The 288,358-nt window shown below is 46.1% G+C and overlaps 1 protein-coding gene across 1 annotated transcript; it reads left to right on the top strand.

The window, feature by feature from the left end:
* Positions 1-113,107: 113,107 nt before the first annotated feature.
* Positions 113,108-278,818, top strand: LOC138504828 (maestro heat-like repeat-containing protein family member 1). The gene is made up of 9 exons (XM_069625276.1): positions 113,108-113,374; positions 122,047-122,104; positions 156,744-156,871; positions 157,039-157,161; positions 180,839-181,004; positions 214,989-215,087; positions 217,396-217,526; positions 217,718-217,868; positions 278,675-278,818. The coding sequence occupies exons 2-9, from the start codon at positions 122,068-122,070 to the stop codon at positions 278,695-278,697; spliced, it is 858 nt and encodes a 285-aa protein (XP_069481377.1). The 5' UTR covers positions 113,108-113,374; positions 122,047-122,067; the 3' UTR covers positions 278,698-278,818.
* Positions 278,819-288,358: the final 9,540 nt, after the last annotated feature.

The raw sequence follows: 288,358 nt of genomic DNA, 5'->3' as shown, positions 1-288,358 counted from the left end.
TGAAATTCAGATTAAAGAGGAAGTCACCATCCCAGAAAGGACCCGACAATTCTCCCTGGAAGTGAAAGTTAAAAGAGGACAACATTTGAAAAACCCTGATGCTTACATACATCTAAATGCTTCTCTCCAACAGCAAGGGTTGGGGGTAAACCCAACTCCATTAGTCAACATAGAACATGGCACCATTCCAATAGAGGTGGATAACAGCGACTTAAAGAGTATTACTCTAGCCGCAGACACCATTATTGGAATGGCGGTTGATGACCGACATTTTTCCATCGATTTAGGAAATTAGCTGTTAGGACCAAACCCCAAGGACTGTTTTGACAGTGACAGTGAGGACAATACAACAACAGGCAGGATTTTTACCTGCCATGGGGGGAACTTCCTGGTGTAAACTTCTTGCCCTTATGGTAAGGAAGATGTGACTTGTGACTTCAGGAGGGATGAGGTGATTTTCCAGGTCCATGAGGGCTGCCTTTCCCACCTGAAGCCTCCAGTCCAAATCAGCACTCTGACCAGGGACTTCTCCACCCAGCTGGAGGAGGCCGCTGAGATAGCCAAACCAGAGGTATTTCCAGGCTTCAGGCAGATGGTGGAAGAGAGAGTCAACCTAGCTGATGCCTGTGTGACTCTGGAACAGAAGCAAAAGTTGAAACAAGTCTTCTTGGATTCCCAAGATCTCTTTGCGGTAGACTCATATGACTGTGGTCGCACCGACATCCACACAACAACAATCCCCACGGACCTTGGCATGACTCCAGAGTTTGTGAAGCAATATCGCTTGCCTCTCGCATCAATGGAGTCCCTTACTGAAATAATTAAGAACCTTGAGTCCAGGGGAACAATCCGTCCCGTCCACAGCACCTTCAATAATCCGGTGCTGGGAATATTAAAGCCAAACGGCCAGTGGAGACTCTGCGCTGACCTTAGGGAGCTCAACAAACGGGTCCATACTTCCCGATGGCCTCTTCCCTACATTGACCAAGGGCTGGCCCAGATTCAGGGGTCACAGGTATTCACTGCAATAGACCTGACCAATGGATACTGGACCGTGCCGGTCAGTAGGGAGGACCAATACAAGCTGGCTTTTACCTTTGGGGGCCAGCAGTATACATGGACCCGGACTCCCTTCGGATACCTCAACTCCGGCAATGAATTCAACATTTTCCTACATAAGGCCATGCCCGACCTGGGTGCGAGGGGTAACCTGGCTTATGTAGATGATATCCTCATCAAAAGTTCATCTGTGGAGGAACACATAGCGGAGATCCGTTATGTTCTGACCCAGTTGAGGGCCGCCAGAGCAAAACTTTCCTTTCAGAAAGCACAGTGGTGTAGAACCCGTGTTAATTTCTTGGGGCATGAGATTACTCCTCAGGGTCTCTGTCCCCAGGAAAAGAAAGTGGAAGCACTTCAGAAACTGAAAGACCCTGCAACTCTGCGGGAACTAAGGAGCCTCCTTGGACTGACTAATTACAGCAGAAAGTTCATTGAGGGCTACGCAGAGATCACCAGACCCCTGATTCATCTCCTGAAGGGGGGGTCAAGTGGGAATGGGGTCCAGAACAAGCCGAGGCGGTAAAACAACTCAAGAGAAGCCTCTCACAAGCGCCTTGCCTAGCTTACCCTGTCAGAAACAAGGAGTTCTTCCTGGAGACGGGGTTCTCTAATACGTGCTTGACGGCGATATTATACCAAAAGCATGACAGGGTCAATAAAGTAATCTCCTATGCGAGCAAAACTTTATCCTCTGTGGAGGAAAAATTCAACGATTGTGAGAAGGCACTCCTGGCAACGGTGTGGGCATTGAAGAATTACCGCCCGTTTATCCAGGGGGAACACATCATAGTGGAGACTCCACACCAGCCTCTGCAATATCTCCAAAGTGACAGAATCCGGGCCGGAAATGTGAGTAATTCCTGAATTACTTCCTGGATTCTGTCAATGCAAGGCTTTCCTGTGGAGGTCCGATATGGCCAAAACAAGAAGAGTCCCCTCGCGCAAGGTCTGGCTGATTTGCATGATTGTGCCAGAGAAAACTGTCTCGAGGACGAAAGTCTAAAAATCAAGGACAACATGGAGGCATACCTTAATTCCCCACACAAAGTCTTTGAAGAGGACAAGTGTGAGGGAATGCCCACTGTCTATGTGTATGGATGCTCTTACCATGTTGACAACAACGGGGAGAAAGAACTGGTGGCCGGCGTAGGGAATGCATGGGTGAATGAGTTCCCAGAACCCTCCGCTGGATACAAAATTGGTCCCCGAAGTAGTCAGGTGGCAGAATTGATGGCTGTGCATCAAGCCATCCTCACTGCTGTCCAACATCAACTCCACGAACTGGTCATAATCACAGATTCGGATTATGTCCAGAACGGGTTCGTGGAGTACCTGGTTAATTGGAAAACCAGAGGCATGTTATGTGCTAATAACAAACCCTTGAAGCATGGGAAGTTGATCCAAAACATTGATGATCTGGTCACCTCGAATGAGATGACCATCTATTGGAAAAAGATCAATGGTCATTCCAAAGTAGAGGGACCAGACAAAACTGGAAATGACTTAGCTGATCAGCTGGCCAAAACCGGGGCCATCCAAGGGGATCTAATTGAGATTGAGTCCCTGTTGGGGGAAATCCAGGTCACTGCTATCACTAGGTCCCAGACAAATGCTCACAATGACCTTTCAATTGCACAATGGAGCAAGGAGACCCCTGATGCTGATTTGATTACCGCTCAGAAGGGGGATCCAATAATTGGTACATTTTACCAACACATTGAGGACCCTGAGAACTTTCCCCTGACGGATACCGATTACAACTGGAAAGAGGACCTTAGAGTGTTGATGAAATGTCCAAAAATGTTTCGGATCCAAGACGGTTTGTTGGTAAGGAAATCCAAAGCTGGCCACGATCAGTGGGTGGTTCCTACCTCATTCCGAAGCCTGATGTTAAGTCACGCCCATGATGCGGCCACCGCCGGTCATAGGGGGTTTCACACAACACTGGAAATCTTAAGAGAGGTTGCATACTGGCCACACATGGGCCAGGACCTCAACCAATACTTGAAGGGTTGTCTTGTGTGTGCACAATTTCAGCCAACATCCCTCACACACCGGGCGCCTCTCCAAAAGAGGGGGATGACACTGCCATGGTCAGATTTACAAATCGACTTTGTAGGCCCTGTGATTCGCTCGACTAGAGGAAACAAGTACATGTTGACCGTTACATGCTTGTTTACCAAGTGGGTGGAATGTCTCCCAGCCCCAAATTGCAAGGCAGAAACAGCAGCTGCCCTGATGATTAACCACATCTTTTCCCGTTTTGGTCTACCTCAAAGGATTGAGTCAGACAGAGGTAGCCACTTCACCAGTGAAGTAATGACAAAGATGTGGGAGATACTGGGGGTCAAGAGAAAGCTACACATTGCTTACAGGCCAGCTTCTTCTGGGGCAGTAGAGAGATATAACCGAACCATTGTGAGCATGTTAAAGAAGTTTGTGGCAGATTCTGGGCCAAGTTGGGATATCCGATTACCTCTGGTCCTAATGGCCATCAGATCTACCCCTTCATCTGCAACCAAAATGTCACCATTTGAGTTGATGACTGGACGCAAGATGGTGCTTCCTCAGCATTTGCTCTACAGAACCCAAGAGCAAACATTGATAAATGCCTCCACAACTCATGAGTATGTGAAGAATTTAAGGAAACACCTTCAGCATGCTTTTGCCTATGCTCAGCGGAATCTAGAAAGATCAGCTGAGAGTATGAAGACCCACTATGACCTGAAAACTTCCAGGAAGGAATATCAGGTGGGGGACCGGGTCTATCTATACAATTTCCAAAGGAACCAGGCCAAGCAGCGAAAATTTTTGCCTACATGGAAGGGATCCTATGAGATTATAGACAAGATCTCCCCTGTGGCCTACAAGATCCGCATCCCCAAAGGCGGTTTGGCAGAGGGGGAAGACAAGTGGGTACATATAAATCAGCTAAAGTGTTGCCATCCCAGGCACACTCTGCAACAACTGGAGGAATCCTCTGGAATCCTAGAGGGTACTGTCTCAGATTAATTCAGTTCTAACTTAAAATATCCTACATATCGCCTATCAAATTCTGAGTTTCTCAATGTGGGTGTTTTCGTTTTTGAATGCAAAAAGAAATGTGCATGTTCATATGTTTTAACTATAAATTTATATGCCACCCCACTATATCAATGGTGGGGGAAAAATGTCTATGAATAGGTATTGCCGCTCTTCCTTTGTCGTCCTAGGAGAAAGAAAACCTTGAGACTGGCCAGGGAGGACGATCCGGAGACCGGGAGCAGAGACGCGAGGGGCCCAAGGTACCACCCAATATTCCCATCAGGACCGGCGAGGAGAAGCGATCGATCAGTACCGGATGGAGGAAAAGATGCTGAACTGTGCCATTTGCAGAATTGGAAGAAGATTATGCGGACAGACTAGTGCGTGGGTCAAAACCCTTGTGCACCCGACTCCCCATCAACTCAAATTCAAAGGGCAGTCACGTGGGGGTATTTGCTGGGTGTCCTGACCCACGTTTGAGCTATCATGCTGCAACATTTGCTGCTGTGGGCTTAGAAAATCCAAGATGGCCAAAAAGCCCACAAGTGCGCCAGAATCCAGGAGAACCACACAGTTTGTGCGCACACCAAAATGGTTACCTCACTTGCCACCCACCAGTGTAAAGAAAGATCTTTGTTAACAAAATCCACTGTTACTGATGTCAAAAAGTTGCTGAAATCGTGGCTCACCGGACCACTTTAAAGATTGAACCCTTTTGTGGGGTTCCACATAACCATTTTACTGTAAGGAGCCCCATCAAAACAATGTTAAGAAAGGATTATTTACTACCATGTAAGAACCATACCTGTTTGGAATGCATTAATCCAAGAAAGATCCCAAAAATGGATGCAGTACCAACAAAATCCTCAAGGCGGCGCTAGCGGTCTAAACTCTGACAGGAGAACTAAGTGCAGCTGCTGACAAAGGGATTTGACTCAGCTGACTTCAAAGGCTGCATTTTAATTAGAAATTAGCCACCTGTTGTTCCCAGAGGCCAGAAGCCTGGGAAACCCTCTCACCTCAAGAGATTCACACCACAGCCCAGGATATCACATGGTCATAATAACCAAATGCAAAGTGACCCCCTGGTCTGCTGACCTTAACCTCATGGAGACCACACAATAGGCTATTGCACTTGAATAGAATATGTTGATTTTGACTGTTTCCTGTCAACAAAGGCCTGCCTGCCAGAAGACACGTGATCACTGACCCACCCAAGTCTTGGAGGCGGACTCCAACACTCTGAGAACTGAATTGAAAGCAAAATATATATTTTACAGAAACAATGATAACTCTTTGTAATCAAATGACAGGAATGTATAACTTTGAGAGCCTTCATTTAAAAAATGTACCTTCGATTGAAGCCCAAACTCCAATTTGTGTGATGTTCTGGGGCAAAACCCTGCTATTTATGTATACTACAGACTCTGTGTTTAAGCTAGAGACATGGTAATTTACTGGAGTATGTATGGACAGGCCGTGTACATGTGTATAAATCTGGAGAAAAATCCGATGTTGCAAAACCCACTAAAAAGCACCAAAGGTTGCCATTTCTGAATGCAAGCCCCCAGGAAGAGCAGAGTTTGAACAGGGTATATCTCATGTGATATGTGATGGGTGCATGTAATTTCAAACCACTGTCTATCTATGAAATATGTCTTTTTGATCAAATATAGATTTGTGTGCAATTTCACAGGGGAGTGTCCTTTCTACAGGCCATATAATGACATCGCTCTGACACTCCACTTCTTTTCCCCAATCAAGAGAGAAAGGAAAGCTTGACCAATGGGCAGTTGAGAGAGGGGCTGGCTAGTGATGCTGCACACACACCCACTTTCAAAACACATAAAAGCGGATAGTCAGGATAGATAGGGACATTCTATTCCACCTGCTGCGGGACGCTCTGCCGGGAAAATCCATACTTTACCTCCATCAACCTCCAGAGTGCCAACATAGAGACCTCAATCTATCCACCTTCAGAGACCAAGACTTTACTTCAGAATTTGTAGCAGAGAGGTCAACTACAAGCTAAATCCCTCTTTAGCAGGCCTCAAATCATTGCCACTATTCACAGCCAGGCGAGCTGTTTGAATTCTTTGCAAGAACTCTTGCCATTTGCCCGAGAGCAGTGTTGTATCCAGAGAGAGACCAGCTGAACCGGAGACCGCTGTATCCAGACCCACAGACCTGATCAGAACCAGAGACCCAGACCAGACCAGCAGAGTAGAGCTGACCCAGACGCTGTGCGCAGAAACCGTCCATGGCGAGTGAAGAAAACCTGTTGACCAGATCCATGGCGAGGCCTATTTCTAAATATATTGTGAGTACCTAGCAGAACTGTGCAGAACCAATCTCTTAGTTAAAATAATATAATTCAATCTATTTTAATCTAACCGTATACTTTTGCCGTAATCACGATTCTCGCACTCGCAAATTTTACCGCGATTTGCGATTTGGTTAAAAATCCAGCCACGTGTGAAAACAGCAGCTTCATTGCTTTCCTTTGGCAAAAATTAGTTTAACCTGCTAGTTACTCCTAGATCCTTGATAAAGTGAGCCTGAACTCATCCCAAGTATATTTCACTCACCCTGAACCTCCTAAAGGGAATTAAAACCATTTTCAGCATATTTCTCACTGCATTGTCACCATATTCAAAGCATTTTGCCTGTGTTTCAAAACACCTATCTGTTGTATAAGCTGCTGGGGGGGAATTGAACTGAATTCTATTTGATTGCATTCCTAAGAACTGTGTCATCTTCATTTCCTTACAGTGCATAAAAGGGGGGGGTGAATTGTCCAAGAAAGTGATTACATTGTCTTTTGCTGAAATCCTATCAAGTTAATTTCTGTACTGCATTTCATTCCACATTGCATCCATTTGAAACCATAAAAGTATTGTTGCTATCGTATCCATCCTATAACCACTCATCATTGATTATAAAGAAGTGTGCTAGTGCCGGACTATCCATTATTGATTACTGCTCAGATTAAGTGTGATATTCAATTATTAATTTATTTTAAAGTGTGGTATATATATATATTGTTTAAATTATCAAATAAACCGTTTAAACTTGCAAAACAGAACTACTTCGTGGCTCAGTGGGGTCAGGGGGATTCCAAGAGAGGGGTGTTATATAGGGGTAGTCATCCAGAATGCATGAACTGGACGTAAAGATATATCAATAAGGGTTTCCATTCAGTATCCCAGACTAGGCATTGACTTAGCTGTAGTGTTGAATTGAATCCTCTTACAGAACTCACCGGCCTTTGCAGCATCTTAACATTCCACTGCATCCTCCTGCATGTTCCTGCCGCACTCCGGCACCTAAGGGGAAGACAAGAACAGCAAGGTGAGCCAGGGGAATACACAGATGAATATTAGTTACCCCCCATAGACTTACCTGATTTTACCACCGGGGGTATTGTTCCTCTTCACGGGTCGGCGCAGCTTCCACTGCATCTTTGCCGAACCCCGGCCCCTAAGGGGGAACAAAAGGACAGCAAGGTGAAACAAAGGGACTAACAAGGGGAACCCTCCTCACCACAATAGACGTACCTGATTTTACCGCCGGAGGTATTATTCCCCGAGACTTCATACTTTCTCTCAGCGCCTGAATAAGGGAGAAAGCAACCGGTTACATATTGACATTATTTTATCGAACTGTGTTGGAAAATACAAATCCTTATCAGAATACTACCAGTTTCCACGAGGAACTCTTCTCTAGGGTCAAGCTGCAACCTGCAAGGAATTGGACAAGAGTGAAAGTCAGGCATTTGAACTCTTACGAACTTCATACTTACGGCGTCTTGCCGGGAATCTCGGAGTCAATATTGTTCTGGAACTCACCAATTCCTTCGAGCCAGTGAAGCAATTGGTTATCAACGCTCCCCTGCGCTCAATGTAGGATGGAGAGCTCATCTTTTCAAACCATCAGGTGAGACTATAAGAGGGGACATCAAAGGTGATCTGTGCAGAGAACAGCGGCGGTGGGGGAATTTATGTTCAACTCCACGGGTGGTTAATTCCCGTTCTCCATTTGCAGAAGAATATTCCTACGGGCCAAGCAAACAAAGTTAGGTGGGCCAGTCCAGTCTGTCATCTCGGCCCTATGCGTCACATTGGTGGAGACCACAGCTGTCCAGTTCAGATCGACGCCTCTGTGGGAGCCAGGTGAGCGTAACAGAAACCTACCAGAAATCCTACAAAATAACTATGACCATGAAGTGGAGCAAAGTCCATGAACTCCAAAATAAAAAAAAACAAACGAAACCTAACACTAAAGAAATATGTACAAAGGCGGCGGGGAAGACCAACCGCTCACTCGTTGATGTTCCGGGCCAGGGCATCATCAAACTCCTTTTTAAAGTCATGGAGGCGGGCCTCTTCCCTGGCTTCGAGGTATCGCAGGGATGCAGTCATGGCGGCCTCCAACTCCCTGCGAGTTGCCTCAAGGCACTCAGCCCGCCTCAACGCCCTGTGCATGGAGTTCTCCGCCCTGACCATAGTGAGCCGTGCCTCCTACGCCTGCCGCCGTTCCGCCTCTATTTGCTGGCCCAAATGCTGCCACAAGGAAGACACTCCCAATTCAGGGTCTTCCTGCCCTGCGGCCGATGCCTGCCCCTCTGATGTAGATGGCCTGAGCCATGATGCCTCCCGCCCTGAGCCTGCTGCTGCCGTGCATGTGCCCTGCTGGTCGATGCCTGCACGTCCACCTCTTGCTGGGGTCCAGTTGTGGGGGTGGCCACCCCTGCTGGATCTCCGACTCCTGACTGTGGCAGGGATGTTTCTTCCATCAGCCTGGCCGCTGGTTCAGTGGCAGCTCCACAGGGTGCCCTGGTGATACTTGGGCAGGAAGATGGCACAGAAGATGACTGGCGCATAGGGGGTTCAGTTGAGGAGGGGGTCGCTAGAAGACCCAGCACATGGAGAACCCAGCCTGGGTGACCTGTCCTAGTAGGCTGACGCGGTCAATGAGGTATTCGAAATGACGTGCATTGTCCTCACAAGAACCCTGCACGTCATCCTGAATACCACGTTGACGCAACGCCACCCCAGCTAGGACAGGCGCAACCCGGTCCCGGATAGCCACGTCTGCAGGGAGAGGAAGGCCAGTTGTTGTTCACGCATCCCCTGCCTGAAAACAAGTCTGGACGAAGGCATCCCTGCTGGTGCGGGATGATGCAGTCATAGGATCGGGGACAGGATTACACAAAGGCACCTCCGCGGCGGCCTGTGCTGCCTCCTGTCCCTGGACTGCACCACTAGAACCAGTGGAATGCTTCCCTCCAGGCCCCATGCATGGGCCTTCCATGGCCTCCTCCTCAACCAAACCTACCACCAACCTGGATGACTCTGTGCCATCTTCCTACATAGGCCCCTGTGGGTGCTCAGCTGCCCCTTCTGCTGCCGAGGAGTCCGCCTCTGACCTCCTCCTCTTGGACCTACTCTCGGCAGCTGCGGCCACGGACACGGCACCAGGCTCCCCACTTCCCGAAGAAATGACAACCTAGGAAGGGAGCTGTGCCTTGCGTCTCCAGCGGGCGGTGGGATCCCTGCCGCTGTGCTCCACAGCACCATCTCCGCCCTCTTCATCAGTTGATGCTGCAGACATGGAGAGACAGAACACAGGCATCATGGCACTGTACAATGGTCTGATACACACATGACAGTTGCACATGAGTGGCAGTGTCAAACTTCACAGATGGCATCACACTCCCGAACACACATAGCATTTGAACCCACACACATGCGCAAATTAACAGGAATGTTGCAGCAAGCAGCAACATCCATACACATACAACAGCATGAGCATCCGAAGGTTATCCTGACGTCACATGCAACACGGGGAGTGCCGAACCCATGCACACACGCCACCAGACATTCATGCATCTGTACATCTCCACCACCTGTCACAGTGAAATCATCGGCAACTATGTCACATCTGCCAATCAGCCCGAATGTCTGTGTCACATGCATCCATGGCGTATCACATTCGCACACATGTCAAACACACACACGCACATGTATGCCGTGCACGTACATGAAGGTGGAACAAGCATCCATGTGTCACACCACAACCATGCCACAGTACATACACATGTGTGCATCCCCACATGCATCCGTGCATCATGCATTTGAACACATACACCATTGATGTGACGCACACATGACTGGACTCACATGCGGCAGGCTCATGTCCCTGCACATACACATCCATACACGGGGCTTTCCAGACATATATCCAAGCTGCACACTCCTGGCACACCTCAACATGCACTGCGTCCAATCAGACCCATGGACACTTACTGCTCGACTCCAGACGGGTCTGCCTCTGAAGGACCTGGAGGTGGAGCGCTGGGCGTATACGTTCCAGGACCCTCATCTGGTTGTTGGTAAGGCGTACCCGGCACCCCTCTGCATGCACTGCCTCCAAGAGGCGCCGGGCCTTGCTAAGGGTCCTGGACCTGAAGTCCTCCCAGCGCTTCCGTACATGTGCCATGTCGCAGGCTGCCATCCCCTCCACGTTGATGGCAGCCACAATGTCCTTCCAGATCCTCTTCTGTCCTTCATTGTCGGCACGCAGTCTTCTGAAGAGGGCATCATTATGCACCAGGACTTGCTCCACCAGGATACCAACTTCTGCGGCACTGAAGCTGGTAGCCCTCTGCCTCTCTGTCTGGGGGTTGCCAGTGGTCTCCGATGTTGTTTCCCCTGACATGGCAACCCACGAGGCAGGTGTGGGTGGGAAACTGGGTCCTGGTGCTGGGCTGTGGAGCGATGGAACTTCAGTCGGGAGTCTTCTGTTCCAGCAGGGGTGGTCACGGCAACTGGACCCCTGCAGATGGCTGACTTGTAGGCACCAAATAGCAGGACACGTGGCCAGCAGGCACGCAGGCAGCACCAGATGGCAGGTTGGAGTTTGCTCAGGGTTCTGGGGGGCAGTAATTTGGCCTTCTGGGCAGGAGTGTGGTCTTCCGTGTGTTGTCACGTGGCCAGCTTGATATGGAGTGATTTGGCACGTGAAAAACAGCATGTCAGCGTGTAATTCGAGGAAAGGCCCTTAGTGTGTAAGTGCATATGTGACGTGGTACGCGCGGGCAGTTCCCTCAGCACGGGTACATCCGCATGTGCAAAAAATCACTCCGCATGTGAATGCGTGTGATTTGAGGAAAGGGCCTTAGCGTGTAAGCGCGTATGTGACGTTATGCGCGAGGGTGTAGCTTTCAGCACGGGTTAAAGGTGAGCGTGGGCCAGCAAAACTCTGTATGTGCTGTTCGTGGAGACCGATGCGTGTGTTTACTCTGCTGGAATCACACACGATAACTTCACAGCATCTGAAGTCCGTACCTCTTCTTTTGGTGGGGTGTTGCCTACGTGCACAAGTGCCTGTGTTTTTTTTTTCCATGCAAGGCAGAGGGTGAGTCGCATATGCTTTTCTCCCACTGTGGTTCCCCCTGTGCATGCGTACGTTTAGAGGTTATAGTAGCCCGCGTGTTCCCCATGTATGTTTTTTTTGTGTTCCCGGGTGCCACACCATACTGCTGGAGGTAATATTCACGCACGTGGGCTACTGGGGTCGCGTGCACAATGATTTCTTTTTCCAATTTCCTGTGCTTATATTTTTATTATTTTTGGATTTTTATTTTTTTGGATTTTTTTCTTTTCCTTTTGGGGGTGCCTGAGCGTTGCGTGACCCATCATTTCTCCCCAGGGGTCACAGACAGCCTTGCAGGGGCACTGGGGTACCTATTCCATTAAGTACCCTGCCCCCTTCTAGCCAATTGTCCAGGGCAATTGTTGAATGAACCTCCCATAGCCTATTTTCCATCGGTGCCATGGTTGGGAGGACACCAAAGGCTAAGGGCAGCAAAACTGGGCGTCCTTACACGGCTGGACATGGTCAGGCATGTGGGCGCAGAGTCCAGGGAGGACAGGGAGTCCAGGGTGGCCAGGGTGGCTACAGGGGTGGAAGAGGCATGGGTGCCCCTCTGGGACGGGATGCCCAGCCACGTGCTGGTGCAGACATGCCACCACCCCTTGTGGTTCCTGGTGATGCAGCTGTTGCATCACAACCTGCCACCCATATCACCCAACAGCAATTTACATCTGCTGCCACAGGCCCACCTGTGGTGGTAGCTGCAGACAACTCCACCCGGGCTCTGGGTCAGGCAGCGCATGTTGCGTTGTGCGACGAGGGGTTTATAGTGATAATATCGAAAACCAAAATCTCGAAAACCAAAATCTCGAATACAAAAGGCCGAAAAATAAAATATCGAATTTTTTTTTCAATGTGTTTTTTTTTTAAATGGGGGGGTTCCCCCCCAACCCCCCTTTTTTCATTTTTTTTTTATTTTACCCCTTTTTTTTACTTACCTGACCCCATAAACATATATAAATAAATAAATAAAAAATTCAATATTTTTTTTTTCGATATTTTTTTTTTCGGTCTTTTTGTATTCGATATTTTGGTTTCGAGATTTTGACTGACTACCGCGACGAGGACTCCCAGGATGATTGCCATCTTGTCTGGAGGGTGGGCTCAAGTGCGTCCACTGTGACTGTGGCAGTTATGACATCTGCTGCCCCAAGCAGCTGGGTGGTGGTAACTGCATGTGCAGATGCAGCCAACACTACCGCGGCAGTGACTCAGACCCAAGCCAGACCTTCTGTCCTCATAACAACACCCACTGCCTTGGTCCAGTCCACCAGCGCCACTGCCCCCACTGATCAGGGCCACATTGGACCCTCATGGTCAGTACCACCGTCCAAAAAGAGGAAACGTGCTCTTGCACAAGAGGCTGGGACCCCAGACACGGTTCCGGCCTCTGGCTCATCAAGGAAGAAGCCTTTCTGCAATCAGGAACTGGACTTCCGTGTGGACTACGTTTCAGAAGACCAACGCGATATGCTTGTGGGCCCACAGTGCCATACAACGCATCACCAGCATTGGGTCCACTGGCAGCATGTTGCGGATGGTGTGACATCCATGGGATTCCAGGTGCGCACAGCTCAGGACTGCTACAAGCGCTGGAATGACCTCAGACGCAGTGCTAAGCAAAAGCGTGTCTCCAATTACACCATGTCTCTGGTGACTAGTGGTGGGCCACCACCAGAGGAGGGTGAACTCACTCAGCATGAGGAGATCGCTTCAGAGTTCATCCTAGAAGAACAAATCCGTGGATTGGGAGAGAGGATGGATTATGATGCATCATCTGGTGAGTATTGATGCGTGTAACTCAATGACATGTGTGTTTGGCATGTGTGACCCTCCCAACTACAAGTAGGCTCTTTCCTGTCTTCAATCTCCCTCACCACCTGTGTTGTTCACCAGGGGTCTGACCTCTCGGCCCCAATTCATGGAGAGCAAGTGGCAGCTCTTGACTACTGCATTATCATTATTTTGTAAAATTTCCAGTGCTATGCTCATGACAACCAACTCATTTCCTGGCTGACCTTGGCCACCTCTTGTTCCTCCCTTATTTCTGATAGCCTCATTGCCATTTGCTTTTGGTGTACTACCAATGGTCTCTGTCTGAATGCCAGCAAGACTGGCATTCTCCTCATTGATGCACCTTTGCCATCTTTTGCCATCAATCTCTGGCCAGCCCCACTTGGCCCTCCTCCTGCCTCCACCTGAAAGGCCAAGAACCTCAGGGTCACCTTTGACTCAACACATCCCTTTTACAGACACATTTGTGACATATCTTGGAATGGTTTAACTTCTTGCTCAGCCAACTCAGGGGTACTGTGCCCTCCCTAACATTCTCCTACATGCTCACAGTCTATTAACCTCTGGTTCATTCAAGTTTGGGGTACTGTGACAGTCTCTTTCAATATTCAACCTGCCTCCACCCTCCACCACTAATCCACTACAGGACTGCAAGACGTGTCCTTGGCCTCAATCCCTGGTATCCTATCTTTCCAGCTCTGTGACCCCTTCATTGGCTACCAGTGGATGCAAGGATGTTACTTCAGACCCTCTGCATTGTGCACAAGGTTTATTTGGGACTGGGTAGAAAGTACCTTCAACAATCCCTTTACCAATTCCACCCCTCTTGAGTCCTTTGCTCCTCTACCCCACACTCCCTCAAGGTCAGTCATTAATTGAATAAATAAGGTAGGAGCAGATGGGTGTATACAGCTGGGAGCTCACTTTTGAACAGCCAACTAGCCACGTTGAATCTTGAGGAGAGAAATATCTGCTTCTGGAAGCACCTCAACCCCTTCCTACTTGCTCCTGCATTAGCCCCTCTTCTACCCAGCTGAACAGTTTCTTATGTTGGCACTCTGCCCCTGCACACCCTCTGTCCATTGACTCAGGTAACTGCTCACCCTGCTTCCTTGCTGCACTCCCTACAGGCCTCCCACGTCAATGGGTCCGGTGTGTGTCCCCACACAATCCAGCACTCTTTGTCTGCACTCATCAGATTTGCCCTGTCAAAAACATCTTGCCACTTGCTGGCTGCACTCCCACTTTTTGAAAGGACATTCTATCATTGGACTTCATTTTCCTTCTTTGGCACGTTCCCCTTCTCCCCCTTCCTGGGTCTTCAACCCTTTATCCCTTCTCCATGCAGTAGCATGTTCTCTAGGTCTCTCTGCCCAGTATGATAGTTGTTTTGAATTCCTTTTCTCCCTTGTTCCCCTTCCTTTGTTTGTTTGTGCTCTGAACCACTTGTGTACGAGTGCCATCTTGATGAGATGTCACATCATGTCATATGCATCCTTTGTCCTTGGTGCAGTGTGGCTCACTCTGAGTGTGCTGATGGCAGTGGCTGTTACATGTGTATTCCATGTATGCCCGTAGGTGTCACTGACAACGTGCTCATTGTTGTATTTGTCCAGGATGATCCAAGTGTCATCTCATTTGGACAGCCATGTCAGGCTCACTGTAGGTCTGTGTGTCATCACGCACAACTTTAGGCTGTGCACATCAGTATCATGGCCATGGCTTCCCCAGTTACAGGCCCATGACCACTTTTCAACTGGTGTTGTCTTCTACATGCATGGATGTACTATTGATGGTTCCTCACCTCTCCTCCATCATGTCCACTTCTCATCGGCTGTAGTGACATTTGACTGACAAAATCCAATAAACGCATGCCTACACTGTCTGGCAATGCACAGTTCGGTGTGGAACATGTCATTGCCATGCAGTGCCTTCCTGCTATTGGACAGAGGGTGGGTGTTTCACGGAAAACATGCTACCTGGTGCATGCAATTTGCACACGATGGCTGCAATTGCCATTACACTGCCATAATGTTTGAATATTGTCATCACTACGTACGGCTTGATGTTGTAAGTTGAGGGGCTATACATGCACTACAATGCACACATCCACTCCTGTGCAAGTTAAGCCCTTCAACATGCAATCATGATGGTGCTGTGTGATGTTGACCTGACATGTATGTAACCATGTCCCTCCTATCACAGTATGGACATGCACTACTGTAGGTGCCTCCTATAACACATGTACTGTGCATAGTTGATTGCAGTTGAGTGCTGCACATGAACATGCATGTTACATGGATCATGGTGTGTTTTATTACATTTCTAGCGGTGTCTATTTGTGTGTTAACACATGCTTATGCTAGGTGCTGACTATTTGAAACCTTCTCTCATTTTGGCATTGGATGTATGCCCTCTAGAGGTTGTGTGTGATACAGGTGATGTGCAACATGCAATACATGTGTTGCATTCACATTTTGCACACATCCTTTACTGCTTTTGGCATGGCCCTGCACTGCAATGCCACTGGATGCATGTTGGGGTTTGAGGTGCCTTTGACATGGCTGTTTTATTATTTGTCTGTCTATTTTGTGAACTGTATGTGTGTGGTATGTGCTACTGACATGCATGTTCTTGTTTCTCTTTTTTATGTTGCAGGTGATGACGCACTGGTGGCAGACGATGAAGATGTCACCCCAGACACGGTGGTCAGTTCACATGATCAACCAGGCACCCGTGGTGGTCGTGGGGTGGCAGCCCACGAGAACCCACAGGTGCTCCAGGCCATCGTGTCCAGAGCTGACTCTGAGTCAGGCTCTGATGTATCCTCTGACCACTATGTTGAGCCGGATCTGCATCCTGATGTGTGTGTTGGAATGTCCGCCTGTGGTGGTTATGGGTGCACGGTCACACTCAACACCAGTTGGCCATGTTCCTGGGGCATCAGGTCGACGGAGGGATGCAGTCCTGCAGCCCCGGGTGGCACCAACCCAGGAAGGACCACAGCTCCTTCGGCCCAGCACGTGTGGTGTCCGGCAACGTGGTGGCCGTGTGCCACCGGGGTCAACTGAGTGGGAGCGTTCCATGATTGCCATAGCACAGCAACAGGGGGGAGCAGTTGAGATGATTGCTCAAGGTATGGAAAGTATGGCCCATTCCATCCTCCCCTCTGTAAGGCAAATGGTGCTCCAGCAGGGGGCTACGCAGTCCATGTGCCACTCACTCAGGCTGGGCATGACGGTATATGACAGGGCGCGCCGGGCTGAAATGGTGGCTCTGCGTGAAACACTTAATGCTCAAGCAGAGGCACACCATGAGGCCCTGAGGGTGAAACAACAAGCCCTCCGATCTACTCTATCTGACCTCATGATGGATCAGAGTAGGCGGACAGACGACAGGTTGGAATAGCTTGAAAGAACCATCTCGGCTGAACTCCATGCAAGCCGCGAGTCACTCCTTTTGTCATGTGAGGCCATGCAAGCAGAACTCCGCCTCACATGTCAGTCCCTGCAGGACGAAGCACGTGTGACACGTGAGGTAATGCATACTGACCTCAGTCTCATTGCCCGCCAGGACCTGGCTTACCAGACCCGCATACTTGCTGCCATTGAGGGGCAGGGCATGGCTAGGCGTAGTGAGTCAACTGCACCACGTCAACCTTCTGTTTCAGATCCAGAGGGTGACGATGACAACCTATCTCCCACATAGGTTGGGCCCTGCAGGTGCTGAGCCCAGTGAGGGTTTTTGTTTACCTCAACATATACACATGTGGATGTTGAGGTGCACCCTGTACATCCCCCATCCTGGGTTCCCCTGACTCGCTGGGTCATATATGGGCATTTTTGATTTTTTTTTCCTGCAATTTTTTTTTTCCAGCAGTTTTTATTCTGAAAATACTTTTGATTTGTCACTCTAATTGTATGGTTTTTGGTAAGTATGTTATTTTATTTTCATTTTTCATCTTATTTGATTCTTCCGTTATTTTGTTTTCTTTTTCAATGATTTTACTTTGCTTTTTATTTGTTATGTTTTTTTCTGGTTTTCTTCTATTTTATTGATTTTGCTTTTATTTCTTTCATTACTCTTTTCATTTTTTTTATTTCAATTGATTATTTGATTTAATTTGTATTTTCTTTAGAATTTATTTTTTCAAATTTATTTAGTCCATTGTGAATACATGTGACAGTGTGGTGCTTTGTGGCATCGGAAGGCATCCACTGTGTGTCCCTGCTGGGCCCATTCAGGCTTGTCATGTGTATGTGTTTTGCTTGGGGTCCTGACACATATGCTACTTCTGCTTCCCTTTTCCATGGGCTCGCAAGGATGGCTGGGTGTAACAGCCTATCACACATGGGCATTGGGCTTCCGTCATATCTGTGGCCAGCCTGCAGTTCTACTTGTCTGTACACCCCTAGTGGGTATTCCAGATGGGCTTTCCAATGCATGTCTGCACTTTACTTTGGTGAGTATTAAGCTGACTGTGCATTTCATCATGTTTCTTGAGATGTTTGATATGTATTGACTGTCTATGTTTATGCACTTCCTGCTGTAGCTGGTACCATGCACCCTTTGGCTACATACAACACACTGATGGTGGGAGGGGTCCATGTGCTGAGAATGTTGAATTGGGACAGTTTTCCCACAGTGATTTCGATATGCCAGATGAAAGCTGCACGCTGAGTTACCCCTGTCACTACACATTTCAACAACCACCCATTCCTTGCTAGCACCACTTTGGACATTGCCCAGCCCTGGCTGGTGTTTGGATGTGGCATCTGAGTTATGACTACATTGTTTGTCATTTAAATTTTCAGTTTGTGTCCTGGACCTGCTCCACCCCTCCCACTGTTTGCACTTGGCCCTTGTGACAATCCGGACAACCAGGATGCTTGAGCCTGCCACCACTATCAAAAGCCCACTAAGGTGGCACTGTCTAGACCTGCCCACATGCCTTCTCAGTCACTTGAATACCCCCTGTTTCTCCTGCCCCTGTCAGTGTCCCTCTGTCTCCCCCCTTTCATCCTCACATCCCCTACTCCCCTGCACTGTCAGGATTCCCTCTGCCCCCTGTGTGTGCTTTCTTTTACCATCTTCCCCGTTAGTAATTTTGAGCTTGGCCCCCTCCTCCCTACTTTCCTCCCTCTCCCTCTCCACCACCCTTTGGCCTCCTCCTTGTACTCTGGTTGTCATGTTCAACCACTACCCCAATTGCCATTGGCCATGGTGATACATAGGCGCTTGTTCTCTGCAGACATTTGCCCTTCTGCCTCCGTCCTACCACACCCCACCTTCACCATTTTAAGTATTATTTTGACAGTTAATTTGATCATTAGTCCCTCCACCATTGATTACAGGTCATCTCTTCCCCCTTTCCCTTCTGTCTTTCTTCTCCACCTCCCCAGCACTATGTTGATTCTTTGTAGACCTACCACAGGTTTTCACTTGTTTTGTTACTCTCCTCAACTCTTCCCTCCTCTTCCATCACTCCCCTCCTTATGTGACTCCTGTGCTGTGACTATTCCCGTCGGGCATAGGAATAGTTGATGCTAATTATGTCATCCTACATTCCCTCCCTAGACTCTCCCTTATTGGTCCAGGCAATAGTAATATGTACTTTGCTTTTCCAGTTCATTATCACACTGTGGACCATTTGAAGGACATGTAGGAATGTTCTGTTCTTCTCTCGTATTCACTCCCTCATTGATGCGCTTTGATGAAGTTTGTGTGTTGGTCATATTATGGATCTCTATGAATCAGTAATGGGTCACTGTCTGCCATTGCCGATCTGGTGTACTCTGTACATGATATGTTCTGCTGGTCAATGGCTGATGCAATGTACTGATTTCTTTTGAGGTGTCAGGGGATGGGTGTGGTTTGAGAAACAGGGGGGTCCTTGGTGCTGTGTTCATATGTGCTGTGTACGGGACACTGGCATTCACTTTATTTCACATGCATGTATTCTAGGCATGTCCATATGGACAAATACACTTAGGCAACACCCCCCCCACCTACATTGACACCATGCAAACACGTGCACCCAGATTGCCTTCTCATTCATGCTGTGTCACGACAATCGATGTTCACTTCAGAGAATTGATCGTGCACATGCATGACAGGGTAATATTTGGTTGAATGCCCTTTTTTGAAATGATGCAGAAGGGTTTTTAACAATGCAATGCACACTCAGTGTACTGTGCAGTGTGCAGTTTTTGATATGATCATTTGCAATTGTCCAATGTGCATGGCAACAGGTTTTCTGACTTTTGTTGGTTGCACCACTGGTGGCATGCATTTGTGGCACCGTTTTCAGGGTGTGAAGTTTTGGTCACTCTTTTCTTCCGATTCCATGTGAGGTATAATTGTCTGGTGCCTATTTACATTTATCACGTGGCACTTCATGACTATTGTGTCATGTGTTGTGCATATGGTTGGATGTTTTGCTGTTGCATGCCAGGGTATGGTGTGGCAGTCAGGGTTCAGGAGTGTTGGGAGGGTTTGGGTGGCATACCAGTCCTTTCATGCCCTGATTAGCAAGAGGGGGGGTGGGGAATGCCTTGCATGTGTTCCCTTTGGTCACATGGGATTGGTTGTGTTTAAGTAGCTAGGGATGCACACAATGTGGCACTTCTGTGGACACATTCTCAGGGTGGTAAGGTAGTGACAGTTGACTGTCCCTTTGTCATTATCGATGGTGACCTGGTATGTGCCAGGCCTGTGTGCACTCCACAGGGGTTGGAGATTAGGTGAAAAATGTGGCCACAAGCTGGGTACGGGCTGTCTCGCCACATGCCCTTTCCCCTCCCATGCGCAGCAGCCGTGCGTGTGGTTGGGGATGTGGGGGCACCACCATGTCCACCGGTACACCATGCCATGTTGCAACGTTGTGCAGGATACATGCTGCCACAATGATCCTGCACACTACTGGGGGTGCATATAGTAGCTGTCCACCAGAGCGGTCAAGGGAGCGGAAATGTGACTTGAGCACTCCGACTGTGCACTCCACTATGGCCCTGGTTGCAATATGGGCTACGTTGTATCTTACCTGGGGTGGTGTGGTGGGGTTCCGTATGGGCGCCATCATGTAGGTGCTCAGAGGGTAGGCACTGTCCCCTGGTAAGGTGATAATAATTGTCATTAGTTGGGCTTGTGTATTTGTCTGTGTGTGACATGTATGCATGTGCACAGGCATTTATACTCACCTTGGAGTCATGTGCGCCATGCTTCCCAGCTTCCAGGGCCCGGCTCAGGGCAGACATTCTGAATATGAAACTATCATGGGTTGACCCGGGATAGTTTGCATAGACAGACACCTGCACATTGATGGAATGCCAGTGCTTGCGGTTTCGATAGATGTGCTCAGTGGGCCTAGGTGGACGTAGGGCCACATGGTGCAATCTATGGCACCGAGCACTTTGGGGAAGTGTACCACCCTGTAGAAGTCCAAGCCCACGGCCTGCCTTTCTGCAGGTGTTCTGGGCATGTATATGTGCCTGCGGACTGAGGGGCGTGCAGTGATGATTGCCAACACCTGGTGTAGGCAGTGTGACTGCGTGGCCTGTGAGACACCCCCACTATGGCAGTTGTCCGCTGAAATGACCCAGTGGCCAGAAAATGCAGTACATTGAGCACCTTCTCCAAGGGGCTCAATGCTTCGAAGCACAGGGTGGGTGATGTGAGTTCATACTCCCACTCCCTGACCAGCTCTAGGATTATATGAGGTGGAAACCTATACCTACCATAGACCTGGTCATCAGGCATCCCAAAAAGGCTGGTCCTGGGTAAAAAAATGCGGGGCCTGGCTATTCTCCTCCTGCGGTGTCCCACAATCACTGCTGCGAGGAACGGGACATTCATCGTAGCTGTATATGCTTGTTTGTTGTTTGCGCGCATTTTTATGCTGCGCGGGGGTGCTTCCGCCTGCTTTCGTGTGGCGGACGTAATTGTGCGTGTGTTTTGACGTGTGCGGGTTTTCCCTATTCTATTCCATTAATAGGTGTAGTTCGCGTGCGTGTGGTCGTTCCGTGTACATCCCAGCGGTACTTCCCCAGTTACGCCCTTATTTTCACGCGTTGTTCCCCATTCCATGTGTTCAGCCCCCTTTTTGATGTGTGCGCTGACGTGTGCTTTCGCTGTGTGCCTCTCGTACGGCGTTTGTGATGTCGAAATGACACCTGCGCCAGTGTGCGCCACGCGCAGAGTTGGCACACATCCCGGAAAATACATGCGCTGGGCCTTCCATGAATCACACGTGTGTGATTCACAGGCGTGCGCTGTTTTTTTCACGCTTGCGCCACTGATTTCGGCGCACATTTATTCCATGAATTACCCCCTTAGTGTTTGAATACCAAGGCGCAATTTTGTCATCAGTGTTTTGGTCGCCTTGGGGAATGGGATGTCCAGGTCCTTTGCAAAATTAGGAATAGAGTTTAGGCTAAGGAATTTGATATGGTTGGGAAGCCCACAGATCCCTAAGGGACCAAGCTCCAAATGCCTCTGGTAGCACAGATTTGTATTGCATGCCATATATGCAAGGATTACCCCACAGATCGGGTAGGCCCATTTTCCCCAGCATTGCTTTTACGTAGAAAAACCATGGGAGTTTCAGAATTCCCTGCAGTATTAACACCTAGCAGAGTGGTTCCAGATATAGTTTTGGCTCAGGCAGGGTCGGACTAGGGCATACATTTGGCTCGGGCACCAATGCAAAAGTGGCCCACAGTTGCAAATGGCTATTTATTCCTTTTGTAACAGACTGTTTGAATAGTACGCAAGGGCAGTTTTTGGAGAAAGTGTAATGCACATTGTGCAATTCAAAGAATATTTATTCAGCAACAATGTTTAAAACTATCAGCCTCATAACGAAGTAACTCACATGGGCCACATTTTCCAAACAAGTGGCCCACTTTGACCCAAAAAACTGGCCCACACTAGCATTTTGCGCTTTTGGTTCAGGCATTGCCCTATAGGCCAGTTCGATCCTGCTCAGAGACATTGCAGGGCATTAACCGCTATAGAACTGGTTTCAGTTTTGCTAAGATATGGTTCTGCTGCTACTCACTCGATGCACCATGGGTAGCACCTCACACTATTATAGTCGAGGTGAGTGTGGTGCAGAGGTGCAGAGAAGCTGTATGTCTTCTTAAGCAGGATACCCAGTATTTGACTTCCAAAAGAAAAGTCTTCAATATATATATATATATATATATATATATATATATATATATATATATATATATATATATATATATATATCTGGGTAGTAGTTTGTCATCAATGTACTGCTAGGGTGCTGATATGATGATCACTGGCCTTTGCACTTTTTTTTTCTGTGCATTCTAGGGCTGCAGGCATCTCACAGATTTGTCATATATACAAAAGAGTTTGTTCTTATGTTCACAAAATGCTCTTTGATTTTATGCAAACCATCAAGAAGTTTGGATTGGTGGTATTTTCCCCCGATCCTTTCACATGGGTGGTCTCCTGGAAGATTTCAGGCTTGGCTGAAGATGTCAGGGGCTTGTTTTAGACCCTAAAAAGCACAGTTCAAGTAAAACGGCCTTTAGTTTGAGGAGACTGGTGTCCCTATAGCTTATATCTGAATGCTGTTAGCCCTTCCTTAGAGGTGGCTTATCACTTGAAGACTGAGAGCAGGGGAGCGGAGACCATTAATGAGCACGTAACAGCTTTCAGGGAGAATATGCCTCTTTTCTCTCTGGCCCTGTTCATGTTGTGGGTTTTGTTATAATCAGGGGCAGGGGAAAGTGAGCTTACGGCCTGATTGAAGGATAAGCCCTGGATCCTCTCTTTTTTTCTGGCCCTGTTGATGCTGTGGATTTTGTTATAATCAGTGCCAGGTAATGGTGGGCCCGAGGTTTGGGTGCAGGCCAGGCCTTGGGCCCTCTTTTCTATGGCACTGTGCTGCTGCCAGTCTGGCCCGGGGCCATATTTTCCCCAGCCCTGTTGATGAAATGCGTGCTATGAATGAACATTTGAAAAGTAGGCCTGGAGCCTGATAGAGCCAAACCATGAGTCTACTCTTCCTTGGTAATGAAGATGCATTGTTTGGCATCCCTGTACATTTTGAATATCCTTGGTCCTGTACATTTAATATCTGCTGTTCAGTAGAGGCTAATAATTGGGCTACTCATATTTGGGAATGGCCATGCACAGATGGGTGTATTTTGTGCAATTTAAATCTCTCGGCCCAGTTGCCAAACGAGAAATCGTTTTCATATATTGACATTATTTACACTTCAAAGTTGCATTTCCAATATTTGCAAATAATAAAACATAGGTCTAAACCTATGCAAAAAGCGTATCCCAGTCCTATCTCTGTTTGAATTCTGCAAGAGAATAGTAAGAATAACATTTCAAACTTGTTGCTGCCACCCATACAAAGAAATTGGGAGAGTGAAACAGTCATGCTTAGCTCATCCCATTACATCTGTTGTCATAAGGAGCGCAGCATCTATATTGTTCATGTACATTACAAAGTGCATCTCTTTTGTATGTTTAACTTGTGCAGTTTGATATGCAGAAATGCCCCCTAAAATTGAAGGACCCAAAAAGTAGAGTTTAAAAAGGCATCTGAAAGTACGATTCTATTATACATTTGTTATAATATTCAGAAAATGAATAACACATGAACTGGTATTCACAGAAATCAGAATAACCATGTGATGGTTCTTCATAAAGAAGATTTTCAGCATTTTGTAGACTTGGCTTCATTTCTCTTGATTCCTGACAAACTTTTTGTTGTGTTTCTTTCTATTTTTGAGTCTTTGGTTACAGTCCTTTTCTGCTGATTATGCTGCGTCCATTTTCTTGTTTGGTTCATGTTTTGTTTCTTTACATTGTGAGGTACAAAATATATTTATAAGGTTATTTTTTCTTTTTAAACGGGAAGACAACCGTATGTCATCCTAAAATACACAATTACTTTCCATTTGTATTTTCTTCTTTTTGAGTCATGTCTTGTTTGGGAAAGTCAAAATATTCAAAGGTTTGGCATATTACCTAGTGCTTAGGTTATTTAATCGATAGCCAAGCAATGAGCTGCTCACGGATAATCAATTTTCAGAAACATTGGCCATGCTGCTATGCCTGGTTTCCTGTAGGAGAGTGTTGGTTGTGAGAGGTTTGGAAGTGAACAGGAAACAGCTTTTCCTAGAGGGAGCGCGTTTACTGTAGCACAGAGAACTAATGGCAACACCTTGGTCATATCTTATCCATACTTCCCAGAGAACTCGAAGCTGTGCTTTGCGCAATGTAACAAACATTATGAGGACAGGACAGCAGACGCGAGACCTAGGGTTGTTTCATAGCTTTTGATTGCACGTAGGAAACCTTTTCATGCAGTGGCTTCTGCCACCATTGCTAGATGGGTTAGAGAAGTAATGTCTTTAGCAGGAGTTGACATCACAATGTTTGGAGCACATTCAGGGGCCGATTCTGAACACAGTGTTAAGTACCGAAAATGTTGTAGAAAGATTTTCCTACATTTTCAGTACTAGGTGGCGTATTGATCTGAAGTCAGAATTAATGCACCACTTTTGGAATATGTGCACCAGTTGCTAGAATGGGCGGTAAACGATCCTAGCAACGGGCACTTTCGTCATCATTGAATTACCATGGCGATTCTCGTGGCACTCCTCCACTATAGCGAATGACAAAAACTGGCAGCCAAACTCGGTACCTCTTTGGTGGCGTCCGTTTCGCCGTAGCAGAGGAGTGCCATGGATAGCACCAGGTAAATATGCCTCATGCACATATTTGTGCATACTACAGAAAAACATAATGCTAGATGTATGTATATATATCAGAATATATTGTGATAGTACTATGTATGGAAAAATGTGTATTACTTCTATAATTAATAAATATTGTACTCCAATATTTGAGATTTGAAGGGTTTACTGAAAATCAGTTAGGTTTGTGTTGTGTCTGTTGTTTAAAAGTAAAGTTGATAAGTTTCGGTAGAAAGTACAGTGCCGGCGTGTTCTCGGCAGCACTTTGGTTAAATTGCGATTATCTCGCTATCTAACAAAAATGCTGCCGACATATGCAATCCACTAGTTATCTATGACAACAGGTGGATTGCAAACAGTGCACTGTTGTGCACTGCGCTGACGCCCAGGCCCGCTTCAGAATAATCCTGGTGCCTGGGCATCAGGAAAAGGTGCAGTGAAGCATGCTGTTTAGCATGCTCACTGCGCCTCGATGAGAATCGGGCCCTCAGTGAGCGGTGCAATGGCTTCCAAAGAATTTAATGCAGGGGTGTCTTTCCAGGACATTCTTAAGTCAGGAGATTGGCTGAGTGGTTCTACTTTTAAGGCATTTTATTTTAAGCCAATATCCGATATGGCGGAGACAATTATGGCGAGCTTTGAACAAGCATAATGCTTGCCTCCAGTCTTGACACAGAATCATGAATATCCAGGCTTCCAGCTTAGGGACTTTTGATTCTATTAAAGACACGCAGGTGAGCGAGCATTATCCCTCCCTGAAAATACGTCACAGTTTATAACGGTTGTATCTGTAATGCTGTGGTGCAAGGAGCATATTCCCTACCCTAATTGTCATTTTTACTATCACTGCAGGTGACGGGCAGAAGAAAGGATGAGCATCAGTAGTTGTTCAGGAGAAGGTTCGAGTTGATGCATGAAGTGTGTTTTTGCAGTGAAGTTCTACAAAGGAATTCGTGCCCAGTTGGTGTGGAAGCTGCAGTGGTTTAGAGACAGCTTCTATGTTCAAGGAATGCGTTTTGCAGGGGGCAGTGTCCGTTTCAGGACACCCAAAAGAAAGAGCCAGGGACCCAGGCAGGAAGTGAATTGTGGTGGATGAGAAGGTCCTCATTGGTTGAATTTACAAACAGGAAAACTACCATAAAGAAGAGACTTTTGGGAAATCGTACTCTTTTATTGAAGTTTTCTGGTTAAAGGAAAAAAAAGGAAGTTTAAATTTTGAGGGGCTGTTGGAGAGTAGTAATAAAGGAAGATAAAGCATGATGTTCCCCTCCGGTCTTGACATAGAATCATACTCATCAGTTGCCATGACAAAAAAATCTATATATCCAGTTCAGATTTCTACATTACAAAACTATTTCATTCATTACATTAGTCAAGCCGTTCCATAACCAGCGCTGCAGAGGAGGGTGTCAGGGCGTTTCGCTGATGATCTCAAGGTATATTATTATGCTATAATACCCTGTTCTAAGGGCTGTATAGGTAGGTAACATCCCAGGGGCCGCAATCAATAGGCCCAAATACTTCAAACCATGGGGGTGCTAAGAACACATAAAAAGAATAAAAAGACACATGCCACAGCTACTGCGCGGCCCATAGAACCAGTGTGTGAAAGAAAAACAACATGGCCCACCATGCAGATGGGACACGGGGCTCTGAGAGGAGCCTCTATTCCTTTCCATAGTTACTCCAGTGGGCAGCCCAATTTGCAGAGTTGTGGGCCAGGCTTGATGATGAGGGCTGATAATGACAGTGTTGACTCTGGAAAGGTAATGTGGAGGGAGGGATGGAGCGGAGAAGTAGAATGGGGGAGCCTGGGCAAGGCTGAACAGAAGAAAGACTTGGGGCCATGGCCAGCTAGCAGCTTAGAAATCTAGCTTTTGTTCTGTGCAGTGTTTGGCTGGCTGTCATGCCATGTGCTCTAATTCCATATTTCCACCACCTGAAGCTTTAAAAGGAACTGTGGATATTAAACCATGGAATCATACAGAGAGGCATAGGTAATTACTGACCAAAGCTGGACATTCCAGACAGCGGTTTTGGTGCGGCACCTTGGGCGCAGGCCCTTATAGGCACTTCGAGTTTGCCGCGACCAGCAGGAAGCAGGGACCTATGTGCCTGGATATTGATGTTTGCTTAAATATGTTGTCAACCAAAGCACCAACAAATGCAGTGCTTTGGCTGACAGCATATTTAAGCCAACGCTAGCCACTCAGTACATGGAGCTCTACTGTTAGTGAACGCACCATAATTAGTTTGCTGTGTCTGGGCCCAAAAACAGTGTAGAGTTCCTGATGATTTGAAACTTTCAGGAAAACGGTGACACTCATGTTGGTGGAGAATACTGCGTTGAGAATCTTGGCTGTAGCACCATGCATGGTACATTGCATAGTCTACACCTTATGAATGAGACAAAACTGCATCTATTATTTGGAGTCTTGAGGAAAAGTCATATTATACTGTGACTGAAGGTAATAACTCTTCTGACTACTAAAATAATCACTATGATAAATGTAGTCAAACAGCACCCCAGGCCTGCAGACTTGTGGGCTATGAATAGGATGTCTTGCTTTGCATAGCCCTTCACCAACTTCAGCTGACCCTGGCCAGGCAGTGACTTTGGTTGCCTCATCTTGGCTTACCGCTTGATTTAGCCAAAGCCTTTCCATAAATCAGCCTACACCTAAGTGCCATAGCAGAGCTTCCAGAGAGACACCCATTGGACCTCATGCTCATACTGCATTGCCAGTTAAAGCAGATGGTATCCACTAGGGGCACCAGACACAGTGGGCACAGCAACCTTAGAGGGGGGGGGGGTGGAACATGTCAACTACAGTGGGGGGAAGAGACGGTAGCTTTCTGATACTATTTATTTATATGCTTATGTGTTTTTCAAAAGCAAGGACCAGGCACTATAAGTCACCCGAGTGATGTACAACAAATGAAGGAGGAAGGGGTAGAGGACAACTAATTAAGATTTAGTATTAAAAGGCACTCCGGCAACAGGAATAGAAAGAGAGAAAGATACAGATAACCAGCAAAAAGTGCCCTCATCTCCAGAAAGGAATATCGAAACATTAGAAGCAAAGAGGTCAATACATTGTTACTGAATCCAAGTTGGAAGAAGTAACTTAAGGTACCAATGTGTATAGAACGCAAGGTCTTGCAGGCATTCCATACCTTCCAAAACGAGTTAATGCCTAACTCCTGCAGTGCCTCTACAGGGCTGAGGGAGGTTCCAGAATGCCAGGGCATGGTGTATTTATCCTGAACTCAAACTGTGGTAGAATGGTAGAGAACACAGGTTAGGTTGGGCACAGAACTGGCACTGAAGGAAAGCATGCAGCCATACCTTACAAATGTGGGGGTTCCTCTTACTTTATCCACCCAGGAACATTTCCTAAGTTGGTGCACATTTTTGGAAATGAATGCATTTTGGGCACCATATCCAAGCGTCTTGTTGGTTTAAGGTCACCAGTGGTTAGTTCCCAATGACTTTGAAGTCATCTGACTTTGACTTCATCTTCTCAATCTTCCCAATCGGGCTCCTGTCCTAGGGATGGAGAGCGTCTTTGGCTGTCCCTAATTATTAACTCGATGTAGGTATTTGTTGTTATTTTGTTCCTTACTACAGGACAACTACTTCAAAATGCATTCTGGGAAGGGGGAGGGGAAGGACGGATAAAGAGATAGGTGAAGGTCAGGGCAATAACTATCCCAATACAGCAGTTGTACATTCCTGGCTTATTAAACACAGCAAATGCTGCAGTCGTTAATATCCCATCTTGTAAACATAGGCTGTAGGAATGATTCCTCATGAGACTGCGGGTGAGTAACAATATAATCATTTGGCATTGTCAAAGAGTCTGCTTAAAATGTTAGGATGTTATGCTTCTGGTAGGTCTGCAGGGTTTTGGTTCAAATCATCTATTGGGAAATCACTTCAAAAGGGAATATTTCTGAAAGAGCAAGATTGTGCTATCCTCTTTATCCACTAAAGGCCTGTGATCTAAGAATCTACTACTAGACACAGAAGGTCAGATGACTGATGCATGCTAGTGTTGATTTTATATCAATATTGAAGGGAATGCTAATTGTGCAATGTCATTACTTTGCTTCATTTCAGTACTGCCACGCCACATACATAGCTTGCAGTGAATAATGTGCCCATGCTTGAGCAAGACTCTGAGGCAGGAGCTTTGCAGTGAATACAGCTCCAGGCGCTTGTATCTTGATCCCCCTTAATGCCTACCAACACACACACAGAAAGCAGACTTTAAGATGAAGGGGCACTCTGGGTATGTAGACAGGAGTACCCAGGTGCAGAATCTGGTAGCACAATGTCAAAGTTATTGGCGTTGTCTTCCAAAAAGGTAGAGATGGAGCTTAAGATAGGGGGGCATTACACTTCAAATACCTTTAGTTCTTTTCTTTCAAAGCTCAACAGCGTGAGGCCGGGTTTTTGGCATTGAGCCAGAAGTCTGGGTGCTTTCGGTGCTGATTTCGGGATCAGCAGTGACAGGTTTCAACAAAGCGATGCTGTACCGCAGCAATGATGGCTTTAAGATCAAAGACACTGGGAATGGGAGGAGGTGTCGGGCCAATGGCAATGGAAGGCTCAGCGTCCTCCGTGTGGCGAAGCAGAGTTGACTTCTGAGGCGAGGGCAGTGCTGACATTGGGCTGAATTTTCCCAGATGTAGGACCATTAAAAAATGTCTCAAACCGATCTGGAAAAAAACATTTTCATTTGGTTTAGTGCATTCAGACTGCTTGAGACAGTACTGGAGCCAGGATATGAACCCAGGTTGTTCGGACCATGGCAAGACACTAACCAACAAGATCACTCAAATATCTCATCAGGTTGCCTGCTAAATCTTTTCCTGGAGTTGTTCCCTGCAGGAAAAACTTTAATAACAGTTATTGGAACATGAAGGATGTCCACAGATTAAGAATGTCCCATTTTTTCTTCTGGAATATACATGCATTAACATTATTAAACTTTAAGATCCAAAATAGATCATAAAAGTTATAGCAATAATTTACAACAAATGATACAACCTTATGCAATATTAACATTTAAATGATCACAGCTTGTCTTTCCAAAGAATAAAAAAAAAAATATTCTCATCAGAAATGTACAATATATTTTTCACTTAATTTTCTCTAAGATTGTTGACACGTATTGGCATCAGAGAAAAACAGTGAATTCAAATATACATTTCTTATTGTAGTGGTGATTTGACTCTAGATATAAGGTGTTAGTAGCATCATATTTGGACACAAATGTAAAATACAGGGTTTGGTAGATTTGGCTACTCTGTCTACAGGTTTGAGTTTCAAATAGAAGCTTTTAGTTTTGGAAAGCACACACTCTTGATTAATTTAACAGGTCACACAAGCATGAGAAGGCACATTTGAGATGCAAAAGGAATCAACACTTCATTCTAATTGGCACTGGAAGTTCACTTAAGGTGGAATCCTTTTTTTTTTGCAATGTTATTTAGAACAATTACACTGCTTATTTTCATTGACATTAGTTTCTTGGGAATAAATGAGATTAACTGACAACCCTCCTATTCAATTTTAAGGTGTATAAAACTATATTAAGGATTTCTCTTTTTGTATGAACTATAGTTTTCACAGGCCAAGAAGTCTATCAATTGCTGTAAATATATGAAAGATGGTCATAATGACACAAGTCTAGATATAAATTGACCCCATGAAAAATATGTCCGGCGCAATCAGAACTTCTGGGGCACACCGTTTTAAATATACCTCCACACAATTTCCCTTACTGCCCACTCCTCATTTAGTGGCATAGCTTATAAATGATTCCTCTTAAATACTTTCAATTGCAATCAGGGATTTAACAAATGCTTGGGAATATATATGAATGCACAGGGGTTATTGTGCTCCCTTTTAGTTTGTCTTTTATAGGAATAGAAGAGGTAGGAACATTGACAGCTCCACCAAGTAAGCTCTGCTCCCAATCTATCCCCTGCTTCCAAAACCCCTATAGGGCAAGGCTTCAGCATCAGGCTCATTCTGGAAAAGGCCTTCTTGCAGGGGATTCCATCAGCTACATCCAGGTGGAACCCCATTCAGCACTACTCCTGTTGGACAAGCTACCTTCTCTAGAAGATTTTGAAGGAGATCTCCCTATTTCCTGTGTTTGACCTTTATAAACTTCACCCATGCCACACCGTTTGATGCAGCATTTTCTAATTGACTGAGGCCTATGATGGGTTCTCTTCGGATGTTGACACCCCCAATTAACCTCCCCTTTATTTTGATTGGTCCAATGTATTTTAGCATTTGACAAGGGGAGGATTTCTCATAATTTCTGTTATGAACCTATATCACTATTGAATCCTATATATTCGAGTTAGCAAGAAAAGTCTGAAACAATAGACATCCTTCATGTTCCCGTAACTGCTAATATAATAAAAAACTATTGAAATCAGTAAATGTATCAAGATTGTGCACATATCCTATTATCTTTATACGTGTACGATGTGGAGCGCTTTGCTGAATTCAAAACTCTTTTCACTTTTTAAATTAAGCAACGTTTTCAGAAGTTATGACCAATAATATGATTTGTACTTTTTTTCCCAAAAGCTTTGCAGTGCATTTTTATGGTAGTTTATCAATAACCAGAATATGCTGAACTCAGGCCTATAAAATGCCAGGCCATGAAGCGGATACAATAACTAATGGGTTACTTTTCTGCTTCATATAAAAAAAGGTTGGTATGGAAATGTGGTCTTTTGAAGCATTGTTTCACTAGAGGAGTGGACGCAGGACCTTTGACCCGGTTTTTCTCAAAAACCGACTAGCTCCACAAAACTGGAGATTTTCTCAATATGGACCTTCATTTCTTATATTTATAAGATGTACCATATGTTCTGAATACCCGCGGTGTATCTGTTAATCACAGCAAATTGACTGCTTACTGATTTATAGTGAGTCTTGTTTTATTAGAGAGCTGATCTTTGGCCTTTTTTTCTTGGAACTGAGCTGAATACGCACAGGATAGATTTTACAGTACCTCAGCTATATTTAACCATTTTCAGATGACATGCAAATAGAAATCAATGGTAAGTTGTCATTTTACATAATCCGAAGTTGGTAATGTAGGCATCATAAACACATTGAATTCAATCAGTATAATATTTTTTTAAATTGTATTGATGATGATCATCATAATCATCAAAATAGCTTTATTCCGGCTGTAGGCCATAAAAGCACACCACATCATCATAAAATATATTTCTTTGGTAATTGGGATAAAATACATAACATATAATTTTAAAAATAGATAGATTACCAATTAACAAGACTTATAAAAATCACCCAAATTAAAAAATACAAATTTATAAAGTAAAATTGAAGATAGGCCATTCATTTAGCAACCATAACTTTTATAGTATATACAAAAACCTATACTTATCACTTTACATTTTAAAACAAACTTTAAGGTATTAAAAACCACAATCTAAAAATAAGGAGAATTAATTTGCAGCCCCATAATCCAAGAGAAAAGATTAGTTTCAAACTAATAGAAACTTTAAACTTTACCACTAATTCAAGGATCATCTACAATATCTGGACAGAGCTTCCTTCTACGTGACCATGCTAGATAAATATAGCGTGCAATACATGTCACAGAATCCGCACTACTCGTACTTCTACAAAATGTTAATTAATCTGCAACTGTGCGAACGCCCTCCCTAATGGTTTCAAAAGCCAAACTCTCAGGGGTCGATTCATGGAGCAAACGTGCGCCGAAAATCCCAGCGCAAGCAGGCGCAAGGTGGCGCAAGCGTGAGAAACCCAGTGCACGCGCACGCGTGCGATTCAAGGAAGACGCTGTGCTTGTTTCCCGCTGTCCGTGCGCCAAATCCTGCCATGGCGCACGCGGGCACCCACGGCGTGCGCTACCGCACAGCAAAAGCGCACATAGCGCGGCGCACACAACCAAAGTGGGCGGAACAGTGGCGTAACACAGGGAATGGGGAATAACGCGTGAAAAAGAAGGCGTAACTGGGGAAGTACTGCAGGGAACTACACAGAACGCCCACACGCACGCGAACAACCCATATTCATGGATTTGAATACGGGAAACCCGCGCACGGCAAAAGACGCACACAGGCGTCAACGCGTCCGCCACATGAAGGCAGGCGGAAGCGTCCCTGCGCACAGTATAAAAGTGCGCGCAAACAAGAAACACATATATACAGCTACGATGAATGCCCCATTTGTCGCAGCACTGATCGTGGGACACCGCAGGAGGAGGAGAATAGCCAGGGCACGCATTTTCGCACCACGGACAAGCCTTTTTGGGATGCCTGATAACCAGGTCTATGGCAGGTATAGGTTTCTACCCCATATCATCCTAGACCTGGTCAGGGAGTGAGAAGATGACCTTACATCCCCCACCCTTTGCTCCCAAGCATTGAGCCCCTTGGAGAAGGTGCTCAATGTCCTGCATTTCTTGGCCACTGGGTCATTTCAGCAGACTACTGCCATAGTGGGTGGGGTCTCACAGGCCACGCAGTCACGCTGCTTACCAATCATGACATCGCGCCCCTCAGTCCGCAGGCACATATACATGCCCAGAACACCCGCAGAAAGGCAGGCCGTTGTCCTGGATTTTTACAGGGTGGCACACTTCCCCAAAGTGCTCGGTGCCATAGATTGCACCCATGTGGCCCTACGTCCACCTAGGGCCACTGAGCACATCTACCGAAACCGCAAGCACTGGCATTCCATCAATGTACAGGTGGTATGCGATGCAAAGGGAATCATCACCTCTGTCTATGCAAACTACCCTGGCTCCACCCATGACAGTTTCATATACAGAATGTCTGCCCTGAGCCGGGCCCTGGAAGCTGGGCAGCATGGCGACACATGGCTCCTAGGTGAGTACAAATGCCCTTGCACATGCATGCATGTCACACACACACACACAAATACACAAACCCCAATAATCACAACCATTTACACCTCCCCAGGGAACAGTGCCTACCCTCTGAGCAACCACATGATGATGCCGATCCGGAACCCCACCACACCACCCCAGGTAAGATACTACGCCGCCCATATTGCAACCAGGGCCATAGTGGAGCGCACATTCGGAGTGCTCAAGTCACGTTTCCGCTCCCTTGACCGCTCTGGCGGGCAGCTACTCTATGCACCCCCAGTAGTGTGCAGGATCATTGTGGCAGCATGTGTCCTGCAAATGTTGCAACACGGCAGGGCGTACCGGTGGACATGGTGGTGCCCCCACATCCCCAACCACAGGCACAGGCGCTGCCCATGGTAGGGGACAGGGCACGTGGCGAGGAAGCCCGGACCCAGCTTGTGGCCACATTTTTCACCTAAACTCCCACCCCTGCGGAGTGCACACAGGCCTGGCACATACCAGGTGACAATCGATGATGACAAAGAGACAGTCAACTGTCACAACCTTACCACCCTGAGATTGTTGCCATGGAAGTGCCACATTGTCTGCATCCCTAGCTACTTAAACACAAGCTATCCTGTGTGACCAAAAGGCACACATATGACATATGACATGACATGATATGGCATTTGTAACATGCCTATACACAAGTGTTTCAAGGTGCAACGAGGCAGGGAGGGGGGAACAAGGGAAGACAGACAACGATACTACTAGGCCAGGTGTCATTTAGATTGCGCAAGTGCAGGGGTAGGGGGAAGGGAAAAGTGCAAGGCGAAGGGGAGGGGGGAGTGCAGTACAGGGTAAGTAGAATAAAAAACAGATAAATAGGCCAGCTGGTGGCAACTGCAAAGGTAAGTGCAGACAAGTGCTGGGAAGGGGGGGCTGTAGGGATAGAGAGACAGTCCCACAGTGCAGGGGTTGCCAGGGAGGCAGTGCAAGTGGAGAGTGGCTGGGCCAGGGACCGAGGTCGGTGAGAGTGGCCCAGTTGCATATCCGGTGCAGTTTCAGTGAAGAATATAGCAAGGGAGAGGGAGAGAGAAAGCAGAAGCAAAGAGGAAGGTTTTGAGGTGCTTCCGGAACCGGAGATGGTTCTCCTCAAGTTCCAGGGAGGCAGGAAGGCTGTTCCAGAGGGAGGCCCCTGCCGCGGAGAGAGATCTAACCCCAGCTCGTTGCCTCGAGAAGCGGCTGACCCTGACATGCAAGGTGCGAATCACACACACCTCCAAAACAGGCCATGACCATCACTGTTATGTCACTCAAACCCTCCCAAACCACAACATGACATGGCAAGCAATAGCCATACACCAACACAGTACCAATAATGTACACATTGCCATGTTAAAAATGTACATTGGCATCAGACAATGATGCCTGACATGGAATTAGATGAAATGACTGACCAACAACCTCCCACCCAAAATAAGTAATTTCCAAATGCATTACAAAAGTTGTAGACGTAACATAACAATGAATGCCTGTCTACATGCACATTGTGCATTGCAAAATCAACAATGCAGCTTCTGTGTGCTGTGTCCAACTCCTGCAACACGCTGCTCAGCGCACAGCACAGTGAACAGCTATTGTGTGTGATGCACACCCTGAGCATCACATCTAAGCGACAAACCACATCAAAAAGCAAATTAGGCATGTACAGGATCCATAATTGGTCACAGAACATGTGCTGCAGGGACACAGTGGGCACCAGAGGGCAAACAGAGTGTACACGTGGATATCCAAGGGTGGTTGTACATGTAGTGCATCATAGTGCGATTGTGTGGGTCAGTAAGGACATGCACTCAACATATGCATGTGCAATCAAGTGACCATCTGTGTCCTCTACACATCACATGTGAATATTCACCATGTGTACACACCAGCATGTCAAACCACAACTATCCCCTCACACCTGAAAGGTAAACACAACACATGAACAGGCATTGATCAGCAGAACACAACATGTACATAGGATACCACAATTACAATGTCAGGGTTCCCATCACACTGCAGGGCAAGGCAACTATCAACAACAAAACACCCCCCCCCTCCCTCACAAATGACCATGACCCACTGAACAACTGCACCTGGGTCATGGAGCCTTCAACCCTCAATTTCACCTGGCCATAGGATCACCCTTCCCCTTCGTCACCATCTCCCACCTTGTGTGTAAAAAGGTGCATGCACCCTCAGAGTCCACCTTCATTTGCAAAAACACAAAATCCAAGGCAGAAAAACAAACCAGAACAGCCTCCAGTAGATGACTTGAAGTAGCAGTACCTCACAAAGGCCAAGTACTACCACAATGATGTAACAACCAAGGTAGCACAGTAAAACAATGTCACAACAGGATGTGAACCATGTGTGGTACATAACATAGAATGATGCACCACGAACGGATGTGTACTGTCACAGGTCCCGTTTAGAGGCGCAGGAGTGGCACGAACCAACCACCCCCACCGTGGCCCGGGTGCCTGCAAGGTCAAACTCACACAGGCCTCTGAGACCCTAGTGGGGAAGGAGGGTCAGGGATATGCAGTCGGGACAGGCGTTGGCACACTGGATAACTGGAATGAGTGGCAGGAGAGGGGAGGAGGAATGACACATGAAAGTAGGGAATGCACGAAAATGTACTACCTGCATGAACACATACACAATCAGAACAAACTTGTACATCATTGTCAGAGCCTTCTGCAGTCCAGGCTTAGGAGTGGCACGAACCAACCACCCCCTCTAGGGTTTCGGCGCGTGCAAGCTTGGGGCTTACACAGGCATCCGCAACCCCAGCGGGGAAAGAGGGTTAGGGAACGTTGGTTGGATAGGTACGGGAAGCAGGAACACCGGGTAGAGGGTACAGGGTTTAGAATTGGATAGGACTCCGGGTGATTAGGGGAAAAAAACATACCAAATTGAATTACACATTCATCCATGCATTAGTGCACCCCCCAACAAGCCTATGCAGAGCAGTTTGAAAGAAAAACAACAAGACACTTAGCTCTGGTTTTGAGTGCTGGCCTCCTGCCTGTGCACTCTCAGGTCCGGTTACAGGAGCACTTCAATGCTGCAAAGCGAGCCACAGTTAATAATCTGTGCGTGCCCATAACACAAAAACACACCACCAAATATGCCCCATAGCATCAAACTACTCTACAAACAGACAATCTGGTGTGGATGCTTCGTACCCGTATGTAACATTACCCCTGTGATGGGTCATACACAGTCAATGCAGTAAGTCAGCCGCTGGTGGGTGCATGGCAAATGGAACACCAATGTGTCACAATTCACACAACATGCAATGTTCCCTGGGTAAGCAGACAGACCCATATAGCAAGGCATGACTTCAGAACAAGTCGTGTTCCACCATGACCGAAACAAAGTAGGCAGTGCATGTTTCAAAATGTACATGGAAATGAAATGCACTGCACCCGAGTATGTCCCTTGCTGTATGTCCCTATGAGCTGCTCCTTTCCATGTCACGGAAGGCTACATGGGTGATACAAGTGCCGCAATGGACCTTGGTGTACCGGAGGGTATGTGCCACTGCCCCTGCAGGTGCCCCAGACAACCTTACAATCAACAGCCATCAGTCCACCAACACATCTGAGCTGTATTGTGTGCTTCAACACCAATATTCGTCCAAGCTCACCCTCAGTGCTGCTACTAAGCCTGCATGTGCAACTGGCCTGGTGGAAGCTTTGCTGTGTTGTGGCCCCCCTCTGCTGCTCACCTTGCCTGGAGTTCCTTGGAACATGTCAGCAGTTCTAGGATGTATGTCTGCAATCCCTGTGCCTCTGCTTGCGCACACATGTACATGTGGGCACCAACAAACATGTCCAGAATCCAGACGTCCAATGGGCCATGTCTGCTGGCAAAGGTGGTCTGGAGGCTCATCCCCCTGCAGAAAGGGCATGAAACACATGATTAATGCTTTAAAGTCATCTGTGTGTGTCTCTTCAGGCATCTCATTACTGGACCATGTCAGAGACGTAAATCAGAAATCACACCATCAGTCCGTCTTTCACATCCAAAGTGTGGAACACACTATCTACGGCATGAATTGCAACAAGCACGTGTACAGTAAAGATAAGAAACATACTACACAATGCATAGCAATGAATGTACACATTAATCATGAAACACCCCATCTAGCAAAAGCCGAACAGTGGCCAATAACACTGCAATCATCCCCACTAGGGGTGTTAATACAAGTTACACAGCACCAGACATGCCACAGATATGACAGTCCAAAGCCCTTGTGTAATAGGCTGTCACACCGAACCATCCTTGCGAGCCAATGGATAAGGGAGGCAGGAGTGGCATATGTGAGTCAAGGACCCCAAGCAGCAAACACATACACAAGACAAGCCTGAAGGGCCCAGCTGGAACAGACAGTGGATGCTTTCAAAAGCCACAAAGCACCGCACCGTCACATGAAAGCACAAAAGACAAGCAATTTTAAACTATATTAACTAATTACACTAACTATGAAAAACCTACATTACCTAATTAAACTAACTATCAAACAGAAACTTAACTAACTAAACTAAAAGAAAAATCAAAAATGGCCACATACGACCCGGGGGGGAGGGGAGGCACCCAGGAGGGGGGAGGTACAGGGTGCTGTTAAACACCCACATGCGATGATGCTGAGCCAAAAAAAAAACCTCCATGGGCTCAACGCCTGCACAGCCCGACCTATGTGGGAGAAAGATGGTCGTCCGAGTCTGGCTCATCCTGGAAAGGAGGACATGGCACAGTAGCCTGGCCACGCCTAGCCGCAGCTTGCCCCTCGTCGGCAGCAAGTCTGCCGGACGGGTGAGCCTGGTTCTGTGTGGCGATGTGACGTAGGTCTGCATGCAGAACCTCACGTGATACACGTGCTTCCTCTTGCAAGGTAGCACGTGTAACACGGAGTTCCTCCTGCAAGGCCTGGCTGGACAACCGCTACACCTCCCAGCAAGCCTGTAGCTCAGCCGAGATGGTACGCTCAAGCTGTGCAAACCTCTCCTCTGCCCGCTGCCTCTGGAACATCATAAGGACACCCAGAGTGGATTTGAGGGAAGCATACTCCTCCCTCAGGGCATCCATGTGCACCTCTGCGTGAGCAGCAATTGCTTTACGCAGAGACGACATTTCAGCCTGGTGTGCCCTGTCTGAGGCCGCCATGTCCAGCCTGAGCGAGCGGGCCGTGGACCGTGCGGCCTGCTGCTGGAGAAGCACCTGCCTAGCAGGGGGGAGCACATATCGGGCCACACGCTCCATGCTCTCAACAATGTTCTCCATTGCTTCCCCCTGCCGTTCTGAATTGGCAGTCATGTCTTGCTCCCATTCAGTATACTGCGGTTGCGCCCGGCGACCGCGTTGCTGGGCTTGACCCCTGCGGGACCCAAGGACTGGGTGTCCTCGCTGTGTTGGCACCGCCCGTGGCTGCACGACTACATGCCCCCATCGATGTGATATCCCAGGCACATCAGTGACTGGTGTGGAGGGTGACCCTGCGTCCCGATCCACCATGGGCAGAGGAACCAAGACTGTCTGATCCGTCAGTGCAGATGTAGCGGACAGAGGAGTGTCCACATCAGAATCACTCACCCCTGACACATGGACTTGATGCTCATCCAACTCGATATGGACGTCAGAGTCGTCATCAGGGCTGGACTCATAGGCAGCCAGAGACAAGGTGGACTGTAGCACTTGGGGGTTTTCGTGGCCTACCACCCCACGACCCCCACTTGTGCCGGGTTGATGTAGTGGTAACAACCCTGTGTCTGGAATGACAACACCATCCTCCGCCTCCATTGCGTCATCACCTGAAAAATAGATATAAAAAAGGTCACTACACATGTCAGAAGCACACAACACACACACCAACAACAAACACATCAGGCAGACATGCGACACACAACATAGAACCTGGCATGCATGCTGGGTCAACTTTGAATTGCTTCTGTTATCAGACCTGTTGAAAGGTGGCAGTTTGAATGGAAGTGGGTCTCTGCAGTGCAGAAAATGTGTATGTCACTCACTACCTACATGTACAAGGACTCCATGGTGTGTGTCAGGAAATGTGAAGGCAGTGCAAGGTCACATTCAGGCATCATGTGCACTGTGCATTCAATGGGTAGCATATCTACAAGCAAAGCACCCCTCCACCCAAGTACAAAAGCAGGGATGCCTAGCATGGTATCAAAAGTCTGACCATAGACCTGTGTATTGACAGGCAGTGTTGACTGGCATCAACAGCTTAATGTGATTCAAGTGACAACACTGCAAATGATGATGGGACAGTAAGCAGGACACATGATGAAAACTCTGGAGGCTGCCCACGTGTGAAGAAGACACTAAAACAGTCGGACAGAGTCATTGGCCATTAAACAGGCTGAGGCCTGTGAGCCACACAGATTGTCAGACCCTAAACATGTGTGCAACCCAGTACTGAGCCACAGTTGACATGGGAAGGCTGATGAGATGCCATGCAATGTATGTCACCCAGGACTTGTATTACAGTGATCATCCAGTCAAGGACACATAGGGGCATGCGTGCAATGCACATGGAGCATGAATGGGCACTCATGTCCCTGCGGGACATCTGACCTATGCACAGTACAAGTGAGATACCCTGCATCAAGTACTAAGGCTGTACCACACGGCATATGTCTGGCAGATTGTACGCTGGAAGTTAGCATTTACACAGGACGCATGAACAGGAAAGTACACAATGGCAAGATTGAAGCAGACCAGTGCAAAGGTGGAACTGGGGTGCAGAGTGGCAGCGGAGGGGCAAGGGAGCATGCCTACATGGAGTACCCGCATGCAGGCAGAGGACACATGCACGTCAGTCATGCAATGACATTGTGCCTGGGCTGAGAGGAAGGTCACCAATGGTTAGTTCCCAATGACTTTGAAGTCATCTGACTTTGACTTCATCTTCTCAATCGGGCTCCTGTCCTAGTGATGGAGAGCGTCTTTGGCTGTCCCTAATTATTAACTCGATGTATGTATTTGTTGTTATTTTGTTCCTTACTACAGGACAACTACTTCAAAATGCATTCTGGGAAGGGGGAGGGGAAGGACGGATAAAGAGATAGGTGAAGGTCAGGGCAATAACTATCCCAATACAGCAGTTGTACATTCCTGGCTTATTAAACACAGCAAATGTGCAGTCGTTAATATCCCATCTTGTAAACATAGGCTGTAGGAATGATTCCTCATGGGACTGCGGGTGAGTAACAATACAATCATTTGGCATCGTCAAAGAGTCTGCTTAAAATGTTAGGATGTTATGCTTCTGGTAGGTCTGCAGGGTTTTGGTTCAAATCATCTATTGGGAAATCACTTCAAAAGGGAATATTTCTGAAAGAGCAAGATTGTGCTATCCTCTTTATCCACTAAAGGCCTGTGATCTAAGAATCTACTACTAGACACAGAAGGTCAGATGACTGATGCATGCTAGTGTTGATTTTATATCAATATTGAAGGGAATGCTAATTGTGCAATGTCATTACTTTGCTTCATTTCAGTACTGCCACGCCACATACATAGCTTGCAGTGAATAATGTGCCCATGCTTGAGCAAGACTCTGAGGCAGGAGCTTTGCAGTGAATACAGCTCCAGGCGCTTGTATCTTGATCCCCCTTAATGCCTACCAACACACACACAGAAAGCAGACTTTAAGATGAAGGGGCACTCTGGGTATGTAGACAGGAGTACCCAGGCGCAGAATCTGGTAGCACAATGTCAAAGTTATTGGCGTTGTCTTCCAAAAAGGTAGAGATGGAGCTTAAGATAGGGGGGCATTACACTTCAAATACCTTTAGTTCTTTTCTTTCAAAGCTCAACAGCGTGAGGCCGGGTTTTTGGCATTGAGCCAGAAGTCTGGGTGCTTTCGGTGCTGATTTCGGGATCAGCAGTGACAGGTTTCAACAAAGCGATGCTGTACCGCAGCAATGATGGCTTTAAGATCAAAGACACTGGGAATGGGAGGAGGTGTCGGGCCAATGGCAATGGAAGGCTCAGCGTCCTCCGTGTGGCGAAGCAGAGTTGACTTCTGAGGCGAGGGCAGTGCTGACATTGGGCTGAATTTTCCCAGATGTAGGACCATTAAAAAATGTCTCAAACCGATCTGGAAAAAAACATTTTCATTTGGTTTAGTGCATTCAGACTGCTTGAGACAGTACTGGAGCCAGGATATGAACCCAGGTTGTTCGGACCATGGCAAGACACTAACCAACAAGATCACTCAAATATCTCATCAGGTTGCCTGCTAAATCTTTTCCTGGAGTTGTTCCCTGCAGGAAAAACTTTAATAACAGTTATTGGAACATGAAGGATGTCCACAGATTAAGAATGTCCCATTTTTTCTTCTGGAATATACATGCATTAACATTATTAAACTTTAAGATCCAAAATAGATCATAAAAGTTATAGCAATAATTTACAACAAATGATACAACCTTATGCAATATTAACATTTAAATGATCACAGCTTGTCTTTCCAAAGAATAAAAAAAAAAATATTCTCATCAGAAATGTACAATATATTTTTCACTTAATTTTCTCTAAGATTGTTGACACGTATTGGCATCAGAGAAAAACAGTGAATTCAAATATACATTTCTTATTGTAGTGGTGATTTGACTCTAGATATAAGGTGTTAGTAGCATCATATTTGGACACAAATGTAAAATACAGGGTTTGGTAGATTTGGCTACTCTGTCTACAGGTTTGAGTTTCAAATAGAAGCTTTTAGTTTTGGAAAGCACACACTCTTGATTAATTTAACAGGTCACACAAGCATGAGAATGCACATTTGAGATGCAAAAGGAATCAACACTTCATTCTAATTGGCACTGGAAGTTCACTTAAGGTGGAATCCTTTTTTTTTGCAATGTTATTTAGAACAATTACACTGCTTATTTTCATTGACATTAGTTTCTTGGGAATACATGAGATTAACTGACAACCCTCCTATTCAATTTTAAGGTGTATAAAACTATATTAAGGATTTCTCTTTTTGTATGAACTATAGTTTTCACAGGCCAAGAAGTCTATCAATTGCTGTAAATATATGAAAGATGGTCATAATGACACAAGTCTAGATATAAATTGACCCCATGAAAAATATGTCCGGCGCAATCAGAACTTCTGGGGCACACCGTTTTAAATATACCTCCACACAATTTCCCTTACTGCCCACTCCTCATTTAGTGGCATAGCTTATAAATGATTCCTCTTAAATACTTTCAATTGCAATCAGGGATTTAACAAATGCTTGGGAATATATATGAATGCACAGGGGTTATTGTGCTCCCTTTTAGTTTGTCTTTTATAGGAATAGAAGAGGTAGGAACATTGACAGCTCCACCAAGTAAGCTCTGCTCCCAATCTATCCCCTGCTTCCAAAACCCCTATAGGGCAAGGCTTCAGCATCAGGCTCATTCTGGAAAAGGCCTTCTTGCAGGGGATTCCATCAGCTACATCCAGGTGGAACCCCATTCAGCACTACTCCTGTTGGACAAGCTACCTTCTCAATAAGATTTTGAAGGAGATCTCCCTATTTCCTGTGTTTGACCTTTATAAACTTCACCCATGCCACACCGTTTGATGCAGCATTTTCTAATTGACTGAGGCCTATGATGGGTTCTCTTCGGATGTTGACACCCCAATTAACCTCCCCTTTATTTTGATTGGTCCAATGTATTTTAGCATTTGACAAGGGGAGGATTTCTCATAATTTCTGTTATGAACCTATATCACTATTGAATCCTATATATTCGAGTTAGCAAGAAAAGTCTGAAACAATAGACATCCTTCATGTTCCCGTAACTGCTAATATAATAAAAAACTATTGAAATCAGTAAATGTATCAAGATTGTGCACATATCCTATTATCTTTATACGTGTACGATGTGGAGCGCTTTGCTGAATTCAAAACTCTTTTCACTTTTTAAATTAAGCAACGTTTTCAGAAGTTATGACCAATAATATGATTTGTACTTTTTTTCCCAAAAGCTTTGCAGTGCATTTTTATGGTAGTTTATCAATAACCAGAATATGCTGAACTCAGGCCTATAAAATGCCAGGCCATGAAGCGGATACAATAACTAATGGGTTACTTTTCTGCTTCATATAAAAAAAGGTTGGTATGGAAATGTGGTCTTTTGAAGCATTGTTTCACTAGAGGAGTGGACGCAGGACCTTTGACCCGGTTTTTCTCAAAAACCGACTAGCTCCACAAAACTGGAGATTTTCTCAATATGGACCTTCATTTCTTATATTTATAAGATGTACCATATGTTCTGAATACCCGCGGTGTATCTGTTAATCACAGCAAATTGATGCTTACTGATTTATGGTGAGTCTTGTTTTATTAGAGAGCTGATCTTTGGCCTTTTTTTCTTGGAACTGAGCTCAATACGCACAGGATAGATTTTACAGTACCTCAGCTATATTTAACCATTTTCAGATGACATGCAAATAGAAATCAATGGTAAGTTGTCATTTTACATAATCCGAAGTTGGTAATGTAGGCATCATAAACACATTGAATTCAATCAGTATAATATTTTTTTAAATTGTATTGATGATGATCATCATAATCATCAAAATAGCTTTATTCCGGCTGTAGGCCATAAAAGCACACCACATCATCATAAAATATATTTCTTTGGTAATTGGGATAAAATACATAACATATAATTTTAAAAATACATAGATTACCAATTAACAAGACTTATAAAAATCACCCAAATTAAAAAATACAAATTTATAAAGTAAAATTGAAGATAGGCCATTCATTTAGCAACCATAACTTTTATAGTATATACAAAAACCTATACTTATCACTTTACATTTTAAAACAAACTTTAAGGTATTAAAAACCACAATCTAAAAATAAGGAGAATTAATTTGCAGCCCCATAATCCAAGAGAAAAGATTAGTTTCAAACTAATAGAAACTTTAAACTTTACCACTAATTCAAGGATCATCTACAATATCTGGACAGAGCTTCCTTCTACGTGACCATGCTAGATAAATATAGCGTGCAATACATGTCACAGAATCCGCACTACTCGTACTTCTACAAAATGTTAATTAATCTGCAACTGTGCGAACGCCCTCCCTAATGGTTTCAAAAGCCAAACTCTCAGGGGTCGATTCATGGAGCAAACGTGCGCCGAAAATCCCAGCGCAAGCAGGCGCAAGGTGGCGCAAGCGTGAGAAACCCAGTGCACGCGCACGCGTGCGATTCAAGGAAGACGCTGTGCTTGTTTCCCGCTGTCCGTGCGCCAAATCCTGCCATGGCGCACGCGGGCACCCACGGCGTGCGCTACCGCACAGCAAAAGCGCACATAGCGCGGCGCACACAACCAAAGTGGGCGGAACAGTGGCGTAACACAGGGAATGGGGAATAACGCGTGAAAAAGAAGGCGTAACTGGGGAAGTACTGCAGGGAACTACACAGAACGCCCACACGCACGCGAACAACCCATATTCATGGATTTGAATACGGGAAACCCGCGCACGGCAAAAGACGCACACAGGCGTCAACGCGTCCGCCACATGAAGGCAGGCGGAAGCGTCCCTGCGCACAGTATAAAAGTGCGCGCAAACAAGAAACACATATATACAGCTACGATGAATGCCCCATTTGTCGCAGCACTGATCGTGGGACACCGCAGGAGGAGGAGAATAGCCAGGGCACGCATTTTCGCACCACGGACAAGCCTTTTTGGGATGCCTGATAACCAGGTCTATGGCAGGTATAGGTTTCTACCCCATATCATCCTAGACCTGGTCAGGGAGTGAGAAGATGACCTTACATCCCCCACCCTTTGCTCCCAAGCATTGAGCCCCTTGGAGAAGGTGCTCAATGTCCTGCATTTCTTGGCCACTGGGTCATTTCAGCAGACTACTGCCATAGTGGGTGGGGTCTCACAGGCCACGCAGTCACGCTGCTTACCAATCATGACATCGCGCCCCTCAGTCCGCAGGCACATATACATGCCCAGAACACCCGCAGAAAGGCAGGCCGTTGTCCTGGATTTTTACAGGGTGGCACACTTCCCCAAAGTGCTCGGTGCCATAGATTGCACCCATGTGGCCCTACGTCCACCTAGGGCCACTGAGCACATCTACCGAAACCGCAAGCACTGGCATTCCATCAATGTACAGGTGGTATGCGATGCAAAGGGAATCATCACCTCTGTCTATGCAAACTACCCTGGCTCCACCCATGACAGTTTCATATACAGAATGTCTGCCCTGAGCCGGGCCCTGGAAGCTGGGCAGCATGGCGACACATGGCTCCTAGGTGAGTACAAATGCCCTTGCACATGCATGCATGTCACACACACACACACAAATACACAAACCCCAATAATCACAACCATTTACACCTCCCCAGGGAACAGTGCCTACCCTCTGAGCAACCACATGATGATGCCGATCCGGAACCCCACCACACCACCCCAGGTAAGATACTACGCCGCCCATATTGCAACCAGGGCCATAGTGGAGCGCACATTCGGAGTGCTCAAGTCACGTTTCCGCTCCCTTGACCGCTCTGGCGGGCAGCTACTCTATGCACCCCCAGTAGTGTGCAGGATCATTGTGGCAGCATGTGTCCTGCAAATGTTGCAACACGGCAGGGCGTACCGGTGGACATGGTGGTGCCCCCACATCCCCAACCACAGGCACAGGCGCTGCCCATGGTAGGGGACAGGGCACGTGGCGAGGAAGCCCGGACCCAGCTTGTGGCCACATTTTTCACCTAAACTCCCACCCCTGCGGAGTGCACACAGGCCTGGCACATACCAGGTGACAATCGATGATGACAAAGAGACAGTCAACTGTCACAACCTTACCACCCTGAGATTGTTGCCATGGAAGTGCCACATTGTCTGCATCCCTAGCTACTTAAACACAAGCTATCCTGTGTGACCAAAAGGCACACATATGACATATGACATGACATGATATGGCATTTGTAACATGCCTATACACAAGTGTTTCAAGGTGCAACGAGGCAGGGAGGGGGGAACAAGGGAAGACAGACAACGATACTACTAGGCCAGGTGTCATTTAGATTGCGCAAGTGCAGGGGTAGGGGGAAGGGAAAAGTGCAAGGCGAAGGGGAGGGGGGAGTGCAGTACAGGGTAAGTAGAATAAAAAACAGATAAATAGGCCAGCTGGTGGCAACTGCAAAGGTAAGTGCAGACAAGTGCTGGGAAGGGGGGGCTGTAGGGATAGAGAGACAGTCCCACAGTGCAGGGGTTGCCAGGGAGGCAGTGCAAGTGGAGAGTGGCTGGGCCAGGGACCGAGGTCGGTGAGAGTGGCCCAGTTGCATATCCGGTGCAGTTTCAGTGAAGAATATAGCAAGGGAGAGGGAGAGAGAAAGCAGAAGCAAAGAGGAAGGTTTTGAGGTGCTTCCGGAACCGGAGATGGTTCTCCTCAAGTTCCAGGGAGGCAGGAAGGCTGTTCCAGAGGGAGGCCCCTGCCGCGGAGAGAGATCTAACCCCAGCTCGTTGCCTCGAGAAGCGGCTGACCCTGACATGCAAGGTGCGAATCACACACACCTCCAAAACAGGCCATGACCATCACTGTTATGTCACTCAAACCCTCCCAAACCACAACATGACATGGCAAGCAATAGCCATACACCAACACAGTACCAATAATGTACACATTGCCATGTTAAAAATGTACATTGGCATCAGACAATGATGCCTGACATGGAATTAGATGAAATGACTGACCAACAACCTCCCACCCAAAATAAGTAATTTCCAAATGCATTACAAAAGTTGTAGACGTAACATAACAATGAATGCCTGTCTACATGCACATTGTGCATTGCAAAATCAACAATGCAGCTTCTGTGTGCTGTGTCCAACTCCTGCAACACGCTGCTCAGCGCACAGCACAGTGAACAGCTATTGTGTGTGATGCACACCCTGAGCATCACATCTAAGCGACAAACCACATCAAAAAGCAAATTAGGCATGTACAGGATCCATAATTGGTCACAGAACATGTGCTGCAGGGACACAGTGGGCACCAGAGGGCAAACAGAGTGTACACGTGGATATCCAAGGGTGGTTGTACATGTAGTGCATCATAGTGCGATTGTGTGGGTCAGTAAGGACATGCACTCAACATATGCATGTGCAATCAAGTGACCATCTGTGTCCTCTACACATCACATGTGAATATTCACCATGTGTACACACCAGCATGTCAAACCACAACTATCCCCTCACACCTGAAAGGTAAACACAACACATGAACAGGCATTGATCAGCAGAACACAACATGTACATAGGATACCACAATTACAATGTCAGGGTTCCCATCACACTGCAGGGCAAGGCAACTATCAACAACAAAACACCCCCCCCCCTCCCTCACAAATGACCATGACCCACTGAACAACTGCACCTGGGTCATGGAGCCTTCAACCCTCAATTTCACCTGGCCATAGGATCACCCTTCCCCTTCGTCACCATCTCCCACCTTGTGTGTAAAAAGGTGCATGCACCCTCAGAGTCCACCTTCATTTGCAAAAACACAAAATCCAAGGCAGAAAAACAAACCAGAACAGCCTCCAGTAGATGACTTGAAGTAGCAGTACCTCACAAAGGCCAAGTACTACCACAATGATGTAACAACCAAGGTAGCACAGTAAAACAATGTCACAACAGGATGTGAACCATGTGTGGTACATAACATAGAATGATGCACCACGAACGGATGTGTACTGTCACAGGTCCCGTTTAGAGGCGCAGGAGTGGCACGAACCAACCACCCCCACCGTGGCCCGGGTGCCTGCAAGGTCAAACTCACACAGGCCTCTGAGACCCTAGTGGGGAAGGAGGGTCAGGGATATGCAGTCGGGACAGGCGTTGGCACACTGGATAACTGGAATGAGTGGCAGGAGAGGGGAGGAGGAATGACACATGAAAGTAGGGAATGCACGAAAATGTACTACCTGCATGAACACATACACAATCAGAACAAACTTGTACATCATTGTCAGAGCCTTCTGCAGTCCAGGCTTAGGAGTGGCACGAACCAACCACCCCCTCTAGGGTTTCGGCGCGTGCAAGCTTGGGGCTTACACAGGCATCCGCAACCCCAGCGGGGAAAGAGGGTTAGGGAACGTTGGTTGGATAGGTACGGGAAGCAGGAACACCGGGTAGAGGGTACAGGGTTTAGAATTGGATAGGACTCCGGGTGATTAGGGGAAAAAAACATACCAAATTGAATTACACATTCATCCATGCATTAGTGCACCCCCCAACAAGCCTATGCAGAGCAGTTTGAAAGAAAAACAACAAGACACTTAGCTCTGGTTTTGAGTGCTGGCCTCCTGCCTGTGCACTCTCAGGTCCGGTTACAGGAGCACTTCAATGCTGCAAAGCGAGCCACAGTTAATAATCTGTGCGTGCCCATAACACAAAAACACACCACCAAATATGCCCCATAGCAACAAACTACTCTACAAACAGACAATCTGGTGTGGATGCTTCGTACCCGTATGTAACATTACCCCTGTGATGGGTCATACACAGTCAATGCAGTAAGTCAGCCGCTGGTGGGTGCATGGCAAATGGAACACCAATGTGTCACAATTCACACAACATGCAATGTTCCCTGGGTAAGCAGACAGACCCATATAGCAAGGCATGACTTCAGAACAAGTCGTGTTCCACCATGACCGAAACAAAGTAGGCAGTGCATGTTTCAAAATGTACATGGAAATGAAATGCACTGCACCCGAGTATGTCCCTTGCTGTATGTCCCTATGAGCTGCTCCTTTCCATGTCACGGAAGGCTACATGGGTGATACAAGTGCCGCAATGGACCTTGGTGTACCGGAGGGTATGTGCCACTGCCCCTGCAGGTGCCCCAGACAACCTTACAATCAACAGCCATCAGTCCACCAACACATCTGAGCTGTATTGTGTGCTTCAACACCAATATTCGTCCAAGCTCACCCTCAGTGCTGCTACTAAGCCTGCATGTGCAACTGGCCTGGTGGAAGCTTTGCTGTGTTGTGGCCCCCCTCTGCTGCTCACCTTGCCTGGAGTTCCTTGGAACATGTCAGCAGTTCTAGGATGTATGTCTGCAATCCCTGTGCCTCTGCTTGCGCACACATGTACATGTGGGCACCAACAAACATGTCCAGAATCCAGACGTCCAATGGGCCATGTCTGCTGGCAAAGGTGGTCTGGAGGCTCATCCCCCTGCAGAAAGGGCATGAAACACATGATTAATGCTTTAAAGTCATCTGTGTGTGTCTCTTCAGGCATCTCATTACTGGACCATGTCAGAGACGTAAATCAGAAATCACACCATCAGTCCGTCTTTCACATCCAAAGTGTGGAACACACTATCTACGGCATGAATTGCAACAAGCACGTGTACAGTAAAGATAAGAAACATACTACACAATGCATAGCAATGAATGTACACATTAATCATGAAACACCCCATCTAGCAAAAGCCGAACAGTGGCCAATAACACTGCAATCATCCCCACTAGGGGTGTTAATACAAGTTACACAGCACCAGACATGCCACAGATATGACAGTCCAAAGCCCTTGTGTAATAGGCTGTCACACCGAACCATCCTTGCGAGCCAATGGATAAGGGAGGCAGGAGTGGCATATGTGAGTCAAGGACCCCAAGCAGCAAACACATACACAAGACAAGCCTGAAGGGCCCAGCTGGAACAGACAGTGGATGCTTTCAAAAGCCACAAAGCACCGCACCGTCACATGAAAGCACAAAAGACAAGCAATTTTAAACTATATTAACTAATTACACTAACTATGAAAAACCTACATTACCTAATTAAACTAACTATCAAACAGAAACTTAACTAACTAAACTAAAAGAAAAATCAAAAATGGCCACATACGACCCGGGGGGGAGGGGAGGCACCCAGGAGGGGGGAGGTACAGGGTGCTGTTAAACACCCACATGCGATGATGCTGAGCCAAAAAAAAAACCTCCATGGGCTCAACGCCTGCACAGCCCGACCTATGTGGGAGAAAGATGGTCGTCCGAGTCTGGCTCATCCTGGAAAGGAGGACATGGCACAGTAGCCTGGCCACGCCTAGCCGCAGCTTGCCCCTCGTCGGCAGCAAGTCTGCCGGACGGGTGAGCCTGGTTCTGTGTGGCGATGTGACGTAGGTCTGCATGCAGAACCTCACGTGATACACGTGCTTCCTCTTGCAAGGTAGCACGTGTAACACGGAGTTCCTCCTGCAAGGCCTGGCTGGACAACCGCTACACCTCCCAGAAAGCCTGTAGCTCAGCCGAGATGGTACGCTCAAGCTGTGCAAACCTCTCCTCTGCCCGCTGCCTCTGGAACATCATAAGGACACCCAGAGTGGATTTGAGGGAAGCATACTCCTCCCTCAGGGCATCCATGTGCACCTCTGCGTGAGCAGCAATTGCTTTACGCAGAGACGACATTTCAGCCTGGTGTGCCCTGTCTGAGGCCGCCATGTCCAGCCTGAGCGAGCGGGCCGTGGACCGTGCAGCCTGCTGCTGGAGAAGCACCTGCCTAGCAGGGGGGAGCACATATCGGGCCACACGCTCCATGCTCTCAACAATGTTCTCCATTGCTTCCCCCTGCCGTTCTGAATTGGCAGTCATGTCTTGCTCCCATTCAGTATACTGCGGTTGCGCCCGGCGACCGCGTTGCTGGGCTTGACCCCTGCGGGACCCAAGGACTGGGTGTCCTCGCTGTGTTGGCACCGCCCGTGGCTGCACGACTACATGCCCCCATCGATGTGATATCCCAGGCACATCAGTGACTGGTGTGGAGGGTGACCCTGCGTCCCGATCCACCATGGGCAGAGGAACCAAGACTGTCTGATCCGTCAGTGCAGGTGTAGCGGACAGAGGAGTGTCCACATCAGAATCACTCACCCCTGACACATGGACTTGATGCTCATCCAACTCGACATGGACGTCAGAGTCGTCATCAGGGCTGGACTCATAGGCAGCCAGAGACAAGGTGGACTGTAGCACTTGGGGGTTTTCGTGGCCTACCACCCCACGACCCCCACTTGTGCCGGGTTGATGTAGTGGTAACAACCCTGTGTCTGGAATGACAACACCATCCTCCGCCTCCATTGCGTCATCACCTGAAAAATAGATATAAAAAAGGTCACTACACATGTCAGAAGCACACAACACACACACCAACAACAAACACATCAGGCAGACATGCGACACACAACATAGAACCTGGCATGCATGCTGGGTCAACTTTGAATTGCTTCTGTTATCAGACCTGTTGAAAGGTGGCAGTTTGAATGGAAGTGGGTCTCTGCAGTGCAGAAAATGTGTATGTCACTCACTACCTACATGTACAAGGACTCCATGGTGTGTGTCAGGAAATGTGAAGGCAGTGCAAGGTCACATTCAGGCATCATGTGCACTGTGCATTCAATGGGTAGCATATCTACAAGCAAAGCACCCCTCCACCCAAGTACAAAAGCAGGGATGCCTAGCATGGTATCAAAAGTCTGACCATAGACCTGTGTATTGACAGGCAGTGTTGACTGGCATCAACAGCTTAATGTGATTCAAGTGACAACACTGCAAATGATGATGGGACAGTAAGCAGGACACATGATGAAAACTCTGGAGGCTGCCCACGTGTGAAGAAGACACTAAAACAGTCGGACAGAGTCATTGGCCATTAAACAGGCTGAGGCCTGTGAGCCACACAGATTGTCAGACCCTAAACATGTGTGCAACCCAGTACTGAGCCACAGTTGACATGGGAAGGCTGATGAGATGCCATGCAATGTATGTCACCCAGGACTTGTATTACAGTGATCATCCAGTCAAGGACACATAGGGGCATGCGTGCAATGCACATGGAGCATGAATGGGCACTCATGTCCCTGCGGGACATCTGACCTATGCACAGTACAAGTGAGATACCCTGCATCAAGTACTAAGGCTGTACCACACGGCATATGTCTGGCAGATTGTACGCTGGAAGTTAGCATTTACACAGGACGCATGAACAGGAAAGTACACAATGGCAAGATTGAAGCAGACCAGTGCAAAGGTGGAACTGGGGTGCAGAGTGGCAGCGGAGGGGCAAGGGAGCATGCCTACATGGAGTACCCGCATGCAGGCAGAGGACACATGCACGTCAGTCATGCAATGACATTGTGCCTGGGCTGAGAGGAAGGTCACCAATGGTTAGTTCCCAATGACTTTGAAGTCATCTGACTTTGACTTCATCTTCTCAATCGGGCTCCTGTCCTAGTGATGGAGAGCGTCTTTGGCTGTCCCTAATTATTAACTCGATGTATGTATTTGTTGTTATTTTGTTCCTTACTACAGGACAACTACTTCAAAATGCATTCTGGGAAGGGGGAGGGGAAGGACGGATAAAGAGATAGGTGAAGGTCAGGGCAATAACTATCCCAATACAGCAGTTGTACATTCCTGGCTTATTAAACACAGCAAATGTGCAGTCGTTAATATCCCATCTTGTAAACATAGGCTGTAGGAATGATTCCTCATGGGACTGCGGGTGAGTAACAATACAATCATTTGGCATCGTCAAAGAGTCTGCTTAAAATGTTAGGATGTTATGCTTCTGGTAGGTCTGCAGGGTTTTGGTTCAAATCATCTATTGGGAAATCACTTCAAAAGGGAATATTTCTGAAAGAGCAAGATTGTGCTATCCTCTTTATCGACTAAAGGCCTGTGATCTAAGAATCTACTACTAGACACAGAAGGTCAGATGACTGATGCATGCTAGTGTTGATTTTATATCAATATTGAAGGGAATGCTAATTGTGCAATGTCATTACTTTGCTTCATTTCAGTACTGCCACGCCACATACATAGCTTGCAGTGAATAATGTGCCCATGCTTGAGCAAGACTCTGAGGCAGGAGCTTTGCAGTGAATACAGCTCCAGGCACTTGTATCTTGATCCCCCTTAATGCCTACCAACACACACACAGAAAGCAGACTTTAAGATGAAGGGGCACTCTGGGTATGTAGACAGGAGTACCCAGGCGCAGAATCTGGTAGCACAATGTCAAAGTTATTGGCGTTGTCTTCCAAAAAGGTAGAGATGGAGCTTAAGATAGGGGGGCATTACACTTCAAATACCTTTAGTTCTTTTCTTTCAAAGCTCAACAGCGTGAGGCCGGGTTTTTGGCATTGAGCCAGAAGTCTGGGTGCTTTCGGTGCTGATTTCGGGATCAGCAGTGACAGGTTTCAACAAAGCGATGCTGTACCGCAGCAATGATGGCTTTAAGATCAAAGACACTGGGAATGGGAGGAGGTGTCGGGCCAATGGCAATGGAAGGCTCAGCGTCCTCCGTGTGGCGAAGCAGAGTTGACTTCTGAGGCGAGGGCAGTGCTGACATTGGGCTGAATTTTCCCAGATGTAGGACCATTAAAAAATGTCTCAAACCGATCTGGAAAAAAACATTTTCATTTGGTTTAGTGCATTCAGACTGCTTGAGACAGTACTGGAGCCAGGATATGAACCCAGGTTGTTCGGACCATGGCAAGACACTAACCAACAAGATCACTCAAATATCTCATCAGGTTGCCTGCTAAATCTTTTCCTGGAGTTGTTCCCTGCAGGAAAAACTTTAATAACAGTTATTGGAACATGAAGGATGTCCACAGATTAAGAATGTCCCATTTTTTCTTCTGGAATATACATGCATTAACATTATTAAACTTTAAGATCCAAAATAGATCATAAAAGTTATAGCAATAATTTACAACAAATGATACAACCTTATGCAATATTAACATTTAAATGATCACAGCTTGTCTTTCCAAAGAATAAAAAAAAAAATATTCTCATCAGAAATGTACAATATATTTTTCACTTAATTTTCTCTAAGATTGTTGACACGTATTGGCATCAGAGAAAAACAGTGAATTCAAATATACATTTCTTATTGTAGTGGTGATTTGACTCTAGATATAAGGTGTTAGTAGCATCATATTTGGACACAAATGTAAAATACAGGGTTTGGTAGATTTGGCTACTCTGTCTACAGGTTTGAGTTTCAAATAGAAGCTTTTAGTTTTGGAAAGCACACACTCTTGATTAATTTAACAGGTCACACAAGCATGAGAATGCACATTTGAGATGCAAAAGGAATCAACACTTCATTCTAATTGGCACTGGAAGTTCACTTAAGGTGGAATCCTTTTTTTTTGCAATGTTATTTAGAACAATTACACTGCTTATTTTCATTGACATTAGTTTCTTGGGAATACATGAGATTAACTGACAACCCTCCTATTCAATTTTAAGGTGTATAAAACTATATTAAGGATTTCTCTTTTTGTATGAACTATAGTTTTCACAGGCCAAGAAGTCTATCAATTGCTGTAAATATATGAAAGATGGTCATAATGACACAAGTCTAGATATAAATTGACCCCATGAAAAATATGTCCGGCGCAATCAGAACTTCTGGGGCACACCGTTTTAAATATACCTCCACACAATTTCCCTTACTGCCCACTCCTCATTTAGTGGCATAGCTTATAAATGATTCCTCTTAAATACTTTCAATTGCAATCAGGGATTTAACAAATGCTTGGGAATATATATGAATGCACAGGGGTTATTGTGCTCCCTTTTAGTTTGTCTTTTATAGGAATAGAAGAGGTAGGAACATTGACAGCTCCACCAAGTAAGCTCTGCTCCCAATCTATCCCCTGCTTCCAAAACCCCTATAGGGCAAGGCTTCAGCATCAGGCTCATTCTGGAAAAGGCCTTCTTGCAGGGGATTCCATCAGCTACATCCAGGTGGAACCCCATTCAGCACTACTCCTGTTGGACAAGCTACCTTCTCAATAAGATTTTGAAGGAGATCTCCCTATTTCCTGTGTTTGACCTTTATAAACTTCACCCATGCCACACCGTTTGATGCAGCATTTTCTAATTGACTGAGGCCTATGATGGGTTCTCTTCGGATGTTGACACCCCAATTAACCTCCCCTTTATTTTGATTGGTCCAATGTATTTTAGCATTTGACAAGGGGAGGATTTCTCATAATTTCTGTTATGAACCTATATCACTATTGAATCCTATATATTCGAGTTAGCAAGAAAAGTCTGAAACAATAGACATCCTTCATGTTCCCGTAACTGCTAATATAATAAAAAACTATTGAAATCAGTAAATGTATCAAGATTGTGCACATATCCTATTATCTTTATACGTGTACGATGTGGAGCGCTTTGCTGAATTCAAAACTCTTTTCACTTTTTAAATTAAGCAACGTTTTCAGAAGTTATGACCAATAATATGATTTGTACTTTTTTTCCCAAAAGCTTTGCAGTGCATTTTTATGGTAGTTTATCAATAACCAGAATATGCTGAACTCAGGCCTATAAAATGCCAGGCCATGAAGCGGATACAATAACTAATGGGTTACTTTTCTGCTTCATATAAAAAAAGGTTGGTATGGAAATGTGGTCTTTTGAAGCATTGTTTCACTAGAGGAGTGGACGCAGGACCTTTGACCCGGTTTTTCTCAAAAACCGACTAGCTCCACAAAACTGGAGATTTTCTCAATATGGACCTTCATTTCTTATATTTATAAGATGTACCATATGTTCTGAATACCCGCGGTGTATCTGTTAATCACAGCAAATTGATGCTTACTGATTTATGGTGAGTCTTGTTTTATTAGAGAGCTGATCTTTGGCCTTTTTTTCTTGGAACTGAGCTCAATACGCACAGGATAGATTTTACAGTACCTCAGCTATATTTAACCATTTTCAGATGACATGCAAATAGAAATCAATGGTAAGTTGTCATTTTACATAATCCGAAGTTGGTAATGTAGGCATCATAAACACATTGAATTCAATCAGTATAATATTTTTTTAAATTGTATTGATGATGATCATCATAATCATCAAAATAGCTTTATTCCGGCTGTCGGCCATAAAAGCACACCACATCATCATAAAATATATTTCTTTGGCAACTGGGATAAAATACATAACATATAATTTTAAAAATAGATAGATTACCAATTAACAAGACTTATAAAAATCACCCAAATTAAAAAATACAAATTTATAAAGTAAAATTGAAGATAGGCCATTCATTTAGCAACCATAACTTTTATAGTATATACAAAAACCTATACTTATCACTTTACATTTTAAAACAAACTTTAAGGTATTAAAAACCACAATCTAAAAATAAGGAGAATTAATTTGCAGCCCCATAATCCAAGAGAAAAGATTAGTTTCAAACTAATAGAAACTTTAAACTTTACCACTAATTCAAGGATCATCTACAATATCTGGACAGAGCTTCCTTCTACGTGACCATGCTAGATAAATATAGCGTGCAATACATGTCACAGAATCCGCACTACTCGTACTTCTACAAAATGTTAATTAATCTGCAACTGTGCGAACGCCCTCCCTAATGGTTTCAAAAGCCAAACTCTCAGGGGTCGATTCATGGAGCAAACGTGCGCCGAAAATCCCAGCGCAAGCAGGCGCAAGGTGGCGCAAGCGTGAGAAACCCAGTGCACGCGCACGCGTGCGATTCAAGGAAGACGCTGTGCTTGTTTCCCGCTGTCCGTGCGCCAAATCCTGCCATGGCGCACGCGGGCACCCACGGCGTGCGCTACCGCACAGCAAAAGCGCACATAGCGCGGCGCACACAACCAAAGTGGGCGGAACAGTGGCGTAACACACGGAATGGGGAATAACGCGTGAAAAAGAAGGCGTAACTGGGGAAGTACTGCAGGGAACTACACAGAACGCCCACACGCATGCGAACAACCCATATTCATGGATTTGAATACGGGAAACCCGCGCACGGCAAAAGACGCACACAGGCGTCAACGCGTCAACCACATGAAGGCAGGCGGAAGCGTCCCTGCGCACAGTATAAAAGTGCGCGCAAACAAGAAACACATATATACAGCTACGATGAATGCCCCATTTGTCGCAGCACTGATCGTGGGACACCGCAGAAGGAGGAGAATAGCCAGGGCACGCATTTTCGCACCACGGACAAGCCTTTTTGGGATGCCTGATAACCAGGTCTATGGCAGGTATAGGTTTCTACCCCATATCATCCTAGACCTGGTCAGGGAGTGAGAAGATGACCTTACATCCCCCACCCTTTGCTCCCAAGCATTGAGCCCCTTGGAGAAGGTGCTCAATGTCCTGCATTTCTTGGCCACTGGGTCATTTCAGCAGACTACTGCCATAGTGGGTGGGGTCTCACAGGCCACGCAGTCACGCTGCTTACCAATCATGACATCGCGCCCCTCAGTCCGCAGGCACATATACATGCCCAGAACACCCGCAGAAAGGCAGGCCGTTGTCCTGGATTTTTACAGGGTGGCACACTTCCCCAAAGTGCTCGGTGCCATAGATTGCACCCATGTGGCCCTACGTCCACCTAGGGCCACTGAGCACATCTACCGAAACCGCAAGCACTGGCATTCCATCAATGTACAGGTGGTATGCGATGCAAAGGGAATCATCACCTCTGTCTATGCAAACTACCCTGGCTCCACCCATGACAGTTTCATATACAGAATGTCTGCCCTGAGCCGGGCCCTGGAAGCTGGGCAGCATGGCGACACATGGCTCCTAGGTGAGTACAAATGCCCTTGCACATGCATGCATGTCACACACACACACACAAATACACAAACCCCAATAATCACAACCATTTACACCTCCCCAGGGAACAGTGCCTACCCTCTGAGCAACCACATGATGATGCCGATCCGGAACCCCACCACACCACCCCAGGTAAGATACTACGCCGCCCATATTGCAACCAGGGCCATAGTGGAGCGCACATTCGGAGTGCTCAAGTCACGTTTCCGCTCCCTTGACTGCTCTGGCGGGCAGCTACTCTATGCACCCCCAGTAGTGTGCAGGATCATTGTGGCAGCATGTGTCCTGCAAATGTTGCAACACGGCAGGGCGTACCGGTGGACATGGTGGTGCCCCCACATCCCCAACCACAGGCACAGGCGCTGCCCATGGGAGGGGACAGGGCACGTGGCGAGGAAGCCCGGACCCAGCTTGTGGCCACATTTTTCACCTAAACTCCCACCCCTGCGGAGTGCACACAGGCCTGGCACATACCAGGTGACAATCGATGATGACAAAGAGACAGTCAACTGTCACAACCTTACCACCCTGAGATTGTTGCCATGGAAGTGCCACATTGTCTGCATCCCTAGCTACTTAAACACAAGCTATCCTGTGTGACCAAAAGGCACACATATGACATATGACATGACATGATATGGCATTTGTAACATGCCTATACACAAGTGTTTCAAGGTGCAACGAGGCAGGGAGGGGGGAACAAGGGAAGACAGACAACGATACTACTAGGCCAGGTGTCATTTAGATTGCGCAAGTGCAGGGGTAGGGGGAAGGGAAAAGTGCAAGGCGAAGGGGAGGGGGGAGTGCAGTACAGGGTAAGTAGAATAAAAAACAAATAAATAGGCCAGCTGGTGGCAACTGCAAAGGTAAGTGCAGACAAGTGCTGGGAAGGGGGGGCTGTAGGGATAGAGAGACAGTCCCACAGTGCAGGGGTTGCCAGGGAGGCAGTGCAAGTGGAGAGTGGCTGGGCCAGGGACCGAGGTCGGTGAGAGTGGCCCACTTGCATATCCGGTGCAGTTTCAGTGAAGAATATAGCAAGGGAGAGGGAGAGAGAAAGCAGAAGCAAAGAGGAAGGTTTTGAGGTGCTTCCGGAACCGGAGATGGTTCTCCTCAAGTTCCAGGGAGGCAGGAAGGCTGTTCCAGAGGGAGGCCCCTGCCGCGGAGAGAGATCTACCCCCAGCTCGTTGCCTCGAGAAGTGGCTGACCCTGACATGCAAGGTGTGAATCACACACACCTGCAAAACAGGCCATGACCATCACTGTTATGTCACTCAAACCCTCCCAAACCACAACATGACATGGCAAGCAATAGCCATACACCAACACAGTACCAATAATGTACACATTGCCATGTTAAAAATGTACATTGGCATCAGACAATGATGCCTGACATGGAATTAGATGAAATGACTGACCAACAACCTCCCACCCAAAATAAGTAATTTCCAAATGCATTACAAAAGTTGTAGACGTAACATAACAATGAATGCCTGTCTACATGCACATTGTGCATTGCAAAATCAACACTGCAGCTTCTGTGTGCTGTGTCCAACTCCTGCAACACGCTGCTCAGCGCACAGCACAGTGAACAGCTATTGTGTGTGATGCACACCCTGAGCATCACATCTAAGCGACAAACCACATCAAAAAGCAAATTAGGCATGTACAGGATCCATAATTGGTCACAGAACATGTGCTGCAGGGACACAGTGGGCACCAGAGGGCAAACAGAGTGTACACGTGGATATCCAAGGGTGGTTGTACATGTAGTGCATCATAGTGCGATTGTGTGGGTCAGTAAGGACATGCACTCAACATATGCATGTGCAATCAAGTGACCATCTGTGTCCTCTACACATCACATATGAACATTCACCATGTGTACACACCAGCATGTCAAACCACAACTATCCCCTCACACCTGAAAGGTAAACACAACACATGAACAGGCATTGATCAGCAGAACACAACATGTACATAGGATACCACAATTACAATGTCAGGGTTCCCATCACACTGCAGGGCAAGGCAACTATCAACAACAAAACACCCCCCCCCCTCCCTCACAAATGACCATGACCCACTGAACAACTGCACCTGGGTCATGGAGCCTTCAACCCTCAATTTCACCTGGCCATAGGATCACCCTTCCCCTTCGTCACCATCTCCCACCTTGTGTGTAAAAAGGTGCATGCACCCTCAGAGTCCACCTTCATTTGCAAAAACACAAAATCCAAGGCAGAAAAACAAACCAGAACAGCCTCCAGTAGATGACTTGAAGTAGCAGTACCTCACAAAGGCCAAGTACTACCACAATGATGTAACAACCAAGGTAGCACAGTAAAACAATGTCACAACAGGATGTGAACCATGTGTGGTACATAACATAGAATGATGCACCACGAACGGATGTGTACTGTCACAGGTCCCGTTTAGAGGCGCAGGAGTGGCACGAACCAACCACCCCCACCGTGGCCCGGGTGCCTGCAAGGTCAAACTCACACAGGCCTCTGAGACCCTAGTGGGGAAGGAGGGTCAGGGATATGCAGTCGGGACAGGCGTTGGCACACTGGATAACTGGAATGAGTGGCAGGAGAGGGGAGGAGGAATGACACATGAAAGTAGGGAATGCACGAAAATGTACTACCTGCATGAACACATACACAATCAGAACAAACTTGTACATCATTGTCAGAGCCTTCTGCAGTCCAGGCTTAGGAGTGGCACGAACCAACCACCCCCTCTAGGGTTTCGGCGCGTGCAAGCTTGGGGCTTACACAGGCATCCGCAACCCCAGCGGGGGAATGAGGGTTAGGGAACGTTGGTTGGATAGGTACGGGAAGCAGGAACACCGGGTAGAGGGTACAGGGTTTAGAATTGGATAGGACTCCGGGTGATTAGGGGAAAAAAACATACCAAATTGAATTACACATTCATCCATGCATTAGTGCACCCCCCAACAAGCCTATGCAGAGCAGTTTGAAAGAAAAACAACAAGACACTTAGCTCTGGTTTTGAGTGCTGGCCTCCTGCCTGTGCACTCTCAGGTCCGGTTACAGGAGCACTTCAATGCTGCAAAGCGAGCCACAGTTAATAATATGTGCGTGCCCATAACACAAAAACACACCACCAAATATGCCCCATAGCAACAAACTACTCTACAAACAGACAATCTGGTGTGGATGCTTCGTACCCGTATGTAACATTACCCCTGTGATGGGTCATACACAGTCAATGCAGTAAGTCAGCCGCTGGTGGGTGCATGGCAAATGGAGCACCAATGTGTCACAATTCACACAACATGCAATGTTCCCTGGGTAAGCAGACAGACCCATATAGCAAGGCATGACTTCAGAACAAGTCGTGTTCCACCATGACCGAAACAAAGTAGGCAGTGCATGTTTCAAAATGTACATGGAAATGAAATGCACTGCACCCGAGTATGTCCCTTGCTGTATGTCCCTATGAGCTGCTCCTTTCCATGTCTCGGAAGGCTACATGGGTGATACAAGTGCCGCAATGGACCTTGGTGTACCGGAGGGTATGTGCCACTGCCCCTGCAGGTGCCCCAGACAACCTTACAATCAACAGCCATCAGTCCACCAACACATCTGAGCTGTATTGTGTGCTTCAACACCAATATTCGTCCAAGCTCACCCTCAGTGCTGCTACTAAGCCTGCATGTGCAACTGGCCTGGTGGAAGCTTTGCTGTGTTGTGGCCCCCCTCTGCTGCTCACCTTGCCTGGAGTTCCTTGGAACATGTCAGCAGTTCTAGGATGTATGTCTGCAATCCCTGTGCCTCTGCTTGCGCACACATGTGCATGTGGGCACCAACAAACATGTCCAGAATCCAGACGTCCAATGGGCCATGTCTGCTGGCAAAGGTGGTCTGGAGGCTCATCCCCCTGCAGAAAGGGCATGAAACACATGATTAATGCTTTAAAGTCATCTGTGTGTGTCTCTTCAGGCATCTCATTACTGGACCATGTCAGAGACGTAAATCAGAAATCACACCATCAGTCCGTCTTTCACATCCAAAGTGTGGAACACACTATCTACGGCATGAATTGCAACAAGCACGTGTACAGTAAAGATAAGAAACATACTACACAATGCATAGCAATGAATGTACACATTAATCATGAAACACCCCATCTAGCAAAAGTCGAACAGTGGCCAATAACACTGCAATCATCCCCACTAGAGGTGTTAATACAAGTTACACAGCACCAGACATGCCACAGATATGACAGTCCAAAGCCCTTGTGTAATAGGCTGTCACACCGAACCATCCTTGCGAGCCAATGGATAAGGGAGGCAGAAGTGGCATATGTGAGTCAAGGACCCCAAGCAGCAAACACATACACAAGACAAGCCTGAAGGGCCCAGCTGGAACAGACAGTGGATGCTTTCAAAAGCCACAAAGCACCGCACTGTCACATGAAAGCACAACAGACAAGCAATTTTAAACTATATTAACTAATTACACTAACTATGAAAAACCTACATTACCTAATTAAACTAACTATCAAACAGAAACTTAACTAACTAAACTAAAAGAAAAATCAAAAATGGCCACATACGACCCGGGGGGGAGGGGAGGCACCCAGGAGGGGGGAGGTACAGGGTGCTGTTAAACACCCACATGCGATGATGCTGAGCCAAAAAAAAAACCTCCATGGGCTCAACGCCTGCACAGCCCGACCTATGTGGGAGAAAGATGGTCGTCCGAGTCTGGCTCATCCTGGAAAGGAGGACGTTGCACAGTAGCCTTGCCACGCCTAGCCGCAGCTTGCCCCTCGTCGGCAGCAAGTCTGCCGGACGGGTGAGCCTGGTTCTGTGTGGCGATGTGACGTAGGTCTGCACGCAGAACCTCACGTGATACACGTGCTTCCTCTTGCAAGGTAGCACGTGTAACACGGAGTTCCTCCTGCAAGGCCTGGCTGGACAACCGCTACACCTCCCAGCAAGCCTGTAGCTCAGCCGAGATGGTACGCTCAAGCTGTGCAAACCTCTCCTCTGCCCGCTGCCTCTGGAACATCATAAGGACACCCAGAGTGGATTTGAGGGAAGCATACTCCTCCCTCAGGGCATCCATGTGCACCTCTGCGTGAGCAGCAATTGCTTTACGCAGAGACGACATTTCAGCCTGGTGTGCCCTGTCTGAGGCCGCCATGTCCAGCCTGAGCGAGCGGGCCGTGGACCGTGCGGCCTGCTGCTGGAGAAGCACCTGCCTAGCAGGGGGGAGCACATATCGGGCCACACGCTCCATGCTCTCAGCAATGTTCTCCATTGCTTCCCCCTGCCGTTCTGAATTGGCAGTCATGTCTTGCTCCCATTCAGTATACTGCGGTTGCGCCCGGCGACCGCGTTGCTGGGCTTGACCCCTGCGGGACCCAAGGACTGGGTGTCCTCGCTGTGTTGGCACCGCCCGTGGCTGCACGACTACATGCCCCCGTCGATGTGATATCCCAGGCACATCAGTGACTGGTGTGGAGGGTGACCCTGCGTCCCGATCCACCATGGGCAGAGGAACCAAGACTGTCTGATCCGTCAGTGCAGGTGTAGCGGACAGAGGAGTGTCCACATCAGAATCACTCACCCCTGACACATGGACTTGATGCTCATCCAACTCGACATGGACGTCAGAGTCGTCATCAGGGCTGGACTCATAGGCAGCCAGAGACAAGGTGGACTGTAGCACTTGGGGGTTTTCGTGGCCTACCACCCCACGACCCCCACTTGTGCCGGGTTGATGTAGTGGTAACAACCCTGTGTCTGGAATGACAACACCATCCTCCGCCTCCATTGCGTCATCACCTGAAAAATAGATATAAAAAAGGTCACTACACATGTCAGAAGCACACAACACACACACCAACAACAAACACATCAGGCAGACATGTGACACACAACATAGAACCTGGCATGCATGCTGGGTCAACTTTGAATTGCTTCTGTTATCAGACCTGTTGAAAGGTGGCAGTTTGAATGGAAGTGGGTCTCTGCAGTGCAGAAAATGTGTATGTCACTCACTACCTACATGTACAAGGACTCCATGGTGTGTGTCAGGAAATGTGAAGGCAGTGCAAGGTCACATTCAGGCATCATGTGCACTGTGCATTCAATGGGTAGCATATCTACAAGCAAAGCACCCCTCCACCCAAGTACAAAAGCAGGGATGCCTAGCATGGTATCAAAAGTCTGACCATAGACCTGTGTATTGACAGGCAGTGTTGACTGGCATCAACAGCTTAATGTGATTCAAGTGACAACACTGCAAATGATGATGGGACAGTAAGCAGGACACATGATGAAAACTCTGGAGGCTGCCCACGTGTGAAGAAGACACTAAAACAGTCGGACAGAGTCATTGGCCATTAAACAGGCTGAGGCCTGTGAGCCACACAGATTGTCAGACCCTAAACATGTGTGCAACCCAGTACTGAGCCACAGTTGACATGGGAAGGCTGATGAGATGCCATGCAATGTATGTCACCCAGGACTTGTATTACAGTGATCATCCAGTCAAGGACACATAGGGGCATGCGTGCAATGCACATGGAGCATGAATGGGCACTCATGTCCCTGCGGGACATCTGACCTATGCACAGTACAAGTGAGATACCCTGCATCAAGTACTAAGGCTGTACCACACGGCATATGTCTGGCAGATTGTACGCTGGAAGTTAGCATGTACACAGGACGCATGAACAGGAAAGTACACAATGGCAAGATTGAAGCAGACCAGTGCAAAGGTGGAACTGGGGTGCAGAGTGGCAGCGGAGGGGCAAGGGAGCATGCCTACATGGAGTACCCGCATGCAGGCAGAGGACACATGCACGTCAGTCATGCAATGACATTGTGCCTGGGCTGAGAGGAAGGTCACCCCACTCCACATGCAGAAGGGCCAGTGAGCTGGAACATGGACCGGAGGGGCATACTTGTAACCAGCATGTGAGTAGGGTGCAATAGTGGTGATGCGAACAGTCCCGTCTGCTCCACATGTCCAGCATCCAGCAGAGCAGACATGCATCACTGAAGCATTGCATTACTTACACATCAGAACCATGTACATGTCACATGTAGTGGCAATCATGCACAACACATCCCACAAGTGAAACGCACACGTCCTCAACAGACACGCATCAACACTCACTGGACGGGGGGCGTGGCTTGGCGCCGATGGCGAGCGGTAGCTGATCCGCCGAGCTCCGGCCGAGACGCCGTTTCCTGATCCTTTTTCTCCGGCTCGCGTGCGACCCCGACTTCTGAGAAGGAACGAGCGGTTGGGCGAAGCAGCCCTGCACCTGAATAGTTGTTGGGCCCACCAAATTGGACCCCCCTGAGACTCCGGTGGCCCTGAATCGGTTCTCCCCCCCTCCCGTTCTTACTGGATCCAAGATGGCGCCCCGCACAGCATAGCGGTGCCTGCGAGGGGTACCCCCTCCCCCAACGGATTCCAGGGCCCGGCGGGGAGAGGCAGCAGCAAAAGAGAGGCTCCGCTCTTCTAGAGACCACCTCTACGGACCACACCATCACACACGGGGGCAGACCACAGCTCACGGCCCGATATTTGGCCAGGTGAAGGGCCCCACCAGTGATCTCACAAGTGAACTAACTTTTGAGGCCTAAAAACACCCGCAACCATCGCTCCAAGATGGCCGCCAAGAACAAGACCAGAGCCGCCACCATGGACTCCTTTGTTTCCACCAGGGCGAAGACCCCCACTCAATCCAAGGCCAGCTCCTCTGAAGTTGCCCAGTCGAGCGAAGAGGTGGCGGCCGATAACCACTCTCAGATACTTGATGCTATAGCCTCGCTAAAGACGCATATAGACTCCAAGATCGACGAATTCAAAGTCGATATTCAACTGATCCGCCAGGACGCTCGCAACTTAACGGAGAGGGTCGCGACCGTTGAACAGTCGGCAGAGGAAGCCTCCACGGCCATCACAGCCATAAAGTCCGAAGTTGTCCTCCTGAAGAGGAAAGTCACCTTTTTGGAGGAAAAGGCGGAGGAGGCCGAAGGTCGGGCCAGACGGAGCAATATCAGGATCCTGGGGGTCCCGGAGGGGAACGAGGGAGTAAATACCACATCCTTCGTCGAAACCCTTCTGCTACAAGAAATAGGGGCCGGCAAATTGACCCAGGGATTCTCTGTCGAAAGGGCCCACAGATCCCTTCAGAGGCGCCCTCCCCCCGGATCGCACCCCAGACCCATAATCGCTAAGATACTGAACTTTCAGGACAGAGAAACTATCTTACGGCGATCCAGGGAGGGGGGCCCCATCGAGCGAGGAGACTCCAAAATCTCCATTTATCCGGACTACACGCAGAAGGTACAAAGAGAGCGGAACTCATTTGTCCCGATAAAAGCCCGGCTCCGACAACTGAACCTAAAATATAGACTACTTTATCCATCGCGCCTAAGGGTTGTCTACAAGGAGAGAGTGGTATTTCTCGAGAACCCAGATGCGGCCAACATGTGGCTTGAGGATAATAACCTGGCGGATGGCAAGGACAACTCACAGACTGAGACCTAACCCCCCAGCGACCCCCATGTAAGAAACATCGCACGTGAGACCGGAATACAGAAGGTAATCCAACTACAGTTTTTTCATTTGGAAACGGCCTCGTTCGGCTCTGCCGCCAGGCCCTTGCCCCACCCCCAGCGTAGTATTTACCCGGTCTGGGCACCCGCCTGACCCAGCTCGCGCCCGACTCCCGGATGGGCTCCGACGGCTCGAGAGCGCCTGAGCACCGCGACAATGTTGTAGTTGCTGGGCGCACCAGTTTAAGTTTTGTTGTTAGTTTTATTAGTTGTACAGTCTTCATGCCTCTTTTGCCAACGCAGACCGAGATGGGTCTGGGACATGACACCGATGAACGAAATGCAGTGGTATCCCCCCTGCAGCCCACCCGAACAAGACTAAAGTGGAGTCGGACCCCAGAGTCCCACACCAAATCTGAAACTCGAACCGGATGGCGGCACAGCTTACTGTAATGACCTGGAATGTGCGGGGCATGGGCTCATACCTCAGGCGCAATCGTATACAGTCCTACCTCAGGAGGAAGAAAATCTCCATTGCACTCCTTCAAGAGACTCACCTCACGACGGAGGCCATGTCTAAAATTGCAGACCGATGGGCTGGGACTGTTAGAGGGTCCCCCTACTCTAAATACGCCAGAGGGGTGCTAATATGGATAAGCCCGGACGTCCCCTTCCAGATGGAGGGAAGTGAACAAGATAAAGAAGGGAGATTCACAGCGATTTGGGGCACATTGGAACAAACCCCAGTCTGCTTCATCAACTCTTACTTCCCTCATCACGGGATATCGGCGTACCTCGCCACATTGATAACGAAGCTGACTCGGTACCGGGACCGCACCTTCATATGGGGAGGGGACTTCAACTGTGTTGCTGACACGAGTGCAGACAGATCGCTGCCCCCCCCACGCCCGAGCAGCCTCACATCCGGTGCCTTGAGGGAAACTCTGGAGCAACTCAACTTAGTGGACATCTGGAGGGAACACCATCCGACCGACAGGTCCTACTCCCACTACTCAGCTCCACACGGAGTTCACACAAGAATTGACTATCTGTTCATCAATAAGGAACTTACCCCACACATAGCAACCACAGAATACCTGGGGCGGACGATCTCCGACCACTCCCCACTGACCATGTTATGGCAAATGAGAGGCCCCAGACCCCCGATCCCCATGTGGAGGATGCCGACCGCGGCACTTGCGGACCTCGAGTTCAGGGAAACCCTTGCCGAAAAATTGGAAGAATACTTGGAGAACAACATCGGTTCGGTCCCCTCCTGGGGCACATTATGGGAAGCAATGAAGGTGGTGACCAGAGGCGAAATCATATCGAGAGCCGGCGGAACTCGCAGGCAGTTGCGGAGAACCCTGGAAGCACAGGAAGCTGAGATCTCCCGACTGGAGTCCACATGCGACAACTCTATGGAGACAGAGACCAAGCTGAAGGAAGCCCGCACAGAATGTCAGCAGGCATGGGAAAGACTGGAAAAATTTGATTTCGCCACGCACACCGCCAGATCTCATAAAGAATCGGACAAACCGGGAAGACTACTAGCATGGCTCTGCAAACGGGAACACCCCAAACATCTCCCAGTGGAGATACGGGACGCTAATGGGTCATCCCACTCGACTCAGCTAGGGATCAATGAAGCCTTTGCTAAATTCTACACAGAACTGCATACCCACAAGACCCAGATTCCTGCTGCAGACATCATAGACACACTCGAGGAGATAGAACTTCCCCACATTTCGCTCGAGCAGAGAGAGGAGCTGGAAACCGAGATCACTCTTGAGGACGTTCAAGGGGCAATCAGGTCCCTCTCCAACAACAAAGCCCCTGGCAGTGACGGCCTCCCACCTGAGTTCTATAAAGCGTATGAGTCCATCCTTGCCCCAGTTCTCCACGAGGTCTACCAGGAGGCACACACGGATGGGATTCTCCCCAACACCATGAAGGAAACCATAATAGTCCCCATGCTCAAGCCACACAAATCGCCCACCGACTGTGAGTCCTATCGCCCTCTGGCTATGCTAAACTACGATGCCAAGATCCTCACATCCATATTGGCCCGCAAGCTAGCCAGGGTGGTGGGTTCCATCGTTCACGAAGATCAGAACGGATTCGTTCCTGGGCGCAACACCACTGCTAACCTCCGGAGGTTGCAGCATGTAATGGCCGAAACATATGACAGGGACGAGGACCTGGCGGTGTTGTCGCTCGACGCCATCAAGGCCTTCGACTCCATATACTGGGAGTGGATCAGGGAGGTCCTGAGAAGATTTGGCTTTGGAGGGGGCTTCATCAGGTGGGTTGAGGTCCTCTACAATTCCCCGACGGCGAGAGTAAGAACGGGAAGAGTGGTTTCAGCGGCTTGGGATATACAAAGGGGAACAAGGCAGGGCTGCCCGTTATCACCCATGCTGTACATACTGGGCCTGGAACCGATTGCATTATACTTCAGGCAGCAGCTTTTCGATGCTGGCATTAAGGTGGGCAATGCACACCACATAATATCCTTGTATGCAGACGACGTCCTTCTTTACCTAAGCTCCCCCGAAGTTAACGCGCCAACCGCGTTGGAGATACTGGACAACTATGCGAAGTACTCAGGGATCCGCTTTAGTAGGAATAAGTCCTCTGCCTTCCCCTTGGCGGGCTTACGCAACATTCCGGAAAACAATCTTCCAGAGATAGGAATAAGCTGGCAACTGGTCCAGTTCCGTTATTTGGGGATCAACATAAGCCACACCCCGCTACTCATGCATGAACACAACACCGAGGCCGCCATCACGAGTCTCCGAAGTTCTATAAAGTTTTGGTCCAAGCTCCCATTGGCCATGGTGGGCAGGGCAGCGATTGTCAAGATGATCGTACTCCCCCGATTCCTGTATTTCTTCGTAAACATTTGCCATTACATTAGACCGTCCTTCTTCAAGAAGCTGGAGGCCATCATCAGGGACTTCCTTTGGGGCCCACACAGGCATAAACTGTCGCTGTCCGTCCTCTCTCTTCCACACAAAGAAGGCGGAATAAAGTTACCGGATCTCCAGTTGTACTACCTGGCTGCCCAGCTGAGTCACATAACGAGATGGCTCTCGGATGAGCCTTCAGCAGAGACCGAACTGCTGAGGCAACCCTCGGACAATGTGATCCCCAAGGAGATCCTATGGCACCCTACATGGCAACCCCCGGTCCCCTCCATGGTGATTGACCTGGGAAGAAAGATATGGGCCAGGTCCTGCTGCATCAGGCGAATACGACACCCATACTCTCCGGACAATCCCATCCTAGCAGACACCTGTCGAACGGCTGCAGACATCTCTACGGCAAGGAGGTGGGAAGAGGCCGGCATTTACACATGGAGCGACATGTATGAGGAGGGAGAATTCAGGGATTTCGAATCTCTTAAGGCTGCCGATGGAATTCCCCCGGGCCAGTTCCTCTGGTACCATCGCCTCAAACAAACTGCCAAGAAACAATGGACCGGATGGCCGGAGGAGCCCTCCCCTGACCCTCTGCTACAAGAGATGCATGACCTCTCGGACGGCTGGAGACCTGTCTCCAGGCTTTACAGCAGACTATGTGATAAAACCAACCCTAAATGCGAAGATCTGAGGACAAAATGGGAGGCGGACCTCGAGACCCCGATTTCAGATAAAGAATGGGAAAGAGCGCTGATATTTCCCAAAAAAGTATCCAGGAACACCAGGTTTGGCCAGATCCAATTGAACGTTCTTTACAGGACATACATGACCCCACATAGGGTTGCCTCCTTCAATAAGACATCCTCCCCTGCATGCCCCTGGTGCGGGAATGATAAAGCAGATGTGATTCACATGTTCTGGACCTGCACCAAGGCGATGGCACTGTGGTCCAAGGCCAAACAGACCTGCATGGACGCCGGAATGACAAGATACGAATGGACTCCTGGCGAGTGCCTCCTGGGGACCTACCCCAGACCTAGCAAATCCAAGCACGCTGTTAAATTAATGGACATCTCATGTATCCTGGCTAAAAGAACAATAGCGATGGCCTGGAAGACGCCGTCGGGCCCCAGGCAAGAGAGATGGCTCAAAGAACTCGAGAGATGGACAACAGCTGAAACCAGGGCCTGGCAGGAAGGAATCACGAACAGTGGCGAAACCGAAGGTGGCACTTTGGAATCATGGAAGGCCCTCCTCAGAGACATACGCTTCAGCGCTGACTACAAACCCCCCTGAAGTCCCACACCACTGCATTGACACTGCTCGGATGCCGGCATTGGTGGAACCACCCCTGTGTTTGACCCCTCTTGCTTCCTGAAACTTTGGGTCATTGCCCCTAACCCACCCGTCCACTGTAAGTTTGCTACAACATGAAGACTGTTGTTGATTTGTTTGTTCCCCCCCCCTTGTTTCCCCCTCACCGTCTCCTCCCCAGTTCAAACCAATGTTGATTTCTTGTTGCATTGCACGTTTTCTTTTTCTTTTTTCTATCAAAACCAATAAAATACGTTTTAAAAAAAAATCAACACTCACTGGACTGGGCATCAAAGTCCAGCATCTCTCCCACTCCTTCGACCAATTCAGGTGGTATGAACTCCGCAACGAGTGACTCATGCGGAATGAGCTCTTCCTTCTCTGGTGCAGGCCCACCGCCAGTCACCAGAGTCAAGTTGTAATTTGTGGCACGCTTAGCCTTAGCGCTGCGTTTCAGGTCATTCCAACGCTTTTTGCACTCTTGCGCCGTGCGCACCTCATGGCCGAATGAACTGACATGTTCCGCAACATGCTTCGAGTGGGTGTCACGGTGGGAAGCCGTAGTCTGACTATTGGCACCCACTACCATGTCACGGCTGTGGCCCCGCACGTAGTCCACGAGGAAGTCCAGTTCCTGCTTGCAGAAAGGCTTCTTCCTCGACGGGCAGGAGGTTGTGGCTGTGTGTGGGGTCCCAGCCTGTGCAGCAGGTGCAACCTTCCTCCTCTTGTACTGTGGCGCAGACCCTGGCTGGCTAATGCCGCCCTGACCAGTATGGCTAGTGGGTTCGGTGGATTGAGCCAAGGGAGTGGCAGGTGGAGGGACGACCAAAGAGCTGACTTGTGTCAGTGGCATCTGGGTGCCCTCTAATGGACCCTGCGCAGCAACATCCGCTGTGGCAGGGTCATTGACCGCAACGGTCCTGGTTGGCAGACTCACAACCGGGGTGTTGTTGGGTGCATCTGCCCCTGCACTTGCCAACACCCGGCTGTTCGGGGCAGCAGATGACATAACTTCCCCAGGGACACGTGTCTTGGTCAGAGCAGCCCTGTGTGCCCCTATGGTTTCCCTCCTGGCCTGTTGGAAATCTACCAAGGGCTCCTCAAGTGCCAACGCAGCCTGCGCTGGCAGACCCTGAGCCTGGGTGGTGGTGTCCACAGCTGCACCTGCAGCTACCACTACCCTTGGGCCCGTGGCAGTCGATGGAACGGACTGCCGGGTCACACGGGCACCAGTGCCAGATGCAGAAGCTGCATCCCCCGGAACCACAGGGGGTGGTGGCATGACTGCACCAACACATGGCACAACATTGTGCTCAAGTGGCGCACCCCTGCCTCTTCCCCCTCTGTGGCCGCCCTGGACACCCTGGAGTCCCCCTACTCCCTGGTCACCACGGTCACGTACGCCCAGCTGAGGCGCCCTTCACCTTTGGTGTCCTCCCAACCATGGCACAGATGTAGTAGTGCCGGCACAGATGGAATAGTGCCAATGGGAGGATAACACCACAATTGACCTGGGCAATTGGGGTGAAGGGGGTGGGATGCAAGATGTTACAGCCCCCCTGCACCTGCAAGGCTTTATGTGACCCCGGTGATGTAGTGACGGGTCACGCAACGCTCAGGCACCCCAAAACTGCAGTAAAACCGTGCACGCAACCCTGCAGGCTACGTGCGTCGAATCAACCTCCCGCAGTGGCACCCAGTAACACGAATAACACGTGGGACATGCAGGCTACTATGACCTCAAAAATGGGTGCGATACACAGGGACACCCGCAGTGGGAAAAAAAGCGTGTGCGACTCACCGTCTGACTAGCGCGATGCAGAAAAACACGCGTAGCCAATACCCCCGCCAAAAGAAGAGATACGTCCTTGATAGCTGTGAAGTTGTGATGGGGCACGAAACAACAGGAAGCAGCAACACACGTCGGTCTCCACGAAAGGCACGTACAGCGAACTGCTGCCCCGCTCACCTTTAACCCGTGCTGAGGGAAACGCCCGTGCGCGTCACGTCACTTACGCGCATGGACCCTTTCCTCGGATTACACGCATTCCCACGCGGACGTGCAGTTTTTCACGCGCACTGAAACGCCCGTGCATGCCCGCACGCGTCAAGTCACAGAGGCGCTTATGCTTGAAGGGCCTTCGGTCCAATGAAATTGCGTATGCGTGCAGACGCGCTTACGCGCTAAGGGCCTTTCCTCGAATTACACGCTGACGTGCAGAATTTTCACGTGCCAAATCACTCCGTATCAAGCTGGCCACGCGTAAGCACACGGAAGACCACGCTCCTGCCCAAAAGGCCGAATTACTGCCCCCCAGAGCCCCGAGCAGCCTCCCACAAGCCATCTGCTGCTGCCTGCCTGCCTGCTGCCACCGTGCCCTGCCATTTGGTGCCTGCACATCAGCCATCTGCAGGGGTCCAGTTGCGGTGCCCACCCGTGCCGGAACAGAAGACTCCCGACTGGGATACCATCGCTCCACAGCCCAGCCCCAGGACCCAGTTGCCCACCCACGCCTGCCTTGGGGGTCGCCATGTCGGGGCAAACACCATCTGAGACCACTGGTGACCCCCAGCCAGAGGGGCAGAGGGCCACCACCTTCAGTCAGAAGGAAGTTGGTGTCCTGGTGGAGCTTGTCCTGGGGCATTATGATGCCCTCTTCGGATCATCACGCGCCGAGAAGGAAGGACGGGACAGGATCTGGGATGACTTTGTGGTTGCCATCAACGCAGAGGGGGTGGCAACCCACAACATCAAGCAAGTCAAGAAGCGCTGGGAGGACTTGAGGTCCAGGACCCTCATAAAGGCCCGGCGCCTCGTGGAGGGGGGCTCAAAAACAACATTGTATGTTTCAAGAGTCCCTTGGACATGTTTGCTAATGTCCATAGCATGCGCCATGCCTGTTACTGCATGTGTTTTGCCTGCACTGACCCATGTGTTGTGAAGGGACATGATGGAAGTGATCTTTGATAGTGCCACTCATCTGCTATTGCTTCCTGTCTAGGGGACCATTGTACAGTACCCTGATGCTTGTGTTTTATGTCTCCCTCTACACAGCGCAAAGTGAAGAAGAGGGCGGAGATGGCGCTGTGGAGCAAAGTGTCGGGGATGCCCCCACGGCTGCAGCGGAAGGGGTGGGTGAGTCCCCACAGGGGCTTGCAACGGCGGAAGACGGGGTGGAGCCATCCAGGTTGGTGGTTTCCACAGAGGAGGAGGAGGCCGCTACTGAGACGCACATGGGACCTGGTGGGGGCATCCCTGCTGGTGCAAGTGGTGCAGTCCAGGGGCAGGGGCAGGAGGCAGCACAGGTCACCGTGGAGGTGCCTGTGCATGTCACTGTCCCTGACACTGTGACTGCACCACCGTGCACCAACAGGGATGCCCCATCCCAGGCCCGTCTGCAGGTAGGGGGGATGTCCATGTCATCTGACTCCCCTCCACCTGTGGATGAGGGGACCCCTGGCCGTATGGAGAAGGTCCTGATTGGTGTCGCGTTGCGCACGGGTGTCATTCGTGTTGAGGTGCATGCTTCTCGGGGGGAGCACGCACATCATCACGAAGAGCACCGTGCCAACATGGCCCAGTTGGGAGCGACCATGGTCGGGGGTTTCGTACATGTGTCGGGCACTCTGGCGACCCTCTCCTCCTCTGTGGAGGCTATGCGCCAGTCGTTCTCCATGCCGTCTTCCGGCCCAGATGCCACCAGGGCCCCCTGTGGACCTCCCCCGACCAACGCAGCCAACTCGGTGGGCATCCCATCCCTGCCACAGTCGGGAGTCGGAGGTCCAGCAGGGGTGGACACACCAGCAACTGGACCCCAGCAGATGGAGGATGTGACGGCATCATCGGGCAGGGCACGTGCACGACGGCGTCGGTGGATTCCATCAGCCTGGATGCCGTCGTGCTGGCACAGGCAGTTGCGTCGGAGGCAGCGGCAGGCTCGACGTGGGAGGCATCATGGCTCGGGGCCATCAACATCAGGGGGGCAGGCATCGGCCGGAGGGCAGGAGAACCCTGGAATGGGAGTGTCTTCCGTGTGGGAGCGGTTGGGCCAGCAGATAGGTGCGGAGCGGCAGCGGGCAGAGGAGGAATGGCTCACAATGGTCAGGGCGGAGAACTCCATGCAGAGGGCGCTGAGGCGGGCTGAGTGCCTCGAGGGTATTCGCAGGGAGTTGGAGCTGGACACTGCATTATCCCTGCGAGACCTCGGGGCCAGGGAACATGCCCGCCTCCAAGCCATTGAACAGGAGTTTGATGATGCCCTGGCCCATGACAACAACCAGTGAGCCGTATTTTGGACCTTTTGGACAATGGACCACATTTTTGTATATAGTTTTATTCTTAGGTAGTATTTTTTAGATAGGTTTCATTTCTTCAGTTGGGATCATGGACCCTGGATTGTTTATCTGTATATAGTTAACTGTTGGATTATAGTTTTTTTTTGGATTTACCCATGGAGCAATGGTTTTCGTTTTTGTTTTTCCCTTGGATGTACTTTTTTGAACTGTGACTTTGGACACCTTTCCTTTGGATTATGATTTGTGGTTTTTCATTATTTTACGGACATGCTGCTTTTGGTTTTTAATTCCCATTGTCGTTTGTTTATTTTTAATTCCATTTATGTTGCTTTTAATACATTTTTTTCATCAAACTTCAATGTGTAGTATCATCTCATTGGTTTCATGCATATCATGATATGGGTTTTGACATTCACTTACACCCATTGTGTGTATGTGAGGGACATGTGTTCATTTACATACTTGCCATTGGGGTTGTATCATGTAATTGGCATTTCTAAGTGGGTGGATGCAATACTTGGGTGGGTGTTTGGCATGTGGAGGCTGCCCATAAGGGCCAGGGATCTAGATTGTGATGACGTGTTGGCTGGGGGACATGTGTCAGGGCCTGCTGGCTGGTGCCCCACAATGCTGGGGGGTGGGGGTGCAGGGGGACATGAGTGGGACATGAGTGGGGGCCTGCTGGCAGGTGCCCCGCAATGCTGGGGGGTGGGGGTGCAGGGGGACATGAGTGGGACATGAGTGGGGGCCTGCTGGCAGGTGCCCCACAATGCTGGGGGGTGGGGGTGCAGGGGGACATGAGTGGGACATGAATGGGGGGCTGCTGGCAGGTGCCTCGCAATGCTGGGGGGTGGGGGTGCAGGGGGACATGAGTGAGGGCCTGCTGGCAGGTGCCCCACAATGCTGGGGGTTGGGGGTGAAGGGGGACATGAGTGGGACATGAATGGGGGCCTGCTGGCAGGTACCCCGCAATGCTGGGGGGTGGGGGTGCATGGGGACATGAGTGGGACATGAGTGGGGGCCTGCTGGCAGGTGCCCCGCAATGCTGGGGGATGGGGGTGCAGGGGGACATGAGTGGGACATGAGTGGGGGCCTGCTGGCAGGTGCCCCACAATGCTGGGGGGTGGGGGTGCAGGGGGACATGAGTGGGACATGAATGGGGGCCTGCTGGCAGGTACTCCGCAATGCTGGGGGGTGGGGGTGCATGGGGACATGAGTGGGACATGAGTGGGGGCCTGCTGGCAGGTGCCCCGCAATGCTGGGGGATGGGGGTGCAGGGGGACATGAGTGGGACATGAGTGGGGGCCTGCTGGCAGGTGCCCCACAATGCTGGGGGGTGGGGGTGCAGGGGGACATGAGTGGGACATGAATGGGGGGCTGCTGGCAGGTGCCCCGCAATGCTGGGGGGTGGAGGTGCAGGGGGACATGAGTCGGACATGAATGGGGGCCTGCTGGCAGGTGCCCCGCAATGCTGGGGGGTGGTGGTGCAGGGGGACATGAGTGGGGGCCTGCTGGCAGGTACCCCACAATGCTGGGGGTGCAGGGGGACATGAGTGGGACATGAGTGGGGGCCTGCTGGCAGGTGCCCTGCAATGCTGGGGGGCGGGGGTGCAAGGGGACATGAGTTGGTGATCAGTAGTGCAAGGAGACATGTGCCTTTGCTGGGGGGCATGCCCATGTTGGGTGGGCTGCCTGCGTGACATGACCAGGGATGCAGGGTAGTCCCCTGTGGTGTGGGCTGCCTGCAGGGGCCGTGGAGGGTGTACAGGGAACACCTGGGAGGACCCACACTGCCAAATCACGTGTGGGACTCCCCGGCACCCCCGAAATACACGTACCCTGCTGAAATCGCGTGTGAAACTTCCCGCGCACCCCAGTAATACACATACCCCGCTCGCACAGGGCCAATAGCGTGTGAAACTTCCCGCCCACCCCAGTAATGCACGTACCCCGCTCGCACAGGGCCAATCGCGTGTGAAACTTCCTGCGCACCCCAGTAATACACGTACCCCGCTCGCACAGGGCCAATCGCGTGTGAAACTTCCCGCGCACCCCAGTAATACACGTATCCCACTCGCACAGGTCCAATCACGTGTGAAACTTCCCGCGCACCCCAGTAATACACGTACCCCGCTCGCACAGGGCCAATCGCGTGTGAAACTTCCCGCGCACCCCAGTAATACACGTACCCCGCTCGCACAGGGCCAATCGCATGTGAAACTTCCCGCGCACCCCAGTAATACACGTACCCCGCTTGCACAGGGCCAATCACGTGTGAAACTTCCCACGCACCCCTGTAATACACGTACCCTGCTCGCACAGAGCCAATCGCGTGTGAAACTTCCCGCGCACCCCAGTAATACACGTACCCTGCTGAAATCGTGTGTGAAACTTCCCGCGCACCCCAGTAATACACGTACCCAGCTGAAATCGCGTGTGAAACTTCCCGCGCACCCCAGTAATACACGTACCCCGTTCGCACAGGGCCAATCGCGTGTGAAACTTCCCACGCACCCCAGTAATACACGTACCCCACTCGCACAGGGGTTAATCGCGTGTGAAACTTCCCGCGGTCCCCAGTGATACACGTTCCCCGCTTGCTGTGCTGGTACAGGGTTAGCGCAGCCCTTTGCGCTGGATTGGGGATTTTGATGGCTTTTCCCTGCACGAGGGGCGTTCTTGGGGGCGTAACTGGCGCTGCTGCAGGGTCGCTGCGCCACTGTGCGCAAAGGCTGGTTTTGGTAGCTGGAATCCATGAATACGCTGTGCGTGGAAATGGATTTTAGCGCACGCGGCTGGCGCAGTGATTCGCACGCACACACTGTGCGCCAGCCGCGTGCGCCACTTGTGCGCTAAATTGTATGAATTACCCCCTCATTGTTTTCAATGATTCGCACATAAGTAAGATAAGCTTAATAGTTTCCTCTTCCAATTTACATAATGGACAGAGACCATCCCCTCCACTTTTCCATGATTTAGTAAAAACTGCAATTTTTTATGTCCCCATCCTAAAATTGACAAATAAAGCACGCACATACGATGGGCGCAAGTAATTCAGATAATCTTCTTGTCCAAATTCTATTTTACAGGCTAAGTAGTTAGCGCCCAGTTTTAACATGCCTGCTACTTCCACTAGATTATTCCTATTTAGGATAGTAGTTATATTCTTTATCCTGGTGAACATAAGTACTTAATCCGTAACATGTCATGCAAAGGATGGGAGGCAGAGTAACTCTTACACCAAATAATCAGACCGACTCAGGAAGTTGCCAAAGTCCCATTCGACTGTTTTAATATCAATTGTCTAAAACAGGCAGTTACAATGGACATCAACAGACGTTTGCTCGAGCTCTCAATACATTTTGCATAAAAACAAACTTATATACTAAACATTTGTCATAAGTGATGTCATACTACGTGGCAAATAAGAAAAACCTATGAGAATAGTGGTTGGCTCAAGGGAAATATCTATATATACTTTCTATGGGGACTGGGATTGCTATGTTATGTTATGTAATCTTATAAAGCGCACGTATGCCCGAACGGGGGAGCAGGTGAGGCAGACCAAATTTAAAAGAGAAGAGTCTTCAAGGCACGCCAGATGGCCAGGTGGTTTGGGGTTGCACAGAGGGACCATGGCAGTTGGTTCCATGCTTTTGCGGCTGCCATAGAGAAAGCACGACTGCCGGTCCAAGTCCGTCTAACACAGGCGACCAAAGGTAATAAGGCAACCTGCGAGCGAAGGGGGCGAGCAGGAACATAGTGAACAAATTTCACCTGAAGATACTCCGCTCCCACCTCATAGAAGGCTCGGTGCCCCAGGCACATAGAAACAAAATTCATTGTTCAATCACCAGTGCAGTTGTTTCAGGAGTGGTGACATGTGAGTGCAGGCCGGAGGACGTAGTACTGCTCGAGCTGCAGCATTCTGGAGCATTTGAATGTGGTTTAACAAATAGCGTGGTTGGCCGTAGTATAGCGAGTTACAATAATCGGCCGTTCTAAGAACCAGCGCTCCTACCACTGGGCCATGAAGATGACCAGGAATGAAGGTGAGAGCCTTCCGCAGGGTGCACAATTTAAAATGACCGGCTTTGCAGACTGGACCAATCTACTCAGTCATAGTCAATGAAGATGAAAACTTTACCCCCAGATTTCTCACTGTAAGGGAAGGAGAAAGAAACCTGCCGAGAGTAGCAGGCCAGAAGTCAGGGGTCCAGTAATTGAGAGCACTAGTTGTCCCGACCATGAGAGCCTCTGTTTTACTGCCATTAAGTTTAAGGGAGTTGTTTGCCATCCAGGCACCCAAGTCCTTGAGACAGCTCCTGAGCCGGGCCGCAGTTTCAGGACGAGAGAGATTCATACGCACCAGGATCTGCGTATCATCTGCATAGGAATAGAAGCGGAAACCATGTGACATAATAAGAAGGAGTAGAGGTAAATGTTAAAGAGGATAGGTGATAGAGCAGATCCTTTCAGAACTCCGCAGAACAATGCGATAGACTCAGAGCAGAAAGGGGGTAAAAAGACAGACTGGGACCTGTCAGTCAGAAAGTCTGCAAACCAGTTCAGTACCTGGCCTCCCAGGCCTGCATTCGACAACCGGGAGATCAGAGTAGAATGATCCACTGTGTCGAACGCGGCCGACAGGTTGAGCAAGAGCAAAGCTCCCACACCGCCCTGATCGACTAGGCGGGTCAGATCGTCAAATACAGAGTGGAAAACTGATTTGGTGCCTCTCCCAGGGTGGAAGCCGGACTGAAATATGTAAAAAAAAAACAGAGGATTCCATAAAAGATTGGATAGGATGTCTACTGTCAGGTGGACAACTTAAGCCTGCCTCTAGTGCAAGTCATCCTCAACACTTATTAAGTACACAGAATAATATTGGTTCTTAAACTATAAGGCCTTTCGTTGTATAGCCCTCTACAATTGGTTGGCATGCTCGTGCCATGTCTGGAACATTCAGCTCACTAGCAGCACATAAGCTCAGAGCCAGGTGCCAGGGGGTGAACTTCACTTCACCTCCCCTCCCAATTAGCCCCACATCTCTCATCATCCATGCCTTATGCCATGCAGACTGTCTTTGAACTTGGCCTTTGAGTAGATTCTCTTCTCTGGGAATATAAGGGAGTACAGGTACATGCTTATCACAGTTCTAGTCTGCATGCCCAACTCCTATTTCCATCCTCGGCTCACGTGACAGGATACTGCAATTTGGCCCATTTTATAGCATTTAATGGTCTTGAATTAATAAACTTGGCACTCATGGTGTTCCTTCCTTGCACCTTATGAGGGATAATTCAGTTGCTCACGTTCACGGTTCTTTGATAATAGATAACCAGTTCTTGGCTGCCTTCAGCCTTAACACCAGACCAGACAGCCCTTCTCGCTTCTTCCATGCTCCCAGCTAATTCTTTGCTGCGACACAGTTTTCGATCCTTCTTTCTCCATGGGTATGAGTTAACTAAAATTGTGACACTGATGTCCAGTTTCTATATATATAATGGCGGATTCGCCTGCAGTCTATTCATTACGTATAGCCAGCTTCTATGATCACTTAGTCTACTTGCATTGCTGCATCTATACACTCATTGAACGGTTTGCATATTCTGCATTGCGTCACAATCACACATGCAATCTTCTTTTCAGCATAGGAACGTTTCACTCGATTCCTTATTTCGTCGTCAGTTTCTATAAGGTCCATACATCTTCTTCTTCTTATCTTCTTAGTGTGTCACTCTCACTTCTTGTGACATCACTCGCTTCTCTTTCTCTCGTTTTCACATTCGTTCGGGGACTTCTTCCAAGACATTGGCATTTTTCAGTGCATACATCTGGTATGGCTTTCTTAATGAATACCTTTTCTCGAACACTGGTCGTGGTATGGTCAAAACTACTGGTGTCAAGCATGGTGCAGTTTCAGGCTTCCAACATACCGGCAGTAGGGGGGCGGGACATCCTTCAGAGGGATTTGGCTGCTCCTCTACACTTACTCCTTTGGTCGAGTCATCGACCACACCTTCATTAGTTTCCACATCTTGGTACCTTCTTTTGAGGAAGTGCTTCTTCAGAGTCCGGATCTTTATTACTCTCTTCAGGGACCCAGCTGATTTGACATGTTCATCCACACTCCAGGTCATGTAACTACACTGTCCATTTGGGTTACAATCGACCCATTGTCCCACGTACTTCTTGTGATTCTTTGGATACAGGTACTTCGTTTCCTCAGGTGCTATGATGCTGGCCTTTATATATCCTCTGATTTCATCATCAGTCAATTCCTTGGGTTCAAATACTGATTCAATATCAATCATGATCTTCATTCTTACTGCTTTCTTCGCTATCTTCTTGCACTGTGCAATCATAATTCTAATCACACAGAATCCAAACATCACCATCACCAAGATTGCTCCAAGAAACTTGTAGAGGTTTACCACGCACTGTGGAACCCATAAGAAGATAGATGCAAACCAACTGTCATCTGCAACATCCTCTGTCTCGTCTTCCATCTTATTATGCAGGTCCGTCAGCAACATTATGGCCTTGGTCAAGGTCCCATTCTCGTCATTGTGAGAAGGTTTGAATGTGCAACATGATGGCCCGATTTTGGCGCACACTCATCCTTCCATTGCTGTGATCATATCTAGGACATATCTGTTCTGGAGGGTCATTAGTTGTATGGCCCTCAATTCTTCTTTGATAGCATTGAATCCGTTTATGGTAGTGTTGATTGTCTGCAGAAGCTCTGAGCAAGTGATTTGTAACCACTTCGCATTCGCCATCGTCTGGATCACAGGCATAAAGATAGTTGTGAAGATTGAAGAAGTTTTGCTGAACAGCCTATGCTGATATGGGATGACCTCATATGCATCTATCGATTTTGCTGAGAAGTAATTCTCTCTCTTGGTTTGATTGAGGAATTTGAGCGATCTTCTCCTTCTCAAATGGGCATCTGCATTCGGAAATTCTCCAATGTTCAAATCACTGTGAGGAATCACTAATGCTGGAACATGGATGAGCACTAACGTACACGTCCCCCCCAATATTTGGGGTGCTTCATGTAGGCTCTGGACCCACAAGCCCAGTATCGATCCATCAGGATGGCTGTCCCTGCTCCCATCCTGGAGACATCGACTATAGTCTTGCAACCTATGTTATCACCTACATGCTTCTTTCCTTCTCTTCAAAGGCACATTGTCACATTTGCCAGTGGAATTACAGCCATTGGACCTGATTCATCTTCTACCCACGTCAGCAGCTTGACAGGTTCAGCCCGCAACTTCAAACACCCATAATTAACTCTTTGTACTTCACGCACGTATTCTGGCTTCAATAGATGAGCTGCACAGAACATCAATCCTTCTTCCCACCTTTCTTGGACGTCACTCGTCCATAGATAAGCAGCTGAGATTATTCCCAGCATCCAGGCATCCAAGCTATTTCTGCTCTATCAGGACAATCCATTCTCTTCATTTCTTTTATGACCACTTCATCCTGTCCTGCCCTAGGATATGTGAGCATCTTGCTCTTACATGCAGGCTCCTTTTCCATCTGTGTAGTCTTGATATACTCATCCTGGAATGGAAATGACCATTTTGATCTCCATTGTAGAGTGGTCCAATTTCCTTAGAAATGTGCTGGAGTCATGCATGCAGCAAGGTGAACAAGACATCTGGCATCGTGTTCTGGAACTTCTCTGGAAATGAAAATTCGGGCAGCATTCATGGCATAGGGTGTGAGAGCGCAAACGTAGAAACTCTCTTTAGGCGTCCTTTCCCCGACACTTCTCATGTGTTGATACCACATGTTGTGACCCAAATGTGCTGCATTATCCATCATGTATTTATCCTCTCATTATCCTCCTCCACGCTTCTCTTGTGTCTCCCCAACATAATGGTTGCAGCCCATGGAAACAACTTTAAAGCAGCTCTGCTAGGGGGAGATAACACAACCGGTTTTGGCTCATCAGTAATGGGCAAATCAACAATAGTTCCTGGAGTGGGGAGGATCAAAGGGACATCTGCCTTATTTGGACCAAACAGAAGAAACAGAAAGACACAAAGCATAATTGTACATATGTATATCATAAACCAACATATTAATCCCCACCATGTGTGGCATTCTGGAATTGGTTAGGCGTGTTAATTCCCTTAAATCATATTTTTCTCATCATTTCTCATTTGTACTGTAATCAATTAAGGAAAATAATTACTTTTACTCCTACAGTAGTAATACTTGTTCAATAATTGCAAATAGCAATCTTTTGATCACCTGCCCATTTTTAGGATCCTGTAAAAAAGTGAGACCATCAACGTCTCTTCTGACAAGAGCAGGATAAGCTTGAAGGATGAATACAAAAACAGCAACCACAAGCCGATGCACAGCTCTGTCGATCAGAACCATAGGTCTAACCAAATAGAAACTTATTGAGAAGCGATTCGGGTATTGCTCTCATTTCCAATCTTCAAACTCGAAATCAAGATCAGGCATATTTGTGATGCATCAATATTTTTCAAACATTCATTTTTATAATTCCTTTGACTATGAACAAAGAACTGCACGCCTGCCATAATATCTATATGAGTGTCCAAAATGAGTCACAGTCCAAATGCAAATCTCCATTGATCAGCTAGTAGCTTTATCGTCCTTCTTCTTCGTCATCGATCGAGTCTGCACACGTTGAAATTCTTCTTCTTGTCTTGCTTCTGGATTGGCAACGGTGGGAGGTACGGTCTCGCCTCTGTACGGTTTAGTGTCACTCAAATGAAGCCAAGCTCGCCTGCCTTGAACTTTTACTGCTGATGGGGTAATGTTTTTAACGATAAAAGGGCCATGGAAACGTGGCTCATGCAATTTATGGGTAACATTTCTAATTAACACGGCTTCACGAATAAACAGTTTAGGTGTTGATAATAGTTCAGTTGATCCGGTTGCTGAATGGTTTTCATCTGTGTTCTGAGACTGACCCCCTTGGCGCTTGAATTGATCGCAAATGAGAGCGATGCTGGACGTCATACATGTCAAAAATTAATTTAATTAATTTCCTAAAATATTTGCTGTGCTCTGGGCATCACTTCTATTCCTCGATGGAGTTGTAAGAGGCATTCTCATTCACCTCCCTGTTACTAGTTCATGGGGGGTGAGGTGATGGTCCTGAACAGGGGGATCTCTTCCCATCAAACGTTCTGGCATCTGTGACTTCATCTTGAGGCAAAGACAGGAGCAAAAGAAACAGGCTCCCGGGTAGTTCTCACAGCAGTCTTTATTAGAGGTTACAAGACACTTCTGGAAAAGCACACACAATCATTCTGCTGTTCCCCTGCTTATATAGGCTATTTTGGATGATGATATGTTATGACATTTTATTTGTATCGCGCTCAACACACGTGTTTCAGAGCGCGACAAGGCCAGGGAGGGGAACAAGGGAGGACAAAACAATCTAGGCCCAGTTACATTGAGAATGCACAAGTGCAGTGGAGAGGGAAGGGGGAAAGTACAAGGGAGAGGGGAGAGGAGGAAAGTGCTGAGCAAGGGATAAAAACAACAACTGGTAGTACAGCCAGCAAGGTGGCAGTGCAAGGTTTAAGTCACAGATAAGGGGTGTCTGGGTGGGCAGGGAGTTGGGCCCGAAATCAGAGGGTAGCCAGGTGCATAGAGCCAAAGCAGACAGTTCAGTAGGGGAGAGGAAGAGCGAAGGCGGAGGCAAAAAGGAAGGTCTTGAGGTGCTTCCGGAACCAGAGATGGTTCTCCTCTAGATTTTGAGTGGCAGAGAGGTTGTTCCAGAGGGAGACCCCAGCTGAGGAAAGAGATCCACCCCCAAGTTGTTGCTTGGAGAGGCGGCTTACACTGAGGGAGTTGTAGGTGGAGGACTGAAGAGCTTGAGTGGGAAGGTATTTACGGGGGGAGAGCTGAAGGTATTTTGGACCCAGGCCCCGGAAAGCCTTGTGGACAATGCAGAGGGTCTTGAATTTACCCTTTGCAGCCACTGGGAGCCAATGAAGAGATTTCAGGGCTGGAGAGATACAATCCCAGGGCCTGAGGCCAAGGACAAGTCTTGCAGTCCTGTTCTGGATGAGTTGCAGTGGGCGGAGAGTAGAAGCATGCAGATTAAGCAAGAGGCTGTTGCAGTAATCTAGCCTAAAGCGAACCAGAGCTCTAGAGACAGTAAGCTTCTGGGAGAAGGAGAGGACAGGAAGAATACCTTTGAGGAGGCGCAGTTGGTAGTTTGACTTCTTAGAGACGTCAGAGATGTGAAGAGAGAAGGAGAGTGTGGAGTTGAAAATCACTCCGAGGTGCTTAGCCTCACAGGAGAGAGCAGGAAGAGGGCCATGGAAGGCCAGCGAGAGAGTGGCAGGAAAGGAGGGTGCAGGTGTGCCGATGAGGAGAATCTCTGTCTTACTGGCATTAAGTCAGAGATAATTGGCGGCACACCACTCCTGGATGGCAGACAAGCTATCAGAGATGAGGGAGGGAGAAGAGGTGGCAGAGGGAAGCCTGAAAACAAGCTGAGTGTCATCCGCATAGCACTGAAAGTTGGAGCAGAGAGAACCAATGCAGTGGGCAAGGGGTGCCAGGTCTTGGTTGAACAGCCAGGGAGAGAGGATAGACCCCTGGGGAACACCACAAGTAGAGAGTGAGATGGAGGAAAGGAAGGACCCAAGATGGACCAGTAAGGGTTGATAAGAGAGGAAAGAGGTCAGCAAGGCCAGGGCCTGATCGGTGATACCCAGGTTATCACAGAGATGGTTGAGCAGGATGGGATGATTGATCGTGTCAAAGGCAGAAGCGAGATTGAGTAGGATGTGCACAGAAGGGATGTTTGGGTCAGGGTTGGAGAGCAGGTCTTCACGGATGTTCAGGAGAGCAGTTTCCATGCTTCTGGCAGCTCTGAAGCCAGACTGATGGTCATGGGGACAACCAACAGAGTCAGAGTGAAGATTAAGCTAGGAGATGGCCAGCTTTTCCAAGAGTTTGCCAGGAAAGGAGTGATAGAAATTGGGCGATAGTTAGCCAGGCAAGAGGGATCGGCTGTGGATTTTTTGAGAAGAGGGTGCACAAGAGAGTAGTGCTTCACATGGGAGGTGAAAGCTCCAAAGGCAGGTGAATGCAACATCCTCATACAAATGACTACTTTGTTAGAGCATGTATCTGATAGGTTCTCTAAGCCAGAGGGAAAAACTCACTTGTCTGTGATAGGGTGACTTATCCGGTCCACCCCAAACCCACAATAGCATACTTGGCATTAACACTTGCTGTCTGACGCATAGACTGATAGGCTATTTTAAACCCAGCTGAACACAATTACAACATTCTTCATCTTCTGGCAAAAAACAATTTCATCACATCACTGTTATCCCTTATCTGCTTCTCAAGGCCTTGTCAGGTTTAGTTAGCCCTTATACCATGGAGAAATAAATATAAGCTCAATTATGATGCCAAGTAATGCAGCTGTTCTGTTAAAATTGGTAATTTACCTTGCCTTTATCAGACTCCATCATCAATCTTGTCTGCTTGTCCTGCCAAGTTGCAAGATTAAGCTTCCAGACTCCATTATTTCACTGTGAGATGCTGCCAAAGACTCTGTTGCTTATCAGCACAAGCCAGGGCTTTCACACTAGACACCATTTTGCTCGAGGTATCCATTTTGTAATATATCCCAGTCTGCCACTGTGCTAGCCTTCAGGGAGCCATTATTTAATTATTTAAGCATGTCTCACTTTGTATCTCTTTTTCAGAATATATTTATATATATTCATGATATATGTGTGATACTTAAAGCACTCTTCACTTCCTGGGTCATTTTAACCCAGATATTGCAGCGCTATGTGCACTTTTTACCTTTTTAAAAAAAAGCATTATAACCTTTGATTTCAATAATGAAACAATTGATCTGCCTATCATGTTATCTGTACTCAGTTGAAGGGAAGGGTTTCATACCCCTCTATACACACCCCTCTGGTCGATATGCGGCCATTGTTTAATATACAACCACTACACCGTGTGTCCACCCTCCCCATGTACAGTATACCTATGCATCCCTAGCTCAATCGCCCCCTCAACGTAATGCTCTATTTCAACATGAGTAAAGAATCTACAGTGTTTTCAATCATATTGTATTCTCCTGATCTAAGACATACATATACCGTTTTTTCTGTTAAAACATCATTGAATATGTTTCGCCCTCTTACAACCTTTGTATGTGTGTATCCTCAAAAAATAACTTTGTTTTGATCCTGTTTGGATCCCACCCAATTAAATATAAACATAACATGCACAACAAGTGATTTCAGGCACCACGAGAATCGGGAGAGATCATTCCTTGAGGGAACCCACCAGCCCATTTTCTCCTGTTCCGTCCACATGCAACATTTCACTGTTCATATACACTTTTTCCTTCCTTCCACCCCACAACAATTCCTTGTTTCCTGCCCTTTCCCATGCACATTTTAATTTCGTCCTCGTTTTGTCTGTCTACCATTGACACATCCACCACCCAATTCATCTTATTTTCCTTTTTCTGCATCCAAGGACCTTCTTCATTCTTAGTCCATTTGTTTTATTTGTCCTGTCCTGGAGCATGTTCAAGGGCTCCTTAATTCATAGGCCAGTCTTTTTGGATTCAATTTTGTGTGTGACCACGGAGGACTCGAACTTTCAATCTTCTTTATTCACATAGAATAGTCAAAAAGGTGGGGCATTCCATTGTTTCTGGGGAACACAAGGATGGGGGAATCTTATGAAGAAATCTTCACGGTTGGTTGCAACTGGGCATCTGGCTGGGTCTCTCAAAACCCCTTTCACAATGGTTTTTTTCTCCGTGCTTGCAGGATCGGTTGCCGTCAATCACCTGATGTGCAGGTATCTCCCGTCCATCTGTAATATAAAACTGAATGAGTTTTTTGAAGAGTAAGTGTATTCTCATCATCAGTACTGCCTCCTAAAGCCTAAACCTTAAAATAACCATGTCCTTCCTTTAAGCATTCCTCCCTCCTAAAAACAATTTTCTACTGAATTTTATTATTTTTCTAGAAAAATAAAATGACTGCTTCTTTCTCCCTTTTTTGCATATCTTGGTGTCACTAATACTTCATACATACTGGCTGATACCGGGGTGTGGTAAGCCATGAGACCATAAAGCATATACATCTTTGCCTTTTACTGGCATTGCCATATTTTTTCATGGGCTTTTTTTTCCAACAATGTTACAGCATACTTATATTCTAAATTTTTCAAAGGAAACATTTTCTCTGTGGATGTGTCATTCTTCACATCAACATACTTATAAAGTCTCCTGCTTTATAATAAAAATAATAAAAGAGCACTCAAGCTGCCCCCAGGTTTGGGTCCCAGGTTACTGGAGCATGAGTTATCTATCCCGTTGGTAATGTTTATAGGGGAGTCTAATAATCCAATGTTATAGTTTTATTCTACAATTCTGACCTCTTCCATGCCACTTAAGGTATCATATATATTTCTCCAAAAACTTTTGATGCTCAAACAAAGATATTACAAAGACTATACACATGTCCTCAAGTTGAACAAGTTACTATTTTTTTTGCCAGTCACATTATTAACATTTTCACTAATAAAAAATGGAAACCTTGATAAGCGTTCCATTCCCTGCTACAGGTGAAAAAGATTCCCATAACCCTTTTATTAAATCTGGCAATAGTATTTAAAGACCAGGAAATTCAATGTTTCTCACTATTAAGCTTTGAATTAGTAGGACCACCTCCTACGGTAATCATCAAAGGAGAGAGTGATCTTTGCGCACAGCATGTTATGATCGCACAGATCTGAGTCAATAATCATAAATTGGAAACATTTCTCTGAGAACTGAAGATGTGTAGACATCAATAAATAAGTGAGTGACGCCTCCATGCCATGTACTTCTGCTTGGCACATCTCCTTGAACATTGTCATTCAGTCTCTTTGTCCACAAACTTTGGCCATGGAACATTCCATTCCATTGAACATCAGAATATTCAAACATTGGCCCAGTATTGGCCATAGCACCTAAGATTTTGTTTAATCCCATTCATCCTGTCTGGATGGACGCTTGTGCATCCAGATAAATGATGTTTAAATCTCCATTTCGACTGATGTCTCCATGTGAATATATTATATACCATTATCTTAGATAATGTAATAATGAGCCTAGTTTACAATGGGAATTATTTTAATAGATATTGACACAAAGCATATCCTTCATTGTCATTCTTGAAGGCACAAAAAGGTTTACAGCTAAAATACCAAAACACTGCGGAAATCAACTCCGCCTCATATCCCAAGTTGTTGTGGAGAACAGTTAATAAACTGCTGCAAGGGCGACCTTGTTTGCCTTGAGAAGCTGATTATGAAAAAACAGTGAATCCATCAAACATGGGGGAATCTAAAAACCACATTTCTTGAAGCATTATATTTTTAAAAAACTCAGAAAATCACATGAAACCTCATTGTTCAAAAGGTTTTGATGACCTCTTGAATTCCACGATATGAAATCATATGAACATTTATCACTATGGAGAATTATTTTTACAATGCAGAACAAAGAAGCCCTGTTTCAGAAAATGTGGGGGGCTTTTCGGAGCTTGGATGTGGACTGAGATCCTGCCATAAAATGATGCTGACAGATAAGATAAGTACATTTCTGTAATTCTATTTATTTGTCGAAATACACTCCCACAGTTTGATAAGTTGCTTGTATGTATAATATGTATGATTTATTTATTTAGTTATTTTCTCCCTTCTTCTCAGTATTTTTACTCAAGTTTGTAGGTTTGGGCTCTGAATTTAAGGTTTGGTGGTTGGGAAGGGTGGAGGGGGATTAAGGTTGTTAAATTAGGATAATTTTAAGATTGTTTTGGTTGTTTGTGTAGAAATGTTTGAAATTTGAATAAATTAGTTTAAAAAGAATTCATCACTAAGTCAAGGTTGCACAATCAAAGTATTTTTCAGTGGTTGAAGTACCACCGGCAACCAAGACCAATCTATGGGGTCAGTACACATTGAATTAACTGTACCTAAAACTTAGACAACACACCTCATCAGGTTTCTGCATCACACTGAACCTTTAGGTCCGCACCATTACAGAATTTTAGATTTTTAACAAATTTAGTATTGCTTCTGAAAATTATTTTTTTTAATTATAAGGGAACAGATCATAACCCATCTGATGTAGTATTTTTGATTCACTTATTAATAAGTCATACAATTCTAGAAGGTATGTCAATTGCAACAATGTCAGATATTTTCTGATCAATACATTCTACTTATCTTGTGACAAGACCAATTTTGGTCGGGGAATCTCAAGGAACAGAGCCAATATGTTTGCTCATTTACCAGGACCTCTCAACCTAACTTTTAAGACTACGCAAGAGGTGTAGGCACCCGGGGCGCCAAGTCCCAAAACACAATGCTTTTTTTTGTGCCACTTTCTTGTTTTTGACTCTTCACTTCATTGCGTCTGAGAGACAGTTGCTTAGATAGTCGATAATTCAGTGAGTTTGTAGGTAGAGGGACATTCAATGCTGCTACTGGAGTCATTGCGTTACTGGGAGTACCCTCCTGATTGTCCCATATAACATCAGGTGGAACCCGAAAAACCATACTGATTTTAGCATCTACTCTGGCAAAAGCTGCCTGTTGTGGAGGAACAGAGAATGTCTCCATCAAGCCCACGAGGAACAGAGAATGTCTCCATCAAGCCCACTGTGAGGTTAATGCTCTTGACTGCAGTTGTTTTCTTTTCACCAGAGGCCAAGGTGAAAAATGTCCTGATGAATATTCCAGAAGAATTTTCTTGCAGACCCTCGGTTTATGCCTTTATTCTTTTTATTTCTTTTATTTCTGGTTGCGATCACCAAATATTTTAACAACCTTAGTGGAATCTGGGATGGCCTGGGCCGAATCTTTTACCTGTTCAGAGGCCCCTTGTTTAAGGAGCTGTTGTGGATCTCCTAGATCAATTCCCATCAAGATTGTTCTGCAAGACTTAACAAGCTTTTTCCAGCTCCCACTCTGCCTGGTTTATCGTCTTCCCAACCTTAGGTTGGAACCCATAAAACAAGTTTTCCATTTATTTGTTATTAATGATGAATGAGCTTTTACTTCAAACCTAATGTTGTCATACAGTTTAGCCTAGAGATTAACACTAAGCTCAGTGCAGATAGAGATGATGGCCACAGTTCCCTAATTCCACGTAGTTCAATAGACATTGGGCCTCATTACGAGTCCGCCGGACCGGAATGCGGTGATTCCGTGACGACGGTGATACAGTTTCTGCGTCTGCAAGGTTGCGGAATGAGCGGCCGATTACGGCCTGACGGTCGCGCGCACCACACCAACGAGGAAACGGTGTCACTGTTGCCACGTAAACACCCACGGAAATGGACATTCCGCCTCAAAAAGCAGTGTAAAAACCGTGACCGCCACTGCCATCACGGATACGGAAACACAGGAAGTGGAAATACCATGATCGCAAAAACCGGAAAAAGAGGCGGCCATTATATAAACCACAATCCACTGCCATCCACAGTCAGCACAGGCAAGATCACCACTCTGAGAAGGCAAAAACAACAACCACCATGGCATCCAGGATCCCAGCACAAAGACAGCGGAAACAGTGCTTCAGTGAGGCACAGCTCAAAGTACTTGTGGACCACATTGTGCAGCATGCTGAAATGATTTTCAGTGCTGACCAGCGCCGTGCAGCCCAGCAGCGTCGAAAGGACGTGTGGGCTGAAGCAGCATCCAAGTGCACAGCAGTCGGTGTAACAACACGCAGCATGAAGGACTGCCACAAGAGGTGCGACGACCTCAGACTCAGAGTGCGCAACCTCATTGCTGCACACCAGCAGCAGAGCAGTGGCACAGGTGGAGGGCCTGCATCACCACTAAAACTGCAGTCATGGGAGGAGCTCTGCAGCAGTGTCCTCCACCTTGAGGGCATACATGGCATTGGCGATGCAGAGGCAGGAGGGCGCCCACCTGTAGAAGCCGGTAAGTGCGCAGATTACAAAGCCATGAGTGCAATTTGAGCCCAGGAGTGACCCAAAGGACCCACTCATAGCCCCCCACCCCCAGTCAGGGCAGGAGGGACCCAAAGCACCCACTCATAACCCCCCCCCAGTCAGGGCAGGAGTGACCCAAAGGACCCACTCATAATCCCTCCCCCCCCCAGTCAGGGCAGGAGTGACCCAAAGGACCCACTCATAACCCCCCCACCAGTCAGGGCAGGAGTGACCCAAAGGAACCACTCATAATCCCCCCGCCCCCAGTCAGGGCAGGAGTGACCCAAAGGACCCATTCATAACCCCCCCACCCCAGTCAGGGCAGAAGTGACCCAAAAGACCCACTCATAACCCCCCATGCCCACAGTTAGGGCAGGAGTGACCCAAAGGACTCACTCATAATAAAGATGAGAAGCAACACCCCCCCAATACATGGCCCTTGGACATGCACACAGTGCGTGACTGAGTACAAGCAGAGACACATACACCTGAGTGCATCAATAGTCATATGCATGTGATGGACCCATCAAGTACCAGCACATAACTAACAGCATGCCCTCTGTGTCCCCACAGCCATATCAAGTGACAGCGACAATGCCCATCAGGCGAGGCAACATGCACCTGCACGTGGACAACACAGCACCCCTGCCCAGGACGACAATGCAAGCTGCTCTGCAACACAGCCACCAGCTGCATCTGGCACAGATGCAGCAGCTGACGCCACCATGCCCATGCTGCCTGCTGCCACACAAGTGCCACGCCCACCCACCATGGCCACAGATCCCATCCTTGAGGCCATCTGCACTGCGGACGAGGCTCCATGCAGTGATAACAGTGCCACAGCCATGCAGGCTGAAATAGGGCCACAGGGGGAGGGGGACAACTTGGATGACCTATCTTCCCTCCAGGACCTACAGTTCAGCCGCCCTTCCATGCATAGTCCCATGAGGTCACCGACCCCCTCCATGGCAGAGCTCAATGCCCGCATGCAGCGGATGAAGGATCAGCAGGCCACCCTTACGCAGCTTGTTGAAAGGCAGCAGGAGGAGGCCAGCCTGCAGAGGGAGAGCTATTCCACATCTGTGCGTCGGCTCTCCAGGGCCATTGGATGTTTTGCCACCACCATCGTGACCCTAGCACGCCATGTCCGGGAAGGCAACAGTGTCACATCCTCCATGGCAGAGTCCATGTTGCTTGCCCAGCAGGCGTATCTAGGACGTGTGCCAACAGTGACTCCAACAGTGCCGTCCACCAGCACCACCTCTTCTAGCTCCACCACTGCCAGCCCACAGAGGCGCTCAAGTCTGACAGGGCCCTCTGGCAAGGACACTCATGCGCACAAGCGCACACGCAAATAACGCCATGTGTGTTTGGCTGTGCAGGAGACATTCAGGGATACAATGGGTGTATGGGAGTGGGTATGTTTGGGTGGTGGGGGAGGTCCATGATGGGTGTAGTGTTTAGGGGCCTGATTGGGGGTGGGTACGTTTGGGTGGTGGGGGAGGTCCATGATGGGTGCAGCGTTTAGGGGCCTGGTTGGGGGTGGGTACGTTTGGGTGGTGGGGGAGGTCCATGATGGGTGTAGTGTATAGGGGCTTGGTTGGGGGTGGGTACGTTTTGGTGGTGGGTGGCCACAGGTGTACAGCTATCCCATCAATACGCCTTCAATCCTGCTTTGTTTTGAATTAATCACCCTTGAAAACATTTTCACGAGTGGACATCCGTTATTTCATTTGCAATCAATCCATTTATTTACCTGCATCTTCATTTACATGCAATGCTGTTCATGTGCTGTCTCTCAAAAGTAAATGCAAATGAGTATATCCTGTGCATGTTGTCCATCGTGTGCCCCCCCGTGAGGGGGTGCAGCCATCCCATCCCCATCCCCATCTTCATCATCAACTCCATCATCATCCTCTGTGCTGGGGGTAGCGATATGTTCCTGCGCATGCACAGATTGTGCAGCATGGCACACACGAACACTATTTTGCCCGTCCTCACTGGGTTGTACAGCAGTGATCCCCCAGATCTGCTCAAGCAGCACAACCTGGCCTTCAGTAGGCCAAATGTCCTCTCGAACATGCCACGTGTCCGGACGTGTGCCCTGTTGTACGCCTCCTCATGCTTGTTCCTTGGCCTCCGTACGGGCGTTATCAGCCACAGCATGAGTGCATATCCTGCATCACCTACACGGGATGTAAATGGAGGGGACATGTCATTGTTAGTGGTATACATGTCTTCATCAGATGCAGTGCATGCATGTGTCATTAGTCAATCATCATAATGGGCCAGGCGGTGGTCTGACCACTGGGCGATGAACAATCTTGGTTCATTGATGTCGACATTGGCTCTTGGACATTACCAACAACTTGCAGTGCATATGGGGTTGCCCTTGCGCCCAGTAGTGGGTGGCGAGTATGCCATTGCGCTGTGATGTACACACATGAAGGAGTCACTCAATGGACTGTGATGGAGTGTTACATGCAGTATGTGTCCTGTGTACACATCATGTGCATTGGCGGGCAGTGGTGCATAGTGTGGGTGGCTTAATCAAGTGCCTCAAGTTGTATGACTTGTAATAGTCTTGGTTCTGCATCCCCTTTGGCAAGGTGTGTATTGTCAGACTGTGGCCACCTGTCATGTCTAGCTTTGTGACTTGTGGGTCGAGGTTACTGTCCATTACATGGGACAGGGGTTGATGCATTTGCAGTTATGGCAGGCCTCTCACACACCTCATTGCCCTGGGCACCCCCCCTTTCACATGGCCTGTGCATTGGCAGTTGTACTCACCCAATAGCCATGTGCTCTGTCCAGCATAGCGTTCCATGTTGAATTCCGCAGGACCATTGAGTCATGTGTTGACCCAGGGAAACGTGCGCAGCAATGTGTTATCACTTGGCCAGCGTCACATACCATCTGTACATTCAGTGAGTGGTACAGTTTCGTATTGAGGTACACCATCTCCATTGCATATGGTACTGTGAGCTCTATGTGGGTGCAGTCTACTGCACCAATGCAATTTGGCATGGCGGCGATGGCATGGAAGGCCAACTTGGTGGAAATGACCTGGGCAAGTGTACGGGGTAGGGCGCTGTGTTCCGACACATGGCGCAGCAAGGCATCCAGTACCTGGCCCAGTATTCTTGAAAAGCATGGTTGTGAGAGCCCATGCAGCTCACCAACTGTGTGCTGATACATTCCAGTGCCAAGAAAATGCAGTAACGACACAACCTTCAGGAGGGGGGATTGCGGTCGGAATGCCAATGCGGCTGCTGATGTCGTCCTCAATCATGGTGGTAGTGTACATCATTGTTGGACGGTCCAGCCAGTATAATGTGTGGATCTGTCCTGGAGTGAGGTTCCACGGTGAGGCCCTGATGCAGGGTATTGCAGGCTGCCTGCGGGGTTGTGCCACCCGCACAATTGGGTTAGGCATGGGTGCAGGGTTTGCCAATTGCCGTCCGCGCCTCCTCAGCCTCCGCCTCCGCCTCCTCCTCCTCCGCACCATTACTGCCACCTTGCGCAGTGCTGCCTGTAGGTTAAATAGCCCCAGTCCCAATGCTGCTACTGCAGCTGCCTGCATTGTTGTGTTCGGAGCTGGCCTGGGTGTGGGTGTGGCCCTTTTGTAGGCTCCCAGTGGCCTGCTGTGTCCAGCTGGGCTCATTTGGCGCACCTGTGGACTGATTCAACTCACCATGCACTGTTTAACGTCATGTCTGCAGTGGCGTGTATACGGATTTACCGCCATTTTTATGGCAGTGTTTCCGTGTCCATGCTAGTTGTAATGTGCCCGGTGTTACGTATTGCCGGTAACCGGGGGGTTTCTGTGCCGACGCAGTTTGCGGATGGGTAGAGTCCGCAGTGGCGGTTTCTGGTGGTGGTATTTACGGTTGCGATGGTTGGAATTCGCCGATCCAGTAAATGGTGCCGGTATGGTTATACCGGCAACGTTAAGTCCGGACTGGCAGACTCGTAATGAGGCCCATAGTATTGATAAAAGAATCATCCCCTGCAGAAGTGGATAAGCAGGGGCTGTTTAAGGAGAAAGGGGGTGTTCAGAGAAAATGGAGGGGGAATGCGAATGTGAACCAAGAGTGAGTGACACGAGCTCCAATATTGTCCGCACTTCCATTTCTTTGTCACAGGTAGATGTCTCCAATGAATCTGTCACCTAAACGTTGTCCATTGACGACGGGCTCTGACACCCCCGCGCGGCCAGCAAAGCTAGGTGAAATTACAGCAAGGTCCCCTTCGATCGCACATTTTTTCCAAAAGAAATCAGTAATTTTAGGTCCAATTAGAATCGCTGGAGCCCGGGCAACACAGTGAATTGGAAGGGAATAAGAGGCGGCCATAGAGTCAACGGCAATTTTCCTGTTAAAGTAAACAAACTTACAATATCAGTTATGGCAACTACACTCAAAGAGCTATTCTGGACAAACATTTTGCTGCAATGGTCATACATGTACACCGCAGTGCGGCATCGGCAAACAGGGCACAAGAGAACATCGCAAGCATATCACCTACTTGACATCTTCCAAGGGTTGAAAGCCTTTATTTGAAGAAAAAAACAGACCCCAATTTTAGAAGCCACATGCACCTTTTGTAGATTTGAAATCTGTAGTACAATAGCAAGGGGAGAGAACACAATCATGATTGTAGTTTTTTAAAATATACCATATTCGTTTTTGTAAAGGAAATCAGCATTATTCAAATATAAAATAAAGTAAGGCTGAAAATTACATTTCGCTGAATTATATAACATACATTGTTTGATCATGGAGCAATGAAAAGCTGACCTGATTCTGTCAAAATTGGGTCCAGTGACTGGCCATCTGCTCATATTTTAACATATGAATTAACCAACTTGGCCCATCTTATCAGGTGAATAAATGACACTGATCATTTAATTTGTGATAATGTTATTCGTTGTAAAAACAGCTGTAAAACCATCCTACAAGCTTTATTTTAAGCTTTGAATGCTAGTGAATCCTTGGAATAGCTCAGTAAGTTAAGAACCTGCAGCACATATCTAGTTGCAGTGTTTCACATAAATCCCTGTAGCAGCAGGCACATTAACCCATCAAGTGAACCTTCCAAAATAAAGTCACATGGCTAAAAGGTGAGAGCGATTCTAGGACCATCTTATAACGTGCACAGCAATAACAGAATGGTCTTTGGAATTTTTAGAGGCGTAGCTGGTTATAATGACTTGTGACTGATTTCTTTCCCATTCCTCCTAGCCTTTTGCAGAAACTGGTCTGTTATTAATTAGGCCATGAACACTGGTAAGATAGCTCAGCAAGTTGAACACTCGCTGCTGAGATCTGTGTTTGATCTGTAGGTCACAGGTTTGAATACCTGCAAGGCGAACTCAGCCTTTCATGCTTCAGAGGTTGATAACTTAATCCCAACTTCAGTTGGCTGATATTGTAAGTAAATATGTTCTAAGTAAAGCGCTTTGGTGAAAGTGTGATATAAATAACCTGTTTCCTACATGGCAATGAAAAACTGTGAATAATAATGGTGTAACTCTCACTTGAAGTTCATTAGCTTTATAGATCTGCAGAGAGGGGTCTGCATTCGAAGGAAGCCTAAAGCATTGAGAAGTGGTCCCATAATGAGTCTAACACCTCTAATCAAGCACTGGCTGTTCATTCAGTAACGGTTTGCATGCTGGGACTTGTTTACCTTTTCTTAAATGTTTGTACCACAAATCAAATGCAAATTGGCATTAACTTAAAAGCAAACACTGACCACTTGTCAGCTGCTTTAACTCCCCTGCCTCCTTATTCTATAAGGTGGTTATGAAGCAGAGATGTAAATTAATAAACAGTGCTTGCTTTTTGAATAATTGAAAACAAGCATCCAGCATATTGATTTGATTTGATGTGTTTATTCATATAGCGCACCTAACCCTCAGTTATATGGGCGCGTTTCATAAAAGTTACACAATGAGAAGTATACAGAGACAATGATATACATTATGAGTTATATACATGCAAGAAGCAGTATAGAAGTTGGAAACAACATAAATATTGATAGCAATATAGGAATTAGATACAAAATATTTACAAGTACATCAGTTAATTAGTCACAATGCAGATTAGCAGATTAACATACATTTATGGAGTCTCCTGGTGAGAAGCCAATTTTTGTTTACAATTTTGGCTACATGGCACAGTTTAGGACTATCTTGCCCACCTTCACAAGGCTGTGCATAAGTGCCCCGTCCGATCTGCTCAGGCAGCAGAACTCTGCCTTTAAAAGGCCAAATGTCTGCTCAATCGTACAGCGAGACCTGATGTGAGAACGGTTGTATCCCTGCTCGTGCTAGCTCTGTTGTTGCCTCACGGGGGTCATCAGCCATGGCATCAAGGGGCATCCAGCATCACCTGCATGGGAGGGACATAAAGGGGCAAAAGTCATTGTGGGGCCTGTATCAAGTAGGTACAGTCTGTATTTTGTTCAATAACCAATTGTACATGCAAATTGCTGAAGACGTAGCATATGTCATAGTTGAGCATGTTTACATGCGCATTGTCATTTGGAATGGATGTACTTGCATTGTATGGACATTATTGCGTGGAATCAGGGTGATCTTACGGATTCTGCAGTCATCAATATCCATGTAATGACACGTGCACATTGAAAATGTGGCTTGTCCGGGTGTAAGTGTGCCGGTGCCATTACCAGGTTTCATGTTTCTGGGCCTGCAAAATAGTAATCTGCCTTACACAGCCAGTGTGCCTGACACGGCAGACCCTGCTGGGGGCCGCATACCTGGTAGGCAGAGCTGACACAGGTAATGACGTTTTTGTACGTTAAAAGAAGAATTCATATTTATTTGGGATTCAGTACATGCCTGAAGGCGTACTTGCATTTTGATGTACTGGATGTGCTGCATGGGAGTGGTTGCACAGCATCAATGAATCTGGGTTGATGATGGATGTGTATGTATACAAAGAGGGGGCTACCATACGAGTAATTGAATGAATGGGAAATGCGATGACAGCCTGATGATTACCAACCAGCCAATACGCGTTGTCAATATGCGTGGTGGATGTGTGGTTTGCAGTCGCTTTTCCCATGGCCCATTCACACACACTTTGACCTCTGACCCTTTCACTACAACACACACAAATTCGATTGGTGTGTGTTCTTATTTAGTTCAAATTTTCAAGTCCTATGATGGGCATATCACTCATCCATTGACATGTCAGGCTATTTTATTGACCTTCTGGTCACACGTGTATGTGTATGTGCACTTGAAACAGGCAGGGGACCTGGCTACTTGGTGTGTGGTTCGCTAGTGGTTTGGAGGTGGGGTGTTGTGATACATGAGAATGATTAGTCTGTGCTGCAGGTGGTGTGGGTTGTGCTGAGTGTGTTTTGGCAGGGATTTGGGACATTGGTGTGATGCATTCTGGTACCTGTAGTGCATTAGATGTTTCAGTACAGCTTTGATGTTGTTATGCATGCACTTGCTCTGTCTGGCCATTTGACACATGCCAGTCAAGGCCTTCTACTCAGGCATGCTATTTGTGTATCGGATGTTGCATTGCGAACATGCACTGCACATAGTTGTGGACCCCCCCATTCAACAGCGCTCATGCTTTGGTAATTACACTCACCCAACAGCCAAGTACGCTATGGTGTATTATGCCGCCCCCAATTCAACAGTGCACATGCTTTGGTAATTCCACTCACCCAACAGCCAGGTACGCCCACCGCTGTGACATGCCATGTACACTGGCAGCATGGAGTGCCTCAGCACCATGGAATCGTGGGTTGAACTCGGGAATCTGGAACAGCAATGGGTTTTGAGGTGGCGTGCATTACGTACCATCTGCACATTGAGTGAGTGGTATAGTTTTCGGTTCCTGCACACTGCCTCAAAGGCATGCCTAGCCACCAGCTCCACATGTGTGCAGTCCAATGCACCTATCACATTGGGCATGCCTACAAGGCCATATTTTCATGGCATTGACCGGGTCAGGTGTTCTGGGTAGGGCTATGTGATCTGACACGTGCCGCATGAGTGCATCAATAACCTGAAAGAGGACCCGCGAATAACAGAGTTGCGATAGCCCATGCAGTTCCCCCACAGTGTGTTGGCAGGTGCCTGTGGCAAGGACGTGTGGTACAGACACTACCTTGAGCACGGGCGGGATGGCTGTATGGATCTCTATAAGGTTGATGAGGTCATCATGGATCAGGTCCACTACTGATGTGATGGTGTCCATGTCTAGCCGGTACAGGGTGTGGATTTGTGTTTGGCTCAGGTTGAAGGGTGTTGCCTTTATGCATGGTATGGGTGGCTGCCTGCAGGCTGCAACCTGCTGGACATTGATGTTTTGCATGGCAATGTTGGCCCTCCTTCTCCTCCAGCGCCACCGCCGCATCCTCTGCCTCCCTGCCTCCCAGCCTCTTGAAGTTGTATCCCTGCATGCAGGGCCTCCAGCTCCATTACTGCTACTGCTGTTGCAAGCATGGTAGTGTTGGAAGGAGTGTGGGGTGTGGGATTGGTCCTTGTGTGCTTTTGCAGTGCTCATGGTGGACACCTTTGGCCTGTTTCTGCACACCTGACTCTAGTTAACGCCTGGTCCGCGATGCTGGTGTTTCCGGCACGTTAATTCACAGTGCTACCGGCACGTTCATGCCAGTGTTTCCGTGTACGTGGTGCTCGGAATATGCACATACTAACGCCATGCTGGTGTCTCAGGCACGGCCGATGCAATTTGCTGCAGATTCCGTTCACTGTGTTGTCGGATATGGTAGGTGACTTGCAGTGACGTTGTTAGCGGCATCGCAACTCAGAGTATGCCGGTCTGGATAAAGGTGCTGGTACGGAGCGAGCGGCACCATCATTTCCGGACCAGCATATTGTAATGATGCCCTATGTGTCCCCATTGTTGCTAATGGTATAACCATTTTGTCTTAGAGAGTGCCTGCAGGGTTGCAATGTTGTAAAACAACACATGTATCAGTTCTTGTCTGCTTCGCTGGGAACTAAAGTCCTTAGCATGATCTCTCCATCCATTTGCCAGATTTTTATTTTGTGCTATTTATGCCAATTTCAATAACCCTTCTTCAGGGCCTTGGCTCTGGCCCCTTTCCCTGTATCATGACCATTTTTCCTTATTCCCCGGAGCTGCCATCTTAGCTCTTTTTTTCTTGTCATGCACTTGTTTATCATAACCAGGTGCATGAACCCCACAACTCAAAGGCCTACTTTCGAGGCTCTGCCTTCCACTTCCCCAGCACCGGAGACTGTCGAGGAGGATACATCCCTGCAGACCTGCCTGTGCTGAAGCCGGATGTCTGCACACAACGCCTGCGCCACTCCTCCTTACCCCATCCCAACACGAGGTAGGAGGATTAAGAGAGAAGGATGCAGTAAGGAAAATATGCTGTTCGATTTTTAATTTGGAAAGTTTATTGGGAAAGTGAAACCTTTTACTTTATATTCGCTTGCATTGTTGCTGTATACTCAAGCTGTGTGCACAGTTGCTGCTGTGAGTTCCACGCTAAAAGCTTCTCATTGCCGAATTTGCAGCAATTTTAAAGATTGACGCTGCTTTTACTTTCTGGCTCGAGGTTTCTTCCTGGAACCCATTTCTGCTCTCCCATTGGTCAGTGGCCATACTAAATTGGCCTCTTGTGGGCCGGCAGGCTTTAGCCGACCCACAACTCAAAGGCCCACATTCAAAGCCCTGCCTTCCACTTCCCCAGCACCAGAGCGCATCGAGGAGGATACACCCCTGCAGACCTGCCTGTGCTGAAGCTGGATGCCTGCACACAATGCCTGCACCTCTCCTCCTTACCCCATCCCAACACCAGGTAGGAGGATTGAGAGAGAAGGATGCAGAAGGGAAAATATGCTGTTCGATTTTTAATTTGGAAAGTTTGTTCGGGAAATGAAACCTTTTACTTTATATTCGCTTTCATTGTTGCTGTACACCCGGGCTGTGTGCACAGTTGCAGCTGTGAGTTCCATGCTAAAAGCTTCTCATTGCTGAATTTGCTGCAATTTTAGAGATGGCTGCCACTTTTACCTTCTGGCTAGAGGCTTCTTCCTGCAACCCCTTCTGCTCTCCATTTGGCCAGTGGCCATACTAAGTTGGCCTATTGTGGGCCGGCAGGCTTTAGCCGGCCCACAACTCAAAGGCCCACTTTCTAAGGCCCTGTCTGTTCCCTGCTTACTGCCTGGTCGGGTCTAGGGCACATTCCCTCACACACTAGCTGCAATCCTGCAAAAAGCTTACTACTTGCTCCTGCACCCATCACCAATGGAACAGACCACTTCCCTTGGTAAGGTAGCTCCTCTTACTCACTACTCTCTCCCCTCCTCATTGTACTGGATCTCTTACCTACCTGTAACCACCAAATGTGACACCCTTTCTACCCCACCTGTAATTACATCTCCTGATCCATCCTTATTCTATCAGGTCAGGCTCCCCATCAGTGTCCCTACACCTTGATCAACAGTGCTTACCTATAACCACATGTTCTGATGCAGCTGCCTTACAATAGAAGACTTGGCTTTCAAATGTGTGTACCTACTCTGTACTCTTCCATATGTAACTGCATGCTTTGATGTAGCTGCCTTGCAACATGAGGCTAGGCATTCCAAATCGTGTACCTGGACTCTTCCATATGTAACTCCATACTTTGATGTAGCTGCCTTCCAACATGAGGTTAGGCTTCCCAATTTGTATACCAGGACAGTACTGCACTTTGTGTTTTCTGGAACCACTTTCTTAAGCCTAAAGCGCCTAGATGCCTCCGGGTTCAGTGCGCTATGTAAATATAAAACTAAATAAATTAAACCTACCACTCCACCCATATACTTGATTACTTCTTTCATAGAAGAATCCAGCAACGCTGGGTGGGGTGAAGAAAACACAACACTCCTCCTTCCCTAAAACAATCTGTACCAATTGTTTATTAAACTGCTCCCTAATCATGGGGATCCATCAGATATGATTATCAGCTTTATTTAACAACAACCCCCTGCTACAAAATCCTGTCCCTATGCTGTTGCTTGACTAGGAATGTTCCCTTAATGATCAAATGGTCACTGAGGTCTATCTGGAAGATATCACATCTCTGACAGTCATCCTGCAAAGCCCGGGAGACAAACAAGAGCTCAATCATGGATGTAGAGCTGCCCCTTTTCCATGTGATGTTATGTTATTGGGCATTTGTATAGTGCATTTTACCATTGGTATGATTCCAAAGCGCTGTGGGTTGAACACCCACGGGGGCCGTACTCCAGGTCAGTGGAGAGAACTGTAGAAAATTGTGCTTGGGTGCATTCGATATGTGTGCAGCCAAGTGGATTAAGTGGTGTGTAGCTGCATTCTAGTGCTAGGCGTGGTGCAATGATTATGTGAGATCAGTAGATTGTGTGCAGCAAGGCCAATTGGACATGGGTAACTGCATTCTGGTGGCGGTGACGTATGTGAATGGGATTTTGCATTCAGCTAGGCCGATTTCTCGTGGGGTATAGCTGCATTCTAAAGACTGTTGGGTGATCATGGACGTGTAAAAGTATGTGTGCAGCTAGGCCGAATTAATCGAGGGGTATAGCTGCATTCTATTGTTTGTTGGTGCAGACGAGAGAGTTAGCATATTAGGGTGTTTCAGTGTATGTGTGAATTCGAGGGGGCCCCTGTTCCTGATGCAATTCCAGTGCCTATTGTGGGGATGGTATCTCCCTTTGGGGTTTTGGCTTTATTAGGCTAAGGTACTTCTTGTGTCCCTTTGAGTCTGCAATTGTTTATTGGCGTTGTCTGTTGGATGATGACAACCAGATCAGGCCCAAATCATATTGTTTCAATATAGGTGCTAGAGAGGCCCTGGGTCGGTAGTTTTGCTAAATACATTCCCAGATAGGTAGGATTAGGAAAGATATAAGTGCTAGTGGGTCCTCGGTATATATTTCTCCTCAAACATTTACAGATGCATAAGAAAAGCAAGATAGTCATCTCCTGGACTGATAGAGTGGTGCATATCTGGAGGGAGCAGTGATCAGCCTGTGTCATGGCTTTGGTACATAACTGCTATTAGTGCTTGGGTTACGAGTCTAGCACAATCAATCCAGATAATTGGATACAGATATCTCACAGCCTCAGAGCATGGTGTATACCCGGTGGAGGAAGGTAATGATTCACCTCTGTCATGGCATAGGTACATTAGTGCTACTAAGATTCACGTTTCGAGTCGAGGGCATTGACTCCAGATAGTTGGGGGTATATTTCTCCTGGCCTGAGAGCCTAGTGAAGGGCCTGTATTGATGGGGTTACAAAGCCATTTCTTGGATGTGGTGGTAAATCGAGTGGTCAGGGCGGTACCTTATGTGAGTGGCAAGTGATGTCATAGGGCCTCATTACAAATCGCCCGGTATGGAAACAACGGTGGCGGTCTGACCTGGCGAGTTTAACACCACCCGCCTGCAGGCGGACGAGGAAACACCGGCAGCATTACGAGATGCTGCCAGTGTTTCCATGATCCCCATTCCCATTGAGTCCCATAGGACTCAATGGGAATGGGGATTAACACCATTCCGCCTCCGTGATTCCCGGGAAACCCGGGTTGTAATGCCCCGGTAATTCCGGGAATCACGGAGGCGGAATGGTAATACGAGTCCGGCGGTAACCAGGCGGTTTTACCGCCTCGGTTACCGCCGGACTCGTAATGAGGCCCATAGTCACTATTACTAACCGGTGCCAGATTTACACAATACAGATCCCACATTTCCATCAGATCCACCCATCTTCGCCCATTACCATTCAATGACTTTCATCTACCCTTGGTGGTACTATAAAAAAAGTTGCAGAAAAGGATGGCATTCACAATTGAAATCTCGGACAATAGCCACCTCCACAGAATTGTTACCACTAACCCAGTCTTCTAGTAAGGTGGCTATATGCTCGACTAGATCAATTTTGTACAGAGCAAACAGATTCCAGTAAACTTTAAGATCAGGAGGTCCCCCTTCAGAAAAATAGTTCTGCATTTTTTATAGGGTCATCGCAAGTGCACCAGGATGTGACCTGTCCCATAGTCGGCAAACTGCTCTTATCCCATTTATAATAGCTGTTATCAGCCCTCCGGAGGGCGTCCCCAATTTACTTTGAGTATTCGGCTGAATAAAAAGGGTGTACCCATCAAATATGGGAGCTTCTTTTAGTCATGCTTCTTGTAGGTTGATAATGTCAGATTGGAGTACTATGGATTCCTCCTGACCTAGCCCAAACAAGTGCTTGAAACCTCCAGTATTCCATGAGACTAGATGAATACTCAAGTCCTATGCTCCAAATCTAGTAACGGATGTTGTTTTGTCTGTCCCAAAGAAGGCTGGTACCCACAACCAATCTCTCTCCTCCATAGGCCTACTACCCATTTGCTCTTTATTACAGCTCAAATCACATCAAGCTCTCCTCCCCGTTGTCTCCCTTCCACCCCCTTTGCCCGAAACCACCAAAGATGGCAAATGGCCCACATGGTACAAGTAATAACCCATAGTGAGTAATGCCTCTCTTTCCTTCAAACATGAGAGGGAAGGGGAGCATGCAGGCACCGCTGATGCCACCGGCCCACCATTGCTTGATTACCTTAAAGGAGCAGGAACATTTTCATGGCAATGTGATAAGCCTTCCATCCACGGCATGATGTGGGTAGCCAGGTGATCCTCCACATGCCCACCCTGGGACCACATCATCTGGCTTGTTGTGCCTTGTCGTGTCACCCATGATCCCCCTTCATGGTCAGGTAGCAGATTTCATCAAAAGTTTCACCTACTCATTTATGCAAATTAAAAGATGCTTTTTTACCTTTTTGTTTCTTTTCAAATCATGGTACCACAGACGCAAACATATCCATGGTGCATAGACAGATAAGTGACAGCGTTGGTAATAGTTATGTGAAATCTGTCTGCTGTGAATTGTGTTTGAAGTCATTCTGGAAGGACCCTGTAAGACATTCTAAATATGCTTCCCAGTCTCGATTTTAAGGCCGTCATGAGGAATGCTACCAATTGCAATGCCTCAAAAAGCTGTAGGCGATTCAAGGGATTTTGGACTGTAAAGTGTTGGGTTGCAAGGTCATTCTGTTTTAGGAATAATGTTTTATACACAGTATTTTTAAGCTGGACTCTGAGACTTAGTAATTATTAAAGCCGTTGTAACCCTCAGCGGTACCAGGTTTTAATTACTGCGCAAGAAGATGTTTGAGACAGACATCTTCTGTGTCTGTCTCAAACACGGGTTCTTGGGCTCTTTTCTCAACTACAAAATTTAGAAAGATATATGATATGATATGATGTGGCATTTATAACGCACCTGCACACAAGTTTTTCTAGGTGCGACAAGACAAGGAGGGGGAAACAAAGGGAAGACAAAATAACGATCTCACTATGCCTTGTGTCATTCAGATCGCGCAAGTGCGAGGAAGAGGGAAGGGGAGAAGTGCCAGGGGGGAGAGGAAGGGGGAAGTGCAGTTAACTCACAAGTGCAGCCAGCGGGTGGCTCATAAGTATAGAGAGAAGGGACTTTAGGGTTGCAGATACAGACCCTTAAGTGCTGGAGAGCCTGGAGGCAGTGCAAGGGCAACTGGACATGCAGGAGCCTGGGCCCGAGTACAGAGAGTGACCAGGTGAACAGTGTGCAGAGCAGTCAGGTGCATCAGCTGGGGACAGGAAGAGAGAAAGCGGAAGTGAAAAGGAAAGTCTTGAGTTGCTTCCAGAACCGCAGGTGGGTCTCCTCAAGTTTGAGGGAGGCTGTTGCAGAGGAAGCCTCCAGCCGAGGGGATAGATCTGCCCCAAACTCTCTGCTTGGAGAAGAGTCTGACCCTCAGAGAGTTGGAGGTGGATGAGTGGAGAGCTTGAAAAGGAAGATGTTTTGGAAGAGAAAGTTGGAAGTAGAGCGGTCCCAGGCCCCAGAAAGCCTTGTGGACGATGCAGAGGGTCTTGAACGTGATCCTTGCAGCCACTGTGATCCAGTGAAGAGATTTCAGAGCTGGAGAGATACGATCCCAGAGCTTGAGGCCAATGACAAGTCTCGCAGTCCTGTCCTGGATCAGTTGTAAAGGTTGAAGAGTAGAGACAGGAAGATTTAGAAAGAGGATGTTGCAATAGTCCAGCCGAGAGAGGACCAGAGCTCTGGAGACAGTGAGTTTCGGGGGAAAGTGAGAAGAGGAAGAATACCTCTGAGGAGGTGCAGCTGATAGTTTGACTTCTTAGAGATGTCAGAGATGTGAGGAGAATAGGAGAGGGTGGGGTCGAAGATGGCACCAAGGTTCTTAGCCTCACAGGAAGGAGCAGGAAGAGGGCCCAGAGTGGGCTGCCAGAGAGAGAGAGGAAAGGAGTGAGCAGTTGTCCCAGTGAAGAGGATCTCAGTCTTACTGGCATAAAGGCAGAGATCATTGGTGACATACCATTCCTGAATTGCGGCCAGACAGTCTGGTATGAGAGAAGAAGCAGAGGTGGCTGGGGGGAGCCTGAAAGAGAGCTGAGTGTCATCCGCGTAACATTGAAAATTGGAGCAGAAATTAGCGATGCGGTGGGCAAGAGGTGCCGGGTAGTGGTTGAAGAGCCAGGGAGAGAGGTTAGACCCCTGGGGAACACCACAAGTAGAGAGAGAGAGATAGAAGAGAGGAAAGACCCCAGTTGGACCTGAGAGAGTCGTTAGGTGAGAAAGGAGGTCAACCAGGCCAGGGCCTGATCAGTAATACCAAGGTTGTCGCAGAGGCGATTGAGCAGGATGGCATGGTTGACTGTGTCAAAAGCAGAGGATAGATCGAGGAGAATTAGGAGAGAAGGCAGATTAGAGTCAAAATAGGAGAACAAGTCTTCACGGGTGTTCAGGAGAGCAGTTTTCGTGCTTCTGGCAGCTCTGAAGCCAAATTGGTGGTCATGGAGGCAACCAACAGATTCAGTATGTAGATTAAGCTGGGAGATGGACAGCTTTTCCAAGAGTCTGCCCAGGAAAGAAGTGATTGAGATTGTGTGATAGTTAGCAGGAGAGAAAGGATCGGCCGAGGGCTTCTTTATAAAGGGGTGCACAAGAGAGTGCTCAAGGGGGAGGGGAAAGTTCCAGTGGCAAAGGAGTGATTGCAGAAATCGGCCAAGGCTGGAGCTAGGGTGTCGATGTGGTCCTTGATGGTTCTGGACAAGCAGGGGAGAACCTGCTTTGACAAGACTTTCATAGATCAGACTTGTCTAGAAATATTGTCAGGGGTGAACAGGTGAAAGGAGGAGAAAGAAAGAGGAGAGACGGCCTCAGATGGGCCAGGAGTGGTAGAGGAGGAGGAAGAGGAGGTAGAGGAAGAGTGGGTGGACAGGATGTCCTGAGTTTTAGTAGTGAAATGAGAGGACAAGGCTGTGCAGGGGGCGGGGAGGGAACAGGAGAGGTAGAGACTGCAGCAGGATTGGTCAGCTCCTTGCAGATTTTGAAAGGTTTGGCTGAGTTGTTAGATGCCGCAGAGGTGCGGTCTTAGATGTGAGCTCTCTTCTTGGAGAGGACAGGGAGTCTGTACAGACTTTGGAGCGGGCGACAGGCCAGTTTGTCAGGGGGTGCACCCAATGCCCTCCACTTCCTCTCTGCCGCACTACACTTGCGTTTAAGGGCGCTGAGGTCGGAATCGTACCAAGAGTGGCACTTGGATTTGGGCTTCAAGAGGCTCGTCAGTAGTAGGTCTGGCATTAATGGCACAATAATTAGGAACCCTGAATTGTGAGCATGCCCCCATAAAGGTATTAGCATGTCAACAGGTACTATTGACCATTTGGCATGTCACTATACTTTCATGGCAAGCTCCCATTCTCCCTTCAAACAAATTACCCTTGATATTGGAATAATTGCTGTTAATATATAAATGGGATAAAGTACCTCCTACCATAAATTATAAGAATATTGCAAGTAGAGGCACAAAGCCAAAGGGGGGGGGGGGCTTTGGACAAAATCTTTGGACGTTCCATTGAAACGTATAAGGACTTTCATCACAGATGGCCTTTCTGAGGGGTTTCCCGGAGCACCTATGTATTCGGCACCCCTGACAGGTATAATCAATGTACAATCTGTTTGGATTCATAATAATATGCAGCTTTTGATGTGTTGTGGAAAAAATGTTTAAGCGGTTTACTAACATGCATCTAAAAAACGTTTTCATTTTATGTTTTAACATAAGCAGCAACATGCAGATTCTGGCTCGGATGTGTTAAACTCTAGAAGTGCATAACATATGCATACCACCATAAAACGTTAATTATCAGAATAGCTGCAAAGGATCACACAAAGGGATTTTAGAAGAAAATAATTGGTAAAGCGTGTAACGGCTTTGATTTAGTGCTACAGAGGCAGCTGGAATTCTGCTGTGTGCTGGGTCAAGCTGCAGGCATTGTGATGTCACACATGAAGAGTAATAACTGATACAGATTAGTAGTGATGTCATTTTCCTATTATCGGACAGTACTGATGTCACAACTAGCCTGTAATAAGAACATTATTTACAGGCTTTTATACTGATATTGCAGGCTGCCATGTATTATAAAGAAGTTATCGATGCATATACTTCTGCCTTATTATGCGAACGCTTATTACTGCCCCTCCTCATTTTGTTGCTAAAATCTGAAGAAGCGAACGCACCTTTACACTACACTATATCCGCCACAACCAAAAAGACCAACTTTCATTTAGCGACCATGGCATGTAGCTGCTAAATATAAAAGGACACTTTGCCATGAAGTATTAGGAATTGTTCCTCTTTCCCAGTTGGATTTTTAATTTTCCTTTTGTCTCACAGACTTTTATTATATTGATTTGTTGTATATGTATGTTATGAATTTCTGTATATATCGTTTGACGGATTTCTTTTCTCCAAATGAACGTATTTATGATGATGAAAATGGTTTTAGAAGGTGCTAGAAGCTCAATAGAGCTGGACTTTGTTTAATGGTGTGTTTCAGAATGCATCCTGTTTAGTCCCTAATGCCCTAGGGTGAACTTGGAGATATTGTTCAGCTGACATACGTGCTTTTACGCCAGATAGGACATTATATTGTTCCATTTACATGTAGGTTTCGCGGTGGTCGGTCAAAAGGCCGAAAAACAATCTCGAATAACAAAAATCTCGAAAAAAAAGGCAGAAAAAAAAATATTGAATTTTTTTTTTTTATATATGTATTTTTTGGGTCAGGTAAGTAAAAAAAAGGGTTAAAATAAAAAAAAATAGAAAAAAGGGGGGTTGGGGGGGAACCCCCCCATTTCGAAAAAAAACGTAAAAAAAAATTCGATATTTTTTTTTGTCGGCCTTTTTTTTCGAGATTTTTTTTTTCGAGATTTACATGTTCGGTATTATGACTATAAACCAGGTTCCGCAATTAATGGTCGTACGAATAAGTGCAACAAGCTACACCTACCTATGACAAATGCAAGAAGATGTTCCCATGAAAATTAATACAACCTGTGTTGCAGTTACTCTATCGGGCAAAAACATATCAGAGTGGAAAAGTTGGTGCGCGCCTCGTTACTACAGTATTTGCATCTGGAATAGCCTGTCAGTAGAGTGCCATTTGGTGAGAAGAAAAGGATTGATATCAGACCCAACCACCAACTCTGCACACCAACTGCCCAGTGCACTACCCAAAGGCAAGAATAGAAGAAGCTGATTCCTTCCTTGGCGCTCATGCTCACCGGTCTCCCTCTCCTGGTGGGTTGATAAATAACACACAGAATTCTCTCTAAGGGGCTCTAGTTCAAATGATGATGAGACTGTAGCAGCAGTGCAACTATTATAAAATAAAAAGTAAAAGAGAGAAAAAAGGCATCATAACCACCATACCCTGCAGGTGTATAAGAGAAACAGAAGAAATGTGCACCCAGTCTGCCCTTCTACAGCAGGCCCACAGTGGGGTTAACCAACGAACAGAGTGCGTCTTCTAAACCAATCGAAAAAAACTCGGATGTTCGATTTAACTTTTTGAAGACACTGTTAGGATTTGTATTCCTTTTGTAGCCTCAGCAGACTACTTCTGATTGTAGCAGGCTCTGCTTTGCCTCCAATTCAGATTTGATTTAGTCCATAATGACTTAGGGTGAACTTGGAGGCATCGTTCAACTATCATATGTGCTTAAACTCGCGATGGGAAATGTTATTGCACTGTTTACATGCAGATTTCCCATATGTTGTTTATACTAGTATGGGAAACATGCTACACCAATCTGTGGTTATGCAAATAGATGTTCCTATGAAAATGGGGTTAATTGGGACATACTGACTGTGTTGCGTTACTACCTGCGATGACATATATCAGAGAGAAAACATTAGTGCACAACAGTTTTCTTTCAAAAATAGAAATCCCCTCTAATGAGATTAAAATAATCTTATGAGCTGTGTTTATTTATTTATTTATTTATTTTAATGTTGCCTCAATTTTATTTAGAGAATGACGTATTCCTTAACATACCATATCATTTACCAGATGCCCTCCTTGTTTTAACAGGTTCTGTCAGCATATGATGCACACTTACATAATGCCCAGGACCACAATCAAAGAAGTCAAGATGCTCTGGCAGCAGTTATGCCCATCTCCAATGTGCTCTACTTGTTGCAGGTTGTTCCAATATTCCAATTTGCTTGTACAGATGCACCTGGGATTACATGTTATTCACAGGTTTTCCATTCCCACACCATCATATAAAGTGCTGTTACATCACGCTGGTAAACAAAGTGAGCAAAAGTCTATACATATTTACCCAACTAATGATAGCCATGGGTAGAGGAATTATAGCATGGAGGTCTTTCACTGGAACATGTGCCTAGCTACTATCAACATGTATGTGGTACTGGAGCTAGTGGTAACTGATGATAATGTTAAAGGACAGACCATCATTAATATTGCCAGCAAAAAAGGACCAACCTTTCTAGACCCAACACCTCTGAGATGAACAGGATAATATATACAGCCCGGCATCAATCTCCCAAATATGGCCAAAATATATTTGACACAATGGGTACAAGAAACAAATAGAATTTGAAATGATTTACTGAAAATAGGAAGCAGAGAACAAGTAAAGGGCGCCATCAAAAACAATATGAGTGGAAGCAAGAGTGATACCTTCTTAAATTAAACCTGACAATGACTGTCCCTTAAGTACTGAAAGGCATGTGGAACTAGCTGCATTTTATAAATCACAGCAGAGGTGCCGGAAGCATTCCATGTGACCTCATCTTCAGAACCCAGCAACATCTGTGACCTCACAGAATCAGAACTCTGCCAAGTGGACATTTGTGTTCAGAGAGTCAAGTCCTGAGAGGTTTCTCTGATTGCTCTGGCCTATTGGACACATTTGTCTTTAGAGTGAATTTTGAGATCTTTTCACTCTTTGGATAGCACTCTACATAGTCCTTCGATCGTTTGGAGTACACAACCCACCTTTTGGTAGAAGGTGAAAGCCTTGTTCTCAGCTTGCCGGTCTACATTGTCTGCAGCCACAGCATATCTCTGGAGCCCACCTGGTCCTGGGAGTTGGAGTCCTCGCCATTTTGAAGGTACTATTTAATGTTTGCTCTCTTACTAGTGGTATGTGCCCCAACCTTTGGGATTGGCTATTTAAAGGGACAGAGGCATGTTGCCTGTTTAGAGTGTAATTAACAAGACCAGAGGATGAATAAAAAAACTCTACCCTTCCCAACCCTACACCATGCTGTTGTATGGTCATGTTTGTTAGATGGTGTGATATTTCCTGGAGGAAGGCTAATAGTAGCCAGACCTTCGGCACAGACATAACTTTTAACACCCCTCTGAGAATCCACACCATTTCTGTTGTTCATACAATGCTTGTTATTCACCATCTTACACACTTGTTTTTTAACTATGTTTAGGTTCCTGTGGTTCCAGGGGTTCTTCTGCCAGATCAAGCATTTTCCAGCAGCTGCCATTTAGGCCTGCTTCAACATGCCTGGCGTGAGTGTTAATTTATTATTGAGAACATGGGAATGCTCTAGAGCAGAAAACAAAGTGTCAGTCTTTTGCTTGCAGTCACTAGTAGAAACCTTCACTTCTGGCTGGTGTTCATTTTGGGCATCACTTAGACATTTGATAGTCAAGAGCCTGGCTGGCGCAGATTCTTTTTCAACATGCTTAATGGTTGGGATTCGGCTTAGCCTAGTCACTTCTCATTATTGTTTGGTACATCCGTAACTGCCCCGGTCTCTTTTTTCTCTGGTATAGTTCAATTTCGGTTTAGATGGAGTCTTTTGCAACATAAATGAGAGATGGAAATGGCAAATGCAAAGCATTGCACCCTTGTGTAAATGCACTATGCATATATCTTCCACATTCCATGGACAATGTCCAGTGTCCTCTCTGGTGTTGCCCTCTATCTTGCTTGGTTTGAAGGCTCGAAAATGGAGAGACATTCTTACAAATTAGGGACGTGTTACTTCTAATATTTCTTAGGGTTCAAACTAAAGCATGTGATGTGCGACATAGGTATGGTTGTTTTGTGATTTTGCAGTCATTGAGCTGCTACACAGGATTTCACATACACTAGTAATGTGATTAGACTCATTAGGTGCACACAATACTCGTAACAGCTATCGTTAGAATTACCAATTCTTTGTACTAAGAAAAAAAATTCTTATCATACATTGTGAATTCTTGATAAGCCTTAATGGCCACTGTGTCTTCCTCTGTGGCATTTGTTTGGGGTCTGCCTAGGCTTGGTTATTTCTCTTTGATGGTTGGAGATTTGCCTGGACTGGTGCTTTTCTCTGGAAACTAAGATCTTGCTGCATTTCATTCTACTCTTTTCCTTTGATTGGTTGATGACCTTACCGGTCCTGGATATTGCGCTTTGATGTTTCATATTGTGGCTATGGTTACACATTTTGCTTGGTTTAGGTGGCTAGGTAAGCCTGTACATCAAACGTATAGGTGGGTTTACAAGGGGTGAAGAAAATAGCTTTCAGAGTAAGAGGTGGCATGATGAATGTACTTAGGGGTACTATAAATACACTCCCTACCATTGCACACTTATATTGATTGAAATAGCTATGGGTTGCTAAGCATCTCCCTCCCCTCTGCACCCAGAACAATGGCCCTGTTGAGATTATTTGCCATTTTGTTAATTCATTGCATATAGATTTGCCAGATTGGGCTATTTCCCCCCACATAATGTATTCAAAGAAAATTCTGTTGTGCAGGAAAATCAGGTGTTTGGGGGATTACAGTGTTTGGGTTATTTTATTATTTTAAACTTGAACCTATTTACATAGGAAATATCTTGAATTCCCTCATTTCTCCTGCTGGGTAGGTAGGCTAAGGGGAAAGAAAAATCCTGGAAATGGATTGATGGTCTTGGTTTCAAGCAGTGGAGCAGAGTTCAAAATTCCTGGAGAAGTTCCCATGTGTTAACAAGAGACAATTAATGCTGTGATATTCAATGTATGAATGGCCCAGTTATTCATATTATTATGTATGGGGCTATAGCATGAGTGAGCACTTTCTTTTAAATGTTTTAGTGCAGGATTTGTGCTGGATTTTCCCGAATCTGGTATGCAGCCAAAATGACTCAAGTCTCTCACTCCTCCTTCTTAACACTCTGTTCCTTTTTCAACACTTTTATCCACGATCATAATGGTGTCTCCCACTGCTCTTATCTCCACCTTATAACTCGCCTTACTCCATCTCCCTATAGTGTGCTCCCTGCTCTCCACTCTCTCTCTCTATCCCTTTCTCTCTTTCACCACACTCCATGTCCTGTTCTTACCATAGTCTCTCTCTACTTCTGTCTCTGCTTGACAATTCTGTCTGCCCAATTCTCCTCTCTCCCACCTCTACTGCTACATCAACTCTCTGATTCCCTTCTGCCTCTCACTTCTCTCTCTCTCTCTACTACTCACATAGCCCCCCAAACACACACTTACACTGTCTCACAACCTACTGTTGATCCCACCTTTTCTCTATTACCTTACTGCACTAATTCACTCACTCACAAACACAACTTCTCAATTGGTAGCAATCTCACACCCAACAATGTATCTTCACTATCTCTGAACGCCAGCAGTCTCCTCCACCTCCTTCCCCACCTGGTACACCCTTCTCTCTTGTCTCTTGGTCCACCTATTCTGCTCCTGACCTCAATCAAACACCTTTCACTGTCTTCTGCACTTTCTTGCTATGTATAGCCCTGCCTACTCTGATGTTTAGTTCCTTCCGGCTGACCACGGCCCTGCATGTCACATGCTCCCCATAGACAATCTCTGGCTAAGCTATTACCCTTGCAGTTGGGACTTCCCCTGCAAGTTTTTGAGAATGCCTTTTTTCAATCTCAGTATGTGTGATGGCAGTCATATACTCTGGCTGCTTCTTTTTTCTCTGGTTCTTCTCGTGTCCTGGTGAGTTTTGTTTTCAACTGCGTTTGAGGAGGATTTGTGTGACTCCCCTAATTCCATGTGGTCTATTTGTACTTTCAATCTGCTTCCTGTTGCCCCCACAATTCTCCAAGGGGTTGTCTGGGGTTTGTGGGGTGGGTACTGGCTGTCCCAACCATTTTGGTAAGGGAACATTCCAGGCCATTCGCACTCTACTCATGATGTCATTTCTCTGGTTCCGTTCTGGGACTTTCTTGTTGTGGCCAGAGGCATTCTGGGAGTTGTGGTTCTGACAAAGATGACAGACACATAGACCTAGTGTTACGCTCACCTGGTATCCACAGGGACGCCACCCAGCTGGGCTACTCGCTGGTATGCTTCTCAGCTTTGCCCTGATGTGGTCTGCGGGGAAGGTTCTGCCTTGTGGTAGAATTAGGCGTGCTCTCCGTTCTGCCTTTTTTGCAGGGGCGGGTTGTCTTTCATGGGCGAGTGCGGTCCAGTTACTTCACTGACGCCTGCCCGTTTGATATTTTTCAGGTAGGTCTTATTGCTGTTCTTTAGTTTTGTTGCTATTCTGCATGCCTTTCTTTGTTTAAAATGTCTCTTTTTTCTCCCTTAGGTATGCAGAGCTTCAGCACGGCGAACTGGCTTGGTTGAGCCCCGCTGGTAAATGATGGCGCATTAAGAGCGCTATGATGCGGTAAGTAAGTGCTATGTGCAGCGCTGCGAAGTCTTGCCTTTGCTAACCTGTGTTTTCCTTCCTTGTAGGTCGCGGTGTTCTTCAGCGCAAGTGGGATGTCCGGAGTGGTGCCAGCCGAGAGGCGACCAGCCAGGTAAGCTTTTTGAGCAGTTTGAATTTGTAAATGTCTCTACAGCTTTCTTTAATGTTGCCTCTATCTTCCTCTTTCAGGTCATTTTGTCCGGGAGGCGTGCAGATTTGAGGAAGCTGTTCTCAGTAGCTGCGAGTGTTTAAAGATGAAGACTGCAGGTAAGATGCTGCTGCTAATGATGTTCCTTTTGTCTCCTTGCAGGCTCTGCTTCTCCGAGGTTCGAGGGAATAGCTGGACACGGTGAGCGGCACGTTGCAAGCTGAAAAGTAACGCGAAGCATGTTCTGCAGTCAGGGTGTGGTTTATATAGCCCAGGTAAAGTAGTACCAGGGAAAGTAGTTCCAGGCCTGCCACACCCAAAACACTAGACCGCATAGCTTGGTTCTTAGGAACCAAGCTATGTGGATGCCTCCATGTTGGCCGACAATACAATAAAGTAGTTCCCAAGCACATTGTTGTTCATGGTGTATAAGCCTGGCGCCATGGGCGCCAGGACTGGCCCCATGAGGGCTTTTGAAGAGGATGCCAGGCTCTAGAGGCCCAGGTCCTGACTTCAACGGGCCAATGGGTTTGCCAGAGGGGGTTTTGGGCGAGGGTCGTGATAGCACTCCCCCCTAAGGCCCCTCTCATGGTATTCCTTCTGTCTGGCCGAGGTTTGGTTGGGAAGTTCCGATGGAATTTCCTGATTAGACGTGGTGCATGGATATTCTCACTGGGCTCCCAGGATCTATCTTGTGGTCCAAATCCTTTCCAATCGACAAGATAATATAGCTTGGTCCTAGAGTGTTTAGAGTCCAAGATATCTTTGACTTCAAATTCTGGTTCTCCGTCAACAAGTGTGGGCTTAGGCGGTGTCCCAATCCGTGTGCCGGGTTGCATTGGTTTCAGGAGGGACACATGGAATACCGGGTGGATGTGTAGATTAAGTGGTAAATCCAGTTTCACGGCTGCTGGGTTGATAATTGCCTTAATGGTATAGGGTCCTAAGAATCTGGGATGAAAGGTCCGGGTTCCCTTGATGGGTACGAATTTAGCGGCTAACCAAACTTTGTCTCCTACTTGATAATCAGGGGCCTTTTTCCGGTGTTGGTCGGCAAATCTCTTTTGTTTTTCTTTGGCATGAATAAGGTGTTCCTTTGCCCTTTTGAAAGCCTGAGTAATGGTTGTGTGTAGAGTCTTTACCGCTGGCATTTCCAAGCTGGCTGGAAGGTCTAGTTCAAAGGTATGTGGATGTCTGCCATGAAGGGTATAGAAGGGTGTTTGTCCCGTGCTTGAATGTAAAGAATTGTTATATGCATATTCGGCTATCCATAGTAGGTCTTTCCAATTCCTTTGTTCGTGGTGCAGCATGCACCGTAAATATTGCTTGGGTGTCTGATTGGTTTTCTCGGTTTGGCCGTTTGTTTGGGGATGGTGACTGGTAGATAGCCGAATGTCGATCTGCACCATTGCACAGCATTTTTCCAGAAGTTTGAAACAAACTGGCTGCCTCGATCAGAAACCAGAACCGAAGGGAAGCCATGTAGCTTAACCATGCCCTGCAGAAACACTTTCGCTAAAGTGGCTGCATCTGGGAGGCCTTTGAGAGGAAGAAAATGGGCCATCTTTGAGAATAAGTCCACAACCACAAGGATGGTGTTGAACCCTTGGCTTGGAGTTAGATCAGTGATGAAGTCAAGGGAAAGAGTGTGCCATGGAACTGGAGGAATGTCCAATGGTTGTAGGAGACCAGATGGTTTTTGTTTCTGTGATTTATTTTGTGCACAGACACCGCAGGACTGAATATACTGAATGATGTCTTTGCACCAGGTAGGCCACCAAAAGTTCTCTTTCACCTTAGCTAGGGTTTTGGCGATCCCAGGATGCCCTTCGATCAGTGAATCGTGATAGTTTGAAATTATATGCTGTTGTAATTCCTTCTTAGGTTCATATAGGCAATCCCTAACAAAGGGTAGGTGGTCCTTGATGGTATATTGTTCTGCTTGAGTTTGCCACGCGAGGTAGGCATCAGGATTCATTGTCGGTTGGATTTCTTTTCGTAGTTCTGCTTGTGTTAAGGCTTTCGTGATACCCAAGAGTTTGCCTTCAGGTATAATAGGTACGGGGTCTGGAGTTGTATATACTATTTCATCTATGCCCATGCGAGATAAGGCATCCGCCTTTCCATTTCTGACTCCTGGTTGAAATGTGATTACATAATCATATTCGGCAAAGAAAAGGGCCCACCGTAATTTGTGCGAGGACTGGGCCTTGGCTGTTTTGAGATATTGCAGGTTTTGTTGGTCTGTGATGACTGTAATGGTGTGTCTGGCCCCCAGAAGGTAGTGCCTCCAGGCTTTAAAGGGGGATTTGATAGCCAGGAGTTCCTTGTCCGTGATGGCATAGTTAATCTCTGGAGGTGAGAACTTTTTCAACCAGAAGGCCACAGGATGTAGCTGTGTAGCTGGCCGGTTTCCGGGTCTCTCTGTGAAAGGACAGCCCCCATTGCGAGACTGGACGCATCAGTTTCAATGACATAAGGGAGGTCTGGACGAGGATGTCGCAGGATTGGAGCGAAGGTGAACCTTCGTTTAGGTTCCTGAAAGGCTTCTTCTACTTCTTCGGTCCAAGCAAACTTTTTATTGTTTTTTCGTACTAGTACTGTGATTGGGTGCACAACCTGAGAGAAGTCTGGGATGAACCGGCGGTAGAAGTTCGCAAAGCCCAGCATGCTTTGTACCCCTTTCAGAGAAGTCGGTGAAGGCCATTTCAGAATGGCATCTACCTTGTGCACGTCCATTCTGGTGCCTCCTGGAGTAAGGATAAAACCAAGAAATTCTACTTTGGTGACGTGAAAAAAGCATTTTTCAAGCTTTGCAAACAAGCGATGTTGACGGAGCTTGGTGAGGACTGAACGAAGGTGCCTGACATGATCTTGTTCCAAGGCTGAGTATACTAAGATGTCGTCTATGTACACTAAGGCGCACACATCAATTAACTCCCTTAAGACGTCATTCATGAAATATTGGAATGCCGCAGGAGCGTTGCATAACCCGAAGGGCATGACTTGATATTCAAACAAGCCGTACTTAGTACAGAAGGCGGTTTTCCATTCATCTCCTTTTCTGACTCAGACCAGCTGGTACGCTCCTCGAAGGTCCAATTTGGTATAAATCTGGGCATCTCTAACTTGGTCTAGCATCTCAGGGATAAGTGGCAAGGGGTAGCGGTACCAACGGTGATCTGGTTCAATGCGCGGTAGTCAATACAGGTTCTCAAGTCTCCTTCCTTTTTTGGTACGAAGAACAAATGACTGGCTGCGGGGGACTTCGAAGGACGGATAAATCCGTTTGCAAGGTACTGGTCTAAATAAGATTTCAAATGAAGGTTTTCTGGTTCTGTGAGAGCGTACATCCTGCCGCAAGGGATTTGGACACCAGGAACAAGGTCGATCTGACAGTCATAGGGCCTGTGCGGCGGCAATGTATTGGCTTGGTCCTTTCGGAAAACATCCTAGGACGGCTGCATTTGGGTTTACTGCGTATGTATTCCGGCGGTGTTGGAAAGGGATTCCCCTCCAACTGCAGGCTGTGTTCAGCGCAATGTGCTGATACACATGCTTGTATTATTTTATCGCCAATCACAGCGGGTTCGCGGACACCTCATTGCTGTGGTCCTAGCGTTTGAATGCTCGGAGGGATGTCCTGTTGCACTTCCCCCTGCCCGTCTATGCAAGCTCTGTGTGGGCAAGGCAAGCTCCAGCCTGGCCCCGTGCTGGCGTTCAAAGGGGCGTCTTCATGCCAGCCCTCCCTTTGATTTGTAACTGATCCAAGCCGACCTGCTCACTTTGCATGCAGGGAGACTGCCGGCTTCTCGTCCGCTTCACTGGGGCTTCTGCAATCACTGCGGGTGCTCCTCACGGGGTTGGCTCTCCGCTTTTCAGGGGTCGCAGTAATCTCGCATCAGCATCCATCTTGGAATCTATTGGCGGTCTTCCTCCGAAGCTGGCGAGGCACTACAACCATGTTCTCTTGAAACGGGCCGTCATTTAAAGCAGGAGTTTTGTTCTGCAGATGCTTATTTCAGTCTCTGCATTTTTAAGTGGTTTCAAAGAGGCGGATCAGTCTGTTTTATACAGATGAGGTTGGATCGGGCAGGAGCTCACCAGAAAGCGGCCTCACTCCATGACTGCTGGCCGTGCCCCCACACCCATCCTGATTCATTGAATGAAAGTTTTGAATCTGTGTCACCTGTATCTGTTTCTCTTTTGATACCATGCCTCTCTCACAATAGCCAGTAAATAGTATCAAACTTCTAAATATGTCTGCAAGTTAGTAGTTGCAGACACATATTTTTAGTAATAGACATTGTAAAAAACTTTCCATAAATCTCAGTAAATAGATATTCTTTGGTATTTATGTAACTAATCTTATGTGTCTGCAAATATTAAATTGAAGACATGTTCACAACTATTAAAGACATTACTGGGTGTGTGAGGCCTAGGTATTTACTGCATTCATGCATATAAATGTAAATGTATGAATAATTGCAGGAGTGCAAATTATTGGTTTTGTCGATGCTTGTTTCTTTAATGTTTGATGGCTTGATTTCTGGCTGAGATTAGTCCCTTCACTTGGTGGTTGATGATTTGGTGTATTGCTGGAGTAGGATTATTCTCAAAGATGTCTGTTTTTTTTTTGGGCAGTTCTGTTATCTTTTACAGTTGATGGTTTTCCAATCCATGGGATTATTTTGTGGAAGTTAAGAGTTCAGTATCTTCCTTTGGTATGTGAGTGGCACCTTGACTCAGTTCTGAAACCTAATAGTTAGCCTATGCATACTACAGGGGATTGATTGTATCTACTGCGACTGCCGGGGGACTATCCAAAATGTGGACTAATGGTGATACATAAGGTCCCTGACACCTCAAATGACCTACTTCCCCCATTGTGATTTTTGATCTTTCCACCTCTTTATTGGTTTAGAGATGTGAAATTTGAAACAGTTAATTTAAATTTCTCTCACATTACATTTTCAGATATTCTCCTGTTTCCGTGGAATGTGCCTGCATGGATTATGCAATGTTCGGGATGGAAGTAAGACATTATACTATCAGTTTAAATGTACAATTTCATTGACTTTTGCATAATGTAAACAAGATGTCTTCAAACAAAGGCCAGATGAGGCAAAACCTGCATGGTTTTATGATAACCCAAATTGTCTACATTTGAACATAGTGAATATAAATCAGGGTTATTTAAATAGCCAACAGAGATACAGATACGCAAGCATAAGCGAAAAGAACATCTATCTTGCTGCAGCAGAAATGATCAGCATTAGCTGTACAGCCTAGTCAGGGGCTTAACTGTGAGAACAATATCCTAAAGGACCCATAAGAAAACACCCCATTCTGATGTCCCCTCAGAATACCATTTGAAAAACTCTCCAAATTAATAACAACTGTTTGAAAGCATCTACAGCCTGTAACGTGGAGATGCCTAGTATCCTTTAAAGTAAAAACAAGCAATAGAGGCTATGTTTCCTGAGATGCTTTTTATTCAAATGGCAAGGTGGATGCAATTCTATCATAACTGAAAGCTCAATGTATACTCTAATTTATAGGAAACTCGGAATACCCACCTCTGTAACAATACTGATTTTCGCTCCAGAAGATTGAGTAAAAACTATATTGTCAGAGACACTCATTGTCACATGTCCAGAACAGAAGCCATTTATTGGCAGTGCTAGGGGCTTCTCTCTGGACAATCAGTCTCCATCAAATAATTCTGAACTGCTTATCCTTATGGAAATTCCTTAAGCCAGAACTCTTTGTTCTAATAATTGTCCATCTCCTAGACATTACTGCTTCCATTTTTTTCAATGAACATTTTGGCAGAGGAAATTATTAAATTCCAACTCAATGTGGAGGTTATTGCATGCATTTGGAAATGAAAATGCTTCTCTGCTTAAAAATTGAGGAGTAAATGACATCCATGACAAAAAACACAGAAGTCAATACTATATGTACATTTCACCTATGCATTGGGAGCTGAGCATATGCACATCCATGGTTTCCTGGGGATCCAGCCTGCTCTTAAACCCCTCTGGACTGCGTGATGGCACATCCTTTCCACTCTTACATCCAAGTTCTGAGACTGTTCAAATGAGAATAGGGTATCATGTTTCAAACATTTTCATGTTAGGATGTGCGTTGTGAAAAATGAAATGAGCACAAACCCCAGTTTGCATTGTGTACTTAGTGAATCAAACTTACAAACCTTTGTCCACATTTTTTTATATTGGATCAATATGCCTGTGATAAGTCATACGTCCCCAAAATGCTCTTTCATTTTATTTAAAATGCTTTTGCAGGCGTTATTTGCCCTATCCCCTTTCTCATAGGGGTATTTTTTAAACAGTATAATTTATGGGCACCAGTCTGTGCATTTTGGAATGAGAGCCTTTTATTAGAAAATAATGCACATGGTTATTCTGTTTTTAGTAATGTACTTTGCTCAGTAAATAAGTGCAATGTTCTTATGACTAAACAAAATTTAGTCATAGATGCCCTCTGCGAGAATGAACACGGCCCATTGACCTGTTCTTTGGAAGGTACCCACTCGAGAATCCGCAGCCAAACTTTAAGTCGCTGTACCTTTCACAGATGGGAAATATGCATTTGCATATCAGTCTTTGTACCGCCCACATGGGCAGTCCAGCACCGCAATGCTATCGCAATTCCCTTCTGAAGAAGAGTACCAACAGCAGCCCCATACACATGTTTCATCCTTGTTGGGCATCATCAGTGAGGTGGAGCTGTGCCTCTCTGAGCATAGTGAGCAAGGGGTCCACGTCTGGATGACCCTGAGAAATTTAGGGTGACTAGACCTAATGCCCTTGAAATAATCAAAATGTAGTCATAGGTGCCCCTCTGCAAAACCAAACACGCCCCATTGACCTATTCTTTGGGAAGGTACCCACTCAAGATACAGCAGCAACACTTTAGCTCATTGTACCTTTCACAGATGGGAAATGTCTATTTGCATATCAGTCTTTGTCCCGCCCATATGGGAAGTCCATCACTGAAATGCTATGGCAATTCCCTTCTGAATGAGAGTACTAAAAGCAACCCCATACACGTGTTTCAGCCTTGTTGGGCATCATCAGTGAGGTGGAGCTGTGCATGTCTGAGCACAAAGAGCAAGGGGTCCACGTCTGGATGACCCGCTGGAAAACCTACAGTGACTAAACTTTAGGCCCTTGAAATAATAACATGTTTGTCATATGCACCATATGTAGAGAGGGAGCCAAGTATCCCCACCTCAAGCAGTGCTCCCACGTTGCCTATATGTTGGGAACCAGAATGCGAAACAAGAGCAGTACCAGTGAAAGTGCCAATACCAAGAAGGGTTATGGAAGCAAGGTTCTCATTGAGAAAGCCATACCTGCAAACACGACAATATGACGGCCATTCGAACGAAATTCCAGAAGAAGTGTGAAAATTGAGCAAAAGAGCAGATTGATACGTCACATGAGGCAGGATTGACGCACCCAGAAGAGATGCATAGATGTAAGAATTTAAACATTTTTTGAAGCTGAGGAGGAGATGATAAAGATGAGCAACATTTTGGGCTCGAGATGAAGATGCTGACGCTATAGAAAAGAAGTCATTAAGTCATTTTACACGTATTCAGATGCAAAGAAACACAAGTAGACAAAGTATTCTTGAGGCTAGCTATTATGTAGTGAATAGTTTGTGGCATGCGCCAAATGTATATATATATATATATAAATATATATATATACGTATATATATATATATATATATATATATATATATATATATATATATATATATATATATATATATATATATTACATGGACGCGGTAGCGTCCATGTAGTTATGGTTAAGTTGGTGTTTCCATAGGAAGAGCTTTTTTTGGGTGGCTTATAACTTCGCTCCCTCTGGACGAATCCTCACCAAACTTTGCAAAAAAAAGTATATGGCCCACTCTGAATTTCTTTGCAAAGTTTGGTGAGGATTCGTTCAGGGGGGGGAAGTTATAGGGGGGGTCCCAAAACTTTTGTTTTTTCCTATTGACATAATGGGAAAAAACATTGCGCACGGCCACAGACTAAACCGCTGGACGGATTTACACCAAATGTGCGGCAGGAGCGGGGGCTTGGTCACGAAAGCGTGCTTTTGCAAATTTGGTGTAAATCGGTCCAGTAGTTTTTTATAAAATGACCAAAACGTAAGGCAAAAAAATTAGTGATATCTGTGTTCGCTTCACGGACGGACTTCCTTGTTCGCTCCGCGGACAGCACCCCGATTGGCCCATGGCCTTGCGTCATGTCCGCAGACATGCGACGTGTTCGCTGATTGGACGGCGAGGGGAGTGGAGAGCGTCAGATTTTCTGTGGCGCCCGCCATCTTGTATTCGCCGTCGACTGCGTACAGCGCAGTGAAACGTGGATAAAAAATTGTATTTAGTGCAGTGTGTTGGTGTGTAAGAGTGTTTGGGGAGGGTGGGGGAGTATGAGATAGGTTCAATGTTTTGCTTTTTTATGTGCTAGACGTTTTTGTTGCGTTCGATTTGTCTGCGGAGAACACTGCTGTTCTGACATTTTGTAAATAAACTAAATGGTGGGGTGTTTAGAGGATGGAGTATATGTCATTTTTGTTCGCAAGGAAGGTAAAAATGAGCTATGAACACTCGCGGTGTACTTAATTGTTCGTAAATACTCAAACTGGGGGTGTCCTCAGGACGCTGTCCGTATTGTAATCTGTCTAGTTGAATGTGTTCTAAGAACACTCGCGGTGTCCCGAAATGGTTGCAATTACACAAAATGGGGATGTTCTGAGAACGTTGTTTGTATTGTTCGTTGTCAGGGTGAAAGTGTTTTAAGACCACTCCTTTTGTCCGTTAATAGTACAATTTCCTATGGGCGTCAACTGACTTTTTGCCCACTAAAGAAACGATAAATCCGGCTGGTGTGCGCCAACATTATGTGATAATCCTATGACTGGCGCTATTGACCTGGCTGACTTGCTTTTGCGACACTAAATCATATCTGCCGCCCCTAAGCCTGATATTATCAAAGCATTCATATTCCTCGCCTCTCTCTGTGACGTTACAGGGTGCGTCATCAAATGCGCCCAGTCCTCTGCAGTCCTAAGTGACTTTACACAGAACCCGGAAGACAACACATATTATGTCACAACACAGCGCGCCACAATTCGGAATATGAAACAGTGATTTAAAAGCAAACAGCAAGATTGTAAATTTTGTAAAGCACATTTATTTGACATCAAATGTTTAGAGAATATTCAGCAATTTGCATTTGTCTTTGTTGTCGATCCGCAAAAGTTCATGTTGAGGCACGCGATGTTCCTTTGCGGTACAGAGGGTGTTAGATCAGCTTACAACTCAGTGCGCCACAATTCGGAATATGAAACTGTGGTTTAAAAGTAAACAGCAGGATTGTACATTTGGTAAAGTACATTTATTTCACATGAAATGTTTAGTGAATATTCAGCGATTTGCTATTGTCTCTGCTGTCGATCAGCAAAAGTTTATTTTGAGCCACGCGTTGTTCCTTTGCGGTAGATAGGCTGTTGGTTTATGATAAAAGCAGTAAATGGTCGCTCTGATAATCGGAAGGTTGCTCCAACAACGAGACATTAGACCACCCTATTGGTTGGTATGTTGTTTGTAGCCGCTAGTACTGCGTAAGGGCATATTGGTCCTTGGCGATTGTCCCATAAAATGGTGAGGGTCATGAAGTTGCATATTTGGACCTGCACCTGGCAGTTGAAGACCCCATCCGCTGGAGTCTGTAAATCGTGACATTGGCAAAATGTGGCCACATACCTGTTTTAAAAAACATAAATTAGTCTCACCAGCCGATCTTCATTAAAAAATCATCATTTTATTTATTAGGGCGTGAAACTATTTGCTATCGAAGATAGTGCAACGGAGTATGTTAATAATAAAATAATAATATTTTCCCATTCATATAGCGCTAAGAACCGTGAGGTATCTAAGCAGTGCTTATTATTTACCACGGTGTGTGGTGCTCATTTATCGACCACGGAAGGATGAAAGGCTGAGTTTGACCTTGCCAGGATTCCAACTTGCGTTAGCAAGCTGTGCACGGATGTCAAAACGAGCGTTGTACTCGCTGTGCCACTTGACAGGCTACAGTGAAGTGGCACAGCGAGTAGAGTGCTTGACTGCCTATAGACCGGTTAAATTATTTCTATTAACCCACCCTGTGTCGTCTGGCATTTTCAGAGCCCTCTAAACAACAGGGGATCAATTCGGCGGTGATAGTGCGCGGTAGAAAACATTATGCCGCTTTCAACGAACAAGTTCAACTTGAGCGGTCTTTAATGCTAGGCTATTGTAATTATATTTGGTATAAAATAATCTAATGGGTTACTTACAGTACAATTGCAATTTCCATTGTCTACGAGTAGTGCAGTCCCAAAATACGACTCTGCGTGTGCGAACGATCTTTCGCATAGTGATATAATATATAAAAGTGGTTTTGTTTCAGAAATTTCATCCTTATCTTCTCTTACGTTTTAGCAACACTCCTTCAAGAGAAGTCTTTCATCACAATCTCTGTCTGTCAAGGTCAAAACACAAAACAACCTTATAGTCCGCTTCGTGGGCCTCTCCGGGGCCCGAGAAAAAATGGAAGCAGCTGCCCTTCACTGTGAACGAGCATAAATTCTTACTTTGCAACATTCTGTGTAAAGTCATCTGTGAGAAGTTGGTTTTTGCACGCCATGTTTGTATATTGTTTGCGTGATATTAAAAAAAGTTTGTTTAAGGGACGTTATGGTTCTAAGTACAGCCGAAAGACCCCTGAAAATCGCAAGTTATGGTAAGCTATGAAAAATAACTTGCGCCACCACCGTGCACTGCTAAGACTAACACCCAGGACATCAAAGATGACATCTCAAATGTCACTGATGAAATCACTGATGACATCACATGTGTATGTATTTTTCATGGAATTTGTGTACTAGGGATTTTTATTATAATGTTGCGAAAAAAGTGTCAAGGATATTGCAATAAATATCATACCGTTATTAGTGCTTTGAACGATGCATTGATATAAATAGCATTGTATTATGGGATTCTATCTAGTATACTGAGCTACTAATGGAGAAACATAGCATTGTGTGCAGAGTACAAGATGAAAGTATAATATTTGTAATGTTAATATGCTGAATAATGAAATGATAATTGTCCTGAAATGTTCGAAAATTCACAAAATGGGGGTGTTCTGAGGACGTTATTCGTATTGTGTGATTGCTTAGCTGTATGCAATGAGGGAATGGCACAGAGAGTAAAGTGGACGTCGTCCGCGGACACCGCGGCTGTTCGTGGACAGGGCGTGCTACATCCGGGTTTTTCCAGGAAATCCAACATGGAAAGAAGACTGTACGGATCAGCCAATTAGATGTTGAGGTTGTGGATTTGTGTTGAAAGAGACTGTGTGTAGTGAAGATGGCAGAAGTGGAGAAAGTCAGGGTGTTGGTGCTCAGAGATATGTTTGTGCATGGTTTACAACAGTACGCTCAATGCAGGCAAGTTGCAAAGAACTTTGATGTGAAAGGAGTGGAGGTGGTGTAGAGCACTGTGCCTGATTGCAATGTACAGGGAATTGTACAAGTTTGTGAGGATATGGCCACGATGAACAGTCCGCATGTGGTAGTTTTGCACTATGGTGCTTTCCATTTGGGCAACGTCAGTGCCCCTACTTTGTTGGCTCATTTGGAACGCTTGGTTCAAGCCGTAATGAAGATCCTTCCAAATGCTAAAGTAATTTTTTCTGGATTACTACCTAGGGCAATATGGGACAATAGTTCAGTTTTCTGTCCTCAGCAAAACATTGCTAGGTGTGTCATCAACCGAGGCATGTGTGCCTTCATGCTTAGAGCTGGTACGTTCTTCTGTAATAATGAGAATATTGATGCCAGTAATGCTGTTAATTTTAAAGAAGATGGCATTTCTTTATCTTTTACGGGAAATGCCTTTCTATTTTGGAATGTAAGGGTTGTTTTGGAGAAGGTTATGTGAAGATTTTAGGAGTAAAGTAAGAAAAAAAAATAAGAAAAAAAATAAAAAATAACAGGTGTCTGTCAAGCATCTGTAAAAAAAAAAAAAAACTCTCTTTTCAGAGCCAACTTCAAAGGGAAAATGGGGCACACTATTTAAATTTACATTCACCACGCTCAGATTTTCGATATGTCCGCGGACATGGCGGTAGTCCGCAGACATGAAAATCACTACGAGGGGGTTAGTATGTTCTATGTTACATGTATATGAAGTCAGGGATATTATGGTTAAGTTGTGCTACTAAAAACCTATGAAATTCAGTGAAAAAACTTTGTTAAAGGGGCGTTATGGTTAAGTTGCGCTACTAAAAACCTATGAAATTCAGTGAAAAAACTTTGTTAAAGGGACGTTATGGTTCAAAGTAAAACCGAAAACCCCCTGAAATTCGGCAGTTATGGTAACAAAAGCAACCATAACTTGCGCCACCGTGCACTGCTAACACTAACACCCAGGACATCAAAGATGACATCACAAATGTCATTGATGACATCATTGATGACATCACATGGCTGGCTCTCCCTTTTTATCCTTTACTGACATATCGAAGGCACATAGTTTTCTTCAGTAACAGTCAGGAAGTAAAAATTGAAAAGGTACTATATTTGTAGACTTAGGGTCAAGTCACATCATATGAAACATATACATAGCGGAAGACACAGGCTTGAAAGAGAGCAATCCTTTCTGTGCATGAAGATAATCATTAGGGTTATCAGCACTTTCTCATAGTTTTATTTTTATTACTCTACCTTCCCTGTATATGCTCATATTTGTATACATTATACTCACTCTCCTTTCCTTTGGTTGCAGTCACATCATGTGATACACATATATATGGTAAGTAGCAGCTTTGAAACAGAGCAATAGTTTCTCTGCATAAAGACAATCAGTTAGGTTATGAACTCTTTCTGCTACTACTTCTGCTTTTTTGTTTACTTCACTGTCCCTGTATATACTCATATTTGTATGTGTTGTTGTCTCTTTGTGTTTTGTCTGTAATAATTATGTATTAAGTGGGTTTTATTATCTACTTATTACATGTTTCACAGTACGCAAAACTCTAATAAGAAAGTAGTTATCATTTCAGTATTCAACATGGCAAGATTATAAATATATGGCACCTTCATCATGTATGCTGCACACACTGCCTATGTTTCTGCATGAGTAGCTTAGTATACTGGATAGAACTTCATAATAGAATGCTATTTATATCAATGCATTGCTTAATGCACTAATTAGCTCATGATATTTATCCCAATGATCCTTGACAGTTTTTGGTCAGCATTATAAGAATCCCTTGTACAGAGTTTTTATGAAAAGTAAATGCACATGTGATGTTATCAGTGATGTCATCAATGACATTTGTGATGTCATCTTTGATGTCCTGGGTGTTAGTGTTAGCAGTGCACGGTGGCGCGAGTTATGGTTGCTTATGTTACCATAACTGCCGAATTTCAGGGGTTTTTCGGTTTTACTTTGAACCATAACGTCCCTTCAACAACGTTTTTTCACTGAATTTCATAGGTTTTTAGCAGCGCAACTTAACCATAACGTCCCTTTAACAAAGTTTTTTTACTGAATATATATATATATATGAGCACATGAACTATGGACGATTCCACTACGCATTTTAGCAGAGCTGGACGAGAGAAAGGAAAGCTTTTTTCAATATGTCGCAGTTGAAAAGCAATTCAATTACGCATGTGAATCAATGAAGGGTGAGGCTGGACCAACCGCCAAGAAGCCAAGGCCACTCTAAGCTGGAATGATCAGACAGAAGCTACAAACGTGTGAAGGAACAAACTACTGTTCAGAAGACGTGCACAAAACAAGGAAGACGTCAGAGGTTCATTAAAAAATAGTATTTTAAATACACCAGAGCTCAAAATCATGGTCCTCAGTCACGTGGATGGGTGAAACTGGACAATCATGACGGACTACACCTACGCAAGGAGACGAGGCATGCCTCTACTCCCTTGTGTTCCGCAGAGCAAAGAGCGTTTCCAAGGCCGAGTTCAAAGCCTTAATTGACATGCAGCCCGCAGAGGTGATGATGGATGAAAGGGTGCCAACCAATTATAGAGGGCCACGTAGTAAAGAGCACTATAGTTTGTGTAACCAATGGGACGTTGTGTGTTTGATGACTTTCAGAGTGACCTGTTGAGGAGAGGGCTTAGTTGCCCCACCTGACATTAGAGACCCTAACACTTTTTCAGGCTAGTATGGAACGTATACATAGATGTTCCCTTAGACTCAATCACTTTGTCCAATACGTTTTTGTAGTTTTGCTTCAGCGTTGCTAACGGTGCCGGTGCTCCCATGTCCCCACTCCCATAGAGTCCGGTAGGACTCTATTGGAATGGGGATTAACAAATCTACCAGCGGCTGACTTCCCGGCCGCCAAACTTGTAATAGCCCGGTGGCACCGGGAAGTCAGGTGCCAGTATATTATCACGGGTCCGGTGGCAACCTGCCGGTAGCACAGGCAGGGTTACCACCGGACCCGTAATGATGCCCAATCGGTTTCTGATAATCTGCCAAGCATAGGGCCAGAGCTTTTGAGAGCTCTTGCTTAATAGCATGCAACACAGGCTTTGCCAGCTTCCTTAGATCATGACAGCAGTTCAGTGTCTGAATCAGGTGGCAATGTTTGAAGGGGCTTGACTATCGAAGCGTGTCCGGGTATCCACTTTGGAAGTAATTGACCATGACGGGGAATCTTCTCATCTGCTTCTTAGCCTGGGCCTTTGGGACTTTCTGGATCACCTTAATGGGAGCTTGGCACAAGTGTCTTTGACCTGCTGAAATATCATGGCCTAGCTAGAGAACACAGGGTAAGCAACATTGCAATGTCTCACTAGAAGCCTTGTGACCTTTATGAGCAAGAGATGTCAGTAAATCAAGAGAATCCTGTTTGCAAGCTTTTAAGGTGGGTGGACCAGGAAAAGATCATTCACATGCTGCACCAGAACGGTCCCTCCTATGAACTCAAGCGAGTCAAGATCTCTTTTTAGTATTTGGGAGAAAAGGGTGGGTTTTTCCAAATACTCCAGAAGAACCCGATAGAACGTGAATTGCAATGATTTATATGTAAACGCGAACACAATCTGTTTAACAATGTAAAATGAGCGGCCATGCCTTGGATGCAGGGCAAAATGGAGGCTGGGTTTTGGACAACAGGGAAGGTGGGTAGCAGGGTTGCAAAGACTGTGCGCAAGTTCTGAACGAAACAATAGACATCCTTACCTGGCTTCTTGATCTGAAGAATCAGGGTATTACATGGACTGTGAGTGGGTACTATGATTCGTTGCTCAGGCAATGGGCCTAATTAGGAGGCTTGCGTTAGCCCTGCCTGTAATACCGGCATGGCTGCCGCCGGTATTCTTTCTTTTACGGCGCCCAGGAATGGGCAATTACCGGGTCATTACGGCCTTGCTGGATCCGGTATTTGCCAATTCCTGGGTGTGGGAAAAAAATCTTCCCCATTCCCATTTGAGTCCCATAGGGCTCAATGGGAATGGGTAAGCCGGATGCACTGGCACCGTTATGAATGGTGTCGGTGCATCCGACATGCTCTACTTACGGGTGACGGTAGGGCTGCCAGGTCTGACCTGGTGGCCGCAATGGCACCCGCGAGCAGAACTCGTACTTCACCTGTCTGGGAACTACGGTACCAGCATGCTTACAGGTACTGTAGTTACCGGACCGGCAAACTTATAATGAGGCCCAAAGTCTCTGTGACAGGACGATCCCTGCTTCTGCTTGTTTAGGTATAGGGTACTGTGGAACACACAGTAGAGGTTTGGCAGGATTCAAGGGGATCTTCACTGGTCCGACATTAAGCATGCACTCATCACCATTTGCATGAGTGGACCATAATTTGAAAGTAATCTGGTCTAAAAGAACCTGTGAAACAAGGGAGAGTCATTTCAAGGTTTCGATTTTGAATTAGTCTCCCCAAAACCTTTTATTCCTGATGAACGGGCATATCAAGGAATATGCCTTCAGGGAAACAGTAAATGATACAACACATTTTGCATAACAGATCTAAACCCAGCATTTTGATAGGATTACATGGACGCAACAGAAGAACAAGTTACTTACCCATGGTAACGTTCTTTCGACTGGATGTTCCTCCCACGTGTTCCTTATCTTTGATGTTCCCATATCCGGAATAATTTTTTCAGTAGAGGGCGCTGCGCATCGATGTCTGTCGAGTCGATGTCCCTTGGAGGCTTCCGTCTCGACAATGATGTCATCACGAGTATAAGTAGTCGTGCGCAGCGTCCGCTGCTCAGTTCCGTTTTGAAGTGTTAGACATTGTCCAGGATGAGATGGTGACTACCCTTGGGAGAGTGTAGACTGCAATTACAAGGGAAGTTTTACTGCGGGGAAGGATGGGAGGTGCGATAAGGAATACGTGGGAGGAACATCCAGTCGAAAGAACATTACCATGGGTATTCCTTATCTTTGATAGACTCCCAAAACAGTAATGTACATAGGAGTAGGGAGTAAAAATGTATTCTTTAAGTATGCACAGAATGCAATACTGCCTTCCCGAATTTAGTTTCTTGGTTAGTGGAGGAATCCAAGCTATAGAACCTTGTAAAGGTGTGTGCAGATGACCATGTGGCAGCTGCGAAAATGTCTTTTACTGGAACTCCCCTTTGAAGAGCTGACGAAGCTGCAATACCCCAAGTTGAATGAGCCCTCAGATGCTCCGGAGGGTCTTTACCTGCTAATTTGTAACATTCTATAATAGTGAGAATGATCCATCTAGAAATGGTTTTCTTGGTGATGGCTAATCCCAGTTTATGACCTGTGTATCCCAAAACAATTGGTCAGTTTGTCTTACTTTTTCTAGTCTGCTAATATAGAAACTCAAAGCACGCTTTGGGTCACTCTGTGCAGCCTTTCTTCCTCTTTCCCCAGATGAGGAGGAAGGTAAAAGGAAGGCAAGGTTATTTTTTGGGTGATATGAAATTCCGAAACAACCTTTGGGTGGAAATTAGGCTTCACTTGCAGGAAGACTTTAATCTTATGAAAGACAGTGTGGGGAGGTTTGCAGGATAAGGCCTGTAACTCGCTCACCATTCTGGCATAAGTTATTGCCACCAAAAAAACACTTTTGAGGTTAAGAAATCTCAATGGGTATGAATGAAGGGGTTCAAAAGGAGTACCCATTAGACATTTTAAGACTAAATTTAGGTCCCACAGAAGAACTTGAAAAGGAATTGGGGGGTAAACAGTGGTCAACCCCTTCAAAAATTGAATTACCAACGGCATTTTAAAGTATGGGGGTTCCTCAGCTGTACGCTTGAAGGTGGACAGCGCTGCTAGGTAACCCTTAATTGTGCTGACCTGGAGCCTAAGATTTGCCGACTGCCAAAGGAAAGATAACACCATTGGTGTATTACATGAAAAAGGGTTGACATACTTGTTCCAACGGCAGCGGTATAAGGATTTGGTTGCTGGCCTTCTGGCCGAAACCAACACCTCCATTACGTCATCTGGGAGGTCCCAATCTTTGTACCTCAGCCCTTCAGAAACCATGTGTGAAGGCTGAGAGTCATGATATCCAGATGGAGAACCTGACCCTCCTGTAGCGAGAATAGATCCTCTCTTTGTGGAAGACGAATCAGAGGACAGATGGACATGTTTAGAAGGTCCGGGTATCACGTTCTTATGGCCCAATCTGGGGCAATTAGGATCATGGTTTTCCTTAACCTCCTGAACCTCCTTATTACATGAGGAATGACAGGGACTGGAGAAAACGCGTAGAGGAGTGGACATTCCCAGTTCAGCACAAACGCTTCCCCTAGAGCTCCTCTCGGGGGAAATTCCCTGGAGCAGTACAGCTCACACTTCCTGTTGGCATTCGTTGCAAACAGATCTACTTGAGGGGTTCCCCAAAGGGTTAAGATCTCTTGAAGGACTTCCTGAGCTACCTCCCACTCGTGGGAGACTGCACTCTGCCTGCTCAGAGCGTCCGCCGTCATGTTCTTCTCTCCGGCTAGGTGCACTGCCGACAGAGACACTCTTTCTTGTATTGCCCAAAATCAGAGCTGCATTGCCTCGCTGCACAGTGGTAGTGACCCTACACCTCCTCTCTTGTTGAGGTAGTACATGGCCACCATGTTGTCCGTCATTATCGGACATTCTTTCCCCGTAGAGACGTCAGGAAAGCCTTCAGCACTAGTCTGATTGCTCTCAGCTCTAAAAGGTTGATATGTAGTTTGGACTCCGATGGAGACCAACGACCGCTGATGGTAATATTGTTGGTATGAGCTCACTACCCCATGAGTGAGGCATCCGTCACTACCGTTATCTCCGGCCATGGTTGCCAAAAAAGGTTCTCCTTTCAAGATGTTTTCCCGACAAGCCCACCACTGAAGGTCCAGTGAGACTCTGTTCGGAATTTGAAGGCAATCTGACATCTTTCCTGAGAACTGTGACCACTGGGTCTTGAGAGCCCACTGGAGAGATCTCATTCTCAGACGGGCCTGAGGCACTAAAAGATGCAGGATGTCATCAGGCCGAGCAACCTCAGAAAATCGAAAGCTGGAAGATATTGGGCACTTTGGAATTTCGTCACCATCTGGAGAATGTTTTGAGCCCTCTCCTTTGGTGGCGAGGCTATTCACAGGCATGTGTCCAGGACTTCTCTGATAAACTGGAGTTTTTGTGATGGTATCATGTGGGACTTTTGAAGTTGAGGGAGAAGCCTAGTTTGTGGATGGAGTGGCAAACATAGTTTAGATGATCCAGAGCATTTTCCGGGGAACCCGCCCTGATCAACCAATCGTCTAGGTAGGGATAGATGTGAATCCCCCCTCTCCTGAGACCCGCTGCCACAACCGCCATTAGCTTGGTGAAAACCCTTGGGGCAGAGGTTAGCCCAAATAGCAGAAACCGAAACTGATAGTGAGAGTTGCCAATGGCGAACCTCAGGTACTTTCTGTGCTTGAGATGTATTGGCACATTAAAGTAAGCATTCTGAAGGTCCAGAGATACCAACCAATCCTGAAGTTGGAGGGCCTGAAAGATTTCTGAAAGTGTAACCATCTTGAACTTGTCTTTCCCGAGGAATTTGTTCAATTCTCGCAAGCCCAAGATGGGTCTCATTCCTCTGTCCTTTTTCAGAATTTGAAAATATGGGGAGTACCAACCCTTGTTCCTCTCCGCTGCAGGTACCGGTTCTATGCCACCTTTCTCTAGCAGGTCCAGAATCTCCTGCATAAGGAGCGGGTCTGGAAACATCAAAGAGTTGTTCCCCAGTGTATGACTCTGAGGCATGCGTAGGAAAGGCAGGCAGCAACCCAGGGCAACGGTTTCCAATGCCCACGCATCTGAAATAATAGTTTGCCATTCTGTCAGATGTTGAGTTAACCTGCCTCCTACTGATGTTTTGTGATGTAAGACCTCAGAGAGATTTTGGGGCGGCTGACACAGATGCTGAGGATAAAGCAGCACCTGCTGTTGCAGTCTTAGTACCTTTACCCCATCCACCATGGGGGAAACGTCTCTGGTCTCTTTGAGCTTGCTCTCCTCTGCCTTTTCCGAATGCGGAATAATAGCAAAAGGACCTACCCTTCCAGGGCACACCTGTGGGGCGTTTAAGAGTTTGTCCTATCACAGCTCCAAGGGATTTGGCCACCGCTTTGGAAGTTTGCAACTTCTCCAAACTGTCATCAGCTTTCTTGCCAAATAGATAAGTGCTGTCAAAGGGCAGATTCAGAAGTCTGGGCTGTACAACAGGAGCAAATCCAGACTTCCGCATCCACGCAATTCTGCGGATTGTCGTACTGGCCGCCATGGCTCTGCTGATGCTGTCTTTCTACAAAAACTGAAATAGGGAGAGTCCCTAGTGCACAAGTGGATCGGGACATTTAAGGAAAGAAGGTAGACAATGGTATCCACTCTGCTGAAGCAAATATTTAGAAAACAAAATTTAGTTTTTTTTAAATTTCAATTGGTGTTTATCAAAAGCAGATATCACAGTTAGTTAGAGCCTCTGTAGATACTGAGAACAATCCAGGTCGTTAACAGGTTGACAATTTAATAATGCATATAAATGGAGAAGAGAGCAAGAGTCAAAATAGACAAACATATAGCAAAATCATTTTTTTAAACAGAAATTCAAATACATAGTAATGCTGTGTTCCATCGAGAAAAAAAAAAATCAAGACATCAATTCCAATTCAAAGTTGAGACAGAAATTAGGAATGGGTGGCCTATATGTTAATAATCCAAGTGCCACTGAAATGACCAATTCTTTGTCAAATGCAGGTCTGCCGACGTGCTTGTGTTATGAAACAGTCCAAAAAGGAACTAAACGCCAAAGGTAGTTAAAACAAAACTTCTATATCTGAAGTTGAGTTGTATCAAAGAAAGGTCCTTTGTGGACATCAAACGTTTTTTAACAACATCGCTGTCACGTTTCGGTGAGAATGCCACCTGCTTGGCAAGACATTTTGATAAGAGCCTTCATCAGGGCGAGGATGGAGAGACTGAACCCTGTATAGAGGCAGACACAAAAAGAAAAAGGAGTTTTTTTAAATTTAGAGGGATTATTTTCAGAATCTTGTGGGCAAAATTAGAATGAATCTTATATTTAGATTGCAAAATTCAAAGGTTAGAGTCCTTACCCTAGCCGAGAGCAAAATCCGTGTGTATGCTCACTGGAAACTGGCTGTAATGGACCTCTGGTTTAAGGCGCATGCCAAGGGCATGAAGACAAAACAGGCTCCAGTCTCAAAAGAAATGTTGTGATTCTAAAAAGGTATTCAAACCAAAATTGGTCTGATATTGCACATTGACAGTACAGGATACTGTTTTTAATGTTAGTGAATAGGTTTAAAAAACCGTAAGGGTGGAGGGTCTTAATAAAGGACAACAAAGTACCTTGAATTGCAAGACTCCGGTCGGAGCGTTGGTTCAAAAATATTTTTTTTTTTAACTCTTTTCCAGGAACTTTTTTTTTTCTTCTTTTTTTCTGACTGGTGGAATCAGGGCAGTCTAGGTGTTTATTCTAAACACACAGTGGCGTGTGGATGACAATGTCATCTGCTTCGGCGTGTCCTAGTGAGTGAAAAAGAAAAACTATGAGATTAGAGAAAATGTCATGTTGCGTGGGTAGTAGACGTTTTCTTAGTGTGTGAAACGGTGTGAGCTCGTTTCACTGATGATGTCTGGCGATAAGTAAAAGTAAAAGAACTGGCGGTTACCTTGCAGCCTGGTTAGTGTTGTATGCACGAAAGTTGCTGGCTCAGTAAGTCAAACGTGGTGGCCCCGCCATAGGTGAAAACTCTGAAAGGCAAGTTGTCTCTACGACAGTTGAGTCATGATCGACTGTCACGAAGACCAAGGTGAAAGGACCAACGTGCTGCGAGTCACTATCTGGCAGGGGGCGTGTTAGCTGGAGAGTGAGTCTGATTGGTCAAAGTCCAACAGTCCCGAAGCGGTTCCCACTCATTGGTGGGTCAGAGCCGCGTCACTTGTTGCTCGAGAACTATTCGCCTCACGTCTGGCAGCCTATCTGTCTGGCATTATGATAGGCTGCCACTTTGTCGAGCCCCTGTGCTTCTCGTGTGAGAACACAAGCATTAACCTATGCTGGACTCTCAGACGCGGAAGCGGAAAAAGGGAAAAGTAAAAATGTAAAGATAGCACTAATTGTGCAACTAGTTTGATTTCAAATCTAGTGCAACGCTACTGAAAAACATCTCCTCATACGCAGGTGGGTGTGTCGTGGGTCAGCAACCAGGTGCCGCACAATCAATGTATTCAAAACTGATCAAGTTTGTTTCCAATGCGTGCTGACATGTTGAGAAAACAAAAACATGTTTGTTAAAGCCGCAAAAAAGGGTGTGTGTATACCCGTGGGTGTGTGTCCCATGATCCAAAATAGTGTTATGGCCATGCAGCAGTCCTCACTAGTCAATTGCTAGCAATATGCGGGCGGTGGTGGAAAAGTCCAGGGGAGTGTAGCGAGATGTGGATCTTGTTTATATGATCACCTTCAAAAGGAATCAAAACCGTACGGCAAAGCCGTATTGGCAAATGCCAGGAAGGTCAAGAAAACTATATGAGTGCACAGGGGTGTCACTCTGAAGGAGGTGGAACATGAATAACTTGTTTAGGTTTAGTCTTTTTGGTCAAAATAGGGGCAGGAATTCTTTGTTAAGGCCATGAGTATCGGTTGATAGCCTATAAATCCATCTAGCCTCTTTCTACTGGAGGCAACGAGATATATTGGAGGATTCTTTGACTACATCTAATATCCACCATTTGATGTCATTTGGAGTGTGATGTTTTTAAATAAAGTGATTTACTAAAGGTGCTGATATAGTTTTGCACCTAATCCGGGAGCGATGCTCTGAAATTCTGATATTGGCGTGCCTTCTTGTCTGTCCTACATATCGTAGACCTCAGGGGCATTCAATGCAATAGATGACTTGTTTGGTTTTGGAATTCGTAAGGGAGATCAAGACCCAGGTTCTAGTCCCGTTGTTAAATTCTTTCATTTTTGTGGTAAATTGACAGACTGAACATGACCCACACGGGAAATGTCCGACCGTGGTCCTCAGGTCCCATAAACCTGTTCTGGGCGCTGTTTTTTTGAATTTAGAGTGTACGAGTTTGTCTCGTATATTTTTTGCTCTTTTGAAGACGAATCTCGGTGCTGGTGTGTCTGGCAGTCTCAATTTGACAATTGGATTGTATTTGCAGATCAGTTTTTTTAATTGAAAAGTATGGGGGCCACGTGTAATGACACAAGTTATTTTGTTTGGTTCCAAGTTGCGTTTAGGTGTGGTATTCTGGGCCAATAAAATTTCTCGATCAGTGAATCTTGCTCTCTTTTTGTCTCCCGAGATAAGTTTTTTGGGGTAGCCTCTTTCCATCAGACGGCTAGTCAGATCTTCAGATTGTTTGTAGAAATCACAAAGATTGGTGCAATATCTCCTGATACGAAGAAATTGCCCATATGGCACATTTTCTCGCAAATGTCTAGATGGTTGCTAGAGAAATGTAATAATGTATTTCTGGCTGTTGTCTTGCGATAAAGGCAGCATTTCAGCCTTCCAGCCTTCAACAGAGTTGAGGCCGGTCTGGAGGGACTCACACATAGCGTACTTTCCGTCCTTGATAATGTTAAGAAAACTGTCTCTCTCCTCCCCTTCAGGGAGACGGTCAGCCGCCATTGAAGCACACTCCCAAAGGGTGTGGCTAAATCTTGCCAGCGTACATGTGTCATTAGCAGACTTTATGGCCATTCTGCATGCCGAGAAAACTTTCTTGGCCATGGCATCAAACTTTTTATCATCACGATCCTGCAGGATTGTAGGGTATGCAGTCTGTTTACCTGAAGAAGTTGCAGTTTGAACAACTAGGTTTTCTGGGGTCTGGTGTTTTGACATGTATAGGGGATCTGCAGCTGATGCCCTATATTTTGCTGTCAGTCTTTTGCTGACTGTAGGGATCACCTCTGGCGTTTCACAGTTTGTAGACACCTTCTTTTGTAAGGCCTTGTGAAAGGGGATGATAGGATCTTCTTGTGGTCCCTTATCAAGTATGTTGGTAAGATCATCTTGCTCGTATACAGGTGTGGGCCTAGACCACCTCATATATTCCATCACCCTATTCATAAGTGTCCTGTAATTACTGTCTGCATGATCCCCTGGTTCAGGCTTACTAAAATAAACCTTTCGGGAAGTATCAATCCCGCTTCTTTACTGTAAGGAGTCTTGCAGGTCTTTCAATCTGACCTCTTCTGAGATCGGTTCTTCAGGTATGGCAGGCCTTGCACACTGCAGACCAAAGGGTTTTTCTGCATCAGAATCCTCTCCCTCCTCATAACTTGAGGATAAGGTTTTAAAGTAATCGGAATGGGACAGAGGTATGTAGCTCTTTTGCAATGAAGAAGGGGCAATAGCAGTCACTACAGCTGGAGAAATACTAGTAATTGTCGATGTGGACGTCATTGGCCTCGATGGATTCATGATTGGCTTCAAGGACATCAATAGAATCGACTTTGACATCGACTTCTTCAATGAACTCGTCGAGGGTAGTGAACCAACTGGCGTTGAGGGGGTCGACGTTCAAGGTGTTGATGACCTCTCCTTCAACGGAGTCGCCGAGGCTGTTCATGACGCAGTCTTTGGCTTTAACATCTGAGTCGATAGTGACAACGTCTTGTACGTCACAGAGGCTTTTTCTCGACTCAAGAGTTTTTCATGCTCTCAAGGAGTTTGTTTTGCCGAGGAGGAAGACTCACTGCTCTTATGTCTACCAGGTTTTTCTCCTGGGGTATCACCTCTAGGTGTCTCTGAGGGGGGCAAGCGTTCTCAAACACCTTTAAAACGTTTTTATGGAAATCCTCCCACTGAGCTGGGGAGCTGTGCTTGGTGGGACATGTAACTCTCTTCAGTGAACTGGAGGATGAGGTGGAAGGCGATCTATGATGCCTTTTGTTACTATTTTTCGAAGCAGATGAATGGTGTGATCTCCTCCGAGATCATAAACAGGAGTGTTTTTTACGTCAAGGAGACGATGGTCTCGACTCATCTGAGGTCGTTTGGTAGGGGTAATGGATTTTTGGGTCTTACCTCTCTCCAACTTCCCTCTGAGCTCTCTTGAGGCGTTCGCCGCCATCGACAAACACTCTTCACATTCTGAACATGGATGCTCTTCCCCAAGGCACCACAGACAGACCCTGTGTGGGTCTGTCAAGGACATCTTCGCCCCACAATCTCTGCATTTTTTAAAGACAGATCGGGGCGTAGATGGAGCCGATGAAGAGGCCATCTCGATCGAAGGATTGAAGGATTTTTTCATGAAAAAAACTCAAAGTTCTTCGATTTCTTCACAGAACCGAGCGTTACGTTCCCAAAGCTCATGAAGCGGAGAAAAACGGAACTGAGCAACGGATGCTGCGCGCAACTACTTGTACTCGTGATGATGTTGTGGTCGAGACTGAAGCCTCTGAGGGACATCGAATCGACAGATGCGCAGCGCCCTCTACTGAAAAAGAAATTCCGAAGCAGCAAGCTGGAAATGGGAATATCAAAGATAATGAATACGTGGGAGGACACAATCCATTCGAAAAGCATGATCTTCACAGATAGGGCCTAAGGTAACAGTCATAGGATGAGAAACAGAATGAGATATTAGAGTATCCTCAAAGCTAAAACCATCAATGACTTCCTCAGAACAAATAATATGTGGAACCTCAGAGGCTTTCAGTGCGGAGCGTGCGTCCCCAGTGTCAACCTGAAAGGAAACTTTCTTTCCACTGATAGCACAATCAACATAGGGGGCAGACGGGTAAAGCAATATTTACGTGGCAACAATCTCACAGACTCGCAGGCAGTCCTAATGTGAGTTCAACATATCTGTTGGTAGTTGCAGAGGAAATGTCAGGAGAAAGGTGCAAAGGGTTAGTTTCGTTGTCTGTCTTGTGACTGCCAATTAGGGCACTCTGATTTCTGATTCCCAAACTCATTACATTAGTTACACTGATTATTATACACTTTTCCAGTGGGTCATTCATTACTGTTCCTGTACCAAGTCTGAGACAGATGTCCTCTTCCTCTTCTTCAACCCTTTCCTCGGAACATGTTACTAGATGCATACCATCCCCTTGCCTGAGAGGGCTGAAACTGTTATATCTGTAATGTCATTAGCTTTGCTTCAGTGTTTTCTTTCTACCTTTCAGCTTTCTCATAAATGTGCTGCAGGGCTTACAGTACTTCAGTCAGATTCTTTCCTTTTCAACTAATAAGAACAGATTGAATCCCTTCTGCAACCTTTGTGACTGGAGTCACATCACAAACACACTTTGCAGAGCCGTGGTGGTACATTTGGGATTCCTGAGTACTGATCAAAGCACCTTTTTAATCACATGTGAAAGTCTGCCAGATTTTTTCCGTTACCCTGCTTACACAAATTGATTTTAGAACAACCAGTCTTCTTGGGACAGATTTCTAAAATGGATTGCCCAAGTCTATCAGTACGTACTTTCAGGTCTCGTGGGGCAGGTTCCCGTGCAGGCCAGTTACATTTCTGTTTTAGGACTGTAAAAGTATTGGTCGGAAGAGTGGTTCTCAATAAATGGTAACAATCAGCACATGTTGGCTTGTAACAATTGATGATGACATGGAGCTTCTCTTGAAATTTGGAAGGGTTCTCCCATATCTTGGGGAATTGTTGAATGATATTTAATCGGTCAGTTGCGCTTCAGGGAGTCGGCACATCACTAAGGAGTTCCCTCACCTGGTAACTGTCGTAACAAATCCCTAGATGTTGTTCCCAGATAGTCCCCCTGGGGGTGGTATCCAGCGGGAGGATCTCATGGGGAGAGACTACCCCTCTGAGGACCAGGACAGACGTTTAGGGAGAATAAGGTATGACCCACTCCCAATTACCCCTCCTAAACCTACACCTATGGTGCACCCCAGTAATATACCCAACCACCCCATGTACCTGTGTAGGACCAGTGACAGAACATCCATACCGGCACCCGCGAATGGGCAATTACCGGCCCATTCATCTCGTAATGGGCTGGTAATGGCCCATTCATGGGTGCCGGAGCCGGTAGCGAGTTTGGCGGTAGCTATGCCCTTAATAAGGGCACGGCTACCACCAAACTCGTAATGAGGCCCACTGTCTGTGAATAACCAGAGACAGCAGAGCCACCACAGTACATCAAAAGACGAAGGAAGCCACAAGACTAGAGAAGGAAGATCCCGAGACTGACTGAAGAATGCCGGCGGAAACCCTAAAGATACTTGGGTCACCGGGATGGTTGGCGGGTGCACAACAGAGTTGGGGAAGAACCCCTGGCGTAAAGAAGAACCGTAAATATTTAACAAGGGAAATACCAATCTGGTAACCGAGAGAGGAGAAATCTAAGTCATCTTCTTTGAGGCAGTACCTGACAGGAGAGTAAAACAGGTCTGCCAGAGCCAAGAAGTAGCGAGATACAGGTCTGGGATCCACTTCCACAAGAGAAGAGGCACATAAGCCATCTTCCTCATGGAAGTACTTGGCAGGAGAGTGAAACAAGTCTGCCCAAGTCTAGAGATGAGGAAACCTGGCCCTGAGACTCACGATCTGAAAAGGAAAGAAAAAGTGATCCTCTCCCTGGTGGCAGTACTTGGCACACCAGAAGACAATGTGGGCTATACTGGGGAAACATGGGTCAAGAACCATACTTGTACATGAGCTATTGAGAAAGAATGAAAACAGTGAAACAAGGATCGTCAGGGGAAGGGAGTCATTTCCCCTGAGGATTGCTGAGGGTAAAGTGACAATGAAATCAAGATACCTGGAGAAGGGAATCATTCTCCTGGTAGTGCTACATCAACAGGAAAAAGGACCATCTAACCAAGCAGCGAGGCGTGAGAGTCATTCCCCTGTTTTTCTGTGAGAAACAGTGAAGCCAGAGACCAGGAGAAGGGAGTAATGTGCCTGGTAGTTAACTCTGCAAAAAGGATCAAACCACAGAACATAGTGTTCCAGGCGAAAGAAGCCATTCCCCCTGGGGTAAGGAAACTGAGAACTTTTCTGATACACAGTGTTACAAGATTGACAATCCTTTGTTTGTGAAGTTGGACCAGGGTAAGGGAGTTCCTCCCCTTGGTTAAAAACTTGCAACCAGAACTGTGAACTGTGCTACTCAGTCCAGTAGAAGGGAGTAATTCTCCTGGGCCAAGAACATTGACGCAGCTTTCCAGTTTGGACGGTGTACTCTAGTTTACAAGGAAATTCTGACAAACTCAATAGCATTTAAGTAGGGGCAGGGAAACCACTCTTAGAGATATGGAACGTTAGGTTTTCTCTTTATTTTCTTGGTGAATAAAAGTTTATAGCAACCACTTTGACACCTGTGTGTCAGTCTCCTCCTTCTGCACCCCTACACTGGGCCTCATTACGAGGAAGGTGGCCACGGAATGAACGGTAACGGTAAGGGACCGACATTGTTCATTCCGGGCCGCCTCATTATGAGGTCTGCAGCGGATCCCGCTCTGGACGCCTGGCCAGACCAGGCGTCCTTAGCGGGACCCGCTAGCAGACCAGTATGCTAACAACGGGCCCATCATTAACGGGCCCGTTGTTAGCATCCTCCCCATTCCCATAGAGCCCTATGGGGGCTCAAATGGGAATGGGGATGTACCGGGTACGGGTCCCGGGAAAGGGAATTACCGGCCCGGTAATTCCCTATTCTTGGAACCCGGACCCGGTACTCGGTTTGGTGGTAGCCATGCCGCTAAAAGCGGCATGGCTACCTCCAAACTCGTAATGAGGACCACTGTCTTAAAGAAAACACTGTTGGACTATTTGGAGGCATAGAGCTGGAGACCCTTCAGAAGTCATTGAAGCCCGGGTAGACCGTGGCGCAAAGAGACTAGACAGCTGACTGCTGATGGAATCAAAAACCGGTAGTGATCATGAAGGACTGGTAACTGATAGTATGGGTGTGGATTTGCTGTAGTGGTTCACTTAGGAGGTTCACTTGGGATTGGACTCAGCTCTTCCTGATGCCGATCGTGAGCTGAAGCAGAAACCTGTATTTGTTTGTGTCACTGACCAGGCTCAACATTCAAAATAACCAGGTTATACAAATATAAAATGTCTTTGGGAGATTCTTTCATTGGGGTGCCACTTGCAGAACAGGATACATACGGCTAACACGCTTGTTATATTTAGGGATTTCCTGATTAGCGCGCACAACTTTTAGTTCGCTCAATTGTTCCTGTAGTTTCTTCTGCGTATCCTAAAAGCACATATTTTAGGCTACCACTGCCTATTTGTTGTTTTGATGTACAGTAGCTGTTTCACTGCTGTTGGTGTACCTTTGTGCCCTTCGCTTCTAGTTGTAAGGAAGGTATGGTATCAAGAATAGACAGACAAAAGTGATCACAGTTTAAAGGTGTTTACTAAACTGAATATGCAGGTTGGAAAAATGTCTAATCTAAACCTAAAGCTAAGATGGGAACAAGCTACGACCATCAAATGAAAAATCAGGCAGTCCTAGTAGCGTCTTGTCAAATAAAACTATTGCCAATCCTTACAACTAAATACAAAAAGAGTGTGGGATAAGGTTCGCAACAAAGAAAGAATTGTTCACAAATGATAAGTCAGGATGTAATAGCCGGGGGGTCTCCCTTCCCCACGTTTTGAGCATGGGACATGGCGGGCCTCCTAAGCACAGTACACTCTCGAGCTTTCCCAGCACGAGACAACAGTTCCGTTCTCAGCTATCAGGATCATCGATGGCCAAGTCTCTTTTCTCTTAAAAGCCTCTTGCCTCCGAGGAACTGATGTATTCAAAAATAACAAATATAAAGTTAATTTCAAATGTACGTTGGGTGATGCCTTTCACCCCTGGGTTCCCCTCTTCCGGGGTCAGACCCTTCTCGATTGTTTGCCTTCCTCCGTCTTGTTCACTACAGCTTTTCACAAATCAATTTTCTCTTCTGGCACTCACAAATATTAATGTCCTTTGAAACAGTTCACCATGGACATCCCTCCATCGGGTTCACTCTTGCCATTTCACATTTCCTTTTGCTTTCCCTTGATGTGGGATTCACTTCCCTTGCACTCTCAAGGGTTTGTCGGTCAAAGACTTTTGACTGTATGGGGATTTTGCTAGACCCCTGTATGACCACTTAGACCTTTCTTGGCGACTCTCCTACGGCCTTCTGATATCAGTAGTTTCAATCAACACAGGATCAACTAGAGTCTCTCGAGTGAGCACCAATGTGGTCTTGATCCCCTCTGCAACTGGTCTTCCCTTTAACAATTTACAGTTCTTTCAACTTTCCTCAATGTGCCACTTCGCGACTTTCATTCAAAACAGTTTGGTGTCATTTCAGTTCTCCCCTCGACTCACCGGCTGTGAAGAACCGTGTGGCTTTCCTTGTATCTGGAGTCAAGGCCGGTACCACAGTAGCAGGCATCTCTCTCGGTCCTGATTATCAGCATAGGCACGTTCCGTGTACCGTTGATATCTGCTGCAACACACTTGCAGGGTAATTCATAGAATTTCGCAGAAAAGTGTCGCAAGCGGCTGGCGCAGAGTGTCCGCGTGCGATTGTCTGCGCCAGGCACGTGCGCTAAAACCGATTTCCGCGCACAGCGTATTCATGGATTTTAGGCTCCCAAACCAGCCGTGGCGCAGAGTATCGCAGCGACCCTGCAGCAGCGCCAGTAACGCCCCCAAGAACGCCCTCGTGCAAGGAAAAGCCATCAAAATCGCTAAATCATCGCAAAGGGCTGCGCTAACCCTGGACCAGTTTACAGGGCTGCCAAACAAGGAACGCAAAGCGGGTAACGTGCATATCAGGGGTACGCGTGAAGTTATACACGCGATTAGCCAGGGTACGTGTATTACAGGGGTACGCGGGAAGTTGAACACGCGATTGGCCAGGGTACGTGTATTACAGGGGTACGCGTGAAGTTTTACACGCGATTAGCCAGGGCACGTGTATCACAGGGGTACACGGGAATTATCACACGCGATTTGGCTGGGTACTGTATTACAGGGGTACACAGGAAGTTTTACACGCAATTCGGCTGGGTACGTGTATTACAGGGGTGCGCGGGAATTCTCACATGCGAATTGGCCAGGTACGTGTATTACAGGGGTGCGCGGGAAGTTACACACGCGATTAGGCTGGGTGGGTCCTCACAGGTGTTCCCTGTACACCCTCCACGGCCCCTGCAGGCAGCCCACAAAACAGGGGACTACCCTGCACACCTGCTCATGTCCCCCTGCACCCCCACCCCCCAGCAGTGCAGGGGCACCCTCCACCAGGCCCCCACTCATGTCCCCTATTACCCCCACCCCCCAGCAGTGCAGGGGCACCCTCCACCAGGCCCCCACTCATGTCCCCTATTACCCCCACCCCCCAGCAGTGCAGGGGCACCCTCCACCAGGCCCCCACTCATGTCCCCTATTACCCCCACCCCCAGCAGTGCAGGGGCACCCTCCACCAGGCCCCCACTCATGTCTCCCACCACCCCCACCCCCCAGCCACCAGGGGCACCCTCCACCAGGCCCCCACTCATGTCTACCACCACCCCCACCCCCAGCCACCAGGGGCACCCGCCACCAGGCCCCCACCCATGTCTCCCACCACCCCCACCCCCCAGCCACCAGGGGCACCCTCCACCAGGCCCCCACTCATGTCTCCCACCACCCCCAACCCCCCAGTCACCAGGGGCACCCTCCACCAGGCCCCCACTCATGTCTCCCAGCGTGCTACGTGTATTTCAGGGGTTCGCGTGAAGTTCCTCACGCGATCGGGCCTGGAGGAGCGGGCTACGTGTATTCCAGGGGTGCGTGAGAAGTACCACACGCGATTGGCCTGGGCGCGTGTATTTCAGGGGTGCGCGGGAAGTTCCACACGCGAATAGCCTGGGCGCGTGTATTTCAGGGGTGCGCGGGAAGTTCCACACGCGAACAGCCTGGGTGCGTGTATTTCAGGGGTGCGCGGGAAGTTCCACACGCGAATAGCCTGGGCGCGTGTATTTCAGGGGTGCGCGGGAAGTTCCACACGCGAATAGCCTGGGCGCGTGTATTTCAGGGGTGCGCGGGAAGTTTTACATGCGATTTCAGCAGGGTACGTGTATTTCAGGGGTGCGCGGGAGGTTTTACACACGATTTCAGCAGGGTACGTGTATTTCAGGGGTGCGCGGGAAGTTTTACATGCAAATTCAGCAGGGTACGTGTATTTCAGGGGTGCGCGGGAAGTTTTACACGCGATTTCAGCAGGGTACGTGTATTTCAGGGGTGCGCGGGAAGTTTTACACGCAAATTCAGCAGGGTACGTGTATTTCAGGGGTGCGCAGGAAGTTTTACACGCGATTTCAGCAGGGTACGTGTATTTCAGGGGTGCGCGGGAAGTTTTACACGCGATTTCAGCAGGGTACGTGTATTTCAGGGGTGCGTGGGAAGTTTTACACACGATTTCAGCAGGGTACGTGTATTTCAGGGGTGCGCGGGAAGTTTTACACGCGATTTCAGCAGGGTACGTGTATTTCAGGGGTGCCGGGGAGTCCTACATGTGATTTGACCGTGTGGGTCCTCCCAGGTGTTCCCTGTATACCCTCCACGGCCCCTGCAGGCAGCCCACACCACAGGGGACTACCCTGCATCCCTGGTCATGTACCGCAGGCAGCCCACCCAACATGGGCATGCCCCCCAGCAAAGGCACATGTCTCCTTGAACTAATGAACACCAACTCATGTCCCACACCACCCCCACCCCCCAGCACTGTGGGGCACCTGCCAGCAGGCCCCCACCCATGTCCAACTCATGTCCCCCACCCCCCCACCCCCCAGCACTGTGGGGCACCTGCCAGCAGGCCCCCACCCATGTCCAACTCATGTCCCCCACCACCCCCACCCCCCAGCACTGTGGGGCACCTGCCAGCAGGCCCCCACCCATGTCCCATCCATGCCCCCCCCTGCACCTGGGTCCCAACAATCCCCAATCATGACCGTAATGGCCAGCCTCCCCTGCCAAAAGGCCCAACCAACTATCACATCCACCCACACATCAGAGGCAATTACATGTGACACACCCAATGTAAATAACGCAAATGAACATATGTCTGTCACACACAATCGTTGCAAGTGAATGTTGAAACACCCCACATGTCATGCATGAAAGCAATGAGATGATACTACACATTGAAGGATGAAATGAAAATGTATTAAAAATCAACTAGAATGGAAAAGAAATAGAAAATAACCACAAAGCAAAACAACCAAAAGAAGAAGAATGTTGATGAAAATAAATTCGAAACACAAAGCACAATCCTAAAAAATGGTGTCCAAAGTCACAGTCACAAAAGAAATCCAAGTGTAAATGAAATATAAAACACATTGCTCCATGTGTCCCAAAAAATAATCCTAAAAAATCCTTCATCCATCCAAGAACTATATACAAGATGATCCTGGGTCCATAAGCCCAACCAAATTAAACCTAACTATGTCAACTAACTAAAAACTGAACTATATACAAGAAAGTGGCGCATTGTCCAATCGCAACCAAAAAAAAAAGAGAAAAATTCAAAGGAAACCTACCACTAACTATATAACTATATACAATGGCAGCGGGCAAGTCCTGCGGCTCACTCTGTGATGTTGCCGGCCAGGGCATCATCGAACTCCATGTCGATGTCCTGGAGGCGGGACTCTGTCCTGGCCCCGAGGTCTCGCAGGGATAACCCCATGTTCACTTCAAACTCCCTGCGAGCTTCCTCGAGGCACTCAGCCCGCCTCAACGCCCGACGCATGGAGAACTCCGCCCTGACCATGGTGAGCCGCTCCTCTTCCGCCCGCTGCCGCTCTGCACCTATCCGCTGGACCAGCTGCTCCCACACGGAAGACACTACCATCCCAGGGTTCTCCTGCCCTCCGGCCGATGCCTGCCCCTCTGATCTTGATGGCCCTGAGCCATGATGCCTCCCACGTCGAGCCTGCTGCTGCCTCCGACGCCACTGCCTCTGCCAGCACGACGGCATCCAGGATGATGGAAACCACCGACGCCGTCGTGCACGTGCCCTGCCCGATGATGCCGTCACATCCTCCATCTGCTGTGGTCCAGTTGCTGTGTTGTCCACCCCTGCTGGACCTCTGACTCCCGACTGTGGCAGGGATGGGATCCCCACCGAGCTGGCTGCATTGGTCAGGGCAGGTCCACAGGGGGGCCCTGGTGGCATCTGGGCCGGAAGACGGCAAGGAGAACGACTGGCGTATAGTCTCCACAGAGGAGGAGAGGGCCGCCAGATTGGCCGACACATGCAGGAAACCCCCGAACATGGCCGATCCCAATTGGGCCACGTCGGCACGGTGCTCTTCGTGATGACGTGCGTGCTCCTCCTGGGAAGCACGCACGGCATCACGAATCACAGCCGTGCGCATCGCGACCCCAATCAGGACCTTCTCCACACGGCCAGGGGTCCCCTCGTCCGCAGGTGGAGGGGAGTCAGATGACATGGACATCCCCTCTACCTGCGGACGGGCCTGGGACGGGGCATCCCTGCTGGTGCAAGGTGGTGCACCCACAGGTTCAGGGACAGCGACATGCACAGGCCCCTCCACGGTGACCTGTGCTGCCTCCTGCCCCTGCCCCTGGACTGCACCACTTGCACCAGCAGGGATGCCCCCACCAGGCCCCATGTGCGCCTCAGTGGCGGCCTCCTCCTCCTCTGTGGAAACCACCAACCTGGATGGCTCCTCGCCATCTACCGCCGTAGCAGGCCCCTGTGGGGGCTCACCCACCCCTTCCGCTGCAGCCGTGGGGGCATCCCCGCCGCCTTGCTCCACAGCGCCGTCTCCGCCCTCTCCTTCACTAGCCGCTGCGTAGAGGGAGACATAGAACACAAGCATCAGGGTACTGTACAATAGTCCCCTAGACAGGAAGCAATAGCAGATGAGTGCCACTGTCAAAGTACACTTCCATCATGTCACACCACAACACATGTGTCAGTCCAGGCAAAACACACACAGTGACAGTCATGGTGCGTGCCATGGACATTTCAATGCATGTCCAATGGACTCTCGAATCATACAATGTAATGGGACTCACATGCATCATGGGTCATGCCTATCACATGCACACACTTCACCTCAGTCACTTCCATCTGGCCCCGTACACCCCAATCACAGTGCATACAAGGATGACTATGCTGCATCAGTGAATCTGTACATTGTCACACACATGTGTCATGCATCCATGGCACTCACAAGTCACAGACACGCAGGTCAGGCACACAGACATGGATACCACATATGTATCTGGCATCAGCACCCATCCCTCGCCCCCACCCATGTCCAAGAACAGAGACTGCCATGCTCTCATGTGTGCAATCTGCACAGGGCTCCCCATGTCGCATTCAAACACATGCAACAACCGTGCGGTTCACACATTACAGGTCGCACATGCATTCCCATGATGTCCCTGCACACATACATGTGTACATGGCCTATGTCACACATGCAGGCAAGTATCAGACAACCAGCACACTGCAACATGCCCTGTCTCACACAGCAATGCTTGGCCACTTACCGCTCAACTACAGACGGGTCTCCCTCTCAAGGACCTGGGCGTGGAGCGCTGGGTGTGCGCGTTCCAGGACCCTCAACTGGATGGAACTCATGCGGCCCGGCCCCCCTCCACGAGGCACCGGGCCTTCATGAGGGTCCTGGACCTCAAGTCTTCCCAGCGCTTCTTGACCTTCTGGATGGTGCGGGTTGCCACCCCCTCCGCGTTGATGGCAACCACACAGTCGGCCCAGATCCTGTCCCGTCCTTCCTTGTTGGCGCGGGACGATCCGAAGAGGGCATCATACTGCCCCAGGACTTGCTCCACCAGGACACCAACTTCGGTGGCAGTGAAGCTGGTGCCCCTCTGCCCCTCTGGCTGGGGGTTGCCACTGGTGCCAGATGTTGATGTGCCCGACATGGCAACCCCAGGGGCAGGAGTGGGTGGGCAACTGGGTCCTGGGGCTGGGCTGTGGAGCGATGTTATCCGAGTCAGGAGTCTTCTGTTCCAGCAGGGGTGGACACAGCAACTGGACACCTGCAGATGGCTGATGTGCAGGCACCAAATGGCAGGGCACGGTGGCAGCAGGCAGTCAGGCAGGCAGCAGCAGATGGCACGTGGGAGGCTGCTCGGGGCACTGGGGGGCAGTAATTCGGCCTTCTGGGCAGGAGCGTGGTCTTCCGTGTGTTTTCGCGTGGCCAGCTTGATACGGAGTGATTTGGCACGTGAAAATCCTGCACGTCAGCGTGAAAATCGAGGAAAGGCCCTTAGCGCGTAAGCGCGTCAGCACGCGTATGCGATTTCATTGGACCAAAGGCCCTTACAGCGTAAGCGCGTCTGTGACGTTTTGCGCACGGGCGTTGCCCTGGCAGGGCTTGGTGATCCCGCGTGACTTTATGTTCTGTACGTGCTTTTCGTGCGGTGCGTGTGTTTTCCATCCGTTGGGGTTCACACGCTATTACTTCACAGCGGGTGTTGGCTACGCGTTCTTCTACACGCAAGGCAGACGGTGAGTGGTACCCCGCTCCCCCAGGCCCGATCGCGTGAAAAACTTCATGCAAACCCCTGAAATACACGTAGCACGCTCCCCCAGGCCCGATCGCGTGAAAAACTTCACGCGAACCCCTGAAATACACGTAGCCCGCTCCCCCAGGCCCGATCGCGTGAAAAACTTCACGCGAACCCCTGTGATACACGTAGCCCGCTCCCCCAGGCCCGATCGCGTGAGAAACTTCACGCGAACCCCTGAAATACACGTAGCACGCTCCCCCAGGCCCGATCGCGTGAATAACTTCACGCGAACCCCTGTGATACACGTACCCTGCTGAAATCGCGTGTGAGACTTCCCGCGCACCCCGGTATACACGCACACGTATTTTTTGTCAGCGGGTGTCCGTGTTTGTGGGTACCCCTTTGCACGTCATTTTTCCTGGAGGGTCACAGTATAGGACATTCATCATAGCAGTATATAGGTGCTATTTGTTGGCGCACCTTTTGGCGCACATTTCTTACAGCCGCAGAGACGCTACCGCCTGCTTTCTTGTGGCGGTCGTGTTTGTGCCTGTGCGCTGGTTTGAGCGTGCGCTTTTTTGCCCTATTCTATTCCATGAATACGTGTTGTAGGCGAGCGTGTGGGCGTTCCGCGCACTTGTTGCCCTGTACTTCCCCCGTGACGCCCACATTTTGGCAAGTTGTTCCCCATTCCGAGTGTTACGCCCGTGTTCCGCCTACTTTTGTTGCGTGCGCCGCGCTATGTGCGAATTTCGCTGTGGCCTGTGCGATTTTCGCTGTGACCTGGCGCACGCTGTTAGATGGCCTGTGCGCCAACGTGCACCGCGCACTTTTTTATCGCACATCCGCTGGTTTTCTCGCGCACGGACTTCCATGAATCGACGTGCGCTGCTTTTCGTGCGATTTTCGCACTTGCACTGCGATTTTCGCTATTCCACTGCGATTTGCACGTTTTTGCCCACTTGCGCCGCGCTAATTATTCCATGAATCGGCCTGCTGGTCTATTGTTCGTGGTCTTACAATTCCTTCCATGGAGGTCTCGTGGGTCTGGGTTGGAAAGGGCAAGGTTGCTTCGCTTCTTGTCAGCCTCTAGTCTCCTTTCTCCTCCTCTTGAACTGCCATGCCTGGATAGCTGTCTCGTTGCGCGGTCTGCTTTGCTCGTTTTGTGCTCTCGTGCTCCACCTTTTATCCCCATGGAAAAGGGAAAGGGCCGTCAGGTGTGTGTGTGATCCTGGTCAATTGCCTGACTTTGCCTGACTTTGCCTGACCCTTGTGTTGGGACATGTCAGGTAAACGGCTTTGGTGTTTGTCTGTCGTCTTTCGTGGTGTACGAAAGTGTTTGTGTCGGAAAAAGGAGGGGGGTAGAGTTTCTGAGCTTCATATATAGCAGGATGGGTAAAAGGCAGTAAAAGAAGGGGGATGCCACGTCTCATCCATCGGTGTCCCACTTACACTCCCCGAGGACCACCGACCAGGTGACCCTCCCTCACTGGTGTACCTCCAGGAACTGGATCCAATAGCGATGGCCGTGTCCTGGCCACCTGGCTGACAGATTCCCGAGGACTAGTCAGATACTAATCAGGGAGACACCTTCAGGTTTCACACATAGCGCACCTTGTAGGTGGTCTATACAGTCCAGATCAAATATGCTTGTTTGGTGAAATTGTTTGGCCAGGTCTTCACATGTAAAATAGTGTCATTTGTGCAGGCTCTTACATGTTTTGGGAAAATAATGTGTGAATATAAAGTATTCTGGAATTCCTTTAGGAGGAACTGACACTTCTGTAGACTTAGTCACACCCATTTTTACCGGGGATCAGAAGGAATTGCTTATTGCAGACAGTCCGTGTTGGTCTCCGGCAGTGCCAAGTACTACGCTCAGAGGCTGGCAGAGTTGACACGGCTCATGCCCAAGGATTTTCTCTCCTATCCAGTTCTCTCTGTAATGATAACACATGCGCCCTGTTCCTCCCATTTTATTGTCAGTTCATTTCAGCTAATTTTTATTCAGTATCATATTGTTTACAAGACCCTGCATTCTGAGCTTCATGCATAAAACATTCCACCACAGTTTGTTTTCCCCCATTGAGTGGTCCAGTACACATAGCGGTCCAGAGACGGGGTACGGAAAGAGACGTGGGCAACAAACAAATGCGGTGAATGCAAAAGCCTGAACAGTTTAAGTTTTAGGACAGATAGAGCTAAAACAAAGGTTTAGCAAACAACAATCACATATGTAAGTTTCAGGTAGGGAAGGGGTTTGATGAGACAGGACAGCACATCTCACATCTGATATTTCTTTCTTCTCATTCATTCCAGTCTGACTTCTTTAAGAATCTCTCTACTATTCCCCTACGTTACCATTCTTTATTCATTATTCATTGTTTTCCCAAAATGTTGTGCCTGGTTGCAATGCTTGGGTGTCACAGTAACATTACGTTCTATTACAGTAGATATGGTGGCCTGGGATTATTTGATTTATCCTGAAGTAAAACAGGCAGCATGCCTTCTCTCCTAATTCCTAATTCCTAATGACCAGATCTCTACCTGAGCTCATTGTTACCAGACCATTACTAGAGACAAACAAATTGAGACACAACAATACATAACAATGCAATTAAATGCTCTCACCAACCTCTTCCACGCTTGCTCTGCCTACCCAATCAAACCACAGGAGCACCTGACAGCAATCCCTCACCCTGAGAAATCGTCTTACCTTGGACCCTGGGATCGCTGGGAGTGCCATCCGTGACCCTCAGCTTTTACCACAGGGCCATGGGATTCATCGTCCATGGCACCAATTTGTCAATGAAACACCTCTTTTCAGAAAATACTCTAATAAGCAGAGTCGGTAGAAATCTGTAGTGGCAACCAGTGAACAGTAGGCATCCATCAATAGGACATGATGGCCCAAACACACCCAGACCCCAGAGTCCAGACTACCCGTGAATGAGTGAATTACCACCCGACCCAGAATACATAAGCTCTTGTACCATTGCATATCGTAGGTCTCTATGGAAGTGGTGTGTTTAGTAACATTCAATGAGAACATTCCTAGATGTAAAAGAAAGACTCTAGCCTCTCACGGGTATTTTCACAAATCTTCACAACATTCTCACATCTGGGTTAGGGAACCTCGCTGGGAGGCACAGACACATTTTAGTTGCAATTATTTACATTAGCACTATCTTGTCCAGTCTATGGTCCACACTTTGCTCGGGTAATGCCTGGTCCACCTAATGCTGCTAGTTTAAACAATAGAGTGGTCTCACCAAGTGAAGCATGAGTGAGGCGGGAAACTAATTCTCACTTGTAAAATCCAAAGCAGAAATGCGCATGAAGCGAGCAGCATCGTGCACCATACATGGGGATGCATCTATGTCTGAGCATGCGCACAACTACATCAGTTAGGCAGAGTACATCCATGGGGGCAAAACAGGAGTATAGGCTAGGCATTAGTGAGGCTTGTTTGAATTTCTTTTCTTTCGCGGCTATTCATGATATCTCTTTTTTCTTGGGACTTTATCAGTTCCATCATTAAGTTCCCTTCAGGAGATGGACAGACCCAGCATCCTGACAGTCCTCGAGTTGTGTGCCAACTCTGATCCCGACAAAACCGCCAAGTCCTGCTGTGACTTCTTGGAACATCATCAGAAAGTAAGTGTGCTCATCACACACTAGCACATGAAGGTGATCCCTGGTAGGAAGGGGACAGTCACTTGTGAGGGAAGCATTGCATTTTGGAAATGGAGGTTGAAGGGGAGCTTTGCATGGGTGATGGTGGAAAAAGCTATGTTTATAACCAGATCTCCTTCCTGTCTCAGCTGACATGGGAGCAGAAGCAGGGCGTGATGGAAACCCTTCTCACCATCCTTCAGACTTCACAAATCAGCACTGTGAATCGCTTCTACATCTCCAATGCCATCACTAAGTTTCTGCAGCAACAGGTATGCTATTTAATGGTTGTTTTGAATGGTGCAGAGCGAGGGTGAGCTTTTCAGATCATGGGAGAGCCTCAACATATTAGTTGAATTATACTTGGCTGGTAGATAATGGCCCTCATTACGAGCATGGCGGTCTGGGAAGTACGGCACCGGTAAGCATGCATGTACCATACTTCCCAGACCACCATACTACGGGCTCTGCTTGCTGGAATCGTTTCACCCGCCAGGTTTTTCATGTGGGGCAGAATGGGGATGAGGAGGCTCTTGATTCCAGCACACGAAAATGGGCAAGTACCGGGTCCGCCTAACTCGGCATGACCCGGTTCTTGCCCATTCACGGGTGCTGGAAAAAATGCAACTCTGGCGGCAGCCGTGCCTTGTTTAACAGCACGGCTACCACCAGAGTTGTAATGAGGGCCAATGTCTGTAAATCACTGAGTATTTGACCTGTTTCAGTAATAATGACAAAGTCTAAGCCTTGCTTCTGAAGCAGAAATGTTCAAGAGGAGAGTGTAGGTATAATTATACACATCCAAACAGTTTAGATCGAAGTCTTGGATCCAGTCACATTATTTACTTTGAGCATCATGAGGCAAAAAACACAGCAGTGCGCTAAATTCATTAGGCACCAATGGTCGAAACGACAGTAGGTCTCCAGGGAGAAAAACCTCAGAGCTGAAAAATGACTGTGAGATATACAAGAGCAAAATTTCATTTCAACATATGGAAGAAATCACAATAGGCAGAAATACAGTGGGGCACCTGTGAACTCCATAGTTTAAGGTGGAAAGTAAAAATTATGAGAAGGTTAGCGAGGCGCAAGGACAATCAAGTAACATATAGCATGGCATAACACTGCCTAGCAAGGAATGAAAAAGTCATGACAAGGTGGAGCAAATAATTATACGTCTTAGCAGAGCATGAAAAGGTCTACCAAAGCAAAACACCTTAGTCTCCTCCCCATGCCCAACCAATGGATTTTGCACTTTCTCACTTTGCCACTACCACCCTCCCCCGAATCTCACTCTGTCTGGAGCTCATTACGGTTCTGGCGGTAACCCTGCCGGTGTTACCAGCAGATTGCAGCCGGACCCGTAAAAGATTACCGGCGCCTGACTTCCCAGTGCCACCGGGCTATTCCAAGTCTGGTAATTTCGTTAATCCCTATTCCCATAGAGTCTCCTAGGACTGTATGGGAGTGGGGATACGGATACAGAAGCACCGGCACCGTTGTTAATGGTGCCGGTGCTTCCGTGACAGCTTTGCCTTCCGTGACCGCTGTGCCCGGCAAGGTCAGACCTGTCGGGTACAGCGGCTCCGGCAGGCAAACCCGTCGTTTGCCTGTCCAGAAACAAGGGTGCTGGTGAGTTTACCGGCACCCCTATTTCCAGACTGGCAAACTCAGCATGAGGCCCCCTATCTTTCTTTCACTCTCTCTATCGCTTTTTTTCTGTGTCATTCACAAATAGATATATTATGAACTGTGTGCAACAAGGATATGATAACAGGCAGATGAGAGGGTGAGGCAATCTGGAGACTCCATTCATTACCATAAGAGGAATGCTAAGGGTAATGAGAGGCATGAACTTTTGGTTCAGACAAAGGGCTGCCAGAAATATAAAAAACCCAGCCACTCACATCCACATTCCCTAGTATGTTGGCTGTCAGGCTGAGCGCTTTCTCAAACATCATTCTAACTTGCCCAGGTCATGTGCTAAGTGAACCCTGTTCCGGTTTTTGCTTGCCAGGCGAAGAAACAATGGTTGTCAGAAGTTCATCAGGCTTTGGAGTGGGCCAGAATCACAGTCGAAAAAATGAATACCCCTACCTGTCTGCCCAACTCATCTGGTGGTCAGAGAGCCACATAACATCAGTTTCAGAGTAACTGTGAAACACTGCATGGTGTTTCATAGGAGGTTGATGAGAGGAGGAGGAGGCAAGACACAGTTTGAGTGTGGAATGCTTAAAGTGCACCACAATGCTGGGTGTACCATTTCTAAGATCTTATGTCTGGCCTTTCAGGCCTCGATCATCAATGGTAAATATGGACAATTTTCGATGCTCCCTGTAATCGAGTTTGATAAAACAAATGCAATGCCAATTCTAACGTATGAATCAGAAATCACATTAATTACTGGGAACCTATATTGAGGTAGGTTGGAGGGCGTATTTTGTAAGAGTCTACTTCACCTACTTCAGGGGGTTCCCAACTGTGTGATCCGATATGAGCTAAGTCTGCTTTCGTTAAAGGTGGTAGTTAGCTGGAAAAGTCTTGCCCTTCGTAGGAAAATTGTGATGGCACAAGAGAACACCTTACGGAGCGCTCTGAGGTTGTTAAAAATCGAATCTAGGTGTGTTTTTACAATTACTGCATCCCCATTTTGTACTGCTCAAGTGCTCTTTGGCTCAAATCGAATATAGGTGTGTTCAAAATTACTGCATCCCCATATTGAACTGTTCAAGTGCTCTTTGGATAAAGTTGGACCTGGGTGTGCTTTTATAAGTACTGCATCATCCACTCTCAGCTTCTAGGCCGCCCAGTGATTCATCTTGTACCTGTGCAGCATCTCCCTCTTTCCTCCACTCCTTTTCTAACCTCACGATGGCCCTCTTCATCTTGCCCATCTACCCTAACTGCTACACTATCACCTAGCCTCCTTATCTCACAAAGTCTGGAAGAAAGAAGTTAAAAAAAGAACTCCTAACCTCTAACCCTGGTCTACCCATCGCCGACACCTACGTCAGCGCAACTTCCAGACAGATCATTACTGATATTCTCTTTTCTGTCCCCTCTCCTGACTTATGGACTCTGATCACTACACTCTCTCCTACTTCCTCCTCACCCATTAATGATGGTACCAGATGGGATGTCCTCCTGGCAGGTTTCTCATCATCCAGGTGTGTCATTAACATCTATCACAATGGCACTATCATGGCCCAGGGTCCTCAACCCAATCTCCTCCCTTTTGATCAGCGCCTGCCATCCATGATCAACTTTCTTCCTGCGCCTTCTTCTCCCCCTTCCTTGCTCTCTGCTCGTTCCCCTCATCCTCCTCCGACAGAAGTGCCGCGCTCCTGTACTCCTCCTCGGAAAACCTTTAAAGGTGGTGACCTACTCCACCTTGCTACACTCAATGCATGGTCTGCTGTCAAACACTCTTCCGATATCTGCCTCCTTCTTGAAGACTTTGACCTAGATGTTCTCACCCGGTATACAGACATTTCACTGAATTATTTTTCATCGAGAGCTTTTTCAACTAAGAATTTTCATTGAATTACTTTTTCATCGAAAAAATCATTCACTGATTTTAAAAGAAAATCGAAAATATACTGTGTTGAACATGAAATATAATAACATAACATTAAGAAAAAGCAAATCCTTTAAAAATAAATGTTCAAGGTATAACGAAAACCTGTATACTGAATGTTTGTTTGGGTGGGGTAAAGGGTTCAATTTGTTTGGGAATGTTTGTTTTTTTTTTAAGGGCAGAAAGTGGGGTTTAGGGTGGGATCCCCCAATAAAAAAAAATATGTTATTTGGGAATGTTTGGAGTGTTTATAAGGGTAAAAACAGAGGTTTGAGGGGGGACATCCCAATAAAAAAAAATGCAAAAAATCAGTATACAGGTTTTTCGGTGAATCAGTTTCAGTGCATAAACACTTTTATGTTTTATTAATCTAAATTCGATAAACATGTTTTAGGTAAAAAAATGTGTTGAAACATATTTTAGGTGAAAAAAATTCACAGAAAAGACATGTAACCTTCTCACCCATACCAAGATGTGGGTCAATGCCAGCTCATTCACTCCTTTTAACTTGCTCCTCCCTGATGGGCGACAAGATCATCTCCCAGCCTCGTCCTTCCAGGGCTGGCGGAAGTGTATCCCTGATCTGTTCCGAATGGTTTCCTTCCTCTCTCATACCCACCCAACCTTAGCCCTCTTTCCAAAGCCTGGTCTGTAAACTAGGTGTCTCTCACCATTGCCACCATCTACAGGCCCCCTGGTCCCATCTCCCCCTTCCTTTCTGAGTGGGATGATTTCTCCTCCTTTCTCTTGGCCTCAACCCCTAAAATCCTCCTTCTGGGTGATTTCAACATCCACCTCGACTCTACAATCTCTGCTTCCTCCCTCTTCAGGGACCTCTGCTCTTCCTCTTGCTCACTATTCTTCCCTCTGGCCCTACCCACTCCGCTGGGCACACACTTGATGCCATCATACATTCCAACCTTCTGGTCACCAACTCTCTCTCTACACCCCTTTCCTGGTCTTATCATTCCCTTCTCTCTTCCCACTCAGGCCATCTTGGTCCTTTGGCCAAGCCTCCCAGAACTGCCAACCTCCTTCATGGACCACCGCTCCAGCTGCTGCTTTCTCTGCCTCGTTCATCTCCCCCATTTCCCCCCGCTGACTATGACATTGACTCAGCTCTTGACAATCTCTATCTCGCTATCACTGACATTCTTGACACTCTTGCCCATATTATGAAGATCTGCCTGAAATCTGCCACTAAGTGTAACACCTCGTACAACGCCAATCTTGCTGCCCTTAAATGAAAGTGTAGAGCCACAGAGTGGAAGAGGCAATCCTCAAACTCATCCTCTGACACACTGGCTTGTTGCCTCCTCCAAAGGCACTACTGTCTTTCTATCCACTCTAAGAAGAGGGCCCACGTCCAGACCCGCCTCTCTAGAGCCTCTAACAACACGGCTGAACTCTCAAAATCTGAAAGGAACTGGCCAATCCTTCTGCAGTCTCTGCCTCTCCTCGTTCTTCTCAAGCCCTCCGCACTGCACTGACCAACCACTTCTCTGCTAAAACCCAGGACATCCTGCTCCCTCTCTCCTCCTCCCCCTCCATTACCCCTACCGATCCCCCCTGACTCCTCCTGCCCCGCCTCCACTCACCCTCTCCTCCTTTTCTCCTTTCACTTCGGATGAGGTCACTAGAGTCATGTGCGCTATGAAAGTCTCATCCAAATAGTTCTCTCCCTCTTCTTCCAGAACTTTCAAGGACAACATCAGCTCCCTTGCTCCTGTCCTCACTGACTTCTGCAACCCTCCCTTCCTCTCTCAAGCACTCCCTTGTGCGACCTCTCCAAAAAAAGCCATCTGATGACCCTTTGTGTCCAGCCAATTGCCGTCCTACTTCCATCACTCCCTTCATTGGGAAACTCCTAGAGAAGATGGTCTTCCCCAAATGCCCCAACATACTGAGCTTGTTGGTTGCCTTCATGACCATCAATCTGGATTCCGAGGATCCAGAGGCACGGAAACTGCTCTGTTGAACGCCTGTGTAGAAAAACATTGACTCTAACTCGCCTGCTGTTCTCATTATCCTTGACCTCTCCTTTGACTTTGACGCGGTCAACCATTCCATTCTCATAAAGCGGCTCCAAGACACCCTTGTTATCTCTGGCCGTTCACTGGATTGGTTGACCTCCTTCCTCTCTAACCACCCCTCCAGGTGATCCTCGTTTCCTTCTCCTCTTCCAGCGCTATATCCACCTGTGGCGTTCCCCAGGGCTCTATCCTCTCGCCCTGGTTTTTCAACATCTATCTCAATCCTCTTGCTCAACGGATCTCTGCCTTCCCTCCTCATTTCCAATGCTACGAAGATGACACCCAACTCTTCTTCAAACTTCCCTTGTCATCGCTTCCCACCTCTTCTATCATCCCTGACTGCCTTGCCGCCATCCAGCACCTCCAATCCAATGATATCTGCCTCAATGCCATCAAGACAGAGATAGTTCCAATTGGGACCCCTGTTCCCATCTTCCCCTCCACACTCTGGCCATCCTCTCTGGGTCATTCCTCCTCGCCTTCCTCTGAAGCCAAAAACCTTGGGGTCATTTTCCACCCATCTCTCTCCTTCACTCCTCATATCATGGACCATGCCAAGAAGCCCCACTTTCAGCTTCACCTCCTCAAAGGCATTCTCCGTTTCCTCACCTTCCCCCAGAAGCTCAATGTCTCCTGAGCTCTGGTTCTCTCCAGGCTGGACTACTGCAGCCTCAATCAACCAGCCCCATCTCTTCGCTCCCTTCAACTAATCCAGAATAGGGCTGCGTGACCTATCCTTGGCCTTAAGCCCAGGGACCGTATCTCACCAACCCTTAAATATCTCCACTGGCTCCCAGTTGCTGCACGGATCTCATTCAAATCCCTCTGCATCATCCACAAGGCTGTCTGGGGCCTGGGCCATGCTACCTGCAACCCGCTCTCACTAAATAGTCTACTTCTAGAACCCTTTGATCCTCCGGCTCCAACTCTCTGCTCGTCAAACACTTCTCCAAGCAGAGAGCTGTTGGCAGGTCCCTCTCTTCGGCTGTCTCCCTCCTCTAGAATAGCCCCCCCTCTGCATCTGGAACCTGACCTCTGCAAGTTCTGTAAATGCCTCAGACCCTCATCTTCTCCTCTATCTTCTCTCTCCCCCTTCCCTGCTAACTCCTTCAGTCACTGTGATTGGATGGTTGGTGACCTTATGAGCCTTTGGGTCCCTCCCTCTCTACCCAAACGTTCTTCAGTATTCTTCCACTGCACTTGCCTTCGGGCCCCCACCTGCCTGTTGCACCACCACAGGCATACACTTATTGGCCTAACCGTCTAGCTCTTACCTGTTGACCTACATCAGGCTCCCCTGGCACTTCTCCACTGGTCACTCTCCTTGCACTTAACCGCCCCCCCTTTCTTTCTCCCTCCCTCCATGCACTTGCGCGATTCGAATCTTACAAGGACTAGTGTAGGGGTGGACTGGTCCAAGAGACCCCCCTCGCCTACGCTTTCTCCCCAGGTGAGGACTATGGGTCCTTTGGGCGTCCCCTCATGCCACCCGGGCCCAGGTGGTGGAGGGTTCACCCACTGGAGACATTGCCCGCACGTATTAATTGCCCACACGTATTAAAATTTAGCTAGGCCTAGAAACCATTTTGTCTGGTAAAGATGGTGTGAGCTCAGCGTACTGTAGCGCGGCCCCCACCCTTGGAGGGTTTCAGTCATCCTTGTTGCCGCAGTACCCTGGCAGATCCGCTGCGAGCACGTTCCCACGAACGAGACGGACATGAGCTAGTATAATACATTAACATTGTAACAGTTCACCTCCCGCAGTGTATTATCGCTCCCAGCATGACCCGGCCAGCAGGCCTAGGCAAATGAAAAGAACAGTAAAATGGTCGTTAGATGACAGACAATCTTTGTATATTAATGTTGAGACTACTTGCAAAGGATGCGTTTCTTCCATAAAATCCCTTATATCACAAAAGCCTGTAAAATGTAGAATTACAAGAGATCATGCCCCCATGATATAAGCGATGGTGAGCATATACCATTGCAGTTGGATACTAATAATAACGGCACGCACCAGGAATCTGTCTGTTACGTGTATGACTGGAAAACGTACACCCCATGGGCTCGTGCCATAACTGAACTAACGCTGCTAGAGGACACAAGAAAACGAATGTAAACCATACAAAGGGCCCATGTGAAGAATGCATGAGAAGGTGCATGTCTAGGCCCCACATGCGCCACCACCATCACGAACAAGCGGCGGGTTACTTTCTATGTTCTCCACCAACCCTAACTCTACCTCACTTACTGCAAATATATATATATGCATATAACTAAATACTGCACGTGTTAAAACATAATGTATGAATAAGGTACTCAGACTGGGTATAATCAAGACACATCCAGCAAAGTTTAAATACATGTTTTGTAATGTTTTAAATAAGTATTATAGAGTGTTCAAATGTTTGTGATGTCTTTACCTAAATTGGCAACACACGAGGGAGATACCTTTGTGAAATACGCGCAAGGCCATTCCCCCTCCCACCCCGCGAGGGCTGCCAAGGCATGAGAGCAGAGACCGCGCCGCGCTGCTTTACCTCCCCCAACCAGACTGGAGCCGCTTCAAAGACTTGTAACCCCCTCTGTAGCACCCAAGGCCGCCACCCACCACCTGCATTATTTACAGCGCAGCAGTAAACCTCTGCCTGAACACACGCACCCCCTCGTAAACCTCGCAACCCACCGGACCATCCTAGACTTATGGCCCTGTGCAATCAGGACACCCAACACTTTGACAACACACAGCGAAACATACATTACAACTTCTAACAAGGCAGTAAGACATGTACCGCCCGTCCCAGGCCCTGAAGCTTAGCCCCTCGACCTGTGGCCCAGGTCAACAGGACACTGGTAACCATGTCCTGACGTATTACCTCCAGACCCCTTACAAGGTACATTCCTCCTGTGTTGCATTAACCTGTAGTATAACCTATTGGAAGATTTACTAAAGAAGATAATAATGAAACGAGTGAATGACTGCGGTGTGCATGGCCTAGGGCAAATAAGTCAGGAAAGGACATTCATCTCTGACATTGGCCGCGATGGCACGACAACACCAGCCGGATGAACTCCGCCACCCTGCCAGGCCCAGCCCAACCCACGAGGCTGACCAGTGACGTCTTCCAGCCAAAGCCAACCACATCACAGCAGCACCTATAGTTAGTCGTCGCCACCCAATCCCCTTGAACTTGTGCCCCCTATAGTATGTAGGTTCTTATGACGTTTTTTGTAAATATATACGCCTGTCTTTGCTATTGTCAGACAGAGCGCTCTCGGAGTTTTGCAGAGTTCTTTGCATGCCCTATTCTGATTGATAAACTCCCATTTACGCTCACCCGCACTCTGTCTTGGCCTTATTCCCATCTTGGGAGAGTCCTTCATTGTCTCTCATTGCGGGGAGGATCGTGCTGTGTGGGGACGCTTGCCTTCAGTGGTGACCCCGATAGCGTGATATTATTTCTTCCTAAAACTCGTTATAACCGTCCCCTTTTGGCACGAGAATCTCCGGTCGAAAAGGGATACGCACGGTGAGCCGGCTCCGGGAGGCTGCCCGCCAACGGCGACCGGTACACTAAGAAGTGCGCACTCAATAGAGAAAGGGTACGGGATCCCGGTTGAAAAATCCCCTTTGAGTACCGCTCGCCGGAGTCGGGGCTGACTGTTGAGCTGACGGCGACACTGCCTGGACGGACCCAGTTTCGGAGACTATCGATTCAAGACGGGCACGTGAGTACTGAGTGTGAGCGATTGTAAAGGGAGCGGGGAGAGAAGTGTAGGACAGGGAACGAAAAGGGGGTACGAAGATATACTAAAGATCATTCTAAAATTTCCTTTCTTTTTCTTTGCATATGGCCATTAGGATTACGAGGTGAATAAGAGATAGAAGTGACGGGAAACTAGCTCCGAAAGGGGGTGGAAGGCGGCGCCGCATAGTGCTATATTGACTAGTGCTGGGAATATATGACGAAGTGAAATATAAGATAAAAGTGTTCAGCAAAAGGGGGCACTGAGAATATATTAGTGATCGCTACTACTTCTTTCTTTTCTTTTTCTTCAAGGGTAGGGGGAGAATAAAAACCAATATTAGTACGAACTTGGGAAGAACGTAAGAGAAAAGGGGGCCTACTAGGAGGGGGAGAGCAGGTGAAAACATATAAATATATGCATATGCGCATTCATCTATCTAAGTAAAACAGACAGTAACAGCCGGCTAGGGAGGAAAGGGAGGGCAGCGTGAATGGTGTACTGAGTGTTACCAAGAGGTGTGTGCATCTCGTATGTGTCAGGGGACAATTTGAGGTTGCAAATGTGTACAACAGCTATAAATGCATAATTGTCAAATGGTCATGGTAAGTGTGACCGGATGAAACTTTTTTGAAGGTAACGGTGAGACAGTGACGTGAGTGGGTACCTTTTTGATTTCCGGGTTGCTATTGTTAAAATAAATGATGGGTTGCTCTTGTATGTGTCCCCCAAAGAAAACAAAGTAGAAATTGTGTACAGTCAGTTTTGTATTGCGCAGCCAAGGAAGGGAAAGCCCAACCGAGCGTAACATTGAATGTGAAGTAGAACACGAAAAATAATATTGATACTACATTCACATTGGAGTCGCAGACACATAGAGACATATAAGCACTAGGAGGACACACAGAAATGGAGGCTGAAACACCCTTATCGCATATTTGTAAAAGTCTTCCAGGGTACGCCGAGCGGATTAAGAAATATCACGACCAATGGGTAACTGAGTTGAAGGGAGAGGGGCTACCCCAGATATGGCCAGAGGGAGGGTCATTTGACAAAAGCGTTCTAGATATGGTGATGACATGCATTTTCTTGAAGTACCGAGGGAAGCAGCTGCAGAATAGGAGGGAAATATTAGATCTTTGGCGGTTATTTGAAGAAGTACCACCGCCTAAAGCACCAGCACCAAATCCTGATCTCCCATCCACTACAGAAAATCCACTGATGATACATAAAGATATCAAAGAAGTGCCAAGTGTAGCGCCACCAGTAGAAGTAATAAGTTTATATCCGATATTAAAGAAACCTGTACCTGCAGAAGGATACAGTGATCCAACGTATGTACCTCCCCCGACAACTACTACACCCCACCGGCCCACAGCACCCCCACCATATGAAAGTACAAGAGAGCGAGGCCAGGCGAATACACAAAGGGGGGACATAGAGAAACTCACAGATGATTTACAATCAAGACTCTCAATAGCAAAAGATGAGCTTTCAAGAATAAAAGACATGTGCGGACAAACAGCACTTAATGCGACTAGATCAGGGCGCACGTCTAGAGCGCCAGGCGAGACAAGAAGAGCTGAAGAGGGGTGGAAGAAAGGTGAGATACTGTTCAGAATTGAGGAAGAACCAACCCGAATAATTGAAATAGAGACACGTGAGGGAGATCCTGACAATGATGAAAGGCCTATGGGGGATAGAGAGGAATTACTATGCGACATTGGGGACGAGTTAGAAGAAAATGACAGGTTGAGCATGGCTGTGGGAGGGGGAAGCGAAGGAGGGGATGGCACATGTTCAGTGAGAACACTGGGCGACGAGTGGTCAGGACGACTAAGGAACAGAGTGGGAAACATGGCATCACTAGAAGCATCAGCATCCAAATCGGGTTCGGGAGCTATACAGAAAGGAAAGCTACAGCTTCCATTGATACACAGAGGAGGAGGGAGACCTAACTATATCCCATGGGCACAAATGGACAAAGCTAACTTATTAAAGCTATTGCCCCCGTTATCAGGAGGGGCAAGTAAGTGGATATACGCCTTTGAAAAACATACTGCTGGGGTCCCCCTAGCTGTAGGAGATGTGAAAAGTCTGCTCGTATCAGCGGTGGGCGATCAGGCTGAAAGAGTATGGGTTAAAGCCGGTTTCCCAGGAGTTACGTTAGATTGTGACCGCCATGATGGGGCCTCCTTTAACACGGTGCGGGCTAGGGTGTGGGACGCCTTGCGCGAAACATTCCCAGATACGCCGGACTTGCAGTCGGTGATGCAATGCACCATGAATGAGGGGGAGGAGGCTATGGATTACATTTTTCGGGTTCAAGAGATGTGGAGAGCGGAGACGGGCACGCCCTGGTATCAATCGACATCTTTATTTTACTTCATTATAAAAAGAGGGCTCCCCAAGGAAGTGCAGAAAGCGCTCGACAAAATTGCAGGCGTTGAAGCGAAGGGATGGCCAGAAATCCAAAGCATAATAATACACCATTGTAAAAGAATAAAGGAGAGAGAGAAGGAGGTGGCACAGAAAAGGTTGGCAGACGAGGCAAAGTTAGTACAGACAAAATTGGTGAAGGTCGCAGCAGCAGTAGCTGCACTCCCACACAGCAGGGAGGGAGACGATGAGGAGGAGGGGCCGATAGCAATACAAGGAAGGATGGCAGCTAATTGGGCGGGAGCAGGACAGCGGCAGTGGAATGAGCAAGAGCAAGGTGGAGGTCCGCAGTGGCAAGAGTGGACCCCTCGAGGGGGACGAGGTGGGTACAGGGGCCGAAGAGGAGGCGGAACGGGGTATGGGGGAATGGGAGGAAATGGATGGCAGGGCCCTAGAGGTGCACAAGGAAGTTGCTGGAACTGCGGGCGATGGGGGCACTATTCAAGAGAGTGCAGAAGCAGACCCAATAACGGGTTCCAAGAGGTAGAACAATATGGCCATCCCCACCCGGGAAGCCCATATGGCCTCCCAATGGGGCAACAACAATTAAGAAACCCAAGCCAAGGTAATGCCGGCCAGCAACAGGGACCCCAATATAGAACACAGAACCACCCACGAAACATGCAAAACAACGACAGTATGCAATACACACCAGGCAACCCTTTCGCGACAACAGCAAACGGGGCCCCCGCACCAGCACCTTACAACGGCATGTCAGTGGTCTCAGGTAACGTATTCAATGAAGGGGGGGCGATGAGACACCCCGAATAGGACAGCCCACAGAGAACACTTGCGTGTCCAGTTCTATCTACCACCCACAGTGCAGCAGAGGAACCATTGGTAGGGGCGCAGATAGGAGACAGGCAATTTGTATTCATGGTTGATTCGGGAGCGGAGAAATCATGTGTCAGGGAGGGCCGGTTCCCGTTATCTAACAGGAAGTTAGAGACGCAGGGGTTCTCTGGGGCTGTAATTGAAGTTCCTTACACAGAAGTTTTGGATGTAACCGTAGGGGGCAAGACTGTAAAGGCCCCCTTACTGTATTATGAACAATCCCCGATAAATTTGCTGGGGAGGGACCTTATGAGTAAACTTAACATGACCATATCATTTAACGAAGGAGGAATAGTGTGTTCTATACCCGGGATATGCCCCTTGCGTGCAATGCTGGTAGTGCAAGCCTACACAACCACACAGGAAATACGAGGGCTGCCACAAAATGAAGAGATGTTCATTGAAGGGCTAAAAACTTTGGCCCTTATAGTTCCAGAGCTAAAAAGCATGGATTGGAGGATTCCAGCAGAATTCCTCTTCCGCCCCATAGTGTGCCCAAATGCAGCGCCAGGATCAGTGGTATCGTTGGATTTGCACGCTGTGCAGGTATCAACGAAACGGATCGCTGTGATTGGAATGGACAGAGAAGGATGTGAGTGGCGCACCGTGCTATGTACAAACGCCAACCTCGCCCTACGCGAGGTAACAGATGAGGATCTCTTTCTAGACACAGAAGCAGATGGTGAGATAGTAATGGAAATAGCGATGCCCTGCGACATTTTGATCCAAGCCAGAGAGATCCCCGCCCAATTGATGGCAGTGGTAGGAACACCACCGTCATTTTTTGATGACGACATGAGGTTAGTACCAAACAATTTATGGACAACAGGCCCCCATGATGTAGGGCTGTTGCATGGAGTACAACCTGTGATAATAAAACTAAAACAAGGAGCTATCTTGCCCCGAGTTAAACAGTATCCATTGTCCCGTGAGGCTGAAGAAGGGATAAAAGAAACGATAAATGCAGTACTAGTACAAGGGATAATAGTGCCTTCAAACTCACCATGTAACACATGTATCTATCCAATCAAAAAAGCGAAAGGGGGGTCTTGGAGGATGATACAGGACTTACGCCCCCTCAATGATGTAATACAGAAAGAGTTCCCTCTAGTCCCGAACCCTGCATCAATACTATGCAGTATCCCAAAAGCAGCATCACATTTTACAGTAGTGGACTTGAAAAACGCATTTTTCTCAATACCCCTGGCGGAAGAGAGTAGATATCTTACAGCGTTCACACTGGGGGGAAAAAGATATGAACACTGCAGACTGCCACAGGGATACTGTGAGAGCCCGAGCATATTTAACCGCATATTGCATGAAGACTTGGGAAACCTATCAGTAGAGAGTACGATTATTCAGTACGTAGATGATTTATTGGTGTGTGCACAAGACGAAACAACACGTAGAAAAGATTCAACAACGCTCCTGACTTTACTGGCCAACAAAGGATACAAGGTAGACAAGGAGAAGCTACAGTATTGCCTGACTGAGGTCCTATACCTGGGACAGCTCATATCAAAGGATGGAAAGAGAATAATTCCTGACAGGGTGGAGGCAATAAGGTCAGTAGGAGAGCCCACCACAGTAAAGGACATGCAGAAATTTTTGGGGATGTGCAATTATTGCCGAGCATGGATACTAGACTATGCAGCATACACCAGGCCCCTCCTACAAGCACTCAAAGAAGCACAACAGGAGAATGGAAAAATAAAATGGTCAGAAGAAATGAGCATATCGTTTCAATTACTGAAAGAGCTAATCTCAAGCGCTCCAGTACTAGCAAACCCTGATTATGGACACAAATTTTATCTATTTTCCCATTGCAAAGGAACACTTATGACAGCAGTACTGACACAAAAAACCTCCTTAGGACACAAGCCCCTGGCGTACTATAGTGGTACTTTGGATGCCGTGATGCAGGGTCATTTCGCGTGCGAACAATCGCTCGCAGCAGCCGCATTCGCGATTGAGAAAAGTGCCACAATAGTAATGGGATGCCCTGTAACATTGTTTGTTGAACACTCATTATTTGCAATACTTGAAAGATCAAAAAGCACGCTGACCACACAGCGGGCAACAGCATATGAGATCATATTGTCCAGCGCCAACATCCACATAGTGAGATGTAAAACAGTGAACCCCGCCACATTTATTACAGAAGCGTGCACATTGGAGGATATGCAACATCACGACTGCGCAACCCACACAGGAGAAGGAGGGGAAGACACAGTGGTGTGTGAAAACGCTCTCAGCGAGGGGGAAGTGTACTTTGTGGATGGATCCGCATCAATTGATATGGACACGGGAGAAAAACACGTTGGCATGGCGGTAGTGAGATTAGAGGAAGGTGAGTTTGAAACATTAGTACAGTACCGCCTCCCGTCGCATTACTCTGCACAGGCAGCAGAACTGATTGCGCTCATAGAAGCACTACATGCAGCAAAAGGATGTGCAGTAACAATATACACAGACTCAGCTTACATGACGACAACAGTACATGGAGGTCTAGCAAGATGGGGCCGTAGGGGATTCAGAAGGGCAGACGGAACACCAGTGCAGCATGCAGAATTGTTAAAAGAATTAATAGAGGCCCTACAAAACCCTACTGCTGTAGCAATAGTGAAGTGCCAGGCCCATACATCCAATACAGACGTTGTGTCTTTAGGGAACGCGGCAGCGGACGCTGCCGCCAAGGAGGCTTCCTATTTTCAGAAATACGACACAGGTGAGTTCATGATCAAGAATACAACAACCGAAGAACTGCCAGAAGGGTACAACATGATGTCCTTATCACAAATACTAGAATTGCAGGAAGGAGCTAGTGCAGAAGAAAAACTAACGTGGACGAAACGGGGATGCAGCCAATCAGGAACAGACCTATTATGGCGGCAAAATAACTCAGGGAAAGTGGTAATGCCACTACAGTTACTAGAAGTAGCATTTCAACAGCTATACTTCCCCGCACACAACACTAAACAGCACATCGCAGCAGAAATACAGGAAGAATGGTTTGTGCCATGTCTCCAGGAGCATGTGTCTCGATTGGCAATGGAATGTACAACATGCCAAATATACAACTCAGGAATGACATTACGCACACTCCGGGGAACAATTCCCAAACCCATTGGCCCTTTCAGAGAACTGCATATAGATTATGCAGACATGGGGGAAAGGTGTAATGGCGCACGGTACATGATCGTGGTTGTGTGCCCGTTTTCAAGGTGGGTGGAAGCAGGACCCTGTGCGCGACCTGATGCCAAAAGCGGCGCCAAGTTCCTAGTAAGGGAAGTGTTCCCGCGCTGGGGAATTTGTGACGTGATTCGCTCAGATAACGGCTCTCACTTTGTGAATGAACTCTTCAAGGAAGTGACCACATTACTGGGTATAAAACACAAATTATGTTCGATTTATCATCCCCAAAGTAATGGCGTAGTGGAAAAGATGAACGGCCTGTTAAAGGGCAGGTTATCAAAACTATGCTTCTCATTGAAGAAAAATTGGATTTACTGCCTACCACTAGCGCTATTTGAACTCAGAAATCAGCCAAGCAAAGACCACCATTTGTCCCCGCACGAGATCGTGACTGGGAGACGAATGAACACAGCACACTCTCCACTGCGCGAACACTCAGATGCTCACAGAAGCGCCGCGATATTGGGAGACGAGTTCACAGACTATCTAAAAAAATTAACAAGGGCAGCGCGCGCAATATCAAAGCAACTCTCCCCACCCTTCACTAGAGAAGAGGGAAACATAACAGGACCTGTCACTGAACCAGAGCAACAGCTACAGCTGATGCCAGGGGACTCAATTTATGTCAGAAGTTTTGTGCGTTGGTGGAATGCACCACGATTCAATGGCCCATACGAAGTAATATTGTGCACGCCCACAGCAGTGAAGGTAAAGGGCTTGCGGTACTGGGTACACTTGACCGACGTACGAAAAGCATACAGCAATGTACACGAGGAGATAGATGAGGAGGCACAGACAACAGCAAACGATGCAAATGAGTAGGATGCCTGAATATTGACTTGCGTGAGTGTGTGATTCAGCACTGGACTTGAATGGAATAATGTCAGCGCTGTAATTGGATGAATTGAAGACTGACAAGGATATTACAAAAATGCATGTGTGGGATTTGCTTTTTGTATTATCTTGTTGAGTGTTATGTAATTAATGAAATAATAATATTATAGCCTGTATATACCCTTGTCTGTGAATACCCCTCCCCCACATCCCCACCCGCTTCCATTCCCCGTCAAATGTATTGGCACGGATGGTGCCAGCAAAACGTTTACATGCATGCACTTAATGCACTTTTATATCTCAAACAGGAGCTTCCATGGCATCTAACGGGCAGCCTGCAACGGATAGAATTAGTAGAATGAGAGAATTAGTATATGAGAGATGTAGATATTCGTATGAGTGTGGATTATCAATATGCATTACATTGTTTTTTATGATAATGTTCGGCTTGGTTACATATTGGTTTATAGCGTTCATCTCTATCGAGATGTACGAGGGGGGAGGGAGTAACAACACTACTGGACCAATTAACAGTACCACCGGGCCCAATGCAACTGCAGGGGTCGATACCAAGGAAGGTGATTTTTTGATATGGGACGGAACTAAACTTGTGTGGGGGTATCATACCACACCATCCAGTGTTGTGCCCTCACAAAGAGAAAAGCCACAGGGTGGAATGCAGAGCAACACAGTGTCTCCACCAGGGGTATCCACTTACAATGCCCACAGTCTCAATGACCGAAACCCGTCTGCCATATCATGGTTGTATAACACCCCCACCAGCCAGCTTGCCCCCACCCCAGAAAACAATCTGCCAGATAACGTCAGGAAAGAAAACGATAAGCTACTAGCAATGCACGAAATATTATATGATGAATGGGCCCAGGGGGGCGGGAATGAGAGAGGGGGGTCTAGTTTATCCACTGCACAGGGGGGTGGGAAGTACATGAGTACCAAGAACAACAGACGAAAGAGAGAAGCAGGGAGGAGGAAGTACGATGAGTACTATGGGCTAGGTCTAGATGAGATGGAAGACCCACGACACCCCCATCAAACAAATAAGTGGTATGCAGACATGAGTGCCACAGCTAAACAGACAACAAACGAGAGCTGTTATGTCTGTTCCCTCATCCCCCATGCATCAGGTACACCCAAAGTGTTGTTACCCAAAGAGTTGCCTATTGTGGATGCCCAATGTCTCCTTCATCTTACACTGTGCAGGATTAAGAGCACCTTCCAGGCACACGAAGTGACTTTTCAAATGCTACAGAACGAGAAAACGTGTTACTCAAAAACGGCAGGAGTGGTATGTTTGAAAGAACCATTTTTTGTAATAAAAGGGACACTTTTTTCCGACAACAAGCAGAAGGATGAAGAAGTACTGTGCAAAGCGGAAGCACTAAGAGGTGTGGCGCCAGATAAATTGCAGTGGATAGAGGAAACATGTACACCAGTATGGAGAGAACACATTTCAAAACTAACCTGGGTAACTGCCATTGAAAAACCGTTCAAACTACAAAGCGAAATGGACTACAGACTGTGCTTTAAAGGAGAAGGGAGAGCCCCCATGGGAACAAACAAGAACTGCAACATGACCCTCACCATCCCAGACCTAAGGAAAGGGACAGCGGCCCTGATGGACACGTACTGGGTGTGCGGCAAACAGGCATATCTACACCTCCCCCAGTCATGGAGTGGCAGCTGCTCAATGGTCACTCTACACTCAGCCCTAATGGTGATACCAGAAAGCCACGTCGATGGGACACAGGAACGTATGCAGAGTGTGGCTCAACCAACTGCAGAGACACAAATATATGTCCTGTCTTCTGGAAGCAAGGGAGAAGTGCTGACCCGTAACAAACGAGCATCAAATTACATATCAAAGGCATCATCAGAACTATTGGCTCAGATCCCAGACAAATATCGATTATTCAGCTCAGCAGAAACATTTTTTGCCTCACTCGTCTCAAGTGTCCAAGCAAGGGCAAACGCAAAATGGCTCCAGATAACACGCTGGGAACTAATTCAGCTGGCAAACGACACTGAAGAAGGATTCAACATAATAAAAGTGGAACTAAGAGCTTTACGACTAATGACCATGCAAAACAGGTATGTTCTGGACCTGTTGACGGCGATGGACGGTGGTGTTTGCCGAAAAATAGGAAGTGCCTGCTGCACTTTCGTACCTTCTGAAGACGCAGAGAATGGCTCCCTGTCCCATGTGATCGAAGCAGTCCACAACCTAGGAGAAAAAATGAAAATGGAAGGCGGAGCAGAAGCGAGTACATGGTTCGACAACCTCTTCTCCTGGGTTCCCTCATGGCTTGGAACAACTGTGAAATTTTTAATACCAGCTGTTGTGTTCCTCCTCCTACTTTTTTGCCTGTGCCAGGTGGGTCTTCGAGTTTGTGCTAACGCAGCACCAAATGGTGCAATGATGATGGTGACAATGGGCAACTCACACGGTGCAATAAAAACGATGCAAGAAGCACAAGTACAAACAGGGATAGATAACTCGCCCAGATACCAACTGGTGCCTATATACCACGATAAAGATATTGTAGATAAGTTGTGGCACACCACCATCAAAGAGCCCCGTATACTAGAATGGTATGAGGAAGTTTGGGTAGATTTGGAAGGAGATGGTGGGTGCATATATCTAACATGTACCCCAGATGAATATGCCCGGAGAGGTGAGAGTTTAAGGGGGGTGTGCAGAGCATGGATGCCCATCAAAGGGACTCCCGCATGGGATGAGGCGGTGATGGACGAGGCAGAATGTAGGAGAATAGAAGATTTAAAGAATTCGTTACTTTAGTAACGAAAGGGGGGAAATGTAGGGGAGGACTGGTCCAAGAGACCCCCCTCGCCTACGCTTTCTCCCCAGGTGAGGACTATGGGTCCTTTGGGCGTCCCCTCATGCCACCCGGGCCCAGGTGGTGGAGGGTTCACCCACTGGAGACATTGCCCGCACGTATTAATTGCCCACACGTATTAAAATTTAGCTAGGCCTAGAAACCATTTTGTCTGGTAAAGATGGTGTGAGCTCAGCGCACTGTAGCGCGGCCCCCACCCTTGGAGGGTTTCAGTCATCCTTGTTGCCGCAGTACCCTGGCAGATCCGCTGCGAGCACGTTCCCACGAACGAGACGGACATGAGCTAGTATAATACATTAACAGTGTAACAGTTCACCTCCCGCAGTGTATTATCGCTCCCAGCATGACCCGGCCAGCAGGCCTAGGCAAATGAAAAGAACAGTAAAATGGTCGTTAGATGACAGACAATCTTTGTATATTAATGTTGAGACTACTTGCAAAGGATGCGTTTCTTCCATAAAATCCCTTATATTACAAAAGCCTGTAAGATGTAGAATTACAAGAGATCATGCCCCAGTGATATAAGCGATGGTGAGCATATACCATTGCAGTTGGATACTAATAATAACGGCACGCACCAGGAATCTGTCTGTTACGTGTATGACTGGAAAACGTACACCCCATGGGCTCGTGCCATAACTGAACTAACGCTGCTAGAGGACACAAGAAAACAAATGTAAACCATACAAAGGGCCCATGTGAAGAATGCATGAGAAGGTGCATGTCTAGGCCCCACATGCGCCACCACCATCACGAACAAGCGGCGGGTTACTTTCTATGTTCTCCACCAACCCTAACTCTACCTCACTTACTGCAAATATATATATATGCATATAACTAAATACTGCACGTGTTAAAACATAATGTATGAATAAGGTACTCAGACTGGGTATAATCAAGACACATCCAGCAAAGTTTAAATACATGTTTTGTAATGTTTTAAATAAGTATTATAGAGTGTTCAAATGTTTGTGATGTCTTTACCTAAATTGGCAACACACGAGGGAGATACCTTTGTGAAATACGCGCAAGGCCATTCCCCCTCCCACCCCGCGAGGGCTGCCAAGGCATGAGAGCAGAGACCGCGCCGCGCTGCTTTACCTCCCCCAACCAGACTGGAGCCGCTTCAAAGACTTGTAACCCCCTCTGTAGCACCCAAGGCCGCCACCCGCCACCTGCATTATTTACAGCGCAGCAGTAAACCTCTGCCTGAACACACGCACCCCCTCGTAAACCTCGCAACCCACCGGACCATCCTAGACTTATGGCCCTGTGCAATCAGGACACCCAACACTTTGACAACACACAGCGAAACATACATTACAACTTCTAACAAGGCAGTAAGACATGTACCGCCCGTCCCAGGCCCTGAAGCTTAGCCCCTCGACCTATGGCCCAGGTCAACAGGACACTGGTAACCATGTCCTGACGTATTACCTCCAGACCCCTTACAAGGTACATTCCTCCTGTGTTGCATTAACCTGTAGTATAACCTATTGGAAGATTTACTAAAGAATCGTGCTGTGTGGGGACGCTTGCCTTCACTAGTAGGACCACTATCTTGCTGTACTATCTGTTTATTGTTGTATTTGCTCTCTTGTTCACTTCCCTCTCGCCGTGTGGCCCTTTGAAACACCTCTGTGATGAATAAGCGCCTTTTAAATGCACAATAAAATTAAAATAAATACATTCTAAAGTGACTTTTAATTAATGACTACATATTTGCCGGTCTACAATGAACTAAATTGGAGCATCCTATGAAATGCTGACGGAAAATCCTTTATTAGGTAGGAAAAAACGGTGGGAAAATAATTGGATAATAACATCTACTCACATCAAAAAATGTAAGTTATTCTCGCATACCCCTTGTCAGAACTAAATTTTACATACAGTTCCTGACTATTTGGCAAAATGTCTGAATACTCGTTGGACAGCACATTTCTAGTGTTTGTGTTTAAACGTATTCCCCACAAACGAAATTCTGTCTGTAAGAACAAAAATAGAGAGACGCTTTAGAATCTGCTGATATTGCAAATACTCAAATAAAATCGAGACTTTGTCAATTAATCCTAGAATATCATGCTTTAAGAACTGTATGTCTGCGTTTCTTTGTGACTCTCCTAAATGAGTTCAGGGTTATTACAATCAACGAGGTCTGGAATAAAAATGTGGCGGGTCCCTCAAATCAGTGGAGATTTGGGGCGTTATGTTTTTTAAAGACATTGGGCCTCATTATGGTAACCCTACCAGCACCGTTGTTAACGGACTGGCACAATCCGAGTCTGCGAGCGGCTGCCGTCCCGCCCACCAGGTCTGACCTGGCGTGGCGAGTGGGAGGGCACCCGCTTGCAGACTTACACAGAAGCACCGGCACTGTTGCACACAGTGTCGGTGCTTCTGTACTCCCCATTCCCATTGAGTCCTATGGGACTCAAATGGGAATGAAGATTTACATTTTCTGGTGCCTGACTTTCCTGACCACCTGGGCTGTAATGCCCCAGTAAATCCGGCAAGCCAGGCTCCGGAAAATCTTGCAAGTCTGGCAGCAGCCTGCCGGTTTTACCAGCACGGCTACCGCTGGACTTGTAATGAGGCCCATTGTTTCCGCAATGTATGGAAGAGGGTCTATTTAGTACTGGAATATGTCTTTTAATGGATACTTTTAATGACTTGATTATTGCACATTTTGATAGGAATCAACTGTTTACTCTGTGTCTGTGTTGTGCTTTTTTCTTATATTGCTATCTTTTGATGTTTTATGCATTCTTTCTGCTTGCGTTTTGTGAAAGGTGCACATGTGTAACTATATATCATTTAAAAAAAGAAAACAAAAGAAATATGCTGACCTTGAAAGAAAGGAGAGTGGGGTGTAAATAACAATTCCAGCTCTATGAGCTATTGTAAAAGATATTAGTACCCTGCGAGACGGGTGTGGTGTCCTCCCAGCCAATGAGGAGTCTCAGAACGGGGTCCTTACCCTATGGTAAAGACCCCATTCCAATTCTCCTCAGAGCGGGAGGCTACCATATTCCCTCACTGGGAATCAGTGCCCCACTCCCCTTTTTCACATATCCAACCCCTCCATACCCCCGCCCCACTTACCTTGCGCTGCCTTATCTCTCGACAGCGCTGGGAACACTAGTGTTTCCGGCGCGTCGTGGAAAGGGAGAAGACACTACATGTAGTTCCCGTCCCTCCGATCCATGGTGGCCATCTTGATTTGTAGTTTTATCTGAAGCTGAGAAACAGCAAACACGCCATTTCTCAACTTAAGATAAAACCATTATTAGTACCCGATACAACGTGCCAGGGTACTAATAGCAATATAACCCTCACAGAGGGTGCATTAACAGTCTAGTAATGCCCTGGGTTATATTGCTTAAATAAGGACGACCCAAACCTTTAAATTTTGACAGTGGCTATCCTTGCCACTGTACCACTGCTTCCTAGCCAAGCACCACATATTATTAAAAATATTTTTTTAAATACTTCTATCACGACCAAAACTACCACTAACAATAGCATATCAAATATGCATTTAATAATAATGATGTAGTCTGCTCTCTTGCATGCCCATTCATTCTAATCTATCGCTCTTTAATAACTTTTTAGTCAGTCAAGCAGGATGACACAATTCATTGCAATGAATTTATGTCTAAATGTTGGTCACCAGAGAGAGAAGTTGTGGGAGGAGGGCAACTAAAAGCTGCACCTTTGCAGGGTTTCGCTCTTGGTTTTGCACCCCTTCCCCTCACCATTGGCAGGGTGGTCCCTCTCGACATCCGCTTGACTGCTGCACATCACTCCCTTCTACTCGCCCCATGCCTCCTGCACAATTCTCCTGCCTTTGTCATTTTCCTTGCCCTTCTGCATCCCTAGAATGTTCATATATCCAGAGGTTGCAGAGGAGAAGCGTGACAGGCTATTGTGTGTCAGACCCTGCCACAACGTTCTGGACCACAATCAGTGTACATAGTTGCATGCAGCCAATGATCATGCAGAGTTCCTTGTTAAACCACAGTAACAGGCCAATGAAAGAATGTGCATCGTTTTTGTATTGGTTCCATACTCGGTCAGCATATAATTAGGTGTTTTTGGAATCATGGTTTATCCCAAACAATTTCCCAGACTTGCTAAATCAGTTGAAAGTTGCTGGTGCTGGGGTGTGGAAATGAGGCAGGGCAATGGGGGCTGAAGGAAGGCAATGAACAGAAGAGCATACATTATTAGTGTTTGCTAGAAGCACTGCATCTGTTGGCTGATGTCTGACATCAATCTCCAATTCATGCCCCATTTTGTACCTGCCTTAAGGCCATTAAATGCTTAGTTTGTCTGGATGAATGGTTGTGGACACATGATTTTTGGAAGCCCTGTCTATACAAGGCAATGATTAATCCCCCACCCTCTTGTCCAGATTTTACAGTTCTCATACCTTGAAGCTACTGGCTGTCTAGTGCTGATAGAGCTTGCTCGTTGGTATCCGAAGGTTGTAATGTGCAACATCATGAGCCTTTTTGGAGTTGAAGGAATCCCTCATGCTGCTGTGGCTTGGTGCTTCCAACGTTTCATTGAGTTGCACGGTAAGTCACCCTGTATCCTATAGAGACCTTTGCGTTTGAGGAACGGTATCGATGTGGGGAAGGTAACACAAAAAGTATTGTTTTTAGACTTTTGTGACTGGAAAGAAAACCCTTCTCTCCCTCAACAATGTACTTAAGATTTCAAGCTTGTATATTATTGTATGTACAGGCTTATAGAATTTAACTGCTTAAAATGTTCACCAGGCCCATTACCCTGACCATTCTTAGCTCTATCTCGAGCATGCTTTCACTCTCTGCACAATCCCTTGCAAAGTATGTAGAGGGTTCATCGACGGAATCCTGCATCATTATTATTACTATCATTATTAAGGTATTTATTGAGTGCAGACCTAGCTCCGGGAAGCAACAGAATGCTTTATAAATCATTTGAAAGAGACATAAAAGGGAGTGGGGAGCTACAAATGGGAGAGGGGAGGGCAATTTGGCAGCAAAGGGTCTACAACCAACTAGGAAAGTAAATCATCAGATTACACAGTGCTAAATTGGGTAGGGAGTAGAGGTTGTGTTGACAAAGGTGTAAGAGATGCACCATTCCTTGAAGAGGTTGGTCTTGAGCTCCTTCCTCAAATACAGAAGTGAGGGGCAAGACTGATGTTGATGGGGCAGAGTTTCCATAGTTTAGGAGCCTAAACAGAGAAGTCCTGCCTTTTTTTTTTTTCCTTTCTGCACCGTCTGAGTTCAAGCCTGCTTATGTGCATGTTTCTGGTGGATCGTAGGCCTCCCGAGTTGTTTAGTTACTCATTAAGGCAGCTTGGGGACTTCAGGGTGACATTTAGATAATGCAGCAGTATTGGAAAATGATACGTGTTTGCAGCATGAGCCAGTGCATTTCGATGAGGGTCAGGGTATTGTGGTTGAATATGCAGAGTTCTTTGACGAGTTGTGGTGCTGCATGCAGGACACATCTCAGGGGTGCCAGGGTAGTTGCCGGAAGGCCTCCCAAAACGCCATTGCCACCACCCAGGCTGGGAGAGAACCATGGCTGATCTGAAATTGTTTTCTGGGATGAATGGCTGGATTTTCCACAGGAGAGAAAGTTGGCATCAAGCCCTTTGTGTCTTCCTTGCTATGTGTGGTTAAAAGGAGAGGTGTCTGTAGATGTCAAACCCAAGAGACATGGGGCAGACATCCAGCTGTGCTATGAAGCCATTGAGTTTTGTATCAGAGAGCCAGGTCTGGATGCCAGGGTGTTAAGTTTTATGCATGCAAGGTTATACTACAAGTAAGTGAAAAACACACACCACGCGCACACACACACACGCCCATACACATGCACGCACACCCTCCCCGACACACACCCACACACTCACATGCATTATTTAATTAAATATGGGAGAATACAATAAATGAAAAGTTCTCAGTGAGTTTTACTGTCTTTTAAGTGACAAAAATGCACGTTTTTACTTACTGTAAGAAAACAGTGGCCAGTGGGAAAGTATGAAAGTAGGCTGTATTTCAAAGGCTGTATTAAAAAAAATAAGTACGTACCTAAACGGCCCATTCCCTTCATTGCCATATTTAAACTGTCCCCAGGTAAGTGGGGAACGTGACATTGGTTATCTTGCACTCAGGACATCTGTCAATCTAATGGTGACCTTGAAAAATGGACTGGTACTGGGATTGCACAATAAAAGTCAATGGGCCTCATTATGAGTCCCGCAGTAGCCCAGACGGTAAATACCGGCACGGCTACAGCCAGAGTCATTTTTTTTCCGGCACCCTGCAATGGGGGCCTACCAGGCCATTACTGCATCAGCGGTCCCGGTAATTCCCTATTGGCAAGCGCTGGAAAATATTACTCCCCATTCCCATTCGAGTCCCATTGGACTCAATGGGAATGGGGAGGACAGATGCACCAGCACCGTTAATAACGGCACCGGTGCATCCGTCAAGGTCTGCGAGCGGGTGCCGTTCCGCCAGGTCAGATGTGGCGGGCGGAAAGGCACCCACTCGCAGGACTCGGAGTATGCTGTTCCGGTAACAATGGTGCCGGTAGCCTACCGGCACCGTTGTTACCGGACCGGCACACTCGTAATGAGGCCCAGTGTAGTTCCTTTACTGAAAGACTCTGAGGGGGGAGTGGTTCCCTTGCATGGCACAGCCACTTCTGGTGACCATGTCAACCTCCTTGAGGGCCATCCAGGGACCTGGGCTTGCTACCTGCATGTTTGCTTTGGGCCTCAGCTACCCCTCTCAATGGATATTCTGCCTGGCCTCTACATATGACCATCTCTGTACTGTGGGAGAAAAGGAGAAAAAACAAGCAAAACCCTGTCCACTCTAGGATTTCTGTGAGGGAGCATTTCATTCCTCATTCCTGTGTAAAGAACCAGGCCCACCTTTCTCAACACTCCGAGGCAGTGGAGGAACTCTGGCTTGTTTTGCCTTTTGCGCCACTGCTTCACCAGTGGAGTACACCACTCTTCCAATTAACAAAAGAAAGTAAAACGAAATTAAATAATGGTCGAAGTTATGCAACTCTCACCTCCCCCAGCCCTTCATTATTTGGTTCGCCTTCATGCCTATTGCACTTTTTCCCTCTGCCCAGAATGTAGGCGTCTACTTTTATTACTCCCTCTCCTTCTCAACTCACATCCATCTCTTTATATCTCTCTTGTAGGGTTCATCTGTTTAATATATGCTGACTTTTTTCACTTTCCATGCAGTAAGTTGTTAATCTCCTCCCTTATTTACTCTTGTCTTTTCTCTTGCTTCTCTCCTTCTTGATCTTGCTATTTCTCATTTATGCCCCTGAAATCTATCTATAACTCTTCGGTATTCCTTCTTTTCTCACTTTCCCCTCAAGATTTTATCTCCCCAACTCTGACTTCACTTCATTGGCTATATTTTCACTCTTGACTCAAGTTCAATTTCCAAAGTCTTGTCTTTAAGTCTCTCTATAATCTTGCACGCCCCCCTATCTTTCTTCCTGGCTCTGTCTGTTCGCCACCCTTCTTGTGCCCAATCTTGGTTTTGATCCTTCTCCTTCTTGGCCCCACTCCACTGGAATGTACTCCCTCTTTCCCTCCGCTCACTTTCCTTTTATTCTCTCTTCCGTTCTGGCCTTAAGGCTTATCTGCTTTCCTTATAATCTTTGGTTTGTGTATCATAGTATCAGTTAATTTGTACCGTCCAAGATATTATTGTTAAGCACTATCTCTTTGACCTCGTCCAAAGTAGAGGGCCTTCTCCACTAGTGGAATACAGGGCTACTTTCTGTGAATTTGCCAATCCACTTGCCTTAAATGACAGGTCTTCTCTCTGACCTCTTTTATTTGGTCCAATATGCTCTTTCTGAGCTCTTTGACCACGGTAATATTTTATACAAGCTTGTCTTGAATGACTACTCAATCAGCTAACTCTGAATGGCCTTAGGATTCCTCTGGTACTGGATCAAGACTTGAGGATTCCTATTCTACTCCTATCGCCGAGACTTTTCTAGCCCAAGGCTCAGTACTGACAGTTACTCAGGAATATCCTGTGTCCAATGTCTTGTCCTATTTCCCTCTGCGTTGGGCAAACTATGTATCGTGGTATATAGGATCCCACTTCAGAAACCACGTGTCACAGATTGCACAAGAATTATCCAAGCAGCAGGGACAGTTCAAGGGATTTTATGAAGTTTTCACAGGGCCCTGTTGTCGTATCTCTCTCTCTCTCTGTCCACGGTTAATAAATATTGATTGTTTCTCCCTCAGTGTGTTAACGTAACTATGATGGTGATCTAAAGGGAGGTTTCCTTCGCTGTCTAAACTCCCTCAGAGTTTTGCTAACAATCCTTCTTGATCCACAGAGTAGCCTTCTAAAACAAAATGGGATTGGGCCTTCCAGACACTTTGCCCAATTTGGTCTTTGCTTTGTCACGTCGTTGCGTTCTTCTCCCTGTACTACTCCCTCCTAATCTACTTCTATTAACTCCACGCTCTGCTTTTCTATGTCTTCTGTTCCCCTGAGGTTCGTCTCTCTGTCTGCATCTCACATCTGCCCTTTGAGGTTACTATTTTCTCCAAAGCCCTGTTACTCCCTCTTCCACACTACTTCTCCCTGCTCCACACTAGTACTGCAACTCCAACTACCTTCTATTCAGACACATTACTTTCCCACAGTCTCACACCCTTCCAATTTTTACACTATCTCCCCTTGCCACACCCGGCACACTGTCACACACACTCACATTTGTGTACCACTTGCACTAACTAACCAATACCTTACATTCTCCAGAAATCACCTCCACACTCAGCTGCTCTATTCTCCCTCCTCCTGGTCTCCTGGTCGACCAACTGCTCATCTGACATCACCTGAACAAGCCATACTTTCCTGCTTCCTGTTCCTCTTATTATACTTACCTTCCTCCTCCCATTGGTATACTTCCCTAACCATTCTAGGCCTGTCTTCCCCACTGGGAGATGAAACAATCAGAAAAACATTTAAACGGCAGCTTAAGCCCTTCCTCTTTTCTTCACACGTGCCCATCGAGGAATAATGGTGGCAGCCCCAGGTGTTCAATGCCCATTTTCGTGTTAGGGGGCTTGGTTCCAGGCTCCCCTCTGGTAAGTACAGCCTGTTTGGGGGTCACTACCCCTTTGCTAAGTCCCTGCTGGTCTAGGGAAAGAAACTTGCAGTGGATTGCCGCTGGGGCTGGAGAGCGGTGCAAGGTTTTTCTTGCAGCCACTGTGACGATTCACAAGGTGTCATCACTTCTTCCTAAGGGGGAGCCCGTTTCCATGAGGCTAGGGAGGTGCTAACGCTACCCAATAGTCTCATTAGGGGTAGTTTGATGCCAGAGGACCTAATGGGGAGGGACTCCCTCTCTCGGGACAAGGACGATCAGCTGGGGTGGAGCGCATTAAATGTTGTCACTCCCCAACATTACCTAGCCTTACCCACCCACTGTTCAGAACCATTTTGTTGAACGTAAACCTATGTACTTCTGTAATATTGGGGATAGAGCTAAAACCAAAGGTGCTAGGACAAAGAAGAGCACAGGAGAAATGAATGTCATTGACTGTGTTTGAACTGGTATGAGGTGACTTCGAGGAGGCATGCAGATTGATATAAAAAAGAAGAAAGAACTTTTACAAATCACCAGGATGGGCCTGGCAGCACTGAATAAGTGTAGACATTGGACTGATCAAGCTGTCAAACCCAGCCGAGAGAGGCAACAGGCCTGGAAATCTGCAGGAGTTTCAAAAGAGCTGTGGGCAAAGCAGAGTCGGAGAAGAGTGGAGGAAACCAGCGAGGCAAGGAAGAAGTTCTCTGTGGGTCCAACTGATGCAGGCCTAAAAGCGAAGCAGGAATGAAGAGACGAGCAGCAGACCGGAGCAAACCCGAAGAGAGGAGACTTGTGTGGTGAAGAGAAGAACCCCAGTCCCAGGAAGTCCCAGTGGTGTGCCTTTGAAGGTAATGGGAGGTGCGTGAGACCCAAAGGGGACACAGGGATGGAAGCAAGAAGGGTTTGGGTCTCTGATACTGAAAAGCAAAGCATCCAACGAGAACTTCCTCATCGTAGTGGTGACCATAAGCCCACTGACCACCAGAGAAGGGGCGGGAACTCTAACCAACATAAACACACATCCGAGGAGAGCTTCCTCATTTCAGTGGCTGTAATATATCCACTGTCCACCAGGTAAGGGTTGGGACCCCAACAAAAGGGAACTGAGCAAGCCAATAAAACTTCCTTGTCACAGTGGCGACAATGAGCCCAGTGATCAGCAGCAAAGGATTTTGAACTTTGCTAACAACAATATAGAATTGCAAAGTGTGAATCAAGCTGAGGGTGGTGAGGAAGAACTTTTGAGATGCCACGAGAAGGGAGTCATTCTGCTGGAGAAGGGGCCAAAGCTCTTCAAATATTATCTAAAGATGCCAGGAGAAGGTAGTAGTTCCCCTTGGCCTTGTTGGAAACTATGTCAAGCAAGATCAAGCGAAGGGAGTCCTTCTCCTGGTCTTGAACTATGAGCTTAGCTAAAGATGCCATGGAAAGGGAGTCATTCCTCCTGGTCTTGTTGTGAATTGTGCCAAGCAATACCAGGTGAAGGGAATAATTCTCCTCATACCAAACTGAAAGTTGGAGAGACACCAGGGGAAGGAAGTAATTCCCCCTGGGTCTATTGGAAACTGTACAAAGCTACACCAGGAGAAAGGAGCCATTCTCTGTGGATTTGGAAAGACTGTGTAAAACCTGTAATCCAGGGGAAGGGAGTCATTCCCCCTGCATATTTTTGTTGCAAGAGAACATTCTTTTGAACATTGTCTAAGCATCAAGAGAAAGGAGACATTATCCTGGAGAAGGAACTTTTTGGTTAGAATATCCTATCGTTTAGTTGTAGTGTGGGAGATAGAAGTAGGTTATGACACAGGATGGTGGTATTTGATTTAAGGGCATTCTGACAAACGCTTTAGTGTTATTTTTGAGGCAGGGAACCCCCTCTTAGAAATAGGGATGAGGGATTTTTCTTATACAAGTAAAGGTTTATAACCAAAACCATGCCACTTTTGTGTCAGCTTCCTTCTTCGACACTCTTACACATTCCTTACAAAGTATGTGCCAGCTTGCCATTTCCCTCTCTCCCCAATGGATCTTATCTCTCAGTGGAAAAACGCTGGCAGCACTCTCTATTGGGGGGTTGATTTTTCATATTCGGGTGCAGGCCCCTGAGGGCTGTGTGTGTCGCTAGAGGGCTGTTATCGCTTTGCTGTCGCTGGCTTATATCATGTTCACTGGCTCTAAAAAAAAAAACAGAAACAGTCTGGTGAGCATTTTGTCCATGATGCATGGTGTGAGAGAAATGGGCATTGCATAATACCATGCTGGCACCATGGGGGTGGGTAGGAACTGGGTCCGTCTCAATGTCCACCGACCTCTGATGCAGGACTGGATCTGGATTGCTAACGCAAAGGTTGACTCTTTCACCTCTCATTGTATTATTATTGATTTCTAGTTTTAGTTGCAGATTTAAGGAGTAGGATTGTTTGTCATCTTGTTTGCTCTCTTTTTAGGGTTCATTTGGGGTTGTGTTCTGGTTTTCTTAGGCTGCACACATTTGATTATTGAGCACAAGAACACAGCATCACCAATGGGCAGGCTGAGGCATTGGTGAAGGCCTTAGGATTGAGAAAGGTGGCAAGTCCATCAAAGGAGGCACCTGCAGTAAAAGAGACAGGTCAGGCAAGGCCTCATGTGGATGCCACTTCATTGCAGGGGAGGGGAGGCAAAGCTTCATGTGGATGTCCCTAAAGAGGCAAGGAAGCAAGTGGCTTATTCGGATCCCCCACCACCCCCAAAATAGTCACTGGAGTAATAATAGTACATGTTCCTAGGATGGCAAAAGGAATTAGGGGTGACTTCTTTTGGCGTGGTGGCAAAGAGGAGGATGTTGTCTTCACCCAGTAGGATGATGGTCCTACTTCAGACAAGGAGGAAGTCAGTCTGGCGGAGGCTCAAGGGGAGGATAAGCCTGTGGGGTGCTGCCTTAGATGGTAGACCTACCTGAGGGGTAGGAGTAAGAGAAGGTAGGCTCTACGTATGACAACAACAAGAACAGGCCTATGTCTGTCACTGTCACAGATGACCTCAAGAACATCAACATCAAGATGAAAGTACTTATTTATAAGCTCCTTCGAAGGCCATCTGAAACCCACAGGAGGACAGTGATTCTGTAATGCTCCTAGAGGGGCACTTTAGCCCAATTAGTGGCGGGAGTAGCAGAAATAACAGGGAAGAGGTTAATGGGAAGGCTTTTTGGCAGTCCCAATAGCCTGTGAGAAGCCTCCCGAGGGGAGGTCGGGGTTCGCCCTAGTATCAGATTTGGTAGTGAATACATTGGGTGACATACATTCACGCAGTCTAACGACTGTGGGCACCACCAGTTTGGATCTAGATTCTTACCAGGCAGCTGAAGATGATAAGATTTGGCTGGAATCCCCGCTAGACTCAACACCGAAGCCTCTCCAGCTGGTTTTGCAATCCTTACAGGCACTAAAGGTGGGGGTCTTGAGTACTTTAGCAATAATGGATGATTCCATAAGAGCTCTATAGTCGAAGGTGTCGGATCTGCCTTAAGCTCAGGTGGTAGAGGTTGGGGATGTTGTGCCTAGTGCTCCCTGTGCTCTATTGAAGGGAGGACATTTTTCAAGCTCTGATTTGGCTAAGGGAGGGGGTAGCTGGGTGTTGCCGGTTGTTGGTGAGGAAGGACCAGTCCCAAAAGTGTTAGGGAATGGGGCTAATTGCAACCCAGGGTGGGGAAGCGAGTCTGAGCATATGGTGGGGCCAGTAGTACAGGGAAATGTTCTCCCACAGGGGGTGGGGGAACAAACTATTCTAAATTTGCCCCCAGAAGCAGTACTTTTTGTGGGGGTTATCAGAGGTCTGCCTAGCCTTACCTAGGGCAGCTTCGAGTCAACCATTTCCCTTATTAACAAAGCAACGCATTGGATTAATACAAATCTGATGGGACCTAAAGTAGGCCCCACCATTATTCGTATGGCTAGAAGAGTCGGTTGGGTTGGCACTAAGCCTAAGAATGTGGATGGTGACTGTGTAGTGGTGACCTTGTCGGACGCAATGGTGGCTGACCATCTTCTTAGCTGTAATCTTGCACGTGGCCTTAAACCAAATGGTAGTAGACTTCTCTCACTGGATTATTTTTATGAGAGGGTGGTTGACCAGGTAGCTGCAGGAGTCATGCAGGGTAGAAGGGTTGCTGGAGCTGGTGGGCGCTGTGAGGGGAGGGGGCAAACATCTTGGTATCCATCATTTACACGTACCAAGGAGGGAGGTTGGAGTTCGATCACCATGAATAGAGGGTCCAAACACATAAGAGAAAGTGCTCCTATTGGAGTTCCAGAGTTGGCTAATCGATTTGAGGTTCTCACCTCGTGTGAGGATCTTGATTGACAGTGAGGTGCCCCTCTGAGCTGGGTTTCTCCGGAGGTAGGGTCGGGTGTGCAAGCCCCATCCACAGCTCCTTTCTCAGCTAGTAAACAACCAGCTAGTACACCCTTAGTGAGTGCTTTCTTGGAATATAGCAGGGTCTATGGGGAAGATAGAAAGGAGCGACATTGCTGAGTTGCTTCAAGCAAATGAAGTTGTTCTGCTTCAGGAAACTTGGGCAATGGAGACCACGAAACTAGATGGTTTTGTTTCATTTGGGATCCCAGCTAAGAAACAACTGAGGGGAAGATGCTATGGGGGCCTGTGTATTTTGATAAAGACCTCACTCGATTGCAGAGTTAAGATGGTTGAAACATCTATGGATTTCCTCCCAGTGGTACGTCTCTCTTCCTCGAGGGGTGAATCGATTTGTATTATTAACTTCTATAATAGCCCTCATAAAGCAGAGGTGGACAGACTAGGCAGTGTTAAGAGATTTATTGAGGATTTGTTGTCTTCAGTAAGGAGTAGTAATTAATTGCATATATGGGGCAACGATTTTAATCTTAAAATGGGACAGGGTATGACCAGGGGTCTACTAGACCCTCTGGCGGATTTGTCTGTGAATATTCCTACCCCAATATTGAGGGATGCAGGAGTCTGTAATAAGGGACTTAAGGGACTCCAATTGTGTTCTTGGTTGACTGACTGTTAATGGTCGCTTGGCCCCAGATATTCCTGGCATTGTGACTTTTAATATTCATTTGGGCTCCTCGATAATTGACTATTTCTGTATTTCTGTGAATTTTTGGGATCGGGCCTTAAGTTTTCAGGTGATCCCGGATGTGAATAGTGACCACCATCCCATTCGTCTTTGTTTAAAGGGGATGTTGGGGGCCCAAATGGATTCTGTACCCTGTCCAACCAAGGTGGTGGTTCCCGGTTCAAGAAGAATTAAATGGGGGACAATAAAGGAGAAGAACTTGCATCTAGAAACCATCTCAATGAATGCAGCTCTATTACATTGTATATTGGCGGGCAGTTCATCGTCGGGGCAAATTGTAGATCAATTTGTTGAATTGGTTGGAGCCTTTTTGAAAAAATTCATGTTAGTAAATAAAGGTAAGGGCCTAGTGTCACGCAAGGGTTGGTTTGATGAGGCATGTAGAAGCGCAAAGAGAGAACTATTGCAGATATTAAAGGCCTCAACCTCTAGTAGAAGAGTGATCGCGCAGGCCAGGGCACATTATCAAGCAGAGTTAAAGAGAACGAAATTGGCAAAAGAAGGGGCATCTTGGGAGGGCTTCCTGGATGCAGCGAAAATGAATGACCAGAAGGCCTTCTGGGAGTTTGTGAAGGGGGATCTGGGGGTTGTTTGATTAATGAGCATAGTGGTACTCATGTGGTGTAAACAGCCTGGTTTGAGCATTTTGGGAATCTGTTTAGGGGAGAGAATATGAGGGGTTGTTTAGACCCAATTTCCTCCTGCCTAAAGTTTGGGCTGGATAAGGTGACAAAGGCTATAAGTCAGCAAACCCATAATCCTGCGCCGGGCCCTGATGTGATACCATCAGACCTCTTTCAGGACCCCCTGGTAGATATCCTCCATCTTCGAAAATGGCAATTATATTTCCTATATTCAAGAAGGGGGATCATACAAGCCCAAGTGCCTATAGGCCAATATCACTATTAGACACTTCTTTTAAGATCTTTGGGAGAGTACTACTAGGGCATATCGAATCCTGGTAGACGGAGCAGTTGGTTTTATCCGACATCCAGTTTGGTTTCCGCCCAGGAGTAGGAACTCTGGAGCAGAGTCTCAATTTGTAACTCCCTGTGGCCAACTCAGTCTTTTGTAGGGGAGAGGTGGTGCATTCAGCGTTTATGGACCTGAGTACAGCGTTTGACAAGGTAGACAGGCCAAAGCTTTGGAAAGTGCTTAGGTCCATGGGCTGTCCAGGGAACATATTGAGGATTTTGATGGAAATTAAAAGTGACAATGAGGCATGTGTGCGCAGTGCTCTGGGGGGCATTGCACAGCTTACTTTAAGGTTGGGTGCGGGGTGAGGCAGGGCTGTGTCCTGGCCGCAATATGTTTTTCCTCTATATTAACATCCTCTTGAAGTATTTGCAAAATATTTTGGCAGACTTTTGTTACTGGGGGGTTAGGCGTTTCCTGTGCTAGCATATGCGGATCATTCCGTACGGTTAGCCAGGACCCCGAGAGCATTGCAGATCCTGAAAAACGCATATGCAGCCTTTATGAGCAATTTGGGGTAAAAGATCAACTCAAAAAAATTGGCTGTAATGGCCTGTGTGGGTAGAAAACAGCCGGCATTAATGCGACCCATGATATGTGATGAAGAAGTCATCCCCAGTGTGAAGGTTTCGATTACCTAGGGATCAGATTCTCAGAAGCTCTCACTGGGAAGTTGCATCTAATCAAGCAATCTGCCAAACTGAGCCAACAAATGGGGGGCATTTTATGTCCCGCTGTGAGGGTCAACCGCTTGATGTGGTAGCCAAGATATATGTAGCACAAGCAAAGGCAGTTACATTATATGGGGCACCTTTGTGGGGTTTCCAGAAGGCGGATGAGCTACAAGTCAAGGATAACCAATTTCTCAGGAGACTATCGGGACTCACTAATTCTTTAGCAAGTATTTCTATCCACAAAGAAATGGGTGTGGAATTTTGGGAGGATCAGTGGGTGTTGGCCCCAATACTCTTCTGGGTCCGATGTGGGCGAATGTACATGCCTCCCTCTGCCATTTTATTGTTAGATCTGTACTGGGGAGGTCCAGGGTGGCAAAGAATTACATGGCTTGATTATATAGATAAAGCCCTAGGAGAGGCCAATTTAAGTATTCTTTTTCCTCCAGCTGCCCTTTTAACTAAAACAGAGGTGAATGGTTCTAAATCTGTTTTGGGGGCGAAGTGTTTGCCAGGAAGAGAATATTTTTAGAGTACGAAAATAATACTATTACATTGCACGCAATGATTAGTCGGCCTTTGGAGATTCAACCCTACTTAATTTGGGGTTCCTATAAAAAAAAGATTGTTGGCTAATCACTCGGGCAAGGTTCGATTGTCTCCGTTTGCGGGGGAACACAGTGAACTGGAAAGGTTATCTGGATACCGCTGTTTGTACAGTGTGTGTTGGTACATTACTGAAAATGTGGTGCTTTTGATACTATTTTGCCCGGGGTACAAAGGTATACGGAGAGCGACAATAATTCCAGTCCTTAGGGAAACTAAGATTCGCCATTACAGAGAGGATATTTAATTTCTTTTAAGTGCAGACTCTCTTTTGGTTGCATGGGCTTTACTTACCTTTTTGAAAAGGGCGATGTATTTTAGAAAAGGGTTATTGAGGTTACAGGACGAGGAGTGTTGTTGACTCCCCCATCCAGCTTCATTGGGAAGGGTACTCACATTTTAGATTTTATATTGTTGCGGTAATGGCAGTTTATATTTTACTTTATTTTGTATTTTATTATGTGAATGTTTTTGCAGATGTATAATGTGTTTTTTGTGGCTCTTCTTAAGGGAAGTATGCATGCATTATCAGTTGTATGCATTCTCTGGATTTATGTGTTTTATGGATTTTGAATCCGAAATAAACTTTTCCGACTCACTGACTGATTGATAAAGTGGATTCCTTTTATTACTCTGGGAAATTCTGGAGGGTCAGGCTAACATGGCACCCCTATCAGTCAATCAACGTGTCATAGATAACACCAATGCTACGTCCAATTAATTGTTAAAAACTCTGCTCAATTCATCCAGTTGGGCAAAACGGAACAGGTGACGCCACAGTGGATACATTATGGGTGACTCCAATTTCGGCCTTGAACCTAGTTTTAGAATCACATGTAAGGTTATATTATAATATCCACAATGAAGTGAAATGTAATACAGGCATTTTGAGTTAGGTTTTTAACAGGCTCAACACATTGGAGCAAAATATGTTAGTCCCAAGTAGTCAATATAATGGCAAGACATGGGACAAAGTGCAAATTCCTCAAGATATTATAGACTTTGTGAACCAGACATCGCCACATCTTACTTGCGCCCCTTGCTTGCGGATTGCTTACAATAGTGAATCTACCATCCTGCCCATTGTTGAGCTGAGCATTATAAATAGCCAATTAAATCACTCTTTGCTAACAGCTAACAACAACACTCAACCAACCAAGATAACTAGAGATACTAAATTGAAGGGAAAAAAAGAATAAATGAAGCATATAAAATCACAAGGACAAAATAAAAAACAGAAGCTCTAATAAAATGTGTGCAATATACATGTCAAAATGGAAATTTAAGAAGATCCCACATCCAGCAATGGCCACTTGTCGAATCACCAAATTCAGTAAATCCTAGGGAAACCTCTTGAAAAATTAAGGCCAAGACTAAGAAGAAGTGAAGATCCTTGTCAACAGCAAAGACGGGTGATGAAGGCACTGTTACTTTCCTAACCAAAATGAACATCCTGAGTGTCAGTGAGTCTACACTTAGGATTAACCCTCTGTGAATACAAATCCAGAACCCTTCTCTTCTGATCAAATCACACTGATACAGGAAGTGAAAGGAGCAATTAAGGAGCATAGGGATAGAGAACAATCAAGAAGAGGCAGCATTTCTAAACATAAATGTCTCCAGTATGCAACCAATAACCCACAATTGTAAAGGGTCAGGTATGTCACCATCAAACTCGTCAGCTGAGTGAGTACTAAAGATTGAGCTAGAGAGACTGTTTAATGCTGCTGACCATTGCTGGTTAAATCCACAGCTATGTTTGAACTATTTTCTACTATAGCAAACCTAAGATTGATAACCTCAAAAGACTTCGCACAGGTTCAGTTTCGTGATTTCTCAAGTCCCAATGTTTCAGTATTCTATGTAAATTCTAGAATTATTTTTGATATGATCACGGCAGAGGTGGAATAATTTTTACCAGTGGGCTATGATGGACATGTGCCAGTGTTAGAAAATAGTAGTAAAGTTCCCTGTAATCATATTGTTTCTTCATCACATGACAAGACAGGCAATACAAGGGTTTCCCTCGTAGAGACTGGCGTCATGAGGAAGTTCACCAATCCTTGAAACGTTGAGTTCAAAGAACTGGGCAGAAAAACATTATATTTAATGGTACTAGAAACACACATTTCATGAAGAACAAGATTGGTCCTGGCTGTCCTCTCACTTGTATAATTCTCTAAGATCTCACGATTCCAACATAACTATGAAGCAATTAACACATATCTCATCTTTCCTGAAATACCAGAGGTTTCAGAAACTATTTAGAGAGGCAGTGAAACACTTTTTCAATGTTTTATCATTGAAGAGGCTTGCTTACTGGAGGCCCCCATTTGGGATGGCTATCCCTCTTATTTAAGGTTGGGTAGAAAGGGGGTCAGAGCATGTCCCTTTGGAGTTTACTTATTCTGATTAACTTGACAAGTCTTTATGGACATTATTGTATGAAATTACTGAATGCAAAATGTTCGACCTCCAAAAGTCTGACCCCCATTTTTCCACAGATATATATGTGTTGGGGGCAGGGTAAAGTTAATACAAATGTATAGGGGTGAGGTGGGGGGGCTGTGGGGGACCTCCCCCCACAAATATATTTGCGGAAAAATGAAAGAAAAAAGAAAGTTGGACTTTTGGTAGTCAGACTTTTGCATTCGGTCATTTCACACAGATCCTTTAGGGGCAACATCGAAACTATAGGATACTAAATTCGAGGAAGTGTTGGTAGTGTCCCTCTCTCGGGGCAACTATCAATCAATTTGCGACATGATACTGATTAACATCTACAGGAACACTGATAGAGTGGAGGAAACAGAATTAGTTAGGGAACTAGCGGAGGTTCTTTCTCGTTGTTTTAATGAAGGTGTCTCACATAGAGTCACAAAAGCAGGAGATTTTAACTGTTTTTGTCCAGTTGTTGATGTACATGATGGCGATAAGAATTTTGACTTCAATGTGGAGGCATGGATTCCCTCAGACAAATTTAGAAAGAAACGGTCTAAGGGCAATCTCATTGTGGAATGTACACAGGCATGGAATCTGATTAGAACTAACAGCAATTTAATAGGGGGTATAAAAAGTCACCATTCGTTGGCCAGAGGAAACATGCAGTCCACCATTTTCTTCATTTTCTACACTATGGAAGTGCTTAAATGTTGGAAGACATTGATTATTAAGAGACCTGACGCAAATGATCACTCACTCTTAATGATACAAATGAAATGGCCAACTCCTTTGGCGACGTATCATTTGTAGATTACAGGTTTAAAGTTGAATAATGACAAGCATAGGATCTCTTGGTCACAAAGAAACATTCAATACGGTAAGATGTTGGCAAATCTACTGTGAAGGAGAATCTGACTCTGTTTGACTGCCCTTCAGTATTCAAACATCTTTTGGAGAAATCCCTAAGGAATTTTTTGCTATCTATATTAAGCAGACATAAAAATTAATATATCCATCATTATCACTTTGAACTGGAAGTGAGAGGTAAAAAAAGATCATTAAAGAGAGGCTTACGAGCTTTGGAAAATAGTGAGGTAAAGGACGAATTCACTCTGCGTAACAATAGGAGAACATGTAAACAAAACTACAAGAATTGGTTAAAGGGTTATAAATATATCCCAGAATTATCTAGTAATCACAGAATGATTGCAACACTGAGAAAAAAAGCAGGGGCCTTTTGAGCCCTTATGAATCCCAACCCTAGTCAACAAGTTAACTTTCAATCTAAAACTATTGAACCGACCCCATGGACTATGCACTTTGAGAAACTTTACAGAGTGAGGGAAAAGATGCTCCTGAGTATGAACCCACTTGAGTCAGGGGTATGGCATAGTACTTTTGGCATATCAGACATAAAAAAGAATTAGGAAATTTAAACAGTCCAAGGCGTGTGGTCCTGATGGATTTAGTAATTTAACACTAAAAGGTAAAACAAAACCTGGATGTTTGTTCTCCAAGAACTATTCCAGATAATTATTCATACTTGAAGGCTACCAGATGCTAGGTATAGATCGCTCATAGTTCCAGCTTTTAGGAAAGGAGATCGACTATCCCCTTCCAATTATAGGCCAATATCATTTTTATATATTTGAGTGTAAAGTATTTGCCAGCATACTTCTTGATGAGTTAAACAAGTGGGCAATAGCTAATGGGAGATTTAGCAAATTCCAAATTGGTTTTAGAAAACATATGGGAACTACATTAAACAGATTCCTTTGTTCTCTTGTCCAAAGACAGGCTTATGGGAAAGATTGTCTGCATGTTCATGCAGCATGTGTAGAAATGACAGCTGCATTTGACAAAGCAAATTGATTATTTGGCAAACATTATCTTGGGGGATACCAATAGGTCTTTGAAAATGATCAATACTCCTCTATATGGATACTTAAATACATGATAGGTTGAATGGGAGAGACGTTCTTATAAAGGAGATTTTGACATGATTAACTACCTGGAATAGCTCTTGGAGAATAATGACCCAGGGAAGGCTAAAAAGCACCAAGGCAAGCTCTCCTTCAATAAGAACCCATCCAAAAAGATGGATGACGGAGGCGGGGATATGGCGAGCCCTGTGTATGACCAGCCCAATCCCAGTGAAGCCAATAGCATCAACTCGAAGATCAGGGAGATGTTCCTTCAGTTGAAAGCAGGCATCAGGGCGCTGGACACCAAACTTGATACTCTGACTTGCAAGGTGGACCTCCTTAAAGCCTGGCGCGATAAGCATGGAGACAGACTGGACCCGGTGGAAAAGAGGGTCTCCACACAGGAAGACGCTATCACCACACTAACGTCTAATCTCACTAATGCACAAGCTGTCCTGAAAAATTTGCAAAATGAGGATCTTTGTAGCAGAAGCCACAGAAATAATATTGTTGCAAGGTACACAGTCAATAGAAATGTTTGTAGAATCACTGCTAAAAGACTTATTTTGCCCGGACCCATTTTCAGCTGCTTTCCTAGTCGAAAGTGCCCATAGAATACCAGCAGCCATACCCGTCCTCGGCAACTGGACTCTCCCCATCATTGCCAGGCTTTCAAACTATTGGGACAGTGGATAGGGCCATGCACCTCGCTAGGGAAAGAGGAAACCTGTCTTACAAAGGAGACACAGTGCACATTTTTCCTGATTTTTCGTCCATCGTGCAAGCCTCCAGGAAATCCTTTGTTGGCGTCAAGAAAATTCTATGAGCTAAAAATATTAAATATGCAATGCTGTTCCTCGTGAGGTTGAGGATTGTTTACAACGGGAAAGCTAATTTCTTAGACAATCCTGAAGCAGCTTCTAATTTCGTGGACACTTTAAAGCCTCAGTCACCTAACGGGGACACCTGAATCCTTTGAGAAGCCATCACTTCAAGCCCTCTATCAGAGAGGCCCAAGCAATGCCCACTGATGGTTAAGCAGGCGAAAGCCAGGAAGCTAATACACTTCACCTGGCAAGATTTCATCAATTAATCAAGTTAAGGACATGACGAGGCCTGGTTTGATATTCTGTGTATACCAAACCTGTTGGGGATGGTTTGTCCAGCGGGAGAGACTCACACTGCCTGGTTACATTTGCAGTGAAAGATGGGGAGGGTCAAAGGGACGGTATTATTGTTAATGTAAGGAATGCTATTGAAAACATCAGATCCACTGAATTTACCAAACAAGGGGGATCATGGATGAACGGGGCGGAGTGTATGCCATATAGAAAGAGAACACTGTCTACTAACAATGTTGCTCCTCTAGCCTTAGGAGACTCTGTGTTGGAAAATAATCAAACAGAGCCATGCTAAACCAGCTTGAAATGGAAACAAACTATATGACGTGGAACATTAGGGGCCTTAACCACCCGATCAAAGCTAGGAAGGTTTTGCTCTATCTCACCAGACATGCAATACAGGTGGCTTTCCTACAGGAGACTCACCTGGGCCCAGAGAATGAATCAGACTTCGCAAAGTAGTGAGGATGCCACAGGTATTTCTCCTCCTTTTCAGCACATGCCAGAAGGATCTCGACTTTGAACCACCCCTCTCATAACTTTAGATACTCTCTGTTCTGACCCAGAGGGACTGTCGCTGTTGGAAGCTGGAAGCTTTGAGGGATGAAAAGTTAACCTGTAAACTCATATGCTCCCAACAAGGACTCTACTGAATATTTTCGAATGGATATCAATCACGCTGGTTAAATTTGCTGACTCTCTAATCGTGTGGGGGGCGACTTGAATACAGTACTATATCCTACACTTGACAGACTCTTCAGTCTCCACTGTCCTCTCACTGGGTCCACTCGAGCAGCATTGCAGCTGTGCAGACTATTTGAGCTCTAGGATGCTTGGAGGACATTACACCAAAAGGAGAAGGCGTTCACCTTTTACACCTGCTCGTGCATTGACTACCTGTTTTTCTCAAAATCCCACATGAGTTGGGTGTAGAAGTGCACCATTCTACCATGCATCCCTTTATGATCATGCCGCAGTACAGGCCAACATTCTCATGCCTACAGAGTGCACTCCTTACAACCAGTGGCGACTCAAGCCCGACTCTCTGACAGAAGTAATCTTTAGCAATGGAAAGAGGAATTAAATATTTAAGTTCATTACAGCAAATGAAAACTCAGTCTCCTCTCAGCTCGTGCTAGGGAAGCATTTAAATGTTATATTGGTGGCATAGCTATATCCATGGAGTCTGGAGTGCTGCTCACTATAAGGAGGGATCTGAATCATTGCAGGGCCGAAATTAAGGAGTTGGAATTGGGGCATGCGTGCCTGGGAATCCCAGCCGCCCTAGCTCAACTTAGACAAGTCTCACAACACTTCCATGAAACAGCCGACAGAGAGGTCAAGTTTCTTGGCTGGCAGTATCGGGTCAGGCACTACAGGGGATAAGCCTGGGAATTTCCTTGCCATCATAGCACGGCAAGGACAACAGCATACCCTCATAGAGGCCATAAAGAGCAAAGGCAGTATTATGCAGAATAGGCATTAAGACATTACAGATGCAACTTTTAAGTATTACACAACACTGCACTCATCAACCGCTAGCATGAGTGACGCACAGATGGGGAAATACTTAAATTCCCACATACTTTGGAGACCAGAGGGTATCTTTATACGGACCTCTTCAAACAGCCCTTTTAACAAAACAGTTATCGTACATTAACAATGTTTGAAGGGTCCCTTGCTTTTCCAACCCCATCCGTTGAAGGCCCAATCGCTTATATTTCTTATTGTAATGGTTCAGAACATCACTCCTAGCCACTTTTTATCAAAAAATAAACATCTTTATTGTTTCTATATAAAATTAATTCACATTACTTTGTCAATCTCTCGTGATCTATGTTTTTAACAAAACATTTTTTTCTTTTTTCTATTTTCTTTATTCTATGAAAGCTAATCACATAAGCACTCTGTTCAAATGTACATCAAATCATTTTTCATTATTTAGTCGGAAAACAAATTAATTGGGTCTGCTAACTATTCACTCTCTAATCTGGGGGAGAACAAAGCAGTCCTAAGGTCTTCACCTATAACTGGCAACACTCAATCATACATCCATGCATTCCATACTCATTTAGCTCCCAACATGTTTCATTCGTCATACAATATTTCATCCACTGTGTCCAGGAAATTCATCAGGGGTAGTACATAAACAGTTGGTTATGTTATTCAATTGTTTTTCTTCTATTCGCAGTAGGTTAGTGGTCTTCTGTCTCACTCTCCTCTTTTTTGCACTGAGCCAATACGGATAATAGTCTGGAAAAGCAAGTAAAAACAAAGACGGTTTAATTATTAAACTGTTTTCTTATGTTAACACTATTACATAATGCTGTCTTCAAATCACAGGAGAAGGGGAAAAGTGAATTGATTCCTCCTTCCAATTCTTCGTTTAACTTTTCCATCTCTTGTTCACCGTAGGTGACACATTTGACACAGGTTTTGACACAGGTTTAGTTTCCTCCCGTGTTTACTCTGTTTCAAAAACCTCTATGGTTCACTTCTAGGGTCCCCTACTACAAGCTAGTAATTCTTTGGCTTGCCAGTGGGTCACCATATTCCCAGGTCTAAACTTTTTGCTCTAGTCACATATTCGTGCTGGATTATATTTTTTGAAAAAACAACATAGTTAGGGACAGATGTCCCTTACTTATTTCCCAGGAACCAATGCCTTAGCTTTGGTTAGGTTATCGTCCCATGTTGTTCCTGTCTATGGTTTGTATCCTGCTAGTCAGCTTTGGGTTACAAACAGAGGCTCCTTCTCTATAATCTGCACAGAGGGATGACATAACATGTAGTTTGATTAAGACATGGGTCCCTTGTCTTTCATGGTTTACTTGTTTTGTATTGCCCATGTAGAGTGACGTTTCTATCTAGTTCTTTACATCTCTCACCTTTATTGCTGTGCTTTTTGGCGCTATACCATTAGGTGTTGTCTCCTGTTAGATAATTAATTCAGACGGCATAGACTATCATCTGTCCTTCCTCGTGTCTTGTTGTTTCACAATGCGCCCGATCTAAAATGAGACATGCATATCTACAAATGGTCTGTTTCCAAACTGGAGATGTATAGTCTCCCATTTTGTACAGTCCCGCCACCAAACAAATCTCCCGGCGGTCTCTCGGTCCTTACCTGTTCACATAAATTCGGTCTTGCGCTGGCTGGGATACTCACTTCAGATTCCGGTCACATACGGCTCGCTTGGTCCTAAGGCAGCTTTCCTTCAGGCGTCTGTTCGGCGGCTCCTTCTTCATCTAGACTACTGCGCGTCTGTACCAAGGGGTTCACTTTCAATGTTTAGCTCTGCATATTATTTGTTCAATTCTATGTCATCCCGTTTACGGATGCAAGTGTAGGGTCCTTTTTTCCAATGCGGTAGGCTGAAGCTCTGGTCGTCTAGGCAACCCGCTGCAGCTTCCTGATGTATTAATAATGCAACTTTGGTAGGCATTTCTTCTTCCCATGCATTGCATCTATGTCGAGGTTCATTAGTGTTGTACTGTTTCCTCACCTGTATCTTATGGCTGTGGCGGAGCAGTTATTACATGAAAGAGGAGTATAGGGGTGCACAGACAGGTTAAGTAAAAAGTCTGAAAGTAGTAGGATTTATAAATAAGAAATGTATCAACAAAGGGTAGTGCTCAGTATTACAATCAGTCTTATGGTGCAATCGGGCTGTCGTCACAAGGCCACTTGGGACAGAAGAAAGCAAAAGAATCCAAAGCTGTGTATTGCTACACAGCAAGCCCAGATGCACTCAAATAGGGAAAAAGATATCCCTCTATTTCTATTAAAATTCATTAAACATTTGGTGCCAAAAGAGGCGTAAACTTTACGATGTGTTAACAACGTGTGAACTTCTCTTATTTGCAACAGAAAGGGTCATTTAGAGCATTTGGCAGTATTATTCAGGATAAAATATACAGTCATAGAGGTCAAACCGATAGAACAATCAGAACGAAAACACTAGAGCTGACTTATGGATTTTAATCTTCTGAGTCCAACAAGTCGTACATTAGTAAGCAAACAGTAGTACAATCAGTGTTCCCTATTTGCACATGGAAAGGACACTTGTAGGTATTCAATATCACAAAGGTGAGAGCAACAAGCATTTACAAAAAAACGCTTGTAAGGAGTAACACAATTGTAAAGCTGTATGTGTTTTAAATTTGAAGATTAAAATCCATAAATCAGCTCTAGTGTTTTCGTTCTGATTGTTCTATCGGTTTGACCTCTATGACTGTATATTTTATCCTGAATAATACTGCCAAATGCTCTAAATGACCCTTTCTGTTGCAAATAAGAGAAGTTCACACCTTGTTAACACATTGTAAAATTTACGCCTCTTTTGGCACCAAATGTTTAATGAATTTTAATAGAAATAGAGGGATATCTTTTTCCCTATTTGAGTGCATCTGGAGCAGTTATTACACCCCGGTAAGGCTAGCTTTCCTAACACTCTATAGGCTGCTCTATAATGTTAGCAACGGGAGAGAACTCTTCTTTCTTCTACATCCTCACCGAGGTACTCTCATCGCCTCAAGGCGTTTACTTGGGCAATGTACAGTATGTTATTAATACCTCCCTAATTTCTTTTTAAGGTCTCATCTACTCATCCACTGTTAGATCTAAAATAGTCACAGCCAACTCAATCAGTTCTCAAAGTAAGTGACTTGCTGGGATCCTCTTATCATTCCGGTTTTTCATTCAATCCTTGCTCCATACTCCTGGTCAGGAATATTAACTCCTTCTCTTAGATTCCCCAGAGGAACACAGGATAGACGAAGATGAGATGGGAAGCATTAATGGGCCCATCATATTAAATGAAATAAATAAAGCAATAAGCAATCTCCCCGGTGGTAAATCGCCCAACACTTTTGGACTCCCTGTGGAGGTCTAAAGAGCCTTCAAGGAAATCTTAGGTCCACATCTCCTAAAGGTATATCAAGAGGCAGTGGCATGTGAGACACCCCACAGAACAATGAGCACGTCTATCAAAAGCCTCCTCTTGAAACCAGGGAAACAGCTAGACAAGTGTCCCTTCTAGGGGGCCAACCTCTCGGATTAATACCTACAGCATTATCCTGGCTAAAATAATAGTGAACAGGATTCAGCCGTTTATAGCTGGGTGGTTACACCTGGATAAATCTGGATTTATACCAGTCAGATCCACCTCCTAAAGTGCCTCTTTGGGGAGTTCCATTTGATCAAACCCGACCTGCCCACTATCACAGTCCTCCTGGATGCCGAAAAGGCGTTTGATTTTTTGGAATGGACATTTTTATTCTCAGTCCTATATTTGGGACTAGTGCCTTATTTGATACCAATAATAGCCCTTTTATACAAATGCAGGTGACAAGGTGACAATGCCACCCTCTGTCACTACAGGGAAGAATAGCCTTAATTAAAATGACAGTGCTTTCCAAATTCATATGCATATTTTTCAACGTCCCCCAATTTTACCTAAAATATTATTAGCTATGTGAAGAAGCTTGCTGCTCAAATGTACCTAGGCCAGGAAACCCATGAGAGTTGGGTGGGACACAATCACTGCGCCGTTGGAGATGGAAGGTCTGGTTATGCAAGGCTTTGAGAACTATTACTTAGCTGCATAGGAAAATTACTTATTGTTCTGGTACAACACGGCTCCTGACAGACATCACGTTCAGATAGAACGGGCTAGCAGCCCCCACATTACTCAGAACAGTAGTACTAAAAGGGATGAGGAGTGCTCAAGGTCAGATCATTACTGTTGCATGAACAAGCACAGCAGGAGAAAAAATATCCAAGAGAACAGGTACTAGATGTCTGTATTCACCTCTCTGTCAAGTGACCCATGTGGCAGACCTCCCTATCACCTTAGAGATACTTTACAATGGCCAAGCTGGTGATAGAGACCATGGGCGACCTGTTCATGGATAATCAATTCATCACACTACACTCATGTAAAACCAAGGGGGCAGTCCATTCCCTTTTAGATTTCTTCCTATATTTTAGGCTGAATAATGCATTATCCCTTTCGCACCCATCCCATCCCTTCCCTCGCAACCAACAAGGATGGGCACCCTCCATGATATGATATGATGTGGCATTTATAACGCGCCTGTACACAAGTGTTTCAAGGCGCGACAAGACAAGGAGGGGGAAACAAAGGGAGGACAAAAAAGCGATCTTACTAGGCCTTGCTTCATTCAGATGGGAAGAGGGAAGGGGAAGAGGAGAAATGCCAGGGGGATTGGAAGGAGTAAGTGCAGTTAACTCACAAGTGCAGCCAGCGGGTGGCTCTTAAGTGCAGAGAGATGGTACTGTAGGGTTGCAGATACAGGCCCTCATTACAACACCGGCGCTAAACCATGGCACTATTAGCACCATGGTTGGTGCTGGTGTTGTAACGAGTCCGCCATGGTGAAATGGGGAATACCGCCCCATTCCAAGGTTGGCGGGGCGGTATTTCCCCATGGCCCTTCCCCATTCCCATTTTGCCCCATAGGGCTCAATGGGAATGGGGAAGGCGGCAATTACGGTAGCGCAAATTGCGGTACCGTAATTGCCTGCGAGGTCCCTTTGCGGGTCCTTACTTTAACAGCTGGTCCAGACCAGCCATTCAGGTCGGGTCCCGCAAAGGGACCTCGTAGTAAGGCGCTAAGTGGTTAACGGCGCCGCAGCCTTTTACGGCGCCGTTAACCACTTAGCGCCTGGGTCGTAATGAGGCCTACAGACCCTTAAGTGCTGGGCAGAGCGAAAGCAGTGTGAGGGCCACTGGACATGCAGGAGCCACGTAGCACTCAAGTGCATTAGCAGGGGAGAAGAAGAGAGAAAGCGGAAGCGAAACGGAAGGTCTTGAGTTGCTTCCAGAACCATAGGTGGTTCTGCTCTAGTTTGAGAGAGGCAGGCCATGACACAATTCTAGCACAGGGGGGCGGAAAGCTGGTTTCGCGACTATACTGTAAACTGAATACTGACAGAGCGGCTAATCAACTAAAAACAAAATGGGAACAAACCCTAGCAGTAATTGTACCATAGGAGGCCATGCAGGCAGGGTAAGAAATATTCTTTAACACTGCTTTTAAGCTTATCCAGTTCCTGCATCTACATCAAATCTATCGCTCACCTGCTTCCCTTAATCAGATCTATCCATATAAAGAGCACGCCTGTAAGGAATGTTCAGCAGCAGACCTCGCATGGGCCTGTAATAAGGTTCATAGATCCTGGCATGAAGTATTCGAAATTGTGAGCCAGGTAATTGAGAAAGAACTGCCTCTTGGCCCTTTAATCGGTCTGTTAAACATAGCAAGGACTATACCAAAGAAAGCCTGTTAATTAGTGGGCCTTCTGCTCGTGGCGCGCAAGTGTTTTGCCAAACATTGGAACAGCGATATTGCCCCCACGTCGAAACTGTGGCATATGGAAGTCTCCCTTAGTTATGACACATAGGGAGACTATATTCGACCACTGCGCTTAGCACATGGCCCATGGACACATGGCTATTGTATACAAAGTATTCACTTAACCGTCTCATCAAGAGAGTGAAGCCTGTGTGTGTTTCGGTCTCTATTGTAATGTGAACCCTCTTCCCTGTGTATCACCTTGATGAATTCATGCATTCCAATGTTTTTATTGTCATGCCTGTTATTAATTTTGCTTCTTTGTTTAATTCAAAAATATATCATTAAAAAAATACAACGAGATTTTGACATGTACAGGGCTGAAACAAGGTTGTGTCCTGGACCCCACCCTTTACAATCTGTATTTATTCGATTTGGCTTCGGCCCTGGGAAAAGCCCGAATGTTATCACCTACAATAGGAGACATACATATTAGTTGGCTCGCATTTTGGGTTATATCCCTATAAGTCTGTCTAATGCACTGACAGCTTTGTGCATATTGATGAAGCAACATTGCCAACTGATCAACCCAAAGAACATGATGTAATAAGCCTTCCTCGAGGTACAGAGCAATTAGGTTTAATTGGAAACTTGAAGGAGAAAGCGTTCCTCATGTAAAGAACCTTGCTTATTTGGGATTTTGCATCTTTAGCAGTAGGCTGACATTAGGTAGTAGACATAGGGCGGGAACCCTCTTTTGTTACTTACTATATTTGTTACTTACTATACTATGTATTGATTTGCATGGTTCATGTACAGTGGATGGTAATGATATTCACGTACTCCTCTGTGATTTTATTATGTGTCTTTTGATACATTTTGTGTTACCTGTATTCTTTCACTTTGTAAGTGTGATCCTCCACTGCTAGTTGAAATAGTTTCTAACCTTCTGCAAGTTTTCCAGCTCTACCTATGCGCAGGGGAGTTGCTAGGTCTGGAAAAGACCCGGGCTAAGCTGATGTCGGAACTGTTGGGACTGGGGGCCAGCTAGTCTTTTGGCTGTAGCTCCTGAGATTCTATCCGGGGCTACAACCAAAAGATCAGGGGCTATAGCCCCCTTAGCCCCCCCTAGCAACGCCCCTGCCTATGCATCAAAGGGAGGGGTAGCCGCTGACTCAGCCTTCTGTTCTTTTAGTAGTGAATCAGGTACATTGGGGGTGGTATGGTGAGCCCAGGAAACATGGTAGAGGGTGGCGGGCGGTGATCATACCTTCGACGATGGAAGATCAAGGGCCCTCTTGTCCCGGACCGGGGTGGACAATGACACTTAAAGGGGTCCCTTTGAGAGGGTTGGCTTTGCCTGCCGGCACCCTGACAAGGAAGCATATAGCAAAGGCCCTGGCCAATCCGCCATCTGTGGAGGCAGGCTTTTCGTAGGAAGGTCTCAGGAATCAAGAGGACATCTCAGCAACCATGATGGAGGAGCAAAATGCTCAGTGAATGCAAATATGAGCCCATCAAGGGCTTACCTGGAAACATGACATCATGGGCACGGTGAACTTCATAGCAGGGATGCAAGTGCTCAGGCCCAGACAGGAGTGGAGAATTATCCTTAAAGGGGTCCCTTTGATGGGACCAGCTATCATTACATCATAAGAGCCTCTGGAAACATTTGAATAGGATTGCTGGGGGGCAGAGATCCAGAGAATTAAGTGAATTTATTACAAACTGTGATTATACCCTAAATTATGTTTTGCTTTGAAAGTCTAATTTTCAAGCACTTTTGAAGCAGCCATAAAACACTAGGTAGGAACCGCCTAAACACGCCAAAAAATGTCATCTGTTAACTACATCATACACTCCTGTTTTGACCTAACATTTGCATGATGCCCGCTATTAACAGTACACAGTATTTACATCCCAGTGTGAGAATGCTAGTCAAAGGATGGATTATGTAAATTAACTCCCATAAGCGACGAGCTACAGCCTAAGGGCATTCCTGCCTCCCACACCAATATAATATTACCCTTTGCATTCTGAAACACTTGTGTATGAGAGCAATAGAAAAAAAATATCAATATCAATATCTAAAGGCCCTAGCTGGACTCAGGAACCTCGAGGAATGCCAGACAGGGCTTCTGCTCACAAGGAAGCCATGGTTGAAATCCCATCCTAAGTTAAATGTGCACATATTTCCTTCCATCTTTCCCATATATATGAATATATATATATATATTCCGGGAAGAACTTTGTTAAATGGACATTACATGTAAAATCAAAAAACCAAAGAAATTCACCAGTTATGATAAGCTATGCAACCATAAATCGCGCCACCACCATGCGCTACTAACACTAACACATTGGGAAATCAAAGATGACATCACGCATGACATCATCAATGGCATCACTGATAACATCACATATCTGGGGTGGTTGTTTTTGCTTAGTCACAGTATTCATTTTAAGCTGAGGACTTCACGTGGTTACACTATATTGAAGCCATGATTCACATGCTATAAAGGTACTGTGCATGTAGAGCTGGACCTTGTTCTATATTCTGAATTTCTTTTCCCTAGAGTTTACCCTAAGGTCATAATGCTCATACATAGAACAAGAAGTAGGTCCCATGCAGATAATACATTTCTCAAGAATGTGATATGCTTTGATATGAAATTATATGATTTAATATGGCATTTGTAATGAGCCTATACACAAGTGTTTCAAGGCGTGACGAGGCAAGGGAGGGGAAACAGAGGGAGGACCAAACAACGATCTTACTAGACCTAGTGACATTGAGATCACACAAGTGCAGGGGAGAGGGGAGTTGAGAAGTGCTGGGGGTGGGGTTGAGGGGTGTGGGTATGCAACTGGGGGGTCAGGGACCTGGGCCCGAGTTCAGAGGGTAACCAGGTGACCAGTGCAGTATCAGACAGGAGATCAGCAGGGGAGAGGAAGAGAGAAGGCAGAAGCAAAGAGGAAGGTCTTGAGGTGCTTCCGGAACCAGAGCTGGTTCTGTTAAAGTTTCAGAGAGGCAGGGAGGCTGATCCAGAAGGAGGTGCCAGCCGAAGAAAGAGATCTGCCCCCAACTCTGTGCTTGGAGAAGGGACAGACCCTAATGGAGTTGGAGGTGTAGGAGCGAAGAGCTCGAGTGCGGAGATATTTTCGAAGAGAGAGTTGGAGATATTGTGGTCCTAGGCCCCAGAAGCCCTTGCGGACAAAGCAGAGGGTCTTGAACTTGATCCTTGCTGCCACTGGCAGCCAATGGAGAGATTTCAGGGTTGGAGAGATACAATCCCTGCGCTTGAGGCCAAGGACAAGTCTCCCAGTCCTGTTCTGGATGAGTTGTATAGGACGGAGAGTAGAGGCAGGCAGATTTAGAAAGAGGCTGTGCAGTAGTCCAGCCTAGAGAGAACCAGAGCTCTGGGGGAAGGTGAGGAAAGGAAGAATAGCTCTGAGGAGGTGCAGCTGGTAGTTTGACTTCTTAGAGTTTCTTAGCCTCACAGGTGGGAGAAGGAAGAGGGCCCAGAGTGGACTGCCAGAGAGTGACAGGAAGGGAAGGTGCAGGTGTGCTGATGAGGAGGATCTCCGTCTTACTGGCATAAAGGAAGAGATCATTTGCGGCACACCACTCCTGATTGCAGACAGACAATCCGGGATGAGAGAGGGAGAAGAGGCGGCTGAGGTGAGCCTGAAAGCGAGCTGAGTGTCATCCGCATAGCACTGAAAAGTTGGAGCAGGGAGCAGCAGTGCGGTGGGCAAGAGGTGCCAGGTATTGGTTGAAAAGCCAGGGAGAGAGGTTAGACCCCTGGGGAACACCACAGGTAGAGGGTGAGATAGAGGAGAGGAAGGACGCAAGTTGGACCTGGGATGTTCGGTCAGAGAGGAAAGCGGTCAGTCAGGCCAGGGCCTGATCAGTGATACCCAGGTTATCACAGAGCCGGTTGAGCAGGATGGCATGGTTGACTGTGTCGAAAGCAGAAGAGAGATTGAGTAAGATGAGGACAGAGGGGTGATTAGCATCAATGTTAGAGACCAGGTCTTCATGGATGTTCAGGAGATGTTCAGGAGAGCAGTTTCCGTGATTCTGGCTGCTCTGAAGCCAGACTGATGGTCATGGATACAACCAACAGATTCAGAGTGAAGATTAAGCTGGGAGAGTCTGCCCAGGAAAGGAGTAATGGAGATTGGGCGATAGTTAGACGGACAGGAGGGGTTGGGTTTCTTAAGAAGGGGGGAACAAGTAAGTGCTTCAAGGGGGAAGGGATGTATTATTGTGCTACCTAAACATACCATCTTAAGAATACTTTTGTTCTATGATCCATAATGCATTTATTGTTTCTCTTTATGTGATATTTGTTTGGTTTATTCACAAACAAACTTCACTACAAAGTTTATTTTTCAATAAGCACCTTTTATGTGACATGGTGTAATTTATTACAAGGCTACTGATCACCTTGGATATGTTGTAACTGATCCTGTAAGCAGTAACGCATATACCGACATTACATTTGCTTTGTTACACAGTAGTAATATCATATGTGATATGATTTTATTTGTGATGTCATCTTTGATGTCCTGGGTGTTAGTGTTAGCAGTGCATTGGGGTGGTGCGAGTTATGTTTGCATAGCTTACCATAATTGGTGAATTATTTTTATTTTTCCGATTTTACTTGTAACTATAACGTCCCTTTAACAAAGTTTTTCCCTGAATTTGCTAGGTTTTAATTAGTGCAACTTAACCATACTGTCCCTTTAAGATAGTTTTTTCACTGAATGTCATAGGTTTTTGCTACTGCAACTTAACGTCCCTTTAACAACATTTTTTCACTGAATTTCATTGATTTTTATTAATCCAACTTAATCCTAATGTCCCTTTAACAAGGTTTTTGCACAGAATTTTAACGTTTTTTTTAGTGAGCTTTTTCACCGAATTTCATATGCTTTTAATGGTGCATCTTAACCATAACGCCCCTTTAACAACATTTTTTCAGTGAATTTCATAGGTTTTTATAAGTGAAAATGTTTCATGATGATACATCACTGTATACAAGTTATCAATAATTCATCTTTTAACATATATGAAAGAACTATAAATCTCCTTTAACAAACACAACTGATGTGTGTCGTTATCAGCAGCGCATGCTGGGGATACACGTCATGGTTGAATTGCCTAGGGTACGTGGGTGGACCATTACCTCAGCCACACCAAATCAATCCCGTTATCCGCTGCACCTACACTGCATCCTAGTTCAGTGTTCACTTTGCCCTCATAATATACCATAATGTGACCAATGACCAGTGCTCATGGCTTGCAGCAAGTCTCCACAATCCATGGGAAAAAAAGAGTACACATTTGTCCTTGCCAAGGGCCAGGTCCACTGCTCAGGCAGCAAAGTTATATCACTATTTTTTGGACTTACATTTTGACCCTTTTGAAAAAGTAAAACACATGACAGATTTGCAGAAGCATGCTTCCAGGTCCTTACTGATGCTCCTTGCGCAAGTTTTCTGCAATCCCGTCCAGCACTTTGGACTGCAGCCGCAAGCAGAATTTGTTTTCCCATTTAAGGATAGGCCTTCGGCTATGCCGCATGCCCCAAAGGGTAAATCAGAGTAGGCATTCCTCCTTGCCGAGGGCCAGGCCCATTGTCCAGGCACCAAAGTTATATCACTAGTTTCTAGTTTCTGTACTTACATTGTGACACTTTTGAAAAAAATAAAACACAAGACAGATTTGCAAAAGCATGCTTTCAGGTCCTGGTTGATGCTCCTCATGCAGGTTTGCTGCAATCCCGTCCAGCACATCGGGCTGTAGCCACAATCAGAATTTCTTTTCCCATTCAAAACTAGGCCTTCAGCCATGCTGTATGTCCCAATATGCAATTCAGAGTACACATTTCTCCTTACCGAGAGCCAGGCCCACTGCCCAGACACCAAAGTTATATGACTAGTTTTTAGTTTGTGCACTTACATTTTGACACTTTCGAAAAAATTAAAACACAAGACAAATTTGCAAAAGCATGCTTTCAGGTCCTGGCTGATGCTCCTGGTGCAGGTTTGTTATAATCCAGTCCAACACTTTGGGCTGTAGCCACGAGCAGATTTGTTTTTCCCATTGAAACCTATCCTGAAAAATATTACCACATAGCCAGTTCCTGGTGGCCATGCCCACTGTAACCCCATTGCGGGTCCCTCGTGGCCATGGCCAGTAGCCAGATCGTCCTTGTCATGACCCGTAAAATCTGGCCACTAGCCATGACCACAGGCTTTCTTTCCCTCAGTCACCAAAGGTATATCACTATTTTCTGTACTTACATTATGACACTTTTCCAAAAATAAAACATGGACACATTTGCGAAACCATGCTTTCGGGTCCTTACCAGTGCTCCATGAGTTTTCTGCAAAACCGTCCATGTTTTATTTTTTGAAAAGTGTCAAAATGTACGTACAAAAAAATGCCCTATTACTTACAAAATCCATTCAAATATTTGACTCAAACATTCAAGGTTGGGTCTATAACCTGTTTGCAAACTTTAAACGGCACCAAAGTTATAAGCCATCTAATAATGTTGAGAACCCCCTCTAACGTTGCTAGAGAGTGTTTTCGAGGTTTGTTTATGATCCTTCACAGATCAAAGCTGATGAATGTTGGTTACATCTGATTACAGGAAGAAAGAATTCATAGGTACTAACCACAATTAACGTTATTAAAATAATCTTGGATTTATCAGAGGAGAAATTCTAACTGTATTTAAGACTAGTTATACAATATTTAACTGTATTTATGGTAATTGTGAATATTTTTCTGTTAACCAGATCACAATTAATTGATTAAAAAAACTAAAAGAAATGGGCAGTTAATGGTATGCCACCCACCACTCAGGAATACAAGGGAACTTCACTGCTGAAGGTTTTTGAGTTTTCACCAATCATCCTGTCTAATTTGGGCCTAAACTGGAGAGACCTCTCAAAACAAGTCTGGTCTTTTGGTTCTTTTTGATGAAGGGCACTTTAGAATAGTCATCACACCTCACCTGCCCACTAGATTCTATTTAAGAATTTAGAGGTGACATACCTCCATCTTGGTCTGGGTTGGGTCCCAATCCTCCATCTTGTGAAACAAATAGCCCAGATATCTGAGTAGATAGTTAAGGAGCAAAAAAAGGTACAGTCTTTACTTCTGTGGCAGCTACACCAAAGTAAAACCTCTTGCCAACTTATGAATCTTTCCACACCATGATATTCCCGCTACCTTTCCATTGACCGTGGCACTCACCGCTTTCCCAAATCACTGCTGTGCTCTCCCAGAAAGAACAGGAGAGTCACCCCTGCAAGCTGCCCTCAAGGGGTTCATGGCTCCTCCTTCTCCTCCTCATAGATGTCACCTGATGGCACTCTCTTCAAGAGACATACAGGGTAATTCATGGAATAAATGTGCACCGAAAAGGGGAGCGCAAGCGTGAAAATCGCAGCGCACGTGTGCAAAAGCCACGCACGCAGCCGTTCATGGATTCATGTAATGCGCTGCGTGTGTAAACTCTGGGATGTGCGCCAAATCCGTGGGTGACGCACGCTTGCGCACACGTCACCAAACACTGTGCGTGAAGCACACAGGGAAAACGCACAGTGTGTAGTGCACAAAAGAAAAGTGGGTGGAACATGGGGCCTAACACGCGGAATGGGAACAACGCGTGAAAATGTGGTGGAATGGGGGAGTACGGGAGGTAAATGCTCGCAACGCCCACACGCGCGCTAACAACACATATTCATGGAATCGAACAAGGGAAATCCGTGCGCCAAAAAATCCACGCACAGGCCTAAACACGTCCAACACACGAAGGCAGGCGGTAGCGTCCCTGCCCATAACAAAAGTGTGCGCAAACAACAAACATGTACATACAGCTACAATGAATGTCCCATTCTGTGGCCCCTTAGGAGAAATGACGTGTCATGCAACACAGGCATCCCATAAAAGCAAGAAAAAGAGATAAGCGACGCCTGTAGCCCATGTGCGTGTTAAAAAACACACGCAGTACGTTGTTGCAGCCAGGAACCCCAAAATACGTACGTGATCAACACGCAGGCTAGTATGGGTGGAAAAAAAGGGGTACGTGACAAACAGGGACACCCGCAGTGGGAAAAATAGCGTGTGCGACTCACCGTATGCCTTGCGTGTAGAAGAAGAACACGTAGCCAACACCCACCCGCTGTGAAGTAATCGTGTGTGAAACTCTCCGCGCACCCCTCAGAATACACATATATTAACAATACTGGAACAAATTGGGCACAGGCACCTTGAACACATGTTTTTCCAGTGGTATGTTGGAATATATTATGCACAGGAAACAAGAACATGATTTTACAGTCATTAGCCTTACTGGTATATGTTGGGCACCAATTTCATGAGAATCTGGCATACATTATCTGGAAGGCTACAAGATTTTTCTTTGATCAAAGCCAGCATCAAAATATTTTGCAATATGTACTTGTTTCTTTTGTGTCTGTATCCTTGAAAACCGTCCAATAAAAAACCTTTAAACATTTTTTTGCATAATGCCGCTGTGCTCTCTTGTAAACGGGCATCTATCAGAGTTTTTCATGTGTTCCAAACACTGTGACTTTTTTGCCCGTTTTTCTGGAATTGGTTCGGTAAAATGTAGTCATTCATTCCTGTATTTAAAAATATTTCTCAGGATAATAATACTCAGAAAGCCCCCAAACTCCATGTGCTTGCACCAATTCAAGGACAATGTTTACGGCGTCTTCTTGACATTTCACTAGTCACTGCTGTTAACTTCAGAAGGAAATAATCTAACTTTCAAATGGGACCAGTGTGCAAAAATGCTGCTCTATATAAATCCTTTCAGAAGATACTATAGCCTGTTTGTGTCTGTTGCCGAATTATGTGCTTTAATTCACCAAACACTCACATGCACGCTTGGCTAACAACCAATGTTCCGGTAAAATGCTCTGCACAAAACAGACGCCAACTCCCCATGGAAAATGGCCCACACCACCAATACAGATTACCAGATTCCATGAGCACACAGAGGTTGTGAGCTAGCATTTCCATGGGAGTACACATTGGTCAACATTCTTAAGTGGGTATAGGTAGGCCATACTGCTACTTCACACTATTGGGCCATGTTACTCGCTGTGGGTATTTGCAGCAGAATGGACAACCCAGGACTCTGCTCTGTCTCCTGTTCTTCATGTCTCAGCTGTTTTGTTTCCTCTCTTGCAGGGGCTCAAGTGAAGGAACGTCTGGGATACATTTTGACGAAATTTCTGCCTGTGATGGAAAAGGCTAAATATTTCAATCATCGCTTGTGGTTCAGCCGTGGTAAGTACATCTTTTTTTCTGTCTTGTGAGGCAGGAGATGGGTCCGGGGGCACCGATGTGAAGTGTAAACACAGATTAAAAGAATTTTGCAGATTCTTCAGAAACAAATTTGCATAGTCTCAGAAATGCCCATGCATTTCTTTCACCACCACCTGGAGTGTTTGGTGCAGAAGTGTGTTAAATGTCACTGATTCACATTAGTGAACGTAAGTAAAACAAGTGCAGATTATGAGCTTTTTTCACTTGTGCGATTCAGAGAAATGTGTTAATCACTGTATTTGCAAAGGAGACCTGCACATTCCTTGGGGGCCAGCATACTGCAAAAATGATTTTATGGTTATCCCCACTTTAATCAATTAGTGTTAGTCACGCACCCAAACCCTAATGCAGCAGAATCTTCCATCATCCACGCGGGCCCTGTGCAAATATACACGATGGCCCATAAAAAGGGGCCCTTAATGGGTCATCATGGTGAAAATTCAGAAACAAAAATACTCCATATCCATCCCTATATGAGTGATAGAAATGCAACGATGACAGAATCAGCATCAGTTTATACCACTTTTATCACAATCAACTAGAAATGCACAGAAGGGTGGCACATGACCCTTTAATGCATTAAGCTGCCGGAGCTTCTCCCAAACAGAATGCATATTTTCTTTTTTAAGTACCTCAAAGGGCATCTCATGTGTGAATAAGATGTTTTTGGGAAATGTGTGGAAATGTTGCCTTCTGCAGGTTTTCACAGTTGTGCAGAGTGGGGAAGGGAGATGATTCTGAATGTGTGCATCTGTGTTGTGCACATTCAAATGCCCTTTAAGAATTGGGCACTTCTTTTTGGGACAATGGAAGAGACTGCTGCTCCAATGCATCCCCTTAACTTGTGTTAAAACAGTTTGTACATTAGGTCCAAAGTCTTTCAGGTTCGCTTGATGTGCCATTTTCTAGTAATAAAACTAAGTTGTTTCAACATGAGTTCTTTATAAAAAAAAATGTATTGGTTCATTTTGCTCTCTGGGAAATTGTTGTTCTCTGCTAGAGTGAATAGAATAGGTGGAATAGATGACATAGATATCAGAGATGGAATGGATTGAGTAGACGAAGCAGAAAAATGATCGGAGTGGACTGAACGAATGGGGCAGAACGAATGAGTGGAACCTGCTGAAATTCGCCCCACGCGTTGTATCACTATAAACCTGCTCTCGTGTTGTTGCCATATATATGTATCCCCTATATATGCTGTATATCTGTGTCACCTTATATATCTGCATCCCCGTATATACCTGTACTGACCCTGCCGCTATATATCCATATGTCGCTATTTATGTCCCCACCGTCCTATTCACGTGCCTGGTCTCAGGCACTTTACAGATAACCACAATATCATACTACCAAGCTTACTCTCTACTATACACCATCATTGAACCAGAACACAGCTATATCCCTGATAATTCGGCCTACCGGTCCACATACGAAACACCCCATGAACACCTCAGCACCCTAATAAAACGCAGCTAGCTGAGCACATTCCGGCCAGCTGCTCACATCGGCGTTCCTCAGGCCTAACACAGCCAGAACCCAGTCTGGGTGTCCACCCACCAGACTGCACACATCCAACTGATATCCTCAGCACCACACCTATCGCTAGGAATCAGCTATCACCCGACAACCACACCAGCTGCTCACATATCCGGTGCACCCACGTACCAAACAACACTATCTCTCTCTACTGACTTGAACTACGGTTCCAGAACGCGTTCAACCTACCACCGCTTTGAGGTGATACCAATGATATATAAGGCGCTATATAAATGCCAAGTAACATAACACAACATAGCATAACATTACATGTAAGTTTTAAAATGTACCTATCAAAAGAAGTTAGGTCTTGAAGAAGGCAAGAGTTCTATGTTTTGCTAAAGGGCCTTGATGTGCCCTTGTTCTCATCTGTCATATTATGTTGCTGAAGTGGATGTGGGTGAGTGGGGGTGAAATTACTGCAAGGAAGGTGAAATAGTCGAAATGATCTATGAAATGATTCACGTGAGTGAATTTAATTTTTGGGCTGATTTGCTTTAGAAAATCTTACATTTCGGCCAATTAGACAGCTGACATTTTTTTGCTGCCATCTAACTTGCCAGAATATTTGTGCATGTGAAGAAAACACACCTACATCTTGGGGGTGTGCATGCTTTGCCACTAATGGCAGTGCTAGAATGATGATCCCGTTGCATGGAGGGAAATGAGGATAGTAGTGAGGTGGCAGGAATGTGAAATTAGACTGAATATATCTGTATTTTACACACAGCATTCCAAAGCTTGGCCCAGGCATTCGCTCTTAACCTGGAGGAGGAGCTTGTGCCACTTTTGATGAAGGGATATGCAGTCTGCAAAGCCTATCTTGAAGTCCCTTGCACCGATATCACAGAAGTGCACAAGGTAGTTTTTTGATTAAGTAAGGCTTCACAATCTCCTTAATGTAATGGTACCACAAATATTATTTCTCTCTGTGTGCCTCAGGAATTGCCTAATTTAGGAACACATGCTTACCACTTAGTAAACGCCAGCCTTATCCTCCTATTTGCACCTGCAGCAAAGGAATGCCATCTCCTCTGTGTTGCTTCTTGTAGATCCGCCGGCATGTTCTGCTAACTATTGGTCACATGGCTACGCTTTTCGACCCAGACCAGCTGGGGGAGGAACTGGCTTGGGTGTCCCACGATGTGCTGAAGCTTCACAGAGACCCATCGCTGCAAAGCTCTTCCAGCTGGATGAAAGCAGGTATGGGTTTGGAAAAAAGCAAGTAGAAAGCAATGAAATGTATTAGTTGGCGAAAACACATGTAAGTATCACTTAGTGTTTTCACAGTTGGTAATTAAAGGTAATCATTACTATTCAACTATGATATGCAAGAGCGGGAACTAGAGAGGATCCAGGCTCAATATAGAGACACAACGTGGGAAGGGCCAAAGACTCACTCGTTGGCAACATGATCAGGGTCGTAGCCAGGATTGTCTAACAAATGGGGCCTGAAGCTAATGTAGTTGGTTCCACTGCAGTGACATTAACATCTGTAAATGCCCACACAGCGCTGAGTGGGCATTTACTGATTCTGGGTGGGTCTTGCCCGCTCAGGCCCTACCCTGTCAACCTCTGAACATGATATAGGATATGCGGATTGGGCAAGAACACACATATTTATTGCTATTGGAATGCATTGCACAGTGGCCACAAGGTACTAACACAATGGGCTATAATAGACGATCAAATTGTAGGATAAATATAGGTTACATCACAATGACAAATCATTCCAGTACAATCAAAATGCAGGTTTTATTAGGAATTATGAAATCCATTGGTTAACAGAACACATTTAACACAGTGTCGAATGCCCCACCCTACCACCCGACCAGAGAGTAGCATATTGGACTGCGCATCCCCTGACAGGTGAGGGGAATAGGTTGCAATCAGAAGGAGCACCATAGCACACCCGGAAAAGAGAGCAAAAGGGGGCTTTGTTGGAGCAAGACAGGGCACAATTGCCTGGGGCTCCCACTAGCCAAGGTGACACATGACTAGATCACTGCCCTAAGAAGCACTTTTGAGTGCCCTTTGTAATCATAGGAAGAGTGCTCACTGGAGAAAGACAGTCATACCTGGTGGAGAGTTCTCTAACCTTGTATGGAAAAGGTTGATTAGCACCTCTGCCCCCTGCACAATCCCAGGTACAATTAGATTTTCAAAACTCATATTCTGTTCCCTGCAGTGTCGCAGGACAGTTAGAGGTAGATATGCTGGCAAAGATTTGCAGTGTGAAAGTGCCATGCACTGTCCCTGTAGTGTGACAGAAGGGAGACATAACCAGCTCACAGAAGCAGTCTAGTGCATAGAGCACTAGTGAAGTCTAGTGCATAGAAGCCCCTTTAAAAAAGATCCTGAACAACTACTCTATACTTCATGAAGGCCTTTCCCTAATGTTTCTCTCCCTCTGAGGGCCTGCATCACTTGTCCACGTCCCAGGATTCTGATCACATGCCCTTTGAGGGAATCCTGCTCAACTCTTGTCCTTAGGGATTCATATTATCTCTCAACCCTTGAGGACCCTGATCATTATCCCCTGAATGCCTTCGGGGGGTCTGGATCTTCTAATAGACATGATGATCTTGAACACTTCTCCTGCACTCCAAATCCTGAATCTACTCCATATTTAAGGCACAGCAGTCTCTGATACTGTAGCCTTTCTTCCTCTGCAGCCACTGGAACAATGTGTTTGGGATGGCGTCTCTAAGTCCCCAGCCTGAGACGTTCGCATCCAAATGTCATCTGGAAAGAGAGTGTTTTAGGAAATGCTCCTGTTCTTGAATATTTTGATTCATATAATGGTAACAATGTTGTTTGCAAAAAATGTTATCAATGATTATAATGAATTCTAGCAGAAAAGTAACAGAGCAGCTGTTCAAGGGTAAAGGCTAGATGCAAATTTTCAGTAAGGAGAAGATGAGCTGGATAGAGCCCACTGAGTCTACTGAAATGCATAGCAGATAAATGACTATTGCCCAAGGTTCTTACCCACATCCACCTTTACAATGTGAAGGGAAATATCACAAGGCTGATCGTCGGTTGCCGGAGAATATATTGATGCTCAGATCCAGCTGGAGAGGCAGGGACTACATTTCCCAATAAATGATAGCAAGTGTTCTAGGTTTATCAGGATATGGGAACACAAATCATTATGCTTTAAGAAATACACCAATGCCCTTAAAATGGGAACAGGCTGTGATATATGGGGTTTTGGCTGCAATATATTGCTTCTGGAGAGGAGAAGTAGTGACGGACAACTAATATTATTGCTTAGGGGATTCTCCTCGTGAAGTCTGGTATCTTTCAGAATCCCAAAGAGTGACATATCCTGTTGTAGAGAAACATATTTGGCATCAGGTGATTCGTTTCAGTAAGTGCTTCCAATGAGAAACAGGATGTGTTCTTGACTGAATTCCCCATAGGGCTGCATCAGTCATGGAAGATGAGGAGATTATTGGGGGGGGGTTTAATATGGTTCTCGACCCCTCTATAGATGAATTGTTACTGCCATCCACACTTGACTTTTAGAATGCAGTAATCCGTGCCAGGGTTTTGCGACAACTTGGGCTGATTTAATTATGAAGATTTCTCACATTGTTTTTTTCATTCCAGAATTGATTTGTTGCTGGTCTTATCTTTCCTTATCGCTTATATACACACTGTTGACATTGGCTCCCATATGCTGTTGGATCATTGCCCTGTATCTATGTTACTGCTATCCTATGTCGAGCATCTCAGCAAGAGACCTCATGTAAGCTACATGACTTAGTCCTCTGTGACTAAATAATATGCAGTAACATCATTCAAGTCATAAATAACTATTTCCAAGACAACCCCTTTCCTGAGGTTAGGATGGTGGGTATATGGATGAAATGTAATCAATGTTATCAGGGAATTTGTATGCCAAACTGCAACCTAAATTTATTTGGTTTATTTTATTTTAGGTATTTATTGAGTAGGGACCTAGCTTTGTGAAGCAGCGGTGCACTGTGGTGTAAGGGGGAAAAAGGCACAGCAGAGTTGTGTTCCATTTAATTAAGCAACAGGAGCAGTAATTAGGGAGAATCTGGGGTCAGACAGTAGGTGGAATTTGGGGTGGCTATGATTCATGAAAAAGGTGCTGCCTGATGTGGAGGATCTTGACCACCTTTCTGAATTGCATTAGGTACGGTGCAAGTATAATGTTGACAGGTATGATGTTCCACAGTGTTGGTCCTATATCAAGAATGCTTTTTTGCGTTTTTGTTCTCTTTTTCATTTGTGCAGCTCTAATCTGGCCAGGTCCTCTCTACTTGTCGCGTGTTAACTGTCAGAGATTGTGGCCTTGTTGGCTCTGTAGGTGGAAGCATGTGCCAGATCTGCACAAGAGTGCGGGATCGGTTTCTCTGCAGGATTTTCTTCTGTGAGGCTACAACACATTGCGACTAAAAAAGGAAGGCCTTCACATTCACCATTATGCTGGGGGAACTGTAGGGTGGATGACTCCATGGCACACCCATAGTGGTCATGTCCCAAGGCACAGATATTTTGGAAGGAGACTTTGTTGATAAAAGACCTTGCTGGGCTTGTATTTATGAAGGCTAGCCCTGTTGGAGATTGCATGGATTGTGCTGCCTGCCCCCTTTTTCTCTCCTGGTGAATTGTGATTAAATTCTTCTAAAGGATGGGGCCAGTTGAAGGCTGCCTCACAAGACATCTGGGAAAGGCTATCTTTGATAATTGGGTTTGAATTGAACTGACTTTTAACCTTGAGCAATACCTTGACTATCTACACTTGGGTGAGTGAGAAAGGCTATTAGTTTAACTTGTCAAAAAAGAAAGCGAGGGAAAAGGGATGTCTCTTGTGCAATGGGCAGTAAGCTCCCAGTCAATTCTAATCCTGAGGTGTTCCAGTGCAGATTTCACTTCTGAATTTCGAGTGGGAGTCCCGGGGCCTATGGCAGTTAGGGATATAGGGTTGTAGGAAGGGGCACCTGTGAGCAAGTCAAATGAAGGAGGCAGAGGTGGAGAGGACTCCTCATCCATTCAGAATTACAATTATGTATCTAGTGATTTACTGGTTGTTTTGGCTAGTGTGCCCTGCTTGTAGTTTTGCCTTACCACCCCCTTGCTCCCAATCTCTGTTCATATTAAATCAAGGTTAACTATGCATTCAAGATTCTGGAGTTAAATATCAAGCTCTTCAGGATGAATATCATAGGTCACATTAACACTATTGTTCCCCCAGAATCGTTTGTAGGTGTACAAGAGTCAGCTGTTCACGTCAGCGATGAAGCATCTATCCCAAAAATTTCTGATTCAGAGGCATTCTGTTCCATGGGCAGTTGGAGTCATTGTGTGCAGCAGACAACCCTGATGTGACAATTGATTGACCTCCTGAATTTTTCATTGGATGCCAGAATATTAGACTGGAACAAGGACAGATTAAAAGCTTGAATGGTAGAAGCGGGAGCCAAAAGGGACACAAGGCTGCTAAATGGTCAACTCTGAAGCACCTTGGACAAGTCCACGTCGGCACCCCAGCTCAGATAACAGACACTTCCACTGGAGGATGGACATTGCCGAGTTCCAGGGCATTGGCCAATGCATATGATGACATGTAACCCCCACCACAACAATTATTAAATGTTCCAGGAGGAACCCTGGATACCATGAATGCTTTGTGAGCGAGGGTACAGGGTACAGGAAGGACATAGTGCCTGATTGGGTGTTGGTGGGAGGGGGAGTGCATGCCACCCTGGACCTGATACTGCTACCGATACTGGTATTGGTAAATAAAGATGTGTTATCATTATTAATATTATCGACAGGAGTGTATTTCTTTGGAGAAGGTACTTTGGGAACCACAGTGCCTTTCCACTCTCTTACCAACATGGCAAGGAGTGCAGCTATCCCTGATCATGGCCGCAACTCTACCATTGCTTAGGGAAAGCCTCTGATAAAAAGATCAGGTGTTTGTTTTGTATTATTTATACCCCACTCCCTCATCCTACTAGTAGGGAGAGGATAGTACCAACCCCATTTCACTGCCTTACAGTATTAAACATCTACCCACATGGCTACATTAAGACCAGATTTACATTCCCCATTTTGTAGGGTTATGAGGCCTGCTCAGACCACCTGTATTTTTTTAAACTTTGTATTTCAGGTCAAATGTTTTAGAATACTTACAAGGGCCTAATTTCATTAAACCAAGTTAGGAAAATTACACATGGTTCCACTAGGCCCAGTACGTGCATGGTTGGTCTCACAAAGGCCCCCTAGTCACAGTAGAGCTCCTCGCCTGATTTCTGCTGTAATTCAGCCTGCTGCCTCCTCCAAGGTCAGGGTAGAGATGAACTAACAAGCAACAAGTCTGCACCCTATGTCCAAACTTGGCATGCTGCACTTCCTGCCAGAGACGTCTTTATGGGAGGGCAAAAGGGGCACTTGCCCTGGGCCTCAACCTTGGAGGGGGGCCCCACAAGGCTGCCATATCGAAAGAAATCACTTACATTGTTCACCAAACTTAAATAGCACCTTTTATGGCATGCTGCTGAGACGCTAAACCTATTTTGTCTCTGTTGTTGACCGGCACATTCTGCTGGGCTTTCTGTGTTCTCTTTGGCATACATAGTTGGTGAATTGACTACAGCAAAACTCCTGTAGCATTCATCCTGTAGTGGAAAGGGTTCTAGAGAGATGATTGTGGACCAGATATCACAGGCCTCTGGCAAGCATATTGTAAGGTATGCTTAGTTGACACAAAACACGGTTTGCCCTATTGTACAATTCAAAGGTTTTTCTGTACGCCTACAAATAACAATTTCACAAGCCTGTGTTTTTGCCGTATTCAAAGCTTTAAAATACAAAATAGAAACCTGGATAATATTCTATTAGGATCACAACAACTAAAATGCTGGTACATATATACTTCCCTTGATGATGGAAACAATAAAGCTAGAATCAGTCCCATTTTGCATATTATGCTTCTATAACATTTTGTTTATAGAAATTGTCATGTTGAATTATGTGAATTGTGCACTTTTCAGGTCACAGAGTGGGTGCACATCCCAGCCTCACCTCTTAACCAACATGTGATCCTGGTCATCTCATTTAATTTCGTATTGCCTAACCTGTCAAAATTACCGAAACCTTTGGAAATTGTCACCCTTCAGAGGGATTTTGTTCTCAGGGTTTCAGAGTCAAAAAAGCCTCACTCATGGTTTCACTGGTTATAGTGTTACTTCTGCTGTAATAATAGTGAGCATTGATATATTGCACACCAGAGCTACTTTTCTCTCTAATTGCAACACTTCTTGAAATCCATGTCCCTCTTCTAATCTCAGTATGCCTGAATATGGACTTGTTCTTGGTAGCTTCTAATCTTCATCCCCCAGCTATGCTATAGTTATGTATCTTTCTCCTCGCTTTCAATTGGTTTGCGGTATCCATGTTTAAACCCTTTTGCATTATTTTAGGCAGCTAATCTGAGTCATCTGTATATTCTGGATTATGTGCACCTTTTTCATATGATCTGTGTTCAGCATTTATGCAATAGCCCGTCTACCTTCCTTGTGCATGCTATTGATGAAAAGTGTCCTCTACCTATGGTAGAATACAAGCGTCCTTTTCGTTAACTGCTAATGTTGGCCTTGAAATGCTGCTTGTTTATCATTCAGATTAAATCAAGAATGAAGAGGGTAGTGGCACAGAAAGGGAGTACCCATGATTATTTTGATCACTGCAACGCAGCACATCAAGCTATGGGTTGTGAGTACGATGAGGGTGGCGCAACCACATATTTTGGATCTATATGTATGCTTTGATATCCATCCGTGCAACATCATATTAACCACTGAAATATGAGAAGTATTTATCTAATGATGCATGTGGCAATTTGTTGCTTTTAAAGAACCATGACCTATATATATATATATTTACTGTCCATCACATCATCTGTTGTTATAGTGGAAGTATCCATACTAACACTGAATTGAGTTTCATTTTTATTAGTTTGTTACATATAAAGTTTAGCGATACCTGAAACGACAGTCTCTCTTTCGAAGAAGTCTATTTTTAATGTTGCGCGTGTGTCTCGCTTGTATCACACTGTTATCACTTATCCAATCACGTGATGACGTTTGCGAACCGTGGATAACATCATGTGATCAGTTAGAACACTATTTCACTCGATGCAGGCAGATCATAAGTGATATGTCCTTACGGCGCCCTGCCGCCGCTGCGAGACAATCTGGAAGTACGCTTGGATGAGTGATTTCCCACTATGCATTGGTAAGCACTTATAGTTGTGCACATTGTAACTTTTATTCACCTATTTTCGTTAGTTATCTACTTGGTAACGTACATTCCATTCCCCATTTTAGATTTTTTTTTTATTGGTTTATCAGGTACCTTTGTTTACTGATCACTGACACGGGTGAGACAAGTTCAGAGTTTATAAATACTCACTACTGCTTATTCCTTTTTCAGACTGGTGAACACAAATCAGAGTAGATTGTTGCTCTTTTCAAGTGGACTTCAGGTATTTTAATTATTTTGTCTCATTTTGGCCAGAATGTTGTTGGGACACTGGTTGGTGTGGCATTAGGAGGTGACGGGATCGTTGTTCTTTTTATGTCTTATGTTGTGGTACCACTTTTGGTTTCCTTATTTGGGTTTGAATATTCCTTTACTTTAATGAGAGAATGTAACATTAGATTGGAATGGAAAATGTAGCCTTCATTATTGATCTGATGTTACGCTCACCTGGTATCCACGGGGACGCCAACCAGCTGTGGGGACTCTGGTACCCTTTTCAGCCGCTCCCACGTATAATCAGCGGAGAAGTTCTGCCTGGAAAACAGGTGGGCAATGTTCAAGACTGGCCAACTGGGGTAAGAGCCTCCCAACACCCTGTATGCCGGCAGCCCCTCCCCGGACCTTTCCTCACCTTGTTATGGGTTTTGGCGTGCTCTCCGTCCTGCCTTCTTGGAAGGGGCGCATTGTCCTTGGTGGGCGAGTGCGATCTAGTTACTTCACTGATGCAGGCCCTTTAGAGTCTTTCAGGTAGGTCTTATTACTGTTATACTGTATGCCTTTCTTGGATTTAAATAATGTCTTTTCTCTCTCCTTAGGTGCGTGGAAGTTCGCTGTGGAACATTGGCTGAATTGGGAGTCGCCGGCAGGTGATGGTGCTTCGAGAGCGCCTTGATGCGGTAGGTAGGCGCTATGCGCAGCGCTATGATGCCTTGCCTTTGCTAACCTGTTGTCTCCTGTTCCCGTAGGTTGCGGTGCTCACCCGGAGCAAGAAGTCCCAAGGCGATGCTGGTCGATGGGTGACTCGTGAGGTAAGCTGCCGGCACAATTGTAAAATGTCTAATGTCCTTTTTCTCTCCTTTTTGCAGATCCGACGGTCCGGGAGGCTCGGTGTTCCTTGGATGCTGGTTGCAGGAGCGGAGGGCAGCTTGCGGTGGAATCACAGGTAAGCTGCTGCTATTAACAATGTCCTTTTGTTTTTCAGATGCTGTTCTTCCGAGGTTCGCAGATGTAGCTGAACACGATGAGCATCACGTTGCAGGATTGCAATGTAACGCGAAGCGTGTTATCCAAGTCGGGTGTGGTTTAAATAGCATCAAGAAAGTAGTCCAGGTAAAATAGTCCCTAGGCCACCACACCCAAAACATTATACCGCATAGCTTGGTTCCAAGGAGCCAAGCTATGTGGATGCCTCCATGTTGACTGGCACTGAAATGAAGTAGTTCCCAAGCACAAGTCTTCATTAAGTATGAGCCTGGTGCCAAAGGCGCCAGGACTGGTCCCAAGAGGGCCTAGGCAAAGGATGCCTAAGCTTGTTGGGGGCCCGAGCCGAGACCCCTGCTGGCCCTTGGACCTGCCGGGGGGGTTTTAGGAAGTGGATCGTGACATCTGAAGTCAGAAACAATTTGATGCTGATTTTATTTTTATTCATCAAGATATGTTGCGTTTTTAATTTTTTGTGTAAATGTTGATCCATGATTTCTCCCTCCTATAAATTACACTATTTGCTATTTAATTAATGTTGTAGACAACCCCTGCAGAAGGAGCTGACTCCCGAAACACGTTGGGTTTTTGGAACTTGAAAATTAAAAGAAGATGAAAACTTTGAATATGAAACCTGTGAGCAGTTTATGAAAATGCTTTCACAGATGAACACTGGATTCTATCTAGGAGATTTATTAATAGAAACGTGAGTTTTCTGTTTAACAAGCTAGTCTTAAATACTGCTTGTTACAAGATAGAGGTTTGCAGGGGCTGGGAGTCTCCATTGGTTTGTAGACGCATTCAGTTTGTTTATTTCTTATTCTGGTCCACGTGTCAGGACCAGTGTATTCCCCTGCACCCTAACATTCTCACATATATACATTATTACTAGTTTTATTGATATAGCTGGTGCATACCTTACATGGCTTTTGTTTTTTCTTCCTATTACAGAAATATGTTACCCTAAATACAATCAACTTATACACAGTTTCAATTGATCTCAAAACTGCTTTTGATGGGGTACCGAGGGTCAAACTATGGGATCTGTAGAATTACAGTACTTGTACTGAAAGCAATACAAGTCTCTATAGCAACAACAAGGCCTCTGTACAGTGCAACCTAGCTTGTGACACAACCACACCCATTAAGAAAGAGAAGGGCATGAGGCAGGGCTGCGTCTGGGTCCTGACCTTGTTTTGCATTGTTATCAACAAATTGATAGAAATTCTTGCAGCAATTCCCACTGATGCTCCGAACTAGGGCCAGACATAATACAGCTATTACTATTTGCAGATAACGTTATTTTTATAATCTCTAACACCAGCTGGACTAAAAAAAACATTTGGAGGCATTTGTTGCAGGTTGCAAAACGTATACTTTGGTGTAAAACAATTGTAAAACAAAATCTATTGTGTTACACCTGATAATTGATGGCTCTAGTGTTGAGCAGTTGTCAAGCTATGATTATCTTGGGCTGAGACTAATGGAAAATTGCAGCAGGTCTGCGCCGACATAGAAGGCACGCTTAAAATTGGAAAGATGTTCCAATGTAATTAGAACATTTTACATAGATGGAGCATTGTCCATTGCTTTCAGTATTTATAATTGGAGGCCAAAATAGCAGCACTATACGGCTCTGAGTTGTGGGGGTATGCAAAGCCTATAGAGTTAGCAGTGATTGAGAATACATTCCTGAAGAAGGCATTATACTTGCCCAAGAATACATCTAACACTGTGCAACACACCGAGCTCAATCAAAAATACATCTATGATGAAATCAATCTTAAACCGATGTTGCACTGGGTCCGTATGTGGGCCTCATCGTTCCTTAATAAATATGCAGAAGCCATGGTAGATTTATTGTGACAGGAAGGTGGAGCATCTATTTGATGGTGTAAGCATGTCAAATTAGTTTTGACATCACTAGAACTTTCCCACTTGTGGTCTAATCCCTCTGTAATCAAGGAAGGGACTAAATCAACCATAAAAGAAGCTTGTACGCATTTTGCATATTCGAGGCTTCAAACACTATGTGGGTGGTCTATTGTGACCAGCGCTTGTGTGACCAGCGCGGTGGGGACTGGCTATAAAAGGTACCTTGATATGGTAACCCCCCCCACCTCCCCATGCACTACCTTTGAATATGAAGTTTAATTTTGGATCATTACCCTTGGTATCTTTGCACATGCATGGAACGTAACACAATTGGACGTATGCCAAGTGGTTGCATCTGCAGAGAAATGCCAATCTTAGGTCTTTTTATCTGAAGCCTTTGTTTTTTTAATTTAATGTTCACTCTAGCAATGAAGCCATGGCCATATGTAGGTCTACTGAGATTATTATAGTACATTTATCCATACAGCCTGGTTAATGAGGAAGCACATTTTAGATGTATTTTAGCTTAAGTTACTTAACTGTGATAATGGGATGTATTTGTACATTATCTATAATATTGCCACCTTTTTGCTACCTAAATATAAAGGCTATTTACATGCCTTTTTAATATTTCAAGGTGTATATTTTTTGTGGTTTTTTCCAATTCATCATATGTTTTATTGTATAATTGATAGTTGCTGTAAGACATTCTCAAATAAAGCCTGAGGCATGCCGGATGGAACACTACAATAGCTTTTCAAGACTTATTCATCATAAGGTGCAAATTTAAAATCTGAAGTTTGGGGACTTAGAAAGCTAATGTATTGTTCCTTCTCTACACAGTATTTTCATTTAGTCCAATAAAAAGCATCTCGTGCAATGATTTTAATGGGTCGCTACAACCTTGCTGTTTGCCTGCTCCAGGGCCCATTTACGTTTTAAGTAGAGTTGTATCAGTCCCCATCTGCTTGCCTTGCCTGACCTGGGGGCCACTTAGCACGTCCCTTCCTGGGGCAGGGATTGAATGAATATGCTTATTGATTCCTATTTTAACTGATACAATGTTTTCTTTAGCAGGAGCTTTGGCTAGAGCGATCAAACTTCTACGTATCCCAAGGGATATTTTACCATTATCTTTCTCTGCTCCCCTTTGGTCAGATCGTATTCGTTCTATGGAAGGACTGGGTCCAAGTGGTTCACCTTACCCTAAAGTCTGTGCCAGAACAATTAGATATGTCCCAAAGATAAATCTGAATTGTGTTAAAAGAAACAAACTCTAAAAATATAATTGCTTTTCCAACATCATCCGTACACTACATGTAACATGATAAGTGGAGTACTATTAGTGTTTAAAACACAAAGATAAGAGGAAAGCTCATAAACTATACTCCCTCTCCTACAAAATGAAAAAGGACACTGTATTGCGTAACATACCCAGCAGCACATACTGACCAAAACAACAAACGAAAAGAGTGAAACATTCATCAGCAAAGAAAGTCCAAATGTAAACAGATAAAAAGCTTCCCATACAACAGTCCCATTAGGCAACAATGTATGCACAAAATCAGCCATTTACCTAAAAAAGACACCACTAACAACAAGTATCCTTTCAAGCGTTAAGAAAAGTATCAATGCTTTAATGTCTGAAGTTAACATTCAGAAAGGGACATTGATGAATATGAAAAAAAGATTACTGATGTGATGTCTGATGTGCACAAAACACTGCTTGTCTAATACAAATAAAAATACATGCATGCCCTAAAATAAATGACTGCTATTCTATGCAAAAGAAGACAGTTAAACACTATGTGGTGCTACATTCTGCAAAAAACAACCCTGAAAGGACAATTGATGCACATATCATTCAGTAAAACGCTACTTAGCAGAAGAACCGTACATTAGCACAAACCGAAATATATTGTACACCTTCACTATGGGTGAATAACGATAGACTAGCCCATTAAGGCATTAAAAAACCCACAATTAACAACACCAAAGAAGACATGCATGACTCAAGTGTCAGGAATAAATGTTGGACAGTGGACATGTGCAGAAACGTTAGTGCTACAGAGAAAACATGCACAATTTTCAAAATATTCATCATTAAGGACTGCAATAAGAAAGATGCGGAAGTGTTTTTCAGAATTTTTATTTTTTTATTTGTTTATGATTGTACAACAACCTTTACAAAATACAACATTAGAAGAGCAGAAAAATGAAACTAAAACGGAGAAAAAAAATAAAAACATTTTTGAAAAAAGAAATAGACAGAGTAAAGAAAAATAAAATCAAGCCAACTAAAATGTAAAATCTCTGTTACAAAGATTGCACAATAGAGCCTGGGCCCTCCTAATGTAGAAGTAAAAGACTGTCGGGATAATTCATGGAATCTAGCGCAGAAGTGGCGCAGGCGGCTGGCACACAGAGTGCTCGTGCGGCAGCTTGCGCCAAAAACCCATTTTGACGCCCAGCGCATTCATGGATTTTTACATCCATAACCAGCCGTGGCTCAGAGTGGCGCAGCGACCCTGCAGCAGCACCAGTTACGCCCCCAACCCCGCCCCGTGTGCCAAAAACATTGCACAAATCCCCTACATGGCGCAAACCAGTATGCAGCCCACCAACCACGAAAATGCGCTAAAAACACCACATAGACCTCACGTGCCAGCGAAATTGTGTGTAAAACTCCTCGCGCATCCCTCGGAATATGCGTACCCTGCTCGAGCCAGCAAAATCGTGTGTAAAACTCCCCGCGCACCTCTTGGAATACGCATACCATGCTCGAGCCAGCGAAATCCCGTGTAAAACTCCCTGCACACCCCTCGGAATACGTGTACCCCGCTCAAGACTGCAAAACCGCCTGGAAAACTCCCCACGCACCCCTCCGAATACGTGACCCCGCTCGCATCAGGTAAAATGCATAGGAAAAGTCCCCCCTGTGGTGTGAGCAGCCTGCGGGGCATGGACTGGGGTGACGGGCTGTCTGCAGGGCATGGACTGGGATCATGGGCTGCCTGCGGGGCATGCCCAGGGGTGATGGGCTGCCTGTGGGGCATGGACTGGGGTGATGGGCTGTCTGCGTGGCATGGACTGGGGTGATGGGCTGCCTGCGAGGCATGGTCTGGGGTCATGGGCTGCCTGCGGGTCATGGTGGATGGGATGCCTGCGGTTCATGGTGGATGAGCTGCCTGCGAGACATGGGGAGGGTGGATGGGCTGCCTGCGCGTATTCTGGGGGTGCACGTGGACTTTTAGATGCTATTGGCCTGGCGCGAGCGGGGTACATGTATTGCGGGGATGCGCGTGGAGCTTCACACGCGATAGTCCTGGCGCGAGCGGGGTACGTGTATTCCAGGGGTGCACAGAGACTTTTACACTCGATTTGGCAATGTGGCCCCTCCTGGGTGAGCCCCTCCCCCCATACCCCGCAGGCATCCCACACCACAGGGGACCACCCCACACCCCTGGGCATGCCCCGCAGGCAGCTCATCACCCCATACCATGCCCCGCAGGCAGGCCACATGGCACCATGCACTTGGGAGCCCCGACACATGTCCCCCACCCCCAATGACGGGCACCTGCCAGCAGGCCCCAACTCATTCGCTTACGGACAGGTGGCAGGTCGCGGGTTGCCACCCCCTCTGCATTGATGGCAACCACAATGTCCAGCCAGATTCTCTCCCGTCCATCCTTGTCGGCGCGTCTTCTCCCGTAGAGGGCATCATAATGCACCAGGACTTGCTCCACCAGGATGCCAACCTCTCCTGCTGTGAAGCTGGCAGCCCTCTGCCTCTCTGGCTGGGGGTTGCCAGTGGTCTCCGATGGTGTTTGCCCTGACATGGCAACCCCCGAGGCAGGTGTGGGTGGGCAACTGGGTCCTGGTGCTGGGCTGTGGAGTGATGGAACTGCAGTCGGGAGTCTTCTGTTCCAGCAGAGGTGGTTACAGCAACTGGAACCCTGCAGATGGCTCATGTGCAGGCACCAAATAGCAGGGCACGTGGCCAGCAGGCAGGCAGGTTGCAGCAGATGGCTGGTGGGAGTCGGCTCAAGGCTCTGGGGGCAGGAAAATGGCCTTCTGGGCAGGAGCGTGGTCTTCTGTGTGTTGTCACGTGGCCAGCTTGATACAGAGTGATTTGGCAGGTGAAAAAACAGCACGTCAGCGTGTAATTCGAGGAAAGGCCCTTAGTGCTTAAGCACGTATGTGACGTAACACGCGCAGGCATTTCCCTCGGCACGGGTTAAAGGTCCCACGTGGGTTTCCATCGCTCAGTACGTGCTTTTCGTGGAGAGCGGTGCGTGTGTTTCCTAGACGTTGGGGTTCACACGCGATTACTTCACAGCGGCTACAGTGCGTACTTCTTCTTTTGGTGGGGGTGTTGCCTACGCGCTCTTCTTCTACACGCAAGGCAGACGGTGATTCGCGCACACTATTTTTCCCACTGCGGGTGTCCCTGTTTGTCACATGCCCCTTTCTTTCGGTCATACTAGCCTGCGTGTTGATTACGTACTCCTTTTTTGTGCTGCGTGTGTTTTTTTACATGCACGTGGGCTAAAGGGGTCACGTATCTCTTTTTCTTGCTATTTTGGGATGCCTGAGCGTTGCGTGACCCGTCATTTTTCCTAAGGTGCCATAGGCAGCCTTGGAGGAGCACAGGTGTTCTGTTTGCATCATGTTCCTTGCCCCCCTACCCAAGTTGCCCAGGACTATTTTTGTGTGCACCTCCCATTGGTACTTGTACATCTGTGCCATGGTTGGGAGGCCACAAAAGGTGAGGGGCGCCTCAGTTAGGCGGCCTCCACGTGCCCTTTCTCATCAAATGTGCAGCACCTGTGCGTGTGGTTGGGGATGTGGGGGCACCACCATGTCCACCGGTACGCCCCGCCGTGTTGCAACATTGTGCAGGACACATGCTGTCACAATGATCCTGCACACTACTGGGGGTGCATAGAGTAGATGTCCGCCAGAGCGGTCAAGGAAGCAGAAGCGTGACTTGAGCACTCCAAATGTACCCTCAACTATGGGCCAGGTTGCAATATGGGCTGCGTTGTATTTTACCTGGGGTGGTGTGGTGGTTTTCCGTATTGGCGTCATCATGTGGGTGTTCAGAGGGTAGGCACTGTCTCCTGGGGAGGTGATGATGGTTGTCATTAGTTTGGTTTGTGTTTTTGTCTGTGTGTGACATGCATGCATGTGCACAGGCATTTGTACTCAACAATGAGCCATGTGTCGCCATGCTTCACAGCTTCCAGGTCCCGGCTCAGGGCGGACATTCTGTATATGAAACTGTCATGGGTGGACCGAGGATAGTTAGCATTGACAGAGCTGATGATCCCCTGTGCATCGCATACTACCTGCACTTTGATGGTATGCCAGTGCTTGCGGTTACGGTGGATATTCTCTGTGGCCCTAGGTGGACGGAGGGCCACATGGGTGCAATCTAGGGCACCGGGCACTTTGGGGAAGTGTGCCACCTTGTAAAAGTCCTGGACCATGGCCTGCCTTTCTGAGGGTGTTCTGGGCATGTATATGTGCCTGCGGACTGAGGGTCGCACAGTCATGATTGCCAACACCTGGTGTAGGCAGTGTGACTGTGTGGGCTGTGAGACCCCCCCCCCCACTATGGCAGTGGTCCGCTGAAATGACCCAGTGGCCAAGAAATCCAGTACATTGAGCACCCTTTCCAAGGTGCTCAGTGCTTGGGAGCACAAGGTGGGTGATGTGAGGTCATCCTCCCACTCCTGGACCAAGTATAGGATGATATGAGGTGGAAACCTATACCTGCCATAGACCTGGTCATCAGGCATCCCAAAAAGGCTGGGCCTGGCCAAGAAAATGCAGGGCATGGCTATTCTCCTCCTGCAGTGTTCCATGATCAGTGCTGCGAGAAATGGGACATTCATCGTAGAAATGGGACATTCATCGTGTTTGTTGTTTGCACACACTTTTATACTGCGTGGGGTCGCTTCCGCCTGCCTTTGTGTGTCAGACGTGTTTAGGCCTGTGTGTGTCTTTCGGCGTGTGCGGGTTTCCCCTATTTGATTCCATAAATACGTGTAGTTCACGTGCATGTGGACGTTCTGTGTACTTCCCAGCAGTACTTCCCCAGTTACGCCCTTATTTTCACGCGTTGTTCCCCATTCTACATGTTCCGCCCCGTGTTCCGCCCCCTTTTTGGTGTGTGCGCTAAAGTTTTGCGCTTTCGCTGTACGCGTTGCGCACGGCGTTCGGGATGTTGCAGTGACGTGTGCGCCCGTGTGCACCACCTGCGGATTTGGCACACATCCCGGGGAAAACAAGCGCAGGGCCTTCCATGAATCGCACGCGTGCGTGTGCGCTTGCTTTTTCACGCTTGCGCCACAAATTTCGGCGCACATTTGTTCCATGAATCGGCCCCTGTATTATTACAACCATTAGCCACGTAGTGCATAATCATCTTGCTTTTCATTCAATTTCTTTCCTCAGCGTTTATTACGATGTTGCACACTGTTTGAACTGCTTCACTTTCTTAAGCGTACTATAGGGACACCGCTAAGGCACCACTAGGACTGTTATATATATTGGGTAGATGTTAATCATTTATAAATCCACTCTTCAACAGAGCATGCACCACTGCTATTGTTATGGCTGTGTTCTGGCCTGAGATCCGTTTAATTTTCCGAGAGCAACTATTCTTCTTTCTCCACAGATTTGGAAAAGTAGTTTAATCTTGTTGCCCATGTTTTGCAGAATATTGATTCTGGCTTTATGCAACAACAAACATGGTTAAAAGTGCTTCATATCTCATGTGGTCCAACTGAGTAATGTGACTGCACCTTCATCATCTATGTGGTGGCTCCTCTACCTAGGTAAACAAACAGCCAAATTGTTAAATTCACAATAGAATATTAAATGAAGCTTGAAATCAAAAGGGCCGAAGGAGGTATACTATTACAGAGTTAAAAATAAATGAGTACCCGGCATGGGGGGGCGTGGCTGACTACCAGCCAATGGGGAGGCTCAGAATGTGGGCGTTACCAAGTGGTAATTCCACTGCCGTAAGCCTCCTCAAGGCCGGTGGCCACCATCTCCCCTCGCCGGCGAATCAGGTAAGTCTTTCACCCACCCACCTCCCCCATCCCTTCATCCACAGAATTCCCTCCCCGGCACCTGCCCACTTAGCTCCTTTGCAGGCCATTTCGAGAGTGGACGTGCTTGGAACACTTCCGTTGCCTGCACGTCCGCTCCCGATCTGCGACAGGCCAACATGAAAAGGAAGAAGGGACTACACATAGTCCCTTCTCCCTTTCCATGGCGCCCATTGTTTTTGTTAACTTTTTTTCCTAATGTTTTGCATGGCCGCCATGGAAAGGGAGAAGAGACTATGTGTAATCGCTTCTCTGTTCCCATGGTGACCATTTTGTTTGTTTACTTTTTTCACTTATTATCAATGGCCGCCATAGAAAGGGAAAATGGACTTCGTTTTCTATTCCCCGGCAGCCATTTTTTTTAATGGGCCCATAGTTACTACGCTCTGGCCTGTACCTATGGGCCCCAGGGGCATTACCTTATGCGGTAATGGCACATTGGCTCTACAAACTACAAACCTTGCATAGACTGCTATTACCTCAAAAGAACTTATATCAGATATACAAACACATCCAAAGTGCTTAAAGGAAATTGAACATGATAATTGTAAGATACATCAAAACACACTTACAATCGATGCATTTCAAGCTAACGTTTGTTAATGTAAATGAAAGCATAAGTAACCCAAGCACAAACTCTGACTTGGCCTCATGTATTAATTCATCGAAGAATGGGTATTCCTAGATGAATATCTAAAAATCTGTTTGTGCTGCTACTTGGACATCCGCATACTACCAAACCAAAAAACCAGGTTCTCTCTAAAAGCGTTATTAAATCTGAATTTGTGTGAAAACATATTGGGCCTCATTAAGAGTATGGTGGTAAAAAAGTGGTGGTAATTCTGCTTTGCCACTTTTTTGGAGACAACGGAATTACTTTCATTTTTACCTCACTGCCAAATTCCGAGTTTGGAGAAAAAGTGGAGGATTTACCTTTAGCAAAGAGCTTGTGCTAAGTCCTCCCCTTTTCCTAATAAAATCAGCCGAATTACTGCGGCAGAATTCAAGCTCGCCGTAATTACGCCATAAAGCACTTGGAGTCATATGGACTCCAAAAATGGGGCCTAACACCACCCTACCACCACTTATAATCCTGTGGTAAACCCACAGGACCAAGTGGTGGTAATGGTAATCAATCTTGGTGTTTAATGCGCCAGAATTATCAACAACAAAACAAAAACAAACAAAATAATTACCGCCAAACTCGTTATGAGGCCCATTAATCTGAAACGTGTGCTAAATTTAAACAATTGCACAATTGGAAAGTCAAGATTAAGAGAAACAAACACATTTGTCAAAGGCTAGAAAGGGAAATTACCTTAAAACATAAATAACAAAATATAAGCTTAGGAGTTGGCCATACAATTTGGAACACTTTATTTGTGGGATTCAATAGTGTTCCCTCTAAGCGAAAAACAAAATTGGCCATAGCTTGTAGATTTGCACTAACTAAACACTTATATTGTTAAAACAAAAGAATGAAATCTACAGTGAGGTATGAATACAGACACACATGCATGTAAACGTAGGTGGAAAATCAGCAAAACATAGTGAGGCCCAATTAAAAAAATACTTAAAATAAATGCAGCCTAAAATAAATAACACAAGGTACAAGCAACTGTGCAAGCACCAAACCCAACAAAAATATTCAAATACTACAAGACATTACTTCAGCATTCCTTAACAATACTGCAGTCACCTTCTCAGCGAACGCACCAGTGCAGCTACCCCAAATGACACCCTTCATAGAAGAAATTAAACTTGCAACAAGAAATAAAGTGAATCTTGCACTATACAGACACATCACTCACATCAACTAAGACACAACTAACACACATGCACGTGCAAATGCAGCTTAGTAGTTACTGCCATTTACCATTGATCAAGCCAGCACATTTTAACAAAATATGAACAAGATCGATGCAAACTTGTTCATTTTTGTGCAGTACAAATTCCAAAATCAAACATTAGGGGCTCATCACGAGTTGGGTGGTATCCCGGCTGTAATACCGCCCAACTGTAATAGCCTTGGCACCCACCGGTCCGGTGGTATTACCGCCAGATCACGGGTTGGGTGTTAACAGTAAATCCCCATTCCCCATTGGGTCCATTGGATCCAATGGGGCATTTTTAGCGCTAATACTGCGAGCTAATACAGTCAGTGGTAATTCCGCCGAAAACAGGGCACTAAATGGGATTTTCACCTCCTGAATAAAGCTGGAGGTAAAACAGCCCATTTAGCAACCAACTCGTGATAGGGCCAGCCCTTAAATGCGGCAGTAATACTGTTACCACCGCATTTAAGGGCTACAGCCCAACTCGTTATGAGGCCCTAAGTAACTGTTGCCAGTTAAACATATCATTGGACCATCTTGACATTTAATTCAACAACAGTATATCAAAAATGTTAATGTAGTACCGATTCATTATGAAGCAGCCCTATCTCTACTCACTTCCTACAGGTGTCGGAGAGGGCATGCATGAGAGCATATTCTGCCGGCTGTAGGAAGTGAGTAGGATAGGTGCTGCTTCATAATGAATAGGTAGTACCTTTTTGTATGTGGCCTTGGTCTGTCTCTCCACGTCAGTTTCAGGGAAGTGATGAAAGTTAGTCTGGCGATATAGTTAGTGCCTGGCAAAGTCACAAGACTATTAAACTGTATTGTCGACCAGGCGAGGAAGAGACTCATTCTTGACCAATAAGCTGAGTGCCTGAAAGCTGTTGAATCAAAAGTAATCTACAGTGCATGTAAGCAGCAGGTCTTTGTTAACAGATGTATACACATGCATTGGGGGGAATGACAAACAAATTAAAGTGATCCTTGTATGAAACAAGCAGGCGTACTGTCTTGTCGTGGTGGTTGGGCTTAACTGCGATTTCCCTTTTGAAATAGCAGGACCAAAGGCTCCCTCCTTTTAACAAGCAGAAGACTTGCTTGAAATATGAAGGCATGGGCAATGTGGTATTTAGTTAGTGCTGGGAGGCCTCGGGCTTTCTTATAAATGTACCCAGAAACTCTACAGTTAACGCATTCCCTTTAAGTAGGCTCCATGAATATTGGTACAAGGACATATCCTCTATTGAGGACATTCTATCTCTCAGGCCTGATTCAAAGTGTTCCTTCTGGGAGGGTGAGATGGTCAACCTATGATTTATGGGAGCTATCTCCTCAGTATTCAGCAACCTTCACTGCATCTAAGGATCACCTCAGCTGTTTAAGTTATCGCTGCTGGCAGTCCTCTCCCATTCGACAAATCTATGCCAAATATTTGTGTATTGTTAAAAACATTTTCTTCCAGCTCTGAAAAGGTACAATAACCCATCTTTTCATTTAGGGCCTGATTCACAGAGCATTTCCCTATAGGATAACAAAAAGATACTGTGAATCAGGCCCATCGTTTTCTAACTGTAAGGGGTAAAGTATTTATATATCACACTAGAATCATTCATATTATCATATTTCTTTTGTAGTAGCACTGACAATACTGATTGTTGCCGATATCTGCTAGTAGTAACAACATGTGTTAAGTGCAAGCAAATCACCAGCATAATTGGTTCCAAGTCCCTATACAAAAGGAAAACAAACTCAACAAATAGAACAGAGAACGCATAAACACAGTCAAAAAATGTAAATTACCTGGAAATTCCCAATCAAATTACGCAAAGTTTAAAGTAAGGAACTTGCAATGTAAATAAATGATGATTTAGTCTACTTAAAAATCTGCATAGTGGCATACTTCCTAATGAAGCTGGGTACTGCTTTCCAGAGACAGCGTCCCATTACATGTAATTTTCCACCAGAGGGAGCAGTATAGATTTTGCCTAATAAAAGCAAATGATTAGCACTAGAATAGAGTGTCAGAGTTGGAAAATAATGTATTCTTGCCATTTTGAAGAGATATTCATAGACAGTTCTATTAAGACATTTCCAGATCTGATGCAAGACACTGGCATACATTTGGTCCTCTACCCTAAACTAGCCCATCTAGGCTGGCATGAGTGATATGGTCATACTTCTTGAACTGGGTCACCACTTGTATTGCTTGGTTTTTACTCCCCTGAAATTTGTTCAGGGATTCCGGGTAAAGCCTTTGTCAAGAGACATACAGTTCCGAAGTCGGGAGAGAGCTACAGCTTGCTACAGAATATTAATTTGTTTACCATTTACCAGACCATAAGTGTCTGCCCAAAAAAACAACCAGATTTCTGACCATCTCCAACAACATGAATATGTCATTAAAAGTGAAGAGATATACCAGAGGGGCAGGCCAAAAGTAGAACCTCTGGCTCATCACCATTTAATGGTAAAGTGTTGTTCTGCATTGAACGCTGCACCACGCTAATACATTCCTCAATCTTTGGTGCATCACAGATTCATCAGGGAAATTGACCAGAAACTGGGGTTCCATGTTATTTTGCAGAAACATTTACTGATTAAATCTAAATAATACTTTGAAGGATTTTTGAAAATTTGGTCGGTCTCCCCCATTTCCCTTCACTACCACCTTACCTCAAACCTCTCTCCACCCCTTTTTACCTCTTAACCCATAATTACATCTAAGTAAATCGAAGTAATCACTTCGAAGTAAATTACTTTGAAGTTAAGTTCTGTCATTGAAACAACAGGATAACGAAACTGGGTATCATCAGCATAGTGTGGCATTTAACACCAAACCTCTGCACCTATTGTGCTAGTGGATAAATAGAAATGTAAAATAAGAGAGGAGACAAAGAAGAACCCTGCGTACACCACAGGGGATCAGGCCATTGCGAGACGTGAAATGACCCAGCTGCATTCTCTGTCTGCCGTCTTTCTGAAAATATTCAATTCAGGACAGGGCCAATCCTTTATTTTTTATAACATTTTCCTGCTAATGGATTAAGATACCATGATCTACGTTCTCAAATGTTGCAGACAAGTCAAAGAGTATTAGGTCAGCTGGGATCCCTCTGTTCCTCAAGTCTAATAATGTTTCTTCTTCAGTAAGGTTGCCTCTTAGGGCTCCACAGTGCACAAAATCCAGTCTGAGAGCCAACAAGTCACTTTCCTTTCAAATAAAGTCAATTGTGCTGTAACTTACTCTTCCAAAATGTGACTTACAAAGAGGAGGTTAGAGATGGATATAAAATTATAAGGCATAATGCGGTATAATGGAGTTTTACTTTGCTTATTTCAAAAGAGATTCTAACTGCAGCTTCTTTCAATTGGCTAGAAAATAAATAACTCTCTGCAGACCGGCATTAGTTAAATTGGAAAGATTCTTAGACAATGCTACAATGTTGTCTTTTATGAATCCAGTTGGAAAAGGATCCAGCTGGGAGGTGGCCAATTTAAGATCCTGGACTCTCCTCGCCACGTCATGGCAGAATAAGAATTTGAAGGATGTAAAACCAGAAGAAGATCAAGCTAAGTCTATCACTGCAGAAACCGATGAACTTCATTACAAAAAAGATGCTAAGTTGTCACAAAGTTACTGAGAAGGGGTTACTTTATTTGCTTTCCCTGGAAGTGTGCTGTGACGAATCTAGGCAATTCGTCCTTTCTTCTTTGGAGGGAGCCACCCCCTTTGAGGCTAGGGAGGTGAGTCAGCTAAGTAAGACCCTCCTTAGGGGTCAGAGAAAGAGGGACCTCACTGGGAGTGACTTCCCTCTTTGGCCTCCCATTCCTGTAAGGAACTCCCTATAAAGAATACCTTGTCTGGATACATGGGCATTGGAGAGACTGATGTAACATCTGTATGGCACTGAGAAAATACTGAACACTTTTCTACCGTTGGCTCAAGGTAATGCTGGAGTCCAGTTGAACTCAGCAACTGATGTAAAGTGACACGCCACACAGTCCAGTGACCCTGGAGACACAGGGAGACAGCAGCCCTGATGCAGATCATGTGGCAGTACCACCAACCTCTGGGCGCAGTCTCTGCCAGCAGCCCTCCACCACACCTGAGAGGCCACGATGCTGCTTGCGCATTCATATGCCAGAGCCAGACACTGACACACCCACACTTGGCTACCCTGTCGACAGCCCACGCCAACAGCGCACCCCCCCATCACAACAGCCTACAGCTCCGATCGCCTTGCTGATGCAGAGGCTGTAGGGCCATGAAACAAAGACAAGGGGAGATAGAGTCCATCAGCAACACCCACTCCAGCCATTTGAAGGCAATTAGCAATAGCATACAGGGGGCAACACGCAGGATGGCAAGGGACAATGTGAGAACCAGGAGGGTCACAACCGCCAGTACAATCGCACTGACAGCATTTGGGCAAAGAGTGCGGGAAATAACGGAGGGCATCTCTGCTCTTGCAGAGGCCATCAAGCAAGCCAATGAGCTTCAATGCCAACAGCTCCAGGTGGCCAGCTCCATCCCTTCTCGGTCAACAACTCCAACAGGGGAATCCCAGGAGAGCACACCTAGGCGCCAGTCCTTCTGCCAGCTGCGTACCAGATCACCGGTCGCCGGGAGTCAGGGGAAGAGGCCGAGGCCATAGTAATAGACATGACAATAATTGACCTGAGTGGCCATGCCGTGGACTTGTTGTGGGGTGGGGGGATGGCGCGCTGGGGAGTTGGTGGTGAGCGGGGGGCTTTAGGGGCAAGTTGTACATTCCTCCTCAGGCAAATGTTATGTAGCATTGCACACACCAGCACAATTTTGCCAACTTTTTCAGGGGTGTACATTAGGGCTCAGCCAGTGTAATCTAGGCACCGGAATCATGCCTTGAGGAGTCCAAAGGTGCGCTCAATGCACACACGGGTCCGGCTGTGGGCATGGTTGTAGGCAGTCTCATGCGGTCTACGTGGGTCACGTACAGGTGTCTTCAGGCACACCAGCTGCAGATATCCAGATTCACCTGCATGGGGTGGCATACACATATTAGTCACTTGTCTCATAAAAGGGTTTGCTCTCACACTGTATCGGGGCATTGGTCACCATGTGCATGCATGTGTACAACCCGCCCATGCAATGTGTATGTGTGATGTCTGTGGAGCCTTTGTGAATGGTGACATGCATACCTTTACCTGCGCATGCACCCTGTGGCAATGTGGCAGGTGTTCAGTGACATGTCCCAGGTGGCTGCAAGTGGGTACATGGCTGTGGCACTGACGGGCCTTCTGTTGAGTGCTGCTGTGTGGATCTGCGCTGTGCACCATTCCTGATGCATTGTGGTACATGTGGTCATGTGTGTTGTAATGGCAGCAGTATGTGTACATCAGCATGTGTGTCCAGATGTGTCCAACGTGTGCATGCTCCCTTGGATGCCCTCTGTTGTTGGTGCAGGTGCTGCTAGTGCATCCATTTGTCATGCCATGCTTCCTGTCAGTGTCAACATCCCCCTGTTCCCCAATTTTGGTCTGGTTCTCAATGTGCATATGTGATGGAGATTGTACCCGCCCACTAGCCACATCTGTTGTCCTCTGTGCCTCTCCATGTATCCTGGCAGTGTGCTTTTGCGTAGGACCATGCATTTGTGGTTGGAACCTGGGTAGCAGGCACAGCAGTAGGTGATGATGAGGTCAGGGCCGCAATTCACCTGCATATTGAGGGAGTGGTAATGCTTCCGGTTCCTGTATACATTCTTGTGGGCCTGGGGTGCCACTAACGCCACATGGGTGCAGTCAATGGCTGCATTGACATTTGTGCGGTGGGCTAGAACCTTGCCTTCATGTCTTTGACCTGGGCCAGAGTGGTGGGCAGTGCTATATGGTAGTTCACATGCCGCAGGAGGGAATCCAGCACCTGGGCCAGGACTGTATAGAATGTGGGCTGTGCCATGCCGTGCATCATGGCCACAGAGTGCTGGAAGGGGCCTGTCCCCAGGAACTGCAGAGCTGCCACCAGCTTCACCAGTGGGTGCACAGATGTCTGGATATTGATCCTGCTCCCTATGTCTTCCAGTATTGTTGCCAGCTGCTTGGTGATGGTCTCCCTGTTGAAGCGGTACAGGGTGACCAAATGGGTGTTGCTGAGGGCCCAGGGTGATGGCCTGACCCTGGGGATGGGTGCTCGTCTTGTTTGGATGGTTCTCCTCATCATCCTCCTACTCCTCCTACTCCTCCCATATCCCCCCTGTACTCCATGTGCCCGGGCCTGGTTTTGAAGCATCTCAAGGTCCAGGCGCAGCATGAGCAGCTGCCTGTCCCAGCTTGTAGCAAATAATGGCAGCAGGGTGTGGGAAACAGTGTTTCGGGCATGGGTATGTCTTATGTAGCCTCTGGTCTGCATTGTGTGCACCTGTGGCTTAATTTCTGACACCTGGGTTCATTTACCTCCACCTTGAGGCTGGAGGTAATTCATTTGCTGTATACCCGTTTCCGGCGCAAATACCGCCATACATGCACTGGTGATACAGCTGTAATTGCGCTTTCTGTTGTCGGCGCTATTAGCGCCGGCTGTGATAGCGCCGGCTGTGATAGCGCCAGCTGAAATAGCATTGGTACGTTGTGTCCGGCGGTATTTGCGCCGACTTTTATTCTGGCGGAATGGTATTGGAGGTGCTAATTCCATTACCGCCAGCTTTACGGGCCCAACTCCTGATGAGGCCCTGAGTCTGCAAAAGTCAAGCTAGAGACGAGGTTAGGCTTGTGTGTATAGAGCTGTTTGGAAAAGGGGCAGAACAGGAAGTGTAGGCTGTAGCAGGCTGATGCAGAACTCATTGTCACACCCCTCCCACAGGGGCTGGATGGCTGTTCACCCCTTTTTTTATAAAGCTTCCAACCACACCTGATGGGCCTGTTTACTTCTATTTTTAATGTTTAAATAATGTATTACATTCTAATAACCTAAGATACAAATGCATGAATAAATAACAATTCGTATGTTGCAATTGATTAAACTGATAATGAATAGTAAATTGATGAACAATATAATTCTATGTACTAATTATTACAAAAATACACTTCTATAATGCTATTTGATGTAAATGGTGATCGAAATACAAACTAGGGAGACAAACAAGACTTCCCTAATTACAATAGGGAGTAGGGAATATTTCACCAATATTCGTTCTCAGTAGAGGGGCTCACACACTCTTGTTAATTTTGTAAAACTTGGGTTTTCATCCTAAGTAACCCTGGGTATTGCAGACGTGGACCCCTTTCTCACTGTGCCTTAGGGAGGCTCAGTGTCACTTCACTGAGGAGGCCCAGCTCGGCCAAAACGCATGTCTGGGATTGCTGATGGTGCTCTTGTTCAGAGGAGAATTTCCTAACATTCCAGTGCACGACTGCCCTTGTGGGTGGGACCAGACTGATATGCAAATGCATATTTCTCTTCTGTGAAGGGTCAGTGAACTAAAACATGGTTGTACAGCCTCTTGACTGGAAGAAATTGCATAAGGCAGTTTTTTTAACCATGTTTGTCCTCAGTTCAGGGGCTCTCAACTCTTGAATTGAATTGGTAAAACTTAGGGTTTCACCCTAAGTAACCCGGGGTAATCCAGAGGGGGAGCCATTGCTCACTGTGCCTTACAGAGTCTCTGCTTCACTTCACTTAGAAGGCCGAACAAAGCCGTCTGGGGTTGTAGGTGGTACTCTTGTTCAGAGGAGAGTTGCTTAGAATTTTGATATGCAAAGGGACATTTCTTTCCTGTCATGGGTCAGTGACCTAAAACGTGGCTGTAGATCACTAAGTGGAAACAATTCCACTGAACATGTTATTTGAACCATGTTTTTTCTCAGTAGAGGGGCTCCCACACTCTTGTTAATACTAATTGTGTATTAACCTGCTATGGCAGAATCAACAGTACACGTTTATTAACCTCAGAAGAAACTCACTTATATTGTCGAGCTTGAGGAAGCTGAACCTGTGGGGAAGGTGTTGGAACGTGTGACCTTCAGGGTACAAAAAGATCTCTGCAATAGTTGCTTAGTAGCACACTGAGCTACCTCAATGGACTTGTAAACCTTTTATACGCTTGGAGCTGACCATGGAGAAGGCTATCCTCTCAATAGTTGCCTCTCCATTCTGTTATTAATAAACAAGGGGCCCTTTCATTCTAAAAAAGCTCTATCCATTTAGGGGACAGTAGCCGTGAAGCCTTGGACAACGTACTGGAAAATGGATGTGTCTATAGTTGCCACGTGTACAACCCTTTGAAAATTGATGTTTTCTTGTAAGTAAATTAGTGGTGTAACGTCGGTATTCTCTCCTTTATGTTCACCCTGGAAGTGTTTGTCATTCCCACAATACCCAGTAATTTAGCTCCCCCTGATCCCCCACACAGAGTGAATTAGAATTATGTGAAATGTTTTTCAGGGAGACATGTAACATTTAGCAGCCCTTCAAAATTAAGCAAGCAAGAGAACCTGTATACGCCTTCACTGTTAGTCATTATTTCCATTCCTTGGAAATTCTGACCTAGTTTGGAAAGACACCCTGGAGTTGAGGGACAGCCGGTCAGTGAACGTTACTTGGACATCTTACCTTTGCATCAAAGCCAATGCTCAGCTGGTAGACTGCATTGTTTTGTGAAACCCTCTCATCCTCCCCACCTTCAAGGAAAGGTACTCCCTTGGACCTTAGGCTAGATATGGGCATGCAGTGGGTGGGTACTTAGCCAAACAGCTGCAGGCTAGCACCCTGCATGTGTTTACTCTCCTTTCTACACACACACGTGCACAGAGTTTCATCTCGGTGGGTGGTGCTAATGAGCCATAATTTTAAGATTAAATCCTTGCTAGCCTTGTATCCAGGCGCCGAAGACTACTGCCACTGGGTGACTGGACAAACTCCTTCAGCTTTTCAATTATTAAAAATGTGTGCAATCAGTGTCGCCAGTCCCTATGCCTATTGATCCCTGTCCCACCCTGGGTGCATGCTAAGCGCCTCACTTGCTTCCATGCTGTCTGCACTTTATCGCTTTGACGTTCTCTGCTTGCCATGTCGACTGGCTCAGACAGCAGTCTTTGGCCAAGCATCAAGTTAGGACCAAGAGTCAGTCTTGCAGATGCCCATAATGGGAAACAACCATCTGCAAAGGATCAAAAGCCGCTTGACCTACTTGAATGAGCCCTCACTACTTCAGGCGCCATTTTATTAGCCAACCTGCCAAAAAACTGGATTAAAAGTAAATTTCTATTGCATTTTTCCACTCATAAATGCTCTTTAAATCCTCTTTCAATGCAAAATGCCTTTTCTATTTATTGCATTGCATTTGGATTACGTTTTACTTAACTCACACGGAAAATGTTAATTAGTAATTCTGATTGGTTTTAAAGTTTAACAAAATCAAAAAGCAATGCAATCTAATAATCCTACAAAAACCCAAAAGCAATTCAATCCCCAAATACTCCTACAAAAATCCAAAAGCAATGCAATCCCCAACTAATCCAAAAAAATGCAATCCATAAATAATGCTTAAATAAATAAACATCCATGTTATTTTAGGATTACTTTTGACTTCCTTGGTAACAATTATGATATGATATTTTATTTATATCTCGCTCAAACACAAGTGTTTCAAAGCGCGACCAAGCAAAGGGAGGGGAACAATGGAGAACAAAATAACAAATGATCTTACTTGGCCCAGTGACATTAAGAACGTGCAAATGCATGGAAAAGGGGGAAAGTGCGTGGAAGGAGGAGAAGTGGAAAGTGCGGAAAAGAGGAGCAAACAGAATACACAATAAGTGCAGTAAATAAATAAATAAAGGCAGTGAAAAGTGATAGTGCAGCCAGCAAGTGGCAAGTGCAAGATTAGTCAGATAGTGTATATCTGATAAGTGCAGAAGAAGAGTGTGGGACTGTATGGGTACAGATACAGAAAGCCAGTGCAAGGGGTGGCCCTGAGGCCATGCTGGAGGTAGGCAGGGTGAGCAGTTACTTGGGCCCAAAGGACAGAGGGTGTCCATGTGCACGGTGCCGAGAGAGTAAATAGATCAGCAGGAGAGAAGAGGGGCAAAGGCGGAAGCGAAGAGGAAAGTCTTGAGGTGCTTCTGGAACCGGAGATGGTTCTCCTCAAGTTTCAGGATGGCCGGGAGGCTGTTCCAAAGGGAGGCACCAGCCGAAGACAGAGATCTGCCCCCAGCTTGTTTCTTTGAAAAACAACTGACCCTGAGGGAGTTAGAAGTAGAGGAGCGAAGGGCTCGAGAGGGGAGGTATTTGCAGAGGGATAGTTGAAGTTATTTTGGACCCAGGCCCCAGAAAGCCTTGTGGACAATGCAGAGGGTTTTAAATGTAATCCTTGCATCCACTGGGAGCCAATGAAGGGATTTCAGGGCTGGAGAGATATGATCCCAGGGCTTGAGGCCAAGGACAAGTCTTGCATTCCTGTTCTGGATTAGTTGTAGAGGGGGCAGAGAGTAGAGGCAGGTAGATTTAGAAAGAGGCTGTTACAGTAGTCCAACCTAGAGAGCACCAGAGCTCAGGAGACAGTGAGCTTCTGGGGGAAGGAGAGGAAAGGCAGAGTACCTCTAAGGAGGTGCAGTAAAATGTTTAACTTTTTAGAGACATCGGAGATCTGTGCGGAGAAGGAAAGTGTGGTGTCAAAGATTAACCCAAGATTCTTAGCCTCGCATGTAGGAGGAGGGCCAAGGGAGGCCAGCCAGAGAGTGAGGGGAAAAGATGGAAAAGGTGTACCAATGAGGAGGATCTCGGTCTTGTTGGCATTTAGACAGAGATCGGTGGCGGCACACCAATTTTGAATGGCGATTTGACTATCAGAGATGAGGGAAGGAGATGAGGTGGCCTAGGGAAGCCTGAAAATGAGTTGGGTGTCATCGACATAGCACTGGAGATTTGTGCAGAACATGGAAATGCAGTAGGCGAGAGCTGCCAGGTATTGGTTGAAAAGCCAGGGTGAGAAGTTAGACCCCTGGGGAACACCATAGGTGGAGAGGGAGATAGAGGATAGGAAGGACCGAAGTTGTACCTGGGAGGTTCAATCAGAAAGGAAAGAGGTCAGCCAGGCCAGATCCTGATCGGTGATACCCAGGTTGTCACGAAGACGATTGAGCAGGATGGTATGGTTGACCCAGTCGAAAGCAGAAGAGAGGTCAAGTAGGATGAGGACGAGGGAATGTTAGAGTCAAGGTTGGAAAGCAGGTCTTCACGGATGATCAGGAGAGCAGTTTCCGTACTTCTGGCAGCTCTGAATCCAGAATGGTGGTCATGTAGAGAGTCAACAGAGTCGGAATGAAGGTTAAGCTGGGAGATGGCCAGATTTTCTAGGAGCTTCTCCAAAAAAGGAGTAATGGAAATTGGGAGATAATTTGCCAGACAAGAGGGATCAGCTGTGGGTTTCTTGAGGAGAGGATGAACAAGGGAGTGCTTCAGAGGGGAGGGGAAAGACCCAGAGGCAAAAGAATGGTTACAGAAATTGCAAGGGCAGGCGCAAGGGTATCAATGTGGTCCTTAACGGTTTTAGAGGAACAGGGATGGACCTGCTTTGATGAGGTTTTCATAAATCGGACTTGTCTAGCAACCTCATCCGGGGAGAAAAGAGGAAAGGAGGAGAAAGAGGGAGGATGGGTGGCTGAGGGAAGGTCAGCAAGTCGGACGGAGAAGGGAGAGGAAGAGGGGTGGAGGAGAGGGTGGACAAGATGTCCTAGGTTTTAGAATTAAAGTGAGAGGCAAGGGCATTGCAAGAGCCTCGGAGGCGAGAGGAGGGGTGGAGACTGCAGCAGGGTTGGCCAGATCCTTGCAGATTTTAAAGAGTTTGGCCGAGTTGTTAGATGCTGCAGAGACGTGGGCTTGAATGTGGCCTCTCTTCTTGTAGCGGATAGCGAGACGGTAATGCCTTTGGAGCAGGCGGCAGGCCAGATTGTGAGAGGATGAGCAGGAAGCCCTCCATTTTCTCTCAGCCGCTCTAGACTTGTGTTTAAGGGTAGCTAAATTAGAGTCATACCAAGAATTACACTTGGCTTTGGACTTCAAAATGATCTTCGTGAAAGGGGCAAGAACATCAGGAGTAGCAGAAATAGAGGAGTAGAGCAGGGACAGGGCTGTGTCAGGGTGAGAGTCAGCCTGAGGTGGGGGGGAGAAGGTGGCAGTGAAAGCCTCGATTGACATACGCTTCATGGGCCGGGTGTCCAAATATCCGAAAGTAATGTAATCTCAAAATAATCCTAAAGAAATGAAGTTGTATTATTTTGGTATTGGTTTTTGATTAATTCTCGTAAATGTTCAATCCTTACTTTGTCAGCAGTTTCAAATCTAAAAACAATGTTCATTATAAAATTGAAGAAAGAAAATGTTACAAATGATGTATTTGGAAAGAGGTTGTAGCCGCGTCAGAAACTGGATTAAGAAGACAAGTGAGGCTTGACAGTTACCAAGGTTGGAGGGGAGGTGAGGCAAAATGCTGGGTCTGAGAGTACAGAGGTTGGTCTCACTTTATCTGTATGCTGTTGTTTTGATACTTTGTTTTGCCCATATTGGATTTCCTATGTCAGGGATCAACAATGTTGGACAAACATGATCTAAAGTGATCTGGTACCCAGTTTGTGCATCTTAGTTTTAGCTACACAGTACCGTCCTATACAGGAAGCTATCAATGAAAGTGGAGCAAGGTTAATGGAACATTAGCTATATTAAAGAAGAAATCCCTGAAATGTATTCTTTGGTTTAAAAAAGTTGATTGTAATAAAATAAAAGGAAACCCATGTTTGTAAGCAAAAAATATACTCTGCGTTCTTTTAAGCCTCCGTTGAAATGTGTGTTGAATAAACCGGCTCTGGTGTCTTAGGCTTTATTCACTTGCTTCCAGTTGTCTTTCACAGTGATTTTTGTACTCAACTTAAGGGAAGTCCTGTGCAACCAATCCCCTTTCATTTGACATGGATAATTCTGAAATATCAGAGACAAATATTGTGTAGAGATGGTTTGACTAGAGCAAGTAAAGCACATCTAACCAAAGCGAGATCTTGGAGATAGTTCACCAAGAATTGTAAACTGTGGGTGAGGGCACCATTTATACTAGCCAAATGTGTTAATCAGTGACTTTAATTTGGAGAAGATGGGTGCCCCTTAAAGGGATGTGAACTGAAGGCCCTGCTCCACATCTTCCATCAAGCACCAGACAACTATGAACACTTCTTAGAGAGAAACAAGAGACAATCAGGCACCTGGGAGCTTTTTCATCATGGCCTTTATTTGCTGGAATAACAAGACACACACTCAAACACCTTTTTCCCTTTAACCTGCTTCATAGTCTTTTTAGATGATGCAACACTCTTATGCAAATGACTACCTTGTACATGGTATGCTTCTGATATATCCCTTTAGTTAGTTTTACTTTATTGAATTTATATAGCGTGGCCACTGACCCAGAGGCTTAAGGGAGTTAGGAGACACAGACAAAAACAAACACAAACAAATAATTAAAAAGGAGAAGAGTGGGCAAGGCCCATCTAAAAAAACAGTGCTAAAAGGGGATGATTCAAATTAATTGAATAGAGAAAAAAACATTCCTTCAGTATCATTGGATAGCTTAACTTATGTATACAACAAGCCCACATTAGCATAGCTGGCATCCACAATTTTCTCTGACACATGAAACTGATATGCTTATTTTAGACTTGGTTAGACACAACTATGACAGTGCTCAACTCCATATCATATCAACTATATCATCCACAGATCGATGAAACAAGCTCGACATAAAAATAGACAAGATTGTTTAGTGAAACAACCAAAAATAGTGGAAGAAAAGATTACATGTGTCTCCACCTTCTCCCCTATTAGCCACAATCTACGTAGACTCATTATTAAAAACGGGGGCATGATTACATCAGAGGGCTTTAAAATCAACAAGCCCTGCTTCGCATTCAAAAGAATGCCAAACTTACGTGATAAACTGGTTCATACCTACCCCATCATAAAAACAAAGGTCCCTCAAACACAAACAACTCTGTGGGGGCTCCCACAAGTTATTGGCCACTTTAAGTGTGGTAATTGCTCTGTCTGTCGACTTACGGGTAACATCAAGCACATAGACCTAGAAGGCAGAAAATGGTTTTTTAAATCATTTATTAATTGCAACACAAAGTGGGCAATTTAGGGTTTAAAGTGCCCCTGTGGATTGTTGTATATTGGAAAGACCAAGAGACCAGTGCAGCAAAGAATTTGTGAGCACGGTCGTGCGTAAAGAAGGCCACAATAGACAAACCACTGGTGGCACATTATAAAGAAGCGCACCACAACCAGGAAGACATTTACTGGTTCATAATTGAAACCTTTCCAGCACACACCCGTGGGGGTGATCGAGACTTGAAACTACGCACGTTAGATCAAAAATGGATTTACCAATTACATTCTGTAAAAGAAGGTCTAAATATTTCGATTGAATGGGGATTATTCATCCATGAAACCCCTTTTCTGTAAAATAATGGGATGGAATAAATATATAAAACACCCTAACCCTGCTAGGTAGAGATCTCTCGGGGAATACAAATATGATGCAAATACCTCTTGCGAGTGCAAATCTACAACCAAATATCAGGATACTTAGGAATTGGGGCACGACTCACCTGATTACAAAATGCAAAGGAGGTCCGATCGGATTACAAAGGATCCTCATGGTTATCGATTTTGGCAACAAGCCCACCTCAATAGGGGGACCCTCGTCAAGATGCCCTCTCGAACCGTGTGCTCACTGTTCAGGGATCGGATTGTGCAGTACTGTGGAGGTGTCGCATCTCATACAAAGGGGCCCCCTTTTTCTCACTCTCCGATCCCGGTCCGATAGCCACATCTTCTTTTCAGCGAGGAGACATCAATCTTGAGGGTCACTATTCGGGCGCCATGTGAAAGACCAAAGAAATATCGAGGCTTAGTACCACAAAATGAAATACTCCAATCACGGGTCAAAAAGATATAAGTATCTTTTATTCTGTACAGTTTCAAAGCAAACAGATAGCTATCTGGCTCCCAACACCTCGCAGTGTGTACCAGCAGACACAGTGAGGGTAGAGAGTGCTGGACATTTTAACACAGACACTTTTATACAGTTTTTCAAACATTGTCCAGTCCCTCTCCAAGCTAATAATTTACATGCTAGGGTTCTTGCCCAGTTCACATGACAAATATTATGATGTTGTACAACAGATTTAACAAGTTTGCATGTCCATGAAGTTACAATGGTGGCGTTGGTTCTGTGATCCACAGTAAGCCTTGTTTCAAGAATCGCTACAATGCAGTCCAGCAAAAATACACAATCTGAGTATGTTCTACATTGTCTCATTGTTTATATGAGGATGAGTCTTGTGAGAGTAGACAACACTTGGATTGCAGTCACAAGGTTTCTTTGCATAATACAAACTGTCTGCTCTCGTCAGCCTAAACATTAACAAAACTCAAATGACGTTCAGCTCGGCTGCAAGTTGAAAACAGAGTCCACCATTTTAGAACACAAAATTAGAGTTGAAATCAACATGGCGGATGACTCTTAAAATGGCAGCGAAGTTGATCAAATATCGAAACATTTCAGACGCGGTTTTCCGTGTAACGCGAATGGGCTTAGGCCAATATTCATAACAAGGAGGTATTATACGAATACAGTTTAACAGTACTTTCATGTGTGCTTTAACAGAGAAGATTTAACAGAGAAGATATCTAACATTAACTCCAAAATAACTAAAAACCCTTTTAACATGGGGAGTAACTTGTGTCTTTTAAACGGTGACCTACTGAGACCACTCTAGTTCACATATATTCACTAACTGGGGGCAGCTTCTAATATGAAACAGTAAACTCAGATATAGTTTCTCTGGCAAAATCAAGCATTTTTTCAAAATATATAACTTTGCTTAATTAAACAACCAGGGGTTTCATTATCCCAAAATGTCATAATTCAATGCAGTGCTTCTCTAGCACCTTGCTTAAAAACATGCACAAATGCCATGAAGAATTGCTGTTTCAAAAACATACTCCTTGCTTAAAAAACATGCACAAACACCATGAAAAAATGCTGTTTCAAAAACATACTCAATTGTCAATTTCCTCAGCTGAAGTTTGTCATACAGACATACAGCTGAGCTTCCTTATTCTAAAACACAAGCATTACATATATGTATCATAATAATCTTTAAAAACTAAAATGTATTCCTTGAGTTCTGGTTCAAAATTATATTTCCATAAGGGTGTGGGTCAGCTCACTTACAGCTTGGTACAAGAAAATATGAATATTTTCAAAAAGTATACACAAATAACCCACTAATTGTTCCAAGAAGACATATATACATCAGCTTTGGCCCTACTTATTGTCACTTGTTTCAATCATATCTTCATGACTTTTAATGTATTTTTCTATTTCAATGTTAATATACATACATAATTTCTCTCTAGGTTTCTTCACAATTTCGCTAGTGTTTAATAAAAGACATTTGTCAACAGCATATTGCTGTTCCTCTGTGCAAACTGATACATAGCTGTTTTGACTTGCAAAGCTATCTTTTGTTTATCAAAATTCACGCAGCCTTGACTTCCTGCAACTTTTTAATCACTTCTTGTCTTTGTGTCAGCACAAGGAGCCTTGGCTAATCTTCAAAAGCACTGCGGTTTGGAACATACATTTCAGTTTGCTTGTCAGCGCGTAGCTCTTTATCAGCTGCGCACCTTAGGAAAAATTACTATTTTTCTGCTTTTTTGTATTTTTGAAACATGTCATGCATAAAATTACCTTCATTTGTTGAAACAGAAACAGAAATCACTGTCAGATTTTGGCTCATAACTCAATTTAAAGATTTTTTTCCAACTACACACTTTTGTCCTAGCCATGAAAATGCTTGCATGTCTCCTACATGTTTTTATCTGTCCCTTCATTTTAATGATTAGCTTGTTGGTTTTCTATCATTCAAAACATTTCAGTCTATTAAGAGTCTTATCCTAGTGAGTATATACATTTTATTTGATTTGAACCCTTTACTTCATTTCACTTCCTTGTTTTAAAAGTAGTCACAATTTGACTGCATATTTTTACCAGATATTTTAAATAATGCCTTAAACATCTCAAAACAACAATATAAGTGTGCTCCAATAATCGCCGCTCAATCCTTTTCCTTTTCACTGATCTCGGTCTACCCCTGGATTGGTTCTAACCACCTTCCTAAATAAACAATATAACTTCTTAACTTTTTCTCAATTCTCACACAACTGTTTGTGTTGCTGCTCGACACCTTAATTCAACACAGACACATAAACAGACAGACAGACTAGTCGACTCTTTACATACAAATTTTGGTGATCACCCTCACTCTCTGCCCCTAATTAATACTCTGATTACAGAGTTTAAATTGTTATCTTTTGCAGACCTGTCCTACACGTAGCCTAATTTACTCCAACTGGAGTGTATGACAACCTCTTCTGAACTCCTTGAGTTTAGGACTCTTGGGCACTTTATCTCTCTCTCTTTATACAATATTTACTGTTATTTTTAAAATGACCACAATCCCCTTAATATATACATAAACATGTTTGATTTTGATTTTGCCTCTGTCCCACATAATACATACCATAATTCACAGATGCCAAGTGTGCCATGCTGATGGTCATGGGTGACACAACACCCCCTACAGAAATGAGAGCACACTGCAGTTTTGCCACTCGCCTTGTCTCTCTTCAGGTATCTCCCCATGTCCATCAGCAAATCAACATGAAGCCTGGGTCCTTGTCCCTGAATCTTTATGAAAGATTTCAGGGTCCCCAATCGTGGTCGCCAAGTGAACAGGGGGATCTCTTCCCATCAAGCTTTCTTGCATCTGTGACTTCATATTGAGGCAAAGACAAGAGCAAAAGAAACAGGTGCCTGAGTGGTTCTCACAGCAGTCTTTATTAGAGGTTACAAGACACTTCTGTAAAAGCACACACAGTCATTCTGCCTTTCCCCTGCTTATATAGGCTATTTTGGATGATGCAACATCCTCATGCAAATGACTACTTTGTTAGTGCATGTATCTGATAGATTCTCTTAGCCAGAGAAAAAAACTCACTTGTCTGTGATAGCGGGACTTATCTTGTGCAGCCCAAGCCCACATTAGAATACTTGGCATTAACACTTGTTGTCTGACGCATAGACTGACATGCTGTTTTAAACCTGACTGAACACAATTACAACATTCTTCATCATTTGCCAAAGAACAATTTCATCACATCACTGTTAATCCCTTATCTGCTTCTTGAGGCCTTGCCAAGTTTAGTTAGCTGATATACCGTGTAAATATAAGCTCAATTATGTTGCCAAGTAATGCAGCTGTTCTGTTGAAAATGGTAATTTCCTTTGCCTTTATCTGCCTCCATCATCATTTTCTCTGCTTTTCCTGCCAAGTTGCAAGATTAACCTTCCAGACTCAATGATTTCACTGTGAGATGCTGCCAAAGACTCTGTTGCTTATCAGCATGAGTCAGGGCTTTCACACTAGACACCATTTTGCTCGAGGTATCCATTTTGTAATACATCTCAGTCTGCCACTGTGCTACCCTTCAGGGAGCCATTATTTAATTATTTAAGCATTTCTCACTTTATATCTCTTTTTCAGAATATATATTTTATATATTCATGATATATGTGTGATACTTAAAGCAACCTTTACTTCCTGGGTCATTTTAACCAAGATACTGCAGCACTACATGCACGTTTTACCTTTTTTAAAAAGGCGCTATAACCTTGATTTCTACAATAATGGAACCATTGATCCGCCTGTCTTGTTATCTGTACTCAGTTGAGGGGGGCAGGGGTTGATACCCCTCTACAGACAGAACCAGGCTGATTCCATAGGGCATATAAATCTAAGGGCAGGCAACATAGTAATTGTCAGTTTCATCTTGGCTATCCTTTCTTTAAGGAGGCTGTTGAGACTCTCACATATCCTGTTTGCTTGCAGGTGATAAGCAGAAGAAAACGTATGCTTAGTGTTCAATAAAAGCACTATCTGTTCAAATACTTAATTAACTAAATGTGGCCCATTATTGGATCTCAGCACTTCACACAAGCCCCATTTTGGAAAGACTTTGCGCACTAGAAACTTTGCTGTGCAAGTGGCGTCAGGATGTATACATGGACCTGCCTCAATCCACCCGGAGAAGGGACACACCACCACTATCAGATCCACTACACACCTGCAGCATATCAACAGAATCAATATGTAAATGCTGAAAAGGACCATTCGGTCAAGGAATGACTCCTCTAATCATTCTCCATGTATGCCCACTGGTACATTTTTGACATACGATGCAGGTTACTACATAAATGCAACGCGTTCTAACAAATTTGGAATAAACCAGTCTTCTGCAATTGTTGCAGCAAGTCGTTCCCTAGTTACATGCACGGGATAATGCAGCTGTTCAAGCGCGATCTTTAATAATGCTATTGCCATCACCGGCCTTCCAGTGCTGTCCTGTCGCCACAATGCTTCTGTGGGGGATAAGGAATACCCCCTTCGCTTCCATAATTCCTGCTCCTCCTGCGGTGCACTCCCTTGAATCTCAATGAGTTCAGTCATTGGTAATTTATTAAATCCTTCTTGCATCACCATAACTGTGACTACTTTCTCTTTGCCATTTGGTGTATCAAAACTTGAAATATCTGGAGAATGTACAACCCTCTTGGCTTGTACATCTGCGCCCTTGTTCCAGCAAGAAATAAAGTCTGTTTGCTTAGTGTGAGCGGCACACTTAACGACTGCTATGGCTACTGGGAGTTGTAGTGCCTTAATAAGCCTGTCCAATAAGGATGCGTTCTGCACTGGAGTGCCATCCGCACTGAGGTAGCCCCTCCTTTTCCAAAGCACTAACGGTGCATGTATGGTTGACGTCACATAGGCTGAGTCACTGTACACCGTCACTTCCTGCCATTTGTGTTTCTCAAGTGCAACAATGAGCGCTACCAATTCTGATGCTTGCACTGAAAAGTGAGACGGTAGTCTTGCACTTGCTACCACTTCAAATTCGCCATTTGCTCTATGCCGCACTACAGCTAAGCCAGAATGTCTTTCTCCACTAGTTTGATACATTTTCAAAGAACCATCAATAAAGAGAATTTCCCCTGCTGGCATGGCATTTTCTTTTACAGAGGTATATCATCATAAAATTCAACATAATTCGCACAGTCATGCACATGGTCACCCTCTGTCACTCGGCTATAAACGTGGCAGGATTCACTATTTTACACCTGACAATTTTGATTGTTGGGTTCAAAATCATTACTTCATAGGCAGAAGCTCTCTGAGATGTTAATGTACCTTTGAGTTTCTCTAAAAAGGCAAACATAGCATGCTCCACAAAAAGAATCATAGAGCAGCCCATCACAATGCTTGTAGACTTGTCAATTGCGAACGTGGCAGCTGCCAATGACTGTTCGCAAGGAAAGTGTCCTTTCATAACTGGGTCTAAAATCCCACTGTAATATGCAAGAGGTTTATACGCCAATAGGGTCCTCTGTGTAACTATTGCAGTCATGACTGTGCCATCTGTATGCGAGAATGTATAAAATTCCTCAGAATAATTGGGAATCCCCAAAACAGGAGCTGTATAAATGGCTTTTTTCAACTCCTCAAATCCATCCTCCATCTCCTCAGTCCATTCTATTGTAACTTTGTCCACTTGTGCCTTCTTTAAAGCCTGCAACAGGGGTCTTGTGTATGAACTGTAATCAAACACCCAGGCTCTAACATAACTACATAGTCCCAAAAACTGTTGCATCTGTTTTACTTTGTGCGGTTTTGCAGTTTTCATAATAGCCTCATCCCTTTCAGGTGCCACCTTCTTTCACTCATGTGAAATCAACTGTCCTATGTATAACACCTCTTCTTGGCAATACTTCAATTTTTCCTTGTCTACTTCATATCCATTGTCTACTAGGATAGTCATCAGCTGAATCGAGTCTTGTCTGCACTCATCTTCTGTAGTGCTACAAATGAAAATGTCATCTACGTACTGTATCACTGTGCTTTTCAAATCAATATTGCCTAGATCCATCTGGAGGACCCCGTTAAAGATCGATGGAGATTTGCAGTACCCTTGAGGCAAACCTAGAGTGTTTTAGACAAGTCTGATGAAATGTAAATGAAGTTAGTCTTTATGCAACAGGATTGAGAAAAATGCATTTTTCAAATCGATCACCGTGAAATATCGAGCTTCCACTGGCATACTGCATAGTATTGTCGCTGGGTTAGGAACTAAAGGAAACTCTGCCTTTACAATCTGGTTAATTGGTCTCATGTCTTGTATGAATTTCCACGAACCTAACTTTGATTTCATAATTGGATACGCCACAGTGTTGCACGATGATTCTGATAGCACCAGAATGCCTTGTTTCATCAGTGCTGAAATGGCCTTGAATATGCCCTCATCGGCCTATCGAGACATGGGGTAGTCTCTTGCTTGAGGTAAATTCGCCCCTGCCATCAACTTTATTTTGACTTCCCCTATCCCTTTTAACAAACCTACATCATAGGGGCCTGTTGTCCAAAGGTTACGTGGCACCTCTTCCGTCTGTTGGATAATCTCTACACTTGTTATCATCAGTGATGTCAGTCAACCTGTACCCCTCTTCAAGAGCTATCACTGTCCTCCATTGTAGTACCCTCGTCATCCATTCCTTCGAGCATCACCACTTTCCTTCGTACTATCGCTGCTTCTAACTCTATAGGGATAGTCTGTCCCCTCTCTTCATCCCTAGGTATCTGTGGTCTGAACAAGAATTTGTCAGGTATCCTCACAGTCTTCCCCACTAAGCCAGGTAGCCATGTTAATAGAATGCTCACCCCATACAGGAAAACCTCTGGCTGCGCTGGGACATCTCGCAGAGCCACTTGCCCTGTGAACGCCAGTATACACTCACCCACATTCATGTAGTGTATTCCAGGTGTGCAACACACTATTCCTTTCTCAGTAAATTAAATCGTCATGTTAAGTTTTGTCATCGATCGCTTCCCAAAATGTTAACTGGTGTCTATCGTGAAAACAACAATGGAACAGACATGTCACACTCCCCTATAGAGACTGGTAATTCACCAGTAAAAGGAACTCGACTTGTAGCTCCAGAGAACCCTTGAGTATTCATGGCAATTCTCGACATTGGATACTTTCCCTCTCGTATACAAGAACAAGTAGCCCCAGTATCTACTAAAAAACACAAAGATTTGCCTCCTATTGTCACATCGACACTCGGTTCCTCTTGGGGGTCTGGTGTCACAGATAGTATTTAACACATCAAGTCACCCTGTGAGCTGTCCTATTGTGGGATACATGCATACCTCCATACCTGTGAAGGGATTCCCTCCCACCACAGTGGCACCTTCTATTCTAGGTGTCAACAATTGTCCAGTGTTTGCATATTGCTGTATCTGCATGGGGGCATGTTGCGATTGCCCTTGCAGTGGATTAATTTGCACTTGCTCTGGTGTGGTGGCTGTTGTACTTGCGGCACTTGAGTCTGATACACTTTCTGATCTTGGGCAAACCCTTCCCTAGGTTGTGTGCTATACGGTGGAGGATAAGCTGCCCCCCTCTTGTGAATTGTCCATTCTGTACATTCCCTTGGCTCCCATATAAGCGTGCAATGTGTCCTGTCATCCAACAAGTCCAACATACAGGAGTAGACCGCCTGACTAGTCCCCCTTGGTTGAATCCTCCTTGCCCATTCTGATTCTCATTCTGTGCATTTTGAAACTCACCTTGATTGTTTTGAACTCCACCTCTTCCTCTATATCCCATACCTCTTCCTCGTGGCATGAACCCATTCCCTCCTTGGTCCAGCTGGTGCTGATTATTCACTTGTGATGCACCCACTGTGTGCTGCATCCCCAATCCTTCTCCGCTTATCAATACTGCCCCTTCTATGGCGTATTTTGACAATTTCTTCTGAAATAATTTGGCTTCCTCAGCGTTCCTAGCCTCATCTTTCTTCTTGTTTGTCTTCTGCAATAGCCGACAGTGATGCACTATTGTCAACTGTATCACAGCCCACAGTTTGGCTTCCATTCCCACCAATTTCTTCATTTGTCTCTGAACTGGCTCGGCAACCCTTGAAATAAAATGTGGTAAAATAATGCTACTGTTTTTTCCCATGGTTCCTTAGTTTCAAGTTGCCACCGCTCTTGAATATCCTGAATGTAAGCAATAGGGTATTCATCTTCTTTCATCTTACGTGTCATAATTACACCCATATCTGATGTGTCAGGATACTTTACCCTGAGAGCCCTACACACACCTGCTCTGCAATTATTAAACAGCGCTCCATCATGTGCTGTATTTTGTGCTGTTACACTTGGATATCCTGCTCTCCTACATATGTCATCAGCTCTCTCTCCAATAATAGCTTTCAAGAGACCCTTAATGTCTCCTATGGCCAATGTGTTTCCTCCTGTCATTTTTTCTAACTCATATATCCATTTCCCAGCACCCAATGTCAAACTCGGGAGCTTACACCTTAAATTACCCTTGTACTTCTGCGGCCATGGAATATACTATGTACTTGCTCCCCTTTTTTCCAGTAAAGGAAGCTGTATAAACACTAACTTGCAATCGGCTCCCATCGTCTGTCTATCCATGGCGGGGACTACCATGCCTGACCATCTCCTCACTGGCAACGATCTTAACATGCTCACATATGCCAGTGATTCTCCCTTCTCACCATGTGATCATCCTCGGGGGTGTTCTGGATATGGTATTGGGTCTGGCACCCTGTCCTTAGGTTGTTCTAGATCCGACCATTCCTTGTCTGTCTGCCGGCTGCCTTCAGGGGCACATGCGCTTCCTTCCTCTCCCCAAGGCGAGATTCTCTTTCTTCGTCTGACATGTCTTCTCCCCAAGACGTATGACTACCCTCCCCTTCACCCTGATCTAGGTTCAGTCTACTTAAGGACAAAGCTCTATGCTTAAAACAAAACAGATTTTCTTCTTCGTTTTGTGGTTTAAATGCTGGGGACACATTTCCTTTCCCCCGACTTTTATAGCTGCTACTTCCCTTTAATTCCTGATAGGCCCTATCAATCCTATCTCTGATGCTTCCTATGTCAAAGTGTTCCTCTTCTAATGCTACTCTAGATGCCCCTGGTGTTGCTTCCTTCATCGGAAGATACTCTTCTATTATGTCCCATCGTATTGCTGGACTCAGCCCTACTTGCTCCCTTCGAGCAAGGCTAGATTCAGAATCCTGCTGTCTCCTTTTTTGTTCTAATTCTTCATCTAATTCCTTTTGTTTTCTCGCCTCCTCTCTGATTCTCTCCTCCTCTTGTCTTATTTCTTCTCTCCTCACTCCTGCACTCCTTTATTCCTCTGCTCTTTGTCTCTGTATCCTTTTGTCCCTTAATTTCTGTGCTTCTTCCTCTTCTCTCTTCCTTTCTCTTCCATCCTTGGCCCTCATTACGACCCTGGCGGAAATCGAAAAACGATGGCGGAAATGCAATACCGCCATCGAATAGCGCTCGGTGCGATTAGGACCCGTCACCGTAAAGTACGATGCCATTAGCGACACCGTAGCGAACGCCAACGCTAACTGCACCAAGTACGCGCACGCGCGCCATGCCAAACCGTAATTACCACCATGGCGCAACGGTACGCGAATTCCGACCCTAGCGGACATGTACCTAACGCCATCAAGCATGGCGGAAAGTACCATTCCGCCATGGTGAGAAGTACGGCATCGCGAATCAACCGTAAACGGCCCTACTGAGTGCCTGTACACCAATCCCTGGCCACATTGCACAACTCCTCGTAGGTGCAATGAAGTCACACTATGCAACCAGTGAAATGAACAAGTCACCCATGCATGCCAACAAACAAATGAATCCAGGGGCTCCAAGTGCCTTGTGAGTGGGCATCCATATCTGCCATGGCACCATTGCCGCACTGATGCAGCACAGGCATTTGAAGGTCCAAGTACAGCAACATGAGCAGAAAAATGAGACAAACAAAAACAGAATAGACATTTAATGCACCACAAAACCACCAACGGCCATACAGCCATTAGGTCATGAACTCCTAAATACATTCCAGTATTGTGGGCTGCATCCGCAAGAAATGACCAGCTTCTGCTTGTGTGACGCCCTGTTCCATCATGGTACACAGGGGCTACATTCACGTCCAAAAAGGCAACACGGAAGCGCCTAGAACCGCAGGGCCGTCCCATCAGGTAGGCACTAGTCCAGCAGAAAGGACGATATGTTGCTCCTAGCCACTAGCACTGCGTAAGGGCATGTGGCCCATTGGCGATCGTCCCATAAGATCGTAATGGTGCTCCACTGATTGACACGAAGCAGCAGGTGTCGGGAGTAAAAGCCATCTGCAGGAGTGGCATACAGATGGCAGCGGCAAAAGGGGAGGAGATACCTATCACCCAAATGAAATGAAAAAGAATAGTATGGCCATCAGAACTACAATTGTATAACTCACTTCAATGATCACACTAAATCTACAGCCATATGCATGCTAGCCCACTCAAAAGGAATATACCCACCCAAAAATCACTTGCGAATCACAACCATAAAAATCGAGGCGAAAACAGCATTACAAACGAGTGTTTGTGTGCATGCGTCTGTGAAGACAGAATCCATCAGATGGGATTAGTAACGTGCATAGACACAAGTGCCTGAAGGCGCGTCGAGACAGGGAGGGTTCAACAAGGGCAGAAAGACGATGGTCCCACTATGGCAGCTCTGCATGACATAGCGCAGGGGAGGTGGATAGATTCCAAAAAGCCCTGTAAATGGCAAACTCTCCATCAAATCATCTGTCCATGCATCCATACATCATTCCCTCATCCCGGTATGAAAACGCCTGATTATTTACTCACATCACATTTGAAACTTCCATTGAGTCTGTGCGTAATGCAGTCTGCAAAATCCACTGTTCTCCAGCCCGGAATTCTAGTGTTGTGAAGTAACATGTATTTGGGAACGTCCTGCCTTTTTGTCCACTACGCTATTGCGCATCCCATACTATCCATATCAATCATAGCATACTCGCCATGGCCCCTGTCCCAAGGACATTAAACAATAGAACGTTATATTTGCAGTCAGACCTGTGGGCGTCTCCTCGCCGCTAGCTGAAAACCGAAAGCGCTGTCCTTCGAATTCCTCATTTGCAACATCACGTCGAAAAGGCATCTGTGACCGCATGAAATCACAAATTCATCCATGTAGTGCGGCAGTGTGTGTAAATGGCAACTGACTTCACTCACAAATGGGACGCCCCGCCCGTCGGTGAACCTCGGTACGGTGCTCGCCCAAAGGGGATTGCAGCTGGCACAGGTGGAATGAATCACCACAGGTGGAGGCTATACAGCCTGAAAACACATAAATTGCACACCCAACCCCCTCCCACAACCACACCCACTCCAAAATGCTACCGGCAGGACTAGCGATGTTGGCCCTGGGGGACCTGATAGCACTGCAAGTACTCCAACTTCAAGAAGAAGACGAACACCAACTACTACAACAACCGGCCGCACAGAGGAGACGCAGGAGGAGGAGGAGGGCAAGGCAGGGCCAGCAAGGCCCACCAACACAGCCACTACCACCACGCAGGCAGCCCGCAATCCCACGCCTCCGAGCTCATCCGTTCAACCTCACTGCTGAGCAGATCCACACCCTCTACCGTTTGGACCGGGACACCATAACCGCCATTGTGGACATGACACAGGCTGACCTTGTCAGCATGATAGATAGCCCAACCGCCATCCCACCCCTACTGAAGGTGGTGTCTGTACTCCACTTCCTGGCCACAGGCACCTACCAGCACACAGTCGGACAGTTGCATGGCATTTCACAGCCACTGTTCTCACGGACACTATTGCAAGTGCTCGATGCCCTCCTGAAGCACGCAGACGACTACATCTCTCTACCACGCTCGGAGCAGGAAATTACGAACACAAAAGTGGGATTCCATGCACTTGGCGGCATACCGGGTTGCATTGGTGCCATCGACTGCACCCATGTGGAATTGGTCGTCCCACATGCCATGGAGGCCCAGTACCGCAACCGAAAACAATATCATTCTCTTAATGTACAAATGGTGTGTGACTCCAACAGGATCATTACATATTGTTGTGCCCGATTTCCTGGATCAACCCATGATTCTATGGTCTTGAGGAACTCTACAATACCACGCTACATGGAGCGACACGCAGGGAACAGATCCTGGCTACTCGGTGAGTCTCATTTCATGCATGATAATGTGGGGTATGTGATGCGGCAATGACCTGGCAGGAAGGGGGGGGGTGCGTACGTAGCAATGTCATTCCACAAACGTCCTTTATTGTCCACATACAGGTGATGCCGGGTATCCACTGAAGAGATGGCTCCTTACACCACTCCGGAACCCACAGAACCAGCATGAGGAGGACTACAACCATGGCCACTCACGTACCCGTGTAGTCATAGAACAGGCATTCGGCCTACTGAAGACTTGTTTCCGCTGCCTCAGCAGGTCTGGCGGGGCACTCCTGTACCGCCATGAGAAGGTTGCAAAGATGGTCATGGCATGTGTCATGCTACACAACATGTGCGTACGTAGAAATGTGCCCATGCCCCCTGACGCAGAACTGCAAGCACCTGAAGATGGTCATGATGAGGCTGGGGATGTGGCAGCACCTCAAGGAGTCCGCGAGGCACAGGAGGGCCGTGACATTCGTCAGAGTATCATAGATTCATGCTTCTAGCACTCACGCCTGGTGGCTGATACATGGACACGGGACTTGTGGCACTGTGTGTGTCTGGAACATGCACAATATGGACTGTACGCCTATAAAGGCCTCGTACACAAAGATCAATGTCCACACATCTCATTGGATGATTGTGAAATGTTTATAGCATATGTGAAATTATGTTACACACCCCATCGACCCGCCACCCAAGTAAGCCCAACACCCCCCCTCCACCCTCCTACCTCCCCCCCGAACACCAGTGTCCGCAGATGCTCATTGTCAGTGGGCAGACGCTATTGCAAGCCCCCTCTCCGGGTATCAGGGGCACCCCTGCCTGTGGAGCGCAGGTTCCTCCCAGATCTACGTTGGGGGCTGCCCTGGACGGAACTTGCAACGGATGATGTCTCTGCCTGCTCACGTCCATGCATGTCCCTAAGGGTTTGTGAGAGCTCAGTGAGCACACGGCGCACAGCGGCAAGTTCAGCACATACGTCTTTGGACGTCGCATGCAGTTCCCCCCTCAGGCTCTCGGTGCTTCTCTCCATTTGTACTCTCAGGCTCTCGGTGCTTCTCTCCATTTCTGCCCTAAGCGTCTCAGTTGATGTTTCTATGGCTGCCTTAGTACCCCCACATTCATCAGCATGGTCCTTGAGGAGCGTGGCCAGTTGCTGCTGTTGCACGATCACCTGGTCGAGGGACTGTTGCCTCTGCTGTGCCATGGCCATTTGCGGTGGTGTCACAGAGGGGCTGGTCACCTCATGTTGCCTTGCCACAGGGCTTGTGGGGGATGGCCAGTCGTCGTCTTGTGGGTGCCCTTGCGTGGTATCCTCATGGTGTACGGGATGAAACAAACAGGGGGATTGAGACAGGTCATGGATGGATCTTACTTCGACATCCCCGTCTTCTGTGTCGGAGCATGCTGCCATTAATGGGGTGTCACCTATGGTGCTGCTGCCACCAGAGGCAGTGCCTTCTGTGGCATCCATTGGGGGGACCTGTGGTGGTGCTGTTGTGGGCATGCTGGCTGCTGGGGTGCCTGTTGATGTTCCCTCCTGTGTGCTGCCACTTGATTTGTGCCGCTGCCGTGTCTTGATGCGTGCAGCTGAGGTGGAGGGTCTTTGGCCGTTGGTCTTGGCCCTCTTTGCAGGTGTGCTGGTAGGGGTGTCCTGAAGCTCGTCGTTTGAATCGGACCCTGTGGTGGAGTAAAGGAGGGCGAGCGTTATTTATGGGTCTGTGGAAATTGGAATGGCAATGTATCACATGCATTGGGGTGGTACCTGAGGGTGATTTGGGTCGGGGCCTTGGAGGTGGTTTCATTTTTGTGTGGATTGAGGATGCAGTTGTTTTGCAGCCTGCAGTTAGGGTGTGGCTGCTGCACGTGTAGAGGGTGTTTTTAGGGTTTTTAATTATTTATGTATTTAATGTGAGTTTTAAAGTGCGCTATCAGGCCAATGTATGTGGACGTTCTCCTGGACATGTGTTACTGTTGCACTATGTGGACACATGGTACTTCACATGATTGGACATTGTGGATTTGGCATTGTATTAGTTGGCCCACCTACCGGATTCTTCAGATGTCTGCACTCCTTTCTCCATCCCTCCAACTCCCTCTATACTCTCCATTCCAATGGTGGAGGCACAGATTTCTTCCCAGGGGGTCAACTTGATGGGTGATTCCGATCCTCCCCCGGTAGCTGTGGCAATGTTGCGATTGGCGGATAGTATGCTCCGTACGCGTATCCGCAGGTCGTCCCATCGCTTTCTGCATTGCAGTGGGTTGCGGGGTGCGGTCCCCACCGCACTTACCCGCTGTGCCACCAGGGCCCATATGGCCTTCTTGTTCGCAAGTGCCGTCCTGGTCATTTGCGTGGAGAAGACGACGGCAGCATTCTCCTGGAGGGTCTCTGTGAGCACGGTGAGTTCCTCACGGGAGAAGTGGACCTGCCGCTTGCGGTCGCACGCTTTTTTCGCTACTTTTCCCATTTCTATTGCTTTCACTGGGGTGGATGACGGGTTGGGATGTGTCTCAGGGTAGTATTTTTAATGGTTGTGTGGGAATTCTGATTTTATAGGTGTACGGCGTGCTGTTTCCCGTTCCGGGCCCATGTTTTTACTTCCGTTTCCGTATGTTTACGGTCACCGTACTTTCCGGTTGCCGCTCATTACGGTGACCGCTAAGATGGGTGGCGGAATTGCACCTAGGGCGCCGTACGACGGCGGTGAGGCGCGTTTTGGGGACATTTCCGCCATCGCGGACTTTGCACTTCCGCCATGGCGTAGTGCTCGTGCCCGATGGGTCGGAATTGGCCGCACTTTGCTCCGTCGTGCGATGGCGGAAACGCTATTTACGCTATGGCGGTCAGGTCAGTCACTTTCCGCCAGGGTCGTAATGAGGGCCCTTGTCTTCCATCGCTTTCTGTCTATTATCATATTTTCTTTGCTTTTCTGCCCTTTCTTTCTTTTGTTGCTCCTCCTGATATATCTGTTCTCGCTGCTCTCTGCTCTTTCTTTTATGTTCATCTTCCTTCATTCATTTTTCACGTTCCCTGTCTTTTCAATCCTGTTCATCTTTATCTTCTCTTTGCCTTACTTCCTCAATGCTTTTCCCATATAATATCTGTCCTCCCCTCCATTCGTTCTGCACAAGTGTTATCTCGTCAGCTTTATCTTTTTCTCCTTTCCATCTCTTAATCTCTCTTTCTATTTCTGTTGACACATTTGATTGCTCACTCTTCTTTATCTTGTATGATTCTAAAGATCTCCTCTTTTCTCTTACTCTCCTCTGGACTATCGTCACTGTTATACGCGGGTGGTTCGTATATCAGATTACTATACCCTGCTGCCGCCTTCAGTTCCTTTAATGGATACAACCCTATGCCTTCCATATCAACGCATTTTACTTCAAGCGAGGTAAGGGGAGGCAAGGGCTCGACACCTTCATCCTTATGCTGGCTAAGCATGGCTAAGCATCCACTCCTCGGGTGGTGGATCTTCCTTCTCTTCTTAGTACATTTTCCAAAGCTCTACAATAGCTAGCCTTTTCTCAAATTTCTTCCCCTTGTACGCAGCGTGCAAGTCTGTGGTCATGTGTTGCAATACCGCTTTTGACAGTCGTCCCCCTTGTGGCCATGCCATGAACATCTTCTCTTCCGTGCCTTTCACCCATTCCGCACTATACTGTTTGAGCTTGGGCAAGTGCTTTGGCAATGTCTTCCATAAATGCATCAGAGGAGTGATATCTCCCATTGTGATGAGTCTCAATTGACTGTCAATACTTACCAGTTTTTACAAAACATCTTTCACCACTTTTCAATACTTTTAAAACAATAAATATAAGCGCGCTCCACCAATCACTGCTCAAACCTTTACTCTTTTCAATGATCTCTGTCTATCTCTGAACTGGTACCAATTTCTTCACTGAGCTATCTACGTATAGCGTCTCAATTCTTCTCAACAATAATTTCACAGCTTCAACTGCCCCCTCAAGATTTCTATTTCAACAGACAAACAAGACAAACTAATCGAATTTACACATATACTAAAAAACATCCCGTGATCACCATTTTTTCTCTTTGCCTTTAATCAATATCCTGTCACAGGATTTGACTTGTCTCCTTATATGAACCTGTTCATGCGTAGCCTAAAACACTCTGACTGGAGTGTGAGATGACTTCTTCTGAAACTCTCTTGAGTCAGGACTGTATCTCTTCACACAATATTTCCAGTTACTTTAAAAGTGCCACAATCCCGTCCCCTTAATTTGCCATTCCCCTCAATCTACTTGCCAATTCGGTCATTTGACTCGAGGCCCTCGGTTTCGTCTCCTCCTCCAACCCACCACTTTCACCTTCCGTCCGCAAAGTGCCTGTGGAAACCAGGTAGGGATTTTGTCAAAGAGGGACCTTGCCCACCGTCTCGATTTTCTTGCAAGATTTCTATCTGGCCACTCTCCACAGGAAGCCCTGCGATCCTCCGGCTAAATGGAAGAGGATGCCCAATCATCTGAAAGTCTGGAGTTAACAGGTCGATGGGTCTGAACCGTCCGACATTGCTACCACGTGACCATAAGGTCCTTAATCAGTAACATGTCTTGCAAAGGAAGGGATGCAGAGTAACTCTTACACCAAATAATCAGGAAGTTGTCAAAGTCCCATTTGGCTGTTTTAATATCAGTTGTCTAAAACAGAGAGTACAACGGGCATCAACAGACGTTTGCTTGAGCTCTCAATACATTTTTCATAAAAACAAACTTATATACTAAAGATTCATCATAAGTGACGTCATACTACGTAGAAAATAAGAATAACCTACGGGGGATTGTGGTTGGCCCAAGGGGAACATCTAAATATACTTTCTATAGGGACTGGGATTGGGATAGGACGTCTACTGTCAGGTGGACAACTTAAGCCTGCCTCTAGTGCATGTCATCCTCAACCCTTATTAAGTACACAGAATACTATTGGTTCATAAACTATAAGGCCCTTTGTTATGTAGCCCTCTACAATTGGTTGGCATGCTTGTGTCATGTCTGAAACATTCAGCTCACTAGCAGCATGTAAGCTCAGACCCAGGTGCCAGGGAGTGAACTTGACTTCACCTCCCCACCCAAATAGCTTCACATCTCTCATCGTCCATGCCTTCTGCCGTGCAGACTGTCTTTGAACTTGGTCTTGCAGTAGATTCTCTTCTCTGGGAATATAAGGCAGTACGGGTACATGGTTATCACAGTTCTGGTCTGCATGCCCAACTCCCATTTCCATCCTCGGCTCACGTGACAGGAGACTGCAATTCACCCATTTTATAGCATTTAATTGTCTTGAAATAATAAACCTGGCACTCATGGTGTTCCTTCCTTGCACCTTGACGAGGGATAATTCAGCTTCTCACATTCACTGTTCTTTGAGAATAGATAACCAGTTCTTGGCTGCCTTTGGGCTTGACACCAGGCCAGACAGCCCTTCTTCCATGCTCCCAGCTAATTCTTTGCTGCGACACAGTTTTCAATCCTTCTTTCTCTGTGGGTATGAGTTTACTAAAATTGTGACACCGATGTCCAGTTTCTGTATATATAATGGAGGCTTTGCCTGCAGTCTATTCACTATGTATAGCCAGCTTCTATGATCAATTAGTCTACTTGCGTTCCTGCATCTGTACTTTCATTGAACGGTCTGCATTTTCTGCAGTGCGTCACACACACACATGCAATCTTCTTTTCTGCATAGGAACATTCACTTGATTCCTTATTTCGTCATCAGTTTCTATAAGGTCCATACAGCTTCTTCTTCTTATCTGCTTAGTGCGTCACTCTCACTTCTTGTGACAATCCCAGCTTCTCTTTCTCTCATTTTCACATTCCTTCAGGGACTTCTTCCAAGAGATCGTGCATACATCTGGTATGGCTTTCTTAACGGATACCTTTTCTCGAACAATCATCGCGATATGGTCACAACTACTGGTGTCAAGCATTGTGCAGTTTCAGAACTTCCAACATACTGGCAGTAGTGGGTGGTGACTTCCGGCAGAGGCATTCGGCTGCTCCTCTACACAGGATTTGTCACCTCTCATAAAGGTATGTGAGTTCTCCCACAGCGCTGATTAATTTAAATTGTATAACAATTCTTTCACATAGGCCACCCACAGAATACCCTTCTAAAGCCAGGACATGTATCATGGCGTCCCGATATGTCTCAAGGCCTTCAGCACTCCATAAACTTAATCAATAAAATACAGGGTTTAAAACAACCTGATCCCCAATCAGACAAACATCAATCTCCAAATGCAACAGCGCATTCGGGGAGCCTACAGGTATACGGATGAACTGCTTTAGGTCTTTATTTTCCACGCTTTCCAAAGTTGTCAAATTTCTGCAACCCCCCAATTGAGCTCTATAAAGGGATAGCTTGTTAACGGTACAATTCTAAAGCTGGAGTAATTGCACCCCTGCCATGTCTGGAATGAAAGATTCTAGTGCACCTGCATACTTCCCAAGAGTTGTATAATCCTTGGCTTGATGGGCAGCCCAGAGTCCATTCTCATGGAATCTAATTCCAAGATAGTCAAAGAACGGAACCTGATCTAATCTTTCCCCCTCCGCACTAATATTGAGTTTATAATGTCTGGTATGCTGAGGCCTGAAAACCAAAACCTTTGTTTTATCAATATTTAATCTAAGATTAAGCTCTTCATGTTTTCTTAAGAAGATATCCAGGTTTGATTTCAGGACTGAGGGCTAGTAGCTAACAACACTGCATCATCTGCATACACGAGTGCAGAATACTTGTTTGCACCCATTCTAGGACAGCCGAAGCACTCCTGCAGCAGAGGCACAATGATCTCTTCCATATAAATGCAAAACAACAATGGGGCAAGAAGACAGCCTTGCCTCACGCCCTTCAGTACACCAAAGGGTTCAGTGACTTCCCCCGCCAGCCCCTATCTCACAACGGCATCATTATTACCATACAGCGCCTGAATTACAGAAATTAAGTGGGATGGTGCTTTTCTATATGGAGGGCTGAGTATGGCTTGCATAAATTCTGGTCTGATGCCTGGATAGGTGAAGTGATTTTATCTCTGATACCATACCCATGGTTTTGTTTCCGTGGTTGTTATTTTATTTATTTATTGATTGATTGTGGTACACGTCATTGCAACAACACCTCACAATACAAACATTCATGCCTGAGATGAGTTACTAAACGTTATATCACATTAAACAATTTTACAGATCTGATGCATTTCCGGGCCTCGTGGGACTGTTTTCGACCAACACCAATTCACATAGATATACTCTGAACGGGGCCTGCATATCCTTGGGAGTGTCATCACGTACTGTTCCTCACACTCATTAACATATGCTAATTCTTTAAGATAGTGGTTCATGCATGGTGTGTGTGGGCTCTTCCAGTTCTGAAGTATACACTTCTTGGCCACTGCGCATGATACATTAAACAGTCTCCTGGTTACCTCTGCCATCTTTCCTATGTCCCCAAACAGATATTTCTGAGGTGTAAGGTCTATTGGTAACTGTGTTACCTTTTGTAATATTTAGGCCACCTTCCCGCAGAACTCATAGATGTGTGGGCACCTCCAGTACAAGTGAAATGAGTCCGTGCATTCGCTCCCAGACTTCTGGCAGCAACTGGAGTAGTTTTCTGCAAATTTAGCAACTTTTGTAGGAGTATAGTGAAATTTGTTCAACACTTTGAAATGGATCAGCCGGAGGCCCGAATTGATAGACACCTTCTTGGTCAATTCACAATATCTCGACCACTTCTTATCCTCTATAGTTATTCCTAGGTCTTTCTCCTAGGAAGCTTTGATCGTATTTAGTGTAGGTGTGTGTGCTTGTGTTGTCATGTAGAGTTTGGAGGCAGTGGTTCCTGATTGACAGGATAATGACATGAGGCATTCATGTAATGGGGGTGCATCGGGAAACAGTGGCCATCTAGCCTTGAAGGTCAGTCGCATGCGATGGTACTGTAACACTTTCAGCTGGCTCCTCCCCACTGCAACCTTAAAATCCTCTAAGGTAACAAATTTCCCATTGGGGTACATGTCCCGCATCTTAAATTTCAGAATAGATTTGTGTTGTGCTCATTGCGCTTCCTGAATGTTAAACATAATTAAAAACTTGACTGTGCGCTTTTACAAATTTGGTGTATAAGTCATACTTTCTTTAACAAAAGAATACCTAGAGTGTTTCTCTATCTAACTATCCTTTATTACTACCTTTTAGGTGGCTATATGTTAGTGTGCATGGGACGGGAGGGACCCATACTAGGTTCCTTTCTTCTCCTGCATGTGTATATTAAGCAGTTGTGCCAAGGCTTTAGTGCCTCCCGCACACCTCTATACCTTTAAACCAGCTATGCTGTCTCCTAACTTATTCCTTCACTAAATTGCCATCCTTGTGGGGTGCACCTAGTTCCCTACTTTCCTTTGCAGTTTGTTGTCATTGACTTTTTGTCAGTGTTGAACAGTCAAAGGTAGCACCCTCAACTCAGACTCTTTCTAGATATAATGTCTTTCTCTCGTATAAATGAACTTACGAACAAACATGCTACAACTTTAGCATTTGATGCAAATGAAGCAAAGCACATTCTAGGTCTAATTAAAGACACTGACAAATCTTTACAGAACTCATCAAATCCTGATAGATTAGTTTTTTAACTTGAAAAACCCATTAGGTGTGAAATCTCTCAGAAACTGCACGCCTCCACTCTGGTCGAATACTTTAAATCACAATGGATTCCAAGGGGATTAAGAGTCTATTTGAGACCAACCCTTTGTAGTGAAAGCAAGGCTTTTGTGGCAAAATGGGATCAGATTTTAAATAAATGCTCTTTGGACTTGATTTTACTCACCATTGAGGAACTTTCTAAATCCCTTACATCAATAGACACAGAGATTGCCGCTCTTAAAACTCAATTGTCTGAATTTAAAACATCCCAAGAACTAGCCAAATTACTTGAAGATATCAATGAGAAATTGAGTGGATATAAAGCAGATATAGAACAAAGAAAACTGAGGAAACTCAAAAGGGACACTTTCGACTATCTAAATGATATAGTATACAGCTGGCAGGAATTATATCAACGCCGCAACCAGAGTAGGAACAACTCAAGACATCCAAACTCTCAGAGCTCTGATAGCAACAGCAGTAGTGGTAGCATAGGCGAACCCATTAGACCAGAGAGAAAACAACCTCAATCAAGTCAGGAAGAATTGAGGAACAACCTGCCTTCAGGAACAACCAAAGCAGGCACAGGAGAACCAACGGAAACAACAAGTGGTGCTTTTTTAGGCCTCTGTGACAGGCAAAAAGAAAAACAAGGAGAGGGAAGAAAACCCCAAAGGGGAAAAAACAAGTGAGCGAGAACCTTGTAGTTAATATCTCAAGTAAAATATTGTCAAGTGGACAAATAAACACATTGAACCCTGGGCTGTCTTTCATTCCCACTTGCAACACTTCATTTTTCGAAGAAAAAATTTGCCTAAATAGGCTGATGAGAAAACTCAGACTAAGAATGTTTTTCAATACTGAAACTGAGGAAACATCAATGAATTCAAGAGGTGAATACCTCGAATTACGCCCTAAGAGTAGTTTTGATCCTCAAATCCAGAACCTTGATATGTTTGAACAAAGTGTTCTAAAGGATTTGAAGAAAATTAATTATCAAAGGGTCGCACCAACCAACATCGGAAACAGCCAATTGGAACACGTCGAGTTGCTTGCCAAAGATGAAGAAATTACCATTAAACCCACGGATAAAGGAGGTGCAATAGTGGTAATGGACACCACTTATTACACTGAAAAATGCCTAGAACTCCTTAATGATACCACCATTTATGTTACACTGGATGGTGATCCACTACAAAAAATCAGTACCTTGGTTAGTAAATCCATTGACAATGCATACGAGAACAAGTGGATTAGTGAGAAGACTTGCCAGTTGCTACTGAATAAGCATCCAATAACACCAGTCTTCTATGGGCTACCTAAGCTACATAAGAACAGCAACCCCCCCCCCCCCCATCGAGACCAATAGTCGCACGGACTGGCAGTATTTTTGACAATCTTGCGAAATATGTTGACGGCCTATTGCAACCACTAGTACAGGCAATTCCTACATATATAAAAGATACAACTGATTTTTTTTAACTGTTTACAGGAAATATCAGCATTGAGAGATGACTCCATTCTTTTAGGTATGGATGTCTGCAGCCTTTACACATCAATTCCCCATGACGAGGGAGTCCAATCTAAATTATGGCTACTTTCTATATCACCAAACATTAAAGGTAATCCTGAATTTACAGTTGAACTTTTGGACTTGATCCTAAAAAACAGCTACTTCCGTTTCCAAGGGATGTTTTTGGGCCAAATCTCTGGAACATCAATGGGGTTGGCGATGGCTCCAGTTTACGCAAACACATACATGTACCATTTTGAACACACATATGTCTTGGAACATCAGCATTTGGCTCCACAAATTCTGATGTGGAAGCGCTACATCGACAATATTTTTGGGATTTGGTGTGGCCCTAGGCATGAGTTGGACCATTTCTTTGAATATTTGAACAATGTACACCCAAAAATTAAGTTCACAATGGAAATTGATTCACCATCGTTACACTTCCTTGATGTGGAACTTAAAATTCAAGAAGGAAGACTTTCCACTTTCATATATCATAAACCCACAGATGTGAATAATCTGTTGCATTACACAAGCTTCCATTCTAAATCAATGTTGAGTAGTCTACCCTACAGCCAAATGCTCCGCTTGAAAAAGATTATCTCGGATCCATAAGGTCTTGACTCTGAATGTTCTAAACTGATCGACAGATTTGAGGAAAGGGGGTATCCATCAGAAATATTGGACACAGCAATAGAAAGAGCAATTCCACTCAGCTGGGAACAACTATTGACACCTAAAGTAAAAAACAAATCTTTACCTCTACTCTGTATCTAAAAGTTCTCACGTCAGAGCTTTGAAATCAGCAGAACAATAAAAAGGAATTGGAACATCCTGCACAATCACCCTACTTTGATAGAATTAATCCCAAAAGTGCCCATGATGGCCTTTAAAAGGGGTAGAAACTTAAAGGACAGACTTGTGAGAGCAGAAAGGTCAATTAAATCCAAACAACTACTACCAAAAACAAAGAAGAAAGGTACATTTCCCTGCCTCAACTTTAAACACTGTAATAATGTGATAAAGGGTGACACCATCTCCCACCCACATACTGGGAAGAAGATCAAGATACAAGATTTCACTACCTGCTTGTCAACAGGGGTAATATACTGCATTAAATGCCCCTGTGGCAAACTATACATTGGACAAACCACCAGGGCAGCGAAAGATAGATGGACGGAACATAAGTCCACCATCAGATGTAAAAATATGAGGTCACCAGTAGCCCGCCACTTTGTAGAAAATAACCACACAATAGCACAAATCAAGTCCCAAGTGAGTGAAGTGGTGAAAAGGCCCCAACGAGGTGGAGATTATCTCTCCCTACTCTCACGCAGAGAAAAATTCTGGATTGATCAACTTGACACCCTACAACCTAGAGGACTTAATGATGAGTTCTCCTTGAGTTGCTTTATCTAAAAATGGTTGAATCCCCCTTGATCCAAATTATAGACTTTTACTCTGATATTTATTTATTTTATTTATTTATTTATTTATTTGTAACGCGCCGAAGCTCGCAAGCATCAGGGCGCGACAAGGACACAAGGACGAAGAAGAACGGGACAACACATAGAGAGCATAGAGAGGGAGGAAGCAGAACGATGGCAACTAGAAGCGGTGTGGAGGTTGTCTAATTATATGAAGAGAAAGGTCTTCAATTGTTTCCTAAAGCGTTGGAGGTTGTTTTCCAATCTGAGGCTGCAAGGCAGTTTGTTCCAGTGGAAAGTCGCCAGGTTCGGAAAGGCTCGGCCGAGACCAGTGGCTTTACCTGGAGGGCTGGGATTGATCAATCCTTGTTTTGCAGATCTCAAGCTACGGCTCGGCTCGTACCAGCTGAATTTATTCTTAAGGTATGCAGGTGCCGTGCCATATAGGCATCGGTGGGTTAGGATCAGTGATTTAAACTTGATCCGTTCCTTTACAGCCAACCAATGAAGATCTTTTCTGTCCTTGGTGATGTGTTCACGTTTGGATTTATTAGTGATGGACCTAACAGCATTATTCTGGATAATCTGACATTGTTTCAGGCAGTTGTTGCTGGCGCCGAGCATTAGCGCGTTCCCATAATCTAAGCGGGATAGTATGGTGGCTCTCCCTATCGTGGTGCTGTTCTTGGTATTAAGAAAAGGTCTTATCTGACATAGAAGCCTTTGGTAGTATTGACAGTTTCGCTTTAAATAAGCGGTTTGGGCTTCTGCACCTAAGGAGGATTGTAAGTAAATACCTAGTGTTTTAACCTTATTAGATACCTTAATGGTACCTTTTCATCTTCTTCCCAGATGGGATTGTTGTTAAAACCTGTTAGTAAAACCCTTTGAATATGCTCACACACTGGTTTGTACCTATAACACTGTATATAGGTCTATATTGAATAGATGTCGAATAATTCCCTTTATGTTTCCACTCTGCTTTTCAAATGAAAAGAATGGATATAAGTATGAAAGTTATTCCTGCACCTTATTATGTCAAACATTGTGTCAAAATTTAAGTACTCAGTGTGGTTTTAACAGGTCTACCGATTAACATTGGAGTTCAATATCACCATGAAAATGGAAGAAACAATTTAATTGCTTCAATTTACAAACTGTGGAAATTAAGCTCCGACTCTAGTTGACACCACTATTATGTTGTTTTAAAATCTAATTTATCTTTAATTTCTGTTGTTATGTTGTGAATTGCGTACTCTACTTATAGTATTGTGTGTATGTATGTATATATGTGTGCACAGGGCACTGAACATGTATATTTAGAATTCTGTGACTAATGTATCTCTAATACTTTCACGATATTATAACACTGTATTTGCCAGTATCTTCACATTCTTAAGATGTCCGCCATATTTTTTCGTTCACCTTGAACGTAGTCCTTTGTCTATGTCACTAGAAACTCACCAACACCACATAGAAATACGCTGCTACATGGCTTCCATGGTTACTGTGACCATGGACGTGTGAGCAGCGCTTACAGCGCCTTTCTCCACCGCTCAAAAGGCCATTAGGAGGTACATGTAATCGAAACTCATATTTAAATGCACAACATTATTGTACGACATCTTTACTTTGAATACAATAATTTGATTAGAGCACGCTGAACTAAGCATATGTTCCACTATAGGCAGAGTGAATCCTGATCATATTGCTTCCCACGTTATATGCCAACTTTCCGCTTGGAAAATGTTCTGCGTGCCTGACTACCGGGCGATTACATGGAAGTGTATTGAATTCAAGTATCCCTACGACCTGTGTTTGCCTCTACTACTTTGGAACACAAAATGTATTATTATGATTCAGTATACTTGGTCTACTGCAAGTTAATGAGCAGTATTTTGAATTTAACTCAGTAAGCAGCATTCATAACACCCTGTATATGTGTTCCCCCATTAGGATACTTGGATGGAGATTCACATAAGTTTTAACCACCACTACTTGGTTGGTTTAACCTCCATTGACTAAATCAGTCAGAAACACGCCATACGGCACATTCTTACTCTGTGGGGTATGTACCTTCTCAATACATTCCTCTTTATATATTTTTTGAAAAAGTATGGCTACTTTCTTGTTCTAATCTATTTCCTACTGTGGTATTTATATGTTTTCTATAGGCTTAGATATCTCGCTCTTTGGGATTCCCTAAGTTCCTTTGTGAACATTTACTCCCCTCATTGGGACTCCCCTTACATCTACGCACAGTCTAGATTGATATATGGGTGAATTTGTTTTTCACTTTGCATTTTGAACCTCTTTTTTGAGTCACCTAGATACATGTTCGGTCGCCATGTGCACTTATATATGGTTAGTAATCTGAACATCCTCAGTACGCTTTATATACAATGTACCGATTTGTTTGTGTCACATTACAGAGTGAAATCACATTTAATGGGTTTAGATGGGAATTGAAGGATACATCTACCTGTAGCCGCGGGTAATTCTGAATATTCATGCAAGAAATGTAACAATAAGTTAAGAAGTTTATACTTCACAACTATCACATTTATTGACCACATGTAAAAGACATTTTGATTGGACTAAATCACCCGGACAAGACTTATTGACTTACTAGACCGTCTGCAATAGTCATACAAACTATAGGAAAATGCTTGGTTCTTCAGGAATTATCTGTCTGTTTGATGATTTAATCAAAGGTATTGTTTTCCTTCACCTATTATTTATATTCTCTTTATTATTTTTTTCTCCCTTTACATGGATAAATCTTCTCAACTACCAGCAAAATGCACCACAGGCTTCTGATGAAGAGGTTGAATCCTCGAAACGCGTAAAGCCGACAATTGTGTTCAGAATAGAGTTGTGTTTTGCTAATTGCGCTTCCTGAATGTTAAACATAATTAAAAACTTAACTGTGCACTTTTACAAATTCGGTGTATAAGTCATACTTTCTTTAACAAAAGAATACCTAGAGTGTTTCTCTATCTAACTATCCTTTATTACTACCTTTTAGGTGGATATATGTTAGTGTGCATGGGATGGGAGGGACCCATACTAGGTTCCTTTCTTCTCCTACAACCGCATCTTAAATTCCCCATCTGGGTCCCATATTCTCTGCATATCTGTATCAAATGATGCTGCAATGCCGGGAAAGTTCCAGAGGGGGGCATCTGTGTAATATGGTGTCTCCAATTGGAGCCTTTTGTAGATTTTGGACCAAGCATGCACCGTTGTACTCACTGGGTCAAACGTGCATTCATCTTTGTGTTTTGTTTTAAATAGTATGGATTGTAGATCTGTTGGACGTTCAGCGTGTTTCTCTATATGGACATGTGGTGTGGTATCTAGGGGGTCATACCAGTATCTAGCAAACTGAGCTTGCGCCGCTAGGTAGTATAGCTCGAAGTCCAGAGCTGCTATGCATCCCTTATCATATGGCTCAACCATTTTCTCCCATTTCATTCTGGCCACCCCGCCGTTCCAGACAAACTTTACGGCTATAGATCTCAGGGTACCAAAGAACTGTCTGCCTGGCCATATCGGGATGTTAATGAATATGTATAGTCATTTTGGCAGGACCATTTTATGGACTGCAACCCGGCCCATCAGTGAGATGGGGAGCTTAGCCCATAAGCAGAGTTTGGTCGCTATTGTATTTAGCAGCAGTTCGTGATTATCCGTATACAGGGAGGTTTTTTCTTTCTACAGGACAATCCCCAGGTACCTTATTTTCGCGTGTGACCATTGTAGACTGTATGTGTTAGTTGGGCATCTAGTAGCGAGTGTTAGGAGAAAGATTTCGGATTTGGTGTTGTTAGTTTTATAGCCTGAGTATTCTGTGAATTCCTGTATAGTTACTATTGCAGGTCCCAAATGTAAGTCAGGCTCTTGGATGTATAGCAGTGTATCGTCTGCATATAGTGATATCGACTGGGTCAGTCCAGCCATTCTGATACCTCTTTGTCCCTGATGTTCCCTAATGGTTGCTGTGACTGGCTCTATTGTGAGAGCAAACAATATGGGGGACAATGGGCATCCCTGTCTAGTGCCTCTGCCCAGCGCGAACCAATTAGACATTGTACTGTTAGTCAGTACCCTGGCACCAGGGTTAGAATATAGTAGCTTGACACATTTTAGAAAGTATGGGCCTAATCCAAACTTCTCGAGCACGGCAAACAAGTACGTCCATGACACTGAGTCGAATGCCTTTTTTCGGCATCTAGGAATACGACCGCTGCCTGGGCCTCCGGTTTTATCTGGGCCATGACCCCGAATAGTCTCCGCAGATTCAGTGCAGTTGACCTAGTCGGGATGAATCCACATTGTTCTGGGTGGACCAGCATGGGCATGTTTGGTAAAAGTCTCGTGGCTTAGACTTTAGCGAATATTTTGCCATCAAAGTTTATTAAAGAAAGGGGCCTGTATGAGGACATATCATGGGGCAACCGTCTGGGATTCAGAAGCACTGTTATTATGGCTTCTCTCGTAGACACCGGCAGGGTTACTAGTTCTATTGCTTCCTCCCACACCGATAGTAGTATTGGGGCCAGTTCCGTGTTTAGCTCCTTATATAGCTCTGCTCTCAGTCCGTCTGACACCGGTGCCTTTCCAGTAGCCAGTGATTTTATGGCTTCAGTGATTTCTTCTAATGTCAGGGGTTGATCTAAACCTAGTATATTCTCTATTGATAGTTTCGGGAGCGTTATAGTGTTCAGATATTCTGCCATTTTGCTGGCAGATTTCAAGTCATGGTTAGAATATAGCTCTGCATAGAAATTTGCAAACTCGCTATTGATACCTTCCTCACTGGTGATCACGGTGCTGTCACCCGCGACTATGCTTTAGATTGGCGCATGGTATCGCTCGGGCTTTAACAGGTTCGCCAAGGAGCGACCTGCCCTGTTCCCCTTGCCATACCGGTGTGCCCTAAGGGGGGGTCACCATGTATAGTAGTTCCCTGTTTGCCAGTTTATTGAAGTCTTGTAGGTTACTGTTAATGTCCGCTAGTGTCTTTTCCCTGAGTGAAGCAGTATACAGTGATTCCAGTTCCCCCAAGCGTTTCTCCAGCTCCGCCAATTCACTTGTGACTGACTTCAATAATCCTGTGGATTTAGAAATTAGGATCCCCCTCACCCAAACCTTAAAGGTTTCCCATAGGGTTGCACTCTTGTCAACTGACCCCTTGTTGGTTTTGAAGAAGTCTTCTACCTCGATATGTAGAGCGTCTGCAACAGATGGGTCTTTGAGGATCTCGAGTGGCATTCTCCATCTCCTTGCTGGGGGCTTTATATCTTCTAGGGTCCTTTCCAAAGATATTGGGGAATGGTCTGAGAGGGTACAGGATATATCTCACAATTGTTAATCTTATTCATAAGGGGAGTAGATACCAGCCAATAGTCTATGCGGGACTCGGTGTCGTGCACAGAGGAGTAGAAGGAGTATTGCTTTTTTTGTGGGTGTAATGTCCTCCAGGCATCTACCACACTGGCGTAACAGGGCATAACAGGGCACATGTCCTGGAGGGGCCCCCACTTTGTTAAAAAAGAAAAGATTTCTTTTTACAAATAAAAAAAAATAATCTTTTTGAATTCACTCTACATTCATAAAGAAATGATGTCTTTATGAAGGCAGAGTGAATTAAAAAAGAAACTATCTTTTTGAAGTCCGAGGGCTCCCCCACCCCGTGACCTGGAAGACCCCAGGCTGCAGGCCTCCATGTTATGGGGTGGGGAGCCCTATGACTTCAAAAATAAATAGTTTATTTTTGAAGTCATTGCGCCTTCATAAAGAAATTATTTCCGTTATGGCTCGTTCCTTAACGGAAATAATTTCTTTAAAAAATCAGAGTGACTTCAAAAAGAAACAATGGGCTTCATTATAAGTATGGCGGTCCGGGAACAACGGTGCCGGTAAGCTTACAGGCACCATTGTTTCCAGACCGGCATTCTACAGGTCTGCCTGCCGGAGCAGCTGTGCCTGACAGGTCCGCTGGGTACAGCGGCCACGGTAGGCAGACCGTCACAGAAGCACCGGCACCGTTAACAACGGTGTTGGTGCTTCTGTGTTCCCCATTCCCATAAAGTCCTATGGGATTCTATGGGAATGGGGAACTACAATTTACCGGTGCCTGACTTTCCGGGGCACCGGGAAGTCAGGCACCGGTAAATCATTCCGATTCCGGCGGCAACTCGCCGATAGCACCGGCAGGGTTGCCGTCAGACTCGAAATGAGGCCCAATTTCTTTTTGGAGTAATAGGGCTCCCCTCAACCTCATGACGTGTGCATGTGTGAATGTATTTTGAAAAGGTGTACACTTAAATGTGTAGGTGGCTGCCTGTGTGAGTGTATGGTGAAAGGGTGCACACAAATGTATGGGTGGCTGGGTGTGCGTGTGCACGGTGAAAGGGTGCACACTTAAATGGATGGGTGGCTGCTTGGGAGTGCCTGTATGGAAAAAAGGTTGCACACCCAAATGTATAGAAGGCTGCACGGGTGTGCATGTATGGTGAAAGAGTACACACTTAAATGTATGGATGGCTGGGTGTGCATGTGTCTATATGGTGAATGGTGTGTGTGCTTGTGTTCAGGGGCGCAACAAAACCTACATTTCGGGGGGCTAATCCTTTCAATGTTGGGAGAGGCGCTAACTTCATGGGTAGTGTGGTAGGGGCAAACTGATTTGTGAGGGGGCATCTAACTTCTTTACGCATTTTAATGAGACTATTCTAGTGCAGCTTCAATATTACAAGCAGTTAACTCTCTTCTTTAAGTCAAGAAAGCATCCACTTATGGACTGCTGTGAGAATGAGCAGTCCCCTGTCCCCTCTCTGCCCTTCGAATTACTCCCCTGGCATGCAAGTACTAAACCCACATCACAATTTAAATTGCCTAAAAAAATTGGCAATTGAATGCAGGTACTAACAGTGAAATGCTTTAAGTTAGTAATTGCTGGGCCCTTGTTAACAGCTAAACCCGGGTGCCGTTTAACATCTGTGTCCTGTTCTGTCCAGAAACTGCTCTGAAGGTCAGCCAGGTTGAGTCAACATAGCCCAAAATTTCCTGGGGGGAGCGTGGGAGTGCTGAAGCCCTGTCAACTCAATGGTGTTATGCCACTACTTGTGTTTAATACCTTGATTACTTAATGGTAATTGTCATTACTCCTAGCCCTATTCCTCCTCGTCCCTGTACTTGTGTATGAGGCAGTACTTGTGTATGAGGCACTCTGCCTCATACACAAGTACTGGGATGAAGTATAGGTACATGGAGGTAATGCCTGACTTAGCTACCTGTAATCTTCATTACTCCTAGTCGCACTCTTCCTCATCCCAGTACTTACCTATGAGGCAAGGAGCCTCCTGGACCGTTGGTTTGCCCGGTGAAGCCCTGCTGCTGTGCTGAAGCTCTGAATTCGGCTTGGCTAGAGAAGACCTGCAAAGGACGACTCCTCCCCTTGGGTTGGTGGGACCAATCGACCCCAAGACAATCTCATCTGCACATCCTCTCGGAGCGGCTAAACTTCCATTGGTGCTGCAGGAACCGAATGCCAGGGAGAGGAACACCAGGATCGAGTGAGTGTCTTTAAATTGGACCCGAGCACCAGGAAGATCCTTCGGACTCCCAGGAAGCAGGACTGACCAAGCCTGAGCCACAACAGAGTGCTGGACCCCAGATGCAAGGAAAGTCCAGAGTGGTATCCGAGAACCGCAGTGGTGCTCTTTTCGAGAGAAACGAGGAGCTGAAACCACGAAGTGCCACTGATCTGAAGTTTGCCCATGGCTGCGCCTAACCTTCCATTGGTAGTGCATGAGCCCCCAGACGTCCTCCCTCTTGTCTCCATGACTGAGACCCAGGAACACCAGGATCTGCAGAGCTACACAGGAACAGAAGCCAGCTGGAACCACTTTCTTCTAACCAAAGGTACTGTGAACTAAGGGGTTGTTTACCTCTTGTCGTGTAGCGGTGGAGGAGTCTCAGGAGGATAGTTCAGGGGTACCATGCTCGCCTTGGAAGCAAGATGACACAGAGCAACACACGTTCAATCCCCAGGTCGGCGCTAGAAACCTCTGGGTATTAAGCGTGTTATAAATAACGTATCATATCACATGATACGTAAGCTCTGGGACAAGGAAGAGGGACGTGAAGGTAATTCTGGGTGGCCAAAGAGCTGATTTTGGAGATTGGGGTAGGTGGTAGGAGGGAGAGGGGGGCGGGATTGTGCAATAAACCATAATGGTTGTCCATGTCCATGATAAGCAGGCATGATATATGGTATTAGTGGCTAGAGAGGCATTTTGGTGCAGCAGTCTAGTCATTCCTCAGTTTAGTATGACTTTTTTAACCAGTGTAAATACCTGGCATTTGGGTGCTGCCAGTTTAGCCGTTTCTTACTGCTGCATTGTATATTTTCATGGGCATCTGTGATAAAATGATATGATATAAGTCATTTATAAAATGCCTGTTGTCATGATCCATAGAACGCGTCCCTTTTGGACTTCCTGGCCTCTGTCACAACGGGGCTTCCACTCCTTGGCACTTCCAACATGGCCTTCTAACATGGTACGCTCTCCACCAGCCTCCACGTCAGACGTAGCTCATTCTACAAAGAGATCACACCCCCGCGGCCCCGCGCGTCTCAACGCTACCGCTTGCAGTGGCTAGACCTGTGCTCCGTAGTTCGCTGTAACTAATCTCTTGTTTCCTGGTTCCCGGACCCTCGATTTCTCTATCTTCCCATCCTCCCTCCTTACTCGCCCTTGATTCACGGATCTCGTGTACCGCCTCTGAGTACACCTCCCTCGTTTCCTGGACTTCCAAGGGACTCCAAGTACCCCTGGACGCTAAACGCTAAACGCACGCTGGAGCCGGAAGAGGCTTGCGCGGGCTTTTACAAAACCTGATCCGTACGCAAGAAGGTTCCTTCCAAGAATTCCTGCAAGGATCGAACTCAGGTGAAAAAGGGGAAAATCCGTGACAGATTGAGACGCCAAACGACCGAAGTTGAATCGGACATGGAAGCGGCCGTTCAGGATCTCATGCGTCGCATGCAAGAATTAACGACCAAGGTGCAGAATCTGAAAGCGGAAAATGCTGCATTAAAACAATTAGTTTTGTCCCGTGATTCCGCTACAAAGGAAAGCGTACTACTGGGCGGCATTGTAGATAAATATGATGGGTCTGCAAAAACCCTTTATGGATTCCTTGACTCCTGTTTAGTCCACTTTACCTTTAGGCCCTACTACTTTTCTACCCCCAGGGCTAAGGTGGGCTTAATAATTTTACACCTCTCCGGAAATGCACTAACCTGGGCCACACCCTTAGTCAATTCTGGAGATGCCCTCCTGGATGATTACGACGGATTTATACAGGCCCTTAAAACCATGTTTGACCGCCCAAAACAGGTCCATTGCGCCCAGGAACGTCTACTTGATTTCCAGCAAGGTTCCCAGGACATGCTTACGTATGTAACACGATTTAAACAATTGGCTAAAGAAGCGGATTGGTCCTCAGAAGCATGCTTTACTCTTTTCCGAAGGGGGCTAAATGAAGACATCAAAGATGAACTAGCCAGAGTGGCTCGCCCAAGTTCATTCCAGGCCCTTATGGCTCTCGCTATGCAGATAGACTTTCGTATCCAGGAAAGGATGGCAGAGAAGAAGAAAACCAAGATGCCCTTCCAGAAGGTTTCCATTGAAACCTCCTTGAAGTCTGACCCTACTCCTGCCTCTGTTAACGATCGAGAACCCATGCAATTAGGGGCTTTCCGTGGACCCATATCCCCGCAAGAAAGGATGCGAAGGATCCACACAGGGTTATGTATGTATTGTGCCTCGGATAAACATCTAGTTAGAGAGTGTCCTCTAGCCCCTCCACGGCGTTCGGTAAACGCCAGCTCCCGATCCTAGATGGAGCAAGGCTTCGGGAGATAGATGTTTGCTCCACATCTATTCCATCCTTGAACTCTCCTGGACAGAATAACATAGTGATACTACAAGCCTTTCTATCGCCATCCAAGAATGAGACCTACCCCATTTTGGCCTTGGTGGATTGTGGGGCCATGGGGATATTCATAGATCAAGATTGGGTCTTTAGCCACCACATTCCATTTGAAACTCGAGGCATCATGCAACCTGTTGAGGCGATCGAAGGAAAACCTCTTTCTTCAGGACCCATAACCTTACAGACCAAAGAGATCCAATTCTCGATAAACCATCATCAAGAGGTGATCAAATTTGACATCATAAAGTCAGCTCATTCCCCAATGGTACTGGGTATGCCCTGGTTACGGAAGCACAACCCATATATCAACTGGGCAGCAGGATCCTTGTTTCTTGGTTCTGAGCATTGCATGTCTCACTGTCTATTCCTGGATTCCTCCTCGACATTTTCCGAAGGCACGCCAACAACCCAGCAAGGCCCATTCATGGTTTCAAATATCATACCAGTTCCTAAGGCCAATCAGGAATACGCTGACATGTTTTCAACTGCTATAGTCCAGGCCCTATCCCCTCACAGACCTGAAGACTGCGCTATTGATACAGAACCTTCAGCAGTGATTCCCTTTGGAAGGATGTTCATTTTATCCAAACCAGAAAAAAGGGCCCTCCGAGAATACTTGGATACCTACCTTGAAAATGGCACCTTCCATTCTCCCTCATCCCACATCAGTTCCAACAGTCGACTCCTGGATTGAAACTCTCATCAATGTTCACAAGGAAGCCAAAGAACACTTAGAAAAGGCCCAAACTCACAGCAAGCATTATGCAAATTCCAAAAGAAGACCAGGACCTTCTTATGCAGTCGGTGATAAGGTCTGGCTGTCCTCGAAACTACTGCCTTGACATTTACGACCAAACAAACTGGCTCCCCGGTACTATAGTCCTTTTTCCATAAAGGAAATCATAAACCCAGTGACATTTCCGGCTCAAATTGCCAGACTCCTGGAAGAAGATTCATCCAGTTTTTCACACTTCTTTATTAAAACCTTACATCCAGTCTTCCCGGAAGTCCTTCAGACCCAACCCTGTGGTTGTGGACGACCAGCTGGAATATGAAGTATCCAGAATATGCGACTCCAGGTATAAACGGGGTCAACTTCAATACCTGGTTGAGTGGAAAGGATATCCTCCTAGTGAAAGAACCTGGGAACCATTTTCAAATCTGAATACCCCTCGATTGCTCAGAAGGTATCATCTCATACACCCAGGCAAACCTGGTGGGACAGGTTTTCGAGGAGGCATGCTGTCATGAACGCGCCCCTTTCGGACTTCCTGGTCTCTGTCACAACAGTGTCATGATCAAGCCCATCAGCCCCGGGAGAAGGCATCCAGATATTTAATAAAACCCCAGCAGCCCTGGCTGGGGGCTGTCTGGGTTCAGTCCTGGCACCTTAGGCGCCAGGCTCATAATAGAAATCAGTCCTGGCGCCATAGGCGCCAGGCTCATAGACTTTACTTACCTCATGCAGACCATGCTGCAAATGAATCCAAGCCAACGTGAGGCCTGGATGGGACTATTTTACTACAGGGACTATTTTTTACTCGGGTGTGGTTCTAGGGACTTCTTACCTGGAACTACTTTGGAGGCTATTTAACCCACAACCGAACAGCAGCACATGCTTCGCGTTATTGTGCATCCAGCAGCGTAACGCTCACCGTGCCTGAAGTCAGCATCCAGTCTTCAGCCACGCCCGTCTCGAATCCAGAGCTCCTAGCAATAGAAGAAAGAAAAAGGAAAGGTTAGAATACAGATATTATTTCAATCCTTACCTGAATTCCGAATCCATCATGTCTTCGAACTTGAAAAGGACATTATTCTTCACGTGTCGCATCGCCAGCTTCAGCACCGCGCCATACTCACCAGTCCTCACAGCATTTTTCGATCCGGCGCAGCCTCCATCATTTTCTTCGCCGAATTCCACCATCTAGGGGACAAAAGAAACATAAGGTGAGCCGAGAGAGCCAAGAAATACAACCTCTCCACCATAGACTTACCTAATTAACAACCAGAGGCATTATTCTGTAACAAACCGCAACTTCTTATGCCACACCTGTAAGGAGAGAGAAACCAGCAATTTAAATACACGCAACTTTTATCGGACAGTGTTGGGTAATACAGACTCTTACCTGAACACCATCAGCTGCCACAAGACAATCTTCCCTTGGATCCAGCTGCAACACAAGAAAGGAATGTACAAGAGTGAACATCGGACATATTGAACTCTTTGAACTTTATACTTACGGGTTCTCGCCTGGAACCTCGGAGTCAATATTCATCCGGAACTCTTCCAACGCCTTCAAACCAGTTAAGTAACTGGTATCTACGCGCCCCTTCATTCCACGCAGGATGGAGAGCTCATCATTTAAAAACATAAGGTGAGCTTACTGAAAGTGAATATTGGTGGTGATTAGTGGGGAGAACAGTGGGGTGCCATTACTAGAATCCACGGGTGGCTAAATCCCTTTCTCCA

Source organism: Ambystoma mexicanum, chromosome 11 (assembly GCF_040938575.1).
Source record: "Ambystoma mexicanum isolate Mex_15411 chromosome 11, UKY_AmexF1_1, whole genome shotgun sequence".
In the NCBI taxonomy this organism is placed as follows: domain Eukaryota; kingdom Metazoa; phylum Chordata; class Amphibia; order Caudata; family Ambystomatidae; genus Ambystoma; species Ambystoma mexicanum.
The sequence above is the reverse complement of the archived record's forward strand: the minus strand, read 5'-3'. Positions and strand labels throughout refer to the sequence as shown.

Bases quoted from the DNA above. Each gene is read 5' to 3' on its own strand.
- LOC138504828 (XM_069625276.1), top strand. From the start codon at position 122,068: ATGTGCCTGCATGGATTATGCAATGTTCGGGATGGAA. The intron at 156,872-157,038 runs GTAAGTGTGCTC...TTCCTGTCTCAG, and splicing joins TCTTGGAACATCATCAGAAA to CTGACATGGGAGCAGAAGCA. The intron at 181,005-214,988 runs GTAAGTCACCCT...CCTCTCTTGCAG, and splicing joins ACGTTTCATTGAGTTGCACG to GGGCTCAAGTGAAGGAACGT.